Genomic DNA, 288358 nt, shown 5'->3' on the forward strand with positions numbered 1-288358 from the left:
ACACATCCCTGCAGCCACTCACATGACACATCACTGCACCACACCGCAAACATTAAATGGCACACCACTACAAATGGCTCTGTACACATGCATTGGCTCCCAGGCAAAGTCACCCTCACCAAATACACAACCCTGCCTTGCTGGCTATGCTCCTTCAGACATGCATCCAACTCCGGATTAGTCACTGCCAATATGCGGTACATCAGTGGTGTTAAGTTTCGCCGTGCTAGACGCCCAGTGCGTGGTAACAGCCCCAAGGTCACCTCGGCCACGTTTTTTGCTTTTTTGCCAGCCGGATGATGTCGTCCCACCTCTTGTGGCAGTGGGTGCGTCCTCTGTTGGATACCCCCAGGGCTCGTACCTTTGCAGCAATGGCCCTCCACACGGCCTTACGCTGGTGTACCTTGAGCTGCAGGTATAGGAGAAAAGTAGGGTAAGTTACCAGTTGCACAGTGTCATGTTACCACATCTATTAGTACAGTAGCATTATGCAGAGTCTCGACCTATTGAAATCCCATAAATACCCAAACTGGGGGACACCACACAAGGGCACTCTGCATGGGCCAAATATTCATCATAGCATGCAAAGATGAGGGCGTGCAGGCCACATGCCAAACACACACACATGCTGGATGACTGCAATGAAAGCACACATCACCAGTCCCATGCATGTATGACCCACCCCCTGGCCCAACAGCACACTCAATGATAAGTTACCACTACATTGGGGCCACCATACAGCCTCGGATACTGTGCCAGCACCTCGCCACTAGCACCTCCAGCTCATTGCTTGAGAATTGGCTGGCACGTATATTCTCTGTTCTTGCCATCCCTGTGGACATGTGACACCTGTGGTTGAAGTGATTGTTGATGAGTTCCAGGCGGCAGGCACTTCAGGCAGCAGCAGGAGAGGGTCCCAGGCAGCAGCAGGAGAGGGCCCCAGGCAGCAGGCACTTCAGGCAGCAGCAGGAGAGGGTCCCAGGCTGCTGCAGGAGAGGGTCCCAGGCAGCAGCAGGTGAGGGTCCCAGGCAGTAGGCACTTCACGCAGCAGCAGGAGAGGGTCCCAGGCAGCAGCAGGAGAGGGTCCCAGACAGCAGGCACTGCAGGCAGCAGCAGGAGAGGGTCCCAGGCAGCAGCAGGAGAGGGTCCCAGGCAGCAGCAGGAGAGGGTCCTAGGCAGCAGGCACTTCAGGCAGCAGCAGAAGAGGGTCCCAGGCAGCAGCAGGAGCGGGTCACAGGCAGCAGGCACTTCAGGCAGCAGCAGGAGAGGGTCCCAGGCAGCAGGCACTTCAGGCAGCAGCAGGAGAGGGTCCCAGCCAGCAGGCTCTGTGAGCAGTGGAAATGTTGGGCTCACTCCCACAGATATATAGCCCCATGGGTTCCTTTGTGAGGTGCAAAGATGCAATTATTGGTTGTCCAGGTCTGCCTCATTCAAACACATCCAATGACCGGCTCCGCAGTGGCGGAGCACTCCTTCTGCGATTTTCAAAGCTGCATCATGCCACCGCAATCGTCTCTCCCATTGGCTGTAGGCTATACCCCATGGCGGTGATGCACCGCAGGGCCCCGGGGTGCGCTACCGCGATGGTGCATCTTTCAAACCCATCCAATGACCGGCTCCTCGGTGGCAGAGCACGCCTTCCACAATTTTTAAACCTGCATCATGCCACTGCAATCGTCACTCCCATTGGCTGTAGCCTATGCCCCATGGCGGTGATGCACCGCCGCAAACAGGCGGTACCAACCGCCATATGTGTGGCGCTGCATGCCCATCACCAGCAACCCATGCCAATAACTACCGCACCTGTGGACAGGGGTGGTGCTGGCGTCACACCGCCGTGGACTGGCGGTACCAACTGCCATATGTCTGGCGCAACAGGGTTAGTGTCCATGGCACAGGTGAGAGTACAACACAGCAGAGCAACAGGGTCAGTGTCCATGGCAGGTGGCCCAGCAAGTACATGAGAGCCTGCACAGGGGAGACTCCAACACAGCAGAGCAACAGGGTCAGTGTCCATAGCACAGGTGAGAGTACAACACAGCAGAGCAAAAGGGTCAGTGTCCATGGCACAGCGGAGACTCCAACACAGCAGAGCAACAGAGTCAGTGTCCATGGCACAGGTGAGAGTACAACACAGCAGAGCAACGGGGTCGGTGTCCATGGCACGGGTGAGAGTACAACACAGCAGAGCAATAGGGTCAGTGTCAATGGCACAGGGGAGACCCCAACACAGCAGAGCAACAGGGTCAGTGTCCATGGCACAGGTGAGAGTACAACACAGCAGAGCAACAGGGTCAGTGTCCATGGCAGGTGGCCCCGCAAGTACATGGGAGGCTGCACTGGGGAGACTCAAACACAGCAGAGCAACAGGGTCAGTGTCCATGGCACAGGTGAGAGTACAACACAGCAGAGCAACAGGGTCAGTGCCCTTGGCAGGTGGCCCAGCAAGTACATGAGAGGCTGCACAGGGGAGACTCCAACAGAGCCGAGCAACATGGTCAGTGTCCATGGCACAGGGGAGACTCCAGCACAGCAGAGCAACAGGGTCCATTTCCATGGCACAGGTGGGATTTCAACACAGAAGAGCAACAGGGTGAGTGTCCATGGAAGGTGGCCCAGCAAGTACCTGAGAGGCTACACAGGGGAGACTCCAACACAGCAGAGCAACATGGTCAGTGTCCATGGCACAGGTGAGAGTGCAACACAGAAGAGCAACAGGGTCAGTGTCCATGGCACAGGAGAGACTCCAACACAGCAGAACAACAGGGACAGTGTCCATGGCACAGGTGAGAGCACAACACAGCAGAGCAACAGGGTCAGTGTCCATTCCAGGTGGCCTAGCAAGTACATGAGAGGCTGCACAGGGGAGACCCCAACACAGCAGAGCAACAGGGTCAGTGTCCATGGCACAGGTGAGAGTACAACACAGCAGAGCAACAGGGTCAGTGTCCATGGCAGGTGGCCCAGCAGGTACATGAAAGGCTGCACAGGGGAGACTCCAACACAGCAGAGCAACAGGGTCAGTGTCCATAGCACAGGTGAGAGTATAACACAGCAGAGCAACAGGGTCGGTGTCCATGGCACAGGGGAGACTCCAACACAGCAGAGCAACAGGGTCAGTGTCCATGGCACAGGGGAGACTCCAACACAGCAGAGCAACAGGGCCAGTGTCCATGGCACAGGTGAGAGTACAACACAGGAGAGCAACAGGCTCAGTGTCCATGGCACAGGTGAGAGTACAACACAGCAGAGCAACAGGGTCAGTCTCAATGGCACAGGGGTGACTCCAACACAGCAGAGCAACAGGGTCAGTGTCCATGGCACAAGTGAGAGTACAACACAGCAGAGAAATAGCGTCAGTGTCCATGGCAGGTGGCCCAGCAAGTACATGAGAGGCTGCACACGGGAGACTCCAATACAGCAGAGCAACAGGGGCAGTGCCCATGGCACAGGTGAGAGTACATCACAGCCGAGCAACAGGGTCAGTGTCCATGGCACAGGGGAGACTCCAACACAGCAGAGCAACAGGGTCAGTTTCCATGGCACAGGGGAGACTCCAACACAGCAGAGCAACAGGGTCAGTGTCCATGGCACAGGTGAGAGTACAACACAGTAGAGCAACAGGGTCAGTGTCCCTGGCAGGTGGCTAGCAAGTACATGAGAGGGTGCACAGGGGAGACTCCAATACAGCAGAGCAACAAGATCAGTGTCCACGGCAGGTGGCCCAGCAAGTACATGAGAGGCTGCACAGGGGAGACTCCAAAACAGCAGAGCAACAGGGTCAGTGGCCATGGCACAGGGGAGACTCCAACACAGCAGAGCAACAGGGTCAGTGTCCATGGCACAGGTGAGAGTACAACACTGCAGAGCAACAAGGTGAGTGTCCATGGCACATGGGAGACTCCAACAGAGCAGAGCACAGGGTCAGTGCCCATGGCACAGGTGAGAGTACAACACAGCAGAGCAACAGGGTCAGTGTCCATGGCATAGGTGAGAGTACAACACAGCAGAACAACAGGGTCAGTGTCCATGGCAGGCGGCCCAGCAAGTACATGAGAGGCTGCACAGGGGAGACTCCAACACAGCAGAGCAACAGGGTCAGTGTCCATGGCACAGGTGAGAGTACAACACAGCAGAGCAATAGGGTCAGTGTCCATGGCAGGTGACCCAGCAAGTACATGAGAGGCTGCACAGGCCAAGGCCAGAACAGCAGTGAACGACAAGGCCAGTGGGCAGGGACAAGTGCAGAGCCCGGGCATGAGAAGCTGCACAGTGAGTGTGTATGACGGTACCCTTTCATGGCCAGCAACACAACTAGGTGGCAAACGATGGTCAGGACTAGCACACCTATATGAGAGACACGTGTATGAGGGGGACTAACACTCACATCTGGCTGTCAGGTTGACTTGGAGCTGGCTGTGTTTCGGGCTCAGCAGGAACACCTGACTGGGGAGACAGGGAAACAGGTGATGTAGGGCTATCAGTTGTCTGGCAAGCTGGAGGGCTGTTTGGACCAGGTGCTATAGTGGCATGTGGAGGTGGAGTCTTGCAGACCAGGGAAACAGTGTAGGTGGGAGAGTTTGGAGGGGTGCCCTTCCACTTTTTTGGAATACGAAATGGCTTCCCTGTCTTGGGGTTAATGGGAACAGGTGATGACACAACAGGTACACACACCGACTGGCCCATATCTGGTTCAGACACTGGCACTCCCTCTGGTGATGTGCTGGGTCCTGGAGGACGCTTTGTCTGGCTATGCCTCTGGACCACCTTACCCTGCTTGCAAGGTGTTCCACTTACAGTGTCCTCCTTTGCTGGTCTGCTAGGTGTCCCACTTACAGTGCCCTCCTTTGCTGGTCTGCTAGGTGCCCCACTTACAGTGCCCTCCTTTGCTGGTCTGCTAGGTGTCCCACTTAGAGTGCCCTCCTCCACCTGCTTCACTGGGCTTGGAATTGGAGTTGATGTGATGGGAGTAACTGGGCCTGCGCCCTTCCTAGGTGCACCCTTGCTATGCAACACCACCTCAGTGGACACAGACACTGCATGCCTAGCTCTACGTGAAGTTTTAGGGACAGGAGAGTCCTTTGCTGTAGATGCTTCAGAGGTTTGTGAGGCGGATGTCTGCCTCGTTGCTTTTTCGGCCTTGCTCTTCCCTGACGGGCTCTTGTCTATGCATTGTGGGCTGGCTCTGCTCTTCTGGGGGGATGGAGTCTGTGGGCGGGACCGCTTGGCTTGCGTCTGCTTTGTGCTCCTTGTGCTGTATCGGCTCTGTGATGCATGTGAACCGTGGTCACTGTCCTCTGATGTGGGCACTGACTGGGGGGTAGACAAAGGCAACTGAACAGGAATGTGAGGTTGTGCCTGTTGAAGGGCAGACGTTACTGCGGCTGGCAAACCCTGGACTGTACGGTGGAGCCCACCCACGTCAGAGTGTATGCCCTTCATGTAGGCAACCACCTGCCCCAATTTTTATCATGGTCGTTGAAGGCATTGAGCAGGGCGGTCTGGCCCACACAAAGCTGGCGCAGGAGTTCTACACACTCAGCATTGATGGCAGCAGGGGGGACAGGTGCAGGCTCAGCGGTGCCAGGTGTGAATGTAACACGTCCCCTCTTACGGGCACGGGCAGCACCCGAGGAAGTGGATGGGAGGTTGGGCACTGGCCGTTGAGTGGCAGATGATGTAGCAGACTCCCCATCCCCTGTGCCTGACAGCATGGATGCATCACCACTCGCATCAGATGATGAAGTACTCTGTGTCTCTGCCACGGATTCCTCCTGCATAATCCTGTCCCCTTCAGATGCGCTGGTGAGCTCTGTGTCACTGACCTCCGGTGCAGCTGTAGTGGGATGTATGATGTTAGCACGCACACTTTTACCACGCATACCATTACCACGCATTTTTTACAACGCGATACCTTTACAACGCATAGTGCTTTGGGTGCTGGATAGTGAATAGTTTAATTTACTATTCCAACACCAGTCCCTAGGCAGAGCACGCCTTCCACAATTTTTAAACCGTTATGCCACTGCAATCGTCGCTCCCATTGGCTGTAGGCTATGCCCCATGGCGGTGCTGCACCACCGCAGACAGGCGGTACCAACCGCAATATGTGTGGCACTGTTGGCCCACCACCAGCATCCCATGCCAATACCTACCGCACCTGTGGACGGGGGTGGTGCTGGCGTCACACCGCCGTGGACAGGCGGTACCAACTGCCATATGTGTGGCGCAGCATGACAACCATCAGCAACCCATGCCAATCCCTACTTAACTTGTGGACGGGGGTGGTGCTGGCGTCACACCGCCATGGACAGGCGGTAGCTGGATGCCAGCACCACCCCCGTCCACCGGTGCGGTAGGTATTGGCATGGGTTGCTGGCGGTGGGCATGCTGCGCCACACATATGGCGGCTGGTACCGCCTGTCCTCGGCGGTGTGACGCAAGCACCAGCCCTGTCCACAAATTAGGTAGGGATTGGCATGGGTTGCTGGCGGTGGGCATGCTGCGCCACACATATGACGGTTGGTACCGCCTGTCCATGGCGGGGTCATGCCAGCACCAACCCCGTCCACAAGTTAGGTAGGGATTGGCATGGGTTGCTGGCGGTGGGCATGCTGCGCCACACATATCGGTACAAAAGGGGGTGGTGATGGACGGAGCATCTGAACCAATCAAACACTCACACCCAGTCAACAGATCTGGGTTTAATCCATCACCGTTCTTTAGCCCACTCTGCCACCCCAGTTCAGACATGACCGTATGCAAATCAGTCTGACCCTGTGCCTCATGGGAACAGTCTAGCCCGAACTGCCAAGCCATGCCTTCCCTGGACCGGAAACAAGCTTCCTAGGACCGGTTTCTGGCATTCCAGCCGTCTTCAGCCAGGCTTGCTTGAATCCAGTGGCAAAGTGAGCAAGGGACTCGTGTCTGAGCATACCCTGCCAACTTATAGCGAACAAAGCAGTACAAAAGGGGGGTGGTGATGGACGGAGTGTTGGACTTGGCCCTCTTGGCAGTGTCATCCCTGAACTTTTTGCCTTCCTCCAATATTCTCTCTGACCTGTTTTTATTAGTATAATGACTCTGGGCACTTTACCACTGCTGACCAGTGCTAAAGTGCATATGCTCTCCCTACTATAAAGTGTATACATTGATTGGTTTCCATGATTGGCTCATTTGATTTACTGTCAGTCCCCAGTAAAGTGCACAAGGAGTGCCAGGGCTTGTGAATACAAATACTGCTAGTAGGCCTGCAGCACTGGTTGCGCCACCCACAGTAGTAGCCTTTTAAAATGTGTCTAATGTCTGCCATTGCAGAACCTGCTTGCAGTCTGGTACTGTCATGCTGGTTGGGCAAGTGCCCACACTTGTCAGCCTCTAAACCTTCCCTTTACTTCATGTGAGTCACCCCTATGGTAGGTCCTAGGGCATGGTGCATTGTAAGCATAAGGTAGGACAAGCCCTGATGTGTGTGGCATGTCCTAATAGTGAATTACAGCCATTTTCGTTTTTCACTATTGTAAGGCTACCAGTTCTCAGGCCAGAATGGGCTGCTGTAATTATTCCACTCTATAATCCCAGCAGGCTCAGGGAACATGGTAGAAAGTCAAGTTTAGTATGCCTGAACTCAGAATAATAAAATACTTCTTTTAGTAAAGTTTATTTTAATATCCTGTGTTTGCAAATGCTACTTTTAGAAAGTTAGCATTTGCTTGCCTGACCATTTCAGCCGTCCTCTGCTAGGATGTGTATCTGCTGTCTGGTTTATGTGAGTGACAGGGCAGGGGAATTCCAGGGGACAGTCTGGGCTGCCAGGTGGTGAATAGAGGGATTACCCCCAGGATGGGTGGGAGGAGTGCCCCTTGATGGAGCCTCGGGACCATTGGGCTCACTGTGCCTTTGCTCGCCTTTTGACCGGGCTGTGTCTTTCCTTCCCGCCGGAGCTGAGTCCTGTGCACCCTCGCCCCCTCCTAGGGCCGTAACACCCAGGAGCCTGGCCGCCCTTGCCCACTGATAGCCCCGCTCTTGCTGAGTCGCTCTCTCCCCATCGGGCCGGGCCACCTGCTCCCCTGTCACCCCGCCTGCTACTGGAGCGTGTAGTGTGCTCCCTCGCCCCTCCCGCCGGAATTCAGTTTGGAGGGCGATCCTACCCCACGGACGGCCACCCGTATGTTGAACCATATCCGGCTGCCCCGCTTTGCCCTCCAGCCCCTGAACTTGGCCGCCCCGCACCCTGAAGCGACCCTCAGTACAGTCCATACTGGAGGCCCTGTGCTGCGCCTGCCTGCTGGAGGCCGCCAGCCATCAAGAAGACCAGAAGGTACGCTTGTCCATAGAGGCGCACTGAGAGTACGACTCGTACCCCTGCCATGCGCTGCTTCGCACCGTACTCCCCCCCCCCGCTGAGGCCACACTGCACCAGTTGAGCCGCCGGTACGTCCCGTACCTGCTGCTAGGTGCCGCCTTTACACCTGCCTTCTCCGCCCCGGATTGAGCCTCCAGTTCGCCGCCCGCCCCCAGGCATGTAGCGTTGGAGTCCGAACGTCCACCACGAAGAGGGCCATGTGGGAGTGAGCGTCGCGTACCAGAAGCCGCAAACACCCAAGTACAGCACCATTGAACTCGACAGGAGTTCGCCACGGACTCGGGGTCCGCAACATTCTGATTTCCCTGCATCATTGTTTTCAATACGAACGAGTCGTACGGCGGCCCTGCGACTCGTACTCCACCCTGAAGCCTATTGCACTGTACGCTCCGCACCGCAAGACGCGTGAGCTTCGATAGGCTTTCCTGCCTCGTCCCACACAGAGTACGCCAGCGTGCTTTGCAGCGCCCAGTCATCCACAAACTATGTCAGAAGTTCAGGACCCGCTTGAACTTGGCTAAACCATTGAACTTGGCTAAATCAGTACTATTCAAGAACTTAAGAGATTTCTTCCCCATACTAGAGTTAGTGCCTCTTTTAGATCTGGTGGCCTAAGTTGTTTAATGTTAGATTGGTCTTGTAAGTAACCCTGCACATGAAAGTTATTTTTACATAAAGTCTACGTATTTTTTATACAAATCTTACGCCTGGTGTCCATTTGTGGTGGGTCATTGTGTTTGCTGTAATTGGTCATAAATGCTTAACTCAACTATTGCCCTGAGGATTAGCCTTGTCTGCTTACGCCACACTACCTGGAGGGTGAGCAGGGGTTATTTTTAAGGAGTAGTTCCCTTATCCTGACTAGAAGAGAGGGTCCCTGTTTGTCACAAGTGCATACCTGTGCCAACCAGAGACCCCCAAGCAATATGTGAAAGGTTTCAAAATAAAACTTCTTTTTATCCAAAAAAGAGACCACTCTCATTTTTCACAATACATAACATCTATATAGTTATAGAATGACAGTTTCAGTAGTTCACTTTTCTTAATTGTCGACGGCGTTTCGACCCTAATAGGGATGTAGGGTCTCTTCAGGACTTACAATGTTGGGGACATCTGGTTTGTGAATTGCTAGAGTATTAGTGCTGTGTTTGTGAGGAGCTGTGTACAGGTGAATTGTGAAACATGAGAGTGGTCGCTTTTTTGGATAAAAATATGTTTTATTTTGAAGCCTTTCACATATTGCTTCACAAATGTTATTTCCATGGTTTTGGTTCATAACTTTACTTGGGACACATTACACAACTGTAAATAGTCTTTGATATCTTGTGTAATAATAATTTGCTTTCACTGTATATTCATATTTAAATACAATCATTGAAAAACGCAAATAGTGTTTCTGGCTTACTTTTCGTATTTGACATCCCACCTAATCCCTGCCAATAGATGCGAACTCTCGATTTTTCTTCATTCTATTATCTATTATCAAGTATCTTCCTCACAGGAGCCATTGTTTTCTATATAATACTTAATTACCCAGGCTCCGTTGTGAGTAGGGTTCCCTTGTTCCTTAATTTACGACGTCAGGTACAATGAGGCACATGGCAGGACCCGACGTGTCATTGAGCGGACTTTTGGGCTACTCCTTTTCGTCCCCTTGGACAGGGAGGGTGCTGGTGGTGGTGGTGGTGTCCGAGGTAGCAGCGGTGGAGGCACAGGTGGTGACTGCAGTGGTCTGCTGTGCAGTTGTTGGTGCAGCAGACGTGGTGGTGGGGAGGATGGGGTCCTGGTCGAGGTTGGGCCTTGGCACACCAGATGGGCCGGACTGGAGCTCATCGGCCAAACTGTCCTGGGAGTCTACATCCGAGAGTCCATGTACCGGGGGTGGAGACTGGCTCTGCTGGTTGATGTTGTCCGCAGCAGCAAGATCTTCATCACCTGTGGATTAGATGGAAAATGGTCAGTGTTGGGCGATGTGCAGGGATTCTGTTAGCTGCATGTCATCTGCTGTCTGTACACTACACAATTGAGACACATTTTTTATTCTTGTTACAGGAAATACTGGCTGTTATTACATGGTGCATGCCAACATCATGAACTCATACATGTCCTGTGTCAATGCATTGCATGCAATTGGTGCCCTGTGTAGTGTTGCAGGTCTCCCAGACAGAAACAGCTAGAGCTGTGAGTATGGCTACCTACCTGTGAGCCTGTTTGATGAACAGTGCAATGGCTGACACATGCTCCAGGGTGGGGGAGGCCTCCTTGCTGCAGGGGTGTGGGACAGGGGACATGCTGGGAGTAGTGATACTGTCCTCCCACCCCAAGCAGTCCTCCAATACAAGATAACTACCTACGTGTGAGTCTGTTTGATGAACAGTGCAATGGCTGACACATGCTCCAGTGTGGGGGAGGCCTCCTTGCTGCAGGGGTATGGGACAGGGGCCATGCTGGGAGTAGTGATTCTGTTCTCCTACCCCCAAGCAGTCCTCCAATACAAGATGGCTACCTACCTGTTAGGTGAGGGTGGACAGTGCAATGGCTGACACATGCTCCAGGGTGGGGGAGGCCTCCTTGCTGCAGATGTGTGGGACAGGGGGCATGCTGGGAGTAGTGATACTGTCCTCCCATCCCCAAGCAGTCCTCCAATACAAGATGGCTACCTAGCTGTTAGGTGAGGGTGGACAGTGCAATGGCTGACACATGCTCCAGGGTGGGGGAGGCCTCCATGCTGCTGGAGTGTGAATAAGGGGCATGCTTGGAGTGGTATTGCAGGCCTCCCTCTCTCAAACAGGCCTCACAGTTAAGATGGCTGGCTTCCTGTTAGGTGAGGATAAACAGTGCAAGTGTTTGGGTTGTGCAAGGAAGTACTTATCAGTGTGTTTGGCATTTGTTTGTACTTACCAGCCTCCGTTCCCCCGGATACTCATGTGAGACTCTCAGGATGCAGTATGACAAGCACCTTCTCCTCCCATGGTGTAAATGTTTTCTGTGGGATGGGAGGACCACTGCCAGTCACATTCGCCAGCTCCCAGTTCTTGCTCCTCATCTCTTTGACAACCCTCTTGAGATCATGCCACCGCTTCATGATCTCCTTCTTGGATCTTGGGGTGGTCCCTACTGCATTGACCCTTTGGACTATCCTTTCAGACATTTGTGTCCTTGTGGCTAATGTTGTCTGTTGGACTAGGCTACCAAACAGTTGTGGTTCTACTCTCACTGTCACATTGACCATGACTGTCAACTCACCCTCTGTGATTTTTGGCATTTTCTGTGCTGCCATGGTGGTTGTTGTTTGCAGTGTTTGTGGGTGCAGTGCAGGGATGGGTGTTGTGGATGTGGTGTTGAGGTGTGAGATGTGTTGTGTGCTGGGGTGTTTTTGTTGCTGGTGTGGTGGTGGTGGTGGTAGTGGTAGTGGTAGTGGTGGTGATGTGTGTGCTGTGTTATTTTGCCTCTCCTTTCAGATATGGTGTATGCCCTTCTCTTCTGGAGTGTTGCAAAGAATTGTGGTCAGTGAAGGACCTGTATTTATACTCAGCTGTGTGGGTGTGTCCAATTGGGCCTTTGCTGTGAGGTGTATTGTGGGTGTTGTCCTGGGAGCAAATTTACATATGTTTTTTATTTTTTTAACATTTGTATGTGTTTTGTGTATTTGCGGGGCATGGCTACATGGATTTGTGCTCAGTTAGGCATCGTTGCGGTGTTTAGGCTTCGTCCGCCATGCTTTTCATGTACCGTCCGCTAGGCTGCAGCTCTTCCGCTATCTCTCACATTCACTGCATTGTGCGACCGCAGCGGTCGGAAACAGCGGTTCGTAACACGGTACCATCGGGGAAATCATAATTTCCAGTGCGGTGTCTCTGCTATGCTTGCGGCGGGGTGTAGCTTTTCCGCTGCTTTTCAAACCGCAGTGGTTGGTTTTTGGACGTCACCGAACGCGTCGGCTGTTTTTTGTTCGACCGCTACCGCCGCAGTTGGTCTTTTTTGGCCATTGATCCTAATCCGCGGTACCAGCAGGCAGTTGTTTTCCACCTCCATGGCGGTCGGGGTGATTTTCCATCCGCTATCCTAATGGGCCCCCTCGTTTTCTGTCTGTATTTATCTGTAAAAATCCGTAAAAAAAGAAAACCGGGAGCCTTAGTTATAGTTGACAAAAGTATATTCTTGGAAAATAATCGTATGATAAGATACTGAGTGATTAAACTTACCTGACAATATAGACAATATTGAATGTACTCAGTCGATGTATTTTCTCTAACCTAAAACAAGAAACTATAAAATTCGTGTTAAGCAAGGTCTTAAGGGAAAAGAGCACATTGAGTAAGGAATACCAGAAAGACTCTTCAATTAAGAAGGAACATTAGTGAAAAACACAAGATATTCAAGGATTGACAGGATAACAAGCAACTGCATAAAGAAAGGTTGGTAGAAGACCACAAGGAAATTAATAATATTAAAATTAGACAATAAAATGAGAGGCCTAAGTTAATGAATGTTGTGTAATTATAGGTTATCAGCAGTGAGAAAAATAAAGAACCGCAAGCTACAAGGTTGCAGATAAACACTAGAGGAGAGGCTAGTTCAAAAGACTAAGGGGTAGGTAATTAGTAGCGTTAGACTAAATTATAGATAAGAAATAGAGATAGAGTAGGGTAGGTTATTAAATAATGGTTCTTTGTTAGTTTCCGTTATGTATCCATGTCAAGGGATTGTCTGTGAATGAAACAAGACAACCCGAGAGAAGGTGCCAAGAGGTCGCAAGCCAGTCTCTTCTTCTTTATTATTTTTTCCCATCCCCCTTCTCCCGTGTTTTTTTTTTAGAGATTAGATTAAAAAGTTTGGTCTCTGGAGGATCCTGGAGGGGGAGTTGGGAACTAGCGTCATCTGTTCCTGTGCCAGTATCCGGTAAGAGTTTCTGGGCTTACTGTTCCTGACAGTACCAGTGTTCTATACCTGTTGTTGTGAGTGTTTTCTACTTATATAAGGAATTACTACTTTCTAATTATGTTAAAAGGTGAGTACTGGATAGGTCTTTTAGAGTTTATTTGTGTGAAAACACATGAAGTATTCAAAAAGTAGTGTGATAATGATATCTAAATATACACAGATACACAGTGTTATTCAGGACAATCAATAGTATCTCTTGCATTTAACTAAAACACATTTACTATTTTGGAATGGGTAAGGTGAATAGACATATTCTATATTTTTAGCACTGTATTTTACTATAACAGCCTGAGTATTTTCCTATAGTCATAAGGAGAGACTGGTTTTAAAATTTAAGAAAACCTAAGAACAGGATATCCTTTTTTAGTTTAAATATTTTTATTGGGTTTTTGCATTCAATTCGATATTTATAGTTCAGTGCAGTAGTTCAGTGTTACGAAAGATATATTAACAAGTAGAAGCAAACACATAATTCTATACATGCGTACAAAACTGTCCAGCCGTTAGTAAGTTGATTGGTCCACGTGTACGTATAGCATGTTGCTGCAGCGTCTGTGTTGTTCACATTGTAATGAAAATTCGGCAGGGAAGGTGGACACACCCTTCTTTGCGCAACGGTGACCCTGCGTCTCAACTTGTATTGTATCCGTCTCTTCAGGTGTACCTGACGAAGGTGTCATGTTGTGTGTCTCTTGATGTTGCTGTGTCGACCGTATCTAAATGCGTTCCCAGGTATTCTCTGGTGGGGGTACCCCTCCAGTGTGAACTAGTAAACTTTATTTTAACCGTTGGAGCATACCATAGGAGGGAGGAACTATAGGGGAGTGGGAAGTTTCCAACTGTGTTTAGGTGGGATAGCTTATATCCCTGAATACTTGTTTCAGATTAGGTGTGGATATCCGGTATTGTGCACAGGGTGGAGGGGACCGACTAGCTCCGGTTTCTGTTGTGGTCCTTACTCCAACAGGGGGGTGACCGCTCTGTGGGGGTACTGTTCTCGCATGGGCCTCGGGTGATTGGTTTTGTTGTGGTGCTTCTGAGGTAGAGGGGGTCGGGTCGGCCGGTTGGGTCATGGGTTGTGAGGCCACGGGTATCTCCGGTGGGTTTGTTGCTTGTGTAAATGCATGCATCAATTGTGCCCATTACAAGGAGATGGGGTGTTTGCGGATTCCCTTCAATTCTTCCTCCCGGAGTGTCACTTCCTCAGCTTTTCCCCATTTGGTCATGGCGCCTATCGAGGCTGCTTCCGGGGGTCCTGTAGGGGACCTCCAGTACATGGCTATTCCTCTTTTCATCAAGAGGATGGCGAGGGACATGAATCTATATTGTGTTTTTTCGGTTTTCCGCCTGTGGAAGATCCCGAGTGCCCATGCCTCCCATGTGGACATGGTTGTGATACTGGTGACTTCTGTGAGTGTCCGATGAACCCTGCTCCAGAAACCACTACGCATGGGGCAGTCCCAGAACATGTGTCTGAAGTCTGCTGCTGGGGTTATGGCAGCAGGGGCACTCAAAATGAATATCAGGGAAGAATTGGTGGAGGCGGTGCGGTGTGAGGTAGGCCCTGTGGAGGATGTTGAACTGTATGTTCCTGAATCGCGCATTTCTAGAGACTTTTTTGGGGTACTCCAGAGCTGTGCTCCATTCTTTGTCAAGTACAACCAGTCCTATGTCCGTTTCCTACTTCTGACGTGAGGGCTGAAGTTACGGGAGGATCAGCTCACGTATTGCTCTATAAAGCCACGTGACCAAATGTCGCCCCCCTCCCATGTGTAGGATCGTGTGAATCACTGGGTGCGTTGGAGGTTCCCCTGTGTTTGGATTCCAGTGCCTTCGGCTGCTATCCAGTATATGCCTATGTAATAGAAATTGCCCCGGTGGGAGGTCATACTGTGCCATCATCTGGTCATATGTCTTCAACTGTCTCTCTTCAAATAATGATTCCACCTCCGTAACTGCCAGGTCTGTCCACATCATACAGGTGCGGGCTATGGACACCTATAGTGGCCTCGTGCGTATAGGTTTAGGACCTGGCTGTAGCAGTCTGTGGACTGCTGGCTGTGGCATAGGGCCTTCCTTGGTGATAGTCTCTCCTGTGTTGCACCCTGCCGTCCAATACGATAGCCACTGGAGTTGCGCCGCTAAGAAATAAGATTCGAACGCTGGTGCTCCCAAGCCCCCCTCTGTTGTGGGTAGATAGAGCGTTGACAAGGCAACCCGTCACCGTCCTCCACCCCATATAAGCTCGGTGAGCAGACTATTTAACTCTTTAAAGAATGGTCTTGGTCGGATCACGGGGAGGTGAGTGAAATGATACAATAGCCGGGAGACCATTATCATTTTTGCCAGCGCCACTCGGCCGATATGGGCCAGCAGTAACATTTTCCAGAAACCCACTGCTGACCTGAGTCCTGCCAACACATTACGATGGTTCCCCTCATATAGATCCTCTGGGTGTGGTACAGCCGCACTCCAGGATACCTAGGGGCCTCTGCATTCCATATGAGAGATTGGACGCCAATTTGGGCCTCGAATGGGGCCAAGTGGGGGCTCATCGGGTAGAGCGAGGATTTCTACCAGTTGACCTTGAGGCCCGAGACCTCCGCAAAGTCTCCCAAAGCGTTCCATAAGGCCGTTAGATCTTTAGTGGCGTCTCGGACAAATATTAGTAGGTCGTCCGCATATAAGGACACACAGTGCATGGTATTTGCTAGTGGTATTCCCCAATCGTCTCCCTCCCGGCGTATCACCAGGGGTTCTACCACTAGGGCGAACAGGAGGGGTGTCAGACGGCATCCCTGCCTAGTTCCCCTTTCTACTTTGAACTCTGGGGAGATATATTTACCCATCCGGACTCAAGAGTTGAGGCACGTGTATAGGAGCTTTGTATATGCTATGAGACCCAGGGTAACATTGTTTCTCCAGAGAACCTCAAATAGACATGACCATAAGAGGGTGTTGAATGCTTTTTCTAGATCTAGGATTAGGCATGCCGCGTTGGGAAACCACTCCCTCGTTGTGTCCTGAATGTGAAACAGTCTGCGTATATTTTGTGACGTGTTGCGGTTTGGGACAAAGCCACATTGGTCTGGGTGCACTAGTCGGATCAGGATTTGAGTAAATCTCTCTGCCAGTATTTTACCCAGTATTTTACAGTCCGCATTGAGTAGTGTGATTGGTCTGTAGGAGGATGGGATTGTAGAGTCTCTATGTGGTTTTAGAAAGGTGACTATTATCGATTCCCTTAGGGACCCTGGCAGCTCTCCTCTGTCAAATGCATCATTATACATGATGACTAGTCGTGAGATTAAGTGGGCCGAAAATGTGCTATAATGTTCAAGGGGGAAGCCATCCAACCCTGAAAAACAGGATATCCTTATAAGTAATTATATTTATATAACTTTGTAAAGGAGTAAAACTCTACTAAAGGAATGTTATTAGGCAATAGTATTTATATAATATTTTTTGTAGGCCAAAATAGGTGTAAACGCTAGTTTTGTATTATATATTACGAAAACTGATAAAGTGAACTATTTATATTTTTATACAAGGAGCAACAACATAAAGGAAAAATTATGGAAAGAGAACAGCCTCATACTGAGGAGATTTTGGATATTATATATAGTGTAATTGAAGAACTAATCGTATCTGTCACAGGCAATGAGAGTGAAGAAGGGGAAATTAGTGCTGCAGACATGAGCTATGATTTCGAAGACGAAAGCTTTGATGCAGATTTTCTGAAAGCATTAAATTATGTTGAAATTTTAGAACAACTTAATTCCAAAACTGCTAACGAGGGAATTGATGTGTATGAAATACCTGCTGAACTTGTTTTAGAAGGTCTTTTAAACTATGAGATGTTAGAAGAATAAATGTATTGTTTAAAAATAATAAAGGTTTGAGCACTATCTACTAATGTATTCATTGTACTAAAGTTGAAGCACTTATAGATTCAGTTATAGATTCTTTACATTTTTGTATTGATTTAAAATATGCAAAGTGGGTCTGAGGGTATGGATTGCTTAAAATCCCTACGGAGTATACATGCAGTCTTCTATGCACCTGCAAACTTGTGTTTTATACCTTCAATTCCCCAGTCTGTTTCCTTAGACTTCCACCAAACACTCTGACACTGCTGTTTTAGTATTGTAGCGAACCAGTTAGCAGTATGTTCTTTTCCATTGTCCCGTGGTAAAACTGAAGCTGTAATAAATTTAGTGAGGAACTTTCTTTGCAGAACTGTAATGATCCACTCACTATCTAGATACTCATGGATTAAAACAGGCCTTAGCCCATAGACTGTTTAAACCCCTATAGACTGTGCATGCACTGTTCTATGCACCAGCAAACTTATCTTTTATACCTTCAATTCCTCAATGTGTATCCTTACACTTCCAGAAAACACTATCATACTACTGTTTCAGTATTGTAGGGAACCACATAGTAGTATGTGTTTATCTATACATTGTTGTAAAAGTAAAGCTGCTATGCATTCAGCCACACACTCTGCTTGCAGAAATGTAATAATTCAGTCAGTACCTAGCTACTCTTGGTGCAAAGTGGGCCTTAGGGCATGAACTGCTTGAATCACCTATAGACTATGCATGCACTGTTCTATGCACCTGTAAATTTACCTTTTATATGTTCAATTCCCCAGTCTTTATCCTTACACGTGCACGAAACATTCCTGTTATAGTTTTGTAGTGACTCATTAATCAGTGTGTAGTAATCCATTCACTACATTCAAACAGTAATCAGAAGATGTACAATAAGTGGTACATCCCCAGAGATATGGCCGTTATTGTGCACTGTGACATCACTACCATGAATGCACTGTATTTACAATGTGGTGTATTATGGGACAAAAACGGTACAGATATGTGATGTATTTGTGTTGTGAAGGTGGCACATTGCTTGACTTGCGTTGGAAACATAACGCAGCTCCAGCAATGCTCTTGGGGCCCTATGCTTACAACGCTCTGTCAATCCTTACACCTGTTTCAAGCAGATGCAGGGTTTTGATGCAGCATAAGCATAAAAGTGACTGAATGAAATCCTATAGATTTCACTTAGTCACTTTTAGGAGGCGTTCCTGCACCAGAACACCTTCACCCCCCCCCTCTGCACAGGAAAGCCTCCTTCTGGCGCAGGGCTTTACAAAGTGATGCACCTTCCATATGCATGTCATTGTGAATACCACACACTATGGCACATCTTTTGCACCACCACTTCATCACGAAAGTGACGCAACAGATGTGTTAAAGAGGCACAAGGGCATTGTAAATCTGTTCCTAACACATACAAATTCACCCAGGTAGTTTCACTAGCAGTGCAAATTGAAGCATAGACTTGTAACATATTTATATGGATACGTTACATTCAAGTGCTTCGGAAGTACTACACTATACTATAAATTCCTTATAGATTTATGCTGTAGCACTTCCTTATAGTTCTGCAGTTTCACATTCACCATACAGTAGTAATGTATTCCTTCATTCATTTATGAACTACACATTCATTCTGACAAACTTTTACAGACTAACATTGAAATGTACTTCTTTCTTTGAGCAGTGTAGGTTGTTCTAAAAAGAACAGTTTTTTGTGTTTTTAGTTTTCTATTTTTTTTTAACAAGTTTTTTTTTTAAACTAAAAAAATAGAACAGGAACCCAAAAAGTGTCCAACAGGAACAAAAGGGAATGTGAAAAAAAAGTAATAACGATGACAGCGATGCTCACGCTTCCTGCGTTTTATGCGGTCGATGGACTGTTCCCGTAACATAAAAGGTTGTCACAATAAATGCAGAGGATTTTAACTTCACTAAAATCATGTTCGATCTGTGGTTGTGGACTGCTTTCCACAGGTGGTGCACTTGATGTACTTGTACAGCAGCAGGTGGGTCCTCTTGCGACCTCCGGGTTGCAGCTCTTGCAAAATTGTTGGGGTGCAAGGTCTTCACGTGCCGCACCATACTTGCAGTGCCAAATGAATATTCTTTTGCAGGATTGCCCCTGGAAAGTGTAGTTTGGCAAATTTTACAGGTCACAAGAGGTGCATTGACCTTTTTTTCCCCTTCAGTAAATTCTCCATCAGAGGAGTGGCTGAAAGATGAGTCCATAGGTGTTGTCATCGTTCTAATATGACAGGCTTCAGATAAGAGATACTTCTTCTTAGAAAGTCAAAGTAAAATGATTTAAATGGAAGGAGTCTTTCAAGAGATGGAATAGGAAGTGTTATGAAGCAATCTAATCTCTTCTTTTTAAGTCAGATGGCTTTGAGTACGCTTACGGGCGATTACGGTGCTCTTACGATGCGAGTGTGAATGACGTACTTCCGCGATTTGCGTAATTGTTTTTAAAAGTAATATACGCTTATTATAAGTTAAAAACAACTAGTTTCATGATTATTCCAGATAATGTCTTCCCTTAATATGTACATTAAATACATAAATATATGTTTTTGAACAATTAGAAACTTTTGCGCCGTACGCGTACGGGACACCGTACATGACGTCACATGGAAGCGTAGATGCGAAGCGTAACGCCAAAGCGCATTCGTGACGTGTATGTGCAGAGTATAATTACTGTACAAAGTATAGTGCGCGTATGGTAAGATTATCCCCCCAAAAAAACAATGAAAAAGGAATTATATAGTATTTATTTTTAATATTTTGAAAGAAAAATTTAATTAATAAACAAAAAAATTATGAATTTAGTTTTATTATTTTACATTAAAAATATGAAATATAACTTTAAAAAAAATAAACAAAAATGTATATTAAAAATGTAGGAAATCAGTATGAAAAGAAAGAAATATAATAATTAATACATTTAAAGATTATCATTTACAAAACCTTTGAAATTCACTGAAAAAAACAGAGGTTTCAAACGCTTTAGAGTTAGAAATTAGCATTTAAAAAACCTTAGAAATTCACTGAAAAAACCATAGGTTTCACACATGTTATAGTTAGCTGGACATTTCACTCATACAAAACCATTGAAATCCCCCCTTTATAGTTAGTTCAGCTAACTATAACTTGCGCGCCCGCAATGCACTGTTGATGAGGTCACATATTACATCACTCATGACATGGTCACTGACATCACTCATGACATCACTGATGACATCTCAAATGACATCACTGATGACATCATCCTTGTTAAAGAGTGGCAGACCTCCTCTCAGCGTAATATAACGATTGATACACACATTCAAAAATTGAAACTAAAGTTTAATAAAAAATGGAGATACCAATACCAGTTAAACAACCTATTCAGTAATTCCACCATCTACATACACATCCACTCATTCACCAACAGTTCTATATAGTCACTCATACATGTACTCACTCATTATATGTACTCATACATCTATACATCCTGTTGCACACCGACACTCATCCATAGAGTTACTCACATACATACTCACACATGCAAATAAACTATCAAACATCCATTTATTTGCATATACAGCTATACACACACCACTACAATTACTTTTACAGAAACGTACACACACTTATTCTCTCAAACAATCACTTATAGAAACACATACATAGTTATACAGGAACTTGTCCAATCTCTCACTCTCACATATAATCACTTATATACATCAATACTCACATATACTAGATTAAAACATATGTAGTTACTCATAAAGACACTATTGAGACAGTCATTCACTCACTAACACACCCATACACACACTCATCCACCCATACAGTCCTACACACATGCTGCAAAACACAAACAGTGAGTCACTCATTCATGCATCTATATGTTAAGTAATAACCCCGACCAAACCATACAGACACTCATACTGATACTCAAAAAACAAACTAATAACCCATATACACACTCATGTAGCTACTCACCAACCCATGCAGCCACTTATAGACAAAGTGAGACACTGATGCAGATAGTCACATATTTAAACATTACTCTCTAATACATGTATTCACTACGATACACTTAATAAGTCAGTTATGCAATCATTTTTACACAAAAAAAATCCATTCAGACACTTATTTACCCATTTATTCTTTCATCGACCTTTAGATATACATATCTAAAAATATTTATTTTTCAGACAGACACACATTCACTGGATGATGTCATCAGTGATGTCATTTGAGATGTCATCATTGATGTCATGCGTGATACCACTGACCATGTCATGAGTGATGCAATATGTGACGTCATCAACAGTGCATTGCGGGCGTGCGAGTTATAGTTAGCTGAACCAACTATAACGGGGGAATTTCAATGGTTTTGTATGAGTGAAATGTCCAGCCAACTATAACATGTGCGAAACCTTTTGTTTTTTTCAGTGAATTTCTAAGGTTTTTTAAATGCTAATTCCTAACTGAAACGTATGTGAAACCTCTGGTTTATATATATATATATATATTCACTGAAAAAACCATAGGTTATAGACCATATATAGTTAGGAATTCGCATTTACAAAACCTTATTTTACTCACACAAAACCATTGAAATTCCATATATAGTTAGTTGCACTAACTATATATCGTGCACCCGCAATCCACTGCTGATGATGTCACATATTACATCATTCATGACATGGTCAGTGACATCACTGATGACATCACTGATGACATCTCAAATGACATCACTGATGACATCACTGATGACAACATCCAGTGACTGTATGTTTCTGTAAAGTTAAAATATGTCTTACATATTGAAGAATGAGTGGATGTATAAGTGTCTGGATGAAGGATTTAGTAGGTGCATGACTGACTGTATGAGTGAGTGATTAAATGTGTCTCACTGAGTGCATGGGTCCTATATAAATACAAACATAAATGCATGCATACATATACTTATATGCATACAGATGCATGTTATTTACATGAAAGTTGAAAAAACACTAATAAAAGCAAAGCTAAAAAGCCACCTCATTACAAACAGAATGGCTTTAACTTAAACGAGGGCGAGATCTATTGCATTTTCAATGCTTGTTTACTTTGGTTCCATCAAGAAGGCATTCAGATGTGTCACACATTTGCCATAAATTCTGAATGTTAGCACTCTAGTTGCACATTAGATCACTGTAGTAAAGCTACTGCGCACCAGGGACGTCTGCTGCTGGTATTCAAAGTGCATGTTTCAGTCTGCATGTCAGAATTTTTTTAATGAAATTGAAGAGGGTTTGAGAAGTCACTCAAAATGTGCCCTAATTTTTCTTTCTGCAGCACTAATCATAATTCATATGGCAAAATATACCCCCTCATTTTGTTCCTTTTTTAATTAAATGTTTTAAGAGTTACCACTTTATTCCAATCAAGATGGCTTCAGGTGTGCCATACCTTTGTAATAAGTAGGACTGTTAGCGCTCTAGTTGTTCTTTAGAACACTCTGGGACATTCTGTCATTGGGCTATACTTGGGCTACATCTGGGTGATATTTGGGCTACATTTGGGCTCTTTTGTCTCTGGTGGCTATTTTGGGAGACTGCATGTCAGAATTTTTTAATGAAATAGAAGAGGATTTGAAAAGTCACTCAAAATGTGCCCTAATTTTTCTTTCTGCAGCACTAATAATACCTTCTATTGCATAATATACCCCCTCATTTTGTTCCTTTTTAAATTAAATGTTTTAAGAGTTACCACTTTATTCCCATCACGATGGCTCCAGGTGTGCTATACCTTTGTAATAAGTAGGACTGTTAGCGCTCTAGTTGTTCTTTAGAACACTCTGGGACATTCTGTCATTGGGCTATACTTGGGCTACATCTGGGTGATATTTGGGCTACATTTGGGCTCTTTTGTCTCTGGTGGCCATTTTGGGAGACTGCATGTCAGAATGTTTTAATGAAATAGAAAAGGATTTGAGAAGTCACTCAAAATGTGCCCTCATTTTTCATTCTGCAGCACTAATCATACTTTCTATGGCAAAATATACCCCCTCATGTTGTTTCTTTTTAAATTAAATGTTTTAAGAGTTACCACTTTATTCCAATCAAGATGGCTTCAGGTGTGCCATACCTTTGTAATAAGTAGGACTGTTAGCGCTCTAGTTGTTCTTTAGAACACTCTGGGACATTCTGTCATTGGGCTATACTTGGGCTACATCTGGGTGATATTTGGGCTACATTTGGGTTCTTTTGTCTCTGGTGGCCATTTTGGGAGACTGCATGTCAGAATGTTTTAATGAAATAGAAAAGGATTTGAGAAGTCACTCAAAATGTGCCCTAATTTTTCATTCTGCAGCACTAATCATACTTTCTATGGCAAAATATACCCCCTCATGTTGTTTCTTTTTAAATTAAATGTTTTAAGAGTTACCACTTTATTCCAATCAAGATGGCTTCAGGTGTGCCATACCTTTGTAATAAGTAGGACTGTTAGCGCTCTAGTTGTTCTTTAGAACACTCTAGGAGGCTGCAGTAGAACACAAAGGAATCAACTGACAGTCTCTGTCCTTGTTGGATGTACATGTTTTACTGAGAATGTCAGACTTCATTTTCACATGACTGAGAAAGATAATGTGAATTTACAGAAAATATGCTTTCAGTTTAGCTTATAGATCCCCTTCCAAACCACTGTGGGAAAATCATGTGATATTAGTTTTCTTTCAAACAATATTCATGATATCACAGCAGAAGGTTTTTTCACATGGTAAAATCACCTTAGAACCCACCACAATTCCTAAAACGAGTATGGTACCATCAACAAATGATTTATAATGTAACTAAAGTCCTAAAACCCTCTATTAACTACAATGCTTTTTAATGAGGTGCTATCATGTATATTGGTCCCAAGATGGCTGCCAACACTTCTTGGATGAAGTGCTGACAGCCAATCAGATCAGATGTGTGGTTAGGCTCCGCCCAGATATATATCTTTTTTTTAACCTAAATTACTCAAAATCCACTGGAGCACATATATTGAGACCTAGCAAAGGCACATCGGGCTAACAGTCCCTACAATTTTGCCAAGTTTCGTGCAAATCCATTCAGCCGTTCGAGCTAAAAGTGAGGCCAACCGCCCTATGGAAATTAACATGGGAAAAACGTGTTTTGGGACCCCCCTTTTTTCTCGGCCCCCCCTTGATGAAACCCCCCCAAATTGTCAGGGGCTGCTCAGAAACAGAATTTTCCATTTTCCTGAAAATTTCAGCCAATTCCGTCCAAAATATATATATATATATATATATATATATATATATATATATATATATATATATATATATATAAATATATATATATTCACTGAAAAAACCATAGGTTTTACACACGTTATAGTTAGGAAGTAGCATTTGAAAAACCTATGAAATTCACTGAAAAAACCATAGGTTTGACACCAGTTATAGTTAGCTGGAAATTTTACTGACATAAAACCAATGAAATTCCACGTTATAGTTAGTTGGACTCACTATAACTTGCGCGTGTAATGCACTGCTGATGACATTACGTATTACATCACTCATGACATGGTCAGTGACATCACTTATGACATCACTGATGACAGACCTCCTTTAAGTGTAATGTAACCCTTAAAACACATATTGCAAAATAGAAATTAACATTTTCAAAAAAATGGAGATACCCATACCAGTTACAACAACCAATTCAGTAATTCCACCATCTATATACACATTCTCTCATTTACCAACAGTTCTATATAGTCACTCATACATATACTCACTCATCATATGTAGTGATACACCTATACATCCTGTAACACACCGACAATCATCCAAAAGTTACTCACACACATACTCACACATGCAAATAAACTATTGAACATCCATTTATTTGCATATAAAACTATACACACTCAACCACCCATACAGTCCTGCACATATGGTGTCTTCTAAACACATACAAAAAGAGAGTTAGTCATTCATGTATCTATGTGATTAGTAATACCCCCATAAAACCATAGAAACACTCATACTGATACTAAAAAACATCTAAGAACCCAAATACCTACACATGTAGGTACTCATCAATCCATGCAACCAGTTATTCACAAAGTGAAACACTGATACATATAATCAAATATTTAAACATTACTTGCTAATATATGTATTCACTATTGTACAGTTAATAAGCCAGTTATCCAATCATTTCTTTTTGAAAAAAACATTCATTAAGACAATTATTTAAACATTTATTCTTCCCTCGACCTTTACATATACATATATAAAACATATTTATTTTTTTAGAAAGACACACATTCACTGGATGGTATCATAAGTGATGTCACTGACCATGTCATGAGTGATGTAATATGTAATGTCATCAGCAGTGCATTACACGCGCAAGTTATAGTGAGTCCAACTAACTATAACGTGGAATTTCATTGGTTTTATGTCAGTAACATTTCCAGCTAACTATAACTGGTGTCAAACCTATGGTTTTTTCAGTGAATTTCATAGGTTTTTCAAATGCTACTTCCTAACTATAACGTGTGTAAAACCTATGGTTTTTTCAGTGAATTTCATAGTTTTTTTGAATGCTAGTTCCTAAGTATGTAATCACGTTCGTAACTACATAGTGTCACCGCCTACACGTCCTGAGAAGCGCATGTAAAGTCACGTGACTTGAAAACAAAACTTCCAATTGGTTATAAGTAGTTTCTGTTCTGGAATATACACGAAGCACTCCACCCACTTTCCTCACAATCTTTTCTACTCTCAATAGACAACAACGTCGAGCACCTTCCGGAAGACTTTGCTGAAATGGCTTCCCTACCAGATTCATCTTCCGAATCTGAAGGAAATGAGCGACCACCGTTAAGAAGAAAAAAGGAATCTTTCATTTGGCAATTTTTCACTTATCCTGAAGATCAAAAGAAAGTGAATGCGCCAAAAGTAACCTGCACGATATGCAATTCGGAGCTCTCAAGGGGAAATCCAAATAAAAAATATTCCTTTTCTGCACACACCATGCAGCGGCATGTTAAACAAAGGCATCCTGAGCATTATGCAAAAGCATCGACAAGAGCCCTGGCCACGCTATTACCATCAGAGGTGGCCAGCACATCTTCTGGTGCACGACCTGTATCTCCATCGAGTGCTGAAATGGACTTGAGACCATATCTTGCGAAGGTGCATATGAAATGCAACAAGTGTGGAGAAATTCTTTTGTATGGAGAGCAGAGCCTCGTTCTTATTAAACTCAAAATTGACAGTCACAAATGCCCCAAGAAAAGATAAATTTCTTCACTTCATTTTCAAACTATTACATACTGAAAAATGTAGTAGCAACTTTAAGAAATCGAAAGCATTATAACACTTCTTTCCCGCAAAAAAAAAAAAAAGTTCTTTTCAGAACTAACTCTTTCTACCAAAACGTGCTCCAAGAGCATATTATGAGATATTTTTTCGCCGCTTTATTTTAGTGCGAGACCGGGTGCGCGCACCCTCCTATCGCGTACAGGACCTGACACTTGCATGTGAAGTCATGTGACTTCTAAACAACACTTCTAATTGGTTCTTGGTAGTTTCTATTCTGGAATTTACACGCAGCACTCCACCCACTTCCATCACTTTCTTTTCTACTCTGAAGAGACAACAACGTCGAACATCTTCCCGAAGACTTCGGTACAATGACTACCGTTCCGCATTCATCTTCCGAATCTGATGAAAATGAGCGACCACCTTTGACAAGAAAAACGGAGGCCACGCTATTACCATCAGAAGTAATCAGCACATCTTCCAGTGGACGACCTGTATCTCCATCGAGTGCTAAAATGGACTTGAAACCATGTCTGGCGAAGGTGCACATAAAATGCAACAACTGTGGAGAACTTCTTGTATACGGAGAGCAAAGCTTTACTCTAATTAAACACAAAATTGAGAGTCATAAATGCTCCAAGAAAAGTTAAATTTCTTCACTTTATTTGGATAGTATGACATACTGAAAAATATCATAGCAACTTTAAGAAATCAAATGCATCAAAACACTTGTTTCCAAAAAAAAAAAAAAAAAAGTTATTTTCAGAACTAACTCTTTCCACCAAAACATGCTCGAAGAGCATATTATAAGATGTTTTTTCGCCGCTTTATTTTAGTGCGAGACCGGCTGCGTGCACCCTTCTATCGCGTACAGGACCTGACACTCCCATGTGAAGTCATGTGACTTCTAAACAACACTTCTAATTGGTTCTTGGTAGTTTCTATTCTGCAATTTACACGCAGCACTCCACCCACTACCATCACTTTCTTTTCTACTCTCAAGAGACAACAACGTCGAACATCTTCCCGAAGACTTCGGTACAATGGCTACCGTTCCGCATTCATCTTCCGAATCTGATGAAAATGAGCGACCACCTTTGACAAGAAAAACGGAGGCCACGCTATTACCATCAGAAGTAATCAACACATCTTCCGGTGGACGACCTGTATCTCCATCGAGTGCTGAGATGGACTTGAGACCATATCTGGCGAACGTGCACATGAAATGCACGAACTGTGGAGAACTTCTTGTATACGGAGAGCAAAGCTTTACTCTAATTAAACAAATAATTGAGAGTCATAAATGCTCCAAGAAAAGTTAAATTTCTTCACTTTATTTGGATAGTATGACATACTGAAAAATGTCGTCGCAACTTTAAGAAATCAAAAGCATCATAACACTTGTTTCCAAAAAAAAAAGTTCTTTTCAGAACTAACTCTTTGTATCAAAACAAGCTTGAAGAGCATATTAGCTGATATTTTCTCGCCGCTTTCTTATAGTGCGCGACCGGGTGCGCGCACCCAACTATCGCGTCGAGACACGCATGTGCAGTCATGTGACTTTAAAACAACACTTCCAATTGGTTCTTACTAGTTTCTATTCTGCAATTTACACGGAACACTCCACCCACTTCCCTAGAAAACCAGTTTATCGTAAATCTTTTAAAGCCTCCTCTTATGAAATATTCGACATCAATCACATAGCAGAGTACTAAATAGCACTATATACACTCCGTCCCTTAATTATAAGAGACTTATTGCTATGTAAAATCAACTTTAGTTTTCCAAGATAATGTAAAATGCTGAGCCTATTACATAATTTTATTTCACATATATGTTACTAGTCTCCTTCAAGTACTTACACCGTAGAAAATACCACCAATAGCGGTGATATTTTTTACACCGAGAACGGGCGATTTCTATCGCTTACAGCCCTTACAATTATAAAGTTTTATTTCCTAAGTCTCTGATCTCCAACTGTGCAACGTAGCTCCCCTGTGTGTCGCAATAAGGTCCATAAACAAAAACTACAGAGCCAGCATTATAAACATACACAGAACAACAAAACGACAAGAGCCACCATGCTAATATATATCCTTAATATAATAAACCTCTGAGAATAAATACATATTTCCGTGGCAGCCCATAACACAAATGTGGCGTCCTCTGACTCTGCTGCATTACCAAACACCGTAACTCCCCGCCCCCCTCACTTTTCACTAAACTCCGCACTCCACCCCAGCCGAACCCCCTATTACAAACCCCCAACCTACCCTCCCTGCCCAAACCCACCATGAACCTCAAACCGCCCCTAGAAAACTTATAAGACACAGGATTACTAAAACTCAAAGAATACGCAACAGGCACATAATGTAAATAGTACATAAAGGCACATATTTTTTCCAAAATACTATTTAAAAACATGTTCTATTTTTAATAAATCTATCATGCATCTGACCCTCTAGAACTGCTTTCAAAACGTGAACTATAAACCTCTACTTTTCATTTTCAAACCATACACTTTCTTCTGACCCTCTAGAACTGCTTTCAAAACATGAACTATAAACCTCTACTTTTCATTTTCAACCCATACACTTTCAATTACATTATTTTTTTTCCACAATTCATGTAATGTTACAAACCTTTTCTAAAATACACCAGTCCGTATCATTTATAAGGATTTATTTTCAGTCTTCATCAGTGACACTTTCTTCACATATAATAGAAATCACTATAACTTTTTAAACGACAATGCTAACGCGATAAAAATAACCCTTCATTTACTTTCCTTTAAGAATGCACACTATGTACCCCACGCATGTGTTTCTTAATCTTTGTATTTGGCAGCGAATACCGACCTTGAATCGGAAGACATGAACAAGACCGCCATTGTCACATTTAAAACTGAACGTAGCATCTGCTCACACACATCTCTTTCACTTAGCTAACATTCACAGAAAACAGCATTGATGTAAAAAAAATTGACCTTGCTTTACAACTCCCTCAAATCACTCCCTTATTTTTTAACGCATCCTCCAGTTCAAAAAAAGCTACTTTTTTAATAACCACTAAGCAATATATAAGTGACTAGACTCCTAGAAAATGTATCAAGTCATTCTGCTCCTCTCCACTGCATAGCCGGCGACCTAATTCTGTGGAGTTGCTATACAACCAGCGGTGCTGCGCCGTTTCCTGTACCATCTTGGGAAATTCAAAATGGATGTCCCTCCTGCCTTCGCAAACGAGCCGGGCCACTTAGAACTATTTCGCCAGAGGATGCTTGACTACTACGGCATCTTACCAGTCTCGACTTTGAATGCATCATATCGATTATCATTTCGATGTTCGTATTTCACCTGTGTGCAGCCTGTATTTCATTGCCTGAGCTGTGATTTCACGTGGGCCCTGGATTTATGTCTCTGCAATTTGGTACCTCCTGAACCGAATTACAATCACCTCATGAATCCGTTACTTGATCATGAACAGCTTTGTTACAACGGAGGGTTTATGGCCTTTGCAGCGATACAAGGAGTTCTGGGTCATTGGAATATATTCGCAGCGGCGCAAGATTTCCTAACAGAGAGCTACATCGAAAACCCACTGAGCTGCCCTATGATGGTAAAAGACGCTCCAATAATGACAGATCATGAATGCTCCTTTCATCTTCTCAATTGGATGGCTGACATGTTTTCAGATGATAACAATGATTTCATGTTAGAAGCACTTGCTGCATACTTTGCCTACACAATGGACGGTTAACTCTTTCCTAACAGCGAGCTACATCGAAAACCCACCGAGCTGCCCTCTGATGGTAAAAGAGGCTCCGATTATAACAGATCATCAGTACTGCTTTACTCTTTTCCATTGGATAGCTGACATACTTTCAAATGATAAAACTGATTTCCTGTTACAAGCAGAAGCTACCTATTTTGCCTAAACAATGCTTCAATAACTCTCAAACAAGCCATTCACGTCCTCATTTCCTTTTGGTTTTCTATATTCTTCACGTTCTTTTCCATATTTTCTTTTGAAGAACAGACCTATTTGCTTTACTAATAGTGGACATTATGATTTCGTGTTGTTTGACAGCTGATTCATAAAGTAATGATGTATAACCACTTGCATTTTCATATATCGTTCCTAAACTGAAAGGCCAGAGACCTTCTTCCATTTATTAAAATATAATATACTTCCTTATAAGAGTGTACAATGTTTTTTTCCAACTATATTCATTTTTCTTCAACTATAGCGTTTGTATTCCATGTACTACTGACAATACCAATTACTGTGTTTTTTGCAATTTCTGTACTCATATTACATAATGATTTGCCTTTAAAACAGTACATTTCTAAATAAACATTTCAAATATTCACGGTTTCTCTTTTAATCCATAATCTCAACTGAAATGATTTCATATTGAAAAACTATTCATGGGTTCCACATAACCTTAACTGTAGACACTGAGGACCTTATTTATGAAGACCTTCCGCCGCCAGTGCCTCATTTTTTAAAATGGGAAAAAGTAACGCACCAGTGGCGCAAGGCCTTCATAAATAAAGTCCTGAATGTTTTCTTTTCTCGACCTCACTTACTGATACTAGAACCTGCAAGCCAATTACGGCCCGTGAACTCTTTCTTAGTAGGTCGCGCACCGTAAAGACAGTTATACCACTGTTAACATTTTCTTTTTACTGTTACTAAGCACCGACACAGTTCCGCTTCACTCAGAGTTAATCACTGCTCCCACGCTTCTACAGGCCAGACGCTATGTCGTATTTCTCTCCTTATCACCCTTTCATCTCCACAATAACAAACAGTTGTCCGCCAGCCACCAGAGAACAGACTCAGATGCAGAGGCACCAAAGAGTGAACCCATCACCAACTGCCATCTCCGGCTGTTTCCATGGTTACACCTCATTCTGCACCTTGCTGAAGGCACAGGTCAAAAGTTCATCTCTCAACGTTCTAGAGCTAACTAAGAACACTATTTTCCCTCCAGAAACACCTGCCAATCCACAACTCTGTTACATGTCTTGTTTTTTCACACCCAATAGTACTTTTCGTTTAACATAAACATTGACCTGTTCACTCTCCACTTGTTACAATCAACAAATCATTTTTATTTTTTTAACCACACCCAGCCTCTTCCTTTTTCTTTATTTAAAATTTCAACTTCTAACTACCATTCCACTTCCAGAACCGATCGGAGGATGACTACAAATCCCTTGAAAATGAAGGTCTGGCTAATAGGACACAGTTATATTCACTGGAGTGAAAAATATGCAGTAAGCAGACGAATTTGCAACCTCAGCTTACCAAATGTACACATAACATGGATTTCCAAAAGAGGATTGAAATGTCACCAATTAATTCCAGTGGTGAAATCTTTTATGCATCTCCCAGAACCAGACCTTATAATTGTGCACTGTGGTGGGAACGATCTAGGCACAATCACTGGGGTAGGTCTGGAAATGCTTCTAAAAGACACCTTTCGACAATTGATGACACTTTTTCCTCGATCTGCCTTGGTATATTCCAATATATGCCAAAGACAGAAATGGAATTGGTCCAATCACCATTGTGCACAATTTGAGAAAGCAAGGAGACATGTAAATAAATCTGTTTCTGCGTTCCTCAGAGATTATAGCATGGGTTCTATTTACCACAACAACTTGCGCTACCACATGCAAGACGTCTATAGGAGAGACGGTGTTCATTTCACGAATGAGGGAAACAGAATCTTCCTCTGCAACATCAGGCTCTGCATCGGTACTTACTTATAAATGCAGAAAACACTCAATTAACACAAGGGCTCTTTTCAGAGCCACCTTATATCTAAGCACTCAAACTTCTGATTTACCTCCATTTTCACACTCTTGTAAATAGGTGTGCGCGACCGGGTGCGCGCACCCCGTATTTTTTTTCGGGGAAAAATTATATCTTTTCGCGTTTAAGGGCCTTACTGCACACCCTGAGAAAACCTACGCAGGAAGACAATCTCTACCTTCTCCCCTTTCCATGTTTCAACGCTTTGAAATGAACAATATATTTACTCGCAGTGACAAAATGGCGGACAAAACTTCCTGATTTCCTTCGAATCGAACGTTAACAGACGTCACGCAGCCCAAAAAAATACCGCTCACGCGCAGCCGCTTGGGTGCGCGCACGTGTGCGCGCCTATAGATATATAATTGACTTTAACTTTAATTTTCTCAACAACTACTGAACGGATTTACACCATTCCAAAAAAAGCGTAATCTGCGAACAAGACTCTACAGTTTTGGCAAATTTCTTATAAATTCATTCACCCGTTCGAACTGTAGCCGAGTCTAAAGGTCCTATGGAAAATAACATGGAGAAAACACGTTTTGGGACCCCCCTTATATCTCAGCCCCCACTTGACCAATCCCCCCCAAACTTTCAGGGAAGGAGTGCAGCGAACCTAGCCATCTTCTTTGAGAAATTCGCAAAGACTCATCCACCAGGGCCAAAGTTATTCCAAATAGAATGTTGAGGATTTCCTATGGAAAACAATCCTAACTATAACTACCTACTGGCGACCGCCAGTAGGTTATATATATATATATATATATATATATATATATATATATATATATATATATATATATATATATATATATATATATATATATATATATATATATATATATATATATATATAACCTACTGGCGGTCGCCAGTAGGTAGTTATAGTTAGGATTGTTTTCCATAGGGAATTCGCAACATTCTATTGGGAATACCTTTGGCGCCGGTTGAGGAATCTGCCTGAAAATTTCCTGAAATTTGCCTCGCTGCGCTCCGCTCCTTCCCTGAAAGTTTGGGGGGGATTCGTCAAGCGGGGGCCGAGATAAAAGGGGGGTCCCAAAACGTGTTTTCCTCATGTTATTTCCATAGGGCGGTTGGACTCACCTTTAGACCCAACGGCTGAATTAATTTCCACCAAACTTGGCAAAATTGTAGGGACTGGTAGCCCGATGGGCCTTTGCTATGTCTCAAGATATGTGCTCCAGTGGATTTTGAGTAATTTAGGTTCAAAAAAATATATATATCTATAAGCGCGTCCCGGTACGCGCACTGGGACGCGCTCCAGCGCGCTACGCGAGTTTGCGAGCGGAAAGCTGATTGGCTCTCGGGTGTCTGTCAAAATGCAAGTAGAAAACAATGGAAAAAGGAGGAAAAGATCTACTGTAACTTATCTAAATAGGAGACAATTAATTCACCTATTTCTATGCCATTTAGTGCACTTAGGAAAAATCCAATTTATACCACCCCATCACTCATACAAAGGGACTAGATTACACATTTTTTATTGTTTTTTTGTAATCACTAAACTCATATCTCTTTGTTCTTTTTTTCTTTTGTAACAAACATCAACAAATGATTTTATACATAAGCTTTTTGTACAACATATACCATCATATACATCACTATATACACACCTATATACAACACATTCACAATAAATTGACCAATGAACAAAATCATAACACAAAAACACAAAGACTTGTATAATTTACACCCTGCAAAATATTTCAGCAAAGGCTGAGTGCCCTCCCATTCACTCTAGGAGATGCACTTGGGGGTAGTATAGCACAGATGGTTCGAAAACCCAAATTACCGAACCTCAATCGAAAACTTTGTCACACAGGCTACAAGTTCCCAAATTAATTATAAACATAAACACTCCTCCAGTATGAAAGTGTTGACGCGGTCGCGTTTCGGCCTTCCAAGCAATCTGGCCTCTTCAGGACAGGGTGATAATCACAAAAGAATTCAATCCAAGGGCAGCTGGGAATCGTTCACAAAGATCAAAACCAAAGGCAAATTCTTCACACAAAGTCTGGCTGGATAAGAAAAAATCATCTTAGTAAATCATCTCACGTGTGTGCACAGGTATCCACACTCCACCGGCCAACTACTAATAGCCCGGGACTCCAGAAAGTCTCTCTCCTTCAAAAGCTGCCGCCAAACAAGTCGGGTTTGCTCGGGTGTCTGTCAACATTCCAAACAGTCCGGAGCGGCAGCCATCTTGTGTCTTGGTAGGATCGAGACACAAGAGGTGGCAAAAACAAAGGGGGAAATGACCAAAAGGGGACAGGGTAGACCCCCCACCCTGACCCCATAGGTTTGATGTGGGGGCCATAAAAGGGCCTGCGGGGCAAAAGAAAAAATATATATTTTTAATTAGCGCGGGGGGAGCGCCCTGTTACGCGCACCGGGGAGGGTACCATGGGGAAAAAAGAATGACAGATTTTTAAAAAAATGTAGCATTTTTTTGTAAATTGGAGGTAGTTCTAAAAAGAACTGTTTTTTTATTCTTTTTGTTGTTTTATATTTTTTTATTGTTTTTTTCGAACATTTTGTACTTTTTTTTGGCTTTTATGAACAATATTTTTGGGGAATTTTTATGGGGACAAACAAAAAACAGGGAATTGTAAACGGCTCAACGGGAGCAAAAACATCAGGAAAAAATTAAGGTTTCTTTGGGCACTTGTGGTTGTCACCAGCACGGTTGATGAGTTTGACACTTTGCTCACCATAGCAAATTGTACGCCCACAAAATATGCAAACTATTTTGAAATTTCCAATCTGGGTTTGGATGTTTGGGACCATCTCCCTTGTCTCTGGTCCCGATGGAGTGGGTTGGGTACTTTGGGAGGTGCTGGGAGAAGATTGGGGAGGGTTTCTGGTCAGTTCTCTGACCTCTGCCGCACTATAGTTGTTAGGGTGCCGGTGTTGCATGTGGCGAATCATGGTGTTGTTGCCAAAAGAATATTTTTTTTGGCAGGGTTCCCCCGAGAAAGTACAGTGCCACAGATCAAACAAGTAACCTTTGGTGCATTTACTTTCTTGAGGCCCCTTGGGATTTAAAAAAATTCCCACACAATGTGCTCCTTTGGCTTGTAGGAGGTAGTATCTTCTGGCAGGTAGCGCCGCCTCTCCTCCTCCTCCTCCTCCTCCTCCTCCTCCTCCTCTTCTTCATCTCCACCACTGTGGTGGTCCTCTTGGTGGTGGTGGTGGTGGCTGAGATTCTCCTGCTGCTGCTGCTACTGTAGCCATTTCTCAGTACAAATAGGTACTAATAGGTCTGGAAACAGGTCTTACTCACTCAAAGTACAAAGTGAGAATGAGGAAAAAAGGTGGGGGCTTTCATCATTAGGAAAACAAAACTGTCCTGAACCAATGAAAAGTGTTATTTTCAGGTCACATGACCAGGGCTTTCATCATTTGGAGACCAAAACTGTCCTGAACAAATAAAAAGTGTTATTTTTAGGTCACATGACCCGATGCGCTTACGCTACGTGCCCCGGGGCACTTACGTAGCGCGATCGTATGTGCTCGGGTGCTTCCGGGTGTGCTTACGCCGCGCGTATCACGCGGACGCAGCTACGCGATACGTCACGATGATGTTTTCGTTTGCGGCAATAGCGCTAATGAGACGCTCACCGGTACGTGGACAGGGACGTGCCGCAAGACTGCGCTTACCGGTGCACTCACCGGTACGCGCACCGGGAGCGCTCAAGGGCAAAAAAATTAAAATTAAAAAATATACATATAAAAAATAGTATTGCATAAATATACAATATAGGATTGATTATAAAAAACATTATATTTGATAGCAATAGAAATTTGCTATTAAAAAAACTTTGAAATTCACTGAAAAAAACATAGGTTTGAGGCCCTATATATAGTTAGGAATTAGGATTTTCAAAACCTATGAAATTCACTGAAAAACACATAGGTTTCACACCAGTTATACTTAGGAATTAGCATTTAAAAAACCTATTAAATTCACTGAAAAAACCATAGGTTTCCCACCAGTTATAGTTAGCTGGAAATTTTACTGACATAAAACCATTGAAATTCCCACGTTATAGTTAGTAGGACTCACTATAACTTGCGCGACTGCAATGCACTGCTGATGATGTCACATATTACATCACTCATGACATGGTCAGTGACATCACTCATGACATCACTGATGACACCATCCGTGTGACAGAGTGACAGACCTCCTTTCAGTGTAATGTAACCCTTGAAACACATATTCAAAAATAGAAACTAACATTTTCAAAAAAATGGAGATACCCATACCAGTTACAACAACCAATTCAGTAATTCCACCATCTATATACACATCCACTCATTCAGTAACAGTTCTATATAGTCACTCATACATATACTCACTTATCATATGTAGTGATATACATATACATCCTGTTACACACTGACAGTCATCCAAAAGTTACTCACACACATACTCACACATGCAAATCAACTATTGAACATCCATTTATTTGCATGTACAACTATACACACTAGCACATTACTTCTAAGGAAACTTACACATACTTACTCTCTTAAACAATCACTTATAGAAACATACTTATTTAAACAGGAACTCTTTCAATCTCTCACTCTCACATCTACTCACTTATATACATCAATTCTCACATATACTAGATTAAAACATATGTAGTTACTCATAAAGACACTAGTGAGACAGTCATTCACTCACTAACACACACATATACACACTCATCCACCCATACAGTCCTGCACATATGCTGTCTTCAAAACACATACAAACAGTGAGATAGTCATTGATGCATCTATGTGCTAAGTAACACCCCCACCAAACCATACAGACACTCATACTGATACTAAAAAAACATCTAATAACACATATACACACACATGTAGCTACTCACCAACCCATGCAGCCACTTATACACAAAGTGAAACACTGATACAAACATTTAAATATTTAAACAATACTCGCTAATATATGTATTCACTAAGATACACTCAATAAGCCAGTTAACCAATCATTTTTTTTTTAAACATCCATTAAGACACTTATTTAAGCATTTATTCTTCCATCGACCTTTACATATACATATATAAAACATATTGATTTTTCAGAAAGACACACATTCACTGGATGGTGTCAACAGTGATGTCATGAGTGATGTCACTGACCATGTCATGAGTGATGTAATATGTGACGTCATCAGCAGTGCATTGCAGGGGCGCAAGTTATAGTGAGTCCACCTAACTATAACGTGGGAATTTCAATGGTTTTATGTCAGTAAAATTTCTAGCTAACTATAACTGGTGTGAAACCTATGTTTTTTTCAGTGAATATATATATATTTTTATATATATATATATATATATATATATATATATATATATATATATATATATATATATATATATATATATATATATATATATATATATATATATATATATATCCAAAAGAAAGTTGCCCAATTTAGAGAAGCCACTAACAGGAAGGTTTCAAACTGCTTTTAATGGAGCAGGCTTGCAGAATGCTGTACAAAAAGGTTTCACCCCAAAGTTCAAAGTGCCTGACGCGTTTCGTGCGGGGTCGCACTTCTTCAGAGGCATCACTCGTGATCTGCTGGTAGCTTGCATCTTGTTTAAATGACTGTGACCACGTGCACATAGGGCCTAGGCACACCCCGAGCATTATGGTCTGCGTAGTCCTTATGTTCCAACTTCAGTGAGTAGCTTGCAGCAGAGAAATGGATTCAAATAAAAAAAAACCACAGTGGGCTGGGGAACACTTCAGGAAAAGACATCATGCGCTGTGTTACCTCTCCACATGCCCTTCCTGCCCCTTCGCGTGCCTCCTTACAAGACGTGGCACGGGTCCATAAACATCATGGCAGGGCTTCTCTCCGACCGAGGCTGGCCGGTTTAAATCCAAAAGAAAGTTGCCCAATTTAGAGAAGCCACTAACAGGAAGGTTTCAAACTGCTTTTAATGGAGCAGGCTTGCAGAATGCTGTACAAAAAGGTTTCACCCCAAAGTTCAAAGTGCCTGACGCGTTTCGTGCGGGGTCGCACTTCTTCAGAGGCATCACTCGTGATCTGCTGGTAGCTTGCATCTTGTTTAAATGACTGTGACCACGTGCACATAGGGCGTAGGCACACCCCGAGCATTATGGTCTGCGTAGTCCTTATGTTCCAACTTCAGTGAGTAGCTTGCAGCAGAGAAATGGATTCAAATAAAAAAAAAAAACACCGTGGGCTGGGGAACACTTCAGGAAAAGACATCATGCGCTGTGTTACCTCTCCACATGCCCTTCCTGCCCCCACTTTGAACTTTGGGGTGAAACCTTTTTGTACAGCATTCTGCAAGCCTGCTCCATTAAAAGCAGTTTGAAACCTTCCTGTTAGTGGCTTCTCTAAATTGGGCAACTTTCTTTTGGATATATATAATATATATATATATATATATATATATAGGTAATAGGTAATATATATATATATATTACCTACTGTCGGTCGCCAGTAGGTAGTTATAGTTAGGACCTAGTGTCCATAGGAAATCAGCAACATTCTATTTGGATTAACTTTGGCCCCGGTGGACGAATCTTTGCGAATTTTTCAAAGAAGATGGCTCGGTCCGCTGCGCTCCTTCCCTGAAAGTTTTGGGGGGATTCGTCAAGTGGGGGCTGAGATAAAAGGTGTTTTTTCCATGTTATTTTCTATAGGACGTTTAGACACGGCTACAGCTCGAACGGCTGAATGGATTTATAAGAAATTTGGCAAAAAGGTAGAGTCCGGCTCGCAGATTACATTTTGTTTGAATGGTGTAAATCCGTTCAGTTGTTGCTGAGAAAATTGAAGTTGAAGTCAATTATATATCTATAAGTGCGCTCGGGTGCACGCACTAATGCGGCTGTGCGCGAGCGGAATTTTTGTTTTGCTGTGTGACGTCTGTGAACGTTCGATTCAGAGGAAATCAGGAAGTGTTGACCACCATTTTGTTAGTGCGAGTGAATATATTGTACATTTCAAAGCGTTGGAACATGGAAAGGGGACAAGGTAGAGATTGTCTGACTGCGTAGGTTTTCTCAGGGGGTGCAGTAAGGCCCTTGAACGCGAAAATATATATATTTTTTTTAAAATAAAAGTTGCGGGGTGCGCGCACTCGGTCGCGCTCACCTATTTACAAGACAGTAAAAAACTATAGTGTAGAGCATGGAAAAGGAGCAGGGTGGAGAGTGTTTGATCTGGTAGGTTTCCTCAGGGGTTTATTAAGGTCGCAGAAAGTCTAAAAGTAGGTTTTTTTTTGCAAAAATATAGCAGGGTGCGCGCACCCGGTCTCGCACGAAGAACAAAAATAAAAGGAAAGATGGAGATAAATCAGAAGTTTGAGTGTTTAGATATAAGGTGGCTCTTAAAAGAGCCCTTGTGTTAATTGAGTTTTTTCTGCACTTATAAGTAAGTACCGATGCAGAGTCTCATGTTACAGAGGAAGATTCTGTTTCCCTCATCCGTGAAATGAACACCATCTCTCCTATAGATGCCTTGCATGTTGTAACGCAATTTGTTGTGGTATATAGAACCCATGCTATAATCTCTGAGGAAAGCAGAAACAGATTTATTTACATGTTTCCTTGCTTTCTCAATCTGTGGACAATGTTGATTGACCAATTCCATTTCTGTCTTTGGCATATATTGGTATATACCAAGGCAGTTCGAGGAAAAAGTGTCATCAATTGCCGAAAGGTGTCTTTTAGAAGCATTTCCAGACCTACCCCAGTCAATGTGCCTAGATCGTTCCCACCACAGTGCACAATTATAAGGTCAGGTTCAGGGATATGCATAAAAGTTTTCACTAATGGTATCAATTGGTGACATCTCAATCCTCTCTGGCCAATCCACGTTATCTGCACATTTGGTAAATCAAGGTTGGAAATTCGTCTGTTTGCTGCATATTTTCCACTCCAGTAAATATAGCTGTGTCCTAAAAGCCAAACCTTCATTTTCAAGGCAGATGCAGTAGTACTCCGATGGGTTCTGGAAGTGGAATGGCAGTTAGAAGCTGAAAGTCAGGATAAAAAAATGGATGAGGCTTGGTGTGGTTGAAAAACTAAAAATGATTGGTTGATTCTAATACCTCAAGATTGAAGACTACGTTGCATGTTAATGTTTATGTAAAACGAAAAGTACTATTGGGTGTGAAAAAATTACATGTAACAAAGGAGTGGATAGGCAGGTGTTTTTGGAGGGAAATCAGCATTCTTGGTTTGATGTAGAACGTTGAGATATGAACTTTTGACCTGTGCCTTCAGCCAGGTGCAGAATGAGGTGTTACCATGGAAACAGCCAGAGAAGGCAGTGGGTGATGGGTGACCTTTATGTGATTTTGAAAATATTGTAAGGGACAACCAACTGAAATGTTAATTTGATTTTAAAATTGTGCGGGAACAAATATGATTGGTTGAAGAGACATATATGAGTCTGTATTGACAGGATATCTGTGCCATTGAATTTTGGTTGCAGTGATAGAAGCATTATTGAGAGTTCCGTCAAACGAATATCTGTTTTGTGACTGTCACTGTTCTACATCGTACAAAGCATTGGTAAAGGTAAGTCTGTAATTGTTTCTTTTCTCATGTACCGTAAAATGTGGTTTAGTCACTATAATTGGTTCCACATTTTTGACTGTGACAATGTCTTGTATTTTTAAAACTATTTTTCCATTTCGTTTCATCACTCTTTAACGACATTATTTGTTTGCAATTATTAGTTTAACATTTTGAATAATAAATTTCAATTAGCTGAATGGTCTTCAGTCATGTTCTTATGTAATTTTTTACTGTTAGTTTTTTAATTCACTGTCAGTCAGAGACGAAACTGGAACGAAATTTTAGGGGGGTAAATTAAAAAAATGTTGTTAGGCGTACATGAATGTTTAATTAGTAGGCAGAGTAAAGCTGCAGGGGCTTTTAGAAGGGGTAAAACAACTGCAAGGCCTAATTAACATTCAAATGGATGTTTACAGAGATGTGAAACGTTCAGGTGCGGCTCTGTGTGTATCTGGAATATATATGTTACCTTGGACTGCCACACCAGACGGGAGGGGGGTGGGGGCCTGAAGTCCTGTGAATTTAATGGGGGTTGCGCGCCTTTTCTTCACATTCTTTCAAGTGTAAATTATAGTTTTGTATATAATTTTGGTGTACAGCAAAAAATGAAATATAAAATATGTTTAAAATAGACAGTAATTATTTGTGTGATTTTGAAGCGTTTCCATATAATCAGAGAAGTTGGTTTTGAGATGAAAAAATGGTATTAGCAGAGACACAGATAATGCAGATAGAGAGAGAAATGGTACATTACATGTGATACCGTCGTCAAAAAGTGCTAATGCTTAAGATATTTGTAAACTTTCTGTCAGACGACAGAATTACAGTGTGGTTTGTGGCCGCAGGCTGCACTGGTGGGGGTGGGGTAAGAGGGGGAGGGGGCGGAGTAAAATAAAAGTTGTGACCATGAGGTTGTACACAGGTTTGTGCAGTACATGTCTTCATACATTGAGGTAGCAGACCGAGTATACATAGATCTCTCTCCCTCCTGCCGTCTGACTCCTTCTTTATCTCCCTCCTGCTTTCCTTCTCCGTTGCCCTGTGTTATCTTAGTGTGTGTGTGTCTGTCTGTGTTTGCCTTCAGTCCGGGCTGAGGAAGTTTGCTCTGCAGGCACACACAGATAGTCGCATGAAAGTACTTGGCAGGTTTTTGAATATTTATATAATTGAGATGCTTTTTTGAAGTGCTAGTGAATGTCTACTTTCACAATTACCGCTCGGTTGGCTCCACAGAGCAGAGGGTATGTCGTATTTGACTTCTTAGTGCCTTCGCTTTTCCACTCTGTTCTCTGGTGGCTGGCGGAGAAGTGTTTGTTATAGTGGAGATGAAAGCGTGATAAGTAGTGAAATACGACATAGCGTCTGGTCTGTAGAAGCGGGGGAGCAGTGATTAACACTGTGAGTGAAGCGGAACTGCGGCGGTGCTTGGTAACGGTAATACATTATTTTCTTACCAGAGGTACGATTGTTTGCATGGTCCGCGACCCGCTAAGAAAGGCTTGACGGACCGTCATAGGCCCGCGGGTTGCAGTATGAGTAGCTCAGGTCAACAAAAGAAAACATGAACTTAGTACAGCTGAGGTTACGTGGAACACATGAATACACTTTCAGTATACAATCATTTCAGTTGAGAATATGGATTAAAAGAGAGAACGTGTATATTTGAAATGTTTATTCAGTAATGCACTGATTTCAAGGCAAGTTTCTTATCTAATACGAGTACAGATATTGTAAGAAACAAAGTAATCGGCATAGTTACTAGTCTATAGAATACAAACGGTGCAAGCATAGTATGATGTAAAATGAATACGGTTTAGCAAAATTTATTCTACACCGTTCTGAGGAAGTATATTACATTTTATTAATTCTAAGGTGTCTTGACTTTAAGTTTAGCAACGATACATGAAAATGCTAGTGGTTAGACATCAGCTCGTTAACAATCAGCTCTCTGCATGCGAAGCACTATCAACTTTGTGTTATGCTATTGTGTAATAATGATGTAATAATCCATATGTGAACCCCCTGCTGAATTGTTCTCTCGAGCAGGGTGTGGTTCCCCAGATATGGAAGCAGGCGATGATTATTCCCCTGCTTAAAAAGCCCGGACTGGACGCGGAGGTGTTGGCGAACTACAGGCCTATTTCGCTTCTACCCGCTTTCGCCAAGATTCTTGAAAAACATGTGCATAAGGTGCTTGCCGACTATCTGGAGTCACATGATCTACTGCACCCCACTCAATCTGGTTTCCGCACCAATCTTAGCACCGAAACAGCATTTTTGGAAGTTTCGGAGGCGATCAGGGAGGTGCTGGATTCAGGTGGCAAGGCGATGTTGGTGATGTTAGATCTGTCGGTGGCCTTTGACACCGTCCCCCACGAGGGTCTCCTCGCAAGACTTTTTGAGATCGGTCTAAGGGGGACGGTGCTCAGCTGGTTTCGTTCTTTCTTGGCGGGCCGTCGGCAAACGGTCTGGGCCTCTGCTTGCTCCGCCGAGATGTCGCCATTGGGTGTCGGAGTCCCTCAGGGCTCAGTGTTGAGCCTGACTCTATTTAACATCTTTATGACCCCTCAGGCAGCTCTGGCGGAGTCTTTCGGGGCTCAGATCATTTCCTACGCCGATGACACCCAGCTCCTCTTTACCTGTAAGAGTGGTGCGGACTTCGACGGAGAGAGTATCCGGGGTTGCCTTGGGGCTGTCTTTAATTGGTTCCAACGTAACAGCCTCAAGTGCAACTCGGATAAATCAGAGGTCCTCTTCTTTGGGTGCAGTTCAGATCCAGATTGGAAGGTGTGGTGGCCAGAGAACATATTTCCACCTGCTAGTTCTTCCCAGGTGGCCAAAAACCTGGGGATTAGGATCGATAACGGCCTAACACTGCGCTCTCAGATAATCGGTCTCACTGGCACTTGTTTTGGCCTGCTCCGGATGTTGCGCAAGTTTCTCCCCTTACTATCGGAGGAACATAGGAAGATAACAGTGCAGGCTATAATTGGCTCAAGAATTGATTATTCTAACATCCTTTATCTCGGCCTGCCAGAATATCTGCTTCAACGGCTGCAGGTGGTCCAGAACTCGGCAGCACGGGCAATTTTTGGACTATCTTGCCGTGCCAGAGCCTCGGGCCTCCTGCAGTCACTGCACTGGCTTCCTGTCCGGAAGCGGATAATTTTCAAGGCCTTGACTTTGGCGCATAAAGCTCTTCATGCCTCAGGAGCAAAATACCTTCAAAAAAGGCTTGCCTTTTACCACCCTGCCAGGCCCTTGAGGTCCGGATCCCTGTTTCTCGCCACGGTTCCTCGTGTTAAAAGGGCACGCATTGGAGGCCGTTCTTTTAGACTGTTGGCCCCCCAATTATGGAATACGCTACCAGTGACACTGCGCAGTGCATCAAATTTACTGGCATTTAGGAAGGGTCTCAAAACTTGGCTTTTTACTTCTTAGTTGTCCCCCTCGGGTTATTCTGGATTTTTTATTTTTTCTGTCTTTTCCTTGTTATGTTATGAGATAGGTGTGCAAACCAAAGCGCCGGGACACTCTTTGAGTAGCCATGCGCTATACAAAACCAAGAATAACATAACATAACATAACATAAGGAAAATAAAACAAGCGACAAGTTGGCTGGAGCTGCATGTATGTTATCTGTTGGAACGTTCAAAAATCAGTGTTGAGAAGAACTACTGTATTGACATATCTTTTGAAGGTTTCAGTACTCCATCTGAGATACAGCTCGAAAAGTAATGCAAATATTAGTGTAAGAACATATTTTTCTCGTATGAATTGAAAATATTTCAGTACATGGGAGACTAAAGCAGCAGAGGTGTGTGAGGCTCAAATAAGCAGCTGAAAGGGAAAATGGTGTTTAAATTTATAAAAAACTCATGCTAACTTTACACATTAATCAGGGCACATGTAGCATATATTACCCTGCTTTGCTCCGAGTACGTTTCAAAGAAGATAAGATAAGATATGCAACTGAATTGTTGAAATTAGAGTTCAATAAAAAGTTTAGTTTGAAATCGAGTAGGTGAGGAAAAAAAATTTAGTCCACATACAACACGAAAATCTGACCAGCACGAAATTGTAATGTCCACTGTTAGTAAAGCCAATAGGTCTGTTCATATAAAAAAGGAAGTCCAAGAAAACGTGAAAAAGATAGGGAGGGAAAAAAATGTAGACGTCAATGGCTTGCATAAGAGTCATCCAACAACTGAGTAGGTGAAATAAGCAGCTACCGCTTCTAAAAGTAAGTCACTGTTAACATCCGAAAACATGTCAGCCATCCAATGGAAAAGAGGAAAAGAACATACATGCTCTTGAATTATCGGAGTCTTTAGTACCATCAGAGGACAACTCGGTGTCTTTTCTATGTAGCTGTGCGCCAAGAAATCTTGCGCTGCTGCGAATATATTCCAATGACCCAGAACTCCATGTATCGCTGCAAAGGCCATAATCCCTCTGTCGGAACAAAGCTGTTCATGATCAATTAACGGATTCATGAGATGATTGTAATTCACTTCAGGAGATACCAAGTTATGTTATGTTATGTTATGTTACGGTGATTTATTGTGCGCACAGATACTCCAGCCAAGGAGCGTCCCGGCGCAGAGACAAGGTAGAACATAACACAACAGGAGAATAAAACAAAACAGCTAAAACAAGAAGGTTTTTATAGCCCTCCGGAAGGTCAAGAGGTCCTCCATCAGACGGATTTCAAGAGGCAGGGAGTTCCATGCTGACGCGGCTATTACCCTAAACGAGCGGCCTCCCATGCGACTGAGCCTGAATCTGGGGACCACCGCAAGGGCCAAACCCTGGGAACGGAGGCTACGGGTGGGAACATAGAAGGAAAGACAGCTCGACAGGATTTCCGGGCCAATACCTCTCAAGATCTTAAAGGCAAGACACAGAACCTTAAAGAGGATGCGCTTCCTAACCGGAAGCCAGTGTAGGGAGCGAAGGACCCCTGCCACCGAGCTGAATCTGGGCAAGCCAACAATCGCCCTCACCGCAGCATTCTGAACCCGTTGCAAGCGGGTTAGCTCGGCCTGGTTAGCCCCAGCCAGGAGGGAGCTGGCATAGTCCAGGCGAGAGATGATAGTAGCCTGGATCACCAACTGCCTGGTTGGGGCGTCAAAGAACTTGAGAACAGGTCTCAAGCCCCTTAGGAGTCCAAAACAGCAGGCCGCAGTTTTTTTAGTGTGCCCTACAAAGGAGAGGCCCGCATCCAGCCATACCCCCAGGTTTTTCACCTCCGATACCGGGATCGGAGTAGGTCCCAACTCTGAGGGCCACCAGTGGTCGCCCCACAGCTCCACTCCCTTACCGACGACCATCACCTCCGTTATTGTGGCATTTAGCTGAAGGCAATTGCCTGTCAGCCAGCTAGCCACCGCCTTCAGTCCAGACTGAAACCTGGGGGCCTCAATTTACGCATCCCCGCTGAGAGTAACCGCCAGCTGTGTGTCGTCGGCATATGAGACCAAAGTTAGGCCCCACTGCCTAGCGACATCAGCCAGCGGTCTCACGTAAAGGTTGAACAACGTGGGGCTCAGCGAGGACCCTTGCGGAACCCCCATGGCCAGCGGTTGGTAATTGGACTTGAAGGGAGGGATGGCAACACAGAAGGAGCGGTCATCTAAAAAGGAGCGGAACCATTGCAGCGCCTGACCGCCAATGCCAGTCTCCTCGAGCCGATGCAGGAGGATGCTGTGGTCCACCGTGTCAAAGGCGGTGCTAAGGTCTAACAAAATAAGCACCGCCGTTTGACCAGCATCCAGCCTTGCCCGGAGATGTTCCACCATCACAAGTAACGCAGTTTCCGTACTGTGCCCAGCACGGAACCCGTTTTGTGTGGGATCGAGGGCATTGGTCCGTACCAGATGTTCAGACAGGGCCAGATTGACATGGGCCTCAGTGATCTTGGCTGGCCAGGGTAGCAACGAGATGGGGCGATAACTTTCAGGCTTGGATGGGTCCAGGGTGGGCTTTTTGATAATTGGGGACACCACGGCTTGTTTCCACTTAGCTGGAACAACTCCCGTTTCCAAGGAAAGGTTGACGAGGGAACATACAGCTGGACGCCCCATAAAAGCCTGATCTCGGAAGAGAGCAGGCCTTACTGGATCGGATGGAGATCCAGATTTGACTTGCAACGCAAGTTTGTCAAAGCCGTCCAAGGTAAGGGGGGGAAGACAAGCAGAGTAGTCTGATGGTGGGCCCCATTAGTACTTTCCCCACTGGACCCTATGCTAGGGAATGTCCGATAAATAGCTTGGACCTTCCCCAAGAAGTAGGATGCAAGGGATTCACAGTGGGAAAGGGAGCTTACGGTCATAGAGGTAGTCCGCTTCGTCGTAAGATCTTTTACGGCCTTAAAGATGGCTTTCGACGGATTAGAACTGTTCCGGAATTCAGTGGCGTAAAAAGCCGCACGAGCTCGGCAGATGGCTCGATGGTAGAGCTTGACGGACCTGGCGTATGCAGCTTTTAGATCAGCCCCATAGGTTTTCCTCCAAGCCCTCTCAGCCCGTCTGCAGGCACCCTTTAGGGCCCGAAGTGCGCCATCCTACCAGGGACTCGACTCTCTGGAGTTGATTTTAGTTGATACAATAGGTATCAGAGAGTCCAAGGCCCTAGTAATCCAAGAACAGAAGAGGTCATACCCCTTTTCTACATCCGTCAAAGGGCCTAGCGGCTCCTCTAGTAGAAGACGATGGAAGTCTTCTAACCTAAGCTTTTTCCAAGCCCTCTTCTGAACCCGTCTAGCCGAAGAGATGGAAGGAGTGGCAGAGACAGGGCATAGGATGGACACCAAGAAGTGGTCTGTCCATTCCACCGGAGAAACAGAGGTGATTTGAATCCCCGGCAGGTTGGTGAACAAGGGATCCAGAATATGCCCCCCCAAATGGGTAGGCTGGGAAACCATCTGGGGAAGTTGAAAGGCCTCTAGGTCAGAGGAGATGGAACGCACTGTCAAGCCAGAGAGGGTGTCGAAATGCAGGTTTAAATCACCCATGATAGAGAAGTTGGCACAGTCTGCGACCAGAGGGCCAACAATATCGGGGAAAGCATTTCTGAACGTCACATCACTGCCGGGTGGACGATAAACGACCATCCCGGACAGGGTAAACTCAGGGCTGACAGAGACCTTGAACAAGGCACTTTCACACCCAGAGATGTTTAGGGCACTCCAGACACAGGAATAGATGGATTTAACCACTAACGCTACACCCCCACCCCTAGACAGCCTATTCAAGGTGTACATAGAATAGCCGGGTGGGCAGGCTAGATTTGTAATAGCGGTGTCAGCATCCTGTAGCCATGTTTCAGTCATGGCAAATATGTCCGGAGCTTCCTCCTCAATAAGGTCATAGATGTTCTGATAGTGTTTCAGCGCAGACCTAACATTCAGATTCAGGATCCTCAGGGTAGAAGGGATGTCTGTAGTACGGCGGGTCTCCGAGGAAATAATCCTTGGGAGAGGACGCGGAGAGTCAAGAGCCCACCCATTACAAGGGCAGTGATATGGGCCACGCAATGGGTGTACCGGTGGAAGGGTACAACAGCGGCTTCCCTGACCGATGGCAAACAGGCACTCCCGCGAGTAAGTCAGCATGGTGGCCCCAGGATGGAATAATAGTCCTTAACCAGAGTACCGCGACGTCCAGCGCGTCCTTAGCGCGGACGGGCGCAGACGGGCAGGACTCTGGCACGACTCCGGCCACGCGAGGACACGCCCGCTGCGCGATCCCGCTGCGCTAGGGGAGGAGCTTTAAGTAGGTGTTCCCAGGCTGCTCCTGCGCACTGAAGCGCTGGAGGCTAGAGACACCTCGATCCACTCACCCCAATCCAATATGGCGGCCAAAAACGGACAGGGCACCCACCCCAGAACCAGACCCGCCCAAACGGCGGTGCGGGGGCCTATTATAGTGCAAGTGAGGGGCCAGTTAAAAACAGGGGTTAAACAGCCAAGAAACGAAAATTAAGTTTTAAAAACAGCAAAGTTTGAAAATGCGCGCAAAGCGCTCACGCAGCTTGCAACTACCTTGTCAGGGGCGGTATCAGGAGGGACTCGCCTTAAGTAGGTGTTCCCAGGCTGCTCCTGCGCACTGAAGCGCTGGAGGCTAGAGACACCTCGATCCACTCACCCCAATCCAATATGGCGGCCAAAAACGGACAGGGCAGAGACATAAGTCCAGGGCCCACATGAAATCACAGTTCAGGCAATGAAATACAGGCTGCACACAGGTGAAATAGGAAAATCGAAATGATAATGCATATGATGCCCTCAAAGTTGCAAGTGGCAGGATACCATAGTATTCAAGCATCCTCTGGCGAAATAGTTCTAAGTGCTCCGGCTCCTTTGCGAAGACAGGTCAGACATCCATTTTGTAATAAACAAAATAGGAACACAAAAGCCGCAGCCACTGGTAGTAGAACAGGAAGTCCAGAAAATTAGGTCGGCGACTATGGAGTGAAGAGTAGCAGAATGACTTCAAATAATTTCTGGCAAAGAAGTCACTAAACCATTGCTTAGTAGTTATAAAAAAAATAGGCCTGCCCTGAAGTGGAGGATGCGTTAAAGATTATGGGAGTCACCTCAGCAAATTGTAAAGGAAGGTCACTATTTTATAAGGAATGCACTTCTCTGTGAATATTAGCTAAGTGACAATAAGGCTGTTGTTCATGTCTTGTGATTCAACTTTGAATTCAAGGCCGGAATTCGCGGCCAGATGGAAACATCAAGGTTCCCATGCGGGGGTGGATAAACTACATTCTTACAGGGAAGCATATGCAGAGTGACTATTACCGAGTAAGCTTTGTCGTTTAAAAACTCATAATAATTCTCATTACATGAATAAAAAATAACCACTGTTGAAGAATAAGCAAAAAGTCGGCATTATAGCGCGCACTGGTGTATCTTTGGAAAGACATGCAACATTACAGTGCTTCTAGTTAAATAAGTCATGTAATTGAAAGTGCCTGGATGTGAACGACTAATTACATGTTTCAGTACACTCATCTGTATACAGATATAGGGGCAGATTAACATGCTCTGTGCGGCACTTTTGCTTCACTTGTCCCATGTTAAAAGTGACGCTACAGTGGCGTAAGGGGCTTGTAAATCTGCCTGTCATTTTTTTGCCGTCTCCAAGGGATTTGGAAGTGAAAGGGAGCGAGTTGGTTTTATGACTGTAGGAGGTACTGAGCAGCTCGTATCTATTTATGTGAAGAAATTTATAGAATTTGAACACTGAAAGAACGCGAAAGATAGACTAATTAATTTGTGCATTAGCCATGTTGCAATTGCGGCTTGGAATACTAAAAAGGGAAAAGTGTCTAGGCGTTGAATGTGGAACACTTAAATAAAAGCATGTATCATGGAAAGCAAACGTGGTTTGAAAGTGAAATGTAAAGGTTTAAAGAGAGAGGAGACATTAAGATAGTTTCAGGGCTTTACGTTGGCCGGGTCTCTTCGGGTCTCAGCACAGGCAGTTTCTTAAAGGTAGGCTTGCTGTCTATCGGGCTCCACTTTTGAGCCCTGGTGTAGGCAGACTTTTTACTTAACTTGTGCAGCTATGAATCTGTGTCAAAGCTATTAGTACTCAGTTGCTGTAGGTATGATGTTACGTGTTGTACCATACCTACATGTAAAAATATGGAGGGCAAAATTTACAGTGGTGTTTGTGGCCGAGAGCTGCACTGGTAGTTGAGAGGTCAGAGGGGAAAGGGTTGGGGCTAAAGGGAAACAAAGAGTTATGAGTATGAGGTTATGCAGAAGTTCCTGTAACAGATACATTCTTGCACTAAGTTAGTGGAGTCAGTATACATATATCTGTGTTGCTGTTTTTGTTTTCTCAACATACTGTTTTTGTGCTGCTTACTTCATATATAGGGCTCCCGGTTTTATGGTATTTATTTTTTTGCCATTTCCGTCTGTATTTATCCATATTTATTTTTTGGGCATTTTTTCTGTATTTATCCACATTTATTTTTGCCACAAGTAAAAGGCAATGCTATAGCTAGTATTTTTCCACATTTATTTAAATTGACAATACACACATGCGCTCACTTAAACTAGCTATATGTTGTGGCTTTAGCAGTGCTTTAAATGGTCCAGTACTGAGTAATTTGAAAAGGAGAGTACATGTGCTTCTCAGTTCTGCTATAAAAACACTTTAGGATAGAGTACAAGCACTAATCAGGAGCAAACATGCGCCAGCGCTTCTGTATTTCCATCTAAAGCCAGCAAGAAATCTGCCTTCAAATGTCTATAGTTTTCACACGAAAAGTACGTACGGTTACCTACATTGGTGGTGGTATTTTTATGTGTAGATAGACAGACAGATAGATCCCAAGCTACATGCCACATGCCCTGAAAGTTACTATCTCAGTCTAAGGTTCGCTGACTGAAAATAGATGCTAAACCACTCTAGGGTGATCCCAGCGAGCAGATTAAATATTCTCTTATTCTACTCCATCCATGTTTTCTCACACCCACAGCAAAGTTCGAAGGGCATGAACATATGAAGCCATGCCAAAAAATGATCATTCTTAACCACAGACAGAATGCTGTGTGAAATTGGCATTCCACAGCAGATGGCCATTTTTTGACAAAGTTTTAGATTGCAGAACTGCCTTTGATCTGCCTCATAAAATGCTTCTTCACATCAAGCTTTCCTTTCAAATTTAAAATATAGACAGAACTCCTCGGGTGAAAAATTACCTGATGCTAGTTGACAGAACAGATGCGTTCATTACAAAAATGCAATATTTTTCTATTATTCCATGCATTTCACATTTTACCTTTCCCTTAATACCTCTGTCTTGGGCAGTCGGACATTCCTTCCACCTCCCCTCGTTCGCCTCCCTGCCACCAGCAATCTGCCCCTCATTTTCCCTCCTTTCCCTCACCGGCACGTCTGTGTACCACAGACTAGTCATGATGTGTACCATCATTAACTATGAATTAAACCACAGAGTGATTGCCAAGGGGCTAGACCATTTACATTGCAAAGGGTGCTATGAGACTTTCATGCCATAGAAATGTAAAGTTAATATTTATATATGTACTGCAAACAAAGTTAAGAAAATCATGGGGGTGGTACAAAATATTAACCAGAGGAACAGCTATTGGTGGTGCAGCAGGTGCAGGGGCACCGGAGCCTTGGGGCCGCACTGTACTCCACTATCGCTTCACTTCACCGCCCAAACTGTGGACCGAAAGGGTTCCAATTTCTTTCTTGCTTATGGCAAATGTGCTACGCCACTCACTGCACATTCCTGTGTGGGCTCCACATGCAGACATTCCAGTGGGGGGAGGTGTGGCATAGGGTTGTTGATCTGATGCCTGACAGAGCTGTGTAGGAAATGTGCAGTGGTCGTGGAAAGCTCAGCAAGGGAAGAGACTCTCCTGTCCTCTCAGGAACTGAAGCAGGCTACATAGGATAGATCTGTCAAGGAATGCAAAAATACCCGCCCGCCAGCACTTTTGTGCGTCGAAAATGATACAATACCTCCTTAAAAGAGGAAAAGTCATCTTCATTTAGGTTTAAAAAAGCCATGTGCCAGGATGCGCTGCTGCAGCACTGTGAATTCAAGTGCTTAAAACGTGCCCTGTATGTGTTACACCTTAGACTTCCTGTATGGGTTCCTTCACTGCTTGTATTACACTTCATCTCCCACAATGCATTGGGTGGGGGGATTAGGTTGTGAGCTATCCCAAGCTGCATCCAGGACGTATCAGATGACATCACTGCCTTTAAAAGAAGACCTCCCTGCTCCCAGGTGCAGCCACTCGACATTTGACCCTGTAATGAAAGCAGCCTGCAATGAAAGTAGTCGCATTTCGCGCTGCTGAGTGTCTTTTTCTTCCAGCTGGAGTTTTGTTTTTGCTCAATTCAAGGTCTCGCTTTCACCACGTTTGTTCCCACCAGCCTACAGCTGCATGGACTTTGTTGCACAACCCCCAATGAGCGTGCTATAGTGCTGTTTCTTTAGCATTATTTTTCTATTTTTGTTTTGAAGTTAGTTTACAAAAGGATAGGAAAGTCTACAACCTCACGGGATCTTTTGACAATAAATGTTTCTGAAGTGCACTTATTTATCAGTCTATCTCTTCGCTCCTGAGGATATCTGTTTAACTGATAAGCTGTCTTGAATCCCGACAGAATGGGGCCTGGGACAGGGAGTCAGGGGCGTTAAAAGAACAATAAAGGCTCATTAGCAAGTAAATGGTCTTTGAAAAGACCTGTGAAGTACTTGGGTGAGGCTGCCAAGGAAGGAATTTCCAGCAACAGGAAGGGGCCATGGCGAGAACTCTGGATTCGAGCCAGCAACATTTTCTAGTATTTTACCGTTTCTAAATATAAATACAGACAAAGGAAATATAGATTTCCGTCTGTATTTATATGTAGAAATCCGTAAAAACGGAAAACCGGGAGCCCTATTCATATATTTTAGTGTGTCTGGCTCGCCCTCTGTATCTCTGTCTACTGTGCAGTTTTTCTCCATGTTGCCTATCCTCTGATTTCTACCGTTCCTGTGTCTCATACATTTTTCTCTATGCAGTTCTTGTTCTCCCTCACATGGGGCCTTATTTATGAAGGCCTTGCGCCGCCGGTGCATCACTTTTAACAATCTGAAAAAGTGACGCATCTGTGGCGCAAGGCTTTCATAAATGAGGCCCTTTTTGTCCTATTCTTTTTGTTTCTATTGCTCTCTCTGTCTTTCTTGTGCTTTTTACTATATTTATTCATTTCTGTCATTCTTTTCTTTTCTGGCCTGAAACCACTCTTACCTTCACTCTCCCTTGTGATATCTCTCTCCTTCTTGTGCTCGTTTTGTATCTTTCTCTGTGTCCTGTTCTCAGTCTTCCTCCTACATTGTCTGTATGGTGGTGTATATCTCTCTCCCTCCTGTTCACTCTTCTTCTCTCCATCTTTCTCTCTCTTCTGCTCTGTTTGTCCATCTTTGTGTTCCTTCTGCTCTCTCTCACCCTATTGTAGTGTTTGCCTGATGTCCTTTCTGTCCCTGTGCCTCCTGCCTTTTGTCTTCTTTGTGCTCTGTCTGTTATTTATACTCTGTGATTCCCTTTCTACGTTCATCTTTTATTTTAATGTACCATCCTTCTCTTTTTTTACTTTTCTCTGCTCCTGTTATTTTTCTATCTCTCAATTTGTGCTTAGAATGCTGGTCTGTCTCTGCATGTTCATCCCCCTCCTACTGTCTCTCTGTCTCTTGTACTCTATATCTCTCCTGTCCTGTGTCTCTTTTCTACTCTATATTAATATTTTATTTAATATTTAGTTATTTGATGTGGTGAAAAAACAATTATTGAACTTAGTTAGGCATTAGGATATCTAATGGTAGAGAATCTTAGGGAATTTATCTGTTAGGCTTGTTGTTTGCTACAATGGGTGTATGTTGTGTAATAAATATGTCTGCAACATGTTAATTAAATTTAAGTATTTCTCTTTTTTATAGTGTTTGGTGCTGAACAGCAACAACCTGTATTCCACGTTATTGAATTTTCAGCAATCACATTCTTTTTTCAGGTGAGTTGGTATTTTTAAAAGGCAATTTTTTTGGGTGCAGATTAAAATAATAACCAAGATTTTTTAGAATATTTGCAAAGTTTCGGTTTGGTGCATGATTTATGTTCTATTTTTGCCATGTCTATATCTGCTTGTACTAGATATGTATTTTGAGATACTTTCCCACTTGCAATTGACACCATCTTTTTATGGGCCTGGTCCATGTGTTCTTTTCGATGCAGTTCTGGTTCATCTATCCTTTGACTATAATTATTTGCTGTTTCCATGGAATAATTCTTTCTAAGTCTTCATTATTTCTCTAACTCATGCTGTATTATCTTTGGCAGTCTCTTTTCTTTATTTACAGAGGTGTATTATGATATGGCTCTTGGTGTAATGGGCATCTTTTCTGCATATCTGTGACTGTACTATCTGTGTGCACTGTCTTACATACATTTGCAGAGCTTTATTATGATATGGTTCCTCATGGTTAGCATGAAATATTGTACATGCTATGAAATTCACATGCTGAGTATGCTGTTGAAACATAAAAGCAACTGTCTCTGTGGAAAGTAGTAATCTGTTAAATGAATGTTATGGTTTGGACAATGTGAGCCTCCCCTTCAGACTGTATATAGTTTGAATAGCAGTTTTTAGTGGTGAACTCAGAAAATGGATCCCTAAAAATCAATTATAAAGTTTATCAATAGTTGTGATATCCAGAAAATCTAAAAACAAATTTTACAGTAAGATGTCTTTTTACAGCAGTAATTATTTAATGAAAAAAAGGAACAGTGTTGATGTCTAGGATCATAGTGTCAATTTGTTTTCAAACAAGAGGAAGGTGCTATCTTTATATATGTAGTTAATGAGTTACAAAGTATAAAAATGTATGTAGTTTAAAAATTAGTAAAGGTACTTTTAAGTTATCTATTTATGAAAAAGATATAATTTAGTCTTTATATTTTTTTAAAAGGATTCAGAAGACAGAAAAAAATTAGAAAAATGAAGAATTATTCAGAAAAAAGTGAATTAAATTTTGAAATCGCAAATGATCTACTGGAGGAATTACTAGATGGAGTTTTTGAGGAGGAAAATAATACTGAAAATGAGGACTTTATGGATAATACATTGGACAGTGCCTATTTAGAGATGGTGGAAGGGGAAGAGGAGAGTTTGGAGGATGAGGATGATCAATCTGAAGAAGTACCCGATGAAATAATGCTTCAAGTTCTTTTAGAATATGAACTTTTAAATAAATAAAATTATTTTGGATACTAAAGCATTCTTGAAGACAGTTTTCTTGTACTATTCGTCGTTGATCTGCTTTATGAGAGTGACAATACATGTTCTCATGAAGTGTATAAGAGATTATAGTAAAAAAAAATAAAAGCACTAGGATCACTGACAGTTCTTGAAAAACAGTGTACTGTTTGTATGCTTTAAAAATTAGAATCAGAAAATATGTCTATAATGTTGTCACAGCTATGGACTGTCATAAATTTAGAACCAACATTCACTACAGGATTTCCTACTCTGTTCTGAGACTGTTTCTTTGTCTTTATTCTACTTATAAAATGAACCTGTGGTTATAATTTGTATGTTATATGCTAGTAGCGAACTATAATATTTGTTATGTTTGTTCTTTACAGATTGTCATTTTTATCAGAAACATAAACTAGTATGCCGACCAGAAATGAAAAAAGAAAGCTGTATAAATGGACATACCATTTGAAGAGGAAAGAATTAGAAGAATTATCAAAACAACAAAGGACGGATAAAAAGAAGAGTGCTCCTGGTAAGAAAAACAAGGAATTTTTTAAAAGATTATGTCAAAGGAAAAATGCAAAGGATAATCTTCAAAAGGAAAAACAGTTATCAGTATCTACAAGGACAAATGCTAGAAAAAAGCAAAATGTTTCTCAAATCAGCAGAGAGGAAAATATGTACAGTAAAAGACGTAGGAATCAGTTTACGGAAATCAGGAAGTGTATGTTTTATAACAGAGTAGTTTCGAATTTATTAAAAAAGGGAAAAGTTTCTAAAAGAAAATCTGCTTTTTATAAGAAGAAAAAATATATAGAGGATGTTGTGGAGCGCGCGTTTGAGACAAAAAGAAAATTATTTATTTTAGTAATTAATAGAATAAATACACTAAATAAGGCAATCAGAGTTTTAAAAGCTAAGAGTAAATGGAAGAGACACATAAATTGAAGTAATTTTTGTAAAGTGTTTTCTGGGAAATGGATGCATACTTCAACTTCTGAGACATTTTTTAATGAAGAGAGTTACTTTCAAAGTAACGATTTGTTGCATGCAGTTGACACCATTGGTCGGGCATATGAGGTGAAGGATGATTCTGCTATTGAGAAAGAGAAAATTGTGGTTAGAAATGTAGTAGAGGTGATAGCTGGAGAAGTTTTAGAGGGACGTCCTAATGTTCCTGTTTACAGTTGTAATTGTAGTAGCATTTGCAGTGTTCGACAGGATTCAATTGATTTCTTTCGCAATTTCTTATGTAAGTACCCTAAGGAAAGTCTTAAAAAAAATTGTAATGTTGCAAGAATTAGACCATTGCAGAGTGCGAGAAAAAATGGTTCTGCAAGGCCATTCTCTGGCTTGTCTTTCTAAAAAAATATGCCAGAGTGTGTTTCATCACTTCAGGATGTTAGCAGTGCATCATACGAAAATGAGAAAATTATTGAGAAAGTTGTATTATGCAAAAAGTCCAGCACTTAAACTTAAACAGTTAAATAGTGCTCTTTTGCATGGATGTGAATTAGATGTTAAGAAGATTTGTGCAGAAATTGAGGTAAGTTATTTTGGTCCAGATGAAGACAATGCAGAAACTGATATAGTTATAGAAGGAAATGTGTTAGAAAATGTTGGAAATTTTAATACTGAAAATTTTGAACAGGACATAACAAAGTTTAAGGTCATTGCAGGTGAAAAACCAAATTTTCCTTGTGTGTGTTGTCGAACTAGGTTAGTTGATTTATATTTAAAAAGTGAAGATGAAAATAATAGTCAGTGGAAAGATTTTGCAACTTATTTGTTGGTAGAAAACTATTTTGATTTGGGTTTTGAGCAACGTATTTGTAAGTATTGTTATAATAAATTAAATGAAAATAGAATGCCTGCTAGAGCTGTACATAATAATCTTGAGTTGATAAATATTCCAATCGGAACTGATGGATTTAAATACTTATGAGACTATTCTGATTCAATGTGTACATCCTTTTCAGGCTATTGTTCGTATGGAGCCTAAGACTGGCAAATTAAATCCTTCAGATTTACAAAGAGGATTAAAGGGTAGAGTTGTATATTTGCCACTTGATTAAAAAAAAAATATGGAAACAATTGGTGTTGAAAATGTAGAAGAGGAACCTCTAGTTATTCTAGTTAATGGTGTACCTACAAAGAGTAAGAAAATCTGTCAAGATTTAGTGCATGTTAGAAAAGTCAAAAAGGCAACTTTGTATTTAGTCAAAAACAATAAATACTATAAAAATGTATACGTAGAAGAAGTGAAGTGAAGAAGAGGACAATGATTTGTCTATTGGACAAATTGAAAAAGTTGACTTATCCAGAAGTGAAGAAATTTATGAGCATTACAGTGTTCATCCACTGCATTCCAAAAAAGCAATAGGGAATGCTATTGAATTATTTCAGATGAAAAATGAAAAAGGAAATCCTATTAGTGTATGGGAAGAAAGTTTGGAAGGTCTTTGTTTCCCACAATTATTCCCTACAGGTGAAGGTACACGATATGATGATCGACCTATGCAGATTCCTGCATCTGAGTACCGGACAACAAGATTATATGTAGAAGATCGGAGGTTTCACCAATGCATTCCATATTTGTTTCATCTTCTGTTTGAGAGTGCCTTATCTGGTCTTTCTTATGCAGTAAACCATATCTTAAAAAGTGGAGTGCATCTGCAAAATGTTTCAGCAAAGGAATTTATGGATAAAGTGCAACAGAAAGATAGTGTTTTGGATTCACACCTAATTAATTTAATGGCTTGTCAGCATGGTACTAATGAGTATTGGTACCGTCGTCATGGAGATTTGAAATGCATGCTTAGAAACTTAGGAGCACCTACATGGTTTTTAACTCTAAGCTGTGCAGAGTATGCTTGGGAAGATTTACTTGAATTTCTTCGGGAGGCGAATGCAAACATGGAAAATATAAACTACAAGACACCTGGAGAACTGTGTTCGTTGGATCCGGTTAATGTTTGCAGATATTTTAATCATAGATTTGAAGCTATGATGTCTTTTATTACAAACAAGAAAAATCCACCTCTTGGTGATGTACTGGATTTCTTTTGGAGAAAAGAATATCACGCAAGAGGTGCTCCTCATATTCTTATGCTGTTATGGATCAAGGATGCTCCTAAATTTGGAACAGACTCGGATGAGACTGTACTGTCTTTTATTGAACAATATGCCTCTTGTGACATACCTAATAGTACAACTGATAAGGACTTAAGAGGAAAAGTGTTACGCTTTCAAAGTCATCGTTGTGGAAAATATTGTCGGCGAAAATTCAAATCAAAGACTAAATTCTACACCAAATGTCATTTTGGATTTGCACGACTGGTACTTTCAAAAGGAAGAGTCAACAATTTTATGTCATCTTTGCGACATAACATCACAAGAAGGTCACCTAAAAATACGTACAATTTAAGAAGAGGTGAAGAGTCCAAATATATAAATGACTATAACCCAGTCATTTTGTCCATGTGGAATGCTAACATGGACATACAATATGTTGCAGACAACTCTATTGCTGTGGCTCGATATGTAACGTCTTACATCACGAAATCTGAAAAGACGGAACTGAAGGAGATGTGGGAAGACATTTCTCATGAAAAGAGCCTAAGCAAGAAATTGTATACGTACAGTTTGAAGATGTTGTCTCGTCGAGAAATTGGAGCATATGAATGTTGTTATCTCTTATCATCAGCAAGTCTTTATGCAAAATCAAGAACTATCCTGTGGGTGAGTTTGGGTCTTGCTGAAACACGAAACCGTGTTCTGAAACCTGTGCAAGAAATTGAATATTTATCACAGAAAGAACCAAACAGTACAGACATTCTGAAAACAAATATGTTGGATACATACTATACAAATAGAAGTACTCTGCTTGAAAACATTTGTCTGTATGAAATACTTCAAAACTACAGTTTTAAAAGGAATATTACAGAGAATATTGATAAAGGTGTACACGCTGTAATTGGACATGAAGGATGTCTGGTGAAACAAAGAAAAGGACACTTGATTAATCACCGAAAACTGAGTTGCAAAACACCTGACAAAAGGGAATTTTACTATTTAGCTCTTTTGCAACTCTTTAAACCATGGCGTACAGAAGAGGAACTACTTGGTGACTTTGATAGTGATGAAGATTCATTTAACGCATCTAAAAGTAGTATCGAATGTCCTGATTTCAGTAATTATCTCCAAATGCTGAATGACGAAATAGAGCAAGAAGCAACAATTGCAGCAGAGATTGCTAGAGACAGTTCACAAGGTAGTCAAAGTTCGGCTTCATTAAGTCAAGATCCACTGGGACAACCAATTATCCAAAATGAAGCAGCCACTGCCATGGATGAGGTGGAAAGAGCAATGCAGCAAGGTCAAGAGGAAGTAATAAAATTAGAAGAATTGAAGAAGCAATTTAATCTTGAGCAAAGACAGATATATGATGAAGTGACAGAGCACATTGAGCATGGCTTTCGTCATGAGAAAAAAGAATGCTCATGTATGTCATTTGAACCTATTCGACTATATGTAAGTGGAGAAGCTGAAACTGGTAAAAGTTTCATAATTAAAGGAATTACTACATATCTACAGCAAAGAACTCAGTCAACACTGTCTTGTGTTGTTACTACTCCAACTGGATTGGCAGCACATAATATTAAAGGTATTACTTTACATTGTTTACTGATGCTGCCAGTTGAACATGAAAATAAATTACAATATCACAAGCTATCTGGAGAAGCTTGTTTTGAAGTTTCTAGAGTCCTTAAAAAAATGAAACTTCTCATTATTGATGAGGTAAGCATGGTATCCAATTTAATGCTTGCTTTTGTGCATTTAAGAATGCAACAGATACTTAAGACAGAGTATGATGTGTTATTTGGAGGTAAACATGTCATAGTTTTTGGAGACCTACTGCAGCTAACTCCTGTGAAAGGACAACCTGTATTTGAAACTGTTACGCATGAAGAGACCAGAAAGTGCCTGGGCAGTATTGGAAATGTTAATATATGGTCACATTTCAAATATACTGAACTGATTCAAAATATGCGACAGGCAAAGGATACTAAATATGGAAATATTCTTCAAGATATAAGGATCGGAAAACTAACTGAAGATGCGAAAGAAACTCTACGAACACGATTACTTTCCAAGCTGTTTCCTAATGAAGATAATGTACCTGAGAAAATATATAGTAAAGAGGTAGCAGATAAGTCAGTCATATGCTTGATGCCAACTCTCAAAGAATGTTCGGTTTTCAATGAAAAAATGTTGAAGTTAGAAAATCAAGAAATTAAGAAACTGGAAGCTAAAGATAGAATAGAGCATGAAGGTAGTACTATTGTTTTGTCTGAATAGTTGAAGTTAAAATTGGATTCTCTTCAGAAATCTATATATAAAACTGCTGGCTTAGAAAAAAATCTGTATGTATGTTTAAATTGTCGGATTATTTTACGGAGAAATTTACATGTAGAAAGAGGTTTGGTAAATGGAGCAATGGGTAATGTTGTTGGTTTTGTCAATTACTCAAATAGAGATGAGATTGAATTTTTAAGAATCAAATTTGATGGAATTGAGGAAGTTCAACAATTCAGTCGCTGTTCAACTCATTTTTTGCTTGTGAAAGACGTATATGTCCGTCTGAAGCAATTTCCAATTTGTTTGGCATATGCAGTGACTATTCACAAATCTCAAGGTTTAAGTGTAGATTCTGCTTTGGTAAATATTGGAAGCACTGTATTCAAAGAGGGTATGGCGTATGTTGCTTTATCTCGAGTTATGTGGACTTTATCTAATTGATTTTGATGAGACAAAGATTAGTGCAGATTTAAATTGTGTGAAGGAGTATAATAGGTTAAGAGGAGAATATGCTCCAAGTTTACCTCAATATCCTTTAATTGAAAAGTGTATGGTGAGGTTCTGTGACGGTTCCGTGACGACTTGAACCCGTGTTTTCAAGTTTGTCGGAAATACATAAAAATGGTATCAGTGAACCGCAAATGATCCATTTAGTATATCCTAGTGTTTTCGCTACGCTACGAGCAAGAGCACTCCTTCCACTGACACATTTTTGATATACACACGGCATCCATCTTAGATCATGGCCGCCATTTTGTGGTTCCTTGCCCTCACATATGCAATAGCCTCTGATCATTTCATTCACTTCACTTTGATTAAGGACACGTAGCCTTAGCCGGAGATTCACCTCTTACATGACACGTGCACCTTAAACCAGATCACGCTGAAGCTGCATGACTCGACAAAGGCTGCCTCCTCTGCCCGAGGCCAGCCCACCTGAACTGGTTTTCCTGTCCATTGTACCTGATCATGATTAGGCGGCCGAAGCCGGTAGCCTTGCCCATTTACAACCCACAAACATCTCTAATCCCGCTTTTCTATCTTCTGCACCTGGCTCTGCTCCTTTCCTTCTGGGCCTTTATTAGGGGGAGGTAACGAACTTTACGATGAGGCGGTCCGGCTCTTGAATGCAATATTGACAAGGGATTGTGATGGACTGGTGGGAACCCCTCTTCGTGATGTTTGGTATCAGATATTATCGACAGTTCCTGTGTAACGCCAAATATTTATTGTTTAGAGACACAAAAGGTTTGGGAATGTACCGACATGTGAAATATTTGCCTAGAGCACAATTTTTAGTATATAAGGAGCGACCCACTTTGTACAAATGGAACAGTCTCCTGAATTCTGCCCGTGTGTAGATTCTGTGACTTCTGTGTCCCTGCAGTAATAAACCTTTGGTCTTTGACGCCACCATCGAGAAGCCCGTGTTTCTGTTCATTTGTGCACCAAGGCAGGTGGGACTCCGGGGTCTTTGGGTGTTGTACCCTGACACCTCTGGACGGAACCAAAAAGTCCAGAACTCCAATTGGCGCCCAACGTGGGGCGACGTCATTCGGTACCGGTCCAAAAGCCTGAAGAGTTCGAGAAGCTTCGTGTGAAGATTCCTGAGGGAGGCGCCCCACTTCATCGATCCCGGCATATCGCAAAAGTGGCCCTGAAGTTCTCTTCCACGAGGGTTCCCGTTCAGGACGGCTACAGTGGGCCGTTGCCTTGACCGTCGCCCTGTCTTGGACCCGAAGTGGTGCAGTCCTTAGTACGGCGAAACGTGACGGGTTTCTCCTTGGTGACGTCTTCAGTGACTCAGTTAAGTATTTAGTGATAGCTAGCTGGTTACTTTTGTGAGGATTGTTAAAAATCCTTGATCGGTTCTTGGTTTGGTTTGGTTTTGTAAGATTATCTTTGGTTGTTCTAATTACGATAATCTATTTGGTTCAGTTTTGGGTATCGATACATTAGTTTGGTTTTTGGTAGGCCTAAGTTCTTGGTTCAAGTGCACAATTTGTTTCGTGTCTGTTTGTTTTGTGTTCCGGACTGAAAATGGTAAGTCGGAAAATGTTGTCTTGTTTTAGTTGCAACAGTGACTCACGATTAGAGGACTCTTGTCTGGTTCCTCCGATTGGGACTCCCCTTTATGATTTATACTGTAAGTATGGTGTGGGTCCTATAACTTATAATGAGATATGGGTCCGTTATTGTAAGAAGGATGGTGTCCTTAGTTGGCCACTGCATGGTAGTTTTGAACAAGAGATTCTCGACAACTTAGAAGCGAAATTGTTTAGGAAGAAAGCCCGGCCGGCAATGTTTGACTCTTTTCGTTATTGGCGAAAAGAATCCAAACAGAGAGAAATGAAAAGGTTGAAAAAAGAGCAAAAAGAACTAGAAGAGTTAACTCTAGAGCAAGCGACTAAACAGTTGCAGGCTGACGAGTGTGGGAAGGCCATAGATGTAGCCATTAGAGAGCATAACTTAGCGATTGACAAGTGCTATCCTGCCTTGCCATCGAAAATGGCTAAGATACTGGAGGATTCCGAAAACGATCCTCTGTTGTCTTATCTGTTACGTTCACCTCCACCGTATGCACAAGGTGCTACGGCTCCACTCATCCCGAATGTTCAATTGCCGGTTGCTGGACAACCTGGTGTTCCTGTTCCTCAGAATCAAGTTCCTATACTTCCTGTGGTGAATGTAAATGTTCCTACAGCTCCTCCTCTTCCTACACTGCCGGCTCCTATACCTACCACTGTATCTACTGTTCCTCAAACTATTTTCCTCGATACTCCTACTGTTTCGTCATCTATTCCTACCTCTACTGCATTCTCTATGTCTGCGAGTGTACTAACTCCACTTTCTGTTCGTCGAAGAATCACTGATTCTGTTACTAATATGCTGTCTCCTATATATAAAACCTTGATTAAGACTCCTACTCCTGACTCTGTTCAGAGACGGAGTCAGCTTCCAAGTACTGAGGAACGGGGAGTTTTAGACTCCACGGCTCTCAGATGGATTACGAAAGTCAGAAGATATAGTACGAGAGATGTGTTAGAGACATTTATGCAATGGGGAGAGCCAACGCAACGGTACGTCTTTGATGAGATGTGCTCGTTGTTGCGTGAGGAAATAGAGGAAGACGATGTCGAATCAGATTTGGAAGACTTAATTAAAGTTCAAAAAGAGTTTGCTGCTGGGATGATAGTGGGTGAGAATATAAAACAAGCGATGGAGCTCATTTTAAGCTTTAGATATGATCCATCTCTTCGTTCGCCGAGAGATTTAGAAAAAGGTAAAGTGAAGCCAAGTCGCCAATATCCAATGAGGGAGGTTCCTCCAATTTGGCGCGAAGCAGTACAACGTGATGATAATGCGGGTATTGCAGCTGCTCCAGCACAGTTCCAAAGAGTATGGATACATATTCCATGGAAGCGAGCAGAAGTGTTAGCAGTGAAACAGGCCTTGCCAGATCCACGTAAGAATCCAGCCGGATATTACAAGGAATTGACACAGACAGTTGAAGCTTGTATAATGAATTTGGCAGACATTGACATGCTATTTGGTAATGTAGTTCCGCAACCAGTGTGGGCTAAAATTCGTAGAGAGGATCATCAGGCTGCTTTAGGTGGTGATTGGGCAGCTATCACTGCAGCAGATGCTCAACAAACGGGTGGTGCGAAACCCGAACCCCTAATTGCTAATCTTCCTGGTAGAATAATAGATTTAATGAAGACTCTGATGCCAGCATTGCGTGTTAATTGGGATAAATTATCCGCATGCAAGCAGAAGAAAGACGAAAGTGTCTCCGACTTCTTCACGAGGTTCGAAGAGACTTTTGTAGACCATAGTGGTCAGGACATGAGCACTGAAGGAGGACAGAGATTGTTTGTCGATAAGTTTGTGCATAATTTGTTACCTGAATTATGCAATAAATTGAAAGACTCAGAAAGTGCGTGGGCTGTATCTACGACAGCGCAAATACTTGCGACTGCACAGTACTACGAAAATAGGGATAAAGAGGAAAAGGAGAAATCAGAGAAGAAAACGAAAGATTTAAAAACTAAAGTTCTTTTACAGCAGGCGTATCCGCCTCGTACAAATCAGACTAATACGCAGCAAAACTCATATCAAAGGACAGATTATAGTACATCAAGGCCTCAATATCAGTGGAATCAGTGCGCGTACTGCAAGAAAGAGGGGCACTATAAAAATGAATGTCCGATCTTAGCACAAAATAATAATGCAGCAGCTCAGAGAGGTCGTGGTGGTTATGCGCAGAATTCTAGAGGTCGAGGACGAGGTGCTATGCCTCCACAAACGAATGATCGTCCTTCTAATCACTTTGATCAACGAAATGTACAGTCAGCTCAACAGAATAGATCTCAGCAATATCTTGTTGAGGATTATTGTGAAGTTGAAGAGGGATTTCAACAAAATGGGTACTAGGACAGCCATGGACAGAGAGAGGGAGTAGTATCAGTTCCAGTGGATCAGAGTGGGCCTTATGTCGCAGTAGCAACATCAGGTGTAGTCGAACCGTTTCTGTTGGATACTGGTGCCGCAAAAAGTTCTATCATGCATGCGAAACTCCCTGGCGCACCTTTGTCTGGCTCAACAAATGTTTCCGTAGGTTTTTCAGGCGCCCCTGTGTACAACCCGATATCTGGTCCTTTGTCTATTTCTGTTGGACCGTGTCAGTTAAAAGCACCCCTGATTTTGACGACAGGTTGTAATGAAAATCTGCTTGGTTTAGATTGGTTAAAACGACTATATGCGACATTGTACTGTTCTCCGGAAGGAGTACAGCTTACTTTGGGCAAAAATATCACCTCTCCGATGTACTTGTCAATGGACGCACTCCCGCCGGAGCTACGTTCACTCCCTGATTCTCTTTGGGCGACTGGTCCCAATGATGTAGGTCTACTAGAGATTCCACCGTATGTAGTAACTTTGAAAGCGAATGTGAAATTTCCAAGAATTCCTCAATATAAAATATCGAGTGAAGGTGAGCGTGCACTCTTATTGAGTGTGCAAGATTTGATTAAAAAAGGTGTGGTTGAAGAAACGCGAGGAAATGTCTGTAACAGTCCTGTATTACCGATTTTGAAACGAACTGATCCTACAAAGCCTCCAGTCTATAGGTTTGTCATAGACCTTAGAGAAGTTAATAAGATTGTAATTCCACAGTTTCCTGTAGTGCCAGACATTACTGCCTTGTTAACATTGATTCCTGCCACAGCTACGTGGTTCTCAGTTATAGATCTCAAGAATGCCTTTTTCAGCATTCCGATAGCTGAAGAAAGTAGGGATATTTTCGGCTTCTGTTTAGGAGGTCGCAGTTTCAGATTTAAACGCGCTCCACAAGGCTACTGTGAAAGTCCATCCGTTTACAGTCAAGCTTTAAAAAGTCAGCTAGATTCTTTTGTCCTTCCTCCAGGCTCTGCCCTAGTACAGTACGTAGACGATCTTTTAGTGGCTGCCGATGACAAGGAAACTTGCAAAGCAGCTACGATTTCACTATTGCATCATTTGTCTAATTTGAATCATAAGGTGTCACCTTCCAAAATGCAATATTGCTGCCAAGAAGTAACCTACCTAGGTCACCTCTTATCAAAGGAGGGAAGGAAGTTGACCCCAGAAAGAATAAAAGCAATTACGCAGATGAGTGTTCCACGCACACAGAGGGAAGTACGTGCCTTTCTAGGTATTACCTCTTACTGTAGGCAGTGGATTCCAAATTTTTCACTGTTAGCGAAGCCATTGGTAGCTTTGACTGGGAAAAATGTTCCGAGTCCGGTGCCATGGTCTGATGAATGTCAAGAGAGTTTTATTGAGTTACGAAAAGCACTGTGTTCAGCTCCTGTATTGGGTACACCTGATTATAGCAAGCCATTCACGCTCTACGTTCACGAAAGAGAAGGTTGCGCGTTGAGTGTTCTGACACAGAAGTTTGGTGATAAACAACGCCCTTGTGCGTATTTCTCATCAACACTAGATCCGGTAGCTAGAGCGTTACCTAGTTGTTTGAGGGCTACAGCGGCAGCTGCAGCTTCCATTCGACAATCTGCTGGTTTGGTGATGAACAATATGCTAGTGGTCATGGTTCCTCATGCAGTGGATACACTCATGAACCGAACGAAGACACAACACCTTACTAGTGCGAGATTATCTGGTTACGAGCTGACGTTATTAGCGAGTCATATTCAGATCAAAAGATGCAATGTATTGAACCCAGCAACATTGTTGCCGACTGATCAAGAGTCGAGTGATTCTGAGCCACATGACTGTTATTTCAAAACGGAGGAAGAGACAAAAGGTCGTATCGACTTGAGGGATACTCCCCTATCCGACCCGGATGGTACGCTGTATGTGGACGGGTCATGTTTTAAATTGGAGAATGGTGATGTGACTGCTGCCTACGCGGTAACGACTTTGAAGACGATTGTGGAGACTGCAAGAGTGAGTCAGAATTCTGCCCAAGCTGCAGAATTAATAGCTCTTACGAGAGCGTGTGTTTTAGCTGAGGGAAAGAGAGTGAATGTGTTTACAGATAGTCAGTACGCATTTGGCGTGGCCCATAGTTTTGGCCGTTTGTGGAGAGAAAGGGGTTTCATTACGTCCCATGGGACTAAGATTCAACATGGTCAGCTAGTTAACGACTTGTTAGAATCTTTAACCTTACCGACTGAAGTTGCGATTGTAAAGTGCAGTGCTCATAAAGCAATCACGGATGATGTTGGTCGTGGAAATGCCTTTGCTGATGAAACTGCTAAACAGACAGCTAGAGACATGATGAGTAGAATGTATGTTGCTACGTCTGCAAGATGGATTGCTGAGTCTGGAATGTGTGAGGACACAATGGAAAGTGTGAAAGAGATTCAGAAAGAAGCGACTGAGGAAGAGAAACGCGTATGGAGAGAAAGTACGGGCAAATTGGACTCGAATGGATGTTGGATCGATTTGACAGAACAGCAGCGTTGGATGTTGCCTGATGCGTATGTGCTTGCAGTAGTGACGATGGCGCATGGAGTGGCGCACATAAGTTCTAAAGGGATATGTAAGATGTTAGCTCCGGTCTGGAAGAATGAGGGAATCAGTAAGTGTGCAGAGAGAGTGGTGAAAAATTGTATGGTGTGCTTGATGCATAATCCTGGCAAGGGAACTCCAACTCCAGCTGGTCATTTTGCCCCTCCTTCCTGTCCCTTTGAAGTAATTCAATTAGACTTCATTCACATGGAACGCTGCAACAATTTAAAATACGTCCTGGTGGTAGTTTGTGCTTTTTCCAGGTGGATAGAAGCATACCCACTGAAGGACAACACTGCTCTATCTACTGCCAAAATTCTTCTAAAAGAATTTTTTCCTAGGTACGGAATGCCACGGATTGTATGGTCAGATAACGGAAGTGAGTTTATAGGGAAAGTTATGCAGAGTGTGTGTGCTGGTCTAGGATTGAAACAAAAATTTCACAGTGCGAACCATCCCCAGTCTGCTGGTTTAGTCGAGGGTTACAATGGCACCCTCAAGCTTAAAATAGCCAAAATACAAGCATCCACAGGTTTGGCTTGGCCAGACGCACTTCCTTTGGCCTTGTTATCAACGAGAGCAACAGTGCATTCTAGAATAGGGCTTTCTCCATATGAGATTGTGTTTGGCCGCCCGGCAAATGTCTGGGGTGTGCCAAGGCCTAAACAATTCTGCTCCATTGAATATCCTATGTTGATAGACTACCTTTATGACTTGACTGCTAAATTAAGTCTTATTCATCAACAGGTTTTTGATGCTTTGCCAAAGCCTCCGGAGAGTCCAGGGCATCAACTGAAACCGGGTGACTTCATTGTGGTCCGGAACTTCGCGAGGACAAAGAATCTTCAGCCTCGCTACATCGGCCCCTTCCAAATCCTGCTGGCAACGAGGACAGCTGTACGTGTTGCTGGCCGCAAGCACTGGATCCACGCTTCTCACGTAAAGCGTGTTCCACTGCCGCTGCCCTACGACGATTGGGTGAAGAAGGGAATTGGTGCCTCCGAATCTGAAATAACTCCGAAATTTGTCCCTTTCAGCGATGCCGATTTGATTATTGACACTTTGAAACGTGACTCTCCTCCTGAAAAGACTGCTTTGAACATTGAACATTTGTCTCCAGCATCAGAAGAAACTTTGCCATCTGCGAACTTAAACTCTACAACAGCTGCTAGTGATACACTATTTTCCGATCAGACAGTACCAGCAAAGAAGAGATACAACCTTAGAAGCCATAAAACGAACTAATAAAGCAGGCAACTGCATATTGTGATTTTGATATTTATATACATTGGACTTTTTGCTTTTCAGCCAGGAAGTTTGCTATTGTTTATTGTTTTTAATAAATTGCCTTGCCGTCTGGGTAGCCGTAGGGTCGTGGCTGTGTGCCTAGTTTGAATTTGCAGGGGTCTGACACAAGGTCGATCTTTCTGTTAGTACTGGGAACTCCCAGGGCTGACAGAGGCATTTTCATCTACGTACACATCATCAGTGGTCGCGAGCGGATTGTAGAAGATGGAACTTCCTGCGCTGCAACGAGAAAATGTGATTTACGTTCGCAGAAACAGACTAAATAGAATTCTTCACAGCAAATGTTTCTTGATGCAATGTGCCATTACATTTTTGATTGTTTTAGCAACATTGGTGGGTGGAATTGTCTTTAGCATAAATTTGATTTTTGTGCCAGTTTCTACAGTGCCTCCCCTTGATCCAGCTATTTCTACTGTTTCTTCTATACACTCTTTTCACTCGTTTCCTGAACATGAGCAAGCTCGACGCTCAGAATTCATTAATAATACTTTTGTACAGCTCTTGCACCAACACCAACTGGTAGTTAACACTACAGACTGCTGGGTGTGTGGCTTGATACCTCACACTATGGATAAAGGTATTCCCTATTTGGTTTTGCCTTACAGCTATAATGGATCATTTCAGGCCTTCCAAACCATCTTTGCTTATGCCCTTGAGACCTATCCTCCACGTCCACCACGCTCCACTAAATATAACTCTGCCAACAAAGCTTTAGTCCAGGGAATTATTGACATGATCAAGGACGTCAATAATACTCCATCTTACCCTAGAGACGAACTGCGAGTATATTTAAGTTGGAATACTTCAGAGTATCGCCTTAGTTTAGGAGAAAGTAAGCGTAAAAGCTCAACTCCAATCTGGGTCGTACCTCACCGAGGTCAGGTCTGTCTGCAAGGTAATGGGAGAAATCCGAGAGCTCAGCTAGGGAGGAGTGAGTGCGTTGAGACTTATGTGTTTCCGGCTAACTTTTCCCCTGCCTTCCTCACTGCTAGGGGTACCTACTTCATTTGTCGAGACAGAGCTTATACATGGTTGCCTGCCGACTTCTCAGGATCATGTTATATTGCTCGATTGTTGCCTCCGACATACACTGCTTCACCGGATTACCACAGAACAAGAGTAGCAAGAGGTGTTTTCAGTAAGGAAGATACCGCTGGTCAGGAAGCTGGAGACTTCTTCAAAGGCTTCCTTCCGTTCTGGGGGCCTATGGCCAATAGTAGAAACATACGTCAGCTAACACGGGTAGTTGAATCTACTATTACCGAAACTGCTGGTGCCCTTAGCAATCTGACAGCTGAGCTTCAGGCGGATAGGCTCATGACATTGCAGAACCGTATGGTTCTAGATGTTATACTTGCAGATCGAGGTGGGGTATGCAAAATGATCCAATCGAGCTGCTGTGTCTTTATTCCTAATAATGCTCCAACAGTTTACGAGGCGATCTCTAAGTTGCACAAGATTTCGGATTCCATACATGTCGACAAGGGAAACTGGTCCTTCATGGAGTGGGTTTGGACTCTGATCTCAGCGTGGGGATGGAAGGTTCTAATGGTCATTGGTGTCATCTTAGTATTCCTATTCTCATGTTGTCTGATTATCCAGTGTGGTCCTGCTCTGTGTAGTCTTTGTGCTGCAACTTGTCTCAGAAAACCACCTGCGTTTGGAGAAAAGACACGAGAAAGGATGATGATGCAACAGCATGTCACTGACCTGATGAACATAGAACTAGATTCAGACATAGATTGAGTAAATTGCCTATGTAAGGGCAAAAGGAGGGTCTGAGGTTCTGTGACGGTTCCGTGACGACTTGAACCCGTGTTTTCAAGTTTGTCGGAAATACATAAAAATGGTATCAGTGAACCGCAAATGATCCATTTAGTATATCCTAGTGTTTTCGCTACGCTACGAGCAAGAGCACTCCTTCCACTGACACATTTTTGATATACACACGGCATCCATCTTAGATCATGGCCGCCATTTTGTGGTTCCTTGCCCTCACATATGCAATAGCCTCTGATCATTTCATTCACTTCACTTTGATTAAGGACACGTAGCCTTAGCCGGAGATTCACCTCTTACATGACACGTGCACCTTAAACCAGATCACGCTGAAGCTGCATGACTCGACAAAGGCTGCCTCCTCTGCCCGAGGCCAGCCCACCTGAACTGGTTTTCCTGTCCATTGTACCTGATCATGATTAGGCGGCCGAAGCCGGTAGCCTTGCCCATTTACAACCCACAAACATCTCTAATCCCGCTTTTCTATCTTCTGCACCTGGCTCTGCTCCTTTCCTTCTGGGCCTTTATTAGGGGGAGGTAACGAACTTTACGATGAGGCGGTCCGGCTCTTGAATGCAATATTGACAAGGGATTGTGATGGACTGGTGGGAACCCCTCTTCGTGATGTTTGGTATCAGATATTATCGACAGTTCCTGTGTAACGCCAAATATTTATTGTTTAGAGACACAAAAGGTTTGGGAATGTACCGACATGTGAAATATTTGCCTAGAGCACAATTTTTAGTATATAAGGAGCGACCCACTTTGTACAAATGGAACAGTCTCCTGAATTCTGCCCGTGTGTAGATTCTGTGACTTCTGTGTCCCTGCAGTAATAAACCTTTGGTCTTTGACGCCACCATCGAGAAGCCCGTGTTTCTGTTCATTTGTGCACCAAGGCAGGTGGGACTCCGGGGTCTTTGGGTGTTGTACCCTGACACCTCTGGACGGAACCAAAAAGTCCAGAACTCCAATGGTTGGTCAGAAAAGGAGAAATGAGGAAAAATGTACCGAAGTAGTAGAGAAACGAAGAAAAAAAGATGTAGCTGTCATTGGTAGTAGTAAGAAAAAGGTTAGTATTGAACAGATTGTTGGATTTAAGTTTGAAAACAGGTCTGGTGTCATGCAAATGTAGAAGTTAATGTTGGTTTTTTTCTAAAAAAATTTCAGCAACAGATTGTACAAAATCGGGAGCAAACATTTTGTTATTCGTTAAATTCTGTATTTGAAAAATGTAGCAGTAGTAATAGTGAAGTAGCAAGTGTTTCAGAACTAAGGAATGTTTTAGACATATGTGCAGGACTAAATCAATTTTCTCAGAATATTCAGCAAGATTGTCAGGAATTTATTATGTGTATGCTTACAGTTTTGGAAGATGAAGGTGTAGATATTGATAGTCTTTTTGGCCTTTCTTATAAATGGGAACATAATTGTGATAATTGTTCATTTTCAAGTACTACTGATATACACACTGAAAGATTTATATATTTAACATTACCAGACTGTAAAGAAGTGTCCTTTAATAAACTAGTTAAAGATGCGCATCAGAACATGGTCTGCTCTCAATGTAACTCTGAAATGTTATCAACAATATTTATCCACAGAAATGGACAATATGTAATTTTAATGTTTCAACGATGCAGAGCTGATGGGAGTAAATTGTCAACTTTAATTAAAAATGTTGTGGCTTCTCAAGTATCTATTTCTAGAAGAACATTTGTAACTGTAGCCATTATTTTTCATGAAGGGCCTTCAACATCATCAGGACATTATACAGCTTATTTGAAGTCTCCAACAGGCTGGACGCTCTGCAATGATAGTCAATTGACTTTTAAGAAACGTTTGCCTTTTGACTTAACTAATTCTTATCTGCTATTTTTGCAACCCAAATTTCAGTAAAATTACTTGGTGTAGGAAGATTAATACTGTAAAGATATGAAACTCAGTTGATTAGAAATATCATGTGACTGAGGGTGTGCAAATCTAGAAATGAAATTTGTATTTGGCATAGTGATAGCATCAGGTACAAGTTTACTTAATGTTTGATGGTACAGAACACGTTAGAATTTTTATTTGAAAGGTTGAGAAAAGAATGGTTAAGACAAAGAGTAAGTAATTTGAGAAAATAACTACTTAACTCATACTATTTGGCCACGCAGAAAAATATGAGACAACAAAATGTGCACTTGAGATAAATGTTTTTAGAACATATTTGGACGGAAGTTTGTTGAGAGGTATTTAAAAAATAACGAGTTAACTCATACTATTTGGCCACACGGAAAGGTATGAGAGAAGAAAATGTGTACTTAAGATAAATGTTTTAAGAACATACTTGCACAGAGCTTTGTTGAGACGTACTTAAAAAGTAAGTGCTATGGTTTAATTAGTTTGTAAGTGTGGAAGATGTACTGTGCTTACTCAAGAAATTGCGAATTAGAGAAAAACATTTAAGACATGTTTTTTTCAGGTATTTATATTATGTATAGAGATCTTGTACGGGTTTTTTAAACACAATCATTTAGATTGTGGGTTTTTTTCCCCGCTGTTACATGATGATTACTATTGAAATCACTGTTTATAGTGAAAATCAATATATTCTGAGGACAGCAAAAATAAACCATGTAATATGTTGTTTAAGTTATTTTGTTACATTGGATTTACAAATATGTATTATAACAGATTTGTTTATTGTCTTCCACAGATATTACACTTATAAGGTAAGTACAACTAATAACATCCGAGAGTTTCCTCTGCCTCTCTATAATCCTTATTCCTTTCATCCCCTTCCTTTGTCAGTACTGTTCAGTCACGCTTATTCCGTTTAACTCATCCACATTTTGCATTGTTTAATTTTCTCTCCTGTTTCTCTAACATCTTTTCTGTCACTATTTTATTCAGTCTATCTATCTCTTCAGTTTGTTTCTTCCATTGTCTCATGGTGACTCACCTTTATTGACCTTCTATCACCTTTGTTTCTAGAATCTTAATTTGTTTGTCTTACCGTACCTTAATATTTGTTCCCTTACTCTGCTTTCATTAATTATGCTCAATTCCTAAACTTAAATCTAAAGGGCCTCATTTATGAAAGCCTTGCGCCACCGATGCGCCACTTTTTCCCATGTTAAAAGTGACGCATGGGCGGTGCAAGGCCTTCATAAATAAGGCCCATAGTTTACTTCCCTTACCCTACTTCATTTCTATTTATCTGTCTCTTACAGTCCTTGTCTATTTCTACTCTGTTCATCTTCTGTTACTCACCCTTTTTCACTCTGTTTCTCTTACTGTTTTTCCTTTATTTTAACTATCTCCTTAAGACATTCCTGTACTCTTAGTCTGTTTCTTTAAGAGACTGTTTATTTCGTGTACTATCACTGATCATACTCTCATTTTCTCTCTCACTTTACTTTCGTTTAGACAGTCATTCCTTCAGTGCTATTATCTCTTTCAATTAATTATCTTACTCATTGATTTATATACTACACATTCTGTCTCTGTCACTTACTCTCCCTCAGTCTTTTTTTTCACTTTCTGTTTCATTCACTCCTACTTTGTATTGTTTTATGAAATGTACATTATAACCTTATTTTTAGTTTTCTTCCACAGATACTATGTTTTTTAAAGAAATTTAGTTTTACTTTGTTACTATTTCTTAGGTAAGTATAAAAAAATAAAGAAACTTTTCCATCACTGTGTTATTTCTTTGTCTATCCTGGTCGTACCAGTGTCATGTTTTATATGAGCACTTCCACGCAGGATTGGATGCACTGTCATAAGGAGCGCCTTAAAAGTGATTTTATGAAATCAGCGACATTTCACTGAGTCAGTTCACCAACGCTGATATATGAAAACATTGGAGGTAAATGATGTTAAATGGTGTTGTTTACAGGGCTTTAAGAGGTGTTAAAAAAATGGGGGGTCTCTTCAAAGGGAGTGTTGTATGTAATTCAGAGGGCAGTTTAAAACACGTAGGCTAAAAATCTGCGCTTAGCATAGTATTGTGCCCGACTGGTGTTATGTTGTTTCTGTCATTCTATGCAGATATATAATATAGCAAGTACTTTCTGACGAAAAAGAAGCCATGACTATTGGCTTTGTCAATGGTTGCTAATTTCTTAAAATAAAAAAGAAGCAACCAAGGCATTGTTGAATATAATATTGTAAATACTTATGTTCAAGAATGATGAGAGAGTAAAAGAAAGTTAACCTGATCTTTTAAACTTATTTTACAGGCTTCTTTAAAGGAAGTGTTCTATATCATTGTAGCGTGGGCGTTTTACTTTTTTATACCTAACACAATCCCTTCTGTACGCTGTAGCAGGAGGAGCGCTACATACTTGAACATCCTTGAGTGCCCCATTTTCATTCAGTAAGTGGCAATGAGCCCGATACAGAACTTCAATGGGCGGGAGGGGCTGATCCTGTGCTCCTGGAGGAGTGCGAGGACGCTCCAGCAGTGGGAGTGAGGCCTCTCAGAGGGGAGCAGCGCTGCTCCTTGTGATGGCCACAATTACAGATAGCAGGGTAGGGATGTCCGTAGAATTTACGGACGGTTAGTCACTCTAGAGTGTGCGCGGCGCACCTGGCACCTCATTACAGTGTACAGGGGAGCCGGGGTGCACATTTTGAGAATCACAGACTTAGGAGATAAACGTTCATAATAGCAAGGCTCGTAAGTGATGAAAATCGCCGCTGCTCGGCGTTTAAAATATCGACGCTATCGGCGGAATTTTCCGCTGTGTTAGTGCGTTAATATCAATGCGAACACATATGTGATAGTAAATCCTGTAACAGCCGGCGGTACTTAACATTACCACGTGAAAACAAACGTTGTTTTCACGTGGTAATGTGTGCCTTGTAATTAGGGGACGGGGTAGATTCAGTTTTATTTTCCACACCCCTATGTTAACGCTGCTGAATGCTTGATTACAGCAGGCTTTAGCAGTCCTACGATAAACAAGTTCATTCCACCTCTTTTTCTCGCAACGCCTCTTTTCGTGATAGGGTGTTTTCCCCTCCAACCACATTTTGCATGTGCTTTGACGTAGGCCCACTTTGCATGTCATTAACTTACTGTGCGGCACATATGCAAAGTGGTCTTACGGCAGGCGATGTAATGCCGTTTTCAAGAAGGTGCTGGGGAATATTTTCAAGGATAGGCAAAACATTAACGCCGCTTTTATCGGCAGAAAACTGCAGATATAGCGGCGATAAAGGCCTTAATAATATGCTCTATGAATTGCAATCGAACCTAATGTTAGATATAAAGACAACTAACGTAGGTTTCGGTTGCAATTCGTAGAACATACTATGAAGGCTATTATCGTCGTATTATCGGCAGTGTCGTGTCGATGAAACCGATGATAATGTATTACGTCTCCTTCATAATATGCCCCAAGTATCGTCGCTTTTTTGCATAATTGTCGTGAAAAAAGCGTCGATACTTCAGCTTGTGAATAGAGCTCTTTTTGGTACAATGAGTTAGTTCTGAAAATAACTTTTTCTCTTTTTTTAACAAGTGTTATATTGTTTTTGACTTTTAAAACTGGAACCGAAATTTTGAACTTTAAAACTGTGAAACAGGATCAAAATGAAATGATAAAAATCATCTTCTGACGAAGCATTGATGATTATTAATTCTTTTTTCAATAAGAGTGAGGCTCTGCTCTCCGTACACAATAATTTCTCCACACAAGTTGCATTTCATATGCACCTTTGACAAATATGGTCTCAAGTCCATCTCTGCACTGGATGGAGATGCAGGTCGTCCACCAGAAGATGTGCTGGCCACAGCTGATGGTAGTTGTGTTGCCAGAGCTCTTGTCGATGGCTGTGCAAATTTCTTAGGATGCACTTGTCTCACATGCCTCATCATCATATGCATTGAAAACGAATACTTTTTCGAAGGATTTCCTCTTGAAAGAACTGCGTTACAAATTGTGCAAGTAACTTTGAGCGTATTCACTTTTTTTTGTTCCTTAGGAAAAGTAAAAAATTGCCAGATGAAAGATTCCTTCCTTTTTGTTAAAGGTAGCCAATACTTTTCTTCAGATTCTGACAATGAATTCTGTGCGGCAGCTATTTCACCAAAGTCTTCGGAAAGATGTAAAACGTTCTTCTCCCTTGAGAGTAAAAAAGATAGTGAGGGAAGTGGGTGGGATCCGTGAAAATTCCAGAACAGAGACTACTAAGAACCAATTGGAAATGTTGTTTTCAAGTCACATGACTTGACATGCTCGTATTAGGACGTGTATGCTGTGACATATCCCTGGTTACGTACATCATTTGGAAGTATCGGTCTAATTCACTGAAGTTTCAAAACGTGAAAAGGAGGAAAGCTAAACACAGCCTGTACATCTTCTCAGGGGTATCCAAGCACAAAATTGTTAAAGTATAAAACTTTTTATGTTTCTGAAAAAAAAACCCGAGGTGCGCGCATCCGGTCGCGCACGAAAGTTTAAAAAGGCGTTCGGCTCCATTTAGTGAAAAGTTTCAAAACGTTAAAAAGAAGGCAAGGTACAGTCTCCTTGACCTACTATAACTTCTCTGGGGGGTCTATGAAGAAACTCGATGGGTCAAAACTGCAATGTTTTCCCGAAATATATAGCGCGGTACGCGCACCCGGTCGCGCACGAAAGTTTACAAAGGCGATCTCCTTCAAATACTGACAAATTTCAAAACGTTCAAAATAAGGCTGGGTAGACACTCCCTAATCCACTAGAGCGTTACAAGGAGTCCCTAAACAACTCTGCCAGTCAACAAAACTGTTTTTTTCCGATAAAAACATTTACTGAAATTCATTGATAAAAGTATAGGTTGTAATCACAATATAATTAATAATAACATTTTAAAAACCTATGAAATTCACTGAAAAAACCATAGGTTTTAAACCCGTTATAGTTAGGAAGTAGCATTAAAAAACCTATGAAATTCACTGAAAAAGCCATAGGTTTTAAACACGTTATAGTTAGGAAGTTGCATTTAAAAAACCTATGAAATTCACTGAAAAAACCATAGGTTTTACACATGTTATAGTTAGGAAGTAGCATTTACAAAACCTATGAAATTCACTGAAAAAACCATTGGTTTTAAACACGTTATAGTTAGGAAGTTGCATTTAAAAAACCTATGAAATTCACTGAAAAAACCATAGGTTTTACACATGTTATAGTTAGGAAGTAGCATTTACAAAACCTATGAAATTCACTGAAAAAACCATAGGTTTGACACATGTTATAGTTAGCTGGACATTTCACTCATATAAAACCATTGAAATTCCCCTGTTATAGTTACTTCAGCTAACTATAACTTGCGCGCCTGCAATGCACTGCTGATGACGTCACATATTACATTACTCATGACATGGTCAGTGACATCACTCATGACATCACTGATGATATCTCAAATGACATCACTGATGACATCACTGATGAAATCATCTGTGTGAAAGACTGGCAGACCTCCTCTCACCATAATATAACATTTGATACACACATTCAAAAATAGAAACTAAAATGTTCAAAGCATGAGTGATGTAATATGTGACGTCATCAGCAGTGCATCGCGGGCGCGCGAGTTATAGTTAGCTGAAGTAACTATAACGGGGGAATTTCAATGGTTTTATATGAGTGAAATGTCCAGCTAACTATAACATGTGTCAAACCTATGGTTTTTTCAGTGAATATATATATATATATATATATTACCTACTGGCGGTCGCCAGTAGGTAGTTATAGTTAGAATTGTTTTCCATAGGGAATCCGCAACATTCTATTGGGAATACCTTTGGCGCCGGTTGAGGAATCTGCCTGAAAATTTCCTGAAATTTGCCTCGCTGCGCTCCGCTCCTTCCCAGAAAGTTTGGGGGGGATTCGTCAAGCGGGGGCCGAGATAAAAGGGGGTCCCAAAAAGTGTTTTCCCCATGTTAATTTCCATAGGGTGGCTGGACTCACTTTTAGCCCGAACGGCTGAATGAATTTCCACCAAACTTGGTAAAATTGTGATGACTGGTAGCCCGATGTGCCTTTGCTATGTCTCAAGATATGTGCTCCAGTGGATTTTGAGTGATTTAGGTTAAAAAAAACATATATATATCTATAAGCGCGCCCCGGTACGGCAACCGGGGCGCGTACCTGCGTGCTAAGCGAGTTCGCGCGTGGAAAGCTGATTGGCTCTCGGGTGTCTGTCAACATTCCAAACAGTCCAGAGCGGCTGCCATCTTGTGTCTCGGTAGGATCGAGACACAAGAGGTGGCAAAAACAAAGGGGGAAATTACCAAAAGGGGGCAGGGTAGACCCCCCATAGGTTTGATGTGGGGGCCATGAAAGGGCCCCGCGGGGCAAACAAAATATTTTTTTTCTTCGATTTGCACGGGGGGAGCGCCCGGTACGTGCACAGGGGAGCGTACCGGGTAGCGTACCATGGGGAAAAAAGAATGACAGAGTTTTAAAAAAATTTAGAATTTTTTTATAAATTGGAGGTAGTTCCAAAAGGAACTGTTTTTTTATTCTTTTTGTTTTATATTTTTTTATTGTTTTTGAACATTTTGTACTTTTGTTGGCTTTTATGAACAATTTTATATTTTTTTGGGAATTTTTATGGGGACAAACAAAAAACAGGGAATTGTAAACGGCTCAGCTGGAGCAAAAAAAAAAGGAAAAAATTAAGGTTTCTTTGGGCACTTGTGGTTGTCACCAGCACGGTTGATGAGTTTAACACTTTGCTCACCATAGCAAATTGTACGCCCACAAAATACGCAAACTATTTTGAAATTTCCAAACTGGGTTTGGATGTTTGGGACCATCTCCCTTGTCTCTGGTCCCGATAGAGTGGGTTGGGTACTTTGGGAGGTGCTGGGAAAAGATTGGGGAGGGTTTCTGGTCAGTTCTCTGACCTCTGCCGCACTATAGTTGTTAGGGTGCCGGCGTTGCATGTGGCGAATCATGGTGTTGTTGCCAAAAGAATATTTTTTGGCAGGGTTCCCCCTGGAAAGTACAGTGCCACAGATGAGACAAGTCACCTTTGGCGCATTTACTTTCTTGAGGTCCCTTGGGATTTAAAAAAATTCCCACACAATGTGCTCCTTTGGCTTGTAGGGGGTAGTATCTTCTGGCAGGTAGCGCCGCCTCTCCTCCTCCTCCTCCTCCTTCTCCTTTTCTTCATCTCCACCACTGTGGTGATGTGGTGGTCCTTGTGGTGGTGGTGGCTGAGATGCTCCTGCTGCTGCTGCTACTGTAGCCATTTCTCAGTACAAATAGGTACAAATGGCTCTGGAAACAGGTCTTCCTCACTCAAAGTACAAAGTGAGAATGAGGAAAAAAGGTTGGGGCTTTCATCATTAGGAAAACAAAACTGTCCTGAACCAATGAAAAGTGTTATTTTCAGGTCATATGACCCGGGCTTTCGTCATTTGGAAACCAAAACTGTCCTGAACCAATAAAAAGTGTAGTATTTAGGTCACAGGACCCGACGCGCTTATGTTTCGTATCAAGCTACACCCGTTTGTTATCCGGGGTAAGCAGGGAGGTCGGTGGTTTGCGTGTGTACTTGGCACTGGTCATAGTCATAGGGGTGTGTTTAATCTTGTCCCCTTCTTTCATTTTAGCGGTCTCGTCTGTGTCAAGCTGTCAGCTGCCAAGAAGCCAGAGGAGACGAGTTGTGTTCCCCAAGACCTTGGGTTCCCCATGTTTTGTTACCCACCTTCTCCCGGCGTCGTGTTCTCCACCATCTGTTTTATTTGTGGGTGTTGGGGGTCACGGTGAGGGTAGAGGATTGGGACATTCTTCACTCCTGCCGTGTTGGGCCGGTTGGCATCGGAACAGAAAACCAAGCACACGAATTAACACACCGCCCGAGTGAAGAATGGATGAGGAGGCAGCCGGGGGGGCTTCTTCGATGCAGGATATTATGCACATATACAGGGTGAAGTCCAATCCCTGCGTCAGGAGAATCAGGAATTAAGGGGGACACTGAGTGAAGTTACGACTAAGCCCCCATTGATTCAACCAGCCACATTTAAATATGAGAGGAGTGGGGGGCAGAGCGGTTCTTCTTCTCCTTTGTCCGTTACAGTGAACACTCCCGTGCCGGTGCCTCGAGCAGCTCCAGAGAGGTTTTCCGGAGATAGTAGCAGATACGCTATATTTATGAACCAGTGCCATTTGCACTTTATGTGTCGACCAACCGCTTTTCCTGACGACACTACTAAAGTTGCGTTTGTGATCTCATATCTTTCGGGTACTGCAGCTAGTTGGGCGGTCTCTTTAGTGGAAAACAATGATGCGGTATTGCATAGTTTCCCGGCCTTTAAGAACCAGATGCATAGTCTGTTTGCTAAGCATAATTTTATGCAGGCAAGTGATGTTGAATTGTTAAAACTACGGCAGGGTAAGCAGGATCTTTTGGGTTATGTGGCTACTTTCAATCGCCTAGTAGCAGAGACACAATGGCCCATGGCAAAAAGAACCTTTTTGTTTTATCAGGGCTTGTGCGAGGACTTAAAAGATATAGTCTCTCAGGTTGTAGACCCCCCTGCAGATTGTGTTGAGTTCATCGATTTGGTTGTCAAACTCAACCATCGAATGAGTGAAAGAAAAGGGGAAAAGAATAGGTATCAACCCCCAAGAACAACTGTAACCAAGAGAGAAACATCTGAGAATGGGGGCGTGAAAATAGATCCTGAACCTATGCCTTTGGGTGGGGTGCGTGGTCCCTTATCCAAGGAGGAAAAGGAGCGAAGGCGCTTGTTGCAGTTGTGTTTGTATTGTGGGAGGGGTGGACACTTTGCTCGAGAGTGTCCAGTAAAACTGTCCTGGATCCCGGAGAATAAGGCTGTGGCTTTTGTGGGAAGGGATTATGAGCGTCCATTAGTCCATGATAGAGGTTTTTGTAAACCATATGATGTACAAGGGGCGGTTCAAAGAGTCCCGCATCATTTCACGGTATGGGCTTGCTTCGCTTATTCATCTTGTGGTAGAGCTCCCTTGTCGGTATTACTGGATTGTGGGGCCACAGGGAACTTTATGGACATTGGGTTGGCCGAGTCATTGATGGTTCCCTGTGTGATGAAGAAACAACCTGAACCGGTGAGGGCTATTGACGGCACGGAGCTAACTTCTGGGTCGATTGTACGACAAACCGAACCTTTGTTGATGACATTCGATAATGGGCATTCTGAGACGGTCTGTTTCGATCTGATTGCCGCACCGGCCTTTGGGGTAGTACTAGGGGTACCCTGGTTACAGGCCCATAATCCCAGAATCGATTGGGCGCGGAGGCTGGTTACGCTTGATTCGGAGTATTGTCTTCTTCACTGTTATTGTGAGGCGACTGTTTGGGTGTCTCCATTGTCTTGTGCAGCGAGTGGTTGTGATCAGAACGGTGTGCCTCCTTCATTTGTAGCATATAAGGAGGTGTTTGATAAGGACCAGGCGTGTGTATTGCCACCACACAGGGCTTTTGATTGCCGTATTGATTTGGTTCCGGGGGCCATTTTGCCCTGTAGTAGGGTTTATGCGTTGTCGGAGCCAGAGGAGAAACATCTACGGCAGTATTTGGATGAGATGTTAAAGAAAGGGTTTATTCGGCCTTCTTCTTCGCCTGTGTCTTCTTCCATATTTTTTATACCGAAGAAGGAGGGTGATCTTCGCGCTTGCGTGGACTACAGAGCGTTGAATAAGGTCACAATAAAGAACAAGTACCCATTACCTCTTATACCGGTGTTGTTAGACCAGCTGCGACATGCCAAGGTGTTCACGAAGCTTGATTTAGGAGGAGCTTACCATCTCACTCGCGTCCGCGAGGGCGACGAATGGAAAACGGCGTTCCGTACTAAGTTTGTTTGTTTGAATATTGTGTTATGCCTTTTGGTTTGTGTAACGCCCCTGCCGCTTTTCAGTTTTTTATAAATGAGGTTTTGAGTGAGTTTTTGGATGTCAGTGTGATTGTTTACATTGATGATATTTTGTTTTTTTCCCCGTCCTTTGAGGAACATGATGCTCATGTTTCGCAGGTTTTGTCTAAGTTGTTGGAACACCGTCTATTTGTCAAGCTTGATAAATGCACTTTCAGTGTGACACATGTTAAGTTTTTGGGATTCCTGATATCTGCAGATGGTATAAAGATGGATCCCCGGAAGATGAAGGCTATAGTTAACTGGAACATGCCCACATGTGTTAAGGATATACAGGTGCTACTTGGTTTCGCCAACTTCTACAGGCGTTTTATCAGTCATTTCTCTGACATTGTTTCGCCTATGACTTCTTTGTTGAACAAGGGAGTGGTGTTTGAGTGGACGCCTGCGGCTCAGTTGGCTTTGGAAAGATTGATTGGGCTTTTTACATCTGCTCCTGTGTTGATGCATCCAGATCCTGCTCTTCCGTTTTACGTAGAGGCGGATGCGTCCCAGCTAGCCGTTGGGGGCGTGTTGTCTCAGCGTGACAATGAATCTGGGTTGATGCATTTTTTTTTTGTTTCTGACCTACTCTGAGTGTGGTTTCCGGATTAGAGGGTCGGGCGAGAGGCAAGATGGCCGCTGAAGCATTGTAGGTGCGAGTCGCATCTAGACCCCTCTCCAACCCATGGATAAGCCAGGTTCCTGATCGGTACGGAAAGACAGTATGCTACGGAGGTTTTGCCGGCTGGGATTCGAGGGACAAAGTGACGGATTCTACAGCCTGAAACGGGTTACCGATAAAGTGAAGGCTTTGTTCATTTCATTTCTAAAGGCTATCGAGGCAGAAATGGTAAATCGAGGGAAAGATAAACAGTCCTCGAATCCCGGTTCATCCAAAGAAACGTGTCAGAAGGATCCAGGAAGGACCGGCACTATACCCAAAACAAAAATACCACCCCCCAACAAACGCTCAACACCCACGATATCGACGGCTTCCAGGGCTCAGCAGCGGAAAATGGAGAAGAACGAGAAAGCCGCCGAAAAAGAAAAGGAGCCCAAATTGAATATAGATATTCACAGCGGTAACAACAGCCAAGCGGGAAGAGTTACAGCGGAGAAAAAGAAAGGTGACCTCACCTTCCGTCAGCCCTCTGTGAAAGAAGTCTTCAGCGTTAAAGCACCCCCGGGGGCTTTAGGAGCAGGCACAGTTGTTTCAGCGGCTTCAGGAGCAGACACAGCGGCATTGCCAAACACAGCAATCCTACCAGCAGCCGGTCCTGGGAGCAGCGTCCTCGAGGACGCAAGCGGAGGGGTAACCAGGCAACCAGCACAAACAGAGCTTACGCTTCCCGCGGAACACCAAGCGGCAAGCTTGTCAATTACCGCTGAGAAAGAAATGGAGTACACAGACGCAGAAAAAGAGGTGAGAGATTCTGCTGGTGGGGTTGGAATGACGGAGGCATTGAGCACAGACCCAATGTTAGTAGCGCTTCAGGAGGTGGAGGCTGAGATCCTAGAGGAGAAAGCACAATCTGGGAAAAATACACAAAAGGACATTGCTATGAGCCCCAGACCACGGCGAGGGCAAAAAGATCAGTTAGACTCTGATTTCACAGAGGGTGCAGAGGGTGCTGAGGGTGCAGAAGGGGATAGATTTTTCTCAGTCCCCGAAGAATCAGATTCCACGATAACAAGCAGCGAAGATGAAAGAGAATCAGTAGACTCATGCTCCAGTTCCGGCGACACAGGAGGCTCCAAAGGGAGAGGAACACAAAAAAAACGCAAACAGACAGTCAGAAAATTAGGCTCCCCTATAAGCTCGCTTAAAAACACTCACAAAAAGCTGGTATGGGATTACTCTGCTACCTCCAATTTTTATAAGGAAGACGGGCAAGACACTCAAAGTGAAGGCGGGAAGCTGGATATGATTTTTTCAACATTAAAACAAATACAAACAGAAGCTAGAACTGAAAGTAGGAGGGCCAGGCATGACACCAAAAAAATCCAAGCATCTATCAGGAAAATAAACAAAAAATGTGAGGAAGTGGAAGAAAGAGTCATAGGTGTTGAAAAAAGGACGGGCAGAATAGAGGAGGAAGTTACTGACTGGCAGGCAAGTAAAGAGGAGCAGATAAAGATAGTGGAGGGCCTACAATGGAAGGTGGAGGATTTGGAGAATCGCCAGAGGCGCAATAACGCCAGACTCCTTGGAATAGAGGAAGGGGCAGAGGGACAAGACCCCAGAGGCTTCGTTATTATGCTGTTGAAAGGTGCCTTTCCAGAGGCGCCATGGCAATGGGAGCATGAGGTGCAGAGAGCTCACAGGTTTCCGCTCGCGGCAAAGAAAAGAAGAGATGAGGGGGTATTGCCAAGGGCTATGCTAGTATTCTTTGGAAATTTCCTGGTGAGACAAGAACTGATGGAGAAAGCCAGACCTGACTCTAAGAAGACGGTGGATGGAATCACATTCTTCGCAAGACCTGACTTCTGCCATGTTACTGTTGAGAGGCGGTGGAGACTCAGACAATTGATATCAGCATTTCAGAGTCAAGGCGCTGAGGCATATCTTATGTTCCCAGCAAAACTAAAAGTCATTCTAGGTGGTAGAGTCAGAATGTTTTTCTCAGAGATTAAGGCGGGAGAGTATCTAGAAGAGCTAAAAGAGAAAGGGGGAACTAGAAGGTAGTAATCAAGGGGGTGTATCAGTAAAGCGGGGGAAAAGGTAAAAAAGATAAAAATGTAAAGAGTGGTAAAGAGAAAGTGGTGATGCCACTTAAGTGCCTGGGTGGTAGGATTTTTCAGGAGTAGTAGTTTCTTTTTTGGAAGGGGAGTAGAGGGGGGCGACGCTGCAATGCACAGTGGACACGCATAGGTCAGGAGTGACCAATTTGCCTGTCGTAGGGGGGGTGGGTCAGCAGTCTGGGAGGGGGGCTACAAAAGGGGAGGGTGGCGGGGGGGAACACGGGTGTTGGTTGGAGCAGTAATACAGTACAGTTTTGTAAAAGTCATTACGAAGAGAGAAAATGCGGGAAGCATTGGGTATGGACAATTGAAATGTTGGAAAATGAAAAATATGTTACATGGAAACTAGGATAATCACGATAAATATCTGTGGCCTAAATAACATGGAAAAAAGGCAAAAACTGGGTGCATTACTACGTTTTTGGAAAATCGATATAATTTGTCTACAGGAAACACACGTAGCTGTTAAGGATAAGTACCTGTTGGAGCAAATGGGTTTTGAGGTTCTTGCCTACACAGGTCAGGAAGAAAGATGTAAGGGAGTTGCAGTGTTGGCAAGGAGAGGTAGCACGAAAGTTAAAAAGAAAAAGGAAGATGGTGGTGGGAGATGGGTAATGCTTGAGCTGGAAACATCTGCAGGAAGATACATACTTATCTCATTGTATGGCCCAAATGACGATGAACCTGAGGTATTTGAATTTGTGGATAGAGAATTAGCTTTATGGCCAGAACCTGTGATATGTTGCGGGGATTTTAACATTAATGGTTTAAATGGTCTTCTCGATAGGAAGGGGGGGAGATACACTGGAAGGAAGAAAAAGATATGCAGAACAGTACAAAATCTTGCTCGACATAATGCATTAAGTGATATGTGGGTGGAAACGAATCCATTGGGTACAGGTAGCACCTTTTATTCTGCCCCACACAAATCTATAGCAAGATTGGATTACTTTTTCATTTCTAGTTCGCTCGTAGGGAGCTCCAGAATAGAACGGCTCCAGAATAGTATCAGATCATAATCCACTGGTCCTAAGTATTCAAACCTCTCAAAATAAAGAAAGAACAAGATCTACATGGACATTTGAACGAGGGTTGCTGAAAGAGGAGGAGTATATTACAAGAATGAATGCATGGATAACACAATTTTGGGATATCAATAGGTATTCAGCTTCGGCGGATGTGGTATGGGATAGCTTTAAGGCAGGCATTAGAGGGGAGACATTAAGCTATACAATTGCAAGAAATAGAGGAGAAAAGGAGAAAACAGAAGAGGAGATCAGAACCCTCTTGGCACTGGAAGAGGCTCTAGTCGAGGTAATAAGCAAGCATGTACCCCTTTGAACAGATATTACTGGATTTGGAAGCACAAAAAGCAGAAACAGGGGTTATATTAGCACAGAAGCTAGCTAGGAACTACCTAGCAAAAAAGGAGAAGTGCTACGAATTCAACGAGAGGGTTGGGCACCTCCTGGCAATCAGAACCAGACAAACGCTAGCATCAGGGGAGATAAAAGAAGTCAGGGATAGCACTGGGACAATTGTAAATAAGGTGGAGGATGTACAGGAGGTGTTTAGGAGGTTTTATGAGGCTTTATACGAACAAGATGCAAGTACGGGAGCTATAGAGGAAGAAAGTACGGATTATCTAACACAAAGACCACAGACAGAGCTTAGTATTGAGGAGAGGGACAAATTAGACGAGTTGTTAACGCTTCAGGAGTTAAGAGATATAGTAGCTAACTTGCCATCGGGTAAAGCAACAGGACAGGACCAGATACCTGCAGAGTTTTACAAAACCTTTTGGGATGTTATAGGCAAAGATTTGTGGGCAATCTGTCGTTTGGCACAGGGAGGTAGAATTATTCCACAGTCATGGGCCAACGCTGACATTATAGTGATCTTAAAAAAGGATAAACCACCAACAGAACCAGGTTCATATAGGCCAATTACTCTACTAAATGCTGATGTTAAGATATTTGCCAAGGCTTTAGCCAACAGGCTGAGCAAGGTCATAGAGAAAGTGGTTTCCCCGGAACAACATGGGTTTATACCTGGTAAAGGGACTACCCAACATACCAGGCAGATGATCACTATCTTAGATGCAGCTGAGGCCTCTGGAGATCCTGTCGCAGCGATCTTTCTGGACGCCGAGAAGGCCTTCGACAGGGTCTCTTGGGCTTACTTATGGAAAGCGATGGAATGGGTAGGAATAGGTAAGGGATTCATTGTAGCAATACAGGCACTTTATAGACAACCTACTGCTAGGATAAGAATTAATAAATCCTACTCAAAGACGGTACAGATCGGGCGGGGGACTAGACAGGGATGTCCAGCCTCCCCCCTGCTGTTTGCCATTTATCTGGACCCGTTCCTGAGAAGATTATCAGCTAATTGTAAGATCCCTCCAGTTACAATGCATGAGAAAGATTTCAAATTATTTGCTTACGCAGATGACGTGGCTATTATAACATCAGCACCGGCGGGAGCGTTGTCTGAAATTGAACAGGAAGCGAGGAAATTTGGTGTGTTCTCAGGGTATTCAATAAATAGAGGGAAGACACAGATAGTTCAGAATAGATACTCTACATTTGTAGATGCAAGAGTAGTCCCGGAAGCAACATATTTGGGAGTTAGGGTGACCGCGGAGTTAGGAAAATTGGTAGAGATTAATATGGAGCCACTGCTAGGGAAGATTAAGAGCAATTTGGAGAGGGTTACCAATTTACTAAACATGGGCGAATTTTGCGAATCTCGCGTTCGCGAATTTTGCGGATTTGCGAACTCGCAATCCGCAAAATCCGCGAATTCCCGCGAATTTGCGGATTTTTTTTTGTGTTCGCGCGTGTTTCTGCCAGTTCGCGAGGGTTTTTACAATTTCGCAATTTGCGAACTTACCTGTCGGGTCGCAAGTTTTGCGAACTTGTTGTTTCTACGTGTCCAGCCTGTTTGGGACACTCTTCTTCATCACTGCCACTCTCTGTCACCACTGCCACTCTCTGACTACTCATGCCACCCTCTGGCCCACCCATGCCACCCTCTGTTTCATCACCACACCCTCTGGTTGTCCAGTGTACATTATTTTCGGCAAAGCAAAGCACACCTTCCCTGCCTCAAGTGACCTGAATTAATTTGGGGCTGCTTAATGTGTCACAGAATATTTTTTTAGCTGGCACCTGCTTCCTTAGTGCTTCCTGATTAGTGATCTTTTGCACTTGCCAAGTGCTTTCATTGTTGCAAAATTAGTTACAACACCTGCCCTGCCCCAACTGACAATAATGAATTAGGGGCTGATTAATGGATTTTAACTTCCAGCCTGGCTCCTGCTTGTCTCCCTTAGCTGTAATTCAGGACCTTTGTGGCATATGTGTAACTATTCTGAGGTTCAGAGCAGGGTCACATAATAGTTGCAACTGGCAACTGAACTCTGGAGGGGCCCCTCAGGAAGCACTACAGGAAATGGCTACTAATGATGAGCCTGAACTTTTGAACCTGGTAAGTAGTTTCAGTTTTGCTAAGATCGTATTTCTGCAATTTAGCACTTACTCGCGGGGTGCGAAGTTGTACTGGCAAGCCGCGAACTCACGCGAACAGTGCGAGCAAGCCATAAAATCCGCTGCTCGCGGATATGCGGATTTTGCGGGAGATTCGCGGATCTCGCGGATTGCGAATTTACCGAAAATCCGCAAAATCCGCGAGCGAAACGGATTTTCCGCCCATGCTTACAATTTACATCTGACACTAATGGGTCGTATTAATTTCATCAAAATGGTTACTTTCCCTAAATTCCTTTATCTGTTTAGGGCAATCCCTCTATTATTTGATGGCACATGGTTTAATAAGATAGAAGCAACACTGAATAGATTAATTTGGGCACAAGGGAAGACACGAAGAGCCAATAGATTTTTGACATTATCAAGGGAGAAGGGAGGTTGGGGGGCACCGGATTTCAGATTTTACTATTGGGCGGCAGTTTTGCAATATTCCAAAGGACTTTTAGGAGGCAGTGATCATCAAGAGGAGGGGGCAGGTATAGAGAATGTTTATAAAGCACTACTGGGGGAAAGGGCAGAGAATGCTCTAGTCACTACATTAGATTTCACTTATTTTAAACATACCAGATTCAAGACTTTGGGCGCAGTATACAAAATCTGGAGGGTTATTATGAAGAAGGTAGGATTAGGAAGATTTAATAGATACCTGAGGTTATACTTGAATGTCGATCTCCCAACAGAAATATTTTGGGATGCTGTTATGAAAGAGTGGGATGGTAGAGGAATTAAGAAATTAGGGGACTTGTTGGATGTCGAAGGGGGGTTCCTACTATTTCAAGAAATTCAACATAGATTTAATGTACCTGGGAACAATTTCTTTAAATATTTACAAATTAGAAGTTACTTTCATACAAAACAGGGGGGTCCAGTAGGAATGACAAGTTGCAGGATTATGGATTATTTGGGGAGTAGTTTACGGGGATCAATTAGGCAGTTATATATAGAATTACAGGCATACAAATCTGACGATAGGGAGAAATATAGCAACAAATGGGTGGAACAAGTAAGGGCCCACCCGGAAGCTTTGCAAGCTTCATTAGACTTAGGAAGAACCATACTTTGTTCAGCTACTTTACAAACCCAACATTATAAGACTATCTTTTCATTATACCACACACCAGGGTGGCTTGGGCGCCGATGGCGATGGTCGCCTGAGAGCTCGGCTCCGGGACTGAGCCCGGGATTATCCTGTTAATCGGAGGCCGTGGGGCACCCTAACCCCCGCAAACTGTTGATCGGCCCGACTGGAACCTGCTGAGGCACCTGGCGCAGCCCGGACGGGTGGTGATCCGACGGAAAATCGAAGTTTGTGGTCCCGAGGAGAGCGACCCAACATGGCGCCCGGACCCCATTGTCCCCTCGGATGGGACCATTAGACTGGAGGAACATCGCTGATTACAGCGCGCCCTCCGCCCTTTTGTCTTCCTGGACTGTGAGGAACCGGACTTTGAACTGATGGGACTCTGGCATTGGAGATTGCGCCTGGATGGTCGGATGCCCCCACCATAGTGGACCTCGGCCCACGGACGCCTGGAGGCCCTGACGGTGGCGCCGACCCCCTACACAGCACTTGGCTGCATCTCCTCGATCGACCCGATCCCATGGGAAGCACAACCCCCTGGCGCCACAAAGTCTCTGGTGGTGTGGGTGGCCCTCGCTCCGGGTCCTCGTTAACCAGACGGGCTTGCCCGGCCTGGCGCCGAGTGTCTCCGCCTCCTCCTCAGTGCTCTCCGACGACGCGGTGGTGGCGCGAGCCGAAGCTGTGGAGGTCCACCAGGCCCTGGAGAAAGGGATCGCCAACCCTCAGCCCGAGGGCCAGCAATCGGGAGAGTTAAAGCCGACGCCCGCACTTGGTGGCGCCTTTGCCTGGGCCCACACTGTGCGCTTCCCGCGACATGGGGAAACCAAGGGGGGCCAAGGGGACCACCCCAGCCGCCTCTGATTCGGAGGCCCTGGACAAAGAGGACCATGGAGACACGGGGAGTGCTGGCGGAGCGCCATTGCAGCAACAGTTTGACCGCGTCCTGGAGGCGATCGCGACCACACGTTCGGCCCTTCAGCAGGACATTGCCCAGGTGGCGACGAGCCTGGGCCTCCTTAGGGCGGATCACGGCAAGCTTTCGGACAGGGTCAAGGACGTGGAAAACTCGGTGAAAACCTTAGAGCCGGCGCAGCGAACTTTGGCCGCGACAATGAAAGATGCCCTGTCCCGGATTTCTGCCCTGGAGCAGCGAGCGGAGGATGCGGAAGGCCGTAACAGGCGCAACAACATCCGAGTGGTAGGCCTGCCGGAGAAGATCGAAGATGGCGACATGGTGGCCTACTTGGAAGCCTGGCTCCGAGACACGGTGGCCCCGGAGGGTTTATCCTCTTTCTACACCCTTGAACGAGCTCATAGAGTCCCAGCGAGGCCACCACAACAGGGCCGTGCACCGCGTCCGGTGGTGGCACGCCTATTGCATTTTCGCGACAGAGACCTCATCCTCAATGCCGCTAGACATAATGGCCCCTATAAGGTGGAGAACAGCCAGGTGAACATCTTCCCGGATTACACCTATGAAACCCAACGCAGGCGGTTTTCATTCTTGGCGGTCAAGCGCGAGCTCCGGAGCGAGGGCATCCAATACTCGCTCCTATTTCCTGCAAAGCTCCGCATCATTGTTGATGACAAGACTCAATTTTTTGACACCCCGGAGGATGTCTGTAACTGGCTTGAACTCTATAGAGCTGGGAAAGATGGTTTCACCTCCACATCTCAACTAGCGGTGGAGCCGGGACAGCGACGGCGGTCTAAGAGAATACGGAGTCGCCGGGGCCGGTCGGGCGGCCCTTCAACTGCGGAGACTTCGACGGAGCGGAAGGGAGTGTTGGAGGTGTTATCTGCACTATCTGGTTCACGAGACGGTGCCATTGCAGAAGAAGAGGACCCTGGTGACGAGGGTGCACCGACGGACTCGGAGGACTCGGTGACGGATAGCGTCCACACGCCGGTGATCACACCGAAATCGGTTGAGGACCTTCTGGATGGACAGGGTTGACGGGGTGTGCTGCATCCTTTTGGGTGGGGGCCCGAAGCGGGGGTGGCGGGAGCCGATGGTTGATCATGATCTCCGGAGAAGGGGGGGGTGCCTTGCTCTTGCCCCGAGGGTTTCCGTTACTGTTTTGGGCTTGCTTTAGTCCTGGTAGCTGGGGCATCGAGGGCCCGCTGCCTCCACCCAGCCCGCACCTGGCCCTTAAGGCCTTCCTACGGTGGCGACCGCAGGATTAGTTGGGGGCGAGGGGTTTTCTGAGGGCATGGTTTGGATGGGAACTAGATGGTGCTATTTGGGTCCTGTTCTGGGGAGGGTGGGCAGGGGTTTGGTTAGAATAAGAGTTGTTGAGTTTTGGTTGGGGAAAATGGCCGCCATCAGTGATGGGTTGATTGTTGTTCGTTCTTTGTTGGGACCCAGATGGGGAGACTTTGCACAAACAGTATGGGACAATGGCTGATGTTGCTAATGTGAAATGTATTACTTGGAACGTGCGGGGGCTTCACACCATGTCTAGGCGGCACAAAGTCCACGCTTATTTAGTGCGTAGGGGAATACAAATGGCGCTGCTGCAGGAGACCCATCTGAACAAGGCGGAAGGGGCGGCGCTACAGCGTAGGTGGAGGGGGCAGGTCTTTTACACATCGTACTCCGCGTATGCCAGGGGGGCGCTAATTTGGATTAGAGCTGGGGTTCCCTTCCAGGTCACAAACTCAGTGGTAGATCCAGAGGGGCGCTACGTGGCCATCTCGGGCACTCTGGGGGGGAGGGACCTAAACGTTTGCTGTGTATACGCACCTAACATGGACCAGATTGCCTTCCTTTCCAGGTTATCGGGCTCGTTGGCCCACTTTTTCACTGGGCCCCTCCTGCTCGGTGGGGATTTCAATTCAGTAGTGGATGTGGAGACCGATCGCTCGCACCCGCCCCTCCCTGACTCTCCGGTCCGCCGTGTGGCTAAGGGTCGTAGGGACTGGCAGCTACGCTGGGGTTTGACGGATATTTGGAGGGCGCAACACCCCGACACTAGAGACTATTCCTACTTCTCGGGCCTACACGAGTTACACGTTAGGTTGGACGGATTTCTTGGCTCGACTGAACTGGTTTCAGTAGCGGTCCATTCCGAATATTTAACTAGGACCATCTCGGACCATAACCCCCTCCTGCTGGCCCTTCGCTGGTTTCCTGGGGCGCCGGCGGTGCCCACCTGGAAGTTACGTCCCGAGATCCTCGAGGACACTGTATTCAAAGCGGACTTAGGGGATAAGATCGCGGAGTATTTCGCGTCCAACAGGGGCACTGCGAGCTCGAGAGCGCTGGAATGGGACGCTTTTAAGGTGGTGGTGAGGGGTTATTGCATCACCAAGAGGGTAGGTATGAGGCGGGTTATCCTCGATGACTTAGATGTTGCCGATCGGAGGCTCCGTGAGTTGGAACTCCGCCGCCCCCGACACCCTGAACTTCAGGGACGCACGGTAGAGGCGAAGGAGGCGGTGGCGGCAGAGGTCGAGCGGCTGCGCTGCTTCGACTACAAGGCCTATACGGTTAGGTCCCTCGCAGAGGGGGATAGGTCGAGCGCATTGTTGGCGTGGCTGGCTAACCCTACGCGCCAGACCTCACTGACGACGTCCATGCGCATGGCGGACGGGACCGTGGTGCACACTCAGCCGAAGATTCTGAGCTGCTACCGGCACTACTACGATCAGCTGTATCGCAGTCGTTCAGCCAGGGACCCTGACCTTCTCGAGGATTATCTACGGCCCCTGGAGCTCCCAACGGTGGAGCCTGACGTAGCGAAAGCCCTGGGGTCCGATATCGAACTGGGGGAGATCCGCAGCGCCATTAAAAAGATGGCACGGAACAAGACCCCGGGCCTAGACGGCCTCCCTGTGGAATTTTACGCAGCCTACGCTGACCTCCTAGCCCCGAGACTGGTGATCGTATATAGAGAGGCGAAGAGGCTTGGCCGGCTCCCCGGCTCGATGCGCGAGGCCTTGGTGGTTCCCCTCCTCAAGCCGGGACGGGACTCGGCCGATCCGGCGTCCTACCGTCCCTTATCGATGCTGACGGTCGATTATAAGATTCTGAGCAGCATCTTGGCCTCGAGGCTGCTGGGCCACATGAGCTCCCTGGTACATGAAGACCAGGCTGGGTTCATCCCCAAGCGAAACACGACCATGAACATCCGTAGGTTGTTCCGCTTGCTGGGGGAACCGCTCGTGGACGCTCCGTGCCCGGTGATCCTATCGGTAGATTTAGAGAAGGCATTTGATAGCCTGGAATGGGACTACCTGCACACTGTGTTACGGCGGTTCGGCCTCGGCGAGGGTTTCATCAGATGGACCACGGTCTTGTATACCTCTGTATCGGCCAGGGTTCGGGCAGGCCCGTTAATTTCCTCACAGTACCCGGTGGAGAGAGGCACGAGACAGGGCTGCTCGCTATCCCCACTTCTCTTCGCGCTGGCGGTGGAGCCTCTCGCGCTGCTACTCCGATCGGGGGCTCATTATAATGGCTTCTGGACACCTTCGGGCCCGCACTACATTTCGCTATATGCCGATGACCTGTTGCTCTTCCTTGAAGACCCGGTTGGTGCCCTGCATGGAGCTGCGACGGCGCTCATGGCGTTTGGGGAGGTCTCGGGCCTCCGGGTGAACTGGGCTAAGACATGCCTTTTCCCGGTTCGCAGAGGCACCCCTAGCCCTGTTCTCAATAGAGAGATTAGATGGGAACCTGACTGCTTTAGGTACCTGGGAGTGTATGTCTATCATGAACCATCTGACCTCCTAGACGGAAACATTGCCAGATGCAGTCGAGCGCTACGGGGTAATATGGATTTCTGGGCTACGCTACCGCTCTCGATGGCGGGGCGGATCGCTTTGCTCAAAATGGTGGCGCTTCCCCGGTTGCTATATTATTTCCGAGGGCTACCGATCTGGATCCCGCCGGCCACATTTAGGCTCCTACGGTCAATGATAGTCGGATTCCTCTGGGGCTCGGGCCGCCGAAGGGTGGCCCTTAAGACCCTGATGAGGCCGAAAGCCGAGGGTGGGCTGGCGGTGCCGGACTTTGAGAAATACTATCTAGCGGCGCAGCTCCAGACCCTCACCCAGGAAATCGCCAGGGAATTCCGGGGCCCGGAGGACAGAAGAGGTACGGGGATGGCCAGGCATGTTCTCTCCTTCGTAGCGCTACGACAACGTTTGGCCTTGCAAGACCTGTCGCTGGAGGAGAAGACCATTCGCCTGTGTTGGAACCGAGCCCACGCCCGGGGCCAACTGCGAATACCGTATGCGCCTGAAATACCTTTAGGGATGTTGACGGCCTTGCCCCATGGCGGTGATTGGTCACGGTTGGCGGACTGGGAGAACGCGGGACTGCAGTTGGTGGGGGACCTCTATGAGGATGGGGCGCTCTTGCCCTTTCAGGAGCTCATTGACCGCTTCGAGGTTCCCCGCGGAGACTTTCTATTGCACTCGGCCCTCGTCCAAGCGATCCAGGCGCACTGGAAAAGCGGGCAAGAGGAGCCCCCTACGTCTCCGGTGTGCCAATATGTCATGATGTCTGCGGGCACGGTGAAGGCGGTCACTTGCCTCTACGGTAGACTGATCAATGAGGGGCTGACCCCCCTCACGACCTTGAGAGCCCGTTGGGAGGCAGACATAGGCAAGGAGATCCCGGAGACGACCTGGTCCCAACTCGTGCGGCGAGCTTGGAAGGGCACGCGCCACGCCCGCTTTCAGTTGGTCCACTATTACGTACTCCATAGAGCATACTTGACCCCGGCGAAAATCCAACAGTATTTCGCCACGGGCTCGGCGAACTGCCCCAGATGCCCGGCGCCGGAGGATGACCTCCTCCATATGTTGTGGGCCTGCCCGGGATTGTCCTCCTACTGGATGGAAGTGGGGAAGACCCTGAAGGAGGTGACAGGGAGATCCTTATCGGTCGATGCGGCAGTGGGACTCTTACATTGGTTTCCACATACCCCCAAAAACAAAATTTCCAGCAAATTCATTGATTTGGGGCTTCTCCTAGCTAAACGAGAGGTGACCAGGAATTGGAAGGCACGGGCTGGTCCGACTGGGAGCAGGTGGCACAGCGAACTCTTGAAGTGGGCAGCGGGAGAAAGCACGCTGAGATACCAACTAGCTGGGAGACAGCATAACGAGAAGGCACAGGAGGCAGCGCTAGAATGGGAGACATTAGTGCAGGCCCTCAGGGACTATTGCGCCCCCAGCGACACTGACAGTGAGGGAGCAGCGCGCCCCGAGTCCCGATAGGCGATTGCAATTCATGTTCTGATACTCTCCTCATGGGTCCTCTCATGAATCCTACTGCGGCTGCTACCATACACTGATGGCGGGGTTGGGTTGGGTAGGGATTATTTGGGTTATAGTGTTTTATGGGAGGGGTTTTCTTTGGGGGTTTTATAGGCTTGTTTAGAAAAGCAGATGACGGACAGTGGATTATCCGGACCAGCTTTGCTTTCCTGCTGAGCCCCCATTGGATTTTGCCGCCCGACCTCTGGGTTGTGGGCTGAATGGCTGTATATGGGTACATGCTGCTGGGGGATGGTGGGATGCAGTTCATTGATTTTATTGGATTTATACTGCTGGTCGTATATGTAACAATTTGCTAATTCCTGCAATAAAAATATATTTCAAAAAAAAAAAAAATTATACCACACACCAGCTAGAATTGCACAATGGGCGGGGTAGCACTGGAATAACTTGCCCACGTTGCAACTCATCGAGTGCTAATATTACGCATATGTTTTCACAGTGTCCACAACTTTTTACTTTAAAGGCGGCAATAGAGGTATTTCTGGAGAAATCTTTGGGGCTAAAAGTGAAATTAACGGACGATCTGATAATATTAGGCATCAGTATAGGTAATAACAATATTCATCCAGAATTTTTGTTTGTGGTCACAGCAGTTTTTAGACTTATTATCGCGAAAGCTTGGAAAGATAAATCTGCACCGACGTTTCAGATATGGATGGCAAAGATTTTACACATATATAATCTGGAGAAAGCCATTTACGATAGGAAAGGCAGAAGGGCAAGATCGTTGGGTGGTAAGATTTGGCGCCCCATAGAAGAGTGGAAGAGTAGCAAGACATAAAAATCTCTCTTTTTTATGGGTTATGTTAGCTTATGTCTTGATCTGTTTTGTTTTTCAATCTCTATGTTTTCCATTTTTTCATAATTTTGGCTTTGTTATGGGTACACAGTTGGTACTACTGTATATGTATGTATAATGGCGTGAAAATCCTGTACTGTAAATGCTGCATTGTAATTAACAGAAAAAGCGAAAGAAAATAAAAAAATATTTAAACAAAAAAAACAAAAAAAAAGAATCTGGGTTGATGCATCCAATTGCGTATTTTTCAAAGAAACTACTACCTGCTGAGCAGAATTATACAGTAGCCGAAAGGGAACTATTGGCCATAAAGCTGTCTTTTGAGGAATGGCGCCATTCTCTTTGGGGGGCTCCTCACCCCATTACCATCTATACGGATCACAAGAACTTGGAGTTTTTCCGGTCCGCTAGGGCTTTAACTCCCAGACAGATGAGATGGGTGCTATTCTTTAATGAATACGATTTTACCATCACGTATAGGCCAGCTGCTAAACAGGGGAAATCTGATGCATTATCTCGGATTTATGCGTATCCGTCACAAGGATACAAGACGGAGGAGTCTTTTTTTATGATTCCTGGTGATAAGATAGTTTGTTGTGCTTCCATGGATGATTTCATGGTTAAAGTGCAGGATGAAATGAAGCAGTTGGATCTAGCTCTGTGGTTGTCAGAACCCGGAATTACGTTAAAGGACGGGTTATTGTATCAGGCAAAGAAGTTGTTTGTGCCCCCCGAATTGCGTACACTGGTTCTTACATATTGTCATTCATCATCCTTGGTTGGGCATCCAGGGGTCAATAAGACCAAAGAGCTGTGTATGAGTTGGTTTTGGTGGAAGTCTCTGGCCCATGATGTACAGGTATTTGTGGCCTCATGCCCGGTGTGTGCTGTTAGTAAGTCCTCGCACATGTCTCCGTCTGGGTTGTTGCACCCATTGCCAGTGCCTCCTTCCCCCGGCAGACGGTCAGTATGGACTTTGTGACCGATTTGCCGCCTGATTCAGAGTTTACGGCCATTTTAGTTGTTGTGGATTTATTCACAAAAATGGCTCACTTTGTTCCTTTGCCAGGGTTACCTACTTCTAGGGAATTGGCTGATGTGTTTATGGCCCAAGTGATCCGACTGCATGGGGTTTCTACAGCCATCGTATCAGATAGAGGGGCACAGTTTGTTTGACATTTTTGGACTGCCCTGTGTCAATCATTAAAGATGGAAGTACGTTTGTCAACAGCTTACCATCCACAAATCGACGGGCAAACAGAACGTACCGATCAAACCATGGAGCAGTATTTGCGCTGTTTGCTAACGTCACTGACGGGCAGTTGGGTACAAGCCCTTCCTGTGGCTGAGTTTGCATATAATAACAGCATGCACTCGGCTTTAGGTATGTCACCGTTTTATTGTTCAATGGGGTTCCATCCTAAGACAATTCCTATTCAGCCATCTGAGAGGGTACCATCAGTGGATTCCCTGAGTAGGGGTTTGATTGACATCTGGAAGAAAGCCCAACAGCAATTGTTAGAGTCCAAAAAAGCCATGAAAGTACAGGCAGATAGGCATAGACGGCCAGCTCCATTGTATGCAGTTGGGGATAGGGTTTGGTTATCAACGAAGAATCTGAAGTTGCCAGGACCAAGAAAATTACAACCTCGGTTTGTAGGTCCCTTTCCTGTCCAGAAGGTGGTGAATCCAGTTGCGATCAGGTTGGCTTTACCGGTTGAGTATGGTATTCATCCTGTATTTCACACCTCTCTGTTGAAGCCATACGTTACCACTTCTCAAGAGTTGCCACCTCCTCGTCCCATTTTAATAGATGATAACGTGGAGTATGAGGTTAAAACTGATTTTGAATTCCAAGCGGATGAAGGGACGGCTGTATTACCTAGTTGACTAGAAGGGTTATCCCCCAGAGGATCGTTCTTGGGTTCCTCCAAGTAGGGTTCATGCTGCCCGGTTGGTTCGCCTGTTTCATCGTCTGCCCCCTGGGAAGCCAAGGCCTTTAGGGAGGCTTTTGGGAGGGGGTACTGTTGGGGTTCAAGGGGGCCTGGGTCCTTCTGTCTAGTTCCCCGTTAGTGATTTATCCTTAAAAGTGCCAAGTGCATATGTGAATTTATGGACGCTCCCTAGGGCTCGCTTTAAAAAGGGGTTGCCAACAGGAAACAGGTGGTTGGTTTCTTTATTGGTCCCTTGCCGTGTGATTCCTGTTCCTGTGGTTCTACCTTGTTTCCCTTCCTTCGAGCTCCATTCCAGCGGTCTTTTCTAGTGCTGGGTTTTGACCCCCTTTTTTCCCTGCTCCCCTGTTTTTCCTATTCCCTTGGGCATTACTGAACCCTTTTAGTGGGGACCTGTTTTTGATCTTTGGTGACGTTCTAGGATTCGCGGATGCGTTTCCTTGAGTTGTATCGTCCCGTAATTATCCCTTTTTTGTATCCAAACCATCTTGTTATGCGCATTGTTTGGGTGGTTTCACGAAGGAGCTGAATAACGGCCATTTTTGCGCTACCTTCGTGTTCTTTTTTAGATTGCAGTGGCTTTTTGGGTGTCTTTCATATTCCCTTGATACCATTTTTCCCCTGTCCCTTTTTTGTCTAAAGAATTGTGCATTCCACCCCCTTAGTCATTCTCGGTGTTTCCCGAGGGGGCGTGGTTGGTCTGGGGTTACGCAAAGAAACAACCAATACGATTGCAGTGGAAGAATTCCTGTTTCGTATCAAGCTACACCCGTTTGTTATCCGGGGTAAGCAGGGAGGTTGGTGGTTTGTGTGTGTACTTGGCACTGGTCATAGTAATAGGGGTGTGTTTAATCTTGTCCCCTTCTTTCATTTTAGCGGTCTCGTCTGTGTCAAGCTGTCAGCTGCCAAGAAGCCAGAGGAGACGAGTTGTGTTCCCCAAGACCTTGGGTTCCCTTGTTTTGTTACCCACCTTCTCCCGGCGTTGTGTTCTCCACCATCTCTTTTGTTTGCGGGTGTTTGGGGTCAGGGTGAGGGTAGAGGATTGGGACGTTCTTCACTCCTGCGGTGTTGGGCCGGTCGGCATCGGAACAGAAAACCAAGCCCACGAATTAACACACCGCCCGAGTGAAGAAAGGATGAGGAGGCAGCAGGGGGGGCTTCTTCGATGCAGGATATTATGCAGGCTTTAGCACATATACAGGGTGAAGTTCAATCCGTGCGTCAGGAGAATCAGGAATTACGGGGGACACTGAGTGAAGTTAAGACTAAGCCCCCATTGATTCAACCAGCCACATTTAAATATGAGAGGAGTGGAGGGCAGAGCGGTTCTTCTTCTCCTTTGTCCATTACAGTGAACACTCCCGTGCTGGTGCCTCTAGCAGCTCCAGAGAGGTTTTCCGGAGATAGACTCAACGCCATCAAGCTGTCAGACTATCCCAGTTCTCTGCTTCCCAGGTCAAACTTACCTGTGGTGTCCCGCAGGGTTCTTCCCTATCCCCCCTCCTTTTTAATTTGTATCTCTCCCCACTTATCCGTGCCCTCCGGCAGTTCAATGTCACAGCGTTCAACTACGCTGATGACATACAACTAATCTTCAACATTGATTCCTCTGATGATTCCATTTCTACTTTCCAAAATACCCTCTGTTTTATCAGCAATTGGATGAGCTCAAACCATCTGAAGCTCAACCCCGACAAGACCGAGCTGGTTCTTGTCGGGGGCCCTTCCAACCCCTGGGACTCTTCCTTCTGGCCGGTCAGCCTCGGCAGTCCACCCCGCCCGGCCAACTGTGCCAAAAGTCTGGGAGTCGTCATCAGCAGCGACCTTTCTATGACGCCCCAGATCAGCGCGGTAGTCTCCTCCAGCCATTTTCAATTAAGGAAAATTAGGAAAATCTCCCGGCTACTTACTTTCGAGGCCCTCACCCTAGCCTTGCTAGCGCTAGTAATATCGAGGCTCGACTACGCCAACGCGCTCTATGTTGGCATTCCAGCCTACCAGCTTAGGCGGCTTCAGCTCATCCAGAATCAGGCTGCCCGCCTGATTCACTCTCTCCCAAGAGATCAACATGTCCGCCCCCTCCTGAAGAACCTCCATTGGCTCCCGGTAGCCGCCCGCTGCAGGTTCAAGCTGGGCTGCATCATTTTCAAATCCCTTGCCGGTCAGGACCCCCACTTCATCTCTTCCGTCCTTCAACCCTATGTTCCCCCTCGCACTCTCCGGTCTTCCCAACTGGCCCTGTTATCCACTCCCAGATACAAGAGGAAGAAACATGGCGGGCTTAAGTTCTCCTTCCTGGCCCCCACTTTTTGGAATTCCCTCCCTCTGCCTCTCAGACTGTCCACTCCGTACCCCAAATTCAGATCTTCTCTCAAAACTTTTCTTTTTACTGAATCTTACCAATGAAACGTCCTCTGTTGCTTCTTCATCTGCTCTCTTCATTATGGTGCCAAGAAACCTAATGGTGTTAGTCGCGCCTTACAAATTTCTTTAACATAACATAACATAACATAACATAGTAGCAGATAGGCTATATTTATGAACCAGTGCCATTTGCACTTTATGTGTCGACCAACCGCTTTTCCTGACGACACTACTAAAGTTGCGTTTGTGATCTCATATCTTTCGGGTACTGCAGCTAGTTGGGCGGTCCCCTTAGTGGAAAACAATGATGCGGTATTGAATAGTTTCCCGGCCTTTAAGAACCAGATGCATAGTCTGTTTGCTAAGCATGCTTTTATGCAGGCAAGTGATGTTGAATTGTTAAAACTACGGCAGGGTAAGCAGGATCTTTTGGGTTATGTGGCTACTTTCAATTGCCTAGTAGCAGAGACACAATGGCCCATGGCAAAAAGAACCTCTTTGTTTTATCAGGGCTTGTGCGAGGACTTAAAAGATATAGTCTCTCAGGTTGTAGACCCCCCCTGCAGATTGTGTTGAGTTCATCGATTTGGTTGTCAAAGCCAACCATCGAATGAGTGAAAGAAAAGGGGAAAAGTATAGGTATCAACCCCCAAGAACAACTGTAATCAAGAGAGAAACATCTGACAATGGGGTCGTGAAAATAGATCCTGAACCTATGCCTTTGGGAGCGGTGCGGGGTCCCTTATCCAAGGAGGAAAAGGAGCGAAGGCGCTTGTTGCAGTTGTGTTTGTATTGTGGAACGGGTGGACACTTTGCTCGAGAGTGTCCAGTGAAACTGTCCTGGATCCCGGAGAATAAGGCTGTGGCTTTTGTGGGAAGGGATTATGAGCGTCCATTAGTCCATGATAGAGGTTTTTGTAACCCATATGATGTACAAGGGGCGGTTCAAAGAGTCCCGCATCATTTCACGGTATCGGCTTGTTTCGCTTATTCATCTTGTGGTAGAGCTTTCTTGTCGGTATTACTGGATTGTGGGGCCACAGGGAACTTTATGGACATTGGGTTGGCCGAGTCGTTGATGGTTCCCTGTGTGATGAAGAAACATCCTGAACCGGTGAGGGCTATTGACGGCACGGAGCTAACTTCTGGGTCGATTGTACGACAAACCGAACCTTTGTTGATGACATTCGATAATGGGCATTCTGAGACGGTCTGTTTCGATCTGATTGCCGCACCGGCCTTTGGGGTAGTACTAGGGGTACCCTGGTTACAGGCCCATAATCCCAGAATCGATTGGGCGCGGAGGCTGGTTACGCTTGATTCGGAGTATTGCCTTCTTCACTGTTATTGTGAGGCGACTGATTGGGTGTCTCCACTGTCTTGTGCAGCGAGTGGTTGTGATCAGAACGTTGTGTGCCTCCTTCGTTTGTAGCATATAAGGAGGTGTTTGATAAGGACCAGGCGTGTGTATTGCCACCACACAGGGCTTTTGATTGCGGTATTGATTTGGTTCCGGGGGCCATTTTGCCCTGTAGTAGGGTTTATGCGTTGTCGGAGCCAGAGGAGAAACATCTACGGCAGTATTTGGATGAGATGTTAAAGAAAGGGTTTATTCAGCCTTCTTCTTTGCCTGTGTCTTCTTCCATATTTTTTATACCGAAGAAGGAGAGTAATCTTCACGCTTGCGTGGACTACAGAGCGTTGAATAAGGCCACAATAAAGAACAAGTACCCATTACCTCTTATACCGGTGTTGTTAGACCAGCTGCGACATGCCAAGGTGTTCACGAAGCTTGATTTAAGAGGTGCTTACCATCTCATTCGCGTCCGCAAGGGCGACGAATGGAAAACGGCGTTCCGTACTAAGTTTCTTTTGTTTGAATATTGTGTTATGCCTTTTGGTTTGTGTAACGCCCCTGCCGCTTATCAGTTTTTTATAAATGAGGTTTTGCGTGAGTTTTTGGATGTCAGTGTGATTGTTTACATTGATGATATTTTGTTTTTTTCCCCGTCCTTTGAGGAACATGATGCTCATGTTTCACAGGTTTTGTCTGTTGTTGGAACACCGTCTATTTGTCAGGCTTGATAAATGCACTTTCAGTGCGACACATGTTGAGTTTTTGGGATTCCTGAGATATCTGCGGATGGTATAAAGATGGATCCCTGGAAGATCGAGGCTATAGTTAACTGGCCCATACCCACATGTGTAAAGGATATACAGGTGCTACTTGGTTTCGCCAACTTCTACAGGCGTTTTATCAGTCATTTCTCTGACATTGTTTCGCCTATGACTTCTTTGTTGAACAAGGGAGTGGTGTTTGAGTGGACGCCTGCGGCTCAGTTGGCTTTGGAAAGATTGATTGGGCTTTTTACATCGGCTCCTGTGTTGATGCATCCTGATCCTGCTCTTCCGTTTTACGTAGAGGCGGATGCGTCCCAGCTAAGCGTTGGGGGCATGTTGTCTCAGCGTGACAATGAATCTGGGTTGATGCATCCAATTGCGTATTTTTCAAAGAAACTACTACCTGCTGAGCAGATTTATACAATAGCCGAAAGGGAACTATTGGCCATAAAGCTGTCTTTTGAGGAATGGCGCCATTATCTTTGGGGGGCTCGTCACCCCATTACCATCTATAAGGATCACAAGAACTTGGAGTTTTTCCGGTCCGCTAGGGCTTTAACTCCCAGACAGATGAGATGGGTGCTATTCTTTAATGAATACGATTTTACCATCACGTATAGGCCAGCTGCTCAACAGGGGAAATCTGATGCATTATCTCGGATTTATGCGTATCCGTCACAAGGAAACAAGACGGAGGAGTCCTGTTTTATGATTCCTGGTGATAAGATAGTTGGTTGTGCTTCCATGGATGATTTCATGGTTAAAGTGCAGGATGAAATGAAGAAGTTGGATCTAGCTCTGTGGTTGTCGGAACCTGGAATTACGTTAAAGGACGGGTTATTGTATCAGGCAAAGAAGTTGTTTGTGCCCCCGAATTGCGTACACTGGTTCTTACATATTGTCATTCATCATCCTTGGTTGGGCATCCAGGGGTCAATAAGACCAAAGAGCTGTGTATGCGTTGGTTTTGGTGGAAGTCTCTGGCCCATGATGTACAGGTATTTGTGGCCTCATGCCCGGTGTGTGCTGTTAGTAAGTCCTCGCACATGTCTCCGTCTGGGTTGTTGCACCCATTGCCAGTGCTTCCTTCCCCCTGGCATACGGTCAGTATGGACTTTGTGACCGATTTGCAGCTTGATTCAGGGTTTACGGACATTTTAGTTGTTGTGGATTTATTCACAAAAATGGCTCACTTTGTTCCTTTGCCAGGGTTACCTACTTCTAGGGATTTGGCTGATGTGTTTATGGCCAAAGTGATCAGACTGCATGGGGTTCCTACAGCCATCGTATCAGATAGAGAGGCACAGTTTGTTTCACATTTTTGGACTGCCCTGTGTCAATCATTAAAGATGGAAGAACGTTTGTCAACAGCTTACCATCCACAAAGCGACGGGCAAAGAGAACGTACCAATCAAACCATGGAGCAGTATTTGCGCTGTTTGCTAACGTCACTGACGGGCAGTTGGGTACAAGCCCTTCCTGTGGCTGAGTTTGCATATAATAACAGCATGCACTCGGCTTTAGGTATGTCACCGTTTTATTGTTCAATGGGGTTCCATCCTAAGACAATTCCTATTCAGCCATCTGAGAGGTTACCAGCAGTGGATTCCCTGAGTAGGGGTTTGATTGACATCTGGAAGAAAGCCCAACAGCAATTGTTAGAGTCCAAAAAAGCCATGAAAGTACAGGCAGATAGGCATAGACGGCCAGCTCCATTGTATGCAGTTGGGGATAGGGTTTGGTTATCAACGAAGAATCTGAAGTTGCCAGGACCAAGAAAATTACAACCTCGGTTTGTAGGTCCCTTTCCTGTCCAGAAGGTGGTGAATCCAGTTCGATCAGGTTGGCTTTACCGGTTGAGTATGGTATTCATCCTGTATTTCACACCTCTCTGTTGAAGCCATACGTTAGCACTTCTCAAGAGTTGCCACCTCCTCATCCCGTTTTAATAGATGATAACGTGGAGTATGAGGTTAAAACTGATTTTGAATTCCAAGCGGATGAAGGGACGGCTGTATTACCTAATTGACTGGAAGGGTTATCCGCCAGAGGATCGTTCTTGGGTTCCTGCAAGTAGGGTTCATGCTGCCCGGTTGGTTCATCTGTTTCATCGCCTGCACCCTGGGAAGCCAAGGCCTTTAGGGAGGCTTTTGGGAGGGGGTACTGTTGGGGTTCAAGGGGGCCTGGGTCCTTCTGTCTAGTTCCCCGTTAGTGATTTATCCTTAAAAGTGCCAAGTGCATATGTGAATTTATGGACGCTCCCTAGGGCTCGCTTTAAAAAGGGGCTGCCAACAGGAAACAGGTGGTTGGTTTCTTTATTGGTCCCTTGCCGTGTGATTCCTGTTCCTGTGGTTCTACCTTGTTTCCCTTCCTTCGAGCTCCATTCCAGCGGTCTTTTCTAGTGCTGGGTTTTGACCCCCTTTTTTCCCTGCTCCCCTGTTTTTCCTATTCCCTTGGGCATTACTGAACCCTTTTAGTGGGGACCTGTTTTTGATCTTTGGTGACGTTCTAGGATTCGCAGATGCGTTTCCTTGAGTTGTATCATCCCGTAATTATCCCTTTTTTGTATCCAAACCATCTTGTTATGCGCATTGTTTGGGTGGTTTCACGAAGGAGCTGAATAACGGCCATTTTTGCGCTACCTTCGTGTTCTTTTTTAGATTGCACTGGCTTTTTGGGTGTCTTTCATATTCCCTTGATACCATTTTTCCCCTGTCCCTTTTTTGTCCAAAGAATTGTGAATTCCACCCCCTTAGTCATTCTCAGTGTTTCCCGAGGGGGCGTGGTTGGTCTGGGGTTACGCAAAGAAACAACCAATACGATTGCAGTGGAAGAATTCCTGTTTCATATCAAGCTACACCCGTTTGTTATCCGGGGTAAGCAGGGAGGTTGGTGGTTTATGTGTGTACTTGGCACTGGTCATAGTAATAGGGGTGTGTTTAATCTTGTCCCCTTCTTTCATTTTAGCGGTCTCGTCTGTGTCAAGCTGTCAGCTGCCAAGAAGCCAGAGGAGACGAGTTGTGTTCCCCAAGAGCTTGGGTTCCCTTGTTTTGTTACCCACCTTCTCCCGGTGTTGTGTTCTCCACCATCTGTTTTGTTTGCGGGTGTTTGGGGTCAGGGTGAGGGTAGAGGATTGGGACGTTCTTCACTCCTGCGGTGTTGGGCCGGTCGGCATAGGAACAGAAAACCAAGCCCACGAATTAACACACCGCCCGAGTGAAGAAAGGATGAGGAGGCAGCAGGGGGGGCTTCTTCGATGCAGGATATTATGCAGGCTTTAGCACATATACAGGGTGAAGTCCAATCCCTGCGTCAGGAGAATCAGGAATTACGGGGGACAGTGAGTGAAGTTAAGACTAAGCCCCCATTGATTCAACCAGCCACATTTAAATATGAGACGAGTGGAGGGCAGAGCGGTTCTTCTTCTCCTTTGTCCATTACAGTGAGCACTCCCGTGCTGGTGCCTCTAGCAGCTCCAGAGAGGTTTTCCGGAGATAGTAGCAGATAGGCTATATTTATGAACCAGTGCCATTTGCACTTTATGTGTCGACCAACCGCTTTTCCTGACGACACTACTAAAGTTGCGTTTGTGATCTCATATCTTTCGGGTACTGCAGCTAGTTGGGCGGTCCCCTTAGTGGAAAACAATGATGCGGTATTGAATAGTTTCCCGGCCTTTAAGAACCAGATGCATAGTCTGTTTGCTAAGCATGCTTTTATGCAGGCAAGTGATGTTGAATTGTTAAAACTACGGCAGGGTAAGCAGGATCTTTTGGGTTATGTGGCTACTTTCAATCGCCTAGTAGCAGAGACACAATGGCCCATGGCAAAAAGAACCTCTTTGTTTTATCAGGGCTTGTGCGAGGACTTAAAAGATATAGTCTCTCAGGTTGTAGACCCCCCCTGCAGATTGTGTTGAGTTCATCGATTTGGTTGTCAAACTCAACCATCGAATGAGTGAAAGAAAAGGGGAAAAGTATAGGTATCAACCCCCAAGAACAACTGTAATCAAGAGAGAAACATCTGACAATGGGGTCGTGAAAATAGATCCTGAACCTATGCCTTTGGGAGGGGTGCGGGGTCCCTTATCCAAGGAGGAAAAGGAGCGAAGGCGCTTGTTGCAGTTGTGTTTGTACTGTGGGACGGGTGGACACTTTGCTCGAGAGTGTCCAGTGAAACTGTCCTGGATCCCGGAGAATAAGGCTGTGGCTTTTGTGGGAAGGGATTATGAGCGTCCAGTAGTCCATGATAGAGGTTTTTGTAACCCATATGATGTACAAGGGGCGGTTCAAAGAGTCCCGCATCATTTCACGGTATCGGCTTGTTTCGCTTATTCATCTTGTGGTAGAGCTTTCTTGTCGGTATTACTGGATTGTGGGGCCACAGGGAACTTTATGGACATTGGGTTGGCCGAGTCGTTGATGGTTCCCTGTGTGATGAAGAAACAACCTGAACCGGTGAGGGCTATTGAGGGCACGGAGCTAACTTCTGGGTCGATTGTACGACAAACCGAACCTTTGTTGATGACATTCGATAATGGGCATTCTGAGACGGTCTGTTTCGATCTGATTGCCGCACCGGCCTTGGGGTAGTACTAGGGGTACCCTGGTTACAGGCCCATAATCCCAGAATCGATTGGGCGCGGAGGCTGGTTACGCTTGATTCGGAGTATTGCCTTCTTCACTGTTATTGTGAGGCGACTGATTGGGTGTCTCCACTGTCTTGTGCAGCGAGTGGTTGTGATCAGAACGTTTTGTGCCTCCTTCGTTTGTAGCATATAAGGAGGTGTTTGATAAGGACCAGGCGTGTGTATTGCCACCACACAGGGCTTTTGATTGCCGTATTGATTTGGTTCCGGGGGCCATTTTGCCCTGTAGTAGGGTTTATGCGTTGTCGGAGCCAGAGGAGAAACATCTACGGCAGTATTTGGATGAGATGTTAAAGAAAGGGTTTATTCGGCCTTCTTCTTTGCCTGTGTCTTCTTCCATATGTTTTATACCGAAGAAGGAGGGTGATCTTCGCGCTTGCGTGGACTACAGAGCGTTGAATAAGGTCACAATAAAGAACAAGTACCCATTACCTCTTATACCGGTGTTGTTAGACCAGCTGCGACATGCCAAGGTGTTCACGAAGCTTGATTTGAGAGGTGCTTACCATCTCATTCGCGTCCGCAAGGGCGACGAATGGAAAACGGCGTTCCGTACTAAGTTTCTTTTGTTTGAATATTGTGTTATGCCTTTTGGTTTGTGTAACGCCCCTGCCGCTTTTCAGTTTTTTATAAATGAGGTTTTGCGTGAGTTTTTGGATGTCAGTGTGATTGTTTACATTGATGATATTTAGTTTTTTTCCCCGTCCTTTGAGGAACATGATGCTCATGTTTCACAGGTTTTGTCTAAGTTGTTGGAACACCGTCTATTTGTCAGGCTTGATAAATGCACTTTCAGTGCGACACATGTTGAGTTTTTGGGATTCCTGAGATATCTGCGGATGGTATAAAGATGGATCCCTGGAAGATCGAGGCTATAGTTAACTGGCCCATACCCACATGTGTTAAGGATATACAGGTGCTACTTGGTTTCGCCAACTTCTACAGGCGTTTTATCAGTCATTTCTCTGACATTGTTTCGCCTATGACTTCTTTGTTGAACAAGGGAGTGGTGTTTGAGTGGACGCCTGCGGCTCAGTTGGCTTTGGAAAGATTGATTGGGCTTTTTACATCGGCTCCTGTGTTGATGCATCCTGATCCTGCTCTTCCGTTTTACGTAGAGGCGGATGCGTCCCAGCTAAGCGTTGGGGGCATGTTGTCTCAGCGTGACAATGAATCTGGGTTGATGCATCCAATTGCGTATTTTTCAAAGAAACTACTACCTGCTGAGCAGATTTATACAATAGCCGAAAGGGAACTATTGGCCATAAAGCTGTCTTTTGAGGAATGGCGCCATTATCTTTGGGGGGCTCGTCACCCCATTACCATCTATAAGGATCACAAGAACTTGGAGTTTTTCCGGTCCGCTAGGGCTTTAACTCCCAGACAGATGAGATGGGTGCTATTCTTTAATGAATACGATTTTACCATCACGTATAGGCCAGCTGCTCAACAGGGGAAATCTGATGCATTATCTCGGATTTATGCGTATCCGTCACAAGGAAACAAGACGGAGGAGTCCTGTTTTATGATTCCTGGTGATAAGATAGTTGGTTGTGCTTCCATGGATGATTTCATGGTTAAAGTGCAGGATGAAATGAAGAAGTTGGATCTAGCTCTGTGGTTGTCAGAACCTGGAATTACGTTAAAGGACGGGTTATTGTATCAGGCAAAGAAGTTGTTTGTGCCCCCGAATTGTGTACACTGGTTCTTACATATTGTCATTCATCATCCTTGGTTGGGCATCCAGGGGTCAATAAGACCAAAGAGCTGTGTATGCGTTGGTTTTGGTGGACGTCTCTGGCCCATGATGTACAGGTATTTGTGGCCTCATGCCCGGGGTGTGCTGTTAGTAAGTCCTCGCACATGTCTCCGTCTGGGTTGTTGCACCCATTGCCAGTGCTTCCTTCCCCCTGGCATACGGTCAGTATGGACTTTGTGACCGATTTGCCGCTTGATTCAGGGTTTACGGACATTTTAGTTGTTGTGGATTTATTCACAAAAATGGCTCACTTTGTTCCTTTGCCAGGGTTACCTACTTCTAGGGAATTGGCTGATGTGTTTATGGCCCAAGTGATCCGACTGCATGGGGTTCCTACAGCCATCGTATCAGATAGAGGGGCACAGTTTGTTTTACATTTTTGGACTGCCCTGTGTCAATCATTAAAGATGGAAGAACGTTTGTCAACAGCTTACCATCCACAAAGCGACGGGCAAAGAGAACGTACCAATCAAACCATGGAGCAGTATTTGCGCTGTTTGCTAACGTCACTGACGGGCAGTTGGGTACAAGCCCTTCCTGTGGCTGAGTTTGCATATAATAACAGCATGCACTCGGCTTTAGGTATGTCACCGTTTTATTGTTCAATGGGGTTCCATCCTAAGACAATTCCTATTCAGCCATCTGAGAGGGTACCAGCAGTGGATTCCCTGAGTAGGGGTTTGATTGACATCTGGAAGAAAGCCCAACAGCAATTGTTAGAGTCCAAAAAAGCCATGAAAGTACAGGCAGATAGGCATAGACGGCTAGCTCCATTGTATGCAGTTGGGGATAGGGTTTAGTTATCAACGAAGAATCTGAAGTTGCCAGGACCAAGAAAATTACAACCTCGGTTTGTAGGTCCCTTTCCTGTCCAGAAGGTGGTGAATCCAGTTCGATCAGGTTGGCTTTACCGGTTGAGTATGGTATTCATCCTGTATTTCACACCTCTCTGTTGAAGCCATACGTTAGCACTTCTCAAGAGTTGCCACCTCCTCGTCCCGTTTTAATAGATGATAACGTGGAGTATGAGGTTAAAACTGATTTTGAATTCCAAGCGGATGAAGGGACGGCTGTATTACCTAATTGACTGGAAGGGTTATCCGCCAGAGGATCGTTCTTGGGTTCCTGCAAGTAGGGTTCATGCTGCCCGGTTGGTTCGTCTGTTTCATCGCCTGCACCCTGGGAAGCCAAGGCCTTTAGGGAGGCTTTTGGGAGGGGGTACTGTTGGGGTTCAAGGGGGCCTGGGTCCTTCTGTCTAGTTCCCCGTTAGTGATTTATCCTTAAAAGTGCCAAGTGCATATGTGAATTTATGGACGCTCCCTAGGGCTCGCTTTAAAAAGGGGCTGCCAACAGGAAACAGGTGGTTGGTTTCTTTATTGGTCCCTTGCCGTGTGATTCCTGTTCCTGTGGTTCTACCTTGTTTCCCTTCCTTCGAGCTCCATTCCAGCGGTCTTTTCTAGTGCTGGGTTTTGACCCCCTTTTTTCCCTGCTCCCCTGTTTTTCCTATTCCCTTGGGCATTACTGAACCTTTTTTGTGGGGACCTGTTTTTGATCTTTGGTGATGTTCTAGGATTCGCAGATGCGTTTCCTTGAGTTGTATCGTCCCGTAATTATCCCTTTTTTGTATCCAAACCATCTTGTTATGCGCATTGTTTGGGTGGTTTCACGAAGGAGCTGAATAACGGCCATTTTTGCGCTACCTTCGTGTTCTTTTTTAGATTGCAGTACCTTTTTGGGTGTCTTTCATATTCCCTTGATACCATTTTTACCCTGTCCCTTTTTTGTCCAAAGAATTGTGAATTCCACCCCCTTAGTCATTCTCAGTGTTTCCCGAGGGGGCGTGGTTGGTCTGGGGTTACGCAAAGAAACAACCAATACGATTGCAGTGGAAGAATTCCTGTTTCGTATCAAGCTACACCCGTTTGTTATCCGGGGTAAGCAGGGAGGTTGGTGGTTTGTGTGTGTACTTGGCACTGGTCATAGTAATAGTGGTGTGTTTAATCTTGTCCCCTTCTTTCATTTTAGCGGTCTCGTCTGTGTCAAGCTGTCAGCTGCCAAGAAGCCAGAGGAGACGAGTTGTGTTCCCCAAGACCTTGGGTTCCCTTGTTTTGTTACCCACCTTCTCCCGGCGTTGTGTTCTCCACCATCTGTTTTGTTTGCGGGTGTTTGGGGTCAGGGTGAGGGTAGAGGATTGGGACGTTCTTCACTCCTGCGGTGTTGGGCCGGTCGGCATCGGAACAGAAAACCAAGCCCACGAATTAACACACCGCCCGAGTGAAGAAAGGATGAGGAGGCAGCAGGGGGGGCTTCTTCGATGCAGGATATTATGCAGGCTTTAGCACATATACAGGGTGAAGTCCAATCCCTGCGTCAGGAGAATCAGGAATTACGGGGGACACTGAGTGAAGTTAAGACTAAGCCCCCATTGATTCAACCAGCCACATTTAAATATGAGAGGAGTGGAGGGCAGAGCGGTTCTTCTTCTCCTTTGTCCATTACAGTGAACACTCCCGTGCTGGTGCCTCTAGCAGCTCCAGAGAGGTTTTCCGGAGATAGTAGCAGATAGGCTATATTTATGAACCAGTGCCATTTGCACTTTATGTGTCGACCAACCGCTTTTCCTGACAACACTACTAAAGTTGCGTTTGTGATCTCATATCTTTCGGGTACTGCAGCTAGTTGGGCGGTCCCCTTAGTGGAAAACAATGATGTGGTATTGAATAGTTTCCCGGCCTTTAAGAACCAGATGCATAGTCTGTTTGCTAAGCATGCTTTTATGCAGGCAAGTGATGTTGAATTGTTAAAACTACGGCAGGGTTAGCAGGATCTTTTGGGTTATGTGGCTACTTTCAATCACCTAGTAGCAGAGACACAATGGCCCATGGCAAAAAGAACCTCTTTGTTTTATCAGGGCTTGTGCGAGGACTGAAAAGATATAGTCTCTCAGGTTGTAGACCCCCCCTGCAGATTGTGTTGAGTTCATCGATTTGGTTGTCAAACTCAACCATCGAATGAGTGAAAGAAAAGGGGAAAAGTATAGGTATCAACCCCCAAGAACAACTGTAATCAAGAGAGAAACATCTGACAATGGGGTCGTGAAAATAGATCCTGAACCTATGCCTTTGGGAGGGGTGCGGGGTCCCTTATCCAAGGAGGAAAAGGAGCGAAGGCGCTTGTTGCAGTTGTGTTTGTATTGTGGGACGGGTGGACACTTTGCTCGAGAGTGTCCAGTGAAACTGTCCTGGATCCCGGAGAATAAGGCTGTGGCTTTTGTGGGAAGGGATTATGAGCGTCCATTAGTCCATGATAGAGGTTTTTGTAACCCATATGATGTACAAGGGGCGGTTCAAAAAGTCCCGCATCATTTCACGGTATCGGCTTGTTTCGCTTATTCATCTTGTGGTAGAGCTTTCTTGTCGGTATTACTGGATTGTGGGGCCACAGGGAACTTTATGGACATTGGGTTGGCCGAGTCGTTGATGGTTCCCTGTGTGATGAAGAAACAACCTGAACCGGTGAGGTCTATTGACGGCACGGAGCTAACTTCTGGGTCGATTGTACGACAAACCGAACCTTTGTTGATGACATTCGATAATGGGCATTCTGAGACGGTCTGTTTCGATCTGATTGCCGCACCGGCCTTTGGGGTAGTACTAGGGGTACCCTGGTTACAGGCCCATAATCCCAGAATCGATTGGGCGCGGAGGCTGGTTACGCTTGATTCGGAGTATTGCCTTCTTCACTGTTATTGTGAGGCGACTGATTGGGTGTCTCCACTGTCTTGAGCAGCGAGTGGTTGTGATCAGAACGTTGTGTGCCTCCTTCGTTTGTAGCATATAAGGAGGTGTTTGATAAGGACCAGGCGTGTGTATTGCCACCACACAGGGCTTTTGATTGCCGTATTGATTTGGTTCCGGGGGCCATTTTGCCCTGTAGTAGGGTTTATGCGTTGTCGGAGCCAGAGGAGAAACATCTACGGCAGTATTTGGATGAGATGTTAAAGAAAGGGTTTATTCGGCCTTCTTCTTTGCCTGTGTCTTCTTCCATATTTTTTATACCGAAGAAGGAGGGTGATCTTCGCGCTTGCGTGGACTACAGAGCGTTGAATAAGGTCACAATAAAGAACAAGTACCCATTACCTCTTATACCGGTGTTGTTAGACCAGCTGCGACATGCCAAGGTGTTCACGAAGCTTGATTTAAGAGGTGCTTACCATCTCATTCGCGTCCGCAAGGGCGACGAATGGAAAACGGCGTTCCGTACTAAGTTTCTTTTGTTTGAATATTGTGTTATGCCTTTTGGTTTGTGTAACGCCCCTGCCACTTTTCAGTTTTTTATAAATTAGGTTTTGCGTGAGTTTTTGGATGTCAGTGTGATTGTTTACATTGATGATATTTTGTTTTTTTCCCCGTCCTTTGAGGAACATGATGCTCATGTTTCACAGGTTTTGTCTAAGTTGTTGGAACACCGTCTATTTGTCAGGCTTGATAAATGCACTTTCAGTGCGACACATGTTGAGTTTTTGGGATTCCTGAGATATCTGCGGATGGTATAAAGATGGATCCCTGGAAGATCGAGGCTATAGTTAACTGGCCCATACCCACATGTGTTAAGGATATACAGGTGCTACTTGGTTTCGCCAACTTCTACAGGCGTTTTATCAGTCATTTCTCTGACATTGTTTCGCCTATGACTTCTTTGTTGAACAAGGGAGTGGTGTTTGAGTGGACGCCTGCGGCTCAGTTGGCTTTGGAAAGATTGATTGGGCCTTTTACATCGGCTCCTGTGTTGATGCATCCTGATCCTGCTCTTCCGTTTTACGTAGAGGCGGATGCGTCCCAGCTAAGCGTTGGGGGCATGTTGTCTCAGCGTGACAATGAATCTGGGTTGATGCATCCAATTGCGTATTTTTCAAAGAAACTACTACCTGCTGAGCAGATTTATACAATAGCCGAAAGGGAACTATTGGCCATAAAGCTGTCTTTTGAGGAATGGCGCCATTATCTTTGGGGGGCTCGTCACCCCATTACCATCTATAAGGATCACAAGAACTTGGAGTTTTTCCGGTCCGCTAGGGCTTTAACTCCCAGACAGATGAGATGGGTGCTATTCTTTAATGAATACGATTTTACCATCACGTATAGGCCAGCTGCTCAACAGGGGAAATCTGATGCATTATCTCGGATTTATGCGTATCCGTCACAAGGAAACAAGACGGAGGAGTCCTGTTTTATGATTCCTGGTGATAAGATAGTTGGTTGTGCTTCCATGGATGATTTCATGGTTAAAGTGCAGGATGAAATGAAGAAGTTGGATCTAGCTCTGTGGTTGTCGGAACCTGGAATTACGTTAAAGGACGGGTTATTGTATCAGGCAAAGAAGTTGTTTGTGCCCCCGAATTGCGTACACTGGTTCTTACATATGGTCATTCATCATCCTTGGTTGGGCATCCAGGGGTCAATAAGACCAAAGAGCTGTGTATGCATTGGTTTTGGTGGAAGTCTCTGGCCCATGATGTACAGGTATTTGTGGCCTCATGCCCGGTGTGTGCTGTTAGTAAGTCCTCGCACATGTCTCCGTCTGGGTTGTTGCACCCAGTGCTTCCTTCCCCCTGGCATACGGTCAGTATGGACTTTGTGACCGATTTGCCGCTTGATTCAGGGTTTACGGACATTTTAGTTGTTGTGGATTTATTCACAAAAATGGCTCACTTTGTTCCTTTGCCAGGGTTACCTACTTCTAGGGAATTGGCTGATGTGTTTATGGCCCAAGTGATCCGACTGCATGGGGTTCCTACAGCCATCGTATCAGATAGAGGGGCACAGTTTGTTTCACATTTTTGGACTGCCCTGTGTCAATCATTAAAGATGGAAGAACGTTTGTCAACAGCTTACCATCCACAAAGCGACGGGCAAAGAGAACGTACCAATCAAACCATGGAGCAGTATTTGCGCTGTTTGCTAACGTCACTGACGGGCAGTTGGGTACAAGCCCTTCCTGTGGCTGAGTTTGCATATAATAACAGCATGCACTCGGCTTTAGGTATGTCACCGTTTTATTGTTCAATGGGGTTCCATCCTAAGACAATTCCTATTCAGCCATCTGAGAGGGTACCAGCAGTGGATTCCCTGAGTAGGGGTTTGATTGACATCTGGAAGAAAGCCCAACAGCAATTGTTAGAGTCCAAAAAAGCCATGAAAGTACAGGCAGATAGGCATAGACGGCCAGCTCCATTGTATGCAGTTGGGGATAGGGTTTGGTTATCAACGAAGAATCTGAAGTTGCCAGGACCAAGAAAATTACAACCTCGGTTTGTAGGTCCCTTTCCTGTCCAGAAGGTGGTGAATCCAGTTCGGTCAGGTTGGCTTTACCGGTTGAGTATGGTATTCATCCTGTATTTCACACCTCTCTGTTGAAGCCATACGTTAGCACTTCTCAAGAGTTGCCACCTCCTCGTCCTGTTTTAATAGATGATAACGTGGAGTATGAGGTTAAAACTGATTTTGAATTCCAAGCGGATGAAGGGACGGCTGTATTACCTAATTGACTGGAAGGGCTATCCGCCAGAGGATCGTTCTTGGGTTCCTGCAAGTAGGGTTCATGCTGCCCGGTTGGTTCGTCTGTTTCATCGCCTGCACCCTGGGAAGCCAAGGCCTTTAGGGAGGCTTTTGGGAGGGGGTACTGTTGGGGTTCAAGGGGGCCTGGATCCTTCTGTCTAGTTCCCCGTTAGTGATTTATCCTTAAAAGTGCCAAGTGCATATGTGAATTTATGGACGCTCCCTAGGGCTCGCTTTAAAAAGGGCCTGCCAACAGGAAACAGGTACTTGGTTTCTTTATTGGTCCCTTTCCGTGTGATTCCTGTTCCTGTGGTTCTACCTTGTTTCCCTTCCTTCGAGCTCCATTCCAGCGGTCTTTTCTAGTGCTGGGTTTTGACACCCTTTTTTCCCTGCTTCCCTGTTTTTCCTATTCCCTTGGGCATTACTGAACCCTTTTAGTGGGGACCTGTTTTTGATCTTTGGTGACGTTCTAGGATTCGCGGCTGCGTTTCCTTGAGTTGTATCGTCCCGTAATTATCCCTTTTTTGTATCCAAACCATCTTGTTATGCGCATTGTTTGGGTGGTTTCCCGAAGGAGCTGAATAACGGCCGTTTTTGCGCTGCCTTCGTGTTCTTTTTTAGATTGCAGGGGTTTTTTGGGTGTCTTTCATATTCCCTTGATACAATTTTTCCCCTGTCCCTTTTTTGTCCAAAGAATTGTGAATTCCACCCCCTTAGTCATTCTCGGTGTTTCCGGAGGGGGAGTGGTTGGTCTGGGGTTACGCAAAGAAACAACCAATACGATTGCAGTGGAAGAATTCCTGTTTCATATCAAGCTACACCCGTTTGTTATCCGGGGTAAGCAGGGAGGTCGGTGGTTTGCGTGTGTACTTGGCACTGGTCATAGTAATAGGGGTGTGTTTAATCTTGTCCCCTTCTTTCATTTTAGCGCGTCTCGTCTGTGTCAAGCTGTCAGCTGCCAAGAAGCCAGAGGAGACGAGTTGTGTTCCCCAAGACCTTGGGTTCCCTTGTTTTGTTACCCACCTTCTCCCAGCGTCGTGTTCTCCACCATCCGTTTTGTTTGCGGGTGTTGGGGGTCACGGTGAGGGTAGAGGATTGGGACGTTCTTCAGTCCTGCGTTGTTGGGTCGGTCGGCATCGGAACACAGTATTCCCTGATGTTCACGGCACGCCTCAAGATAGCCATGGATGGTAAGACGTACTTCCACGACAGCCCTGAGGAAGCCTGGAATTGGCTGGAGTCATACAGAGCAGGCATTGGGGAAGCGGGGCGTAACACGAGCACACTACCCGAGGGGCCACGCCCGCGCCGATCGTGGCGAATTTATTTATTTATTTATTTATTTATTTTATCAACTTATATGGCGCAACAGCTACCCAAAAAGGGTTTCCCGGCGCCTAACACACAGCCTGGTGGAAAGTATGGACAGCATAAGTGGTCAGATTACTGATTGAACAACCAGGTTTTTATCTCCTTGCGAAATCTGAGGAAGTTTTGCTCTTTGCGAATTTGAGTTGGAAGTGAATTCCAAATGACGGGACCCTAGTAGGAAAAGGATTTGCCTCCCATCCTGGCCAGCCTAAATCTGGGGACACAGAATTTTCCTGCAGCTTTAGATCTTAAATTTCTGTTTGGGATGTAGGGGGAAGCTAGCGCCTGCAGATATTTTGGAGCTGTGCCTATTTTGATTTTAAACATATAGTTTAGGGCTTTAAACTTAATGCGGTTTTCCACCCTCAGCCAGTGCAGTTCGCGCAGGTAAGGGGACACACTGCTGATTTTAGGTATGCCACAAAGAAGACGAGCAGCCGCATTTTGTACTAGCTGCAGTCTTTTGGTGACAGCTTTGTTTGCACCTAAATACAGTATGTTCCCGTAGTCAAGCCGAGATGTAATTAAGGCATTGACCACCGTTTTCTGCATAGGGCTAGGCAACATCCAAAGAATCTTCTTGAGCCATCTCAAGATGGTAAAACAGAGGCTCACTACTTTATTGACTTGCTGTTTCAAGGACAAAGTATTGTCCAAGATTACACCCAGATTTCTAGCCTGCGGCACCGGTGTCGGGAGATTACCCATCTGGGCAGGCCAATGTAGTGAGTTCCAAAGCTCTGGTTGCCTGCCCAAAAGGAGAACCTCCGTCTTATCTCCATTTAATTTCAACTGGTTTGTTGACATCCAGTTGAAAATGGATAGCAGGCCAGTTTTTAGGAGGGATGTCGACGAAGTTTGGGATTCAGATAGTGAAAACACAATCTGAGAATCGTCGGCATACGACATGAAGGTTAGACCCGCCTTTTCCACTAGATCCGCTAGGGGTCTAAGATATAAGTTGAAAAGGTGCGGGCTAAGGATGGAGCCTTGCGGTACTCCATGAGGGGAATTGAAAGTTCCCGAACATGCCATTGACGATGATATTTGAAAGGTCCGATTGCTCAGAAAGGATCTGATCCATTTCAGTGCATTTCCACCTATTCCATTTTTTTCCAGTAGAGCGATCAATTTTTTATGCGATACCGTGTCAAAGGCTGCGCTTAAGTCAAGTAAAATAAGCGCAACCGTTTGACCATTGTCGAGGAGTTTCCTCATGACTTCAGAAACGCCCAGTAGGGCAGTTTCTGTAGAAAAACCTGCTCGGAAACCTGACTGGGTGGGGTGAAGCAAGGTATTTTCTTCAGAAAAAAGTGTCAGAAAAGTGTCGAATCTGAAGACATCGCCCTGCAGCACAAAAACCTAACGAGACACAGACGGAGAAAGAACGCTCTGCTGCTTTGCAGGCTATTACCGCCATTTAGCAAGAGAACAGAACAGCGCCGCTGGTGGCGTCAGAATCAGAGAAGGGCTTATTGGGATCGGACACTGAAGAGTTGGAAACAGGAAGTGTTCACCTGCCACATGTGATGGCTGGGACAGCAGATGAAATGGTAGATGTATAACACTATGGATTGTCTTGTGAAGATGCAAGATGGGGAAGGGGATTGGTTCCGGCCTTGGGCATCTCCCCTTGACCCAGCTAGTGGTTGCACACTGGTGGTTGGGGGGATTAGTACGGTCAGATGAGTATGTGCTATAATGGTGCCGCTATATCGTTGCCTCGGATGGGGTCGACTAACTCTCTTGGGGATACGGAGCAAACTGATGGAGGGATAGGAGGTCGACCCTCTGAGGCTCTGGGCCCACTCCCCTAATTTTGTGTGGGTGTGGTTCCTCGGATTTTTCTAAAGTAGCAGTTAGAATATTTTTTGGGATGTGTACTAGCGTTGTAGCGCCTGGTCTGGGATGGGGAAGTTGGGGACGGGTCAGGGGTTTGGTTGGTGTAGTTAGATACACAGGTGTGTTCCAATGTGGGGGGCAGATGTTTAGGACGAATTGGTATCAGCATGGGAACGTTACTTGATTTGAAATGTATTACCTGGAATGTACGGGGGCTCCACACAATGCTGCGACGCCATAGGGTGCATGCCTATTTGGTGCGGCGGGGGACTCACATAGCCTTTCTTCAGGAAACACACATTAATCGGTCTGAGGGGCTGGCACTGAAACGTAGATGGAGAGGGCAATTATTTTATACGACCTACTTGGATTTTGCATGGGGTGCATTGATATGGGTTAGATCGGGAGTCCCATTCCAACCGATGCGACAATTGGGGGATCCAGGGGGGAGGTTTGTGGTGGTCAGGTCGCTTGAATGGTGTAGATGTGACGCTCTGCAGCATATACGCCCCTAATTTGGATCAGGTTTCTTTCTTTGGTCACTTGTCTGGGAGATTAGCACCATACTTGACTAGCTCGATATTGATGGGAGGGGACATTAACTCAATTGCAGATGTAGAGATGGATAGGTCCCACCCCCGCTCCTCGACGCCCCAATACATAGGCTCTCCAAGACTAGATGCTCATGGCAGAATAATTGGGGGCTGGTAGGTACATGGCATGAGCATCATCTAGAGGAGCGGGATTACTCTTATTACTCCGGCCTCCATGAGCTGCATGTGCGGCTTGATAAGATACTATGTACCCCTGATATCCATGCCAAAGTAATCCATAGTGAATACCTCACTAGGACAGTGTCGGATCATAACCCGCTACTAGTACAGATACGATGGGGCCGGGAGAGAGCTGTGATACCGACCTGGGGGCTGCGACCAGAGGCGCTGGAAGATCCAGCCTTCTGCGAAGACCTTGGAACGGGTATAAGCCAGTATTTTGCTGAAAATTAGGGCACAGCCACAACAGTGGCAGTTGAGTGGAATGCTTTTAAGGTGGTAGTGCGAGGCTTATGCATCACCGAAATGGTGGGGTGAGGAAAACACTATTAAATTACAAAGAAGCAGATGAGCACCGGTTGCATAGGACTAAGAGAGCCCGCCCTAAGGACCTGGAGGCACAGGTAGAGGTCATGGAGGCTAAAGAGGCAGTGGCGGTTCATGTAGAGAGGCTACGCTCCGTTGACCATAGGTCATATCGGGCAAGGGTGCATGCAGAAGGGGATAATACGGGCGCGCTGTTGGCATGGTTAGCTAACCCAAATCCCTGTGGGGGACACCCATACAGGGACTGACGGCCCGACGGGAGAATTGGTGTACACAGAGCAGGGGATAAATGGCTTATTTCTGGGTTATTATACTGAACTCTACCGGAGCAAATTACAACAGGATGAGGATGCTATAGGGGAGTTAGTCTCTGGATTGACCCTGCCTGGATTGGAGAAGGCGCAAGCAGACCTATTAGGGCAAGAGATCACGATCGGAGAAATTCAGGGCGCAATTAAGCATATTGCGCGTAACAAAACGCCTGGGGTGGATGGTCTACCAATAGAATTCTACTCCACGTAAGTTGATTGCTTAGCTCCACCACTATTGGAGGTGTATCAGGAGTACCGGAAGGTGGGGAAGTTACCGGTAACCACTCGAGAGGCTATTATTATTCCATTGCTGAAGCCTGGGAGAGAACCATCTGATATAACGGCATATCGCCCACTTTCAATGTTGACCACTGACTACAAAATTTTGAGTAGGATCCTTGCTCCCCGTCTCCTCCCATATTTGACACAGCTGGTCCATCAGGACCAGGTGGGCTTCATCCCCACATGTAACACATCTGTTAACGTGCGGCGACTACTTCGCATCTTGGAGGGGGACCACCGTTCGGCACCTACTGCAACTGTCCTTTCGGTTGATATTGCAAAGGCTTTTGATAGTCTGGAATGGCCGTTCCTATTTCAGGTTATGAGAGTGATGGGCCTGGGGGAGGCTTTTGTGGGGTGGACTCAGATCCTTTACAGCTCAGCGACAGCCCAAGTGCGAACGGGGCAACAGTTTCCTGTTCGGTCTGGAAGGGAACGCGACAGGGGTGCTCACTGTCACCACTACTGTTTGCTCTTGCAATTCAGCCGCTGGCTGCCCATGCCAGGTCAGGGAATATTTTATTGTTCTCTCAGATAGTGACCTGCTGCAATAATGTGCTTTTTCCACCTACGCATGCAGTTTCTGATAGTTTGTTGTGGCCTTCAATTCCAACTTGAAAGCAGACTTTAACAACCTAAGCCCACTCAAAGCCTTATTATTTCGAAAAGATGTGGCATTTACATCTGCCCGATAAACTTTTGAACTGCAGGTTGCAAGGACATCCAGTGAAACACAATCCTTGTTGAACACAAATATTCCATTACACTTCGGTGAGCTTGTGCACTCATTAATGCCTCCAATACTGTGGGTATAGCACACTTTTTAAAATAATCTGGACTGGCTTAGTCAGTAACTTCCAGCAAATCTCTGAAGTAATACTGGCATTTATCCATTCATTATTTTCCTGTGTTTTCGGGGGCATACCCTAGCTATTATTCCTTATTTGCAGCATGTTGGTTCTATTTTCGTTACCAAATAAACAACAAAAGAGTGCAGCCAACAAAAGAAGAGCCCGCAAGAGAAGTCACTCTGTGAGTCAGACGGCGGTGCGCGCTGACCAGGTGTGAAACATACGATGGGAGTCACACTGTTTACCCTACCTTGGGACTAACATCTATCATATGCAAGAGGACCTATTGGAGGGTAATGTGGGCAGATTGATAAGAGGGATTAAAGGGAACATGGCATTCTGGAGCACATTGCCGCTACAGGTGGCGGGTCAGGTGGCACTCTTGAAGTTGGTCGCACTACCTCGGCTGCTGTATTATTTCAGGATGCTGCCGATTTGGATACCAGGCTCATTATTCAAAACGCTCCGCTCTTTGATGGGGTGGTTTATTTGGGGGAGCGGCAGACAGCGGGGGCTTCGACCACGATGATGCGACCCCGAGTTGAGGGAGGATGGGCGGTCCCAGACTTCGAACTATAATATCTGGCTGCTCAGCTGCAGTGAATTACCCAGGCAGTAGCCAAAGAGTTTCGGGGTCCATATTGCCCAATGGGCCGACGGATTCCACGTCATGTGTTATCATTTGTTGTACTCTGTCAGCGGCTGCGGCTTGGATCATTAACACATGAGGAGAGGACGGTGAGATTATGGGATCCGAAGCCAACGTAGGGGTGGAGTTGCCCGGCCATACGCACCGGAGATTCCTTTGGGCAGGTGCACAGCCCTACCACATGGGGGGGACTGGTCTGCGCTGGCAATGTGGGAGGAACAGGGGTTACAAGTGATCGGGACGTATCTGAGAAGGCCGTTCTCTTGCCTTATAAGACACTGCAAGATAGATATGCCTTCCCAGGGGCGATTTCTTACTGCACTCAGCCCTTGTATCAGCAATTCAGCACCATTGGGGAGGAGGGTTATCGTAGCCGCAGACATCTTTAGCGTGTCGGTATGTGGTGCTGGCAGCGGTGACCTTCAAAGCTATAACGTGCTTATACAGACAAATGGTGGATGAGGGGATGCAGCCATTGAGCAAATTGGAAAGGAAATGGGAGGCAGACCTGGGTAGGGAGTTCAGAGAATGACGTGGTCCAAGATAGTGGAGAGAGCGTGGAAGAGCACGCGTAATGCTAGGTTCCAGCTTATTCATTTCTATGTGTTACATAGGGCGTATTTAACCCCGGCACGGATAAATAAGTATTTTATTGTGGACACAGCCCGGTGCGCCCGTAACAACTCAGAAGGGGCGGAATTTATCCATATGATGTGGAGTTGCCCCCAGTTGGGAACGTATTGGGAGGAAGTGATAGATATATTACGTGAGGTGACGGGCAGGCAGATAAAGCTAGACATGGGTGCGTGTATATTGCACTGGTTTCCTCATTTAGCCAAGACAAAAGTTATGAGTAAGTTCTTAGAACTGGGGTTGTTACTAGCCAAAAGGGAATTAACGATGCATTGGAAATCCAGGCAGGGACCCAACCTTGAGCGCTGGAAGGCAGAATCAACCAAATGTGCAGCCAGTGAGAATACGGTACAGTTCCAGCAGGCTAGGAGAGCTAACAATGATAAGGCATTAGAAACTGCAAAAGCGTGGGAGGCTATGGTTGTGCTGCTGCTGTTACCTGAATCAGGGTCAGATGGAGATTCGCTGGATACGCCGATTGGAACACCCTGAGCTGAAGGGTTATAGTGGGGCTCCTCACACTTCCAGGTGGAGCTGCTGCGGAACTAGGAATGACCTAGATCAGGCTAACCTTTTCGGATGTAGAGGAAAGGTACATTCCCCTGAATTATTATATATTATTGTTTGTTTTTCCAACTATGTTAATGAAGGACACACCGGTGGCGTGGATTAGGGAGGGTTAAGAGGGATTGAGCTCTAACTGGGTGGACGCAATGATTGATCAAACTAATGGCACATGTGTTAGAGTTGAAAGGACCATTAATCCAAGCTTGTGTGTGAGGACGTTAATCAAAGAAGTACAAGCATGGAGAGGCAATAAGCATCCAGGTGCATAATCACGCACAGTTAAGTCAAACTTCAATGTAAGAGACTCATGAACTGTGTCCATTAATAATGATGTAAGATAACTGCCAGATGTTTGTTTGTGGGAAAAATCAATAAAAATATGTTTTTTTTTTTTAAATGCTGATAACAGTGCTTTGTTTTCAGAAGAAAAAAATTAACAGCAGTACGCCTCTCTGTAATGGGCTACCATTAACATCTTTTGTTATTTATATCCTGACTGGGAGAAGGTGTCAAAAAGGAAGGGACTCCAAATATTCTTTAACCCATTTACTGCGGCCGCTATTTTGGCGCAGTGCGGGCGCTCTAAGGAGTGGGCGGGCCGCGTCGGCCGTTGGACGTTCCCAGCACCAGCCAGGTAGTGCTTGCGATGGCCAACTGCTGACGGGAGCACAGGTGTTAAAACCCCCACCCCATTTCTATTAATCACACTGTGGCTAATTTTGCACATTAGTGAGGCCTGCATGACCAGAATAATATTTGGCAATCATGTATTTGATTGAATTTTAAAATATTAGCAGAGCTTAACTGCAACATTTAAATAAGTCCAGACATATTTAAACATTGGCAGTATAACATAATAATTGTGAAAACTATTGTTGGGGGCCCGCTAATTATTTTTACTTGGGGGACGCAGAATTAAAATGTTTGAAGACCACTGGTGTCGAGATACATTACTCTTCTCCATATCAGCCCGATGGCAATTCAGTTGTGGAGAGGTTGAGCCGTAACTTGAAGCAGTCCTTAACAGCTAGAGTATTAGGTACAGGGCGGAGTTGGATCCACCACCTATATGGGGTACAAAGAACACTTAATTAAGTCCCTAAAGGGTCACAGAGTGGCCAGACCCCATACAAGGTCCTTTTTGGCATCAACATTTACATTCCTGTCCTTGACGGTCCAGACATTGTGGCGGCAGTCTTGCCCTTTCAGGTAAATGATCACTGTGCTGTCTTACTGGACTTACAAAACTTCTGCAATGGTCAATCCAATGAGCAGGAATCAAGGAGCAGCCAGCACCTTCCGGCTGGATTCCACAAGATGGGGATCTCGTTTGAGAAAGGATTGTAATAAAGAAGGAATTTGGCATTCAAGGTACAAGAACTGTAATATTGCCCCCCGCTTGCTGGTTCTAAAGGCAATCATTTTCTCTCTATTAATCACATCAAGTTATATCATGTTATAGATAAACAGTAGGTCATGAGGAGTCCTTGGTAGTTCCCTAACTTCTCTTGCAACCATACAGGTAATTCCTATGCAGCTTGTGAGCACCATCCAAGTTGTTTCTACCCAGCTGAGTGGGGGGCAGAGAATGAACTTTGGTTAATTCACAATACCTCTACAAATTCCAGCCACACGACTGAAGTGAGTACTGTACTTACAAATGCACCTTCTGCAGCTGATATTGCTTATACTGCTCCACTCCTTGTGGAATCCACCAGTTCTTTAACTACACCTGTGGCTCCTGTTTTCCAACTAACTTTCTCTAGCTATTATGTGAGAACAGATTATTTTTCATCCGACTCCTTTAACAGTTTCTCCATTATAGACACTCCACCTACACAAGCCTGCATTTTCTTTTCACTGCTAAAACATGCATATCTGCTCACTCCTTGGATATATGTTTGGATAACACTTCCCTTAGTTTTCTTATTTCTTTGGATTGGATTTGTCACTCTTTTCTATCATTACCTTCCAGAATGCTCTGCCACAGAACTAGTCAACAAGGTGTTAACACCTCACTCATCTTTACATAAGCTAAAAAGAGACTTGTCCCTTGTTAACATTTCAGCTGTTCCAGTAACTGATGTAATTGTTTGAAATAAAGTACCCTATGATATCTTTGGCTTGACAGAGATACTACAGAATCCTTATGTTAGTTTGAGTGATGTTATTGTACTTGGGTTGCATTCTGATGGTTGGAATGATGAGACTGTAAACTCCATGCTCTCAGAGCTGGAATACTACACTGTTTTCGAATCTAAGGACCTGTATCTACATTCTGCTAATTATGGTGAAATGTTCTGTTACCATCATTATGGACATCATTATTTACAGCAAGCTAGTGTTCAACGCACACATTTGAATTTATTTATGTATTTTTATTTTAAAGGTTATATATAGCGCTGGCTAGACCCAGAGGTATCAGAGCGCTTTACATGAGTATCAGACCATAGTTGCAGGTTACATCGTTATAAAGGTTACATAGTTGTTAGAGCATGGCAACATAGTTACATGTGTAAGGTCGAGATATACATTAAGGACATATCCATAAGGGAAACTGCAGGCAAGGGCAGAAATTCAGGGGAAGGGGTAGGAGCAGGGGAAGTAGACAGAGAATGAAGGAGAAAAAGAGGAGGGGAGCGTGAGAGACAGCATAGAAAGAGGAGGGGGAGGATGACGGGAACACAAACTGGTAGACAAGTCAAAGCTGCGTCCAAAGTCCAGTAAGCTGTGATCCCAGGGGAAGTGGTATTATTTCCCATCTCAGTTGCTAGAGGTTCCCTTTACGCAGTGGACTCTCTCAGAGGGGTCTCTGAGACTCAGAGCTGGAATACTACACAGTTTTTTAATCTAAGGACCTGTATCTACATTCTGCTAATTATGGTGAAATGTTCTGTTACCATCATTATGGACATCATTATTTACAGCAAGCTAGTGTTCATCGCACACATTTGAATTTATTTATTTATTTTTATTTTAAAGGTTACATATAGCGCTGGCTAGACCCAGAGGTATCAGAGCGCTTTACATGAGTATCAGACCATAGTTGCAGGTTACATTGTTATAAAGGTTACATAGTTGGTAGAGCATGGCAACATAGTTACATGTGTAAGGTCGAGATAGACAATAAGGACATATCCGTAAGGGAAAAAGCAGGCAAGGGGAGAAATTCAGTGGAAGGGGTAGGAGCAGGGGAAGTAGACAGAGAATGAAGTAGGGAAAGAGGAGTGGAGGGTGAGAGACAGCATAGAAAGAGGAGGGGGAGGATGACGGGAATACAAACTGGTAGACAAGTCAAAGCAGCGTCCAAAGTCCAGTAAGCTGGGATCCCAGGGGAAGTGGTATCATTTCCCATCTCAGTTGCGAGAGGTTCCCTTTACGCAGTGGACTCTCTCAGAGGGGTCTCTGAGACTCCAATGCCTACATACTGGATCCTTCCCCAAAAAGGGGAGGAGCGCTTTGGCAAGGGGTGCCATACCATACCTCAACTGTGAGTGACTCCCTTGACGCTGTGGACTTTCTCAGCGGGTTTGCTGAGACTCCACAGTATAAATATTGGATCTTTCCCCAACAAGGGGAGAAGGAGAGCTTAGTCAAAGGTCACAAAGGACAGGGGGCAAGGCGGTGTAGCAGGCTAGAGGAGAGATTCAGGGGAGAAGGGATAGGAGCAAAGAAAGTAGACAAAGAAAAGAGTACTAAATGGGAACAAACAACATCAGTATTGGGGAACAGACTGTTTTCTCTCTGTGGCCATGATTTTGCACCATCTCAAAGGTAAAAGCCTAGCACAGGCCATTCCAGAAGCTTTGCATTCCAGGACATGAAGCACACAGTTTGTAATTCAAATTATTTTTCTCAATTCACAGAAGTTTATAGTACGCTGCACATCAGCAATCCAGATGCTTTCATATTAAGTTCTTGGATGCAAAGGATGATGCTCGGAACTAATAGTGTTTAACCCAGTCATCAATTTCTCCATATCCTGGCACTTGCCCGCCGTAGAATGAGATTCATCCTCCACAGCTGATATGCCTTGCTCTGCTGCTGAGAGCCTCTCCCCCTGCTTATCCAACGCGGCTGCCATTTTGTCCATCGAGGGATTAGTTGTCTATTTTTCCATCAATGGCTTGTAGGCTCTGTTGCATAGCCTGTAACGTGACCACCAGTGTGAAAGATTGTGGCTGAGCCTGCTCTAACTCCGTTTCAGAATGGGTGCCCGCAGGTCGACTCGAGCAACAAGATTCAAACGATAACTAAGGAGGTGGCTTATCAGTCTTGCCCATGATGTTGTGTATGGGAGTAAGTGTAGCACAGGAAATGGCCCCGACAATCAGCACAGCAGTCGTGTACTTGTCCTCCTAATTCACTGGTCTAGGGTCGTCCCCCCAGTAGAGAGAGTGCAGGGCCCGCCCTGCTCCACGGCTGAACGCACTCCTTCACCCTACCTCTTCTTTTATAAGGACCACCATCTGCTTTTCTGTTTTGCGCTCCTCAGCAGGACCAATTGAGTGCCACTGATATTGCTATATGCCGGCATCAGAGAGTATCCAGCGTTTTCAGACAGTAATAATGAGCAGTGCACCTTCAGACCACTGTGCAGCTGTAACAAGTGTACCATATATTTGCACAAGGATCAGGTCTTCAATCGCCCCCCCGGGGCTCACCTTGTAGTCCACTCTCATGTTACCACTCTGCCTGGCACTCCGCAGTGATCCCTGAGGGCTTCTCTCAAAGCTGCGCTACTCCCCGCTGTATCGATCTCCCAGCACACTTGGAGCACAAGTGTGCTGGGAGATCGATATGGAACATTGCCCTATTTCCCCACAAGGGAGCTCCAAAACATATTGGGATAAATTAACACATTTTTCTGGACACAATACATTAGATCCTAAATCTTTTTTTAGGCTTCCACTAATAAAGCTAATATATACAGACTTGTTTGTCACACGATTAGCCATGAAAGGCTATAACTATTGGAGGGATAACATTGACATGAAATCAATTTGGGGTACCAAACCACGGCAAGTTCAGGGTAGAGACACCTTATTTCGAACCAGCTTAATTCCAATACAAATGATTTTTCTGAATGACACAGTTCAGCAGACTACATGTTTAGGACTGGCTAAAATTAAAGACATGAATTCACCAAACATTCCTTCAGTTGCCCAGTTTGATAATTGGCAACAAATTACACTGAACAACAGCGCAATAGTATGTTACAGCATGCCACATTAAAGTCTACACTTTCAGGTCCAAAAGGGTGGTTATTGTGGCCAGTGGACACAAATGGTTGTTATGCTCATTTTTAGAATTCCAAACTTGGGTTTAAGGCAAGCCGACCTGACCCTCGGTATTCCCATTCTCAACACTCAGGAATAGTCACCACATATTCCCTAGGGAAATTGTGCCAACCATGATTGGAACATTCTACACTGTCTGCAGTAAAATAACGTCTTTCCCTCCATTCGGAAGACATGGGCCTATCTGATTTTTTATTGGGTCCTAATGCTCTCCGTTCAAAAAGCTTTACGTATGCCATATGTAACAACATTTGGTAACTATCACAAATGGAAGCTGCTGCACGTTTGAGACAACTTGATCAAGATTATTTGGATAAAGTTCTTGCTATTGTTGATAATAGTATTAATACATGGTCTTTTTGCATTTACAACCTGAATAACATTGTGTCATCTGTTATCGATATTATGCACAGTGATATGTCTTCATTGTACCATGGCAAAGTTATCTTTGATCTATCCTGCAGTTTAGCTGGACACTTCAGGTTCTCAAAAGTGGCCACGTACAACGGCAGTACCTAAATTCTACACAGATATTCTTGTCTTCTAACCTGACACGAAAACAACGGCTATTGGCTAATAAGGACTCCACTTATCCAATGTTATATAATGAGAAGTTAGAACAGCTCCCATTTACAATAGCAGAGACAACCTCCGATGTGTGGTTAACACATGGCATAATATCTTTACCAATTTCAACATTTCAGTTCACAGCTTGAATGGAACAAGTGGGTTGCAATAAAACCCTAGGAGAGAGAGTTATGGTCTTTACCATTCTTTTACCGATGTGAGCGGGCTGACAAAGAAGTATTTCTTACTGCAAAGGAATGCAACTCTTCTGTTGGTCACTCACTTGTTTGTAAAACATTACCATTCACGGCGCATGCAATGCTTCAATAGTGAATTTGCCCTGTTTTTCTAAAAGGAAAACTAGCCACTTTAATTCTCCGCCTCATTACTGTCCTTTCAACTGGAAGCTATTTAAGGTCAAGAGACAAAGACTGTTGCAGCATGACAGACGGGATACCATATATTTCATCGTTCTCTCAGATAGTGACCTGCTGCAATAATGTGCTTTTTCCACCTACGCATGCAGTTTCTGATAGTTCGTTGTGGCCTTCAATTCCAACTTGAAGGCAGACTTTAACAACCTAAGCCCACTCAAAGCCTTAGTATTTCAAAAAGATGTGGCATTAGCATCTGCCCGGGAAACTTTTGAACTGCAGGTTGCAGGGACATCCAGTGAAACACAATCCTTGTTGAACACAAATTTTCCATTACACTTCGGTGAGCTTGTGCACCGAATCGTTAATGCCTCCAATACTGCAGGTATAGCACACTTTTTAAAATAAACTGGACTGGCTTAGTCAGTAACTTCCAACAAATCTTTGAAGTAATACTGGCATTTAACCATTCATTATTTTCCAGTGTTTTGGGGGGCATACCCTTGCTACTATTTCTTATTTGCAGCATGTTGGTTCTATTTTTGTTACCAAATAAACAACAAAAGAGTGCAGCCAACAGAAGAAGAGCCCGCAAAAGAAGTCACTCTTGTTTTTTTAAAGAACCCTCACTCACCAACCTGGTTGGTGACATGCTTTATCATTGGGTTCCCACCAGAGAGGGCGAGTGCCTCCCTGGTGTGCTACGACCCCTGACTACAGTGGAGCTGGTTTATTTGTGATGTGAGTGTAAAAAAGACGAGTGAAAAGTGGTTTAAAAATACCTTGGTTTTATCCAAAAAGTTTTATTGGTGGAAAACTAGGCACAAGTAAAAACAAGTGAGGTGGATGTTCAACAACGCCACAGCGGTATGCTCACGCTAAGGCGCACCCTAACCTCTGGTGTTAAAAGACGAATCAACTCACAGTTATAACTGTGCCTTCAGAATTTCTGAAAGCTGTATGAATTTTAAGTATATAGTAACCTTACAACATGGGTCCTGGTGGGGGCTGGTGTGCCACGGCGCAAGGGAGTATGCAGGTGCCAAGGGGACTAGAGGTTCATGTTGTAGGTTTTCCGAAATCACCTGCTACTCTAGAAAGGTTTGGAGCTCAGGTGAGACACTGTGAGTTAGTCAGATCTGGGCCTACAGGTATTGATGTGGTAGAGAGACTCGGTTCCTACATTCTAACATCCTGTTCTCCCAAGACACAGTTCTGCTTCCATGCAGAATCCCAGCAACAAATGAATACTGGTAAGACAGTTGGTGTTTGACTTGGCTTTCTATGCAGGGTCACCCCAAACATATTGACTTCACCTCTCCTGTTTTGCTGAATTTGTTTTTGCTAGCTTTTAGGACTCTGTGCACTTTACCACTACTAACCAGTGCTAAAGTGCTTGTGTTTTCTCCTTTAAACATGGTAAAACTGGCTTACACCCCATTTGCGCATTTAATTTACTTACAAGTCCCTAGTAAAGTGGCACTACTGGTACCCAGGGCCTGGACATTAAATGCTACTAGTGAGTCTGCAGCAATTATTGTGCCACCCACTTAAGTAGCTCTTTAAAAACATTTCTCAGGCCTGCCATTGCAGCCTGAGTGTATAGTTTTAAACAGCTAGTTCGACCAAAATAAACTTCTTGCCAGGCCTAATCATCCCTTTTTCATACATATAGTGGTATGTCATAAACAGCCCACAGCACAGGGTGCAGTGTATTTAAAAAGTTGGACATTTACTTTTACGTTTTACATGTCAGGTAGTGAAAAACTCACACATTTGTTTTTTGCTTTTATGAGGCTTACCTAAGGAAAACACTGGGTTAAGGTATTACATTTTATAAGCAATAACATTTTTGGGTAGCAGGTAGGACTATCGTGTTTGTTGTCTGTGGAATTGTAATTTAGAATCTTCTTTAATGGAAAAGTCAAATTGTAAGTCACAATTCTAAAAATGCAACTTTTAGAAAGTTGAAATGTTCTTGCCCTAATCATTTAGTGCCTGCAGCCTGTTCATGGGTCACATGTCTAGGCGTAGGAGGCAGTTGGTCTTTGTGTATTCCTCCCTGACAGCCACACAATAGAGGGTCTGTGTATTGGCAGGTAGGCTATCCTGACTTAATGAGAGGGGCAGAGCTGTCAATTATCACACTTGCACTTCAAAGACATTGCCTCAGCTCACACACAAAGAACTTCACACTACTCTATTGTGACTGAAAATAGACTGGTGCCAGGTCAGGGAGGCAGGAAATTGCAAGCACCTTTGTGGGGAGAAAACAACAGGATCTTCCCCATATTTCAAAGCTAGCCCAGGTATAAAATAGGGCCTTTGGACCAACTCTTCAGTTCACTTCTGGACCAGCTGAAGTACTCTCAGAGGACTGCCCGGCTGTCTCTGGCCTGCTGTGTACTTCAGAGGGCTGCCTTATGCATCAAGAGGACTGTCCTAGCTAAGGCCTGTCTTGTGCTTTCAGAGGACTGCCCTACTGCTTGAGACCAGCTATTCTGCCTGCATCCAGGACGACAAGAGTGACTCCAAGGGTTAGTTGGCTGGATGCCGGATCAGAGCCTCAGGGACAGAAAAGACTAAAACCATCTTGAACCTGAACATGGACCCAGCCTGAGTGAGCCCGACCATCCAAGTGGTGCCCCTCCAGTCTTCGACCTTTGGAAGTTGGGTTAAAGGTGCTGTACCAACCTAACTGAAGGTCCTACCAAATCCGGCCCAAAGCAACACCACTCAGACAGTGCACCAAGGGCATAATATACAACCCTCAGGGGGCAAATATGGTCTGTGCCTGTGCTCCATCACGGTTGGCTCAAACTTGTACCTGTGTCCTGGTTCTGCACAACAAGATACCCTCAGTTGGCGCTTTATGCCTCTTGGCACTACTTCTATCTACATCTTAAAATTTGTATATCTCCTTTTCTACGGATTGGAATTTTGTTGTTTTGGTGTCATTTTATTTATTGGAGTTGACTCTATTTTTGTAAATTGATGCAGGATTTTCCTTACACTGTGTTTTCACTTTATTCCTGTTTGTATGCAGCATAAATACTTTACACACTACCTCTAAGTTTATCCTTACTGCTTTTGTGCCAAGCTACCAGAGGTTAAGCACAGGTCAATTTAGTGACTTTTGTGGTTCACCCTGACAAGTATTGTGGCTGTTGCTTGAGAAGGGCTCCCAAACCCCCAACCAACAATACCATTTCTCACACCCATGGAGATAGGCTGAGTAGATTTTATATGTGTATAATGAAGCCCTGCTTATCAGAAGGTTTTCAAAACTGTTGAGGGAAACCTTGGTATTGTATTTCATGAACTAGCAAAAGACCCAGTCGACTGAGACTTATATCACCCCTTACTTAGAAGCAATATAGATAACAAAATATTAGGCAAGATACTGGTGGGTAGCCTGGCTAGATAATAGGTGGATTCATTATTGAGTCTCCTTAATGTTTTATACCACAATACTACACCACTGCTAATATCAGGAGTCTTCCATTATGAGAGGAAATATAACAGGACTCTGAGGGTCATTTATAAACTGGTGGGTGGCCAGCTAGGTCAACGGAGGCCATGGCCTCTACTACTCTGGCAGATGCAGTCACCATATTGTGTTTACCACGCTGGACAGTTCTATTTTATACAAACTTCCAAAATAAATGTGTGGGAAGGACAGGCAGAAAAATAATCAAAGACGCTTGATGTGCTTCTCAATCTTGGCGTACTTTCTGTGGGGAGGCAGATTATAGATTGTCCAAATAATGTTCTTGGTCTTCATCCTCTAGGCTACTTCTTCTCTTCATTTTTTTTTAGTGTGGTCTTCTTCCACGAGGACGTCCCCAGGAGTCTCAGGAAAAAGAAGACGGGGCGGTGAGTATGTTGGTAATATGACAGGTTTAGGATAGTATCCTTCACCACACCTGGGAGTGATGGACAGGGAAAAGACCTGAGCTTGGTCACTGGGTTATACCAGTGAGGCCTCAATTGTCGGGTTGGTAATTTTACTACCTTGATTCGTTATGCTCCCCCACCCACCCCCCTTTCCTTCTCCCATGAAAGTGAATAGGACACGAGTAAAGGCAAAAAGAACAAATAAAGATTGAACGTGAAGGATGAGGAGCAAAAAACAAGGGTGACCAAGGTTTCCTTTTCTCTAGCCCACTATTCGCTCAGTCAAATATGACTTTTCTTTTCCCCTCCTTTCTGTATATAGGGAATAGGTGTGAACTTTGCACTTAAAGAGGGCCCAGACATAAAACGAGCAACACACACACAAAAAACACTTTTAAAGTTATTGTGCTGTGCTCTGACCCCACCTCACTCTCAGCCTCCCTCGTCCGAAGCACAGTCTTGCGAAGGTGGGATGTCGTTGGTGTTGGAGCTGGGGTTGGAGAGTTCCTTCACGATGTTGAAGAGCTCTTTGCTGTTGTGTTTGTTGTTGTCTAGGCGGTCTTTGAAGGAGGCCCTTTTGGCGGATATGATGAGGTTATTGTGTCTGCGTGTGGCCTTCATTGTGGGCTGCGTAGTTGTCCGGTGTCGGTTCACTGTGCCATTTCTTCTCTAGTTTTCTACAAGTTTGCTTGGAGGCCTGGAGGTCCTCAGTGAACCAGTTGGCTTTCTTGCTGGTGTGTCTGTTGTAGGGTTTCTTGATCGGGGCGAGGGTGTTGGTGCAGTCGTCGATCCACTGTCTGAGGTTGCGGGCGGCAGTGTTGCGGTTGGTGGGGTTGGCGGGTGGGCTCCGGCGAGGGTCGTAGTTGCTCCAGCGGCGGCGAGGGATCTTTTGGGTGTGGTGGTGCGTGGTGGGTTTCTGGAAGGTGAAGTGGATGCAGCGATGGTCAGTCCAATGGAGTTCGACGGTGTGGCTGAAGGAGACGTGGGTGCTTCCGGAGACGATTGGGTCAAGTGTGTGGCCGGCAGAGTTATGTTATGTTATGTTATTTTGTGTCTTTTATAGCGCTCGGCTACTCAAAAGAGTGTCCCGGCGCTTTATTGACAACCTGAAAAAGACAAACACAACACACAGATTAAAAGAAACAGGGTCAGCAGAATACAGAAATCTAGGAAGCAAAAAGCCAAGTTTTCAGGCCCTTCCTGAAAGCCAACAGATTTGAGGTGCTACGTAACGTCAGGGGTAGAGAGTTCCAAAGCTGTGGGGCCCGGAGCATAAAGGAACGACCTCCCATACGAGCCTTCCTCACACGAGGGACAATGGCAAGGAACATCGACTCTGACCTCAAAGATCGGGAAGGACGATAGGAGACGAGCCTCTTCTGAAGGTATTTAGCCCCTGTGGCATAGAAGGCCTTGTGAGCAAGAGTTAAGGCTTTAAAAACTATCCGCTGTTGGATAGGCAGCCAGTGAAGCGACTGCAACAAGCCAGAGACTCTGACTCGCATATGCAGGCCAAAAAAGGGCACGCGCTGTCGCGTTGTGGACCACCTGCATCCGTTGCAGGAGATATTCCGGCAGGCCAAGATATAGGACGTTGGAGTAGTCCAGTCTTGAACCGATCAAGGCCTGTACCGTTATCCTCCTGTGGTCCTCAGAGAGCAAAGGGAAAAACTACCGAAGCATGCGGAGAAGACCAAAGCAGGTGCCAGTGAGGGCAAGGATCTGAGATCTTAAAGTCAGACCATTGTCAATTTTGATCCCCAAATTCTTAGCTGACTGAGACGATCGCCCCGGAGAAGACATGTCAGCAGGCCACCATACCTGCCAGTCCGGATCGGATTGACAACCGAAGAAGAGCACCTCCGATTTATCTGAGTTGCACTTGAGGCTGTTCAGTTGGAACCATTTAAAAACAGCCCCAAGGCACTCACGGATTATGACGAGCTGTCTAAGTCCGAGGTTGGCGAGGTTGTTGATCAAGGTGGTGGAGTTGGTGTCGTTGTTGTTCTCGAGGATGAAGTTGAGGTCCGTGAGGAGGATGTAGTCTGTGAAGGAGAGGGAGTGCGTGCTGACGAAGTTGGCGATGGAGTCGCTGAACTGTGGCTGGGGTCCGGGGGGTCTGTAGACGAGGGTTCCTCTAAAGGTGGTGTTGGGATCGGTGTGGATCTAGAAGGTGTTCGGCGGTGCTGAGGTTGTTGTCGGTGTTGGTCGAGACTCTGAGGGTGTTGCTGTGGACGATGGCGATGCCTTCTCCTGTTCCGTTGGTGCAGTCCCTGCAGGTGATCTTGTAGCTGCCCGATATGGCTATGGCGATGTCGGGTGACGAGGAGGCATTCATCCAGGTCTCCGTCAGGAAGGCAACGTGTGGGGAGGTGGAGTCGAGTAGGTCCCAGAGTTCAACGGCGTGTTTACGGGGGCGCGGGTGTTGAGAAGGATGCATCTGAGGTGGTTGCGATCATTCACGGTGGGAGGCTTGGTGGGTCGGATGCTGGTGAAGCTGCAGTTCCGGCAGAAGAAGGGTCCTTGTATGCTCTTCGGGGCGGCCAGGAAGCAGGTGTGTGATCGTCCGGTGTTAAGACCGTGGAGGATGCTGACATCGTAGCGGAGATGGGCGTTGTGGCGCTCGCGGGGGCCAGGGGTTCTGGCGCTGGGCACGGTCCAGGCACGGGTGGGCGCAGACGGGCTTGCCTTGGGCGTGCAAGCGGAGCGCCCACTGCGCGCGGCCACACAGCAGCCGCCATAAAAGGGGAGGTGGGAGGGAGAAGCAGCTGGGAGGCGGGAGCAGGGCAGCAAATGGGCGAGCAGGGGGCGGGGCTGCAGGGGACGCAGCGGCGGAGAACAGGGAAGAGCGGAATACAGAAGGAAAAAAGGGGACAGTTAACAAATGAAATACGGTGAAAAAAGACAGGAACAGAGCCAAGGCGAAATAAAAATAATAATGAGGAGCAGCCTACCCTGAAAACAGGGTCAAGGGTCGCTCATATATATACAGAAATATGTATTGATAAGCTCACCACTGCTCTTTGTGCAACGTTATGGCAACATTACATCAATGAACACCTAAACGTATGTGCCACAGAAACCCATACACTGGCACACAACATCCTCCCTGAACCCAATACCCTCATGACCACTGCTGGGAGCAAAGATTGAGGGTCCAGCTAATCTCCTAAACTGCACTGTGAAGGAGGGTGTTGCAGTGCAGTGTCATGCTGAAAAGGTATACCTTGAGATGTACCGCATGAGGGGGCTTGAAGGGGCATTGGAGGAGCAAGCACTGACAATTCTATATCAGTCTTGTAATTGAACTTGTTAGTGCCTAGTATTACCATAATAGCAATTGTATGCACAGAAAGCTACCATCCAAAATCCATTGAGCGCAGAGACATCTTGAAAAAACAGAAAGCAGACTTTGCAGCTGCATCACCTACCAGGGCCCAAGAAGTATTAGCTGAGATATCTGTAACACTGCAAGCACAATCTCCAACTGTCTTCATTGTGACAACTACAAATCCCTACGCATTGAAGTCACATTTGTGCCACCAAAGCGAACTGTCAATAAGAGCCTTTGCCAATGTCAAACAGACAGGCATCTTAGGTACAATATAAGGTGTGCATTCACCCATCCAGACCGTGTCATATACCAGAAGTATGGACATATCATTTGTGTAGCAATACATGAAAAACACATTGATGTGGCTCATTTGGCTGAAAAAGGTGGCCACATAGACATAATACAGATCCCTATGAGTCCCCACCCCATTTTCCTTGCTATACGAAGCTACTCAAACTCATGTTTTGACAATCAAAATAAAGCAGTCACTAAACCGATCCACTTTACCACAATCCAGAAGTCCTAACGATTGTGGCTTGCCACTGTTTACATGTGACACATCATAGCTGGACATAATCACACACTCAACATCACTTGACACACAAACATTCCTTGACAATCCACACTTAACAACAAACATGACACACTGAAGGCACATACACCCCCTATCATGCAGGTAACCATGGTCAAGTAATGGTGCATTAAATCTCTGGGTGGAAGATTAAACGTGGGGCCATGTGTGCACCAAGACAGAATATAATGGCACATCATGTCAGCATGACGTGGCCTATTTTCAGGTTACTGATAATGTATTTGTATAGACTCACATACTCTACCTGTGCCTTGACCAGAAGCTGATTTAAGTTTGTCCGCAATGTAGTGTAAAACACAACTATCACACCATATTATAACTAGCTGTCAACTCCTGTGACACCCATTCATGTACCATAAGCCAAGTCCACATGCAACTTACACATACATTAGTAGTGAATTAGTAAGTACAGAAACATAGTTTAACTCACTAACCATTGTCATGGACCCACATACACCATCCACATGAAATAGTCATCTAATATGGATGGTATTTTCACCATCCAAATTTCACTATACAGGAGGATACAGTGCGTAGACACCTTGCATAAAATGGTTCTCTAATTTAAGGGGAGTCCTGGAAGACAGCAAGGCCAGGACACAGTCTGATTTGTACCTACTTCAAACTCTCCATGTGGACAGGACATTGAGAATCAGTCTCAACTGGGACTAATGGGTATTGGCACAAAGTGGCATCCGCATGTGGCAAATTTGTCATTGGAAGTACTTATCAAGATCCACTGAGGAACAGCAATTGGCCCATATCTATTAAGTCACATTTTGCAGTTTACACATTGCTCTGTGTACATGTGTGGCTAAAGTAACTCGTATGTAGAGTCAAAATGCCTCCAAGTGTATTGACAAGAAGAATTACTTGTCAACATCAAATACATATGCAACATACATCTCATTGAGTTTTGTCAGTTGACACACATGCACAATGGACTTAGAAATCTGCCTAAACAATGAATGCATACAATATCCAATACAATGTTTGGCCGTTTACACCACATTCCTACACAAACCTCCTGCGGACACTGACACTCAGCCAATGTAGGTACACAGATCCACACAATATCCCAATAGACTTACCTACTCTATGAATCATATGCTATAATTGTCATACTAACAGAACTGTACTCACACATCACAAAATAGACATGTATGACAGTTAACAGCAAGAGCTATGTTTGGACACAGGAATACCAAAACCAAAATAAATCTTTATTCAGCCTCCATTGTGACATGAAGAATTCAAAGGCCAATGGACAGTCCAAATGTCTCTGTTGTGGGCCAACAAAGTGTAGCTCATCCAAACTTGCCTTCAGTTATACTGCAAAGGGATACCTCCACCGGAATGGGCATCTAGGGGTAGGCTTGGCACCAAAATAAACAAGCATTGGCATAGCCAATAGGTCTCGCTTTTGGGACCTTATAAGTATTTAGTTATGCAGCACAATATCCTTGCATGGCTAACACCTTTAAGGTCCCAAAGGCGAGACCTATTGGCTATGGCATGCCTATGATTGTTTTTCTAGAGTCTACTTGCACTATGTTTTATTTATATTTAGACAGTTGATGTCAGTGTTGTAAGGGAACCTCATGTATCACATGTTTGTAGTTTTCTATTTTAAATGTAAGTTTTGTTTTCTAAGTCGAATTTTGAAGGAGGCCTTTTCAATTCATTCATTACACTCTGCATGTATGTTTAATAGCAAATTTTGGATCGTGCATGTAACAAAAACGGAGGGACAGAAAGATGGCATTGACGAAGGTAGAGTTCACGCTTTCTTTCTTGTCTAGCTATCAACAAAACTTAACAAGTTAAGAAGTATTCTTTTTTAATGTATAAGGCAAGGTTCAAAGCCATCGCTCTCTCATGTAATTTAAAAAAGGGCAAGACGATGAGGTGTCTTTCAAGTTCACAGTTTAACACAGGCATTGGTTTTTGCAAGTTTGAAAAATGTTCACTGTGCTAAATTTATGGTGTATGTTTGATGGACTACATTCACAGATCTTAGACAGAGGGTTTGACCATGAAGCTCCGTCTAATATGGCAAAAACGCTTTTACAAAAAAAAATCCACAATGGATGCCAACATGCTATGCAACTTACAGGGCTTGCAGTGTTTAGGGTCTTATAAGTCTGAAACACGATTTTCTAATTTAGTATTAGTCAATTTTTACCAGATGAAATTTGTGTACAAAATCTAAATAGAAAAAACAAATTAGCCTTTCATTGTGTATTGTCCAATAGAGGACCATCAAGATGAGTTGGCACAGGACATACAAAATCCGAACCAGATGCAGCTGTGGCCCTTTGAACACACTAGAACCTGCAGGTTTCACATGCCCTCTGGCTAAAATGCTAAAGGTGATAGCTATCATTTAATTGTGCACTATGACTATAGTACATAAGTGGCAGACCTTGTTGGCAGTGGGACAAACTCAGTACACTGACGCAAAGAGACTTGTATAGTGATGTGTCATAAATTATCCTTGGCTAAATCCTTCCTGTTTCTGTAAAGTAGCTTTAAGGGCCTTTGCTCCATAAGCTTCAATAGGTATCTATTCATAATAAATGTATTTATGCTCCATGAGTGTTTTAATATTTGTACCCCGGTAAAAAGAAATATTGTTTAGTTACTGTTTATATTGTACAGGAGAACAAAAATATTAAGGTAATACGTTCCATTAACATAGCAAATGTAAAAAGTATGTACAGTCACCTCCACGCCCCTCGACCAACCAGAAGGGGGAAGAATACATACCTGGTGGGAGCACATGGTTGGGGCTTCAGATGACTCAAGTTGAACATAGAGGGCTGCAGCTTCTTGTAACGAAGGGCCGTGTGAACCTGGATGCTTCGACAGTTATAAGTAAAGGATGGTTTTGTGTAGTAGCCTGCAGTCCCTGGATCAAGGAGACCTATGGCACTTCTGCAGGTGTCTGCCCAGCAAAGTTTAAGAGGGGAAGGGAACTTCTACAAGCAGAGGATCAAGGGAGCGAGGACGTTGCTATGTAGGCAGTCAGCGAGGGATGTGTAAAAGGCATATGGCCAGGGTTTTCACTGGGATAACAAAACTCAAAGGGGCGTGGCTGATGAAATTAGGGTGTGGCTTAAAAAGTAAGCTGAAAATCTGTGTTTAGCATACTGTGTCACCTGACTGGCAATATGCTGCTTCTGTCATTGCATCACGGTATAGAATACAACAAGTAAAATTACACCTACAACAAGCCAGGACTATTGGCTTTGCCAATGGTTTTTAGTTGCTTAAGATAAATAAGCAACAACTATGGCTTGGTTGTATAGAATATTGAAAATGCTTCAGGTCTAAGATTATGAGGACTATGTAATAACTATAACGAGTCTCTGAGGTTAAATTAAAGGCAGTGAATGGTGGTACTGTTGCAGAGTTAAAAATAGCTCACACTGAGGATGAGGGCAAAAACAGAAGGCCCGATAGGGACCTGTCTCAGCAACTGCTTTTTAGAACTGTTGGTGCTGAGCACCAGCAGGACCCGTCCACTTAAAGTCCTACATATGGTATTAAATGAGTGAATACTTCCTCAGACTGGGGACACAAGGGCTGGATGTTGCTCCAGGTCCATGTATTGGGCGGAGCTCTGCAGAGATGGATGTTATGCGAGCGTCTGCACGCATCAGCTGCAAGGTTGAATGCTTCTGCTGCTTCCCGCTAAGATGGGCTCACCGATGCTGGCTCCGTCGCGTTCTTTGGTCTTGGGGTTTGAACATGTCAAGAAGACATGTTCTAACCTGAAATCTGCACCAGGGCTGGATGTTCCTGCAGGTTCATATAGTGGCTTCCAACAGATGGAGTAAAATGGTTTGATGTAACCTTTGGCTCTTGCAGATTAATTTAGGAACTGGACAATACAACTGCACGGATGACTTAAGGTGGACGGATGCTGCTGCAGGACCCTACACGCAGGAGCTTGGTCAGGGAAACTGCTCGGATTCTGTTCCAGGAATTGTATTGTGCGGTCAAGCCTCCCCGTGGTCACGTGACCCGCGAGGAGTTATTGCGAGGACGTGACGTGGGGTCGCGCAGATTCTGATCGCGGCACCAGACGAAGAAGGACGGCTCTCCCCTAGAGATACTTGTACTTGGCAATAAAGAAAATATTTCTTGGTGCTCGTCCAGGGTGGTGTTGGGCGGGGGGCCTAATAATGCAGTTTAATGACCCTGGAGAGATGGGACAAATGCTGCTGTCCCATGAAGTATTGCTTCAAAGGCACTAGATAGCACTGCAGGGAGTCTCGGGAGGCCCTTAAGTGCTTCTGCCTCAGGTAGTAGGCCCCTGCAGAGATGCTGCTCCTCTTCCTAGGTTGATAGCAGGACCCTTTCGCTACGGTTCTAGTGCTCCCCAAGCCTATACGGTACTGTAGCAGCAGGGAAGCCAGGGCGCTGAAAGCTGGCGGCTCCATGTGTGCGTGAATGCAAGCGCTAGGCCGTGTGGCAGCACTTTTAAAAGCCCTAACTAAATGTCTGGCAGATTACCGCATGTGCTGGCTCAGGTGAGACCTAAAAAACTAGGGTGGGCTGCTTTGGTCCTTGGAAGGGCTGGGCTCCGGATTTGGGTGGTAGGATAGGTCAGTGGGAGGCAGGATGTAGGGGGAGAGTGGCTGGGTTTCAACATGTTTTTAATCTTATATCCCTGAAGGATGGTGAAGGGAATGGAGGGTGTTTACTTTAGTTTTCTTCCCCGTGGATGTATTGGGGTAAAAAGAGGAAGATGATCTTCTGGGTTTAGGAGTGGGTGGGCGGTGGCATGACAGAGAGCTTTCCTCTTCCTGGTTTCTTTCTGTTTATGTTGGGTCTCTGTAGGGGACTGGGTAGGTGTTTTGGGGGTTTATGTGTAAGGGAAGGGCAGGGGTGGCAGTGTCTTCATTTTAGGTTTGAGAGGGGGTTGGCCAGTTTTTGACGGAAAGAGGTCAAGGGCAATGAGGTGGAGGTTTTAGGCCGAGTGGGTACAAGAAGGCAAGGGTAGGGGGTGTGGAGGCATAGGGTAGTGAAGTCTGTGGCATATCTGTGTGTGCTGGTGTGGTATCTTTCGTGGCTGTGTATGATGGTGTGCTTTCTTCCTGTTTGTATGTATGTGAGCCATGTGGTGCAGTGGGAGTTGTGTCTACCTGCATGTCAGTAGATATGGAAGTGAGGGTGTCTGGTGTCTGCTGAGTGTGTGTGTGTGTGTCTGTCTTTGGCATTATTTCTGTGTTTGTATGCTGCGTGTGGATGATGATATGGATGCATGGTCGGGTTTGTGTGTGCCTTGGTCAGGCATGGGAATAGGGACTGTGGATGGTGAAGAGGTAGGGGGTGGAAAGCTGGATTTGAGTCAATGCTGCAGTGAGTGTGGAGGCTAGATCCTGAATGGATGTATGTAGGAAAGTCATGTCAGACCGAAGGCCCTCCAGGAATGATTCCATCTGGGTCTGCTGATTGGCATACACCTGGAGGACATTCAGCACAGTTATCTGATCCACACAGTTCTGCCCCAGGCGGTCAATGGCCTCCACACTCAGGGCAGCAAGAGAGACTGAGGCAGAGGGGGAGGTGCCCTAGTCTGATGCGGAAAAAAATATTTTAAAATAAATATTTGATATGTTGATATGTACTTGGTACACAGCTGTAATAACAACTCTACCCAGATTGGCCAACAATCATAATTTGCACTTGGATGACAACATTCATTTATATATAATCAATAGCACATAAGTGAAAGCAGCAAGACCTGTGGGCACTCTCACATTATGGTGTCAGGAACAAAGTCTGATGCAACATCATATTTCTCCTTCTCAATATCTTAACCACATCTATGTACCAGCTGATGTTTTGTCTCTCGCTTCTGATGCCCTTGGAGTATACCATACTTACCTCATGTGATCCAAGGGAGAATTGACCTTCTATTAGGAAACGGAATAACACTGCAGCCTTAACATACAGAATATAGTGAGCTATCCCTATTCCAGAACTTGTGGAACAGAAGACCCCCTGATTCAGTTGACATATTTTGATAAGTTACCATGTAGGAGTTATGGAATATGCTATTTCACATGGATCATATTACAGTTGCACATCTGTCCATTAGCAGATGAAGCAGTTCTAAGCGTCACATGTGTAACTCATTAGAAGTCACACATAGGATTTAGGCAGAGCAATGTAAAAATGTTTGTCAACAAGTATTGTGTCATGTCAGCACAGTGCAATTATCTAATTTACTGCATGCAGATTGCAACACTTTTAACAGTTTGACATGTAAACACAGTGCATCACACTGCCAGTGACAATGACTACATATTATTTCAGGGACATGTGGCTTACTATACCACCAGGCCAGGTAGAATAAATGTGTGGCTACAATAATAGTGAAGACCATTTAACTTGGTAACTTTTGACAACACTACTTACAATTGTGTAAATTCTGCTGATGTCCACATCTCACAAGGACAATTCAGCCTATCTCTCCCTGATAATATCATCATTCACATATTGGCCAGCTTAGATGCTGTTGTGTTCTACACCTGAATATATCTGCCCTTCTCAGATGTCGGTTAAGCCACATTTCCAGATTTTCGATTTATAGTGCAAAAAAAATCAATTCATTTTCCTGAAAATATTAATGGCCTTGTAACAACCATCAATGCCATTGGGAATGTGTAACTTTCACATCCATGTATTGACCCCCACGATTCCAGCTAACACCTACTTTGTTAGCCACTCAAAGACATCTGTTGTCACCTACACATAGAACAAAACATGGAATCTGGTTAAAATAAGATCGGATGTATCCTGTCACTCACTCATGGTAAGGTCCAGTCTGGCCTGTGACATCAGTGCACATTAAGTCAAAATTTGCCAACTGCTACATTGTACAACTGATAGCACAAGTGCTGTTTGCAAACTTTTTCACACAGATAAATCACCACATACAAAGCCCTGCAATTACACATCTGTCCATTAGCAGATGAAGCAGTTCTAAGCATCACATGTGTAACTCATTAGAAGTCACACATAGGATTTAGGCAGAGCAATGTAAAAATGTATGTCTACAAGTATTGTGTCATGTCAAAACAGTGCAATTATCTAATTTACTGTATGCAGATTGTAACACTTTTAACAGTTTGGCATGTAAACACAGAGCATCATACTGCCAGTGACAATGACTACATATTACTTCAGGGACATGTGGCTTACTATACCACCAGGCCAGGTAGAATCATTGTGTGGCTACAATAATAGTGAAAACCATTTAACTTGGTAACTTTTGACAACACTACTTACAATTGTGTAAATTCTGCTAATGTCCACATCTCACAAGACAATTCAGTCTATCTCTCCCTGATAAATATTATCATTCACATATTAGCCAGCTTAGATGCTTTTGTGTTCTACACCTGAATAGATTAAATTGTAGAGAAGTGTGGCTCAAAGGTTAGAGCGGCTGACACTGATGTAGTAGTCTGGCGGGGACCAGGGTTCAATTCCCGCCTCGACGGGTCTCGGGCTCAATTTCCTCGGACCTGATAATTCTCGCTTCGGTGCCGATTCTAATCATGAGTCCCACTCTGCACCACTGGGCAATAGCTTGCTTAATCTCTACAACGGCCCCAACAATGCTGAGGATGCCTGACTTCACCTTGAGGGTGCCCAGGAATGGGCTCCTCACAGGGAAAGGCCAGGAAGGGTTCCTTGGCGGTATTCGTACAAGCGCCGAGATGCCTACGGGTAGTCGTGCTCTATACAAGTGCGTAATCATTTCATTTCATATATCTGCCCTTCTCAGATGTCGGTTTAGCCACATTTCCAGATATTCGATTTATAGTGCAAAAAAAATCAATTAATTATCCTGAAAATATTAATGGCCTTCTAACAACCATCAATGCCATTGGGAATGTGTAACTTTCACATCCACCCCCTGATTCCAGCTAACAACTACTTTGTTAGCCACTCAAAGACATCTGTTGTCACCTACACATAGTCCAAAACATGGAATCTGGTTAAAATAAGATCGGATGTATCCTGTCACTCACTCATGGTAAGGTCCAATCTGGCATGTGACATCAGTGCATATTAAATCTAAATTTGCCAACTGCGACATTGTAAAACTGATAGCACCAGTGCTGTTTGCAAACTTTTTCACACAGATAAATCACTACTTACAAAGCCCTGCAATTACACATTGCCTGCTATGATGTATTGCAGGGCATGTAACAGTCAAGTTCCAAAGCATCAAATAACACAAAAGTGTTGTCTCAATACAAAAGCCAGGGAAAACAATGGTATTTGGGATGAACTATGTGGAGCAATGCCAAAATATGTAAAGGGTATTTTCTTGCACTTTGTGTCGTTATGTGCCCATTTTACAATGGAATAGCACTACTAGCAACACCCAGCTTTTTTTTAGCATTACATGTCCCTGATTCAAGGGACCTAACCTTGCACATACTTCTATTGTTGCATTTGCTACATTTTACACATTACATAAGTTTCAATTATTTCAAAATATAAAAATTAGAACAGTGGCTGCAATACATGAACATGCATGGTATTGTACGAAGTTCATAGAGGCACATACTCGCCCCTTCCGTGCTGCTGTCTGGCTCTCAATGGCCCATCGAAGTTGGTATAGGCCACTCCCAAGATGCAACACATTAGAGGGGTCAGGATGTGGCGCGGCCCCTCCTGCCTGGAGGTGCCAGGCCAAGTTGGACTTCAGCAATCTTCTTGACCCAGCCTCTCAGGTCCTGTCACCGTTTTCGGCAGTGCCCACTGTGCCGACGTGTGAGCCCCAGGGAACAGCTATCTTTACCTTTATACAAGTTAGCAGAGTACATTTCTCAACACTGCATCTGTTGTCAAACATGCAGCATTTACAGATTTAACAACACATCTTCATTTCCTGTTGACACCACCCTCTAACCTGACCTTGCCCTCAAGTGGCTATGCAACACCTCGCACTACACTGTGGATGGGAGAACAACACAGGTGGTATGACATCTCATAACTGCTAACCTCAGCACACCTATGTCTTCTGCAGAAAAGAACTGTCGCATTTTGGGCCTGGACCTACACCTAACTAGTATGGTTATTTACCAATGATTACACTGTGTCAAGAAAATATTGTTCAACATGATCTACACATGGCCTGAATGAACATTTTAATCCATTTACCTGATCGCCTTCCTACATCTGACATGACCATTGTTGAGAACTGTGATCTGCTATGTGATGGCTTGTGACATGGCTGATGTAATGCTGATATTACATCATTTGTGTGGAGTTGTATACATTAACAACTTAACCACATATGCAAATTACACTGCACATTCACCAATAGAGTTTGATTAGCAATGACTGCACAAGCAATTTTATTTTAATACGGTATGACAGAAAACAAGTCATCATACATTATGTAAAACTGATGTGTACATGCCTAACTAATAATCCATACGATGTTTGTGGTCAGTGACTAGATATGCACATCACAACAGAGCTTGAAAGTCCAGAAGAGTACTGACACACATACAGCAGTGAACTTGTCTTTCACATTTACAAATACACTTTTAAACAGTGGGCTACAAATTCAGATGTGTGTCTCATTGCAAAAATCTCCCCAATGTGCATGGTAAGCTGACATTCAAAATATTTATTGTGTCAGAACTGTTCTTACCTGCTCTTCTGGTATGCCATACAGCTGCTTGTACAGGGAGAGGACCGTGTCTACCAGCATCTTCAGCTCCTCTAGTGTGAAGGCAGAGGTCCAGACCCTGTACAGCAAGACATTGTAACTCCCAGAGGATGTGAACAGCAGCAGAGAGATAGGGAGGTCTGTAAAATGCAGTTTCTGAAGGCAAGTGATCAATATTGTAAAACGCAATACTTATATCTAGACCGCATAGGGGGCCAGCAGGCAGTCGAAGGGATAGGTCTGCGTCGGTTGCATTTTCCGAAGTTGGCCGATGGGTCTAATTGCTATCTGACACTCCGCCTACCATGCAGTTCATTAGTAATGGAAATTTACCACGTCGGTCTTCACTGGAGTAGACACAATCAGCAAGCTGCAACTGTCATCATGACAAGTTACAGCCTATGTCTGTGTCAGCCTTGGTTCTGACTCGCCTACTGCGACTTTTGAATGATGGTGCAAAAAATCTTGACAATGTTGCTGTTTTGAAGTACACCCTGCCTGGATGCACTATATTGTGTTAAAGGAGCATCCAAATCAAACACCCACACTCCCCTAATTAAGTAACCTTGAGAGGACCCTGAAACACTTGTTGGCAGGCTAACCCAACATGAAAGTACACCACAGTATATACATTTCCACTTTCTCTCATGCAGTAAGATGCCCATGTCCATTAACAGGTGTAAATACACCAAATAACAGGGTTGAAATCCACTGTCACCCAGTGTGTGATCTATGTGATGTCCAGGTGGAAAGGGGGTGTGTGGCTGATGATGTACAGAATCATTCATTCCCCAAGGCCAATACACTAAAAATTCAAGCAGTCTACTGACCCATTGCAAATGGAAGGAATATTGTAAGAGGTCTTTGTGTACATTTGCATATTAAGAAAGATGTACATTGTCAATGGGTTGTGTATGTCATTGTATGTGCAATGCAGACATGACAACTTGACAGTGTACACCATGTAACCTTTACCTGCATGAAGTGCTGAGTGAAACTCAAGATGTGCGTTGTGTTCACAATGCTATACATAACATGATCCTACTGTGTTTACGACAAAACTTGTTCAGTAATTAAAAATACCTAAATCATGTGTTCTTGGCTTGTGAGAGTTAGACTATGTCCTGCATGATTTTGCTTAAAACAAATCTGTCACTAGTGATATGAGTCTAGTGTACTTTCATTCCTTGTTACATTTGACACATATTCAGAAATGGCATGTATACTTTTATATTTTTATAATCATTTTGTTCAGTGAAATGTGGTTTGTACTGACATGGACTATTGTGTGTGGTTACCTGGTCTTCGGTGTTTGTCTAAGTACATGTTGCTGGGGACATTGTGACCTAACACTTACTGTGTACACACTCCACATATAGGTATCGGGAAGGAGCCGGAAGACAGCCTCCCATCTACAGGCCCTTTCCTGACCTACAAACCATGGAAGAGAGACGTGATTTGCAAATACCGTCTAAGGAGACAATTAATGATTTGTGCCAGCAGTTTGCACCTTCATTGCGTCCTCATCGCAACTATCCCACATCACTGACACCTAAAGTTAAGGTGATTGCAGGACTGCATTTCTTGGCCATGGTTTTGTTCCAATACACAGTGGCAACATCTGGCGGAATACCTCAGTCTATGTTTAGCAATGTACTTCGGGATGTAGGGCAGGCTTTGATCAGACACAAGGGCAGCTACATTAAGTTTCCCAAACTGGGGAATTGGCCAATATCAAAAGCTAATCTTTATGGGTTTGGGCAAATCCCACATGTCATTGGAGCAATTGATGGACCACATATTGCTTTGATTCCACCACTGGCCAATGAGCAAGTATACAGGAAGCACGTACACGTAATCGTTGTACAGATGGTGTGTTCGGTGGATATGTGTTTTTCCCAAGTCTGTGCCAGATTTCCAAGATCAGCCCACAACTCATACATTCTACTGAATAGCATTATACCCCGTTGGATGACTCAACTACTTCCAGAGTGGGCTTGAACATTGTACTCCTGTGTATCTTCCATTTAGGAGACGCAGGATACCCCAACCAGCTATGGTTACTAACACCATTGCGGAATCCAGTCACGCCAGGAAAAGTCCACTTCAATGAGGCCCATGAGAGGACAAAAAGGATAGTGGAGTGGGCTTTTGGCCTCCTGAAGGCAAGATTCTGCTGTCTTGATAAAACTGGAGGAGCCCTACAATATTTATCACTCCTCATCAGCCAGGCTAGCTTGACTCCAGTGTCATCAAGAGCATGGGACTTACATCTGGGCATACCCGTCCCACTCAGGGTGACAAATGCAAAAGGAATGATTGATGGACAGAATGCTGATCAATGTCAGCATTCCAGTACACTTTAGTCATGGTGTGAGTGATGTGGTCATTCTTTTCTACTCAAGAGTCTGGGGTACATCAGCCATATGTGTTTGTGCATAGCATTGTGTATTCACAACTCAGTGATTTTTACCTTACACTCCATAGTAAAATGTGAGGTAAATCGTTTTGAAGGTACATTAGAGGTGACTGTTTCTCTGAGCTTGTGTTAGAAGGCCTCCTGGGATTTGTGGTCAGTGCAGTGAGTCTTCCTCCTACCCAGCACAGCCAGCCTACCTGGTCCTATTGCTTTCTGCCAGTGAGGGACAGTGAAGTGGAGAGAGGGCTGATCCAGGTGCCTGTAGTTTGGAGTGCAAGACCTGATGGGATTTGTGGTCAGTGTAGTTAGTCCTCCTCCCACCCAACACTGCTGGGACTATTGATTTCTTCCAGTAAGGGGGAGTGAAGTAGAGAGATGGCTGACCCAGGTGCCTGTAGTTTGGAGTACAAGGCCTGCTGGGATTTGTGGTCAGTACAGTTAGTCTTCCTCCCACCCATTCAACCTGGGCCTATTGCTTCCTGCAATTAAGGGAGACTGAAGTGGGGAGATGGCTGACCCAGGTGCTTGTAGTTTGCAGTACAAGGCCTGCTGGGATTTGTGGTTGGTGCAGTGAGTCTTCCTCCCACCCAGCACAGTCAGCCCACCTGGGCCTATTGCTTCCTGCCAGTGAGGGAGAGTGAAGTGGAGAGATGGCTGACCCGGATGCCAGTAGTTTTGAGTGCAAGGCCTATGGGATTTGTGGTCAGTGCAGTTAGTCCTCTTCCCACCCAGCACACCCAGCCCACCTGGACCTATTGCTTCATGCCAGTGAGGGGTAATTGCAAGGAGTGAGTGGCTGATGGTTGGTGTAGTCATTTCCTTTCAGGAGATCTAATTACTTGATGAAGTGGTTAGCATTACATACCTGGTAACTACTTACTCTAGTTGAAGGCCATTTTTTGATATTGACAGATGTTGATGCCATGATGAGTTAATGGGTATACCCTACAGCCTACATGTAAAAATTTGGAAAAGTGATTGGGTCCTTTTTGATGTTCATTGCAGGTAGTGCCAGCATTAGTTACACATCTACAATACTTTGGTCACTGCTCCATTTACAAAAATCATAATTACAAAACGTGGACCATTGCAGTTATGTGTGTTAAGGTGTCAAAGATGACTTTTGTCTGAGCTTGGTGGTCACTTACAAGACACCATTCCTTCAGGTATTTCAAACAAGCTCTCTGGCGGCAGGATGGCATGCACCTTCTCCTCCCAGGCAGAAAAGGGCACAAGTGGCACGGGAGGGCCACTGCCAGTGTTGTGCGATTCTACGTCGCCCTTGTTGACTATCCTATCCAACATCAGGCTTTTCTGGGCGATGGAAGTTTGTTGGGCTTGGGTCCAAAATAACTGTGGCTCAACTCTGAGAAATTCATCCACAAGCACTGCCAACTCCTCATCAGAAATGTGTGTCTGCCTCATTTTGGTAACTGAGAATTAGTGAGTGTGAGTGTGACATTGCAGAGGTATACAAGAAAAGAAAGAACCAAATAATTTTAAATGTGCAGTGAGTGATGCTATTGCGATGCATGAGTGTGTGAAAGGGTGGCTGCACTGTAACTGGTAACTGTAATGTGCTTTGTCAGACTCTGCAGGATTGTTATAGCAGAGGATCATGGTCTGGTGAGGTATTTTTTTTATTGGTGGATTGATAGGTGTGTCTACTCTTTGAATTGACATCAGCTGTGCAGTTTTGTGAACACATACTACGGTTGGCTTTTGTATTAGTTGGCGTCAGTTTCTCTGATTTACACTTGCCATGTGGCAGAATAGCTGCTGTGGACCCGCAACCGCGTCGGATGCATTATAATCGGCTCAGCAGTACAACCAATGGATTCACGGTTTCAGAATCCCTATAGAACAGCCTTTTCGACTGATGCAGCAGTGTAGGACTCGTTTTCGACCGATGCGGTCATGTTGGAGTCATCTCCCACTGACGCTGTCGGAAAACTTCCTGGTATACATCATAATACGTCAGTCGGAGAGTTTGTGGTTTAGTCTGACGGAATCTAACCACGGCCACGTCGGTCAGATGGTCATTCCGACCAACATCGTAATCAGCCCCATTGAGACTTCATGAAACTTTTTGAGTGGGCAAGTTTGCATGTACTAGACATTGCCTAAAAGAGACATGTCTCTGCGAGAATCATTGACTGTATAAGACAGCTTGCTTTAGAATGTGCCTGCTTGAGACTTTATGCCTGTATGAGGCTTTTCATGTTGTGACTGGAGAGACATAACCTTGTAATACTCTTTATGTGAAACTGCATTTTAGATTGTTTGCTTTTCAGATTATCTGCCTGGGTAACATCCTATGCCTTAGTCCAATTATCTTTGTGAGTTTCTCTGCCTTTTTGTGACTGTGAGGTCTTTCATATGATTCTGCCGTACATTCTGTGTGCAACTGCAACTAGTGTATGACTAAAACTGCATAACTGTTTGCGCGTCAAGGTGCAACTCTGCAAGCATGAAGCTCCCTGTGTACAACACTTTCTGAATGAGAGATGGGGTGCATGACTGTGCCAGGGACTTACTGCCATAGTGAGACTTAGCATGTGTGTGACACTGCATCTCTGAAACTCAAAACCTTCATGAGAAGCATTGCCTGAGTGGGACTGCCAGTGAGAGATTTTCAACATGAGGGGCCTTCTGCTTGACAACGATTCTGTTCGTATAAAAAGGAGTTAATCCCCACCCTCAGAGTTATTACTCTGCATGAGTACAGTTTTGGAATAGTTCACTATACCCAAAACTATCCAGATCTATGTCTGGCAGCAGTGTCAGTTGCAAATTTCAGGATATACTCAGAAAAAATCACGACATATTTTTTGCATGGGATGTCCCCAATGTTGGCTTGTGCATATAGTACAATTCTGCATTGTAGAAAAATACAGGGAAACATTTCCCCCTGTTCCAGTTTCTCCTTCCCACTCTGGAAAGATTTACCAGCCCTTCACTCATCAACCAACCATTTCCATAGTGAGAAAGCATTGGGAAGCATTTTATGGATGGACACCAACTCACATTTTTGTGTACATTTACAAACTTTAAAGGCTAACCGCACCTGTCCATTCTCCATCCCTTATTTGGCATTTAGTCCAATAAAATATGAAATAATCATGGGGTAATATTCCACAGGAGTAAAATGATAAATGACTGCAAGGGCACCTTTTGTAAATTACTTCCAGTTGCACATCTAGCTATTTGTGTTTTGTAAATCGTCCTTGGTCTTATCCAGATCTGAGAGATCCTTTATGGAAGGAGATGATCTGAAAAAGTGACAGTGGATTCCACATTAATCTCTTTAGGTCTATTTAGCTAAATCTAATGCTTTGGAGTTATTACTCGTATGTAGAGTGACCACCTGTCCCAGTCACTTACTCTGGTTTGTACAGTGGACACTGATCTGATAATGCTAGCCATCAGTCTTTAAAAACAGAAGCAGAGGGGGTGTGGCCAAGTGCTGGAGGAAATGGCCGCTTGCTAGCACGGCACCGGCAACTATTGTCCCCTGATGAGGGCATTAGCCCGAAACCGGTCCCAGGATACTGGTTTCCAATCCAGGGAAAATATGGCTTGGCAGTTCAATCTGGACTGTTCCCATGAGGCACAGGGACAAGACTAATTTGCATATAGCTGTGTCTGAACTGGGGTGGTGAAGTGAGCTAAAGAACAATGATGGATTCAGCCCAGATCTGTGACGGGGGTGAGTGTTTGAAAAGTTTGAGACGCTCTGGCCATCATCTCCTTGTGTTTCCCTAATTAATCCTGCCATCTATCCAGCTGCAGGAGGTGAATTCTTGTACACGACTCCCCAGAGGTGGGGAACGATACCCGCTGTCCCGAACACAAACGGCAAGCGGGAAGAGCAGTCGCCGGGTGGTCGGGGCGGAACAGCCACGGACTCACGCAAGCGAGTGCTCAGATGTGAGGAGGTGGGCTCGGGCACATAATTTATGCTCGCCCCGCGCTGGTGACGGAGTGCGCGGACTTCTGCTGGTGGGGGCCCCAGCCGATTGGCCATATGAGTGGGCGGATCCGTTGGGCATCTGGAGATCAGCGGAGCGCACCGGCTGTCGGTGCGGATGGCGTGCTGGTTTCTCCTCTCCCCTATGCGTCAGAGGGCCCGACGCTGACATCATAGGGCTTGGTCAGCCCTCAAAAAAATTGTTTTTTACTTCGCATGAATGGAGACATTAATCGCTGCAACCAGGGCCACTAATGCGAAGGTACAAGAGAGGTTGAGGTACTACTCAATAACTGTTTACTCCCCCAGCAGCCTTGATCCTGAGTGCTTACCCGACCTGGGGCCTTGTTCTGGGGACTACATTTTGATCTTAATGTGATAAGTGACTTGCAACTGATTTACTTGGACAATCATGAAAGGCCAGGGGGGATGGCCTCACTCAGACCAAGAAATCATGGGTTTCATTGGGATGGGCCCGTGCAAAACTAAATATCGCACAAAAATGGGGCGTGGGTGAAATGCGAACTATCAGAGACTGGGTTACTGACATGGATAGAGCCACGATTGCTGAGAAGTATGTTTTAAACATAAGGATGCCCCAAAAAATGGGATCGGAAGTGGGCTGCATGGAATATATACAGGGATGAAATCAGCCTGTCCTTAACTGTGCAAAAGGAACAATTGATGGACAGAATGCACACGACCCTGACACAGTCTAAAGCCCTGTGGCAGAGGGCTTCGTGCTGAGCGCTGGAAATTGACTTTTGTTCTTAAAACTTGCCTAACCTGCTCTGCTGATTGCTAGCAGCTTCATAGCTCATGCCTTCACCGGCCCGCTGAGTACGAGCGGCGAACGGCAATCTTCATTTTTAATTCACGACCCCTATCCCGCCCTCCTGACTCCTCCCACCACCGCGTCACAGTCTATATAGACGTCCCTCATGCGTCAGCGCAGCGGACGAGCGCAGCGGGCGCGACGTAGGCGCGCCGGAGTCGCGCCAGAGTTAAGCCCGTCTGCGCCCGTCTGCGGCAGACCAGGGCTAGGGGCCATCACCCCTGGTCCTCTTACCCAATATTCTTCCGCTGACTTGACACTACTTCAAGGCCATTGGCCCCTCGATCCTCGTACTATTCATAGGATTACCCTTTTGGGCTGCAACTCTCCCTGTCATGCCTGCCCATCCGGTTGCCCTCCTCCTCTCACATCTCCGTCGGCCCCCGTCTCATCTACCATTTCTGATTCCTATTCTCCCCCCTTATCTATCATTTTACTTAATACTAGGTCCGCCATTAAACACCACCAGGAACTTTTCATCCTTTTAGACACTGATAAACCCGATCTCCTGTTGCTGACGGAAACGTGGTTTTCGGAAGCCTCCCTTCCATCCCTATTAGCTGCCCTCCCCTCGTCTTACTACGCTATCCGTGCCGACCGTCCGGGCGGGAAAGCGGGCGGAGGTGTTGCTCTCATTGCCCGTTCTGATCTCCAGTTCCAAGTCCTCCCCTCACCTTCCCTGGAAGGAATTGACTATTTGGTGGCTCGCTCTACCTCCCTTTCCCCCCACTTAGCCATTGTGCTTGTCTACCGCCCTCCCCAACCAACCCCATCTTTCCTCCCGGCCTTTCAAGATCTACTTGGCACCCTGGCGGTCAACAATGCCTCAGCTATAGTCCTTGGGGACTTTAATTATTGGCCCTCGGACCCCAAGGAATGTGCCTCATCAAAGGAATTTTCAGAAACCCTCCTCTCTCTTAATTTCACCTCTTTTGTTCACACCCCTACCCACATTCATGGCCACACTCTAGATCAGGTCTGGTCTCTAAACTGCTCCCTGTCTGCACTGTCTGTTGTCCCTTGCACATGGTCCGATCACTTTTTAATTTCGTTTTCCCTCAGCCGCTGTCTGACTAAGACCCCTATCCACACCAAAAACTCATGGGCCCGTAATTGGGGCAAGGTCAATCCGTCTGACCTCTCAGCCTCGCTCCTGGCCTCCTCTCCCCCTACATCGGGACTGGATTCTGCAGCCCAAGCCAAAGCCATTGACTCATGGCTCAAGGAAGGAAGCGACTGCTTGGCTCCTCTCCGGCGCACCTCGATCAGACGCCCTAAAGACGCCAATCGGTGGTTTAACAACGAGCTGAAAGAACTGAAGCTTACGGTTCGCAGGGCAGAACGTAAATGGAGACTGGACTACTCCCCCGACTCCAGGACTCGCTACGTCCACCTTCTAGGGACCTATAAGCAAAACATCACTGAGGCCAAGAAAGCTTACTTCTCGGCCAAAATTTTGGCGGCCGAGAACCAACCTAAGGAGATCTTTGCCATTACACACGATCTGGCTTTCTCCGATCGGACCTCACTTAAACCCCCTCCCTCACAGAAACTCTGTGATTCGCTGAATCTTTACTTTGTCGAAAAAATTTCGACAATCAAATCCAACACCCCCCCCCTTCCTCTTTTTTTGTTGACCCCCTGTCTCCCCCCGCCCCAGCCTCTTTCAATTCCTTTCCCCCCCTCTCTGAAGAACTTTTCCTGTCCCTCCTCCCCAAATTTAAATCCGGTTCCCCTTCTGATATATGCCCGGCACACATCTTACGGCAGATTTATACTGTCTGCCCTCTGCCTCCTCTGGGTTTCCTTAACGACTCACTGGTTCGAGGGGTTGTCACTCCATCGTTAAAAGCCGCTTCCATCGTCCCCATCTTGAAAAAGCCAGGAGCCGACCCCTCTGTGATGGCCAACTATCGCCCCATCTCCCTTCTCCCGTTTCTGGCGAAGGTGCTTGAGCGACATGTTACATCTGCGCTCAGCTCCTTTGCCGAGGAGAATGGGAGGCTGGCTCCGTGCCAGGCTGGGTTTCGGCCCAAGCACTCGACAGAGTCAGTGGTGGTGTCAGTATTAGACACCCTCAGAGAGGGTATGGACATGGGCAGATCTCAGGCGCTGGTCCTCCTTGACTTGTCCGCCGCTTTTGACACGGTGGATCATTCCATCTTGCTTTCCCGTGTCAAGGCGGCGGGCATAGGAGGCTCAGCCCTTATCTGGCTTTCATCCTTTTTGAGGGACCGGACCCAGGCGGTTCACCTTGGGGAGTTTTCAGCTACCCCTGCCAGGTCCAGTGCGGTGTTCCCCAGGGCTCTTCTCTCTCAACTTTACTATTTAATCTTTATATCGCCCCTCTTATCTTTGCCCTACAGCAGCTGGAGGTCACGGTATATAATTATGCCGACGACCTCCAGCTCATCTTCAATCTGTCTTCTACCCCTGACTCTATCTCTAACTTCCAATCTATCCTACCTTTCATCAGGGACTGGATGAATTTCAACCACCTGAAACTCAATCCCGATAAAACGGAACTTGTGGTGACGGGTGGTTGCTCCAGTCCCTGGAATTCTCTCTTTTGGCCCCCCTCCTTTGGTTCTCCTCCTACCCCTGTTCCCTCTGTTAAGACTCTTGGCATCAAGCTAAATGATAAACTCACTATGCACTCCCAGATTGGTTCGGTGGTTTCTTCCTGCTTTCTTACTCTCCGTACTATCCGCTCTATCTCTCGCTTCTTTTCTTTCTCTGCACTTAAACTAATTATGTCCGCACTGGTCCTGTCCCGCCTGGACTACGGGAACATCTTGTTCAATGGCATCCCTCAGTACAGCCTGCGTAAACTGCAACTAGTGCAGAACCAGGCTGCCCGCCTTGCCTTCGGTCTTCCCAAATTCCATCATACCTCCCCCCTCTTGAAAACCCTCCACTGGCTCCCTGTGCGGGAACGCGCCTTGTTCAAATTAGGCTGCATGGCGTTTCAGGCCAGGACTGGCCTGGCCCCCCTTTTTATATCCTCCGCCATCAAGGCCTATGTCCCTGGCAGAGACCTCCGCTCCTCGGCACATCTTCTTTTAGCAGTCCCTCGCTACCGGAAAAAAAAACAGGGTGGCTCGAAATTTTCCACTCTTGCCCCCATGTTCTGGAACTCTCTCCCCTTCCATCTTAGGTCCCTCACCCAGTATTCTAGTTTCCGCAAAGCTCTGAAGACCTTTTTATTTTCTCAGGCTTTTCTACCGTAAGCCCTGCCTGCCTTTCCAGTCGACGCCTTAGCAACTGCTCGTGCCCAGCTGGCTGCCTGCTACTTTAGCGCCAAGAAACCGCCCAGGTGTACGTTGCGCTTGATAAATATTTTAAACTTAAACTTAAACTTAATGCAGAACAATGTCATACATTCACCCCAGTACAGAGATCTGGGCCTAAATCATCGTTTTTTGCTCACCATGCCGTTCCAGTTTGGGGCCAGCCATATGCAAATCAGTCTTGATCCCATGGCTAATGGGAACAGTCCCGCCCAAACTGCCAAGCCAGGGCCTCCCTGGACTGGAAACAAGCATCCTAGGACCGGTTTCGGGCTTTCAGCCCTCATCAGCCAGGATAGCTTGACTTCAGTGGCATGAAGAGCACGGGACCCACTTCTAGGCATACCCGGCCCACTAGGGGTGACGAATGCAAAAGGAACAATTGATGGACAGAATGCAGAACATTTTCATACATTCACCCCAGTACAGAGATCTGGGCCTAAATTCATCGTTTTTTTGCTACCATGCCATTCCAGTTTGGACCCAGCCATATTCAAATCAGTCTTGACCCCACGCCCAATGAGAACAGTTCAGCCCAAACTGCCAAGCACATGTCCTAATAGTGAATTACAGCCATTTTCGTGTTTCACTATTGCAAGGCTACCTGTTCTCCATAGGCCAGAATGGGCTATTAGAATTAATAATTTTATAATCCTAACTGACTTTAGTATGCCTGGACTCAGAATGATAAAATACATCTTTTAGTAAAGTAGGTTTTAACATTCTGTGTTTGCAAATACCCTAATGCCGATAAGGCTCAAAACAGTATATGGCAACCACTCCTCATAATAGGTAGAGATTTGAGACGGTATAGACACTGAAAATCTTAAGGCCATCAGTCCTATGATTACACCTTAAAAACTCTAATACGAAAGAGTTGGTCAGGGGACCAAAGCGTCAGCAACTGGCCGGAGGGAGCTCAGGTCCAGAATTACGGCCATAACATTTTGCACAATGCTTGAAGGTGAGATGAGGACAAAAAAAAAAAAAGGAAAAATAAATAAATAAATAATAAATTAAAAAAATGTAAAAAAAATACCTCTTTTAGAAAATAGGTATTTGCTTGCCTAACCTTTCAAACCTGACAGAATGAGTCAGCCCAGTGGTGAATAAAGAGATCTGCATCAAGATGGGAGGGAGGAGTTGCACCTGGGACCTGGTCGCGGTAAGGCGACGGTGGCAGTGTCCCCGACCCGCTTGCTCGAGCTAAGGTTGCCTAATTGCGCTCTGCGCTGTGCTGATTGAAAGCATTTTAACTTCATTTTATTTGTGTTGTGCTATTTTAAAACCATTCATTCTGTGTTGTGCAGATTTAAATCACGCCAGAATTCGCACTCGTATAGTGCCTTTGTGCCGATTTTCCCATACCTGATTCAAGAGGAGGGGAATCATTGAAGGGCAGCAGGGAAGCCTAGGCTCAACTTCCATTCCTGACCGCCCCGTTCCGACGAGGTAACTAGTACCGTTGTGCGGAGGGCGGGTCAGGTGAAAGCCAGGTACTTTCAGGAGGCACTGGTGCGGTTAGCGCTCTAGTGGTCTGACTTCAAGGGCTATTTAGCACTCGCCCACCTACGAGCGCGCAGCGATCGCGCGCAGCTGAAGACACGCTGAAGAGCAGCCAAAGAGCGGCCCGTCTGCGCCCGTCCGCGACTGGACGTGGCTCGGGCGTGTGGCTCTGCTTAGATGGATCCACCCCCCACTAAGGTAATTGGTCCTACCTATACTGCCCAAGAACTAAAAGAGCTGCGGCCGACCCCACTGATAGGATGTGCCCGAGACCCTTGGCCATGCCCGGAAGGCCCCTTTTGCTGCCTGAATTGTCATTTTCAGGCATCTTATCAGCATACTCATACGGGTACTAACACTGCTGGGGAGAATCCTTCTCCCAGTGGCCTAAAGATCTTTCTTTTGAACACCCGTTCTCTGCTAAAACATTACTGCGAACTATGGGATTTGGTCTATTCGGCCGTCCCAGACATCTGCTTCCTAACGGAAACATGGCTTAAACCACACACAGTCCCAACCATAATGCTGGGGGTCCCAGTAGGTTATAAGATTTTGCATCTAGACCGCCCAGACAAAATAGGAGGGGGCATAGCGGTCATATATAAAGAAGACTTAAAGATTTCCATACTTGAACAACGCACCAGCCCTCTTATGGAAATAATAATATTTAAGGTCAGCTCCACTGCTAAAACTCACTGAAAAGGAGCTTTAGTCTATCGTCCTCCTGGATCAGCGCAGGGCTTCACATTGTCCCTTATGGAGATGCTGGCCCCTTATCTTAGGGCAAAGGAAGACTTTATGCTTTTAAGATTTTAACATTCACGCTGACATCCCCACACATCCAGACACCCTCTCCTTGCTTTCAGACTTATCCACACTAGGACTCCACATACAAAATAGTGGGCCCACACATATTGGAGGCCACACTCTTGATTTGGTTTTTGCTAATTGCTCCAATATCCAATGTAGTCCTCATAGGTGCGTGAATTGGTCTGATCACTTCCTAGTCGAATTCTTTTTATTAGACATGAACAGACCCCCCATAGATCACCTCTCCCAGCCATTTGGCGTCACCAATGGCATAAAGTAACAATGGAGGATCTACAGACAGTATGGAAGAAACTGGTGTTTTTAGAAACAGACGATGTGGAATCTGCATTGCTCAAGTTTAATAACTCCCTAGCAGAGGCAATTAATTACCTGGCCCCCCTTAAACTCCATAATCAACACCCCACTTCCAAACAAGAGGTCTGGTATTCAGAACAGCTTTGAATAGAGAAACGAGGGTGTAGAAAGCTGGAGAAAGTATGGAGGAAAACCCGGACGGAGGAAAGCAAGAAAACATACTTAGAGGCTCAATCCAGTTACTACAAACACATCAGATTAGCTAGAAGGAACTGTCTTACCATGCAAATAGCTGAAGCAGGTAACTCCTCTAAAGAATTATATAAAATTCTACAAAGTTTTGTTAAACCGGGAGCTTGTGAAAGCCCAGATGACTTCTCCAACCCCTCTGCGATAACATCTCTATATTCTTTGAGAACAAAATTGAGATGATATATGGAAAAGTAACGTCCTCCAGACCCAGTAATTATATCATCACTGATACTTTGTCTCAATCATTTACTAATGATGACAGCTCGCTAATGATGTTTCCCGAAATCAATGACTCTGATTTTACCCCTCTAATTAGCCACATTAAAACAGGATCTCCTGATGATTTTATTCCTGCCAAAACGGTTGCCTCCTTGAGCTTATTGCTCAGGTCAGAGATGCTATCGGTAATGAATCTCTCACTTAAGGAGGGAAAAGTGCCCTTAGAGTGGAAGAAAGCCGTGGTGAACCCTATTCGCAAGAACACAACGCTACCCTGGACAGACCTTTCTAACCTCCGCCCCATCTCTCTTTTGCCATACCTCAGCAAGATGACCGAGAGGCATGTAAACACCCACCTGTCTAGATACATCGAGACAGCGGGAGGTCTGGACTATTCCCAATCTGGGTTTAGACCTAATCACAGCACTGAATCTGCCCTCCTTTCCGTGACCAATAATATCAGGATGGCACTGGACAGTGGGGGCTCTATGATTCTGGTGCTGTTAGACCTTTCCGCTGCATTTGACACGGTCTCACATGGCATTCTTCTCAGTCGTCTGCGGAAGGTGGGGATAGGAGGTCAGGCTCTGTCATGGCTGGAGAGTTTTCTCTCCAATCGCACTCAAAGTGTCATGTTAGGCTCCCTACGTTCCACCTCTAGGGAGCTCAACCAAGGGGGTGCCACTAGGCTCATGCCTAAGCCCTACACTTTTCAATGTGTATGTGGCCCCCCTGGCGGACATTGTGAGAGCGTATGGGTTCACCCCGGTATCATAGGCTGACGACACCCAGCTTCTGTTCCCGTTTCAAACTCTCACACCCTCAGTCAGGAAATCCTTCGCTGAAGGCATGAGAGCAGTGGCAGACTGGATGACCTCAAATTGCCTCCAATGCAACGTAGGCAAAACTGAGGTCATGTTGTTCGGGGAGGCACCTCTCCTGTGGTCACCAGATTGGTGGCCTTTAGACCTGGGACCTGCTCCCTGCCCTAAGCAGATAGCAAAGAATCTAGGAGTACGTCTAGACCAGGCCTTGCTACTAAGAGAACATGTTAATCAGGTGACCGGGTCCTGTTTCCACACTATCGGACTCTTAAGATGAATCTTTCCATTCCTGCCTGATCAGTACAGAAAGACCCTAGTTCAGACCCTTGTAATAAGTAGGTTAGACTACTGCAATGGCCTTTACATCTCTGCCAATGAGGAACAACTCAGTAGATTACAAGTGGTCCAGAACACCGCAGCAAGACTGGTCCTTAATGCCCCGGCCAGATCCCCCTCCCGTTCCCTCTTTGATACACTCCACTGGCTTCCAGTACGTCAACGTATCAAGTTTAAGATTTGCTGTACAATTTTTAAATGTCTCTCTGGCTCTGGACCAAAATACCTGACAGAAATATGTATCCCCTATAGGCCTGAACGTGTTCTACGCTCCAGCAACCAAATGCTTCTTCAGGTACCACGTGTAAGGAAAGTAAGACAGGGAGGTCGAGCTCTGTCCTACAAAGGCCCCATGCTATGGAACTCACTACCCTTTGTTCTGAGACAGGGCACAAACTTCCAGAGTTTTAAGAAATCCCTCAAAACCCATCTTTTACCATCCATGTAATCACAGCACACCTCCCTGCGCAAGATTGGGTAACATAGCCTTGGCATAAGCGCGGAGATACCCTCTAGGGGGTCGATTCCTGCGCTATACAAGAAAATAAATAAATTAAATAAATAAATAAGACTGTGCATGCCCCCCACAGTGCTGGCTCCACCCCCTGTGGTGCGTCTGATGTCTCTGCCCTGCACACTGAAAGAAGAGAAGGAAGACTGTCAACAAAGTGCTCCAGGAGTGTACCTGCCTTGACAATGCTGGCTCCACCTCCTGGGGGACGTCTGATGTCACTGCCCTGCGCTGTGAAAGGAAAGGAGAAGACTGGTAAACAGAGTGCTTCAGAACTGGTTTTGACTGGGCACAGGCCCTTCTCCCCTCAGAGAACAAAGGATTTTGGGGTAAAAGTATTGGGACCCTGATCCCAAGAAATTAGATCACTTCTGGACTTACAAGACGAAACCTCTGCTGAGGAGAAGGAACCTGAAGAAACTGAGGAGAGACTATTCCCAAGCTGAAGTGCTGCTTGGGAGATTGGCCTGCAGTGGTTGCCTGACTGCCAAAGAGAGGAGAAAGAACTTTGTGGACTTTTCTTTCAACTTGTGCAAAAGATCTCCAAGGGCTTGGAAGGGAGCTTGCCCCCTGACGGAAGTCCCAGGACCAGTGGACTTCACCAGCCTTTGTGAATTGCTGATGGAAACGCTGTTTCAGTGGCTACAGAGGCAGGGAGCTGTGACCGTCTCTCTCTGTCCTGTAGGCACCGCATCAAGCAACGTCTGCATCGAACCACGCAAGCTCTGAACTCACTGACTATGTCCTGACGCCGTCACCGAGCCGTAGCCGGCACCGCGACTGGTGTACACCGCGACGTGCAACGCCTTGCTACACCGACTCGTACTGGTCTGACCGAAGAGATTCCTGCTGCTGACTCAGTCTTGTGACCACACCAGAGTTGGGCACCGCCTCGCACGCTTTGCGACGCACCGCCTGACTTGCACCGCTGTCCAGACTGATCGACGCTAGCTCCCGAACTCCGGCTCTGTTGCCGCACTGCAAGCTGCAAGCACCGCATCGAAGCACCGTCTCGCCTTGCAATGCAAGCCTTGGATCCACCGACTGCACCGCATCGAGGGACAACGCGTCCTGCAAAGCTTTTTTTCTGCACCGCAACGAACACCGGAACCGGCTCACACATCCGTGCCGGCGGCCTCAAGTAAAAGGTACTATGACTGAGTTTGTCGACATTTGCGTGGGCCCGTACCGACGCGGGCCGTTGGATTTGCTAGACTCTGTGTTATTTTCAACAACGCTGTAGCCGGACCAGGCTACCGACTCGCACAGAACCTTGATCTAAGCCTTTTTACAAGAATTCTTGAAATCTAATAGTACTGTGGATTCTGTTTGTCGTTTATTGGTCTTGTGGTAACTCTATATAAAATATACTTATTTTTTATATAAAACCTTGTGTGGTGTCCATTTGTAGTGTTGTCACTGGGTTACTGTATATGGTCACAAATGCTTAACCTATGCCTCTGAAATAAAGCCTTGCTGCTCGTGCCAAGCTACCAAGGGGGTGAGCAGGGGTTATTTTAGGAGTGTAATCTCCTTATCCTGACTAGAGAGGGTCCCTATTTGTCACAAGTACCTACCTGTGGCAACTAGAGACCCCATTTAGGGTTGATGTTGCATCCACGCATAATTCTTGCTGTGGCTTTGCATGACGCGTGTCCCTGGTGATCACACTGCCTTTTCTGGAGAAAGTGAATCTGAAGGCAGCAATATGCATGATAGGCTAAGACACAACGTTATGAGTGTGGGGTTGCAAGCAACGCTATGAATGGTAGGTTTTGCTCCTTTTAATTGGTAGTTGACTTTATGGGTTCTTTCTCATCAGCTGCACCCTCAAAAGATCAGAAGCTGACAATTTACCATTCTAAATCAGCAATGCAGTATTCTAATCCAGTGCAAGAAAATTTTTGGGAAAGTTTTATTTTTCCCATGAAATTGTATTGTTGCGTTTATAAGTTGTAAATTGGTATCTCGACGCATTTCCGGCGGCTATTGCCATGACGACGCAGCGGAAGGCAAAAACATCTTGGAATGCTGCAGTAGTGCGATTGTGGGCAGGGCCCGCCTTTAGTATGTGTGAGCTGGGCACACGCCTGGGGCGCATGTCAACAAAGGGATACCAGAGCATCCTGCAACAGGCTTCTTCTGGCGTGCCTCGAACCATAAGGGCATTTAAACGCTCTTTCTGGAGGCTGCTGTTGCCCGTTTCTTATTTTGACTGCTATTCTTTTCCTGCTATCTTTCCCATCCACGCCCGCTCTGGTTTTGCCCAGGGCGTTCTCTAAGCAGAGGCCTCCTCTGATAGTGGGGGTGGGAGCAGCACAGTGGTGAGTTAGGAGGCAGGTGTTTGAGTGGGGAGTTTGGAGGCAGCACTGTAATTGGCGGATTCGGAGGTAGAGTTGAGACTGGAGGGCCCAATGGCAGCACTGCAATTGATGATGTAAGAGGTAGTACCGCGAATAGTTGGTTAGTATACAAGGAATTTGAAGACAACGCTGGGTTGAGGGAATCACTGTGATTGTAGCAAGCGCTGTTAGTAGCACTTAGTATTCTGTGGAGAAACGTGAGTAGTGAGGATAGCAGCACTGTGGTTATGACTCGAGTTTTAAATCTGAGGATAAGAATGTGGGCTTTTTGAGTTAGCTCTAAATACGGTGGGTTTAGGGTTAAAGGTAGAATGGCGGTAATTGTGTTTTTTTATGAGCTTTGTAGGTGCTGAGGCTTTGATCACAACATCTCAGATTTCAATCTTCCATGCGAGACTTATTTTTATTACAGGACATTTCCCGGAGTGGATACAAATGCAGTCATTCACCCTGGGGCTCGAAGCTGGCCTGGGAACGTGACATGTGCGGGCCCCTGGTGCCCATGACCGCATTGCCGCATCGCCTCGGGATGTTCTCCCTGATGACATGAAGAGAGCCGGGCCCTTTACTTTCTGGCAGGGGCAGTGAGTGCCAGAAAACACCTCTTGCCCAGCTTGCCAACAGGGGCCGCTCTTCCTACTGTGGCAGGCGTCTCTGCTCTGCCACGTGCCGGCGTGTTCCGGCTTCTGTCAGGAATGTGATCCACGTATTGCGTGACTGCACGACAAGCAACGCGTTTATTTGGTTACGGTCGTTATCCCGTGTGAAGCTTGAGTACAGCCTTGGTGCTGAAAGTTGTCAATGATCCCTGGAAGTAACGTATTTAAGAACAAAATTTTAAAATGAACTCGGCGTACGATGCAAACACAGGGGTGCGGCACAATTAAATACAAAAAAATCCCAAGTGTTCAACATGCTAATATGTTTCACACACACACCTCAGGGCAGTGATCGTCCTGCTCTCAGTAGGAAAGTTGCACATACCAAAGAGGATAGATAGGTGACTGAGTCTGTCTGTATCATTCGCCCTATAGATTCAGGTACGATTTTGCACACCTTTTTACTGCGCAAGCTCCTGCAGCTTCAGGTACGCAACGTCCTACAACAGATATTGGCTACCACCAGGCTCCACCCTAGGAATGCTGCCCCAGTCCCCTATTGAGGGCATGAGCAACATGGTACTTGACAGAGCAGTGCTTTAAATGAGCCATTACTGAGTATCAGCACTTTTCAGTGTTATCCCCTTGAGTACCGGAACTTTTCCCTGTGTCAGGAGAGTACGAGTACATCAAGAAGCAATCAGAGGTTTGGGTATATGCAGGGCTTTAAGTGGAATGAAAAAACTGGAGGTCTCTCCAAGGGGCGTGACTGATGTAATTAAGGGCGATTCTTAAAAACACTTAAGCTAAAAATCTGTGCTTAGCATAGTGTTCTGCCTGGCTGTTATTTTGCTGCTTCTGTCTTTGCATCCAGTAACATTCCACCTACAACAAGCTAGAACTAGTGGCTTTGTCAATGGTTGTTATTTGCCTAAAATAAAAAGGCAACAACAATGGCTATGTTGTATTTAACAATGCTTCAGTTTTGAAATAATGAGACTGAAAGAACTATAGCAAGTCTCTTTGAAGTTACCTCAAAGGCAGTGCAGGGTGGCACTGCTGCAGACTTAATTTTTTTTTCACCCTGAGGGTGAGGGCAAAAATGGTGGGCTGATAGGAACCTGTCTCAGCACCTGCTTTTCAGAACCGAGCAACAGCAAGACCCGGCCCACTTAAAGTCCTGGGTATATGGGTACATGCAGAGCAGGTGCTGCTGAATAGGACGCTTTCAGGGGGGCCTAGACAACAGCGTGTATTCCAGCGCTAGGCTGCTGCTGCTGCCTTCACACTCACGGACAGCGTGACAGCAATAAGGGAATCTGGCCTGGTGAGTAGAGCTCCCGACAATAGAACTGTTGCACTGTCAGTGTAAGGCGGCAGTGCTGGAATGCCCTCGAACTGACTGAGAGCTAAGAGCCCTAATGCTTTTCGGCCACATTAGGTTCTGGTCTACAGTGCACGATTGGTACATTTTTGCAGTTATACATAGCGCACACTTGGCAAGAGGTAATTAAAGGCTTTAAATGCTAAGTTCTACATGAAAGCATACTTTAAAGTATGCTTTCATGTAAAACTTCAGCTTCTCAGGTATAAAGCTTTAATGCCCTCTGGCCAAGTTTGCACTATATAAAACTGCAAAAACACCAATTACGCCCTGCACATATGAGCTGATTTGTTAAATGCCTGACTCGAAGCCACACCCCTACAGGACCATCAAGACCCATCCCGATCAATTTGGTGAGAACCGGCACTTCTCTTTTTCCATTTAAAGCACTGGACAGAGGTACCCCTAAGCTTCCATGATGTAACAAACCTAGGATATATCGATTGATGAAGTAACCACCGAGATCAAGGCCAATGGCTGCAATATGCTGGTGTTACTGCTGTCAATAAATGCACATTTAATGCATGGCGCCATTCCTCCCGAGGGACGCTGTGATGTGTAATAGCGGTGGGGGGACTCATACCGAACATCCGTGCATCAGCAACGTTATCACGAGCTATGGGAGATTGATGAAGCTTCACCTGCTGCGAGGAAGCACCCGTGCTGTACTGTAAAAATTATAAACGATGCTTAATTCGTTTTTTGAATTATACATTTCTATTGCAAGCATCTCGTCACGGTTTTAAGATGACGGAATATTTTTTTCTTCTTACATGTTAGTATGAGTTTGTAATAATAATTAAAACATGCTAACCATAGCTTCAGTATGTCGTGTTCAGACGTTTTAGCTTGGCCGATGCTTGTTATATCATGCTTTTAAGGTATGCCCCACCAAAGGCAGACTAATATATTAAAAAAGCTCTGGGCTACGAATCAGTCACATGAAAGTTATATCGAATAAACCCTAATTGTACTGATGAATGAATGAAATGCGCACTAACCCAGTCCTCTCTCATATAAACTTGACCTTTCATATATATGGTCGCCGTGTCTGCCATCCAATCCGAAGTCTTCGCTCCAACCAGCTGCTGCAAGATTGTTGAACTAATATCTATAAATATCAGGGGAGAAAGGCAGTGACTTCTGGTTATGTGGGCATCGCTGAGTCTCTCTACAGTGTGGGCTTAACTTTTCATTTCAATATCTGTTTCTGTTGCTTTTTTTTGCATCATCTCCTTCTTCCGTGTTCGCGGTAAGAAACCCCCACTTGTTACAGATGAGTTTTTTTCTAGTTTCTTTTGCAGCATAATTTTAATTGCAGAAAGAGCAATTCATTTCTGTGGTGTTTTTAGATGGTGTTTGAAATCTGTATGTCCTTACTCATACGCCAGGAAAATAGTTCAGCGTGTTAAGTACTCGCTGCTGACATCTGTAGGTCCCCGGTTTGGTATCTTTCGCAGCCCGTGGCCTTCCATCCAATAGTTTCAATCAAGCGTGTACAATTCCTTTGGGAACACACGAGCGGTTATTTTTTGTAACATGTAACGTGCTTTTGTAAATCAAGCATCAAATGAAGTCTTAAAAGTTTACACAACATCACATCTAAATACTAGTTCTGGCCCTGCCGGGATCTGAAACACGCGCTCGTCAGGCGGCCACGGTTTATTTTTGCATCTCACTTTCACTTTAAAGTGAAATCGAGATGCAAAAATAAACATGCAGCAGAGCATGTCTTTATGGGGCCATGTGTTTGAAACACATGGCCCCATAAAGATAAGAAACCTTTTGCGACACATGGAAAACAGGTGAGCCCGTCCAAGAGGGCCAGACGAAAAAGCCTAAAGTACACGTCATAAAGAGCTCTTTTTCAATGGCTGGCCACCGTTTAGCATAAACAGTGATGCCAGCCAATGGAAAAGAGGGGTGGGGCTTAAAGCCCTTTACTGAAACTCCTGAGAAACATTAAATCTCGCCGAGCGAGCTGCGCATGTGAGCAGCCGTGCTAGCCGAGACCTAATGAAGTGAAAGCGCTCTTGATGAACAAATCTCTGCCCTAGAACCTATATTTTACGGTCTCAATTAAGACATGTCATCCTCACCCCGGTCTATTACTCTACTGTTATGACTGTGTTTTGACCTGTTAGAATTCTCACTTTCCTGTACCTTTTTGTGTTGTTGTTTGCTCTACATGCCTCTTCATTCCTTATTCAATTGAAAAGCGCTCTGATCCCCCCCCACAGTGGTCATGTTCGCACTACACAAAAAGTTTAAAATAAATGAGAGTCAAATGACAGACCTGAGCGCATCAAACTAATTTAACAGGAAGACATAATTATTACTGGCAGCAAAGAGGTGAGAAAACTGATGAACAGCTCCAGCTGCAACGACAATCCTGGCGCAAGTGGATTTATAGCATACATCTTTCACGACAGTTAAGACAGATGGATTATGTGACTCATCTGTTTATATATGTATGTAAAAGGGGGGAGAGTTGGTTATAAGATAGTTGGACCCGTTATTAACTTTTACTCAAATGCCTGGAAAAAAGATTGGGAAACCCCAGATTTGACGGGACTGCACACATCAACGGCTCAGGCAAGGATGCATTTTGCTGGTCCCCTACTTTTTTAACTTGCATATCACTGATGTAATTAGTGTTCTAGATAATGTGACTATACATCCACCAAAGTTAGGGGTCAACAGCTTCCTGTTCTCCATTGATACCGTCCTCCTGCACAGGAATGGAGTTGGTCTCCAGAGGACACTCTCAGCACTGAATTAGTACTGATAAACAAAATTGTAATCTTTGGGCAACAGGAAAATCGGCAGGCAGGTGGCCCCTGTATAACTTATTTTTGGAGTGGGTGTCTGTCTATTTAGGGGTCTGGCTACAGAAGGGAGACTGTTTTAGAACTTAACCTCACTGATGATACAGGTCTCAGCATTAAACATGGCTTTTACAAAATTGATTAAAACATTGTCTGTACTGTTATTACATCTAGTTCTTTGAGTATTGTGGTAAAGGAAAGGTCAACTAGGTCAATCGATGTTTTAGATAAACTGAGCTGATGTTACCCAATAGCGATGGTATAGGACATTATTTGGCCTCTCTAATTCTATAGCAAGCCCCACGGACACCTTAAATTAGGATTATTGAAACAAGAAGGAGTTTTTTAATCAGAATTAAGTATCTATTATTTTAAGATCAGGTCAGTCCTTCAAAGTTTATTTGGAGAAATAAATATGGATTAAATATATGTTAAGAAATGAAAAATATATTTTGCAAATTCCCTAGCAAACCCCAAAATGAAATGTTGCATTGTCTCAACTATGACATTTCTACAACCGTTAAAATTAAAAACTAAAAGACTATCTTATGATAATCATTTTGCAGCTGTTAAAGCTAAAAAAAACACAAATGATGAATCAGAAAACATACAAATGAGATCATACCCAAGATTACATTGGTTTGCTAATTTCCTTCTAACTGAAATATAAGTGTATACGTAAATCCTATTTGTAAAGCACAAACATAGCCCCCCCAATCCCACCCCACCCCTTGAGGATTTCAAGGCACTGGGTGCCGTCAGGGAGATTAAGTGAGCTATTGCCCAGAGTCATGTGATGCTGAGCTGAGCTGCCACTGGCACCAGGGTTCAAACTGTGACCCCCACGATCCAAAGTCAGTCGCTCTGGCTCCTACGCCTCACCTCTCCCTTCGTACTAGGTTCCATTTGCTTCCAATTAGAGAATTTAAGGTGGGATAGGAGAGCTTCAGTGGCTTATTAAGCTGTATGTTATGCTTTTCCGTAATGGCAACATAGAAACACTTAGGGCCTCAATAATGAGTATTTGATGAAGGGCAGTGCAGCAAGTGAATTTGCTGCCCTGCCCTGAGTCAAAAGGAAATGGCAGGAATACACTGTATTTATTCTATACAACACATTCCTGTCCTTTCCCACTGCGATGTCGCTGTTTTGGCTGCCTTCTGCCAACGCAGGCACTCTTGCACCATGGTGCAAGGGTGTCTGCGTTGTTGTTGGCAGGATTGTTTTCGTGAAGGAAGAGACACCTTCCTGCACAAAAATAATCCACGGAATGCAGCACACATTGAAAGAGGTAAAAACTAGGCGAAATAAAATAATATCTTATCATTATGCATGCCATGGGGAGGCGTACAGTTTTGACACATTCCCAGATTTACAGATCCTTGTAAATCTGTGAATGTGTCAAAAATATTACTGCTATTGTGGTTTAAAGAACGATCTTAACGAGGGAGTTATTTTGATCCTCGCACTGTCTGGCCCCCCCGCATGTCTACTATACCCCCCGCTTTTTTGTGTTTTTCCTACCTTAGTTTGTACTTTAGAGGGTTTCTTGGTTTTTCTTTTTGTGCTTCGGGGTGGAAAAGGATGTTTAGTGTTTTGAGGTTGGTTTTTTTTAAAGAACTGCCTATTTCTTAAGCAGTATGTAGATCTCCCCTTAGAATCTGGGGTCTGACCTGACTCCTCCAGTCTCCCCGACCCCCCATTAGCCGTCTCCCCACCCTCTTCACCAGATGAACAGGGATTAGTTCTGCAGTATGTAGTTTGTTGTTGCTTTTCAACCTTCTCCCCCTCGTCTTCAACCCCCACCTCTCCCTCCACCTTCCGACCTTGTCCCCGGCTTACCCGGTTCATGTACTGGTCTACAGTGCTTTTCTTCTCCGTGTCTGCCGTCTGGGGAACTCAAACTGACTCCTCTGCTGCCCCCGACCCTTTGGCTCAGCCCTTCGAATCAGTTTTGTGTTTTTTCACCCCTGCATAGGGCTCCGGTCTTGCAGTGGTTACTCCGCTCTCGTTGCTGTGTGCGCTGTCACCTCCTCCCTTACCCCGGAAGAAGACGGCGATTCTTTGCGCAGCCCTCCGGCAGTTCCTGTTTGCCTCAGATGCCGCTTCCCAACGGCCGGCGAGCGTTCGGTGTAAGGGACGCAGCAGCGCCGACACTTCCAGTGCGACGCAGAGATGAGAGGTAGGTCCGATGTTGTTTTTGGCATTCCCTTTACGCATGTTCCTCAGGGTAGTGTATTTTGATAGGACATGGTGGGGTAACATCGAGGCTCCGTTCAAAATGGTTTGAGGTGGGTCCGGGTGAGATTCTCCCGATCAGTCAGTCGGTCAATCCGTTATTCGAAGGAAGAAAGAGCGAGGAATTCTGTCGAGGTACGTGACCCCTATCATGGCGTGCAGTCATTCGGATAATTTTTGCATGATTCCTGTTGTTCTTACAGAGTATTAGGATATTCTAGCGTAGAGCAGCACGGAGCTCCCAATGGGCTCACTGACCGGCCGCCATCTTTCTCCCCTCACTGTAATCATACCATCACACCGCTCTTGACAAATCCTCTAGATCCTTCTTTAAACTACAAGAGCAAGGTCAGGAAAAGAAACGGGAGCAAGAGTCACAATCAAAACTATCGGGTCCTGAGCAGAAGAGGTTGGGAGACCCTACTATTCAATGCATAATCTACCCAGATCCTCAACTGGCCTAGCTATGTCAATAACAGGGGATGCAGACTTAACCACCCAAGGCCAACTCCTAGACCAAACCAAGACCCCAACCCCATTTGTAGTTCAAACTCCAAGTCAGACGAGAACCCCCACCGATATATTCCTAGAGAAAATGATGGAAGAAATTAAGTCAAGATTCGAGATTTCAGAAGGAAACCAAAGCAAGATCCAGGAGGCATGCGAACTTCTAGATACAAAACTAAATGCCTTAGGAGAAAGAGTAACAGCAGTAGAGGCAGAAGTAGTCTCACTAAGCAGAAGAGTGGCGTCTAATCAGAAAGAAATTAGAACGTTGAGAGAAACAGACAAAATGATCGCCGACAAGCTGGAAACGTTGGAAAACCACTCCAGACGAAGTAACCTTAGGGTCTTAAATGTTCCTGAAGGCAGGGAAGGTACAGATATTAAGAAATTCATCGTCTCGCTTCTAGAGGAATTCTTCCCATGGACCAAAGATCTTGGATTAGAAGGCGACATTCAGAGGGTACACAGAGACCCATTTGGAAAAAGTAAGGAAAGGAAAAATCTGAGGAAAATCTTAGTCAATTTTGGAACATATTCTCTCAAGGAAAGACTCCTAAGTGAAGCTTTAAAAACTGGATCATACAATAAAGACGACTGGTTCTTCAGGATACGTTCTGATATATCAAAAGCAACACAAGATAGGCAATGGGAGTTGGGGCAGATGATGCTTGAGCTGAAAACACTTGGCGCTACAGTCCAGATGAAATTCCGTGCCTCCCTCCGGATCATGTGGAGGAACAAAATGCACAATATCAGGGACCCTAAAGAAGTCGAATCTTTCCTAGAACAGTTACGTGACCAGATGCGGAAATAAATATCATTGGATAATTGCGTCAGAGTATTCTCAGTTTAAATTAAATTAAAGCCACAGAGCTCAAAGAGGGCTATTAACAAAGCCCAGAGAAGAAAAAGGGAGGTTTCTCCAGAGAAGGGGGACTTTTAAATTTCTTTTCTTTTAACTGGTACACTACGGGAAAAAAAAACTGAAAAATTATACACGGGAGATGGGAGCAAGTTAGTGAAAAAAAAGCTGAAAAATGTCCTCAGCAACAAACAGAAAAAAAAAAAAAGAAGGAGAACTCGGAGGCCGGCGAAAGGAAAAAATGTAGAAAAAAATGAAAAAAGATAAAACACATGTGAAAATAACTTCCTGGAATGTAAATTGATTAAGAAGCAAAAGTAGAAGAAGGAGAATATTAGAATACCTAAAAACAACAGATAGTGAAATTATAATCCTCCAGGAAACACATCTGCTAAAAAAGGAGTGGGAAGACATTATGAAAAAATTATATTGGGTAGACTCATACATCTGTACAGACCAGGAGTGTGTTGCTAAAGGGGTTGCCATCCTTTTTAAAAAGTCTTTAAAAGCGAAAGTGGAATCAATAGAAACAGATTCAAAGGGGAGATGGGCAATAGCAAAAGTGAGGATATGTAATAATGTCCTAACAGTGGCAGGCTACTATGGTCCAAATACGGACGATTCAGTCCCCTTACAAACTCTGTATTCGCAATTACTTTAGGTTTCGTCACCCATCATCTTGGGCGGAGACTTCAATATTATACTCGATCTAAAAACGGACCGTCTCCCCAGTAGAAGACAAACAAACCTGCCAAAAATGAGAGACTGGTTGGGGGTGTACAAAAGGGATTTGTGCTTAGTCGTCATCTGGAAAGAAAAGGGTGATAAACAAAACAATTTTACTTTGAAAAATAAAAAACTCGGAATTCAATCAAGAATAGACTTCTTTCTCTTAGACCAAGGGCTAGTCGAAAAAACTATAAAAGTAGAACATATTCCGGCCCATCTCTCAGATCACTTGGCGGTCTTCATCACCTTGAATCTAAAGGTTGGTATGGAAGGTACAAGATGGACCTTAGATCGCACAATTCTCCTAGACCCCCAGATTACTGAGCAGCTCAAAGAACAGACTGAGTTTTTCTTTGAGGTTAATAAGGACGGCACCTCAATACAGACAACCTGGGATGCATACAAAGTGGTGATTAGGGGGAATACCCTTAGCCTAGCGCACACAAATTAAAGGGAATAAAACAAACGATCCAAAAATTGGAAGACAAGATCAAAAATCTGGACCTACAAATAGCTGCAGCAACATCTCCTTCGCGCAAAGAGCAACTGAAAGCAGATAGATTGAGCCAAAAAGAAAGTATAGTAGAAATCTTGGAAAACAAAGTTAGAGAAAAATGGGAAGCTAGCAAACTCGCCCACTACGAATATGGGGAGGGCTGCGGCAAGATGCGTGCTTGGAAAATCAAGACAGATCAAGCCAGGAACAAAGTTGCTTGTATTGACCGTCGAAATCCAGCCGAGAATGGATCAGAGGAAGCCATAATAAAACAAGAATTTCTCGCTTTTTTCTCAGATCTCTACAAGGAAGATTGCAAACCCGAAATGGGAGAAATAAGCATTTCTTAGGGCCCTTAAACCTTCCAACCTTAACACCAGAATTGAGATTGGAATTAAATGCAGAAATTACAACTCAGGAAGTAGAAGAAGTATTAAAAAACCTCAAGAGAGGCAAAGCAGCTGGTCCGGATGCTTTGCCAAATGAATTTTACACAAAATTAAGGGACTCATTGCTTTCCCCCCTAACAATTCTGTTGAATAAAATCTTCTTGGAAAATGGTGACCTCCCAGATTCTTGGAACGAAGCTATAATTTCCATCTTTCTAAAACAAGGTAAAAGCCCAAAAAAATGTGAATCATACCGCCCAATCTGTCCTTAACTGTGATTACAAGATCTTCACACAGATTATGGCCAAGAGATTGGGGAAAATGGCAGGGCTACTAATTAACAACAACCAGAAGGGATTCATACCCGGAAGACAATTACAAGATCTAACACAAGAACTGTTTGGCGCCAAAGACATAGCCATCAACAAGAAACTTCCACTATCAATAATTACTATCGACGCAGCCAAAGCGTTCAATAGAGTCAACTGGGTATATCTGAATGAAGTATTGAAAAATTTCAATCTGGGCACAAATATTTTGAATATGGTGACAAAAATGTATACTTCCCCTAGAGCACAAATCTTAATCAATGGCAATCTCACTACAAACATCCAGATAAAGAGAGGAACAAGGCAGGGATGCCCCCTCTCCCCCTTGCTTTTCAATTTCTATATTGAACCTATGGCAGAGTGTCTCAGAAAAGATCCATCAACCTCCTTCTCCTTCCAAGACTGGTCTAAGAAGATAGCTCTTTATGCAGACGGTCTGATGATCTTCACAGATAACCTAAGTAGGTCCCTAACAACAATAGAAGAGACCCTGACCAGATTTGGAAGATTCTCCGGCTACCAAATTAATCAAGACAAAACGGAAACTATGAGCTGGAATGACAACTCTAGTAGTCCTTACAATATAAAGATAAAATCAGATATCTAGGTATAGACCTAGTCAAAGACTTAGATAAAGTAACACAGATCAATATCCAAAGAATGGAAAAGGATGTTAAGAAACTATTGAAAGTATAGGGAGGACTACCTCTGACTCTACTAGGCAAATCCAATATAATAAAAATGTCAATTATACCGAAATTCACCTTTGCCTTCGGTGCCATTCCTCTGGAATTCAAAAGAGAAACAATAAAAAAATCCAGGGTGAAATCTCAAGTTTTATCTGGTCTTCAAAAAACCCTAGAATCGCTTGGAGTAAGCTAAGAAGGAAAAAAGACCAGGGGGGGGATTGCTAGTCCCGACCTCTTTGAGTACTGTAGAGCTTTCCAATTTAAATCAAGCAGGAAGCTACTAAATACATTCAAAAATTATCCGCCTTATCTCCAAACAATGACAAATAAAACTAGCCATTTTCTATACAAATTTGGACACCCAAAATGTTTCAAAAAAATCAAACTTAAGATACTGAAGTCTGCGGCCAAGTCTTGGTTCGGCATAAGATGTACACTAAATATCCCCGATTACAGTGACTTGGCCCCAATGTGGGACTCTCCAGGCACTCCCGAGTGTCTTAAAGATAAACTAGCACTCCCGATAAAATCAGCAGGAATAACAAAGTGGGGACATCTCTTGTCTCAGAACAACTTAATGGATTGGGAGACTATCTTCAACAACCAATGCCTCTGTAGCAAAATTCAAATACTACCAGCTCTCTAGCTGGGCGAAATCTTTAAAAGAAGTTAGAGCGGGAAACATAACTCTGGAAAAGGAGATGCTGAAAAAGGATGCTATACACAAAGAAATCTTGCATTGTTATTGGGCCTTGATCCTAGCAGGGGAGGAAGAATTTTGGATACCGGAGAGAGTATGGGGGAAAGATCTGCCGACGCTGGAGTTAAACAATCAATGGCAAGTATCTATGAGTAAATGCTGGACAATCGTAACATCAGCTGCCCTAAAGAGAAACCATTTATTCACATCTCATAGAGTATACTGGACCCCGAAAAAGTTGTCAAAATTCGCTGGGGCGACAGTGAAGGCTTGCCCAAAATGCGGACTGGAAAAGGCCGACGATCTCCATATGTTTCGGCAGTGCCCCCTTCTCGATGGTTTCTGGAATGATGTGGGTAAGACACTAGACGGGGTGCTAGGAAGACATCTAAATGTAAGTATGGATCTAATTAATTTTGGGGTATTGAGTTCAAGTGTTCCAGAAAAACTCTCTAAAGCACAGGAAAATCTACTTTTCTTATTAATATTGTTAGCTAGGAGAGAGATCTGTGTGAAATGGGTAAGTCCAGTCCCCCCGATACACAGTGAATGGCTGACTTCAATACTAAGAATATACAAACTAGATAAAAGAAAAGCACCTAGTAAAAAGTTAAAATTCTGGGAGATCTGGAAAAACTACCAGCTAGGATTAATCTAGATTGTTTTGTAGGATAAACTATATGGGTATGGTCTCAATGGTTGGACCGGAACAGATCCGTCATGCTACAGTCCAATGATTATGTGTGAGCAATGGAAAGTCAGGAGAAGGCCGGCATGAGTAGCCAAAATGGCTAGCTCCCCCCAATGCGCTAAATCCTTCAATAGTAATGGAAATAAGGGGACCCTCCTTTCTTCAAACCAACATAGGGATACTGTCCAGATCCGCACGTTTGCTATATGGCAGTGAAGGCACAGATTTAAAGAGAGAATGGGGCCCGACAACTCCTTACGAACAATATTGCACAAATGAGGACAAGAAAAAAAATATATACATATATATTACTGCTGCATGAGGTCACCCACTGCAACACCCATGGAATACCTCCCTGATGCAGTGTAAGGAAACACAGTGACTTGCACTGTTGTTGCCTTACAACATATTTACTAAGCCATGAAAAACCACACAAAGTGGACTTACGTGACTTTGTACATATAGGTCTGCTCTCTGCGCCGCCGAAGAGTCATAAAAGGTGACGCACCTGCTGAACAAGGGGCTTGTAAATAAGCCCATAAGTCTCCCTTTGTTCAGAATTAGATACTGAAACGTCTGATTCGTAGACGTCTGACTAAGCTTGCACGGACTCATCTACATAGACGAAAATTAAAGGACACTGTTTATGTTCCTTTAAGGGTATTAACACTCAATTTATGATTTGCCTCATTAAATCTTTGGATCCAACATAGACCACTTTAATGGATACCGTTCTTTGCAGCGAGTAGTAGTGCCACTGAAATAGCAAATTATTTTAAGCACCCTTATTTCAGTTAATTTCACACCGAGTTTGTGATTCATTTATTTTCATGATTTCTTTTTTGTAGGGCTCAGCAAACCTCTTTGATATATTATATTTTACATTGTATGCAATGGCACTGAACTTACGAAATAATACATTTCATCAAACTGAAAAAACAGTGAACTGAAACGCCTGTAAAAAGCATGCATTGAAATACTCACAATTCAACAGGGAGACTCGCGTTTTAGTCAAATATTGCACTGTTAGTTTTCTCCCACTTAAAACGTTTTCCATACCAACTGAAAATAGTGGAATAAGAACGTTTCTAAATCAGAGATAAAAGGTGTTGGCTAACGTCGTTTAAAATTATAGTGTGACCATTTAAAATAACCTCAATCGTTATAACGTTTTGTCTATAAACTTACTAGTGTTATGAATACGTATGTAGGAACATGTTTATTTCTATGTTCTGTGTTTTATTTGATCAACGTAGTCAGTAGTCCAGTATAAAATATTTGGATAACAGCATTTCCCCGGTATTTATGTAAAATTCCCATGTCAAATCAAACATCTGCAGTACCCTTCAGCCGTCAAAATCTGATTCTTTACTCGGCTGGGCACACTCGTCGGTCATTTCCAATTTGAAGCCGGTATTGAGTCGATCTTTTTAAACTTGTGGTGCGTCAATACAGCAGGTCAAGTCTCATCCTGTGCGACAACTCCTCGTCTTCACGGGGGGACGAACAGTTAGAGGTAGCCAAGAAGTGTGTGTCGAGGAGCTGGGCTGTGGTGGGGTCCACCTGCGTGTTCCAGCGGTGGGAGCAAATGGGCGCAGCAGGCTCGTCCTGCTCCAGATTGTCACGGTCCTGCTTCTGCAGTTCCTCCACCTGCAGCTCGGACAGCAGCTGGTCACACACAAGGGTCTCTACGTGCCCCTCTCCATTTTGCAGCAAAGTATTATTCAGCTCTATGTGAGAACTCACGTTCACAGGAAGCGAGCCGTGGGACGGCTCCTCGCAACTAAAGTGTTTGATGCACGTCAGTTCCTGCCCCATAGAGTCAGCAAACTGAACACGTTTCTTGAGCTTGTTGTTGCTGCTCTGCTGCTGGAGGTCGCGGCTGCACCAGGCTATCGACCAGTGGTTTGTCGGGCTTCCTGAGCGGCTGTCGTCCGGGCTCATCTCCGGACTGGAACTCAGCATGCCGATCTTGGTTTTGCAGAATTCGATGATGCACTGCTGCTCCCTGGAAAAATCCATGTTCATGGAAGAACGCGCTAGGGAGAGACTCTCCGACGCTGCTCCGACCCATAGGACGGGGGGACTGGGCGGCGACGGGGCGCTGTCCGGTGCTGAATCTGCAGTGGTGTCAGTGGCCAGTAATTCCGTGATCGGTGCTGGGTGAACAACATGCTCAGTTGCGTCAGGGGCAGAGGCCTCTACACCTTCCGGCACACCTGCTTGCGCGTTTGATGTCGACGGCGTAGTAGTGCTCGTGGGGCTATCCGTTTTTTTATTAGGAGATCTGTTAGGGCTATCATCTGGAGGAGGACGACGCCTCCAGCGGCCGGATGAGGGCAAAGGCTGCACACAGATTGGGTCGTCAGCTGCGGAAGGAGGTAATTCATTATTACCGTTTAACACCGGAAGGGCCTCGGGGGGCTCGTCCGGTTTATTCGGGTAATTTTCCGTAAGGGTAGGGTGAACGAGGGTGGTGCTGACGGGCGTCGCTTCATTTGGGGTCGTCGTGGCCTCATCTTGTGAGGGGCTGGAGGCTGGCTTCACCTCAGTAGGAGAGGGCGCAGGCGCTGGCGGAGTTAGGTCTGCGTCACGAACCGTGGGATTCTCTTGAGAAGGATCGTTGGAAGAGGAGCGCGCGAGGGTGCGGCTGTCCGTGCACTCGGAGCCCTGCGCCTGCTGCCTCATGGCCCGCTCGGCCTTCTGCATGTCCAGCTGCGCCGCCCATTTCCGCAGAGAGTCTACCGCTTCATGCTCTCGGCTCCGATCCCTTATCTTCGAACTGAGGGTGTTGAGGGAGCGGGAGCGGTGGGGCTGACCCGACTCGCCTTCCCCGCCCGAGTCGGGCAGCCTGGCGGTGTTCATGGAGCTTCCATAGTTCGCACTCTGCCCATTTTCTGCGCTTGGGTGGTCTGTGAGCACCGCAGGAAAATTGTTCCCGCCTGATCTCCTCGGGCTAGCCGGTTTGGGCGATAAATCTCTTGATGCCCGGAGGTCGCACCGCCTTCCCTCCCACCTCGGGGTGATGACCCGACTGGGACCCTGCGCGTGAGATCACAAAGCGGTGTCAGAGGTGACCGGATGCGGCGCGCGGCATAAAGCCTTGAGCTAAGATGGTGACATCATCCTATGAAAATCTACAACTTAAATGTGTGATTGCTAGTTCCTATTCTTATTTCGTTGCCACGGGCCTTCTCCGAATTTTTTTAAATCACTTTAGAGGCAACAATAGCTACATTTAATATCGAAATACTTTCCCTCTCCTCAAGGGAAATCACCTACATTTTCAATATTTACATTCCGTATAAAAGGAGCAGGAAGGTAATCCTTGGTAATGAGTAAAATATTGTTTTTGAAAGCAAGTTTTAAGGGTTGAAACCGGATTCGTTTCATCGTTTCCCTTTTTTTGTATGCAGTGTAACATTTTATGACATGTTATTTTAGTTGACTGTATAGTAAAATGATTTATTTATATAATGGAGACATTAACAAAAGACGCCATCCGTTAAGGGAGTAGTGAGAAATGTTAAAGGTTTGTTAGCAGGCCTGGTTCTAGAGGGTGGGCCAGACCCACCCAAGGAATACCCTGGCCTACCAAGGAATACCCTGGCCCCCACCCTAGGACATTCAGAACTGAAAAGCAAGCGTTTTCCATCTTACGGTTTTGCAGGGGCTTGTAGTCCTGTGGATTCTCCCTTATCGTTGTTTTTAGTGAATAACACTAATGACATAGGGTACATTCAGACGCAGGGAAAGGTGTGAATTTACCGGTGCTTAGAAGCTTCTACGTTGCACAAATGACCAGCACTGATATCCTGAAAACGAAATTATGATTCTCGGCATATTGCCTCGTATTTTTAAATTGCAATTCTTTGCAAAGTAAAAAGCTGCCAAAGTTTTTACAAAACATGAAAAGATGCAAAGTGGCCCTGTATGTCGGCAGAATTTTTTGGGTTATTGCACTTTACCTGGAGCATGCTGCAGTCTTAAAGTTCTGCATCTTAAAGTTCGGACCAGCAGTGTTCCTCCCCTTCCCGCAGCCAGAAGCACACCAGAGAAAGCGAAGTATGCAGTACTTTGGGTGCTGTACAACCAAGATGGATCGCACACCACTAGCCTCTTCTCCAGGTCGCCCCCCTGCACTCTGGTACATGTAGTGCATGTAGATGGACGAGTAAAAAGCAGTTCACCACAGTTGGTGCGAGTAGCTACTCATTATCCCCAAGTTCTCTGGACCCGAGACATGGCCCGGGTCTCGGGACAGTTTCCCTCGTCAGCAGAGTAGTCTTTGGGGTGGATGAGAAGGCCGCCAAGTAACCGTCACAGGCCCTGATGCCTCTCCGGCGCGCAGGTGCGTCTCCATGAGCTCGTCAGCTCAGGGCTCACAGGAGCTGTTTAAGTACAACCAAGATGGATCGCACACCACTAGCCTCTCCTCCGGGTCGCCCCCCGGCACTCTGGTACATGTAGTGCATGTAGATGGACGAGTAAAAAGCAGTTCACCACAGTTGGTGCGAGTAGCTACTCATTATCCCCAAACAATGCTCTGCTGACGAGGGAAACTGTCCCGAAACCCGGGCCATGTCCCGGGTCCAGAGAACTTGGGGATAATAAGTAACTACTCGCACCAACTGTGGTGAACTACTTTTTACTCGTCCATCTACATGCACTACATGTACCAGAGTGACAAGGGGCGACCCGGAGGAGAGGCTAGTGGTGTGCGATCCATCTTGGTTGTACTTAAACGGCTCCCGTGAGCCCTGAGCTGACGAGCTCATGGAGACGCACCTGCGCGCCGGAGAGGCATCAGGGCCTGTGACGGTTACTTGGCGGCCTTCTCATCCACCTCAAACACTGCTCTGCTGACAAGGGAAACTGTCCCGAAACCCGGGCCGTTGTCTCGGGTCCAGAGAACTTGGGGATAATGAGTAACTACTCGCACCAACTGTGGTGAACTACTTTTTACTCGTCCATCTACATGCACTACATGTACCAGAGTGCCAAGGGGCGACCCGGAGGAGAGGCTAGTGGTGTGCGATCCATCTTGGTTGTACTTAAACGGCTCCCCTGAGCCCTGAGCTGACGAGCTCATGGAGACGCACCTGCGCGCCGGAGAGCCATCAGGGCCTGTGACGGTTACTTGGCGGCCTTCTCATCCACCCCAAACACTGCTCTGCTGACGAGGGAAACTGTCCCGAAACCTGGGCCATGTCTTGGGTCCAGAGAACTTGGGGATAATGAGTAACTACTCGCACCAACTGTGGTGAACTACTTTTTACTCGTCCATCTACATGCACTACATGTACCAGAGTGCCAAGGGGCGACCCGGAGGAGAGGCTAGTGGTGTGCGATCCATCTTGATGTACTTAAACGGCTCCAGTGAGCCCTGAGCTGACGAGCTCATGGAGACGCACCTGCTCGCCGGGGAGGCATCAGGGCCTGTGACGGTTACTTGGCGGCCTTCTCATCAACCCCAAACACTGCTCTGCTGACGAGGGAAACTGTCCCAAAACCCGGGCCATGTCTCGGGTCCAGAGAACTTGGGGATAATGAGTAACTACTCGCACCAACTGTGGCGAACTACTTTTTACTCGTCCATCTACATGCACTACATGTACCAGAGTGCCAAGGGGCGACCCGGAGGAGAGGCTAGTGGTGTGCGATCCATCTTGGTTGTACTTAAACGGCTCCCGTGAGCCCTGAGCTGACGAGCTCATGGAGACGCACCTGCGCGCCGGAGAGGCATCAGGGTCTGTGACGGTTACTTGGCGGCCTTCTCATCCACCCCAAACACGGCTCTGCTGACGAGGGAAACTGTCCCGAAACCCGGGCCATGTCTCGGGTCCAGAGAACTTGGGGATAATGAGAAACTACTCGCACCAACTGTGGTGAACTACTTTTTACTCGTCCATCTACATGCACTACATGTACCAGAGTGCCAAGGGGCGACCCGGAGGAGAGTCTAGTGGTGTGCGATCCATCTTGGTTGTACTTAAACGGCTCCCGTGAGCCCTGAGCTGATGAGCTCATGGAGACACACCTGCGCGCCGGAGAGGCATCAGGGCCTGTGACGGTTACTTGGCGGCCTTCTCATCCACCCCAAACACTGCTCTGCTGACGAGGGAAACTGTCCCGAAACCCGGGCCATGTCTCGGGTCCAGAGAACTTGGGGATAATGAGTAACTACTCGCACCAACTTTGGTGAACTACTTTTTACTCGTCCATCTACATGCACTACATGTACCAGAGTGCCAAGGGGCGACCCGGAGGAGAGGCTAGTGGTGTGCGATCCATCTTGGTTGTACTTAAACGGCTCCCGTGAGCCCTGAGCTGACGAGCTCATGGAGACGCACCTGCGCGCCGGAGAGGCATCAGGGCCTGTGACGGTTACTTGGCGGCCTTCTCATCCACCCCAAACACTGCTCTGCTGACGAGGGAAACTGTCCCGAAACCTGGGCCATGTCTCGGGTCCAGAGAACTTGGGGATAATGAGTAACTACTCGCACCAACTGTGGTGAACTACTTTTTACTCGTCCTTCTACATGCACTACATGTACCAGAGTGCCAAGGGGCGACCTGGAGGAGAGGCTAGTGGTGTGCGATCCATCTTGGTTGTACTTAAACGGCTCCCGTGAGCCCTGAGCTGACATGCTCATGGAGACGCACCTGCGCGCCGGAGAGGCATCAGGGCCTGTGACGGTTACTTGGCGGCTTTATCATCCACCCCAAACACTGCTCTGCTGACGAGGGAAACTGTCCCGAAACCCGGGCCATGTCTCGGGTCCAGAGAACTTGGGTATATCGAGTAACTACTCGCACCAACTGTGGTGAACTACTTTTTACTCGTCCATCTACATGCACTACATGTACCAGAGTGCCAAGGGGCGACCCGGAGGAGAGGCTAGTGGTGTGCGATCCATCTTGGTTGTACTTAAACGGCTCCCGTGAACTCTGAGCTGACAAGCTCATGGAGACGCACCTGCGCGCCGGAGAGGCATCAGGGCCTGTGACGGTTACTTGGCGGCCTACTCATCCACCCCAAATACTGCTCTGCTGACGAGGGAAACTGTCCCGAAACCCGGGCCATGTCTCGGGTCCAGAGAACTTGGGGATAATGAGTAACTACTCGCACCAACTTTGGTGAACTACTTTTTACTCGTCCATCTACATGCACTACATGTACCAGAGTGCCAAGGGGCGATCGGAGGAGAGGCTAGTGGTGTGCGATCCATCTTGGTTGTACTTAAACGACTCCTGTGAGCCCTGAGCTGATGAGCTCATGGAGACGCACCTGCGCGCCGGAGAGGCATCAGGGCCTGTGACGGTTACTTGGCGGCCTTCTCATCCACCCCAAACACTGCTCTGCTGACGAGGGAAACTGTCCCGAGACCCGGGCCATGTCTCGGGTCCAGAGAACTTGGGGATAATGAGTAGCTACTCGCACCAACTGTGGTGAACTGCTTTTTACTCGTCCATCTACATGCACTACATGTACCAGAGTGCAGGGGGGCGACCCGGAGGAGAGGCTAGTGGTGTGCGATCCATCTTGGTTGTACTTAAACGGCTCCCGTGAGCCCTGAGCTGACGAGCTCATGGAGACGCACCTGCGCGCCGGAGAGGCATCAGGGCCTGTGACGGTTACTTGGCGGCCTTCTCATCCACCCCAAACACTGCTCTGCTGACGAGGGAAACTGTCCCGAAACCCAGGCCATGTCTCGGGTCCAGCAAACATGGGGATAATGAGTAACTACTCGCACCAACTGTGGTGAACTACTTTTTACTCGTCCATCTACATGCACTACATGTACCAGAGTGCCAAGGGGCGACCCGGAGGAGAGGCTAGTGGTGTGCGATCCATCTTGGTTGTACTTAATCGGCTCCCGTGAGCCCTGAGCTGACGAGCTCATGGAGATGCACCTGCGCGCCGGAGAGGCATCAGGGCCTGTGACGGTTACTTGGCGGCCTTCTCATCCACCCCAAACACTGCTCTGCTGACGAGGGAAACTGTCCCGAAACCCGGGCCATGTCCCAGGTCCAGAGAAATTGGGGATAATGAGTAACTACTCGCACCAACTGTGGTGAACTACTTTTTACTCGTCCATCTACATGCACTACATATACCAGAGTGCCAAGGGGCGACCCGGAGGAGAGGCTAGTGGTGTGCGATCCATCTTGGTTGTACTTAAAAGGCTCCCGTTAGCCCTGAGCTGACGAGTTCATGGAGACGCACCTGGGTGCCGGAGAGGCATCAGGGCCTGTGACGGTTACTTGGCGGCCTTCTCATCCACCCCAAACACTGCTCTGCTGACGAGGGACTGTCCCGAAACCCAGGCCATGTCTCGGGTCCAGAGAACTTGGGGATAATGAGTAACTACTCGCACCAACTGTGGTGAACTACTTTTTACTCGTCCATCTACATGCACTACATGTACCAGAGTGCCAAGGGGCGACCCGGAGGAGAGTCTAGTGGTGTGCGATCCTTCTTGGTTGTACTTAAACGGCTCCCGTGAGCCCTGAGCTGATGAGCTCATGGAGACGCACCTGCGCGTCGGAGAGGCATCAGGGCCTGTGACGGTTACTTGGCGGCCTTCTCATCCACCCCAAACACTGCTCTGCTGACGAGGGAAACTGTCCCGAAACCCGGGCCATGTCTCGGGTCCAGAGAACTTGGGGATAATGAGTAACTACTCGCACCAACTTTGGTGAACTACTTTTTACTCGTCCATCTACATGCACTACATGTACCAGAGTGCCAAGGGGCGACCCGGAGGAGAGGCTAGTGGTGTGCGATCCATCTTGGTTGTACTTAAACGGCTCCCGTGAGCCCTGAGCTGACGAGCTCATGGAGACGCACCTGCGCGCCGGAGAGGCATCAGGGCCTGTGACGGTTACTTGGCGGCCTTCTCATCCACCCCAAACACTGCTCTGCTGACGAGGGAAACTGTCCCGAAACCTGGGCCATGTCTCGGGTCCAGAGAACTTGGGGATAATGAGTAACTACTCGCACCAACTGTGGTGAACTACTTTTTACTCGTCCTTCTACATGCACTACATGTACCAGAGTGCCAAGGGGCGACCTGGAGGAGAGGCTAGTGGTGTGCGATCCATCTTGGTTGTACTTAAACGGCTCCCGTGAGCCCTGAGCTGACATGCTCATGGAGACGCACCTGCGCGCCGGAGAGGCATCAGGGCCTGTGACGGTTACTTGGCGGCCTTATCATCCACCCCAAACACTGCTCTGCTGACGAGGGAAACTGTCCCGAAACCCGGGCCATGTCTCGGGTCCAGAGAACTTGGGTATATCGAGTAACTACTCGCACCAACTGTGGTGAACTACTTTTTACTCGTCCATCTACATGCACTACATGTACCAGAGTGCCAAGGGGCGACCTGGAGGAGAGGCTAGTGGTGTGCGATCCATCTTGGTTGTACTTAAACGGCTCCCGTGAACTCTGAGCTGACAAGCTCATGGAGACGCACCTGCGCGCCGGAGAGGCATCAGGGCCTGTGACGGTTACTTGGCGGCCTACTCATCCACCCCAAACACTGCTCTGCTGACGAGGGAAACTGTCCCGAAACCCGGGCCATGTCTCAGGTCCAGAGAACTTGGGGATAATGAGTAACTACTCGCACCAACTTTGGTGAACTAGTTTTTACTCGTCCATCTACATGCACTACATGTACCAGAGTGCCAAGGGGCGATCGGAGGAGAGGCTAGTGGTGTGCGATCCATCTTGGTTGTACTTAAACGACTCCTGTGAGCCCTGAGCTGACGAGCTCATGGAGACGCACCTGCGCGCCGGAGAGGCATCAGGGCCTGTGACGGTTACTTGGCGGCCTTCTCATCCACCCCAAACACTGCTCTGCTGACGAGGGAAACTGTCCCAAGACCCGGGCCATGTCTCGGGTCCAGAGCACTTGGGGATAATGAGTAGCTACTCGCACCAACTGTGGTGAACTGCTTTTTACTCGTCCATCTACATGCACTACATGTACCAGAGTGCAGGGGGGCGACCCGGAGGAGAGGCTAGTGGTGTGCAATCCATCTTGGTTGTACTTAAACGGCTCCCGTGAGCCCTGAGCTGACGAGCTCATGGAGACGCACCTGCGCGCCGGAGAGGCATCAGGGCCTGTGACGGTTACTTGGCGGCCTTCTCATCCACCCCAAACACTGCTCTGCTGACGAGGGAAACTGTCCCGAAACCCAGGCCATGTCTCGGGTCCAGCGAACATGGGGATAATGAGTAACTACTCGCACCAACTGTGGTGAACTACTTTTTACTCGTCCATCTACATGCACTACATGCACCAGAGTGTCAAGGGGCGACCCGGAGGAGAGGCTAGTGGTGTGCGATCCATCTTGGTTGTACTTAATCGGCTCCCGTGAGCCCTGAGCTGACGAGCTCATGGAGATGCACCTGCGCGCCGGAGAGGCATCAGGGCCTGTGACGGTTACTTGGCGGCCTTCTCATCCACCCCAAACACTGCTCTGCTGATGAGGGAAACTGTCCCGAAACCCGGGCCATGTCTCAGGTCCAGAGAAATTGGGGATAATGAGTAACTACTCGCACCAACTGTGGTGAACTACTTTTTACTCGTCCATCTACATGCACTACATATACCAGAGTGCCAAGGGGCGACCCGGAGGAGAGGCTAGTGGTGTGCGATCCATCTTGGTTGTATTTAAAAGGCTCCCGTTAGCCCTGAGCTGACGAGTTCATGGAGACGCACCTGCGTGCCGGAGAGGCATCAGGGCCTGTGACGGTTACTTGGCGGCCTTCTCATCCACCCCAAACACTGCTCTGCTGACGAGGGACTGTCCCGAAACCCAGGCCATGTCTCGGGTCCAGAGAACTTGGGGATAATGAGTAACTACTCGCACCAACTGTGGTGAACTACTTTTTACTCGTCCATCTACATGCACTACATGTACCAGAGTGCCAAGGGGCGACCTGGAGGAGAGGCTAGTGGTGTGCGATCCATCTTGGTTGTACTTAAACGGCTCCCGTGAGCCCTGAGCTGACGTGCTCATGGAGACTCACCTGCGCGCCGGAGAGGCATCAGGGCCTGTGAGGGTTACTTGGCGGCCTTCTCATCCATCCCAAACACTGCTCTGCTGACGAGGGAAACTGTCCCGAAATCCGGGCCATGTCTCGGGTCCAGAGAACTTGGGGATAATGAGTAACTATTTGCACCAACTTTGGTGAACTACTTTTTACTCGTCCATCTACATGCACTACATGTACCAGAGTGCCAAGGGGCGACCCGGAGGAGAGGCTAGTGGTGTGCGATCCATCTTGGTTGTACTTAAACGGCTGCCGTGAGCCCTGAGCTGACGAGCTCATGGAGACGCACCTGCACGCCGGAGAGGCATCAGGGCCTGTGACGGTTACTTGGCGGCCTTCTCATCCACCCCAAACACTGCACTGCTGACAAGGGAAACTGTCCCGAAACCCGGGCCATGTCTCGGGTCCAGAGAACTTGGGGATAATGAGTAACTATTCGCACCAACTGTGGTGAACTACTTTTTACTCGTCCATCTACATGCACTACATGTACCAGAGTGCCAAGGGGCGACCCTGAGGAGAGGCTAGTGGTGTGCGATCCATCTTGGTTGTACTTAAATGGCTCCCGTGAGCCCTGAGCTGGCGAGCTCATGGAGACGCACCTGCGCGCCGGAGAGGCATCATGGCCTGTGACGGTTACTTGGCGGCCTTCTCATCTACCCCAAACATTGCTCTGCTGACGAGGGAAACTGTCCCGAAACCCAGGCCATGTCTCGGGTCCAGAGAACATGGGGATAATGAGTAACTACTCGCACCAACTGTGGTGAACTACTTTTTACTCGTCCATCTACATGCACTACATGTACCAGAGTGCCAAGGGGCGACCCGGAGGAGAGGCTAGTGGTGTGCGATCCATCTTGGTTGTACTTAAACGACTCCTGTGAGCCCTGAGCTGACGAGCTCATGGAGACGCACCTGCGCGCCGGAGAGGCATCAGGGCCTGTGACGGTTACTTGGCGGCCTTCTCATCCACCCCAAACACTGCTCTGCTGACGAGGGAAACTGTCCCAAGACCCGGGCCATGTCTCGGGTCCAGAGAACTTGGGGATAATGAGTAGCTACTCGCACCAACTGTGGTGAACTGCTTTTTACTCGTCCATCTACATGCACTACATGTACCAGAGTGCAGGGGGGCGACCCGGAGGAGAGGCTAGTGGTGTGCGATCCATCTTGGTTGTACTTAAACGGCTCCCGTGAGCCCTGAGCTGACGAGCTCATGGAGACGCACCTGCGCGCCGGAGAGGCATCAGGGCCTGTGACGGTTACTTGGCGGCCTTCTCATCCACCCCAAACACTGCTCTGCTGACGAGGGAAACTGTCCCGAAACCCAGGCCATGTCTCGGGTCCAGCGAACATGGGGATAATGAGTAACTACTCGCACCAACTGTGGTGAACTACTTTTTACTCGTCCATCTACATGCACTACATGTACCAGAGTGCCAAGGGGCGACCCGGAGGAGAGGCTAGTGGTGTGCGATCCATCTTGGTTGTACTTAATCGGCTCCCGTGAGCCCTGAGCTGACGAGCTCATGGAGATGCACCTGCGCGCCGGAGAGGCATCAGGGCCTGTGACGGTTACTTGGCGGCCTTCTCATCCACCCCAAACACTGCTGTGCTGACGAGGGAAACTGTCCCGAAACCCGGGCCATGTCTCAGGTCCAGAGAAATTGGGGATAATGAGTAACTACTCACACCAACTGTGGTGAACTACTTTTTACTCGTCCATCTACATGCACTACATATACCAGAGTGCCAAGGGGCGACCCGGAGGAGAGGCTAGTGGTGTGCGATTCATCTTGGTTGTATTTAAAAGGCTCCCGTTAGCCCTGAGCTGACGAGTTCATGGAGACGCACCTGCGTGCCGGAGAGGCATCAGGGCCTGTGACGGTTACTTGGCGGCCTTCTCATCCACCCCAAACACTGCTCTGCTGACGAGGGACTGTCCCGAAACCCAGGCCATGTCTCGGGTCCAGAGAACTTGGGGATAATGAGTAACTACTCGCACCAACTGTGGTGAACTACTTTTTACTCGTCCATCTACATGCACTACATGTACCAGAGTGCCAAGGGGCGACCTGGAGGAGAGGCTAGTGGTGTGCGATCCATCTTGGTTGTACTTAAACGGCTCTCGTGAGCCCTGAGCTGACGTGCTCATGGAGACGCACCTGCGCGCCGGAGAGGCATCAGGGCCTGTGAGGGTTACTTGGCGGCCTTCTCATCCACCCCAAACACTGCTCTGCTGAAGAGGGAAACTGTCCCGAAATCCGGGCCATGTCTCGGGTCCAGAGAACTTGGGGATAATGAGTAACTATTTGCACCAACTTTGGTGAACTACTTTTTACTCGTCCATCTACATGCACTACATGTACCAGAGTGCCAAGGGGTGACCCGGAGGAGAGGCTAGTGGTGTGCGATCCATCTTGGTTGTACTTAAACGGCTCCTATGAGCCCTGAGCTGACGAGCTCATGGAGACGCACCTGCACGCCGGAGAGGCATCAGGGCCTGTGACGGTTACTTGGCGGCCTTCTCATCCACCCCAAACACTGCTCTGCTGACAAGGGAAACTGTCCCGAAACCCAGGCCATGTCTCGGGTCCAGAGAACTTGGGGATAATGAGTAACTATTCGCACCAACTGTGGTGAACTACTTTTTACTCGTCCATCTACATGCACTACATGTACCAGAGTGCCAAGGGGCGACCCTGAGGAGAGGCTAGTGGTGTGCGATCCATCTTGGTTGTACTTAAATGGCTCCCGTGAGCCCTGAGCTGGCGAGCTCATGGAGACGCACCTGCGCGCCGGAGAGGCATCATGGCCTGTGACGGTTACTTGGCGGCCTTCTCCTCCACCCCAAACATTGCTCTGCTGACGAGGAAAACTGTCCCGAAACCCAGGCCATGTCTCGGGTCCAGAGAACATGGGGATAATGAGTAACTACTCGCACCAACTGTGGTGAACTACTTTTTACTCGTCCATCTACATGCACTACATGTACCAGAGTGCCAAGGGGCGACCCGGAGGAAAGGCTAGTGGTGTGCGATCCATCTTGGTTGTACTTAAACGGCTCCCGTGAGCCCTGAGCTGACGAGCTCATGGAGACGCACCTGCGCGCCGGAGAGGCATCAGGGCCTGTGACGGTTACTTGGCGGCCTTCTCATCCACCCCAAACACTGCTCTGCTGACGAGGGAAACTGTCCCGAAACCCGGGCCATGTCTCGGGTCCAGAGAACTTGGGGAAAATGAGTAACTACTCGCACCAACTGTGGTGAACTACTTTTTACTCGTCCATCTACATGCACTACATGTACCAGAGTGCCAAGGGGCGACCTGGAGGAGAGGCTAGTGGTGTGCGATCCATCTTGGTTGTACTTAAACGGCTCCCGTGAGCCCTGAGCTGACGTGCTCATGGAGACGCACCTGGGCGCCGGAGAGGCATCAGGGCCTGTGACGGTTACTTGGCGGCCTTCTCATCCACCCCAAACACTGCTCTGCTGACGAGGGAAACTGTCCCGAAACCCGGGCCATGTCTCGGGTCCAGAGAACTTGGGGATAATGAGTAACTACTCGCACCAACTGTGGTGAACTACTTTTTACTCGTCCATCTACATGCACTACATGTACCAAAGTGCCAAGGGGCGACCCGGAGGAGAGGCTAGTGGTGTGCGATCCATCTTGGTTGTACTTAAACGGCTCCCGTGAGCCCTGAGCTGACGAGCTCATGGAGACGCACCTGCGCGCCGGAGAGGCATCAGGGCCTGTGACGGTTACTTGGCGGCCTTCTCATCCACCCCAAACACTGCTCTGCTGACGAGGGAAACTGTCCCGAAACCCGGGCCATGTCTCGGGTCCAGAGAACTTGGGGATAATGAGTAACTACTCGCACCAACTGTGGTGAACTACTTTTTACTCGTCCATCTACATGCACTACATGTACCAGAGTGCCATGGGGCGACCCGGAGGAGAGGCTAGTGGTGTGCGATCCATCTTGGTTGTACTTAAACGGCTCCCGTGAGCCCTGAGCTGACGTGCTCATGGGGACGCACCTGCGCGCCGGAGAGGCATCAGGGCCTGTGACGGTTACTTGGCGGCCTTCTCATCCACCCCAAACACTGCTCTGCTGACGAGGGAAACTGTCCCGAAACACGGGCCATGTCTCGGGTCCAGAGAACTTGGGGATAATGAGTACCTACTCACACCAACTGTGGTGAACTACTTTTTACTCGTCCATCTACATGCACTACATGTACTACATGTACCAGAGTGCCAAGGGGCGACCCGGAGGAGAGGCTAGTGGTGTGCGATCCATCTTGGTTGTACTTAAACAGCTCCCGTGAGCCCTGAGCTGACGAGCTCATGGAGACGCACCTGCGCGCCGGAGAGGCATCAGGGCCTGTGACGGTTACTTGGCGGCCTTCTCATCCACCCCAAACACTGCTCTGCTGACGAGGGAAACTGTCCTGAAACCCGGGCCATGTCTCGGGTCCAGAGAACTTGGGGATAATGAGTAACTACTCGCACCAACTTTGGTGAACTACTTTTTACTCGTCCATCTACATGCACTACATGTACCAGAGTGCCAAGGGGCGACCCGGAGGAGAGGCTAGTGGTGTGCGATCCATCTTGGTTGTACTTAAATGGCTCCCGTGAACCCTGAGCTGAAGAGCTCATGGAGACGCACCTGCGCGCCGGAGAGGCATCAGGGCCTGTGACGGTTACTTGGCGGCCTTCTCATCCACCCCAAACACTGCTCTGCTGACGAGGGAAACTGTCCCGAAACCCAGGCCATGTCTCGGGTCCAGAGAACATGGGGATAATGAGTAACTACTCGCACCAACTGTGGTGAACTACTTTTTACTCGTCCATCTACATGCACTACATGTACCAGAGTGCCAAGGGGCGACCCGGAGGAGAGGCTAGTGGTGTGCGATCCATCTTGGTTGTACTTAAACGGCTACCGTGAGCCCTGAGCTGACGAGCTCATGGAGACGCACCTGCGCGCCGGAGAGGCATCAGGGCCTGTGACGGTTACTTGGCGGCCTTCTCATCCACCCCAAACACTGCTCTGCTGACGAGGGAAACTGTCCCGTAACCCAGGCCATGTCTCGGGTCCAGAGAACATGGGGATAATGAGTAACTACTCGCACCAACTGTGGTGAACTACTTTTTACTCATCCATCTACATGCACTACATGTACCAGAGTGCCAAGGGGCGACCCGGAAGAGAGGCTAGTGGTGTGCGATCCATCTTGGTTGTACTTAAATGGCTCCCGTGAGCCCTGAGCTGACGAGCTCATGGAGACGCACCTGCGCGACGGAGAGGCGTCAGGGCCTGTGACGGTTACTTGGCAGCCTTCTCATCCACCCCAAACACTGCTCTGCTGACGAGGGAAACTGTCCCGAAACCCGGGCCATGTCTCGGGTCCAGAGAACTTGGGGATAATGAGTAACTACTCGCACCAACTGTGGTGAACTACTTTTTACTCGTCCATCTACATGCACTACATGTACCAGAGTGCCAAGGGGCGACCCGGAGGAGAGGATAGTGGTGTGCGATCCATCTTGGTTGTACTTAAACGGCTCCAGTGAGCCCTGAGCTGACAAGCTCATGGAGACGCACCTGCGCGCCGGAGAGGCATCAGGGCCTGTGACGGTTACTTGGCGGCCTTCTCATCCACCCCAAACACTGCTCTGCTGACGAGGGAAACTGTCCCGAAACCCGGGCCATGTCTCGGGTCCAGAGAACTTGGGGATAATGAGTAACTACTCGCACCAACTGTGGTGAACTACTTTTTACTCGTCCATCTACATGCACTACATGTACCAGAGTGCCAAGGGGCGACCCGGAGGAGAGGCTAGTGGTGTGCAATCCATCTTGGTTGTACTTTGGGTGCTGATTATCCTGTTAAAAATGTCAAAAGCAGACAGATGTCAATACTTAAAACGTCAGATCGATTGAAAACTTAGTTGTTTTTTGGCTAGTACCCTTTCATTTTCATGACCCACCCAAGCTTCTTTACGGCCTTCCCAGAAATCAAATCCTAGAGCGGGGCCTGCTTGTTAGAATGAGAAACTTTATGGGTAAGGATTCATAAGAAAAATGTTGCCTAGGAAACTACAGTATTGGCACTGGGTTTGAATTACTGGTGAGAAAAATGAAAATGTAAACTAGAAAAAAAGCCAACTTGCAAATGTTTTTTTTTTCTTTCAGAATAGATCATTTTTTGAGGTCAAAAACGTGCAACATTTTGAAGAAAAACCTGTGCGCAGCTATAGTATAATTCCACATCTGGTATAGCGAATCCACCTGCACAAAACGGGTGCATGAGTATGTCCCACCGCAGCGTGGCTTGCTTCCCCCCCATGTGAGTTGTATAAGCTGAGTCCTAACAGCCTAGAAGAAGTGCTGGCTGGGGGCATAGGAAATATTTACAAATAGATATAAAAGCTTGGGTAGGATGACCCTTTTAATAATGGCCGCTCTGCCAGCCATTGAAAGGGGCATCGCAATCCATCACATGATTTTATCAGTTATTGAATCCGGCGCCCGCTCATAGTTGGTTCTCATCAGTTCCTCTCGATTGCGAGAGATGATTATTCCAAGATAGGTGAGCGTGTTGTCGCGCCATTTGAGGGGAAAGGGCGGTTTGAATTTTATGGTGGGATTCAGTGAGGGGATATATCTGAGATTTACTCCAGTTAATGTTGACTCCTGATAGCTGCCCGAAGAGAATGAATAATCGTAGGATGGGATTCAGACTAACTTCCGGGTGATGCAGGAAAAGGGTGAGGTCATCAGCGTATAAAGAGATCAGTATTTGTCTTTCTGGATAAATGATGGCATGGTCTTGGTAGTGTTGTCAAATCTTAGCGGCAAGGGGCTCGATAGCCAGGGCAAAGAGGAGAGGGGACAGTGGGCACCCCTGCCTGGTGCCTCTGGCCAGCAGAAAAGAGGAAGAACGCATGCCATTAACCATTACTGTGGCTCGAAGCCCTGTATATAATAAGTTAATCCAGTCCAGGAATAAGGGAGGGAACCCCATGCGCACCAATACGAAGGATAGGTAGTCCCATTCCAGGGAATCAAATGCCTTAGTGGCATCAAGAAAAATGGCAGCCGCATCCTCCTCTGGGTCGATATCATGGAGCAATGCAAACAGAGTGAGTAGATTATGGGCTGTGCTTCTAGTCGGGACAAATCCCGATTGATCCGGGAGGACCAATACCGGCATAAGGGGACTAATGCGATTTGCGATGAGTTTGGCAAGGATCTTAGCGTCTACGTTTATAAGGGACAAGGGCCTATGCAAGTCCAGTTGCGTGGTCTGTTTACCTGGTTTGGGAAAGGAAACAATAAGCGCCTCGTGCATTGTTTGGGGCAAAATGCCGGTTTCTCGGGCCTCTTCGAAGACATGCCGCAATATCCGGATAATTGGATGACGGTATGTTTAATAAAACTCAGCTGGGAGGTTGTCTTGCCCCGGGACCTTGCCAGATTGTAGTTGCATAATAGCGGAGATAATTTCCTCGTCTTCGTGATGTGCTAGAAGGAATTCTCTCTGGCCATTACCCAGCCAGGCGATGGCAGTGTCTTAGAAGATTGAAGTGAAGTCTACCGGGGCCTGTCGGTGGGTTGTATACAGTGCCTTATAGAACCTTTTAAATGCGGCAAGTATATCTGAGGAGTTTATGTGTATTAGGCCATCTTCATCCTCAATCTCTAGGATAGTGTTGGCAAAACGAGGTCGGATAAAGGAAGCTAGCGCCTGTCCCGGTCTCTCCCCTTCTCCATAACAGCGAGCCTTGTGATATTTCCCCCTAAATTTACATTCCCGTTCGGCTGTTTCTTGGTACTTTGTGAATAGGGTGCGTAAGTGCATTTGTAATGTTGGAGAAGGTGTGGTTTGTATAGCCAACTCTATTTGTTTAATGTCTAATTCCAGCTTCTGGATTGTAATGCGGATATTTTTTAATACTCCTCCACTTTTAGCTATACAGACTCCTCGTATGGTGACTTTAAAGGCCTCCCAAACCGTAGAGTATTGGGGGACGGAGCCATTATTACGGAGGAAAAAGTCTGATACCTCCTGTTCTATTTCGTCTTCAAAGACAAGATCTAGCAGCGACTGTGGATTGAGGCGCCATGAAAGGTATGGGGTTCTTCTTGTGGTGGCGTGAGAGTTAATAGTACGGGAGAGTGGTCCGAGTATGTGCAAGGAAGGTGAGACGTGTGCGATGTCCAGGTTGCCAGTCCCCTGTTGACCAGCCAATAATCTGTTCGCGACCAGGAGGAATGGGCAGAAGAATAGCAAGAGCCCTGACGAGTCGATTGGTGGTGAGTTCTCCAAGGGTCTATGAGGTCGTAATTTTCTAAAGGTACGCTTAAAAACAATTTTTTTGTTTCAGATTAGCGGGCAGTGTATCATTATCAGGGCCGGCGCTAGGCATGGGCAGTATGGGCAGCTGTTTAGGGCCTCGCACTCAGCCTACCCGTAAGGGGCCCCACACCGATTCGTGTCCTGTTGTTTCCCTGCCGAAACACTAAAAGAAAGGTGTCTCCTTTTCAATTAGGGTCCATGGGAGGTGTTCCCTCCCGGGGCCTCTCAGCAATAGTGTCTGGAGGCCATGGGGAGGGAGACACTTCCTCTTGTCCCAATTGCAAGGAGATCATTCAAAGACACTGCAGGAGGCCCACTGTCCAGCATTTTATCGTCCCCACAGTTGTAACTTTTAGCCCACAAGCGTTTCTCACACCTATCGGTTGAAGGTGTGAGAATTGCTTGTGGGCTGAAAGTTAATACTGTGAGGGCGCTAAAATGCTGGACAATGGGCCTCCCGCAGTCTCTCTGAATGGTCTCCTTGCAAGGGGTCACTTGTGTAAATTAGAGGGGCCTTGATCATTATAATGGCAATACTTTCTCCGCCCATCCCACAGAGCCTGCAACCAGTTTAGTATCCTGTGTTTCTATGACTGCTGAAACTTGGGAAGAATGAAAAGGCCAAATAAGAGTCTCACACAATCCTTTTTAGGTCAAGCCTGGGCAGCCTATACGCTGCTCTGTAAGGCATGCTGTATTAGAGTATGGACCCGAAACTCCACCCACTTTCCGCCCATATTTTTCATTGTCTTGCGCCATTGATCTTTGTAAATGCTGGCTTCTGATTGGTTAATAGGCTTGTTAGTCCCTCCTTAGTACCCCCTTGTCTTCATTTGTAACCACCAATGAGGACTACCCTTTTACTTCTATTGGCACAAGGTAATTCTTATTTAGTCTGTAAGCACTATTTTCTTTAATGAGTTTCTCCTACTGCAGACGCGACATGCTTTCCTGCAACATTCAGCGTGCCATGAGTGCTTTCACTTTCCAAGTAGCCCAGGACAATTGCAGCTTCTTTGAAGTGAAATACGTCTCACATTTACAAGAGTTTGAGCTATTGGCATTGTAATGACAATGCCTTTTATTTATGTGTTAATTATCAAAACAGATAAATAAAAGGCATTGTGATGGTAATGTACAATGTAAACAACCGCAAGGCTGCTTAGTTGTTACCAAGGAGCGATCAGCCTGGTACACACACGTTTGCTGGTCCAGTCCGAGTTTTTGCCGCAGCCACCAGGAGGCCAGGAGGTGCAGAGGAGAGTTAGGAGCCGTGCAGGGAAGCGAGCGGAGGCCGTGTGGAGGCGGAGGTGAGGGGGTCATGCAAACAAGCCGACGGGCTCGCACACCGCACCTGAGGGCTTCCCCTGACGGCTCCGACATCAGTGACCAGCGAGGGGAAAACAAAGCGTGAACGCAGCTGGTGCTGCGGCTGGTGCCGCGAAAGCTGTGCGGCGGCAGGCAGGAGCCACGGAAGCCACGGAAATCTGCGGGGAGTGTGAAAGTCTTGCCTAGCAAAAGCCAGAGCTGCTTGTCTTCCTTCTATGTGGCTCTCCGAGGTTAACGCCTAGTGCTCCAGCACTCCAGTGCTCCAGTCTCCCAGCACTGCCAGGATCTGTGGTGCGCGTGAACGGAGGAGCAGAGGCAGGCAGGCAGCAGCTGACCACCGGAGACTGGGACTGCAGCCCGCAAACGGAAAGAGGCCTGTGAACCTGAAACCTGCCCAGAAAGGTTCGAACTGGTGCAGGAATTTGCCGGAACCGCACGGAGCTGCACCGACCCACGGGGGGGGGGGCCGCGTGGGCCGACTAGAACAACTAGTGAGGTGAGTGAAGTGAGCAGAGCCACGGGGGAGTGGGCGGCACCTGTGGGGTGCAGCCCGTGCTGCCCATGTAGTCTCTGGGAGCCCCCTTCCAATTACAGACGTCCTGATTATGTACACACCCGGCCTCTATGCCCTGGAATAGGTATTAGGCGAGCCTGACTCTGGAGGGAAACGCTCAGAGTGCACATTCCGCCGCTCTCTGTGTCCCGATATCCACTGCTACCGAGGCCGGAGCTACCGAGCTGTCCATCGCGGTCGGAGCCTCGGGAGCTCCGGGAGTCAAAGTGATCTCTTGGTGGAGTAGTCTGCTGTAGCCGGGGAGTCTAAAATTGGAGCTGCCCTCTCTCTTTCTGCCCACCGAGGCTAGTGCCACGGAGCTCCCTGCTGCAACTGGAGTCTCTGGGGGATCCCACTGTGAGGCCGGAGTTGTTTTCCTACTGAGGCTGGTACCACCGAGCGGCACGCTGCAGCAGGAGCAGCCAGGACCGCTTGTCAAAGCTGCATATCAGTGCAAACAGCCAACTTGCCCCAATTCAAGGTACATGCTGGTTACTACAGCCTTTTACTCTAATACGGTGTGATTTTACCCCAGCAGAGCGGGACATTGTAAATCCAGAGATTGTTACCTTAAGCCCGTGAGAGGATAACCAAAGGAGCGAAAGCTTTGAAAGTAGGCCAAAGTTCGCTCCCACATTAAACCTCATCTATCTCCAGTATAGTGAGAGAGACTCAAAATAAGCTCATCTCTTGCAGTATGGCATACAAAAAATTGAGAACACGTACAATTTATATGAAAAGATTAGGGACCGAGCAAGCGATAAGAAGGAGTGCCGGAAAGATGATTCGCCCTCAAAATTCTGAATCACCGACTGGAATAACAAAGTATTTTTTAAAACAAAAAAACAAGGCCTCGGAGCAATCCCAGCAAAATCAAACAAAAGAAGGACAAAACAAAGACATACCGGAGGTCACCAACAGCACAGGGCAAGAAGAAACAGCAAACAACAAAAGCTCGGAGAATCTCAATATCAAAACTGTAACAGCAACCGAAAAAGGAGAAGCCCAACAGAGGAAGGAAAACTCGGAATACAATATTACTTGCTCCGACATAATCTTGAAAGATCTTGTTTTTAATATACCGCAACAAAAGGAACATTCAAAAATCCAGAACAGCACACCATTAAAACAATTTGACCCACAAGATTCTTTCTCAGAAACCCCAGATTTTCTATTCTTAAAATCCATTGATCCTTCCCATGAAAAAACGCCGGTGTCCAAAGCCCTAGTTACTTTGGAAAGAATTTTGGAATCTGCTCTTTCTCAATTAGGGAACATCTTGGAGAACTCTGACCAGATGCTGGACACGCAAATAGGAATGCTAAAACATATGGTCGAGAAAAAAAGGAGAAAACAGCATTTAAAAAATCCGCAAACCGGAGCCTCCGGAGAAAGACCAATTGAAGGCAAACCCGCTGCAACACAATTATCATCACCAACAGTAGATCTCCCGACAAAGGTCGACATGGCCACTCAAACTGGTCGCTGCAAAAAAAAAAGGAAAATACGAAAAGAATACAAATACTCAAATCTATTCGTTAAGGAAACTTTTCAAGGACTCAAAAGACTCCAATACAAAAATACAGACTATATCATATTATACAATTTTCAATAAATTAAAACCAAAAAGCCCATCAAAGGGGGTAGACACGATCAAACAAAAAACAAAAGAAACCTCAATAAACATGTCACTAGGCTGCACTCCTCGTCAATCAATAGTTAAGAAAAGGAAAACAAATATTAATAGCCGGAAGCGGACAAAGAAAAGAGAAAATCGAAGGATTGCAAAGAAGAAGGCCCGAAAAATAAGATTTCCAGGAACATTTCCACCAATTCAAATTACCTCAGAAAAAAAGGAAAGAGAAGTATCTAATAACACTACGAAAGAAAGCGATCAGCCTTCAACCTTAAAGACCCAATCGGTAAACCTAGCAATGTTAAATCCTAATACCCCAAATTTTGTTCCTAGATTCTTAGAAACTGAATCAAGTATACAAAAGGAAACCCAACAACAAGCTATACCGATTAGGAAGATGTCTATTCAAGAGCACAAACACTCCACATGTAGACTGGAATTCTCTGATTTATTTTCTTCCGGCGAAGACCCCCTAAACCGAGTCAGAATAATAAACCTGCTGCAAAGGATACAGCCATTACAAGCATTAGTAAGTAATGACATCAAACTAGTACGTTTTCCTGATAAGACTAAAACAACAACAGCGAAAGCCGAATTCTGGTCACCCATCATCCCTGCAATCATCCTTAACCCCTTCCATGCGGCCGCGATTCCCCTGGTGTGCTGTAAACAACACGAACAGGGGTGGGCCGTGACGAACCCCAGCCGTCATCAGCACACGAGCACCGTAGTGCATGACGGCTGGGGTTCGTCATCAGCATGGAAGGGGTTAAAGAAATAGAGAGTCTCCACAAATGCGGTTTCGATGTGGCCCCAGAAAAAGGAAACAAACAGGAAACATCGGAAAGTCTATCAAATAGATACCATCCAGTAGTATCAATCCAACAAGCCAACAACAACTTGACAAATCTGCATAAAGAAGCCATTTCAGTATCAATAACCAACGGAATTAGGCGAAGCTGGACCAAGAGCCCTCCGGAGCAGGATAAACTACCTACGATAACACATGGGCATGGATTGCAGAGAATCTTAACTGCAAAAAACAGGGCCATGTAACTACGCGCCCCTTTTAGCAAAGGCCTATCCATCTACTCCTGGAACATCGCAGGGAAAACCCAAGAGAAATTAGCAACAATCATGCAAGAACGTCCAGGGATAGTGGCATTACAAGAAACATGGGCCACTACAAACTTCAATCATCCTGATTACTTTGTTTACGACATTCCAGCTGAGCCAGTTACTCATGGGCACGCAAAAGGAGGAATAGCAATTCTTCTATCCGAAGAATACTATTGGGCCCAGGAAATCATACCCACATATTCTAAGAACTTCCAATGTTTAAAGATCATAATTGGGGCAGAAAAGACCAAAAGCACAGACAAAATGCTCATTTTTAACGTCTATATACCCCCTGGAGCAAAAATGGACGCACTAGGGTTACATATTCTAGAGGCCATAAAAAAGGTGGTCGAAGAACAGGATTACCCATCAATATTCGTAACAGGCGATTTAAATGGGCAAATCTCTAACGATATATTGGAAAAACAGGAATCAGGAGAAAAGGAACAAGCATTGGCAATACCTATACCACAATTTCCCTCAGGCAGTAAATCAAATAAGAGAGGGAAAATCATTCTATCAATGCTTGCAAACCTGAATGGAGTCATACTAAACGGTAACGTCGAAGGAGATATCCCGGCCTCCTACACAAGAAAAGGCGGCCTGAAATCAACCATTCTTGATTACATGATCTGTAGCTTAGGCCTCTTTGGATCTGCTCAACAACTTAACATAACATTTGAGAAAGGAAGTGATCATGCAATTCTACAATTATCAACTAGTTTAATATTGAAACAAACTTCTCCTGTGCACATAATGGAATTGCAGAACACGGCACTGGTAAATCCTATTCAAGGTCGGGTAACGTGGAACTCTAGATCCTTTGATAAAACTACTCAACTAATCAAGAATTTAAATTTACTAACAACAATCCACTCTACAGACCCAATAATAAACTTTGGGGCAGTGCTTAAGAAACTGGTCCAAATGCTACAGGAAAGCGTAAAACAACGATCAATAAAAAAATAAAGTATTAAAAGATGGAACACTGAACCCAGGACAAAGAAATTAAACAAATTAATCAGGGAACAATTCCTTCATTTTTCTGAGGCAAGAAAACTGCTAAACGCACCTATTGGACCATGATAGCGCTAGAAACGGGAACAAAAAAACAACTAAAAGCAAACCCTATACCACCCTCAGAATGGGAAATATACATAACCAACTTATACAAAAAAAATCAAACCTCCAACTGTGACTTATTATTGCAAACAAATAGAGGGCAGGAAAAAAGCTTACACATCGTGGCTCCAGTACCATTTCAAATAGAATACTATATAAAAAAGGCAAGACCATCGACTGCAATGGGTCCAGACCAAATTCCAATAACGGTCCTAAAAAACAACCCAAAAGAATGGAGTCAGCTTTTAGCACGCCTCTTTAAAAACATATATAGAACAGGAAAAACCCCAAAGTCCTGGAACGGAAGCATTGTTATTCCAATACACAAGAAAGGATCCAGGCTGCTCCCAAGCAATTACCGCCAGATCGCTCTTCTGGACGCGACCGGGAAGATTTTTGCCGCTGCTGTTTTAGATCATCTAAAAGAGTGGGCCTTCTCTACCGGTTCCATTCCACTTAACCAAGCTGGGTTTAGATCCAAACATTTGGTGACAGATAACATCGCAGTACTCCAAACACTACTAGAAAAATACGTGATCAGAAAGTCGCAGGTAGTGTATGCAGTCTTCGTAGATTTTACAACTGCATTTGATAGGGTTGACCGAGACAAACTTTGGAAAAAACTGTAGCAAATGGGAATCCCTCAAAATCTTCTTCACCTAATAATCTCACTGCACTCTGGGACATGGTGCCAAGTCCAATTGGGGAGAGGAAAAGGCCTCACAAGTCCAATACCAACTTTAAATGGTCTGCGTCAAGGATGCCTATTAGCTCCCTTGCTGTTTTCCCTATATCTGAGCGACCTACCGGAAAACCTTAATCAGGTAAACAATTTTCCACCTAAGATTGCAAATTTCAAAATCCACTGTTTGATGTACGCAGATGACGTAGTGATTCTAGACCTGACCCCATTTGGGCTCCAAAGAAATCTGCTGGCACTTACTAAATATACTGGAGAAAATCATTTAATTCCAAATGTTACCAAAACAAAAATAGTACCATTCACAGGAAAGAAGAATCATGTCAAATATAACTGGACATTAGGGGGAAAACCATTGGAAATCGTAAAAGAATGTATATATCTCGGGAGAATTTTTACCCAGTCCCTGCACAACCTACCTCACCTACAAAAAATGGCTCGAAAAGCAGATGTCCACCTAGGAGCCCTCCAAAGATTATATACCTCTACCGGCCAAAGACACTTCTCTTCTTTGCTACAGGTTTATAGCTCTAAAATTCCAGCCGTTCTATCATATGCAATAGAGCATATTCCAATCAACGAATGGAAACAAATTGATATCAAAGAAGGGAAAATCCTGCGGAAACTAACTAGGATGCCGCAAGCTGTGCCGGTTCAAGCGCTCCGGCTCGAACTATCATTAGTTAGCTCTTTTTCCAGAGGGATCTCAAACATAATCAGATGGGCATATAACCTGGTCCATGCTGATAAAGGAACTTTACAAGCTCTGTTAAAAACTGAAACACTTGACCCAGACTCTCCGAAGTATGTGTTTTTTAAAAACTTATGCAGAGCTTTCAAATTATCATCTGTCACTTTGGATATGCTAAAATCTTGGTCACCAGCCCAATTGAAACTATTCCTGAAGCATCTTACCCCCAGGTTAAGTATGACCCTCGACATGCAATATTGCTCTGCCCTCTCAATGTACAAACAGTACGCGGATACAATTGTCTTCAAAAAAACACAACAATATATTTTTTTTAATCTAAATCATGGAGTTCGGCGAAGTATTATTCTACTACGATTTGGAATACTACCCCTGAAATCATACACAATCAAATGGTTGCCAAAAGGAGGAGGGTCTAACCTCTGTGACTTATGCAAAGGTGGGGTGCAAGATCTGGAACATGTTCTCTTTGCCTGTCCAAATCCGATTATAGTGGCTGCCAGGAACAGATACATAACACCGATCAAAATCAAATGTAATATAAATTCTGTTCAGAATTTGATTATCCTCTGCAATGCTCCACCCAATGAATTTGTGTGTATCAAAGTGTATAACTTTTTAAAATCATTTTTAAAATTGTTTTAGATAGATAACTTTAAAACCAAAATTGTAATTTTATTGCTAAAAATGTGTTGTTTTCGCAAGAGAACTGAATCAAATAAACTAAACTTGAAACTTGAAACTTGAAACTTGTGATTTACAATGCCAGTAGCTTAAACTCTTGCAAAATTCCAAACCTATTGCTTTGCAAATACTTGTTAATACGAAGTGCCATGGACTCCAGCAGGTATGTGCGCTACTCACCCGCGAGGGTCTCAAGGCGCTGTCTGGGAGAAAAAGCTGCTCCGGGTCAGTTGAAAAGCCAGGTCTTGAGGTCTTCCCTGAACATGTGCAATGTAGAGGAGCATCTCAGTTTGACAGGGAGGGCGTTCCAGGTCTTGGCTGCGATGTAGGAGAATGCCCTCCCGCCCGTACTGCTTCTGTGGATGCGGGGGACCTCAGCCAGGGAGAGGTCGGCAGAACAGAGGTTCCTCTTGGGTACGTGGAAACACAATCGATCGTTGAGGTATTTGGGTCCGATGTTGAGGGATTTGTAGGCGTGGGTGAGGAGTTTGTAGGGGACCCTCTTCTCGGTTGATAATTCCTTCTCCATTTCACAAATCTGTGTTTTGATTTTCACCAATGCAATTTCAATAAGCTTAATCAAAATATTCATCAATCCCAAGGATAAATTTAGACGGTACTCCCCCCATTCCTGTAGGAGGTCATTGCTTGAGTCTTGATGGCTCGGCATTAAATGAATCCTCAAACCTCTTGGCACTCTCTGCACTTCTACGTATTTTTTCAAAGTGGTTACCTCCCACCACGTGTTTATTTGTTTCTTTGAAAGTTTTTCCCATGTTTTTAATTTGGTTTTGGCATCTGTTCTCTTTTTTGTTTTAGGGTCCACTCCTTCTGTAGTTACTGTTTCAAAAAATTCTGGGGTGTCCATTAAAGTCTGTCTTTTTGCATCGCGAGTTTCCATATCTGCTTGTTTGTTTCAATTTCGTGCTATTCATATCTTCTGTTTTACCTATATTGCTGGCGTGACTGGTGACTTTTTATTACTCTAATTCCATCTACTTAGATTACTTTTTAATCCTTTATTGTGATGTATTTTAAGAGTTGCAAAAATCACACTCCATTCACGTGCCGACCGATCCGTGTATTATCACTCAAAGTATATAAAAAGTCACCAGCTCAGAAGAATCTCAATGGGAAGAACAGAGCGCATTAATGTAAGAAGAGGATACTCAAAAAATCATATCAGAAAGAGATGGGAAAAAGCAAAACAAAAAGAGAACTGATCTTTTGCAGCCTACCGTGAATGAGGTTGGTGAAGGTGAAACTGTCAGGTCCGGGTGTCCTCAGGATCGTACGATGCTTAAAAGGTTCCACCTCTCGACAGCCCCTGGGTCTGAATGAACAAAGACACGCAGAAGTGGTCAAGTGAGGGATATCAGGTAGGGTAGGAAGGGGACAGCGGGGAGAGGAAGCTGAAACGAGAACAAGGCACTATGAGTCAAGCACATACACTAGAGACACTTTACTCAGATACAGTACACAATGTACCCCCACCTGAGCGAGAGGGGTTCGCAAGCTTATTACCTGTAAGGAAGAAAAAGGTTGGCTTTGCCTGGCAATCAGAATGTAGATCATATATCACAAATCTAGAATGCAAGAAACTACAGGTTATCTTTCTGATCAACAGTACATGACCATAACACTCTAGTATAGCAAACAGGTACCAACTGTAATAACAGGAAAGGCTTCAACAGAGGGCAAATGGAAAATAGCCTGCCAGGCGAAGCACATTAAACCCCTGTTGTCAGAAAATCCAAAATAGAAAGTAATCGTTAGTCTTAGATACCACAATGTATTCGACCTCCGGGTTAACTTCACCTGGAGGGCTGTACTGTGAGCGGTTTAAGCAGGATACTTCAACATAGGAATACTTGACCATACATCCACTTGAGCCCAGAGCAAAAGAACGCTGAATACTTCTTCAGTTTAACTAGTGAAAACCTTGCATGGACATGCTGTCCGAAATGAGCACGTCCCATGTACTCAAAGAACCTCCGTAAGAAATTAACAATGTATCTCCTACATCAGAGAGCAAGACTAAAGTCAATACCCCACTGGTCCCGAGGGCTTTGGAAAACAGTGTCACAGATTCTGAGGTAAAGCTTAAAGGAACAAGGAAAATCAGTCCGAGGCTCGGATCCGGGCACTAGCACCACCCAAGTCAATATCACTCTCCAGAACGGAAAGTCCAGCGAGGATACCGCCAGCAGGAAGTCAAGGACAGATACTCCTCTGAAACACTAGGACAGGAGCCTCAGCCGAGAGCTCCACCTAACACACAATAGCTCCGTTAACAGCGAGCAGTAGGCTCAAACGGAACACTCAAGGAACAGGAGACCTGTAAGGCAAAGTCTCTCACAAAAGGATACGCAGGAACTCGGGGAACAAATATCCTACCGTGTCTTCAAGCAGCAATCAGAATCAACGGTGAAGCGCTGTCGTCCCCAGCTCCGTCTTGAAGCTTCTGCGTGTGACGTCATCGGACTGAGGCGTCGCGCGCATTTCCAAGGATCATGGGAACTGTAGTTTCCACCTACAAGAAACGTCTCAAGGCAGTGTTCGAGACTGCCCACCTCCGTGGGACATGACAGTACATCCCTCCCCCGAAGAACACTGACAGAGACATGGCTTGAATGGGAATCGTTTGTGGAATTGTTTTACGTATTTAGGGGCATGAACACCCGATGCTGGTTCCCATGAATTCTCCTCATTGCCATACCCTTTCCATGCCACCAAATACCACAATCTGGTGCGGTATATCTTGGAATCCACAATTCCTCTCACCTCATGTTCTTCTTCGCCATCTACAGCGACTGCTGCAGGGCTGATTCTTTTGACAGAGCGTGTGGGTTTGATCAGAGACACGTGAAAGGCAGGGTGAATCCGCAAAGAAGACGGGAGTGCCAACTTAACCACCACAGGATTGATTAATTTGACTACCTTGTAAGGACCTATGTATTTAGGATTGAAAATACTGTAACGTTTAAAGCGTATGTTCTTAGTGGATAGCCATACGTAGTCCCCCTTTTTATACACCGGACCAGTTTGTCTGTGCTTGTCAACATAGGCCTTGTAACTCGCCTTGGCCTGTCTCAAATGACCCTTGACTTTCTGCCATGTCTCCTGAATAGCCTGTACTCTTTCCTGTACTTCTGGAACTGGTGAGGCTGAAGCAGGATGTAGGAAGGGTGAAAAATTAGGATGAAAATCATAAGTACTGAAAAAATGGGCGTGTTTAGTGGAACCATGTACAGCACTGTTGTACGCTATTTCAGCTAGCCATAATCTGTCTACCCAATCCTCCTTAGTGACATCCACGTAGCATCGTAAATATTGCTTTAGAGTTTGATTAACCCTTTCAGTTTGCCCATCGGTTTGGGGATGGAAGCTAGTGGATGTGCTAGATGTGATACCCAGGGCCTTACACCATGTCTTCCAAAATCTAGCCGTGAATTGACTTCCCCGGTCTGATACTATCACCCTGGGTAGTCCATGTAACCTTACTATGTTGGTTAGAATCAAACGAGCTAACAAACTAGCAGAAGGAACCCGTTTACAGGCGATGAAATGAGCCATCTTCGTTAAATAGTCTACCACTACCAGGATGGCTGTACAACCCTGGTCAACCGGCATGACCACCACAAAATCCATAGAAATGTTTTCCCAGGGTACCTCAGGCGTGGGAAGAGGCTGTAATAGTCCAGATTGTTTGGTATGTAGCACCTTCATTTGACTACAAACAGGACACTCAGCTACCCAAGCAGCAACATCCTGTCTTATATTTGGCCACCAGAACTGTCTTTGTAGTCTTTCGAGTGTCTTCCCGGTTCCGTTATGTCCAGCACACGGTGCACTATGACACCACTGGAACGCCTGCTTCCTTAGAGCCTGGATGGGTAACAATAGTTGTTTCTGTCGCATAGGGAGACCCTGAACCACCTTCCACTCGTTGTGTTCTTTTAACCATTTCTTCCACCCATCCTTCTGTACGTTTCTAGCGACGCTACTTAGAAACGCCTGGGTACATGTGACGCCTATAATCTTCTTCGGGCTGATAATGGATTCTTCACGTACTTCATTGTGATCTGTCTTAGCGAACTGCCTAGATAAGGCATCCGCCTTTCTGTTCTCCTTCCCTGGCCTGTATGTTACGATGAAATCGAATTCAGCGAAGAACATCATCCATCGCATCTGCCTTGGTGTTAAATGGCGGGCTGCTGCCATGTATTGCAGGTTACGGTGATCCGTTTATACTGTTACTGTATGCCGAGCCCCCATGAGATGATGTCTCCATTCCAAAAATGCTGTTCGTATAGCCAACAACTCCTTTTCGGCTATAACATAATTCTGTACAGCCTGATTCAATGTACGTGAGAGGTATGCCACTGGATGCAATTGGCCTGTATCAGAGTGAAGTTGAGATAGGACGGCTCCTACCGCGGAATCGGAAGCGTCTGCTTCCACTATGTAAGGCTTATCAGAATCTGCATGCACCAACACGGGTGCCGAAATAAAAGCCTTCTTCAACTTCTCAAAACTACTTTGGGTTTCCTCTGACCAAACGAATGGCACCTTCTTTTTCAATAGTCTTGTCATAGGGGAGGCCATTGCGGAAAAGTTCTCAATAAACTTGTGATAAAAGTTAGCAAACCCAATAAAACACTGGATGTCCCTCACTGTTTTGGGTATTGGCTAATTCTTCAGTGCCAAGATCTTCCTTTCTGACATTTCTTGTAGGCGTGGGCGGAAAATCCGTTCCGCTCGCGGATTTTGCGGATTTTCGGGAAATCCGCAATCCGCGAGATTTGCGAATTTCCCGCAAAATCCGCAAATCCGCGAGCAGCGGATTTTGCTCGCACTGCTCGCACTGTTAGCGTGAGTTCGCGCCCCGCGAATAAGTGCGAAATTGCAGAAATACGATCTTGGCAAAACTGAAAGTAACTACTTACCAGGTTCAAAAGTTCAGGCACATCATTAGTAGCCATTTCCTGTAGGGCTTCCTGAGGGGCCCCTCCAGAGTTCAGTTGCCAGTTGAAACTATTATGTGACCCTGCTCTGAACCTCAGAATAGTTACACATATGCCACAAAGGTCCTGAATTACAGCTAAGGGAGACAAGCAGGAGCCAGGCTGGAAGTTAAAATCCATTAATCAGCCCCTAATTCATTATTGTCAGTTGGGGCAGGGCAGGTGTTGTAACTAATTTTGCAACAATGAAAGCACTTAGCAAGTGCAAAAGATCACTAATCAGGGCGCACTAAGGAAGCAGGTGCCAGCTAAAAAAATATTCTGTGACACATTAATCAGCCCCAAATTAATTCAGGTCACTTGAGGCAGGGAAGGTGTGCTTTGCTTTGCCGAAAATAATGTACACTGGACAACCAGAGGGTGTAGTGATGAAACAGAGGGTGGCATGGGTGGGCCAGAGGGTGGCATGAGTAGTCAGAGAGTGGCAGTGGTGACAGAGAGTGGCAGTGATGAAGAAGAGTGTCCCAAACAGGCTGGACACGTAGAAACAACAAGTTCGCAAAACTTGCGACCCGACAGGTAAGTTCGCAAATTGCGAAATTGTAAAAACCCTCGCGAACTGGCAGAAACACGGGCGAACACAAAAAAAAAAAAAATCCGCAAATTCGCGGGAATTCGCGGATTTTGCGGATTGCGAATCCGCAAATCCGCAAAATTCGCGGATTGCCAATCCGCAAAATCCGCTCATGCTTAATTTCTTGTCCATTCGGCATGAGCATCACCCCTAGGAATTCCACAGAGGTAGTATTAAACTCACACTTACTGAGTTTGCAATAAAGACGATGTTCCAGGAAATGTACGCAGGACAGCTTTCACATGCTCTGTATGTTGTTCCGTGGTAGTTGAATAAACCAGGATGTCGTCTATATATACCACGACAAAGCGCTCCAAATATTCCTTGAGTACATCATCCAGGAAGAACTGGAAAGCCGCAGGCGCGTTGCATAGCCCGAAGGGCATTACTAGGTACTCGTAGAGCCCAAAACGGGTCTTGAAGGCAGTCTTCCAATCGTCCCCCGATCTCATTCTAACTAAGTGGTAAGCTCCCTTAAGATCCAGCCGAGTGAAAATCACCGCCTTTTTCACCTGCTCCAGCAACACATTGATGAGGGGGAGAGGGTATTTATTCTTTACTGTGATGGCGTTCAGAGCTCTATAATCCGCACAAGCACGAAGTTCCCCATTAGCCTTGGGAATAAAGAACAACGGGGAGGCAGCAGGGGACTTAGATTCTCTGATAAATCCGAGCTCCAACAGCTTATCTCGATACGATAGGAGATGTAAAGTCTCTGGGTCTGTAAGCGCATAAACACGCCCTGCCGGTATCTTTGCCCCTGGGATCAAGTCGATCTGGCAATCATAAGGTCTGTGCGGTGGTAACTCTTCTGCCTTAGCCTCACAAAACACCTCTGCCATGTCCTGATACTCGAATGGGAGTTCCACATCATGTTCTACTGCAGTGGCGATATGATGGATACAGGCTAGGCCAGAAGCAGGACTGTGCCTTTAAGGGTAACATTTCTGTTGACAATACTCTGAGGTGAATCGCAGTGTCTGACCTTCCCAATCTACAGTGGGGTTGTGTTTTTGCAACCATGGAAGTCCCAGGATGATCCCATATTGTGGTGCATGAATGATGTTAAAGAATAGCGTTTCCTGATGTTCCATTCCCATGGTCATACAGAGATCCTTGGTCTATAACCTGATAGGACCCGAATCCAGCTTTCTACCGTCCACTGCAAAAACGGCTTCGGGAGTCTCCTTTTCCTGTAGTTCAAGACCTAATCCTGTAGCCTTAGTGTGATCCATAACACAACCTGTTGCGCCTGAATCCAACATCGCTCGGATCAACAACCACTCATTGTGTATTTCCAGCCTGATATCAACATAGAAATGTAGACCCTCCTTTATCCCATCTCCGTCCAACGAAGGGATGAATAACGTACTTGAAGGGATCCCTTCGTCCACCTTCAAGCCTTCTCGTTTCCCGACCCCTGGTCTGAAGTTACCACAGATACCTTCTTGTAGTCGTACTTGGGTCTTGTTCTCGAAGGACATTCTCTGATAAAATGCCCCTTCCGGCCACAATATAAACACAATCCTTTCTTTCTTCTATATTCTCTTTCCTCCGTAGTTAGAGGAGACCTCACTGCCCCTATTTCCATGGGTTCTGGCTTAGATGTTGTGGTCCCCTCTGTGACTTTGGAATGTTCGTAACGTGGTGGTAGCCGTTCCTTCCGCCTGTTTTCTCCCCTCCTATCGCTGAGGCGATGATCCAATCTCAGAACCAGGCTAATCATATCCTCACATGTACTAGGCTGAGGATCGATCTGTGCCAATACGTCCTTCATCTCCTCCTTCAAACCCTTATAAAAAAATGGCAAGTCGTTTCTCCTCTGGCCAATCTGTTTCTGCTATGAGCCTTCGGAAGTCATTGAGATATGCAATCAAATCTCTGTTTCCCTGTTTTAAGTCCAGTAATTCCCTATCCGCCGACAGGGTTGCTGATCTACGATTGAAGGTTTTCTCAAAGTCTAAAAGAAATGCCTCCCAATCCCTTAATAAGGGGCCATCTCTCTTTACTAAAGGTACTGCCCATTGAGCCGCATCCCCCGCTAGGTAAGAAATGAGAAAGGCTACCCTGGCATGATTCGTGTTAAAGACCTTAGGTTTGCAGGAAAAGTGTAACAACACCTGCGTAAGGAACACCTGCACCTTACTGCTATCCCCATAGAATCTTTCTGGGGGGGCTAGAGGTATTGGAGCGGGTACTTCCACCACCAGGGAGGAAGTCTGCGTGTTACCTGCATCAAAGGGATTTCAACTCATCCTATCCACCTGTGCCTGCAAGGCAGCAGTCTCAGCCCTAGAAGCCTGCAACTCAGACTGCACCAGTGCCAGTGCTGCCATGACATCGTCGATGGTGGACATTGTATCGTACGATCGGGAGGACGTAAATTCTTGGGCCGTTGATTCTGTCAGGTCCGGGTGTCCTCAGGATCGTACGATGCTTAAAAGGTTCCACCTCTCGACAGCCCCTGGGTCTGAATGAACACAGACACACAGAAGTGGTCAAGTGAGGGATATCAGGTAGGGTAGGAAGGGGACAGCGGGGAGAGGAAGCTGAAACGAGAACAAGCCACTATGAGTCAAGCACATACACTAGAGACACTTTACTCAGATACAGTACACAATGTACCCCCACCTGAGCGAGAGGGGTTCGCAAGCTTATTACCTGTAAGGAAGAAAAAGGTTGGCTTTGCCTGGCAATCAGAATGTAGATCATATATCACAAATCTAGAATGCAAGAAACTACAGGTTATCTTTCTGATCAACAGTACATGACCATAACACTCTAGTATAGCAAACACGTACCAACTGTATAAACAGGAAAGGCTTCAACAGAGGGCAAATGGAAAATAGCCTGCCAGGCGAAGCACATTAAACCCCTGTTGTCAGAAAATCCATAATAGAAAGTAATCGTTAGTCTCAGATACCACAATGTATTCGACCTCCGGGTTAACTTCACCTGGAGGGCTGTACTGTGAGCGGGTTAAGCAGGATACTTCAACATAGGAATACTTGACCATACATCCACTTGAGCCCAGAGCAAAAGAACGCTGAATACTTCTTCAGTTTAACTAGTGAAAACCTTGCATGGACATGCTGTCCGAAATGAGCACGTCTAATGTACTCAAAGAACCTCCGTAAGAAATGAACAATGTATCTCCTACATCAGAGAGCAATACTAAAGTCAATACCCCACTGGTCCCGAGGGCTTTGGAAAACAGTGTCACAGATTCTGAGGTAAAGCTTAAAGGAACAAGGAAAATCAGTCCGAGGCTCGGATCCGGGGACTAGCAACACCCAAGTCAATATCACTCTCCAGAACGGAAAGTCCAGCGAGGATACCGCCAGCAGGAAGTCAAGGACAGATACTCCTCTGAAACACTAGGACAGGAGCCTCAGCCGAGAGCTCCACCTAACACACAATAGCTCCGTTAACAGCGAGCAGTAGGCTCAAACAGAACACTCAAGGAACAGAAGACCTGTAAGGCAAAGTCTCTCACAAAAGGATACGCAGGAACTCGGGGAACAAATATCCTACCGTGTCTTCAAGCAGCAATCAGAATCAACGGTGAAGCGCTGTCGTCCCCAGCTCCGTCTTGAAGCTTCTGCGTGTGACGTCATCGGACTGAGGCGTTGCGCGCATTGCCAAGGATCATGGGAACTGTAGTTTCCACCTACAAGAACCGTCTCAAGGCAGTGTTCGAGACTGCCCACCTCCGTGGGACATGACAGTACATCCCTCCCCCGAAGAACACTGACAGAGACATGGCTTGAATGGGAATCGTTTGTGGAATTGTTTTACGTATTTAGGGGCATGAACACCCGATGCTGGTTCCCATGAATTCTCCTCATTGCCATACCCTTTCCATGCCACCAAATACCACAATCTGGTGCGGTATATCTTGGAATCCACAATTCCTCTCACCTCATGTTCTTCTTCGCCATCTACAGCGACTGCTGCAGGGCTGATTCTTTTGACAGAGCGTGTGGGTTTGATCAGAGACACGTGAAAGGCAGGGTGAATCCGCAAAGAAGACGGGAGTGCCAACTTAACCACCACAGGATTGATTAATTTGACTACCTTGTAAGGACCTATGTATTTAGGATTGAAAATACTGTAACGTTTAAAGCGTATGTTCTTAGTGGATAGCCATACGTAGTCCCCCTTTTTATACACCGGACCAGTTTGTCTGTGCTTGTCAACATAGGCCTTGTAACTCGCCTTGGCCTGTCTCAAATGACCCTTGACTTTCTACCATGTCTCCTGAATAGCCTGTACTCTTTCCTGTCCTTCTGGAACTGGTGAGGCTGAAGCAGGATGTAGGAAGGGTGAAAAATTAGGATGAAAACCATAAGTACTGAAAAAAGGGGCGTGTTTAGTGGAACCATGTACAGCACTGTTGCACGCTATTTCAGCTAGCCATAATCTGTCTACCCAATCCTCCTTAGTGACATCCACGTAGCATCGTAAATATTGCTTTAGAGTTTGATTAACCCTTTCAGTTTGCCCATCGGTTTGGGGATGGAAGCTAGTGGATGTGCTAGATGTGATACCCAGGGCCTTACACCATGTCTTCCAAAATCTAGCCGTGAATTGACTGCCCCGGTCTGAGCCTATCACCCTGGGTAGTCCATGTAACCTTACTATGTTGGTTAGAATCAAACGAGCTAACAAACTAGCAGAAGGAACCCGTTTACAGGCGATGAAATGAGCCATCTTCGTTAAATAGTCTACCACTACCAGGATGGCTGTACAACCCTGGTCAACCGGCATGACCACCACAAAATCCATAGAAATGTTTTCCCAGGGTACCTCAGGCGTGGGAAGAGGCTGTAATAGTCCAGATTGTTTGGTATGTAGCACCTTCATTTGACTACAAACAGGACACTCAGCTACCCAAGCAGCAACATCCTGTCTTATATTTGGCCACCAGAACTGTCTTTGTAGTCTTTCGAGTGTCTTCCCGGTTCCGTTATGTCCAGCACACGGTGCACTATGACACCACTGGAACGCCTGCTTCCTTAGAGCCTGGATGGGTAACAATAGTTGTTTCTGTCGCATAGGGAGACCCTGAACCACCTTCCACTCGTTGTGTTCTTTTAACCATTTCTTCCACCCATCCTTCTGTACGTTTCTAGCAACGCTACTTAGAAACGCCTGGGTACATGTGACGCCTATAATCTTCTTCGGGCTGATAATGGATTCTTCACGTACTTCATTGTGATCTGTCTTAGCGAACTGCCTAGATAAGGCATCCGCCTTTCTGTTCTCCTTCCCTGGCCTGTATGTTACGATGAAATCGAATTCAGCGAAGAACATCATCCATCGCATCTGCCTTGGTGTTAAATGGCGGGCTGCTGCCATGTATTGCAGGTTACGGTGATCCGTATATACTGTTACTGTATGCCGAGCCCCCATGAGATGATGTCTCCATTCCAAAAATGCTGTTCGTATAGCCAACAACTCCTTTTCGGCTATAACATAATTCTGTACAGCCTGATTCAATGTACGTGAGAGGTATGCCACTGGATGCAATTGGCCTGTATCAGAGTGAAGTTGAGATAGGACGGCTCCTACCGGGGAATCGGAAGCGTCTGCTTCCACTATGTAAGGCTTATCAGAATCTGCATGCACCAACACGGGTGCCGAAATAAAAGCCTTCTTCAACTTCTCAAAACTACTTTGGGTTTCCTCTGACCAAACGAATGGCACCTTCTTTTTCAATAGTCTTGTCATAGGGGAGGCCATTGCGGAAAAGTTCTCAATAAACTTGTGATAAAAGTTAGCAAACCCAATAAAACACTGGATGTCCCTCACTGTTTTGGGTATTGGCCAATTCTTCAGTGCCAAGATCTTCCTTTCTGACATTTCTTGTCCATTCGGCATGAGCATCACCCCTAGGAATTCCACAGAGGTAGTATTAAACTCACACTTACTGAGTTTGCAATAAAGACGATGTTCCAGGAAATGTACGCAGGACAGCTTTCACATGCTCTGTATGTTGTTCCGTGGTAGTTGAATAAACCAGGATGTCGTCTATATATACCACGACAAAGCGCTCCAAATATTCCTTGAGTACATCATCCAGGAAGAACTGGAAAGCCGCAGGCGCGTTGCATAGCCCGAAGGGCATTACTAGGTACTCGTAGAGCCCAAATCGGGTCTTGATGGCAGTCTTCCAATCGTCCCCCGATCTCATTCTAACTAAGTGGTAAGCTCCCTTAAGATCCAGCCGAGTGAAAATCACCGCCTTTTTCACCTGCTCCAGCAACACATTGATGAGGGGGAGAGGGTATTTATTCTTTACTGTGATGGCGTTCAGAGCTCTATAATCTGCACAAGCACGAAGTTCCCCATTAGCCTTGGGAATAAAGAACAACGGGGAGGCAGCAGGGGACTTAGATTCTCTGATAAATCCGAGCTCCAACAGCTTATCTAGATACGATAGGAGATGTAACGTCTCTGGGTCTGTAAGCGTATAAACACGCCCTGCCGATATCTTTGCCCCTGGGATCAAGTCGATCTGGCAATCATAAGGTCTGTGCGGTGGTAACTCTTCTGCCTTAGCCTCACAAAACACCTCTGCCATGTCCTGATACTCGAATGGGAGTTCCACATCATGTTCTACTGCAGTGGCGATATGATGGATACAGGCTAGGCCAGAAGCAGGACTGTGCCTTTAAGGGTAACATTTCTGTTGACAATACTCTGAGGTGAATCGCAGTGTCTGACCTTCCCAATCTACAGTGGGGTTGTGTTTTCGCAACCATGGAAGTCCCAGGATGACCCCATATTGTGGTGCATGAATGATGTTAAAGAATAACGTTTCCTGATGTTCCATTCCCATGGTCATACAGAGATCCTTGGTCTATAACCTGATAGGACCCGAATCCAGCTTTCTACCGTCCACTGCAAAAACGGCTTCGGGAGTCTCCTTTTCCTGTAGTTCAAGACCTAATCCTGTAGCCTTAGTGTGATCCATAACACAACCTGTTGCGCCTGAATCCAACATCGCTCGGATCAACAACCACTCATTGTGTATTTCCAGCCTGATATCAACATAGAAATGTAGACCCTCCTTTATCCCATCTCCGTCCAATGAAGGGATGAATAACGTACTTGAAGGGATCCCTTCGTCCACCTTCAAGCCTTCTCGTTTCCCGACCCCTGGTCTGAAGTTACCACAGATACCTTCTTGTAGTCGTACTTGGGTCTTGTTCTCGAAGGACATTCTCTGATAAAATGCCCCTTCCGGCCACAATATAAACACAATCCTTTCTTTCTTCTATATTCTCTTTCCTCCGTAGTTAGAGGAGACCTCACTGCCCCTATTTCCATGGGTTCTGGCTTAGATGTTGTGGTCCCCTCTGTGACTTTGGAATGTTCGTAACGTGGTGGTAGCCGTTCCTTCCGCCTGTTTTCTCCCCTCCTATCGCTGAGGCGATGATACAATCTCAGAACCAGGCTAATCATATCCTCACATGTACTAGGCTGAGGATCGATCTGTGCCAATACGTCCTTCATCTCCTCCTTCAAACCCTTATTAAAAAATGGCAAGTCGTTTCTCCTCTGGCCAATCTGTTTCTGCTATGAGCCTTCGGAAGTCATTGAGATATGCAATCAAATCTCTGTTTCCCTGTTTTAAGTCCAGTAATTCCCTATCCGCTGACAGGGTTGCTGATCTACGATTGAAGGTTTTCTCAAAGTCTAAAAGAAATGCCTCCCAATCCCTTAATAAGGGGCCATCTCTCTTTACTAAAGGTACTGCCCATTGAGCCGCATCCCCCGCTAGGTAAGAAATGAGAAAGGCTACCCTGGCATGATTCGTGTTAAAGACCTTAGGTTTGCAGGAAAAGTGTAACAACACCTGCGTAAGGAACACCTGCACCTTACTGCTATCCCCATAGAATCTTTCTGGGGGGGCTAGAGGTATTGGAGCGGGTACTTCCACCACCAGGGAGGAAGTCTGCGTGTTACCTGCATCAAAGGGATTTCAACTCATCCTATCCACCTGTGCCTGCAAGGCAGCAGTCTCAGCCCTAGAAGCCTGCAACTCAGACTGCACCAGTGCCAGTGCTGCCATGACATCGTCGATGGTGGACATTGTATCGTACGATCGGGAGGACGTAAATTCTTGGGCCGTTGATTCTGTCAGGTCCGGGTGTCCTCAGGATCGTACAATGCTTAAAAGGTTCCACCTCTCGACAGCCCCTGGGTCTGAATGAACACAGACACACAGAAGTGGTCAAGTGAGGGATATCAGGTAGGGTAGGAAGGGGACAGCGGGGAGAGGAAGCTGAAACGAGAACAAGGCACTATGAGTCAAGCACATACACTAGAGACACTTTACTCAGATACAGTACACAATGTACCCCCACCTGAGCGAGAGGGGTTCGCAAGCTTATTACCTGTAAGGAAGAAAAAGGTTGGCTTTGCCTGGCAATCAGAATGTAGATCATATATCACAAATCTAGAATGCAAGAAACTACAGGTTATCTTTCTGATCAACAGTACATGACCATAACACTCTAGTATAGCAAACACGTACCAACTGTATAAACAGGAAAGGCTTCAACAGAGGGCAAATGGAAAATAGCCTGCCAGGCGAAGCACATTAAACCCCTGTTGTCAGAAAATCCAAAATAGAAAGTAATCGTTAGTCTCAGATACCACAATGTATTCGACCTCCGGGTTAACTTCACCTGGAGGGCTGTACTGTGAGCGGGTTAAGCAGGATACTTCAACATAGGAATACTTGACCATACATCCACTTGAGCCCAGAGCAAAAGAACGCTGAATACTTCTTCAGTTTAACTAGTGAAAACCTTGCATGGACATGCTGTCCGAAATGAGCACGTCCAATGTACTCAAAGAACCTCCGTAAGAAATGAACAATGTATCTCCTACATCAGAGAACATTACTAAAGTCAATACCCCACTGGTCCCGAGGGCTTTGGAAAACAGTGTCACAGATTCTGAGGTAAAGCTTAAAGGAACAAGGAAAATCAGTCCGAGGCTCGGATCCAGGCACTAGCAACACCCAAGTCAATATCACTCTCCAGAACGGAAAGTCCAGCGAGGATACCGCCAGCAGGAAGTCAAGGACAGATACTCCTCTGAAACACTAGGACAGGAGCCTCAGCCGAGAGCTCCACCTAACACACAATAGCTCCGTTAACAGCGAGCAGTAGGCTCAAACGGAACACTCAAGGAACAGGAGACCTGTAAGGCAAAGTCTCTCACAAAAGGATACGCAGGAACTCGGGAAACAAATATCCTACCGTGTCTTCAAGCAGCAATCAGAATCAACGGCGAAGCGCTGTTGTCCCCAGCTCCGTCTTGAAGCTTTCGCGTGTGATGTCATCGGACTGAGGCGTCGCGCGCATTGCCAAGGATCATGGGAACTGTAGTTTCCACCTACAAGAAACGTCTCAAGGCAGTGTTCGAGACTGCCCACCTCCGTGGGACATGACAGAAACAGAACCAATCAGATTTATAACAACCTTATCAAGAGTGTCACTGCAAATCAAAAACATCTTAAAGAAAAATTGGAAGAATCTAAAACTGGATACCACCATAGGACCAATAGTGGGTAATGTCCAGCAAATTACATATCGACCAGCTCCAAACTTAAAAGATCGTTTGACTCATAGTCATTTTTGTAAGGAGAAAAAGAAATCATGGGTACAAAGTACCGGTTTCAAAAAGTGCTACAACTGCAAGGTATGTCAGATAGCCAAAAATGTGCAGAATGTAATTATGGCTAATGGAAAAATTTGGGAGATCAAAGAACTGATCACTTGTAAGACGCAATATGCAATCTGTGTCATCGAGTGCCAATGTCACTTAAAATACGTGGGCAGCACACAATGTGAAATAAAAAAAAGGATTCTAGAACATGTAAGGGCAACCATACATCAAGACAGAAGTAATGCCGTGGCCAAACACATGGAAATCTACCATGATAGTAATTGGAAAAGTTTATCTTTCTATGGAATTGACATTGTGAGAAAGCCAATACGAGGAGCGGACAGAGAAAAATCTTTGAGAATGAAAGAATCAAGGCACATTCTGAACTTACGCACAATGACTCCACATGGATTGAATCAAAATGAAGAAATGTACATACATTTTTAAATAACGAAAATGATTTGTTTGCCAAGAAACTTGGGTGAAACATAATTGGGTAACATCAGCCACAGTCTTTTTGACATCATAGTTAGTTTCCAGGTTTTAATCATTATGCTCATTCAAAATCCCAATAAACTCAACACATTTGTAAGAATATTAAAATCGTTGAGAGATGTTCAAATACAATACGTTCACAATAATAGAATCTTATGAGTAGACCTGGCAAAAATCTGATAATTTCAGTTTAAATTGGCTAATGAAGGCCACAATAGAGGTTAACGCCACCGGAGGCGGTAATGATTTTTGATTTATGAATTCATATGAATTGATTTGAAAAGACATGAATTCATTACAAGTGTTGACCTCAAATTTAGGTTTTTTGATAAATGGAAAAATGACAAAATGAAAAAAGATATTTTTTTAATTTATACTTCACTTCAGTTAATTTGATTTAATTAATGCATATTATTTCAATTGGTTAAAAATCATGTTTTGGGATCAGGAGAATTTTTTTAATATATTTTAGAAGTTGTTTTTATTACATGAACCACAATGCCCCAGTAATACGAACACAGGATGTGACATCATATTGTGTTAAAAGGAGGAAGTACCAAGGGGGCGGCACCGTGAACAAGTTCCCAGTTGTGAACAAAACGCGTTGGTGTGTTTGTTTGATAAAAATACATTTCTAACCTGAACGAACGAATTGCTGTGGTGCGACCCTGGATAATGATGGCGGGTTGCTCGCCCGCGGGGTAACGCACAGCCGACAAGTAGTGCCCAGGACCGCGAATTGAGCAGAGGGTGAAAAATACATGTATATATATATATATATATATATATATATGTATATATATATATATAAATATATTCAATCCAAATTCCCATTGTAAAGAAAGGAACGTACTCGACACTCCAAAATTGCTGGTGCACGTAGAATTTAATGGCAGGAAACAACGCGTTTCACCTTTCGGCTTGATCACAATTCAGCCGTGAATACCCAAGTGTGTCCTTTTACTTCATTGTTAAACATGAAAATAGGACTAATCCCCATTGTGACAGTCAAACAGTGCAAATTCATGGCGGCCATTACTGACTAGTATAAGTAATACAACAAGGCTTCCACTCTCGTATGTTGCACTAAATATTGCGAAAAGATGTAAACATGTCATTTGTATTATTGCACGAATAAAACATTGGTGTACCTTGTTGCATTTAGGATAATATTGCAAAGCCCATTACTCCTCAATGTCGTGAATGATTATATCGTTCAGTTTGCGTTTTAAGGCGTCACAATGTTACGGCGAAAATGTCAAACTGTCAATGTTCGCGCTTTGGTTGTGAATATATTAACAATTAACCAACTTCGCATTACCGTATTGTAACAATAAGTCCCGCCCTAGTGAGCATGTATCATCATGTTGTCAATTTGCTTCAACAATCCACAAAACGCATCCAACATTGCAAAGTCACGCCCAAGTGGGCACATAACATGATATTCACAGACATGAGTGTTGCTGAGGTCCTGCCCCAGTGGGCAAGTAGCATTGTTAGAACAACGTCTTTGCATAGTTTTCATGATCCATGTAAAGTTCTAGAGTGTGTTTCACAGTAATGGTCCAACCATTCCATCAGAGAGTCTATAAAAACATTAAAAGTATAAAATCAGACACCTGGAAGACATTTTACAGATACTTTTTAATTAATTCATGAGATTGTATTATGCAAGGTGAACTGCTAATTCCTCATTTGAGCTTAACCCATTCGGGGTCATGCATTCGAAGTCTATTATGTATCTCGACTCCAGTTTGCGTAGAGCCAGCTTTCTATAACCTCCACGAATCCCCATATCCACCATGTCTATTACAACAATTCTCAATTTGTTAACATTCTGAAAATGATGTTCATAGAAATGGCGTGCCACTGGGTATTGTTCATTGTGGTTTTTGATCGCCCTGAGGTGTTACATTCTTTTTAGCTGTGTGTATTGTGCTGCCTACGTACCACCTGTCACAAGGGCAGATGAGTACATAGACACAATACATGATGTTACATGAGAGTGGTTTGCGAATGGCGAATTCTCTGCCTGATGTCGGGATCGTTAGATTTGCACAGTCCACACTATTCCTACATGCCTTGCATTTCTTACAGCATCTAAAGCCTGGCTTCCTCTTTGTAGGACTTTTACTGGTAACAGAGTTGTGGCTTATTTCATCTTTTAGAGATTTACATTTACGAAATGTAATCTGGGGATTTGTGTTCAGATGTGCTTTGAGGTGATTGTCAGTAAGGAGGACATACCAGTGTTTGTTAAAAATCTTTTTGATTTCATGGACTTGTCCTGAGAAAGTGGTGATGAATCTTACTTTCTCTTCCTCGCTGGCAATTCAATTGGGATTAAGCAATTCATTTCTGACAGTGGCGTCCGCCCTATCACATGCCTACCTAATGGTTTTATTTTTGTAACCACGTTCCTTGAAACGGTTGCACACTCTCTGCCTTTCAAGTTCATATGCAGCATTGGTGTTACAGTTTCTTTTAGCCCGGAGTAGTTCCCCGTAGGGTATACTGTCCACTAAATTCCGGGGGTGGACACTCCTTGCACTTAGGAGGCTATTTCCAGCCGTCTTCTTGCGAAAAAGACTGGTGTTTATAGTTTCTCCTTGTATTTCCATTAGTACATCCAGAAACTCAATACGGGTCTTATGTATGTGTTCTGTTAGTACTATGTTCAGTTTGTTATTATGGAGGAGCTGCACAAACTTTTTAGCTGTCTCAATGGTACCATTCCAAATCATAACAATGTCATCGATGTACCTAAGCCACAGGACCACTTCGTTGTTGAATTTCTTATATTGCGTGGACACCTGTTCCTCCCACCAGCCCATAAATAGGTTGGCATAACTGGGGGCAAAGCAGGTGCCCATCGCTGTGCCCTGTGACTGTCGGTACATCGTGTCATCAAAAATAAAAACATTCTTGGTTAGGCAGAAAAAAATTAATAATATATATATACATATATATATATATATCCCAGCTCGTAAATCCCTTACGCAGTAAAGAACGGACCGCACTCAGTTGCATTTTCGGAAATTGATAATCCACGATTTTATTTCATCGTCAGCTTAAGAAACAGAACACGTTTCGGCATCTCGCCTTTGTCAACTGTTACTAGTATGTCATTTTCACACATGTTTAAATAAAGTTGCACTATGATGTCACGTCCTCTAAAATAATCAACATGAAAAAAGGACAACAATTCATTCTTGTTGCAATGGCGGCCATCTTATAGTGTGTTTCACATTAATCAGTTTCATACACTTTTTACAATGAGCGCCTAATTAAACAGAAAGTTATTAAGCCCTGGATGGGCGTTGGTTTGCCAAGCATTTTGCTGTAATCTATTACAAATATATACATGTAATTCATTCAGGTTGATATTCTATACAATCCATTGTTTAAACCTGAATATAACCGAACAAAATTATGTACAAGTTCTATTTCTACAGATAACAGCTCATTGAGAGAAAACACCATATGAAAACTCATAATTATTGATAAAGATAAGTCCCTTTGAGAGAAAACCATTGTGATGTCAGATTACTGACCAAGATGACTGGCTAATTCTTCAGTATTCAGCCCACATTACAATGAATGAATTTGTACAATGAACATATTTAGACACCCGCTCACTCCTTCGGCATCCCGCCACCCCTAGATGGGCTAATTCTAGCATTATATATATATAGTAACGGCTGGCCTCGGTCGTGTAGTGAGACCCGCCACAGTAACCTGGCTCCCAGATAGCGCCGAGGGGCGTTTCGGTTTGGGAACGAGAATGGAGCTGGCACCTTGGCAGGAGGAGGCCCGCCCGTCCGGATTGACTAACACAGAGCGGGGCATACAAGGTCAGCAGGACTGTATCTCGACCCACTGGGGATTTTATGTTTGTATTCAGAAGACTGCTTAGCGCACCCAAATGGGGGATCAAGCTGCGCACTACAGTATCCAGAAGGCAATGCGGTGCCACGCCCAGGAGGCAGGCACTAAAGCAGGTAGTGGCGTGTCCATGCGCTGCGATCTTCAATGAACTAAATGCAGCCGAAGAAGGGACTTGGTCCCGAAACGCGTCCAGCAGACGAACTTACGAGAGAAAGCAGCTGAGTTTGTATGTCAGCAGGCAGTCAATAAAAGAACGGAGATATTCTTCTCGTCTGGTCTCACGCAAATTGGGTACCTGCAATTGGTGGAATATATATATATATATATATATATATATATATATATATATATATATATATATATATATATATATATATACACATATATTACCTACTGGCGGTCGCCAGTAGGTATATATAGTTAGGATTTTTTTGAATAGGGATTTCTGAAAATTCTATGTTGAATAACTTTGGCGTTGATGGACGGAATTGGCTGAAATTTTCAGGAAAATGGCACATTTTGTTTCTGAGTGTCCCCTAAGAGTTTGGGGGGGTTTCGGCAAGCGGGGGCTGAGAGAAAAGGGGGGTCCCAAAACGTGTTTTTAACATTGAGTTTTCCATAGGGCGGTTGGACTCACTTTTAGCTCGAACGGCTGAATGGATTTCTATGAAACTTGGCAAAATTGTAGAGACTGTTTGCCCGATGTGCCTTTGCTAGGTCTCAAGATATGTACTCCAGTGGATTTTGAGAAATTAACGTTAAAAAAAATATATATATCTGTGCCAGCGTCCCGGTTAGCGCCCCGGTTCGCGTACCAGACGCGTAACGGAACTTCGCAAGGAGAAGCGGATTGGCTCCCCGGTGACTGTGAACATTCTAAACAGTTCGGAGCGGCCGCCATCTTGTCTCTCGGTAGGATCGAGAGACTAGAGGTGGAAATAACCGAAGGGTGAATGAATAAAAGGGGGCAAGGTAGACCCCTCCTGACCCCCTAGGATTGATGTGGGGGCTATTAAAGGGCCCCGCGGGGCAAAAAAAATAAATAAATAAAATTCCTGATTTTTCGCGTTGGAAGCGCTACCCGGTACGCGAACCGGGTAGCTTACCGGTAGCGTAACGGGAGTCCGCCATCTTGCGTTAAGGTCTGATTTGGACACAAGATGGATGATAAACAATGCTGGGATTGTGAAAAAGGGGACAAGGGAGACATATCCTGACCCCCTAGGTTTTGTGAGGGTGGATGAGGAGGCCCATAAATGCCCCCCAAAAAACAAATTCAAATTTTCGCGCGGTTAGCGCCCGGTGCGCGAACTGGGTAGCACTCCGGAAAGCGTAAATCGTGAAAATTTGTAAAAAAAAAGTTACATTCAAAATTTATTTAGAGTGATCATAGTTAGGGTAGCTCTGAAAGGAGTTTTTGGGTCTGTGGAAGATTTAGGTACTTATAAGTAGGTACCAATACACAGTCTTAAATTCTGGATGAAAACTCTGTTCCCCTCATCTGAGAAGTGCACACCATCTCCTCTGTAGATATCTTGCATGTAGTAACGTAAGTTATTGTTGTAGATAGAGCCCATTCCATGGTCTCTCATGTAAGCTGAAACAGACTTATTTACATGCTTGCTCGCTTTCACAATTTGTGGACAAAATTGATTGGACCACCTCCATTTCTGTCTTTGGCATATATTGGAATATACCAAGGCAGTTTGAGGAAAAAGTGCCATCAATTGCTCAAAGGTGTCCTTTAAAAGCATTTCCAGACCTACCCCAGTCAAAGTGCCCAAATCATTTCCTCCACAGTGCACTATTATGAGGTCAGGGTTTGGCAAATGCAAAAAGGTTTTCACCAATGGTATCAATTGGTGACATCTCAATCCTCTCTGGCCAATCTACTTGATTTCCACAGTTTGTAAATTGAGGTTGTGTAAATTTCTGTTATCAGCATACCTGTGAGCCCAGTGGATGAAACTATGTCCAAGAATTCAGACAGAAAACATGGTGAGAGGAGGTTCTGCTGCAGTCAGATGAAGTGTGGGAATGAAATGGTAGTTGAAACAGTAGGAGTTTCTTATGAAAAAAACTGTGGAGTTTCAGTACTAATGATTCAGTAGCAGTGATTGGTGGATTTTGATTGCTGAAAACAGAAAGTTAGGGTGCATGGATGTGTTCTTTGAAAGATGTAATTCGAATGGTTAAGAAAAAATCATTTTAAGAAACATTGCACTGGATAAGCAGGTGTACTGAGAGGTCAGAGTTCAGTTGAAACATTGTTGTGTGAACTTGTAAACATGAGAGGTCTGTCAGGAGGTAGTTGCTATGGAAAAAAGGCTGAAAGGGCAGAGGGAGGAAGGGTGTTGATTTGAAAAAAGTGAGGGAAGAGTTTTGATTGGGTGACATGAGAGATATGTGTGATGAATTACAGCACTTCTGTGCCATTGTTGGTTGCAGCCTCTGGAGTGCATACCTTTTGCTCTGCTAAAGAAAAATTGGTGTGTGTCTGAGACTGTTTTGAAATTCAAAAAGCATTTGCTAAGGTGAGAAAAGATTCATTTAATTTAGATAGAGACTAGTATGCTTTAGGGAGAAAATTAGGAAGAAAGTTGTGTATTTAAAATGTTGCTTTGTGTCAAGTGTTTTACAAAAAGATTTTGTTTCTTTGAGAAATTGTAATTGGAGATAATGTGAAGTATTAGTACTGACAGGGTGTGCTTGTACATAGGAGCTGTGCTGTGTTTTCAAATTATGACTTGAAATCGTTTTTAAGGAAAAGGAATGCTTTTTAAATTTATGAGAAGGAAAAAATGGTGGCTGCTTCTTTAAACAAATATTTCACTTGCCCCGTGAATCAGGGAGAATAATTTGCTTACTTGATGTGTTTAAAAACGTTTCTTGAAGTCATTTAGGTTTCTTGATATGTACTGCTAGAGTTTCATAGTCTGCATGGGGCATATTTACACGGCCTTTGAGCCACTTTCACGTTATTTTGCACATGTTAAAAGTGACGCAAAAGTGGTGCAAGGGCCTTGTAAATACGCCCTCATGTGTGTTAGGGCATTTTAAGTCACTTCCCCATGAATCTGGGAGAATAATTTGCTTACTTGATGTTTTTAAAAACGTTTCTTGAAGTCATTTAGGTTTCTTGATATGTACTGCTAGAGTTTCATAGCCAGCATGGGGCATATTTACAAGGCCTTTGAGCCACTTTCACGTTATTTTGCACATATTAAAAGTGACGCAAAAGTGGTGCAAGGGCCTTGTAAATACGCCCCATGTGTGTTAGGGCATTTTAAGTCACTTCCCCATGAATCTGGGAGAATATTTTGCTTACTTGATATGTTTAAAAACGTTTTTTGAAGTCATTTAGGTTTCGTGATATGTACTGCTAGAGTTTCATAGCCAGCATGGGGCATATTTACAAGGCCTTTGAGCCACTTTCACGTCATTTTCCCCATGTTAAAAGTGACGCAAAAGTGGTGCAAGGGCCTTGTAAATACGCCCTCATGCGTGTTAGGGCATTTTAAGTCACTTCCCCATGAATCTGGGAGAATAATTTGCTTACTTGATATGTTTAAAAACGTTTCTTGAAGTCATTTAAGTTTCTTGATATGTACTGCTAGAGTTTCATAGCCAGCATGGGGCATATTTACAAGGCCTTTGAGCCACTTTCACGTTATTTTCCACATGTTAAAAGTGACGCAAAAGTAGTGCAAGGGCCGTAAATACGCCCCCATGTGTGTTAGGGCATTTTAAGTCACTTCCCCATGAATCTGGGAGAATAATTTGCTTACTTGATATGTTTAAAAACGTTTCTTGAAGTCATTTAGGTTTCTTGATATGTACTGCTAGAGTTTCATAGCCAGCATGGGGCATATTTACAAGGCCTTTGAGACACTTTCATGTCATTTTCCCCATGTTAAAAGTGACTCAAAAGTGGTGGAAGGGCCTTGTATATACGCCCCCATGTGTGCTAGGCCATTTTAAGTCACTTCCCCCATGAATCTGGGAGACTAATTTGTTTACTTGATGTGTTTAAAAATCGTTTCTTGAAGTCACTTAGGTTTCAGGATATGTACTGCTAGAGTTTCATAGCCAGCATGGGGCATATTTACAAGGCCTTTGAGCCACTTTCACATCATTTTCCCCATGTTAAAAGTGACGCAACAGTGGTGCAAGGGCCTTGTAAATACGCCCCCATGTGTGTTAGGGCATTTTAAGTCACTTGCCCCATGAATCAGGGAGAATAATTTGCTTACTTGATGTGCTTAAAAACGTTTCCTGAAGTCATTTAGGTTTCTTGATATTTACTGCTAGAGTTTCATAGCCAGCATGGGGCATATTTACAAGGCCTTTGAGCCACTTTCACGTCATTTTCCCCATGTTAAAAGTGACGCAAAAGTGGTGCAAGGGCCTTGTAAATACGTTCTCATGTGTGTTAGGGCATTTTAAGTCACTTCCCCATGAATCTGGGAGAATAATTTGCTTACTTGATGTGTTTAAAAATGTTTCTTGAAGTCATTTAGGTTTTTTGATATGTACTGCTACAGTTTCATAGCCAGCATGGGGTATATTTACAAGGCCTTTGAGTCACTTTCATGTCATTTTCCCCATGTTAATAGAGACGCAAAAGTGGTGCAAAGGCCTTGTAAATACGCCCCCATGTGTGTTAGGCCATTTTAAGTGACTTCCCCCATGAATCTGGGAGAATAATTTACTTACTTGATGTGTTTTAAAAATGTGTTTTTTGACTTAAAATGGCTCAAAGGCTTTTTAAATATGCCCCATACTGGCTATGAAACTCTAGCAGTACATATTCTGAAACCTAAGTGACTTCAAGAAACGATTTTAAACACATCCAGTAAGCAAATTATTGTAGAAGCATTCCATCCCATTCCATTCCATTGCTACTATTTGTGGGTTTTACATTTGTCTATGCTGCTAAATTACCGCAGGTAGAATTGACAACCAGTGTGTTAATTGTTTGCTTACTGTTATTGGTTTACTGTTTAGTAATAGTGGTTAATAACATATTCAACTCAAGATCTTTTGAAAAATTAAAAAATGCCCTCAAGGCAAAGAAAAAGAAAAGAAGGAAAGCGACTTACACCCCACCTTGGTAAACCTTTGCAGCAGTCCTCTACAATAAAAACTTGTCAAGTCACCAAAAAAACTCCGGGTAAGACAACAAAATATTTTTTAAGAAACATTTGCAGACGAAAAAGTATCACTACAGAACATGTTTTAGTCCAGAAGAAGAGAGACAATTTAAACTGGAAGGAAAGGCCCCTCAAAAATGTTACTGCTAGAGCAGGAGATAACTCTGTGCATGGTAGTAGAAGGAAAAATCTGTTTAGGGACATTTGTAGACGAATGTTCCGCAACAGGATAATTGGCAATTTGTTAAAAAATATTAAGAAAGGTCAACAGAAAGTGGCTTTTTATAAGAGAAAGAAAAATGTGGAGAAAATTATGGATCAGGCTTTCGAAATTAAGCGAAAGTTATTTATTTTGATAATCAATAGAATTAGGAAACTAAACAAGGCAATTTATGATTTCAAATCAAATAGTAGATGGAAGAGAACAGTTAATCGTAGTAATTTTTGTGAAGTTTTTTCAGGAGAATGGATGCATAGTTCAAGTTGTGAGGCATTTTTTAATGAGGAGAGTTATTTCCAGGACAATGATTTGGTGCATGCAGTTGACACCAGTGGTCGAGCATATGAGGTGAAAGACGGTTGTCCGGTTGAAAAAGAAAAACTTGTGTCAACAGAGGCAGAAGAGGTGTTAGGTAATGAAGTTTTAGGAAGACGTCCTAAGGGACCAGTGTACACCTGGAAGTGTAGTAGTATTTGCAGTGTGCAACAGGATTCCATCAATTTGCTTTGTGATTTTGTACGGACATTTAATAAGAAAAGTTTAAAACAGAAAATGAAGTAGTTGCAAGAATTAGATCCTTGCAGAGTGAGAGAAGTGACAGGTTTGCATGGTATCACTGGCTTGTCTTTCCAGGAGAGTATGCCAGAGTGTTTTTCATCATTTCAGGATGCTAGCAGTGCATCATAATAAAGTGAGGAAATTAGTTAGAATGTTGTATTATGCTAAGAGTCCAGCAATTATGATTAAACAATTAAGCACTGCTCTTTTGTATGGTTCTGAAGTAGATGTGAAGAATATTTGTGAAGAAATTGAGTTTTGTTACTTTGCTAGTAAAGAGAACAATGTTGAAATTAACCCAGTAGAAGACGGTAATGTGGAAGAGAGTGTACAGATTTCCAGTACAGATAAGTTTCACATGGAAAATTCAACGTTTATGGTGAAATCAAGTGAGAGGCCTAATTTCACTTGTGTGTGTTGTCGACGGACTTATTATAAGAATCAGACTAAGTTAGTGGATTTATATACAAAAAGAGAATTGGAAAACAATAGTGAATGGAAGGATTTTTCAACATACTTGATGGTAGAAAATTGGTTTGATTTGGGATCAGATCAACGTATGTATACTTATTGCTTTAACAAATTAAATCAAAACCGGATGCCTGCTAGAGCGGTTCATAATAATCTGGAATTGGTTGACATTCCTTCTGAACTGAAGGATTTAAATACTTATGAATCTATTTTGATTCAAAGTGTCCATCCTTTTCAGGCTATTGTTCGAATGGAGCCTAAGACAGGGAAATTGCCTCCTTCAGATTTACAGAGAGGATTAAAGGGAAGAGTTGTTTATTTGCCTCTGGATTTGAAGAAAAATATTGATACAATTGGTGTAGACAAAGTGGAAGAGGAACCTCTGGTTCCTAGTTAATGGGGTTCCGACAAAGTGAGAAAATCTGGCAAGATTTAGTGGATGTTAGGAAAGTCAAAAAGGCAACATTGTATTTGATGAAAAACAATGAGTACTACAAGAATGTATGTGTTGCAGAAGACGAACTAAGTGAAGAAGAGGACAGCGATTTGTGTGCTGGACAAATAGTGAAAGTAGATGCCTCTAAAAATGAAGAAATATATGAACATTATAGTGTTCATCCTTTGCATTCTAAAGAAGTCATGGGGAATGCTATTGAGTTGTTTCAAATGAAACAAGCCAAAGGGAGTCCCATTAGTGTTTGGGAGGAAAGTTTGGAAGCTCAGTGTTTCCCACAGTTATTTCCAACAGGACGAGGAGGAAGATATGATGAGCGACCTGATCAAATTCCTGCTTCTGAATACCGGACTTTACGATTGTATGCAGAAGATCCTAGGTTTCGTCAATGCATTCCCTATTTGTTTCATCTACTGTATGAAAGTGATCTGTCTGGACTGTCTTATGCAGTGAACCACATCCTGAAAAGTGGTGTACAGCTGCAAAATATCTCGGCAAGGGAGTTTATGGATAAAGTCAATGTGCAAGACAGTATTTTGGATTCTCACCTGATTAATCCCATGGCATGTCAGCGTGGTACTAATGAGTATTGGTACCGTCGTCATGGTGACTTAAAATGTATGCTGAGGAACTTAGGAACTCCCACATGGTTCCTCACTCTCAGCTGTGCTGAGTATGGCTGGGAAGACTTACTTGAATTTCTAAGAGAGGCAAATGGAAACATTGAAAATATTGAATTCAAGACACCCGGAGAACTGTGCTCTTTGGATCCAGTCAATGTATGCAGGTACTTCAATCATAGATTTGAAGCTATGATGTCTTTCATTACGAACAAGAAAAATCCACCTCTTGGAGAGGTGTTGGATTTCTTCTGGAGAAAGGAGTATCAAGCAAGAGGTGCTCCTCATATACATATGCTGCTATGGATCAAAGATGCACCCAAATTTAGAACAGATCCGGATGACTTAGTGATGAGTTTCATAGAACAGTATTCTACATGTGCTGTTCCAAAGACAAAGGAAGACAAAAGTTTAAGAGAACAAGTTTTACGCTTTCAAAACCATTGTTGTGGAAAGTACTGTCGTCGTAAATTCAGAAACAAGAACAAGTTCTATACAAAATGTCGTTTTGGGTTTCCACGATCAGTGATATCTAAAGGAAGAGTGAACAATTTGATGTCTTCGCTGCGACATAATGTGACGAGGAAATCACCCAAAAATACATACGATTTAAAAAGAAACGAAGAGTCCAAGTACATCAACGACTACAACCCAGTGATTTTGTCCATGTGGAATGCTAACATGGATATACAGTTTGTGGCTGACAACTGTATGGCTGTGGCTCGGTATGTGACGTCTTATATCACAAAAAAAAAGACAGAACTGAAGGATATGTGGGATGACATTTCACATGAAAAGAGCCTCAGTAAGAAGTTGTACAGTTTCCGTCTAAAGATGTTGTCGCATCGAGAAATCGGAGCATACGAATGTTCTGATCGGTTATCTTCAGCAAGTCTCTATGCCAAATCTAGGAGTATAATTTGGGTGAGTCTTGGTCTTGCTGCAACACGTAAACGAGTTCTGAAACCTGTACGGGAAATTGAGTATTTGGCGGAGAAGGAGTCAAACAGTACAGATATTTTGAAGACCAACATGTTGGATACATATTATCCAAATAGAAGCGGTCACCTCGAGAATATTTGTCTTTATGAGGTTCTACAAAATTACATATTCAAGAGGAACATCAAAGAAGATATTGATAAAGGAGTGTATGCTGTCATTGGAAGTGAGGGATGTCTGGTCAAGCAAAGAAAATGCCAATTGGTAAATCATCGAAAATTGAGTTGCGAATCTCCTGAAAGAAAAGAATTTTTCTATTTAGCTCTTTTGCAACTTTTCAAGCCTTGGCGTGCAGAAGAGGAACTGCTTGGAGATTTCCTCTGTTATGAAGATTCTTTCAATGCAGCCAAGGAGTCCATAGAATGTCCTGTTTTTCCAAAATATCTAGAAATGTTGAATGCAGAAATCGAGCAGGAAGCAACAATTGCAGCCGAGATTGCTAGAGACAGTTCTCAGGACAGTCAGAATTCCACTTCATTGAGTCAGGATCCACTAGGAGGACCAGTTATCGAAAATGAAGCTGCCACTGCCATGATTGAAGTGGAAAGAGCCATGACACATGCTCAGGAGGATGCGGTTAACTTAGAAGATTTGGAAAGACAACTCAACGTTGAGTAGAGGAAAATATATGACGAAGTTACCAACCAAATTGATCATGGATTAAGTCATGAGAAGAAAGAGTGCTCATGTGCGTCGTTGAAGCCTGTCCGACTGTACGTGAGTGGAGAAGCAGGAACTGGAAAAAGTTTCCCCATTAAAGCAATTTCATGTTATTTGCAGAAAAGGACTGAGTCATCGCTGTCTTGTGTTGTCACCGCTCCAACTGGACTGGCAGCACATAACATTAAAGGTATTACTTTGCATCGTCTACTGATGCTGCCAGTGGAGCATGATAACAAATTACAATACCACAAGTTATCTGGAGATGCTTGTTGTGAAGTTTCAAGAGTTCTAAAGAAGATGAAACTTCTTATCATTGACGAAGTAAGCATGGTTTCCAATGTCATGCGTGCATTTGAGAATGCAAGAAGTTCTTAAAACAGAGTATGATGTGTTATTTGGTGGCAAACACATCATTGTTTTTGGTGATCTTCTGCAGCTGACACCAGTGAAAGGACAACCAGTGTTTAAACTACTTACGCATGAAGATACCAGGAAGTGCCTAGGGAGTATTGGCAACGTTAATATATGGTTAAACTTCAATTATGCTGAACTGCGTGAAAATATGCGTCAGGCGAAGGATGAAGATTATAAGAATATTCTACAAGATGTTAGAATCAGAAAAGTGACCAAGCATGGGAAGGAAGCTTTACATGCACGATTATTGTCAAATTGTATCCAGATGAAGACGTTCTGCCAGAGAATATTTTTCAGAAAATTACTGAGAAGAAATCTGGGATATGTTTGATGCCAACTCTGCAAGAATGTTCCATTTTCAACAACAAAATGTTGAATTTAGAAAACCAAGACATAGTGAAACTGGAAGCTATTGACAGAATTGTACATATGGGAGCAACATTTATTTTGTCTGAAAATTTGAAATCTAAATTGGATTCATTAGAGAAGACTATATCTAAAACTGCGGGTTTTGAAAAGACTCTGAATGTGTGCTTAAATTGCCGTATCATTTTGAGAAGGAATTTAAATGTTGAAAGAGGTCTGGTAAATGGATCAATGGGTAATGTTGTTGATTTTGAGAAATACAGAAATAGAGATGGAATTGAATTTATAAAAATTAAATTTGATGGCATTGAGGATGTACAGCAAATTGGTTGTTGCTCTGCTAGGTTTTTGCTTGTTAAAGACTTATATGTTCGCCGTAAGCAGTTTCCTGTTTGCTTGGCATATGCGGTGACAATCCATAAATCTCAAGGTTTAAGTGTAGACAGTGCTTTGGTGAATATTGGCAGTTCTGTGTTCAAGGAGGGTATGGCTTATGTAGCATTATCACGAGTCAGAACTTTATCTGGATTGTACTTGATTGAGTGTGAGGAGACAAACTTTTTTGCAGATCTAGATTGTGTTAAGGAATACAATAGGTTAAGAAGAGAGTATGCGCCACATTTGCCTCAATATCCTTTGTTTGAAAAACGTGTGGTAGGCCGGAAACGAAGAAATGTAACCAATAGTAGGGAGGTTGTAGCAAAAACACGAAAAGTCGATGAACCCGAAATTGTAAGCAGAAAGAAAAGGGATGCTGTTCAAGATGTTGTTGGTTTTCAATTTGAAAATAGTTCTGGTGTCAACTGCTATGCTAATGTAGTGGTTAATATTGTCTTTTCTCTAGAAACATTAAAAGAACAGATTGTGGTCAATTTGGATCAAGGATTTTGCTGTTTGTTTAATTCTGTGTTAGAGAAATGTAGCACTGATGGAAGAAAAATAGAAAGTGTGTCTGAAATTCGAAATCTCTTAGACAAATGTTCAGGTCAAAAGCAATTTTCTCAAAATATTCAGCAGGATTGTCAGGAGTTTTTAATGTATATGCTTGATGTTTTGCAAGATGAAGGTGTAGATGTAGATTATCTGTTTGGCCTTTCTTATCAATGGCAGCATGACTGCGAGAACTGTAGGCTATCAAGTACTACTAGTGTAGACTCAGAAAGATTTATATATTTAACTTTGCCTGACAGTAAATCAGTATCCTTAAATAAGCTAGTAAAAGCAGCCGATCAAAACATGGAGTGTAGCCAATGTAAGTCTGCAATGCTGTCCACATTATTTATACGAAGTTATGGCCAGTATGTCATTTTAATGTTCCAACGATGTAGGTCTGATGGAACTAAATTGACAACTTTAATAAAAAATGTTGTAGCTTCACAGTTGTCAATATCAGGAAGGACTTTTGTAACTGCAACAATTATATATCATGACGGTCCTTCAACAACTTCAGGACATTACACAGCTTATTTAAAATCTGGAAACGGCTGGTAATTCTGCAATGATTCTGTTTTAACTTTCAAAAAACGTTTACTGTTTGACTTAAAAAATTCTTACCTAGTGTTTTTACAACCAAAATTTTAGGGAAGGAAAGTGGCCTACGAAGATTGGAGAAGTTGATAAATTTTAGTTTGCTGTTTTAAATTGCTTTGTGAATTAGAGTGATCATAATAAATAAAAATGTAAAGTAGTCATAGAGGTACATAACTGGCCTATAATGATTCAAAGAGTTGATATGATTTACTCTGTTGTTTTAAATTGCTTTGTTAGTAACTGAGATCAAGAGAATGAAAAAAATTGGAAAAGTCATAGAGGTAGTGTAAGTGTGCCTCATAGTAAGTGGTATCAATGTTATAGGAAATGTGAAACATGAGTAAACTAGAAGGGGAGATATTATTAGTATAAGATTGTGAAAGTGATTTTGGACGTTTTCTTTCTGAAAGTCGGGGAAAAAGAAAATGACGGGATTTGCTTTGAGGAATTCGAAGAGTTTAAAATGGCTCTTACACGATTTGGCCTTGAGGAGAAGTGTGGAAGAGAGCAAAAAGTCATTTATTCTTTCTAACATATTACTCAAAAAGAAAGAGCTTTTCTTTCAGAAAGTGGCGGGCACGGATTTTTTAGAGCACACCAGAGTATAAGCTGTTCATAGCATATTATTCGACGTCATGGAAAGTAAGTGTACTTTTGATGAGTTCTGATTTCTGATTTGTTATATTATATGGGTTTTTTAAACACAATCATTTTGATTGTGTTTTTTTCCCCGCTGTTATATGATGAATACCTTCAACTCACTGTTTTTAGTGAAATTTGATATATTCTGAGAACAGCAAAAATAAACCATTTAACATGTATAATTAATTCTATATTTTGTATTGTTATTTTTATTTGTACTCATCTTGTCTCATGCTCACTTGTCTTTTACTACCTTATATCAATTCTCTTTACATACTCATATTGCCTTTTGTTTTATTCTCTTTCACCCTTGTTCTCTAACTCCACTTATCTTTCAACCTTTGTTTCCTTATTCAAACTCTGCTTTTTTCTTTTCTCTCATGCACCATTTTCTAGCTTTTAGACCCTCTGCTTCGCTTCTCTTTTCCATCTTTTCTCCCTTTTATTTCGAAATTAAATATTGTTGGGTTCTCCTTTTTTGTTGGAAACAGTTAGTATAACTCACCTTCACTCATTAATCTTTCTTTGTTGCTTCACTCAGTCTGTATCTGACACTCTTTCCTTCACATTCTCTGTCCCCTCTCTCCTTCACTCTCTTTTCCTTATTCACCCTTTCCTTATTTAGTTTACCTTACTCACATTCTTTTAGTATCTTACACATCTTCAGTTTATTTTTCTCTTCTATCCTTCTTTTCTGTCACTGAATCTATCCTCCTTTTTATTCACTTAGTAATTTACTCTATTTCTATTTTTTTTGACTCTGTCTGTCTTTCACCGTTACTTTATTTTCCTTTCTGAATGTTTATCTCTAACTTTATTTCTTTGTAAAATTGTATGATTTTCAACCTTATGCCTTGTCTTTTCTATTTTTTAAATACATATTAATATTTTTCAAATTTTTGTTCTTTCTTTCACAGATTGAAAGTAAAAAAATTATAAGTGATGGAGTTAACAACAACTATAAAGTAAGTATTTAGTACTTTTTCCCTTACATCTCTATCACATTCAACTTCTATTACTTCCACTGCTTTATTTCCTTAACCCTCAGTTTCCTTCCTTTGCTTTTTCCCTCATTCCTTTTCAATTACTTACTTACTCAACTCCTTCCAATCCTTTTGTCAGTCCCTCTGTTCTCACAGTTCCTCACTCCTTTTCACTCAGTCCGTCTCTCTTACTCTCACTGTCTCTGTCTGTTCACTCTTTTACTAGTTGTTCATTATGCTTTCTCTCTGTAGTTCAAGCACACTATCTTATTTACATTTTTTTGCTGCTTCAATTATTCTTTTTCTATCACTTCTTCTTTTCTTCTTTCTGTTTTTTCTCTCTGTCATTCCACATGATTTAACCTTATTCACTATCATACACCTTGTTTTAATCCTATTTACTTTCACTCACTGTGTTTTTAACACCTTCCCTCAGGGTTGTTGTTTTAGTCCGGTTCTATCCCTACCTCTTACTCCACATCCTTTACTCTCTTTCTTTTTAATTTGAAGATTCATTCACATTCTCCAAGTAACTCTTGTTTATTATTCTTCTACTCTCTTTTTTCTTTCACTTCCTTTTCTATCTTCTTTTTCTCAATTTTACCCTCTTACATCTTTTCTTTGTATAATTATCTATTATACAGTATCTCTGTGTTACTCCCTCTAGCTGTCTTTCTTTTAACATTATTCTCTCTGTCTCCTTCCCTTATATTCACTCTTTATTTTTTTTAAAAAATTTTTTGGTTCGCTTCCGGTTCACGTACCGGCGCGCGAACCAGGAAGTGAATAAAAAAAAAGAGATTGCCAGAGTGCTAAACATTTTAGCAATTTTTTATAAATGGCATGTAGTTCTGAAAAGAACTTTTTTTAAATTGTTTTTGTTGTTTTATATTTTTTTTATTATTTTTCTGAACATTTTTTTTTGTATTTTTTGAACAATTTTAATTTTTTTTTGTTTTTTTTGAAGGGGAACAACGAAAAACAGGCATTAGAAAGGGCTCAACAGGAGCAATAAATGTTTTTTTAATTTTTTGGGGTGTTTTGAGCACTTGTGGTTTTCATATGCTCTGTTCATTAAATTGACACTCCTCTCCCCATAACAAAGTAGTCCCCCACAATAAATACACACTAGCTTTATGTGTGCAAAATTGTTCTGGATACTGGGGACCGTCTCCCTCGCCTCTGGTCCCGATAGACTTACCTGTGTCGAGGTGCTGGCCACAGGAGTTGGTGGGTTTTCGCGGAGGTGACGCACCTCTGCTACGCTGTAATTAATTGGATGCCACCTCTGCATGTGGCGGTGCATAGTATAGTTTCCGAAACTATACTTTTTGTCCGTGCCTCAGGACAGAACTGATTTGCAAATGAGGCATGTCACATGTCGGGCATTGACCTTTTTTTGGCCTTGAGGGAAAGAAAAAAATTGCCAAATAAAATTGTCTTTGTGGTGGGATTTTCGGGGCTGTTCAGGCAAGAATTGTCTCTGCTGTACTTCCTCTTCCTCTTCCTCTTCCTCTGGGTTAGGAAGGAACTGTGTAGGTGGTCCTTCCTTCCTAGGTGGTGGTGGTGGTGGTGGGGGTCCACCAGCTGCAGCTACTACTGATGCCATCACTAAATAATGAGAAACAGGTCTTCCTCTCACAAAGTTGAAAGTCAGAGTGAGAAAAAAGGTGGGGGCTTTCATCATTTGGGAAAAAAAATGTTCTAAACCAATGAAAAGTGTTATTTTCAGGTCACATGACCTTTTACGCTTACGTTACGCGTCCCGCTACGCACCCGGAGCGCCTCCGGGGTGCTGCGCTTCGCGCCTAGGTTCGCGCTCCGGAGCACTTCCGAGTGCGCTAACGCGGCGCGTCATAAGACGCATTACGCGGCAACGCGATACGTCGCGCTTACGCGACGCGTCACGATGTTGTTTTCGAACGCGGCAGTTGCGCTAACGGAACGTTTCCCGGTGCGCGGAGCAGGTCGCGGCATCAAAATGAGCTAACGGGAAGCTACCCGGTGCGCGGACCGGTAGCGAAACAAAAAAAATAATAAAAAAAATATATATACATAAAAAAATTATATTAAAAACATATAAAATATATTTTTCCTTTAAAAGAAGAATACATTTAACAGCTTTTGATATTTGCTATTAAAAAAACCATTGAAATTCACTGAAAAAACCATAGGTTATAGACCATATATAGTTAGGAATTAGCATTTACAAAATCTTGAAAATTCACTGAAAAAACCATAGGTTATAGACCATATATAGTTAGGAATTAGCATTTACAAAACCTTATTTTACTCACACAAAACCATTGAAATTCGCATATATAGTTAGTTGCACTAACTATATATCGTGCACCCGCAATCCACTGCTGATGATGTCACATATTACATCATTCATGACATGGTCAGTGACATCACTGATGACATCACTGATGACATCATCCAGTGACTGTATTTTTCTGTAAAGTTAAAATATGTCTTACATATTGAAGAATGAGTGGATGTATAAGTGTCTGGATGAAGGATTTAGTAGGTGCATGACTGACTGTATGAGATAGTGATTAAATGTGTCTCAATGAGAGCATGGGTTAATGACTAAACTGTCTTAATTTGTGCATCATTATATCTGTTGTTCTGTAAACTGCTGCATGTGTTGATCAGTAGCTATATGAGTAACTATATGGGATATTGATTGGTTGCCCAAGTATTTGTATTGGAGAGTGAGTGTGTGTGTGTGGGTGGCTGGGAGGTGTGTGACTCTGTGCATAGATGTGTGAACAGTTGATTCACTAGATGTATGGGTTCAAAACTGCATGTGGAAACAGCTGTATGGGTGGTTGACTGTGTGCATGAGTGTATTGGTGAGTGAATGGATATCTCAGTGCTACATGTCAAAGTAAGTATATTTGTAAAACACAGTACATGTGAGAGTTGACATATATAAATTACTGTGTATAAGAGCCAGTGAATGTGTGAGTGGCTGCATGGATCATTGAAAACTTGTATCAGTGATTGTATAAGAGAGTAAATATGTGTTAGAATATGTTGGAATAAGTAAGGTGTGTATAACTGTATAGTTGAGGAAATGGAGGTGTGATTGATTCTTTGCATTACTGACTAGGTGTATGAGTAACTCCATGGATGAGTGACAATCTGTGAGTGTCTGTTTACACTGAGTGTATCTAAGGTTATATTAGAGTCTGAAGAGGTTCATCGTATTATTACATGAATGATGTTGTCAGTGATGTCATTTGAGTTGTCATCAGTGATGTCATCAGTGATGTCACTGACCATGTCATGAATGATGTAATATGTGACATCATCAGCAGTGGATTGCGGGTGCGCGATATATAGTTAATGCAACTAACTATATATGCGAATTTCAATGGTTTTGTGTGAGTAAAATAAGGTTTTGTAAATGCTAATTCCTAACTATATATGGTCTATAACCTATGGTTTTTTCAGTGAATTTTCAAGGTTTTGTAAATGCTAATTCCTAACTATATATGGTCTATAACCTATGTTTTTTCAGTGAATATATATATATATAGAATCATAGTTAAACAGAAGGAGGGTGGGAACACCCTGCCTCACATCCCAGCACACAATTTACCTCAATCCCCAAAGCATCATGGTAAATACAGTGTTTACTTAACTAGTAGTCTATAGTTTTTCACCCTGGTTTGTACAACCTGTGCTGTGTAACTCTAGACTTTTATTTCTAGATTCATTCCTTCATCATTAGAGAGCAACACGTCATTTTGGGGTCGCTGAAAAGTCTTCTCAGGTCTCTATACCACTCATTGGGTGTAGGTGCACAAGCTTGTGCTAGAGTAATTGTTATGATGCACTGCATTTACATGATATCTTGGGGAAATTGAGTGCTGCGATGTGAAGCAGCGTGCTCCCATGATCATTTTGTTTGAAAAGCCCCCCTTGAGCTACTGAGCTGACAAGCTTGTGTTGATGCACCGGTGCCCACTCAGTGGTACAGAGACCTGATAAGACTTATAAATGAATGCTAAAATGATATATAAAATAGTACTTATTTATTATATATATATTTCACAAATATATTTTTAATTTCGAAGTAATATATTTTTTAATTAAAATTGTTAAATTACGTGTAATTAATCCTATATATCACTTTTAGTTATAATTTATGCACATTCAAAAAATATTTCTCTTTAGGTGGGAATTTATTTTTGCATTTAAACTTCTGAAAAATAATTTGTATTCAATTTAATATATTTCCATTAATCAGAGTTTCAATTCAAAGTTAATCTAATAGTACTGCAGGATTTTTTTAAATTATGTTCTACACTTAAAGTAAATATATAATGTAAATTTACTTGAATATTTAACATACAAATATATTTGTATATATTTCATTTTTATTTAAATTAACCTATTAATTTTCCACTATACTTTACCATGTAGAGATCTATGTCCTTACTGTGGTGTCTTCCTACTGTAAATTATAGGGAACATTTAAAAAAGCCTTTAACTTTCTTTCTTGTTTCCATATTGGTTGCGAGATCCAAAGACACGAGCTGGACAGGCCGACAAGCATGCACTTTGGTGATGACTTCTAATGTAAATGTACTGTTATGCTATGCATTGATTTCCATGTTTGTTTTTAATGTGACAGACACAGGTGTGCAAGTGTTGCTTTTGTTTGAAGGTTGCGTCATGACATATTTGCCGTACTGTTGATCTTTCAGGCTGTAGATACTACCGTGCTATGGGATAGGGGTTGAAAAGGAATTAGTGCTCTCTGTCCTTTCATGGAATGTTAATGGATTGGGTGACAAAATAAAGAGGGGTATTATCCAACAGTATCTGAAGAGACAGTCCCCAGATCTTGTTCTACTGCAGGAAACCCACTTGGTGGGTAATAAAAGCAAGGCTCTTAATAGATGGGGATACCGACTCCTTGTACATGCCGACTATACCACTGGTGGTACAATAGGGGGTGGTGATGGATGGAGCATCTGAATCAATCAAACACTCGCATCCAGTCAAAAGATCTGCGTTTAATCCATCACCGTTCTTTAGCCCACTCTGCCACCCCAGTTCAGACATGGCTATATGCAAATCAGTCTGACCCTGTGCCTCATGGGAACAGTCCAGCTCGAACTGCCAAGCCATGTCTTCCCTGGACCGGAAACAAGCTTCCGAGGACCGGTTTCTGGCATTCCAGCCGTCTTCAGCCCGGCTTGCTTGAATCCAGTGGCAAAGTGAGCAAGGGACTCACGTCTGAGCATACCCTGCCACACTTATGGCGGCCAAAAGCGGTACAAAAGGGGGTGGTGATGGACGACTTCTAATGTAAATGTACTGTTTTGCTATGCATTGATTTCCATGTTTGTTTTGAATGTGACAGACACAGGTGTGCAAGTGTTGCTTTTGTTTGAAGGTTGCGTCATGACATATTTGCCGTATTGTTGATCTTTCAGGCTGTAGATACTACCGTGCTATGGGATGGGGGTTGAAAAGGAATTAGTGCTCTCTGTCCTTTCATGGAATGTCAATGGATTGGGTGACAAAATAAAGAGGGGTATTGTCCAACACTATCTGAAGAGACAGTCCCCAGATTTTGTTCTACTGCAGGAAACCCACTTGGTGGGTAATAAAAGCAAGGCTCTTAATAGATGGGGATACCGACTCCTTGTACATGCCGACTATACCACTGGGTCTAGGGGTACGTCTATTCTGGTTAAAAAAGGCACACCATTGATTGTACTTAACACGTGGACAGATCCAGGGGGCGGTTTGCTGTGGTTGAAGCCCAATGGGAGGGGAGGGCTCTTAATATAGTTTCTGTTTACCTGTCACCGGCACTGGGTAGGGACGCCTTAGCAGATCTGGGCCAAGTATTGACCAGACTTCTCGACGGTACGTTGATACTAGGCGGAGACTACAATATGACTATGGATGATACGGTTAACAGATACCCGCAGAGGCAGGGGGCCAGACCAAACGAACTTATGGCGGAATTCACTGCGACATTGGGCCTTTCGAATGTGGGGCGGGCGCTTCAAACAGCGGATTCCAAATTTACGTACTTTTCCAATGTGCGCGGTAGTCTCTCCCGAATTGATTACATTTTAACGGATACAGCCTTAGTAGGTAATTTTAGGCATCCTCGGACGTTACGTAGAGGTATCTCAGATCATTCCCCTGTGGGGGTTGAGTTCACTCACGGGGAACGGCAGGGGCGAAGTACTATCATTATTAACCCATGGCTGTTGAAAATACCTGATATCGAGGAGCTCTGTGTGCAAACTGTTAACTTTCTAAAAGAGAATCTAGGGTTGGTAGACTTGGCACAAACTATATGGGAAGCATATAAGGTCGTCCTAAAGGGATATGCCCTGTCACTTAAAACAAAGTATGTTGCTAGACGGCGCAAGATCTTGGTTCAATTAGAGGAGGAACTTCGAGGGCTTGAGGCAAACCACACAAATAATCCCTCAGCTGATACACTACATAGTTTGACTTTTAAGCAAGATGAGTACAGCCTTAAGGCGGGCAAACACATGATGGCCAAAGAGAGTGCTGCCCAGCATAGGTTGTATGAGCTGGGTGACAGGGCAGGGAAGACACCAGCCTGGTTGGAAAGGAAGGAACAGGGTACGAGGTGGGTGCCTCGGCTAACGTCGCCTGGCGGAGAGGTCCTCCATCACCCCAGAGACATCATGGAGGCTTTTGCAGACCACTTCGAAAAAGTGAATTCTCCCTCCACAACGTATTCAGCGGAGGACTCGTGCCAGCTGCTAGTGGATAGCGATGTGCCATATCTCTCGGAGCTGGACAGGGATGTATTGGATGAAGACCTGCAGGTAACAAGGACCCCCTGGAAACTAATATAGTTCTTGGGACAGGGCAATAAACACAGTGGAAAATATCTTTCCCAAGCAACTTAATGAGCACAAATGCAAAATTAACTATAAACAAAATAATTAGTTCAAAAGGGAATAAAATATTTAACAATCTTTAATAAAATTCATTGTGATAAAAAAACATTTTAATAACATATACATTTCATCTGTTAAAAATACATAGGTTGCAAAGGTTAAATCTTCACTTTTCAAAGTTCTTGTGAGAGTTGGGTTGGGCCCTAAATTTATAAGATGGGTGAAGCTGCTATTTACTGACATCCAGGGGCAACTGAGAGTTAACAACTATACGTCCCCGAATGTTCACGCTACGGAGAGGCACCAGACAGGGGTGCCCACTGTCCCCGATGCTGTTTTCCCTTATGTTGGAGCCCCTGGCGGCCTGGATCCGTTGTGACGTGATGGTGCGGGGTTTCAGATGGTCATTGGAGTGTGAGGGCAGACTATCCCTATACACCGATGACATATTACTATACCTTTCCTCCCCATACAAGTCTATTCACACAGTTCTCAATATTTGCACATACTTTGGGAAGTTCTTGGGATATGCAATCAACTGGGGTAAATCTGTGCTGTTTATGTTGCATGGACCACCGCCCAGTCTCCCTAGTGGTTGCAGCAGACGGCTTTAAGTACCTGGGAGTCTTTATTACGTCGGACCTGGCTCTCTTTTACAGCCGAAATTTGTTGCCCCGTTGGCTAGATTGCGAACAGACGTTAAGCATTGGAGGTCGCTGCCTCTGTCGTTGGTGGGCCACGCTGCTCTTTTCAAAATGTTGGCACTCCCACGATATTTATATATTGTCCATTACTACCCGCACCGAATTCCAGATGCGTATTTTGTTGCAGTTGAAGGGGAGATACATACACTGCTGTGGGATGGTAAAGCCCCTCGGATTGCTCTTCAGAAACTAACGAAGGGGTGGTATGATGTCTGGATAGCGCTGCCTGACTGGCTGTACTATTGGGCCTCTCAGTTGGTGGCTGTAAATCATTGGATGTACGCCCTACCAACGGACCAGGCATACATCTTGAATACGTGCAAGATGGACCGCTCGGGTTATCTGGGTGCCCTGTATTCCTGCTCTAAGACACAAAGATATATTGGCCCAACACTGAACACGGTGGAGATCTGGAGGTTGACTAACTCTCGGCTGGGATTGGCTGGAGTTCTCACTAAGGCAACGCCACTATGGTACACTAAGAAATTAATTAAACAACAAGGGGTGGTGATGGACAGAGTTTCTGAATTAAGCAGAATACTCTCACCCAGTCAAGAGATCAGGGCTAGATCCAACACCGTTTTTAGCTCACTGCACCATCCCAGCTTAGAACCTGGCTGTATGCAAATTAGTCTGTTCCTGTCCCAGTGCATGATGGGAACAGGGCAAACCAAACTACAAAGCCAATTCTTTCACTGGGAAGGAAACAAGCTTCTGGGGACCGGTTTCTGGCATTACAGCCGTCTTCGGCCCGGCTTGCTTGAATCCTGATGGTGCAATGAGCAAGGGACTCACATCTGAGTATACCCTTCCACGCTTATGGTGGACAAAATATTTAAACAACAAGGGGTGGTGATGGACAGAGTTTCTGAATTAATCAGAATACTCTCACCCAGTCAAGAGATCAGGGCTAGATCCAACACCGTTTTTTAGCTCACTGCACCATCCCAGCTTAGAACCTGGCTGTATGCAAATTAGTCTGTTCCTGTCCCAGTGCATGATGGGAACAGGGCAAACCAAACTACAAAGCCAATTCTTTCACTGGGAAGGAAACAAGCTTCCGGGGACCGGTTTCTGGCATTACAGCCGTCTTCGGCCCGGCTTGCTTAAATCCCGAGGGTGCAATGAGCAAGGGACTCACATCTGAGTATACCCTTCCACGCTTATGGTGGACAAAATAATTAAACAACAAGGGGTGGTGATGGACAGAGTTTCTGAATTAAGCAGAATACTCTCACCCAGTCAAGAGATCAGGGCTAGATCCAACACCGTTTTTTAGCTCACTGCACCATCCCAGCTTAGAACCTGGCTGTATGCAAATTAGTCTGTTCCTGTCCCAGTGCATGATGGGAACAGGGCAAACCAAACTACAAAGCCAATTCTTTCACTGGGAAGGAAACAAGCTTCCGGGGACCGGTTTCTGGCATTACAGCCGTCTTCGGCCCGGCTTGCTTGAATCCTGATGGTGCAATGAGCAAGGGACTCACATCTGAGTATACCCTTCCACGCTTATGGTGGACAAAATAATTAAACAACAAGGGGTGGTGATGGACAGAGTTTCTGAATTAAGCAGAATACTCTCACCCAGTCAAGAGATCAGGGCTAGATCCAACACCGTTTTTTAGCTCACTGCACCATCCCAGCTTAGAACCTGGCTGTATGCAAATTAGTCTGTTCCTGTCCCAGTGCATGATGGGAACAGGGCAAACCAAACTACAAAGCCAATTCTTTCACTGGGAAGGAAACAAGCTTCCGGGGACCGGTTTCTGGCATTACAGCCGTCTTCGGCCCGGCTTGCTTGAATCCTGATGGTGCAATGAGCAAGGGACTCACATCTGAGTATACCCTTCCACGCTTATGGTGGACAAAATAATTAAACAACAAGGGGTGGTGATGGACAGAGTTTCTGAATTAAGCAGAATACTCTCACCCAGTCAAGAGATCAGGGCTAGATCCAACACCGTTTTTTAGCTCACTGCACCATCCCAGCTTAGAACCTGGCTGTATGCAAATTAGTCTGTTCCTGTCCCAGTGCATGATGGGAACAGGGCAAACCAAACTACAAAGCCAATTCTTTCACTGGGAAGGAAACAAGCTTCCGGGGACCGGTTTCTGGCATTACAGCCGTCTTCGGCCCGGCTTGCTTGAATCCTGATGGTGCATTGAGCAAGGGACTCACATCTGAGTATACCCTTCCACGCTTATGGTGGACAAAATAATTAAACAACAAGGGGTGGTGATGGACAGAGTTTCTGAATTAAGCAGAATACTCTCACCCAGTCAAGAGATCAGGGCTAGATCCAACACCGTTTTTTAGCTCACTGCACCATCCCAGCTTAGAACCTGGCTGTATGCAAATTAGTCTGTTCCTGTCCCAGTGCATGATGGGAACAGGGCAAACCAAACTACAAAGCCAATTCTTTCACTGGGAAGGAAACAAGCTTCCGGGGACCGGTTTCTGGCATTACAGCTGTCTTCGGCCCGGCTTGCTTGAATCCTGATGGTGCAATGAGCAAGGGACTCACATCTGAGTATACCCTTCCACGCTTATGGTGGACAAAATAATTAAACAACAAGGGGTGGTGATGGACAGAGTTTCTGAATTAAGCAGAATACTCTCACCCAGTCAAGAGATCAGGGCTAGATCCAACACCGTTTTTTAGCTCACTGCACCATCCCAGCTTAGAACCTGGCTGTATGCAAATTAGTCTGTTCCTGTCCCAGTGCATGATGGGAACAGGGCAAACCAAACTACAAAGCCAATTCTTTCACTGGGAAGGAAACAAGCTTCCGGGGACCATCACCACCCCCTTTTCTGAATCGTTTTTGGCCACTATAGGTGTGGCAGGGTATACTCAGACATGAGTCCCTCTCTCACTGCACCATCAGGATTCAAGCAAGCCGGGCCGAAGAAGGCTGAAATGCCAGAAACCGGTCCCCGGTAGCTTGTCTCCTTTCTGGTGAAGAATTGGCTTGGTAGTTTAGTCTGCCCTGTTCCCATGATGCACTGGGCCAGGGACAGACTGATTTGCATATAGCCAGGTTCTGAGCTGGGATGGTGCAGTGAGATAAATAACGGTGATGGATCAAGCCCTGATCTTTGGACTGGGTAAGAGTGGTCTGCTTAATTCAGACACTCTGTTCATCACCACCCCCTTTTCTGAATCGTTTTTGGCCACTATAGGTGTGGCAGGGTATACTCAGACATGAGTCCCTCTCTCACTGCACCATCAGGATTCAAGCAAGCCGGGCCGAAGAAGGCTGAAATGCCAGAAACCGGTCCCCGGTAGCTTGTCTCCTTTCTGGTGAAGAATTGGCTTGGTAGTTTAGTCTGCCCTGTTCCCATGATGCACTGGGCCAGGGACAGACTGATTTGCATATAGCCAGGTTCTGAGCTGGGATGGTGCAGTGAGATAAATAACGGTGATGGATCAAGCCCTGATCTTTGGACTGGGTAAGAGTGGACTGCTTAATTCAGACACTCTGTTCATCACCACCCCCTTTTCTGAATCGTTTTTGGCCACTATAGGTGTGGCAGGGTATACTCAGACATGAGTCCCTCTCTCACTGCACCATCAGACTTCAAGCAAGCCGGGCCGAAGAAGGCTGAAATGCCAGAAACCGGTCCCCGGTAGCTTGTCTCCTTTCTGGTGAAGAATTGGCTTGGTAGTTTAGTCTGCCCTGTTCCCATGATGCACTGGGCCAGGGACAGACTAATTTGCATATAGCCAGGCTCTGAGCTGGGATGGTGCAGTGAGATAAATAACGGTGATGGATCAAGCCCTGATCTTTGGACTGGGTAAGAGTGGTCTGCTTAATTCAGACACTCTGTTCATCACCACCCCCTTTTCTGAAACACTAAGAAATTAGGCATGTTGTGCTATCAACCAGGATTTGATAGGTGGGACGTAATAGGCATCTCGACAGTTAAAGATTTGATTAAGAAAGGAGCAATACTCAAATTTGAAGATCTCCAGAAGAGCTACAGTTTGGCCCCGGGGGAGGTTTTTAGATACTTGCAAATCAGACATGCCTTACAGGTGGCCTTCCCGTGCTGCGAGGACATACCGGACTTGTCGCCTCTGGAGGATCGCTTGCTAGATGGGTCACTGCAGTCTAAGGCGATCTCCTTGACGTATAAAAAAACGTAGTAGTAATTTGCCAGATGCCTTCGGGAAGCTCAAGGAGCAATGGGAGAGAGACCTAGGTCCGATCGAAGAGGAGGATTGGCGGCTGGCTCTCATGTCACCTAGAGAGGCGGCCATTATTCTTAGATTCATACTCATACAACTCCGGATTCTGCACCACTCTTATCTGACCGGGATAACGCTGGCCAAAATAGGGCCTAGGCAAGATGACCTTTGTTTGAAGGGTTGCGGGCAGCCATCTACTTTCTATCATATTCTGTGGGAGTGCACGCTGGTGCGGGATCTCTGAGAGAGGGCCACGACTCACATGCAGTCAGCATTGGGGAAGGCAGTGAACCTGACGCCCCACCTGGGTTTGCTCAACATATGGGAGGGTACAGACCTGACTGAAATAGAACAACAATTGGTGGCGCTGGGGTACACATTAGTGAAGAGGGAGCTGGCTGGGGATGGGGTGGAGTGGCGCCACCTGCAGTGTCAATGTGGCTGAAAGAGTTAGACAGGTGTATGATAACGGAGAAATAAGTCTTCATAACCAGAGGATGCCAGAGGAAATGGGATAAGAAATGGTTGAGATGGAACACTCATAAGGGGAGATTTGTGTATCACCCATGGTGGAATTGGAAATGCCAAGAACTAGAGACGGAGATGTAACTGTTTAATATGTCTATGTTTCCAACCTTTGTATCGTGTACGGTGCTGAACGTAACTTGCGAATACCATATATAATTGCTGTTTACCTGACTGCCACAAACTTTTATTAATAAAAACATTTTTAAAAAGCCTTTAACTAGAAAATGTATATTAAAAATATTTTATGTTGAATATTAATGTAAATTGATTTTATATATTTATATTAAATGTAGAGCAAAATAAAAAATATTACATTTGATTTTAATTAAAACTGTAATGGAAATATATTAAATTTAATACATTTTTCTGAAGCTGAAATTAAAAATACAAATCAACTAAAGAAACAAAAAGTACATTATTAACCCGTTGGCTGCTTCGAACGTTCTGCGCCAGTGCTGAACGTTCGAAAAATGAGTGGGGCCGCGTCGGCCAACAGACGTGCGCAGCACTACCGAGGTAGTGCTCGCGACGACCGTTGGCCGATGGCAGCAGCCAACGGGTTAAATATGTATATAATTAATTAAAATTAATTACAATATTTTCGTAGAAATTGTTACATTACTTTTAAAATTCAAAATACGTTATTAAAATATTTCATAATAGTCATACATACATACTCTTGATATGTTTCAGCATTAAGGCTGTTAGGGTACGGCATCGATTTATTTTTTCAGGACACCTTCAACCCATGAGGTAGGAGAAGAGATGCGTTTCGGCTTACAGAAAGCCTTTGTCAATCTTAATGGTGCCATTGCACACACTTGCTATATAAACACTCCCACTTGAACATAATGAACATGGAAGACATACTTTCAGGTAAGTCACACATACTGTGTAGCTCAAATACTAAAATGACATTTTCGAAATGCTGAAAAGCAATTGCTATGTTATAAAAAATGCACAGTGCATATTATAGCATTTCAGTGGGAATAATTGTTCAAATATAGATGCATTGCCAGTCTAATTCATCTTGTGTTACCTGAACCATTAAATTTAAAATTACAAATTATAAAAGTCAAGCTGCTAAAAGTCATTGAATTATTCCATACAGACAATCTCTGCCACAATTTGAAAACTGCCGCTGATCACAGTGTCACTATAGTGTGCCCTTTGACCGTCCTTCTGCATGCCGTGAGAACTCCTGAAGTGTTGAAAACTAAAACATTGCAATCGCCTTAAAACAGCATGCATGGAAAAGGGATAACTGAAGTCCCACTCCGAAATTCAATAAAGCACAAATTGTGCAGAGTCAAATGTCAAACCATTAAGAAAATGGGGTAACCCATAAGGTAAGGACCTGGGTATATAGTGATATAGAAAAACAATGGTCCTAAACCTATTAATTATACTGATGGACTAAATCAATTATAATACCCACAGTTTTTTGTATGTAGAGCAACCACAACTAGTCTGCTCTATTGTACTCAGTTGTTTAGTACCACGAGATGAACCTGCACCACGGTTAAAGAAAATACTTTTAATTTATTAGCATGTTTTTCATTTTTTAGCGGTTCATTTTTATACACAATATATCATTTAAAAAATAGATATAAAGTGGTTGCCCAGAATAGGAGCGTGCAAAGAAAAGACGTGATCAGGAGTGTAAAACAAGTGAAAAGAAAGGAAAATTCATGATAGTGGACAGAAGTTATTCACATTATTTGACAAACAATATCGGACATATGATTTGCCGTATTGTGAACCTGGCCAAACCTTTTTGAACTTTTTGCAATCAGAACATTTATTCCATACAGACATACATGTCTTGAGGTTTTTGCACTATATAAAAGGTTTTGATAGTTGGTCCAAGGTTATATAATGGTAGCGTCGACGTTTCGACTCGTCTTAAGCCCAAACGGTGATTTGAACCTGGGGATTGCGAGTCTTCATCAGGACTGGAAAAACAGACGGGGGCAACCAAGGGATAATAATAACCCCTTCAAAAATGAGAGAACAATAGGAGGTGGTCCATAGTTACAACTTCCCCTCAAGTCTCCTTAGCATCAGAGTAACTCCTCACTCATGTTGGGAGGGTACAATACTTCATATATGCATCGTGGCGAATTAATACCTTAGTATAATTGTCTTTAAGTCAAATTCTTGTTTGAGGGTCTCCTCTAGATAATTTCAGGTAGCTTCATGAGGTGATTCCGATGCATATAAAAAAACAGGCCTGATTTAATTTGGGCTCCTACTTGTAAGATCTGGTAGCTTATTGCCGATTTTGACAGCCCATAGGCAGCCAAGCCTCGGTGTGTGCAAGGACGCCGCACACACCGGATTAAGACGAGTCGAAACGTCGACGCTACCATTATATAACCTTGGACCAACTATCAAAACCTTTTATATAGTGCAAAAGCCTCAAGACATGTATGTCTGTATGGAATAAATGTTCTGATTGCAAAAAGTTCAAAAAGGTTTGGCCAGGTTCACAATACGGCAAATCATATGTCCGATATTGTTTGTCAAATAATGTGAATAACTTCTGTCCACTATCATGAATTTTCCTTTCTTTTCACTTGTTTTACACTCCTGATCACGTCTTTTCTTTGCACGCTCTTATTCTGGGCAACCACTTTTTATCTATTTTTGAAATGATATATGTGTATAAAAATGAACCGCTAAAAAATGAAAAACAAGCTAATAAATTAAAGTATTTTCTTTAACCGTGGTGCAGGTTTATCTCGTGGTACTAAACAACTTGAGTACAATAGAGCAGACTAGTTGTGGTTGCTCTACATACAAAAAACTGTGGGTATTATAATTGATTTAGTCCATCAGTATAATTAATAGGTTTAGGACCAGAGTCAAATGTCGGCATGAAATAGCACATCACCGGTATGAAACATCACAGGACTACCACTCCCAGAATGCTGCATGACGTTCCAAACATTCTCACCAGGGGTTGCTGACAAAAATTCAGTCTTTTTGAAGGTCAAATCAAGAATGCAATTTGGCCAGGGCGAGAGTCTCAATGTTCAAAAAATAAACAGCATTGCAAAATAATTAACAGACACAAACTCGGGTTGGAGGGGGCCAAATAGAAAAAAATGGTGAGTATTCCAGACAAACCTCACCGCTTCTGCATAGGCGTCAGCAGTGTACAGTCACCAGTGGACGCCAGACTCTTGGGCAAGGCATTTCTGCTGTGAGTTGTGGACCCCGCGCTGGCAGTCGAGAAAACCGCCCCGCTGCAGGACCCCAGGCCCCCACAGCTGCCATCCTTGTTTCTCTTCCTGGATATCCAACTGGGGGCTCAACCTCTAGCACTCTCGTACTCCTCCAAAGACATTGCGGTCAAAAGGGGAGAGCCACAAACATATATATATATATATACATATATATATATTATTTAAAAATATATATATTTTGAAATATTTTAAATATTTTAATTTAACACTATTTCCTATTAAGTTTTATTTTATTCCATGATTTTCAATGGGAGGGTGTTGCAGTAGTAGTGGTAGGCTATTTGTAGTGCTGGATTTACTACTGCCTTTTTTTCAGTCAAAATTTACATTCAGAGTTTGTGAATATCAAAAAGTAGTAAACCTACTGAAAGTGTAAACTTACTAAAAAAGTGTAAGTTACGTTTGGGAATAATGCTCGATGTGCCCAATGGAAGACCAGTCACAACATCTTGCTCGTCAGCAAACTCAACTTCCTGCTTTACTTCTACCTCAAGAAGAACAGGTGTGGCAGACTGTAGTGAGTTTCCTGTGAAGATCTGGTCTGCTGCTAGGTCAATTCGATTTTGAGTTCACTGCACTCAGGCATGAGTGCACTCACTGCAGCGTTGACAGACATCTGCTTCAGTTTTTGTGGTGGTGCCAATGTTGATCCAGGGGTTATTCTTCTCCCAGCGACTTCCTACTCAAAAGAGTAGGTAGGTTCTGTTGCTTGAAAAAGGATGAGGGCTTAATGCCAGAGGTGGAAACACCCTTCTCTGCACTGGTCACCTTCTTGGCAACAGCCCTCCTTCTTTGGGGTCATCCTCTTTATGTCTTCTACTGTTTGTCAACAGCACAAGCAGAAACACTTAGCAGAGAGGTCTTCGGACTCCAGTGTCAGCTAATTCACAGACTTCTTTTGTTTTAGTCTGTCTCCTCTTATGTAGCTGCGGGCAACAACAAGCATGAAATAAGAGAGTGAGACTTGCCAACATTTATCATTGCACTACATGTTGTAGTCACCATCATCATGACAATATTATAAAAATCAATTACATTCATAATAATAATAGTTTATGTCCCTCAACCCCTCATAGGGATCATATAGAAGAGCAGGGAGAGGCAGGCAACAATCTATTAAATTAAGTAATAAATAACTGGTGTTCCTCAAGGCACATCGAGTGCAATGGAAAACAGGCAAAAATCAAATAATTTAAAACAACTAATTACTACAGGCTATTACAGTCAGCGATAAGGACAAATAAATATATCTGGAAAAATGCATTATAAAATAAACAAAAATAAAGTCTGCCTCTTCTAATGTCAATGCTCCTGGAAAATGGCTTTTAAACGTAGAATAAATTAATATTAATCAGAAACGCACAGGGCCAGCAAAGAAGGAGCCATGGAGAACGAATACAAAATGGCTACTTATGACACGCATTAACACAAACAGAATGTCTCAACAAAATGATGATCTACTCATGGATGGCAAAGGAGGCAGCATGGGAAAAAAGCATAAATGTGTATCTATGAGACTCACACACCAGTTCCATGAAATATCGGTTGGCACATGACCAGCAAAGAAGCATGGAAGATGAAGAGAACATGCTTGCCTATTCATGCCGGTGCCGGTTCCTCCTTCTCTACCAACTAAAATTTGCAGGGATACAGGGAAATGATTGCACAAATAAACACCCAAAATGTGACTGGGCCCATCCGTGGCCCTTATTACAGCACATGTAAAGCAGCAACAATAATGTAAAAGAATATTTAACCAAGATACAAGCATACAAAATAATCTGGCAAATGTTTGTGCACACCACATCAATATCCTCTCCCTACACAGACGACACACAAGTCATACTCTCATTCTTGGACAATACCCCCAACACAAGAAACAAGTCGACTACATGAATGACCAAAGTTGCTAACGGGATGAAAGCCAACTGCCTCCAGGTCACAACTGACAAGACATAAGTAGTACTCTTTAGCAAGAATACCTCACCATGGGACTCCACCTGATTGCCGGCTAACCCAGACCCAGCCACGACACTAAGAACTTCTGAATCATCATCTACAGCAAACTGGACATGACCGCACAAGGTAACACCATCACTGCATCCTGCTTCCACACCTTGAGGATGCTGAGGAAGAGCTTGAAATGGCTCCCATGCAACCCTAGAAAAACTGTCATTTGCATCACAGTAAACAGCAAGTTGGACTATGGGAACACCTTCTATAAAGAGATCACCAAGCAACTCATCAGAAGACTACAAACCATCCAGAACTCGGCAGCCAGACTCATCCTCAACCTCCCTGTAGGAAAAAGGGTTTTTGGTTGAGGGAGGTGTGAACCTTTCTCAAGCAACAACCACAGTCCCTGTCTCAGTGAACCACAAAAATTCACAAAATTAACCTATGCTTAGCCTTCTGGTACCTTGGCACAACAACAATCAGGCTTAACTTAGCGGCAATGTGTTAGGAAATTATGGCATAAAAAAACTAAGGGGCCTATTAGGATGGCGGTCGGAAAATCACTCCGACCGCCATGGTAGGTGGAAAACACCGCCTGCTAGGACCGTAGGAGAACTGCTGGTCCAATTAGTATGCTCCGCAGTCAACATCCGACCGCGGCAGTCGGATCACGGCATTTAACATTGCAGGGGTTGCTGCTGCCAGCAGCACCGCTTTGATGTCCAAAAAAGCATGTCCTGCATGTCCATGCACTGCGTGGCAGGCACTGCATCATGCCTGCCACCTGGTACAGAGATATGGTACCCCCCCAGTGCACCCACACACCCCCCAACACATTATGGGCCCCCAGAGACATTCTCTGCTTGCCTTTCCATGGCATTCACACCGCAGCGGAAAGGCTAGCTACAGCCGGCAAGCCTGGCCCTACACAGGCATCATTGTGGCGATCTAGTTCCTCCAGCTAGGGTGGCGTGCGGACTGCTACCGGCAGAAAAGTGGCAGGCAGAAAATCTCAGCGCTGCAGTCGTCACCACCATGCTAATGAGACCGGCGGTTTTCCGGGTGGATGTCCAGCGGTTGCTACTGCCGGCCCAGTGGCGCCCATCCGTCCGCCATCCTAATAGACCCCTAAGTGATGGATGGAATGTTTGAATTAATTTCAGACTCTAGCAATTGCTCAGGGCCCCATACCTATCCATCGTTTTCACCCACCATGCCGCTTGAGTTTGGACCCAGCCATATGCAAATCAACCATGACCCTGCTCCATTTGGAAAACTTCAGCCCAAACTACCAGGCCAGGTCCCTAAACTGGAAAACAAGCCACCCAGGAACAGTTTTGCCATTATTATGGTCTCATCAGCCAGGCATAACTTGATTCCAATGGCACAGTGAGCATAGGACTGGGCACACCTGTCACACTTGGGGCATAAACATTCAAAGTGATGGATAGAATGCTTGAATTAGTCCTAGCCCCTGGCGATCCATTAATCCAATGTTTTTCACCCACCACGCCACTTCAGTTTGTACCCAACCATATGCAAGTCAGCCTTGACTCTACTCCAATGGGAACAATTCAGCCCGAACTGCCAGACCAGGTTCCCTCTGAACCAGAACACAAGCAACCCAGAACCGGTTTTGTGCTTATTTTGGGCTCATCAGCCAGGTAAAGCTTGATTCCAGTGGCACAGTGAGCACAAAACCCACATCTGGGCACACCTCCCACATGTAGGGCATCAGAAACTAAGTGATGTAAGGAATGCTTGAATTAATTTCTGCCTCTGGCAATCGATGAGGCCGCATCCCAATTCATCCAGGTTTTTATGCAGCAAACAAACAGTAATAAAGTGAAACAACAGCACAAGAAAAACCATACGCCAATTTAGAAATATAGAGACAATTGTAATAAATAATTTGACAACAAAAGCAATGACATCCAATCAATCAAACCAGAGTTATACAATTTGAATGTTCTTAGTGAAAAATAGAGCCTAAAAGATTGAAGCTCCAACCGCTGACATCTAGTGGCGCGATGATGGGGCAAAGTGAAAAGTTAATGATTACCCCAATGGAGTGCGTTTTGGATACATAGGGTGGAATGGGCCCGGTCTCAGCTTACCTTCGGACGTAGAAGAAATTTTTAAGGAAAATGTCTGACAAGATAAAGTTAATAGGGCAAGGAAGCTGGCAGTGTCCAAGTAAGAAATGCCTAAGTCGCGGAGCCACAGGAGAGAGTCGCTGTGAAGATTGCTACGTTTGGCCTTTGTCACTTTTTTTGAAAGTCAAAAATCTTCAGCAGTATGAAGCTGCAGGCTGTAGCCATACTTGAACAGGGTTTGCTGCTGCAGAGAAGAATGTAGTTGGAGCTACCGCAAACTCAGGTCAACCGACTAGGTACCTTGGGCTTAATCCGTCAACCAAGAGCACACCAGGATGCACGTTTGCAGAGTGGTGGATAAAGGGGCCATGGCCTGTGTCCACCTCTCAGCAATCCCACTGTGTGGGGCTTATTGGAGGTAAGAGGTATGCTAGTTGGCCCCTAAGGACCCTCAGACGTGAAGGGCACTTCAATCCCCATCGAAGACTGCGCCAGGGAGTGCGTTTGCAGAGTGGTGGGCGAAGGGGGCATGGCCTGTTATGAGAACTTAGCAATCCTGCTGTGTGGTACTTACTGAAGGTAATAGGAGGGTTAGTTGGCCCCCAAGAACATCTTCGGAGACCATGCACCCTTTCTCCACCACTCTGCAAACGCACCTCCTGGCAGACTACGGGATGGGAGATGTAGTCCACTTTACTCCTGAGGGACTTTGGGGGACAAGTAGCCCTCTTTTGACCTCCTGTAAGTCCTATGCAGCCAAATTCTTGAGCGCTAGTCGGAGGCCCAGCACCCTTTCTCTACCACTCTGCAAACGCAACTACTAGTTAAAGTAGCATGGTTCTGCACCTCTGACTTAGAGGTAGTTTTAATCCCCCTGCCCTATTATATACTAGGGCCTTACTGGGAAGGTCATGCCAATCGTAGAGGTACCCCAACCCATAGTGTACCCTAGTGTATGTAGGTGTTCTCACTGTATTCTAAGTGTCTTTTAGCATAGCACTGACTCTAGGCCTGGTTAGTCAGAGTCAGTTACCACCAGTACCCGTTAGCAAAACGTTGGGGGCACCTCTGTTGGTTCTTTCTGCATATCTGTTGCTTCATTCTGCACCTTTCTTTGTCTTTCTGTACTACTGTTGCCTCTTTCTGCATATCTCTTGCTTTGTAGTGTAGTCCCTATATTCCCAATAGGCTCTGCGCATTGGAATAACATAAACAATAGTTTAGACATAGGACTGAAGTTGACTAGGTCTCTATTGAATATGTTAGACTTAATTGTGAATACCAGCTAGCTCAGAGGTCACTAGAAACTTTCTCGAATAAACAAGAAGGGATTTGTTTCTGACAACCATATAACATGACAACTTTGTTCCCCAAGAATAAGGAATATATCTCCAGAGTCGCGGAAACAATAGATGGCTATTTCACTCAGTCAATCGTGCATGCTTCGTTTCACCAGAAGTGCAGAGAAATAGAGAGACAGGCGTTTTCAATAAAAAGGTTATTTATTGAGCAGTCTTCTTTCTCATACAAGAGAAGTTAATTGCAACAATCGTAATACTTGCTATGAAGTAAAGTGCGTACAGTAAAAAGAGTATTAAGAAATAATACTGTAAAAGCATTTATATGGTTTCTAAGCCATAAGATACATAAAATGGATAAAATACATACAATGATAAATAATGACTAAAAGTACTCAACTGGTGCATCTAAAATACATGTGCGATGCCACTGGTATCTGACATGTTTAAAATTTGACCTAACATTTCTACGAAATGTATGGGGCAGTTTGTTGGTAATAATGTATGTATCTCTGCTGAGGTCCTTGCAACTTGCAGATCATACTTTTCTCTAGACGAGGTCAAAGGCACAGTTTTTTGTAAAAGAATGGCTTCCGCAATCGGCACTCTACATTCTTACCAGGGTCCTGCGTTTAGCTCTCGGGCTTACAAGGAGGCCATGGCCAGCTTGGGCGTTGCATTGCGGTACTCTAGTCCCTTCCATCCTGAGGGTAATGCGGTAGTGGAAAGAAAAAACCCGTGACATAAAGCAATCTATAACAGCGAGGGTATTAGGTTCGGGTGATGGGTGGGTCAAACATCTAATAAGTGTCCAACGTAGTCGAAATAATTTGCCAAGAAATTCTCTCGGTGGAATCACTCCGTATGAACTTTTGTTTGGTATAAGAATGATAATCGAAGACCTCCATAGTGAAACTTCAGTGGTGGAACAAAAAACCTTTGATATCAAAGATCGTTTGGCTGTTTTACAGGACTTAAATGAAACAAGAAGAAGACTGAGTAACACAAAGCTAAAGCCAACGGCCACTGAAGAAAAACCACCTGTCCCAGCAAGACCAGTCTGGATTCCAAAGATTGGGGATCTGGTCAGAGAAAAGATCGCGGTGAAGAAGGAATTTGGGCCTTCTTACAGAAAAGCAGTACCTGACCTAGCAATCAACGGAACAAGATCAGTAGTACTACCGCCCCTTGCTGGTAAAAAGGAGAACAAAGTTGTATCAATCGACCTAGTAAAACCACAACCATGTGGCCAATAATAAGTAGTAGGCCCAGTGGACTCCCAAGATGTAGCAGAAGACCAAGCCTTGCTACAATTCAAGAGGTTAAAACTGAAAGACTAATCACATTTGATAAACCTGCAGTGAATAAAAAAGGACTATGCAACAAAGCCATGGAACTTGTGCCTCTTGAAACCCAAATAACAGTTCGTCAAGAAACTCCTGTCTACAATGATGTAGCCTCTGACTATACTGATATGACAAAGGAAGAAGCAACTACAAAGATTAATAACAATCCTGATGCGATTCCAACAATTGACAGAACTGCCTCTGGCTATTTCATCAATTTCGATGACTTTTCTGAAGATCCCAGTGAACATGAAGAAAAGCCAGCAAAGAAGACATTCAAAGAAAAATAACAGAACTCTTTCATCAGCTTGGAGAAATATATCTGATTTCACCATAGATTGAATTGTGGATTGTGTTAGGTGTACTTTTCCTCCTACTCTGGCTCATTTCGGTTTTAAGTTTGGGAAGAATGATTGATGGAAAATACAGTACAATGGACACAGCAAGTCAGAACATCAACTTGGTCCTAAAGCCTCACAAGTCATCACATGTTGAAAAAAGAGACCTGTCATCAGTAAACATCACAGCCATTCCTTTACCTGGTGGTGTAGCATGGGATGCTACTGATTACGACATCTATGGCCCGGTTGAACTCTTGAAGTATCCACATCAGTTCAAGGTTTCATTAAGTGACTTTGTCTCACCGAGCAGTTTCTCTGATGATTGGGACTTTGAGTCTATTAATAATATGATGTCTGATTTAGAAATGTCAGCAAAGTTTACAAATCATGATTATTTAGAGGGTTCATCTGATTATGAAGAAATGTATTGCTTTAATCTTTTGGGCACCACTATTTGCATAAATCTGCAAAACCTAGAAATGTTTTAAATTATAATCAATGGGAACATTGTCCAACACCGCCAAAAGGCAGCTCGAAAACATTTTATGAGAAATTTCCATACTTCTCAGGGTTTAATATCACAGATCCGGAAACATTTTATTTAAAAAATGTGAATAAGACATGAATGAAAAATATGTTGACCAATACAAAACAGATATATTCTGCAAATTTTTATGAACAATTGTCTACATTTGGTTTTGAATTCTGGAAAGATAACATTGAAACAAAAACAATCTGGGGTTCAAAAGATTGACAAGTACAGGGATTAGAATCATTATTCAGAGCCTGCGTGATCCCAGAACAAATAATGTTTCTGAATGACACCATTCAACAAACAACCTGTCTTGGACTAGCTAAGATAAAAGAATTAAACAACCCGTCTATACCAAAGCCTATGCCTGATAGAAATAGCACTACAGATGAGGGGTTAGACGTGTCCCATATTTTACACCAAAACAGAACTAATCCTGATTGGAAACAATGGATGTGTAGTGTAGTTCCCATATTCCCAATAGGCGCTGCGCATTGGAATAACATAAACAATAGTTTAGATGTAGGACTGAAGTTGACTAGGTCTCTATTGAATATGTTAGACTTAATTTGTGAATGCCAGCTAGCTCAGAGGTCACTAGAAACTTTCTCGAATACACAAGAAGGGATTCGTTTCTGACAACCATATCACATGACAACTTTGTTCCCCAAGAATAAGGAATATATCTCCAGAGTCACGGAAACAATAGATGGCTATTTCACTCAGTCAATCGTGCATGCTTCGTTTCACCAGAAGTGCAGAGAAACAGAGAAACGGGCGTTTTCAATAAAAAGGTTATTTATTGAGCAGTCTTCTTTCTCATGCAAGGGAAGTGAATTGCTACAATCGTAACACTTGCTATGAAGTAAAGGGCGTACAGTAAAAAGAGTATTATCAAATACTGTAAAAGCATTTATATGGTTTCTAAGCCATTAGATACATAACATAGATAAAATACATACAATGATAAATAATGACTAAAAGTACTCAACTGGTACATCTAAAATACGCCTACCCTGGTGTACCTAACCTAAGTCTAGTACAAGGGAAGATGTAAGTGAGGTGTAGCTTGAGTTAAATAGTTTCTGCCAAGAATCTATCCAAGAATTCTCTAAGGGTCTAATCAGCTCCGTACCTTGGTTATAGAATGAAGGAGGTCTTGTATCTCTCTTGCAGGACTCGATCTCCCAGTAACCCGCAAGGGTAGCAGGGAAACACTGGAGCTGGATTTCTCGGTAGGAGAAAAGACAGCGTCTCTCTCAGTGCGTCAGCGGGAGGGTCGGCTTCCTTCGGCACTCACAAATAGCAGGGCGTCGGGCAAGTAGTTATTCGATCTGCTCCAAAACCACCGTGTGTTTGCTAGGGCAGATGTGGGCATATTTATACCTGGAAGGTGCCGAGTTTGACGTAAGGGTGGACATAATAACGTCACTAAGAACTCAAAGTTCTTTACACGCTCCAGGAGTTCTGGGACAAATCAATACTGAAGCAGGGGGAAGTCCCGTACTGCTGAAGGCTGGTTGTCTACAAGAACTTGTTGTACTCTAGGAGCTTAGTGGAAGTAGCGATGCCGTATTAGGACTGCATTGGCTGTGCCTAAATATGGTTATGATTCTTATGCCTATATAAGGATATGATAAATTATATCTATATAAGGGCATGAAGCGGGAAAATTACACTAGAGCCCTTAGATACGTTACAACAGCTTCTTTGTGCGCTTTTATTTCTCTTTCTGCACATGTCCTACCTCTGTAGGCATAGTTAGAAATTCACTGAAAAAACCATAGGTTTCAGGGACGTTATAGTTAGAAATTAGCATGTAAAAAACCTTTGAAATTTACTTTCATATTTCACTATACTAATTCAACACTAATACTTTATGGGTCCCGGAGTATCGTGCTACTCGCAGAAAAAAAACGTTGACGCCTCGTCAGGGGTAGTAAGCGCTATATACATTTAATTACAATATAATACAATAGGTTTCAGGGACATTATAGTTAGAAATTAGCATTTAAAAAGCCTTTCCTTTGAAATTACCTGAAGAAAACATGGGTTTCAGGGACATTATAGTTAGAAATTAGCATTTAAAAAACCTTTGAAATTCACTGAAAAAAACATAAGCTTCAGGGATGTTATAGTTAGTAATTAGCATTTAAAAAACCTTAGAAATTCACTGAAAAAATCATAGGTTTCAGCCACGGTATAGTTCTAAATTAGCATTTTAAAACCTTTGAAATTCACTGAAAAAACCATAGGTTTCAGTGACATTATAGTTAGTTGGACATTTCACTGGTACGAACCAGAGAAATTCAGCCGTTATAATTAGTTCAGCTAACTATAACTTGCGCCCCTGCAATGCACTTCTGATGACGTCATATATTACATCATTCATGACATGGTCAGTGACATCACTGATGACATCTCAAATGACATCACTGATGACATTATCCATGTGATAATCAGATGCACCTCCTCACAACCTAATATAACCTTAGATACACCTACTCTAAAATACAGACTACAATTTTCCAAACTATATACACACCAATACCAGTTATTACATACCCACTCACTGGTTCCTAGGTCTATACACACATCCACTTAATCACCTATACAGTCACTCATAAATGCACTTATACACCTATAGAGACACTCACACACCACCACTCACCCATTGTTACTCACACACCTAGTCAGTCATCGTTCCCCATCTTCGCAAGAAACCTCAAAACCTGGCTCTTCAACAGACCCCACCTTGATAGAATGGAACCTGCACCCCCCCATCCCTAGTGCCTTGAGACCCTTACGGGTGAGTTTTTGCGCTTTAACAAACTCCTGATTGATTGATTGAGTCATGCAAAGAATGAATCACACTCCCATTCACTCACCTATACAGTTATACAAACACCACCTCACCTATTCATACATATACTAACACATACTTATTATTATACAATCACTGATACAAGCACACATTCATCCATGCAGACACTCTAACAATATCTCACGCTCACATATAGTCATTTATATACTCCAACACTCACGTATACTGCCTTTCACATATGTAGATACTCAAACATGTACCACTGAGACATCCATCCACTCATCAACACAGCCATACACACACTCACCCACCCATCCATCCCCTCACAGACGCACTCTTGAACCCATACACCTAGTGAATCACCCACTTATACAACCATGCAGGCAGTCATACACCCCCACTCACCCACACAGACACTCAGGGACCCATACAGATACTCAGACAACCAATCAATAACCTATATAGACACTCATGAAGCTACTCACCAACCCTTGTAGCCGCTTACACACCAACTGACGAACTGATACAGACATTTACACAGTTTAGTCACTAACCCAGAGCTTTTCAAACTCTTTGTCGCGACACGGTACTGTGTCGACTGCAAATGGTGGGTGTTCGTGGGATGACGTCGGTACTGCGACGTTTGTACGCCAGACGTATATGGAGAAAAGAAGAGACCGTTAGGCGAGCATGTGCACGCTGTGTGCACGCGGCACATGAGAAGTTTCGGGGACGAGGAGGAAACGACGCACCCGGAGAACAATCCGGTGGCCGCAGCGTGAGAAGGCCTTGACATTCTTGACCTTCTCACAAGTACGGGTGTTCAAGTTTCTGAAGGAGGGCATAGTGCACGCCTTTCTGCCTGATGTGTTGAGAACGAATGATGGTCTGGCTCTGTGTTTCAGATAACACAGCTGGCCGCAGCCTCAGCTGAACCGACCAAGGCGGATAGTTGCCGCTGGGGTCACTGGCGGCCTGCTGCTTGACTTAGCAGAGCTGCTCGCCCGACTCGTGAAAAGTCGCCGACGCACCAGACCACGCTGCTGCAGCTGGCTAGCACTGACGATGATTGAATCAGAAGAACTGGAACACTAGTCCACCAAATGCCTGCCACTTGACTTCAAGTACTTGTCTTAAATTCTACTATTTTGGTTATATATAACACAAAATAAATGCTAATAATGTCAATCAAATAAAAAAATTGAATGCTGTGTCAGAACGCGCACGATCTCGTTAAGGCCGTTTGGGGCAATTTAATCCGTCAGCCCACACAGACCCCATGAAGGGAATGCCTGACATGAAGTAGACTACAGAGTTGGGGTGGTAGACACACACAGCAAATTGTTAGTCACTTGGGGCATCACTGTGCGCTGCAAAGATCATAACGTTTTCACATCATTTTGCCGATCACGTTTTGGCTGCCTTCGGTGCGGTCTAGCAGGGCTGGCTGTCCGTTTTATCCTTCTCTGCAGCTAATATTACTGTTAATGCCATTGAGTTGGACAAGGAAGCACTGCAATACCATGCCTATAATTAACTTTTCAGCTCACTTAGAAACAATTATTACCAATTTCTACAATGTCAATAAGTAGAATGTAGCTGATAAAGACATATGGCTATGTTTACTTGTTTTATTTGCTGGAGTTCATTAAGAAGTTACGTACGTATCGTCCATTAAACTGCTTAAAATAAGTTTCTTGTTGTACAAATGGTTGTAATGTGGGATATTTATATGTTTCTCTTCTCTTCATTCCTTCATTTTGCTTGTTACTTATACTCGATCAAATGTCACTCATAATCGCACAGAAATCATGAAAATGTCACACGTGGCAATCTGAAACCGTGGCTGCTATGGTTTCCCAGCTGTGCTGTGTTTTTCCCAGCTGTCATTTGAAGTGTTCCTCAGACAGTTTGGTGACAGGAGAAATTAGGACTAATTTGGAACAGTACTTGTCATTAACTCGAAGGAATTTTGCATTCAGTGTATCTTTAGAAAGTGCAATGGATAAATAAAACCAAGCACACAACAAACACACACCTGCATGATACAGTACGACGTGGTTTTAAAATAGATTGCAAAATCTTCTAGGTAAAAACAATTAGCCGCCCACGTCCAATCAGCGAAGAGCTAACAATGATTGTGTCAATTTTGAGAAAGGTGCAAAGTTCTATATATAAGAAGCAGTAAAAAAAGAAAAAGGGTTTCCGTCACAAAAGCAATTCTCTTGTCATCTTTTTCCACATTAAAAAATGCAGAGCTGCTTTGGAAATTAACCCTGCAATCCCCAAAGCTTTGAAAGGCCCTGGCTGGCAGCATGACTCTCATGCGTTGGGCTAGTTTGTTGTCTTCCTCTGCAATGCTCTGTTTGCTGGCTTGGCAAGCTGCCCAGGTATTGTTGTTCACGACAGAGTGTCGATGTCACAACACATGGGCGCAGAAAAACAACAGTAAATTTAGAAGGCAGGGCGTGAGTTTAGTCTCCATTTAATCTTGCAACAACAAAAGATTAATTTCACCTCGTGTGACAGCACCTCAAATAATTTTGCTAAAGCACTTGTGAAACAGCACGTGTCACATATTTCTATAGATTTGTCTTTAAAATTGAACATTCTTACATTACAAAATAGGTACATTGAAGTTACCTTTACAGTGGTGCGGCTGGGGGAGGGGAGGGGGCTGTCTGCCACAGGCAGCTCTCTTTTTGGGGGCAGCCACCTAAATGAAGCTCACAAAATTGTGGTTTATGCCTTGTGCCTACGCTTGCCTTTTAGACATAGGTTGTGCATTAGAAGTCGATGTTCATGCTTTATTTTTTCATATATTTTATTTTTACTTGTGAAGTTTGCCATTGTCGTTATAAAAGGAGGCAGAAGTTGATGCATAATTTGAGTTTCTGATACAGATATGTGGTACCTCTGGCTATTTTATTGTTTGGTAATCAATTTTCACGTCCAGGCAGGTTGCATTTTGCCACTTCAATTCTGCATGATGTCTGCTACATTCGCAGTCTCTCTTGACCTTAACATGGTATAAAACCCAATCCAAGATTTGTTCTTTTTAAGAGGAGGTCTTTCTTCAAATTCATAGTGGTCTTGACCCAGCTATATCCCTTCTTCCAAAGCAGACATTCAGAAAATGCCACTTTTATAACTTGTTTTCCGTTTTAGACATTCACTGTTAAGATTTGGGGACTTGATGCAAAAACCTTTGTGATCTTTTTGACCCAGACTCATCACTTGCTCCGTATTTTTTTTGGGTGGAGTTTTATATAGCGCAAACTAGACCAGAAGGTATCAGAGCGCTTTGTTCCACTGCACGTAATTGGTGCTCATGTAGTCAGCTATGCTTAATACAAGTTTCCAGACATTTCTTTGAATTGAGGCTTCAAGAGACCTCCTTGCTTCCTTATATTTAGGAACAAGAGGGATGTAATGTGCCTGGATTACATTACATGCCCAAAGAGAAAATTATATCACAGAATGAGACTTTTTATTGGAAATAAGCGCTATGATTTATGAAGAATGTGGTATTCAACTGTACATATGCTGTTTAGTCGTGTTACTCTGTCACTCACTGGACATTGTTACAGGTTTCCCACAAGAGAATGGTCCAAGGTTAATCAGGAAAATTCATAGCACTTTATCCTGCTTCACAGAGAAATCTCACTACTAGGAACTTAGGGTGAAGTCAGATTTTCAGGACATTCTTGGTGCAGTGTCTTTCGGTGAAAACATCAGTCAGAATTACAGCAAGATTGACTCACCCTTCCACACTTCCAAAAAATTGGTAACTATATTGCCTGTATTTTACAGCACTTAGAAACAGCCACATGCAAATTGTAGCGCAATATTTAAGGCATAAATTCTCTTTTTCTTTCCAGTCTGCCCAATTTTTCATTTTTGAATTCTTGTATTTTTGCACAACATTGCCTTCAAGGTCATGAACATATTCCACACCACCTACATTTGCTGCTGGTGGGTTCTTCAGTAGCTTGCAACGCATAAAGGCAGAAAGATGAAGGGCAAGGGTGGGCCTAGTCTCGACATTTGGGAAAGGGATGTGTGTGAGAAGGTAGATGGGCAGTGGCGGAGGAAGTACGCGGAGGAAGTTCGCCTCCGTAAAATGTAGACATGATGATAAAGTGGAAGTTGATCTGCAGGTTTGGGGGTGCTGTATTTGTTAGAACAGATTCACAATTGCTTTATTAACCTTCTGCTTTCTCAAATTTGCTCGAAAATGCACCATTTGCCCACTATATTTTCAAACTTTTCTCGGGGGAAGAATGCCCCGAAACCCCCCTTATGTGGTTGAAGCTCGCTTGCTACGCTCGCTCACATTACCATGTCACTAAAGCAGGAATGTCTAAAAAGTGTTTTCACCAACATGAAAAGTTAGGAAAGCTGTGCACTAACCCATGCATTCACTAATACATGTTTAATCACTCACTTATACAGTCAGTCACACACCTGCTAAATCATCCATTCAGACACTCATACCCCCACACATTCTTCAATACACCTTGGCATATATATATAAAACATATTTAAACTTTACAGAAACACACAGTCACTGGATGATGTCATCAGTGATGTAATTTTAGATGTCATCAGTGATGTCATCAGTGATGACACTGACTAATTTCTAACTATAACGTGGCTGAAACCTATGGTTTTTTCAGTGAAGATATATATATATGGCCTGCTTGCCCCCGTGCAAATGCATCCATCCTCAAACATATATGTTTCACATACACACGCACATATATGTATAAATCACTTAAATTTACCTGTGATGTAAATAATTCCTCTTGCAAAGTAGTAAATATAACATAAAAAATGTTTAACATCAGTTTTTCTGTCTCAACTACCTTGATGCCAAGCTGAGTAAACAGATCCTGCTCCTGCTCAGTGTGAACCCAGCAGAACAAGGCCTGCACTGAGTGCAGGAGACCCTGGTGTAGTGACGCTTGTTGCGCTGCCCTCTACCCCAGTGTAGGGTGCACCACCAGGCTGTACTGCTTGTCAGGCCACAACCTGCTGCCAACAAAGACAAACACAGCCACCTTGGAGTTCTGGACTTTTTGGTTCCGTCCAGAGGTGTCAGGGACAACACCCGAAGACCCCGGAGTTCTACCTGTCTCGGTGCACAAATAAACAGAAACACGGGCTTCTCGATGGTGGCGTCAAAGACCAAAGGTTTATTACTGCAGGGACACAGAAGTCACAGAAACTACACACGGGCAGATTCTAGGAGCCTGTTTGATTTGTACAAAGTGGGTTGCTCCTTAAATACTAAATTTTCAGCTTGGGGCAACATTCTTCACATGCTAGTACATTTCTAAACCTTCATGTCCTAAACAATAAATATTTGGTGTTACACAAGAATCGTCAACAATATCTGATGTCAAAACATTACGAACGAGGGGTTCCCACTGTTCCATCATAATCTCATGTCAACTTTTCATTCAAGAGCCGGACCACCTCATCGTAAATTTCGTTACCTCCCCCTAATAAAGGCCCAGAAGGAAAGGAACAGAGCCAGGTACAGAAGATAGAAAAGCATGATAAGAGATGTTTGTGGGTCGTAAATGGGCAAGGCTACCAGCTTCGGCCGCCTAATCATGATCAGGCCAATGAACACGAGAACCAGTATAGCAGGACTGGCCTCAGGCTGGGGAGGCAGCTTTTGCCAAGTCATGCGGCCACAGCGTTTCTGTCCTAAGGTGTACGTGTCACTAGCAAGGCGAATCGCCGGTTAAGGCTTACGTGTCCTTAAATGAAATGGATTGATCAGAGGTCATTGTGTGTCCATTGACTATGTGAGGGCAAGAATACAAAATGGCTGCCATACTCTAAGATGGATGCCATGGGTGAATCAGAAATGTGTTTATAACAGGAGTGCTCTTGCTCGTAGCATAGCGAAAACACCAGAGTATGCTAAATGGATCATTTGCGGTTCACTGATACCAAAATTATGCGTTTACGACAATGTTGAAAACACGGGTTCAAATCATCACGGAACCTCAGACCCTCCTTTTGCCCTTACATAGGCAATTACTCAGTCTATATCAGAGTCTATCTCGATGTTCATTAGGTCAGTGATATGCTGTTGCATCATCATCCTTTCTCGTACCTTGCCTCCAAACACAGGTGGTTTTCTAAAACAGGTTGCAGCACAGAGACTACACAAAGCAGGACCACATTGGATAATAAGGCAGCACGAGAACAGGAATACTAAGATAATACCAATGACCATCAGAACCTTCCATCCCCACGCTGATAGTAGAGTCCAAAGCCACTCCATTAAGGACCAGTTTCCCTTGTCTACATGAATAGAGTCGGAAATCTTGTGTAGCTTAGAGATCGCTTCGTATACAGTCGGAGCATTATTGGGTATGAAAACACAGCAGCTCGATTGGATCATTCTGCATACCCCACCTCGATCTGCAAGTATTACGTCAAGAACCATACGATTTTGCAACGTCATGAGACGATCCGCCTGGAGCTCAGCTGTTAAGTTACTAAGGGCACCAGCAGTTTCTGTAATAGTAGATTCAACTACCCGTGTTAGCTGACGTAGATTTCTACTATTGGCCATAGGCCCCCAGAACGGAAGGAAACCTTTGAAAAAGTCTCCGGCTTCCTGACCAGCGGTATCTTCTTTGCTGAAAACACCTCTTGCTACTCTGGTCTTGTGATAATCTGGGGAAGCAGTGTACGTTGGAGGCAATAGTCGAGCAAAATAGCATGAACCTGAAAAGTCAGCAGGCAACCATGTATATGCCCTGTCCTGACAGATGAAGTAGGTACCCCTAGCAGTAAGAAAGGCAGGGGAAGAGTTCGACGGATACACGTAAGTCTCAACGCACTCACTCTTCCCTAGCTGAGCTCTTGGATTTCTCCCATTACCTTGCAAACAGACTTGACCTCGGTGAGGCACGACCCAAACTGGAGTGGAGCTCTTACGCTTGCTTTCACCCAAATTAATGCGATACTCTGTAGAATTCCAACTCAGGTATACTCGTAGTTCATCCCTAGGATAAGATGGGGTGTTATTGACGTCTTTAATCATGTCAATGATTCCCTTGACTAAAGCTTTATTAGCGGAGTTATATTTAGCGGAACGTGGTGGACGCGGAGGATAGGTTTCAAGGGCATAGACAAATATAGTCTGGAAGGCCTGAAATGATCCATTATAGCTAAAAGGCAAGACCAGATAAGGAATGCCTTTATCCATAGTGTGTGGTATCAATCCACATACCCAGCAGTCTGTCGTGTTAACTACCAGTTGGTGTTGATGCAAGAGTTGTACAAAAGTGTTATTTATGAATTCTGAGCGTCGAGCTTGCTCATGTTCAGGGAACGGATGAAAAGAATGGTAAGAAGCAACAGTAGAAGAAACAAGATCAAGGGGAGGTACGGTACTTGTTATCGGTGCAAAAATTAGATGAACTCCAAAGACGATTCCACCCACCAACGTTATTAAAACAATCAAAAACGTAAATGCACATTGTATCACAAAACATTTGTTATGAAGAATCTTGTAGAGTCTATTTCTGCGGACATAAATTACATTCTCTCGGTGCAGCTCAGGAAGCTCCATCTTCTACAACCGCTCGCGACCACTGTTGGTATGTACGTAGTTGAAAATGCCTCTACCAGCCCTGGGAGTTCCCAGAACTGACAGAAAGACCGACCTTGTGTCTGGCCCCCGCAGATTCAACTAGGCACAAGACCACGACCCTACGGCTACCCAGACGGCAAGGCAATTAAAACAACAAAATATACATCAAAATATTAGCAAACTTCCTGGCTGGAGGCAATGTATCAAATTGAAATATGAAAAATAGGCAGTTTCCTGCTTTATTTGTCCATAAAATGAGATCAGAGGTTATATCTCAGTTTTCCTGGCGTTGTTTCATCTGGATATAGACTGTTTTCAGCAGGAATTACAATGTTCGAGTCCACAGATGGCAAGTGTTCGTTTCATGCAGGGGGCAAATGTTCAGTGTTCAGAGGAGCAGTTTCAGAAGGGGATTCAGGGTTCGGTGGATCAGTAATTAGTTCTGCATCACTGAAAGGAATGTATCTAGGAACTGGTTGGGTTTCAGAGGCACCAATTCCTTTTTTCACCCAGTTATCGTAAGGAAGTGGAAGAGGTACACGCTTAGCGTGCGTCGCATGGATCCAGTTCTTTCTGCCAGCCACACGTATAGCAGTCCTCGTCGCCAACAGGACTTGGAATGGTCCGACGAATTTGGGTTGGAGATTTCTGGTTCGTCCAAAATTCCTTACGACGACTTGATCACCGGGCTTCAGCTGATGACCTGGACTCTCCGGTGGCTTTGGCAAAGCATCGAAAACCTGTTGGTGAATGAGACTCAATTTAGCAGTCAAGTCAAAAAGGTAATCAATTAGCATTGGATATTCCAGCTGCTTAAATTCCTTCGGTCTAGGTACCCCCCAAATATTCACAGGTCGACCGAACACAATCTCGTAAGGGCTAAGCCCTACTCGAGAATGTACAGTCGCTCTTGTGGATAACAGAGCCAAAGGTAGTGCGTCTGGCCAAGACAAGGCCGTGGAGGCCTGTATCTTGGCAAGTTTCAGTTTGAGGGTGCCATTGTAGCCCTCAACTAGACCAGCAGACTGGGGATGATTCGCACTGTGAAATTTTTGTTTTATGTTCAAACCTGCACACACACTCTGCATAACTTTCCCTACGAATTCACTTCCATTATCTGACCATACAATCCGTGGCAGGCCGTACCTGGGGAAATATTCCTTGAGAAGGATTTTGGCAGTGGACAAAGCAGTATTGTCCTTTAGTGGATATGCTTCGATCCACCTTGAAAAAGCACAGACTACCACTAGAACGTACTTGAGGTTGTTGCAACGTTCCATGTGAATAAAGTCTAATTGGATCACTTCGAAGGGGCAGGAAGGAGGAGCGAAGTGACCAGTGGGTGTGGGGATTCCCTTGCCAGGATTATGCATCAGGCATATCATGCAATTTCTCACCATTCTTTCTGCACACTTACTAATTCCATCATTCTTCCAGACTGGAGCCAACATCTTACAAATCCCTTTAGAACTGATGTGCGCTGCTCCATGCGCCATCGTTACTACCGCAAGCACATACGCATCAGGCAACATCCAACACTGCTGTTCCGACAAATCAATCCAACACCCATTCGAGTCCAATTTACCCGTATTCTCTTTCCATGTAAGCTTTTCCTCTTCAGTCGCTTCTTCTTGAATTGCTTTCACACTTTCCACTGTATCCTCACACATTCCTGATTCAGTAATCCATCTTGCAGACGTTGCAACATACATTCTACTCATCGTATTTCTAGCTGTCTGTTTAGCTATCTCATCAGCAAAAGCATTTCCACGACCAACATCATCCGTGATTGCTCGATGAGCACTGCATTTCACAATCGCAACTTCAGTCGGCAAGGTTAGAGATTCCAACAAGTCATTGACTAGCTGACCATGTTGGATCTTAGTCCCATGGGACGTAATAAAACCCCTTTCCTTCCACAATCGTCCAAAACTATGGGTAACGCCGAATGCGTACTGACTATCTGTGAAAACATTCACTCTCTTTCCCTTAGCTAAAACACACGCTCTCGTCAACACGATTAATTCTGCAGCTTGGGCAGAATTCTGACTCACTCTTGCAGTCTCCACAATCGTACTCAAAGTCGTTACTGCGTAGGCAGCTGTCACATCACCATTCTCCAATTTAAAACAAGACCCATCAACATACAACGTGCCATCTGGATCTGGTAATGGAGTATCCTTAAGATCAATCCGTCCTTTTGTCTCTTCCTCGGTTCTGAAACAACAGTCATGTGGTTCGGAATCACTCGACTCCTGATTAGTCGGCAACAATGTTGCTAGATTCAATACATTGCATCTTTTGATCTGAATATGACTCGCTAACAGTGTCAGCTCATAGCCTGATAATCTAGCACTGGTAAGGTGTTGTGTCTTGGTTCGGTTCATGAGTGTGTCCACAGCATGAGGAACCATGACCACTAGCATGTTGTTCATGACCAAACCAGCAGATTGTCGAATGGACGCTGCAGCTGCTGCTGTAGCTCTCAAGCAACTAGGCAACGCTCTGGCTACCGGATCTAATGTTGATGAGAAATACGCACAAGGGCGTTGTTTATCACCAAATCGTTGTGTCAGATCACTCAACGCGCAACCTTCTCTCTCGTGGACATAGAGTGTAAATGGTTTACTGTAGTCGGGTTTACCCAACACAGGAGCTGAACACAATGCATTTCGTAATTCAGAAAAACTTTGCTGACATTCGGCAGACCATGGCACTGGACTCGGAACACCTTTCCCAGTCAAGGCCACCAATGGTTTTGCCAAAAGAGAAAAATTTGGGATCCATTGTCTACAGTATGAGGTAATACCTAAAAAGGCACGTACTTCTCTCTGGGTACTCGGAACATTCATTTGCGTAATTGCTTTTATTCTCTCTGGGGTCAACCTTCTTCCCTCCTTTGACAAGAGATGACCTAGGTAGGTCACTTCTTGGCAGCAGTATTGCATCTTGGAAGGAGATACTTTGTGGTTCAAATCAGACAAATGATGCAATAAGGAAATTGTAGCTGCTTTGCAAGTTTCCTTGTCATCAGCAGCCACTAGAAGATCATCGACATACTGCACTAAAGCAGAACCAGTAGGAGGTACAAAAGAATCTAACTGACTTTTTAATGCCTGACTGTAAATGGATGGGCTCTCACAATAGCCTTGTGGAGCACGTTTAAACCTGAAGCTTCGGCCTCCTAGAGAGAAGCCGAAAATATCTCTGCTTTCCTCGGCTATCGGAATGCTGAAAAAGGCATTTTTCAAATCGATAACTGAAAACCATGTGGCTGTAGCAGGAATCAACGTTAACAATGCAGTAATGTCTGGAACCACAGGAAACTGTGGAATCACAATTTTGTTAACCTCTCTAAGATCGATTACAAATCTATAGACTGGAGGCTTAGAAGGATCAGTGCGTTTCAGAATCGGCAGTACAGGACTGTTGCAGACATTTCCTCTAGTTTCTTCTACTACGCCTTTCTTGATCAAATCTTGCACGATCAATAAAAGCACTCGTTCACCTTCACTAGATATCTTGTATTGAGGGATTCTTGGAAATTTGACATTTGCTTTCAAAGTGACTACATATGGTGGGATTTCTAAAAGACCAACATCGTTAGGACCAGTCGCCCAAAGAGTATCAGGGAGAGAACGCAGCTCTGGTGGGAGCGCATCCATTGACAAGTACATCGGGGAGATGATTCTCTTACCTAATGTAAGCTGTACTCCTGGCGGAGAACAGTACAGAGTCGCATATAGGCGTTTTAACAAGTCTAAACCAAGCAGATTTTCATTACAACCAGTCGTCAAAATCAGGGGTGCTTTCAATTGACAGGGTCCAACAGAAATAGACAAAGGACCAGATACGGGGTTGTGAACAGGGGCGCCTGAAAAACCTACTGAAACATTTTTTAAGCCAGACAAAGGTGCCCCAGGGAGTTTCGCATGTATGATAGAACTTTTTGCTGCACCAGTATCCAACAGAAACGGTTCGACTACACCTGATGTTGCTACTGCGACATAAGGCCCACTCTGATCTACTGGAACTGATACTACTCCCTCCCTTTGTCCATGGCTGTCCTAGTACTCATTTTGCTGAAATTCCTCACTAACTTCACAGTAGTCTTCAACGTGATACTGTTGAGATCTATTTGGTTGTGTAGATTGTCCATTTCGCTGATCAAAATAATTAGAAGGGCGATCATTCGTTTGTGGAGGCATAGCACCTCGTCCTCGACCTCTAGAATTTTGTATAGAACCACCACGACCTCTCTGAGCTGCTGCAGCATTATTTTGTGCTAAAACTGGACACTCATTCTTATAATGACCTTCCTTCTTGCAGTAAGCACACTGATTCCATTGATATTGTGGTCTCTGAGAACCATAATCTGTCCTCTGATATGGCCCTTGCTGTGTGTTAGTCTGATTATTCTGATTCGTGTGAGGCGGATATGCCTGCTGCAAAAGGACTTTAGTTTTTAAATCTTTCGTCTTCTTATCTGACTTTTCTTTTTCTTCCTTATCCCTATTTTCATAGTACTGAGCAGTTGCAAGTATTTGCGCAGTCGTAGAGACAGCCCACGCACTTTCAGAATCTTTTAATTTATTACTGAGCTCTGGTAACAGATTGTGCACAAATTTATCAACGAATAATCTCTGGCCTCCTTCTGTGCTCATATCCTGACCACTGTGATCTACGAAAGTTGCTTCAAACCTTGTGAAAAAGTTGGAGACACTTTCGTCCTTTTTCTGTCTGCACGGGGATAACTTGTCCCAGTTAACGCGCAATGCTGGCATCAAAGTTTTCATTAATTCGATTATCCTACCAGGTAAATCAGCAATTAGAGGTTCGGGTTTAGAACCACCTATTTGTTGACCATCTGCCGCTATTATAGCTGCCCAATCACCACCTAGGGCAACTGGATGATTTTCTTTACGAATTTTAGCCCAAATTGGTTGCGGTACTACATTGCCAAATAACATGTCAATGTCCGCTAAATTCATTACACAAGCTTCAACTGTTTGCGCCAACTCTTTGTAGTATCCGGCTGGATTTTTACGCGGATCTTGCAAGGCCTGTTTCACTGCTAGCACTTCAGCTCGTTTCCACGGAATGTGTATCCACACTCTCTGGAATTGGGGCGTAGCGGCTGCAATACCATTCACTGCGTCAGCTTGAACGGCTTCGCGCCATATTGGAGGAACTTCTCTCATAGGATATTGTCGACCTTGTTTCGTACTACGTTTCTCTAAGTCTCTTGGTGAACGAAGGGAAGGATCGAATCTAAAATCTAAAATTAATTCCATTGCTTCTTTTATCTCTTGACCAACTATCATACCCGCAGCAAATTTTTGTTGAACTTGGATTAATTCATCCGGTACTTGTTCAGTTTCGCTCTCTTCCCATTCTTCACGTAACAGGGAACACATGACATCAAACACATAGCGCTGTGTCGGTGCCTTCCATTGCATAAATGTATCTAATACATCTCGCACACTATATCTTCCCATCTTCGAAATCCATCTAAGGGCAGTGGAGTCTAATATTCCACGTTCTTCACTACTAGGAAGCTGACTACGTCTCTGAACAGAATCAGAGACAGGACTCCTAATCAAAGTTTTCTAAACCGAGATATAATATTAGCGACAGAATCAGTGATTCTCCGACGAACAGAAAGCGGAGTCATATAGCTTGCAGACGTTTGAAGAAGAGTAGTAGTCGGGACAGAAGAAACAGCAACAGTAGGGGTAGCAGGCAAGGTAGCTTACGCTCTCTATTGGCCACCTCCATCACTTTCTCAAATTCATTGAGTTGCAGCTGCTTCGCAGACTGTTCTAAAGTCAACTCTTGTTCTTTCTGTTCTTTCTTCAGCTTTTTAGTTTCTCTCTGTTTGGATTCTTTTCGCCAATAACGGAAAGAATCAAACATCGCCGGCCGGGCTTTCTTCTTAAACAATTTCACTTCTAAATTGTCAAGAATTTCAGGTTCAAAACTACCATGTAGTGGCCAACTAAGGACACCGTCTTTTTCCGTGTAGCGGATCCATACCTCGTTATAAGAGATAGGACCCACACCGAACTTACAATAAAGATCATTGAGAGGAGTTCCAATCGGAGGAACCAGACATGAGTCCTTCAACCGGGAATCCCTGTTGCAACCAAAACAAGACAACATACAACTTTTCCGACTTACCATTTTATAATCCGGAACACAAACAGACACAAACAAAAAGGTGCGCACTCGAACCAAGAACTTAGGCCTACTAAAGCGAACAAATGTATTGATACCCAAACTAAACCAAATGATTATCGTAACCAGAACAACCAGTGATAATCTTACGAAACCAAACCAAACCAAGAACTAAAAAGGATTATCCAAACAGGAGCAAACCCTTACGAAGTAACCAAACAGCTAGCAACCACTTAATACTTAACTGAGGTACTGAAGACGTCACCAAGGAGAAACCCGTCTTGTCTCGCTGTACTAAGGTCTGCACCTTGGGTCCAAGACAGGGCGACAGTCAAGGCAGCGGACCACTGCAGCCGTCCGAACGGGAACCCTCGTGGAAGAGAACGTCGGGCCACTTTTGCGATATGCCGGGATCGATGAAGTGGGGCGCCTCCCTCTGGAATCTTCACACGAAGCTTCTCGAACTCTTCAGGCTTTTGGACCGGTACCGAATGACGTCGCCCCACGTTGGGCGCCAATTGGAGTTCTGGACTTTTTGGTTCCGTCCAGAGGTGTCAGGGACAACACCCGAAGACCCCGGAGTTCTACCTGTCTCAGTGCACAAATAAACAGAAACACGGGCTTCTCGATGGTGGCGTCAAAGACCAAAGGTTTATTACTGCAGGGACACAGAAGTCACAGAAACTACACACGGGCAGATTCTAGGAGCCTGTTCGATTTGTACAAAGTGGGTTGCTCCTTAAATACTAAATTTTCAGCTTGGGGCAACATTCTTCACATGCTAGTACATTTCTAAACCTTCATGTCCTAAACAATAAATATTTGGTGTTACACAAGAATCGTCAACAATATCTGATGTCAAAACATTACGAACGAGGGGTTCCCACTGTTCCATCATAATCTCATGTCAACTTTTCATTCAAGAGCCGGACCACCTCATCGTAAATTTCGTTACCTCCCCCTAATAAAGGCCCAGAAGGAAAGGAACAGAGCCAGGTACAGAAGATAGAAAAGCATGATAAGAGATGTTTGTGGGTCGTAAATGGGCAAGGCTACCAGCTTCGGCCGCCTAATCATGATCAGGCCAACGAACACGAGAACCAGTATAGCAGGACTGGCCTCAGGCTGGGGAGGCAGCTTTTGCCAAGTCATGCGGCCACAGCGTTTCTGTCCTAAGGTGTACGTGTCACTAGCAAGGTGAATCGCCGGTTAAGGCTTACGTGTCCTTAAATGAAATGGATTGATCAGAGGTCATTGTGTGTCCATTGACTATGTGAGGGCAAGAATACAAAATGGCTGCCATACTCTAAGATGGATGCCATGGGTGAATCAGAAATGTGTTTATAACAGGAGTGCCCTTGCTCGTAGCATAGCGAAAACACCAGAGTATGCTAAATGGATCATTTGCGGTTCACTGATACCAAAATTATGCGTTTACGACAATGTTGAAAACACGGGTTCAAATCGTCACGGAACCTCAGACTCCAAGAGGTGGACAGTAAATAATGGGATGGAGGTGGAACAAATGGGGAACACAGAAGAAATACAGCAATGCAGGAGCAGGCTGAAGTCATACTACTGCTTCCTATACAAAATGGCTGCGTGCATGCATCACACGTCATGCCAATTCACACTATTTTTTAAAGCAAAACCTGTCTTCAAGTAATTTTTTGTGTGAGCAGCAGGGAGCTGCATTTTGCGTAATTACCTGTAAATGTAATTAGTTTTGGGAGTATTTCACCTAATTATGCTTGCAGTAATAATGTACATTTCACATACCCTTATGCCTTTTCCTATTTCGCTGGAGCCATTCTTTCCCAAAAGAATCCTGATACAGGCGCTCTGCATCTAGTGGCATACTTCTCAGAAACTGTAATCCCTTTGGGGATCAATTATATTGTGTATGATCATCAACTCCTCACCATCAAAGAAGCCCTGGCTCACTGGAAACACTATTTGGATGGGGCTCAACATTGCATTACTATTTGTAAGTATCACAAGAACATAGGAAATTTTAAGTCCATGAAATGTATGAATCCTCATCATGCAAGGTAATCCCTTTTTTCTCAAGGTTTGATTATGAGAACACATATAGCCAGGTAACCGTAATGGAAAGCCAGATGCTTTGTCCCGGTAAGGGGAGAAATAGAAACCTGTAATCAGCCCATCCTCTAAATTGGTACTTGCAGGAAGAACTATTGAGCGCACAGAGACCTTTTTATACCAAGTAAAAGAAACGTATCAAACCCTCAATCCCCCAGAATCGGTGCCACAAGCCTCAACAAAAAATATAGAATAGCTTCTTTGGTATCTTTATCCCTGACCTTGATTTACAAAGACTCGGGATCATTCCTTCCAGTTGCAGGACATCCAAGGATACAGAAAATCAAGGAACTAATCACTTGTCAATTCTGGTGATCAGGTACGAGGAGAGATATTGAAAAATATGTACAGCATTGTATAACCTAGGCTGAAATTAAAGTGCCTAAAAAAAGCCAGTTAGATTACTACCACCTGGGCCCACTATTTCACAGCCCTGGTCGTAAATCTCTATGGACTTTACTACAGGTTTGCGACCTTCAGAGGGGATGACAGCCTTATTAGTTGGTTCGCTCACTTCATCCCTTTTGCTAAGATTCCACCGTTAGAGGCATGATTTGGGAAGGCTTTACATAATCAACATGGGGTAATACACATTTTGTCTAGAAGTTATCATCTCCAAATGGACTGGCAAACAGACTAAATCAGATGCTTGGACAATATCCATGATATTTTTTGATGCTTCATTCCATGAAGTGTGTAAAGTGGATGTCTATTGATTAACTTTAGTATACCAACACCCCCCACACTTCATTAGAGTATTCTCCTTCCTACTGCCCCACTGGCTTTCACCCACATCTTTGGCCATCTGTCTTTTCACTGTTTTCTTCAGTGCAAGCATTACTCAAAGACCTCCACAGATTCCAGGAGTCAGCCCATGTACATTTATGCTCTTCTACAGCTACATGCAAGAAAGCTGCAGACGGAAGACACATTCTAGGGTCACATCCAAAGTTTTCCCCCTGATTTATGGGTTGTTGGAAAACAGCCCTCTCTGCAGGGTCTGCCTTCCTTCTCCCCGTTTTGTTTCCAACTTCGCTTTTCCTGGCTTTGGAACTCTGAGCACTTTACCACTGCTAACCAGTGCTAAAGTGTGTATGCTCGTGTATGCTCTCTCCCTAAGACATGTTAACATTGGCTCATACCCAATTGGTATATTTAATGGTTATAAGTCCCCAGTAAATCGAACTAGATGTGCACATGGCCTGTAAATTAAATGCTGCTACGCAAACAAATGATGGATGGAATGCTGAATGAATCATACATCCACCCCCAGTCAAGGGATCTGGGTTAAATCCATTGTTCTTTTGCTCACCATGCCACCCCAGTTTAGACCCAGCCATATGCAAATCAGTCTTGAGACTGTGCCTCATGGGAACAGTCCGAATCAAACTGCAAAGCCAGGTTCTCCCTGGACCGGAAACAAGCATCCTTGGACCGGTTTCCGGGTATGTCATCCTTCATCAGCCAGGCTAGCTTGAATCCAGTGCACAGTGAGCAAGGGACCCACGTCTGGGCATACCCATCCCACATAGGGCAAAAAAATGCTACGCAAACAAATGATGGATGGACTGCTGAATGAATCATACATCCACCCCCAGTCAAGAGATCTGGGTTAAATTCATTGTTCTTTTGCTCACTATGCCACCCTAGTTTAGACCCAGCTATATGCAAATCAGTCTTGACCCTATGCCTCATGGGAACTGTCCAGACCGAACTGCCAAGCCAGGTCCTCCCTGGACCGGAAACAAGCATCCTGGGACCAATTTCAGGGTTTGTCATCCATCATCAGCCAGGCTAGCTTGAATCCAGTGGCACAGTGAGCAAGGGACCCACGTCTGAGCATACCCATCCCACATAGGGCGAAAAGTGCTATGGAAACAAATGATGGACGGAATGCTGAATGCATCATACATCCACTCCCATTAAAGAGATCTGGGTTATCATCCATCGTTCTATTGCTCCCCATGCCACCCCAGTTTAGACCCAGCCATATGCAAATCAGTCTTGACCCTGTGCCTCATGGAAACAGTCCAGACCAAACTGCCAATCCAGGTCCTCCCTGGACCGGAAACAAGCATCCTGAGACCGTTTCAGGGATAGTGGGCCTGCTGCACTTATTATGCCATCCTCTTAAGTAGCCCTCTAACCATGGCTCAGGCCTGACATTGCAAAGCCTGTATGTGCAGTTTACACTGCCACTTCGACCTGGCAAGATAAACCTCTTGCCAGGCCTAAACCTTCCCTTTTTTTTAATACATATGTCACCACTAAGGCAGGCCATGTATGACCCACAGGTATCAGGATCCACAAACCACAGATGGTCTGTTCAACTAGATTCAGTTGATGTGCAAGGTTACATAGAAGGAACCTTAAGATGGCGGCCACCAGATGTACTACATGATCATTCTAATTTGATATATCTTTCCCTCTCCTTCAGAAAGTTCAGAGAGCTTAGGAAAAGAACCTTGAGCGTGTGCTGGGCTTCAAACGGCACAGTTCACTAAAGGTTGGCACCTGGAAGCATCTGTTGATGTCATTGTGTGTTTTTCTTTGAAGTTTAGTCGGGTACCAGCACTCCTCCTTTGGTAGATGCAGCGTTTTGTGTACGTCAATTGGGATCGCGACACGTGTTTCAGATCCGCTGAGGCTCAAAGCAGCGTATGGGTATTTGTAAAGACTCGTGAACAACAGCCAGTGAACAGAGACATTTGAGCGGTAATTAGTGTCTCTATTATGTGCCAGCTTCTTTACCGTTTAAGGTAGTGTCTCAACTGCTCAAGCAGTCAAAGACAACAGTGGTATTGAGAAACTGGTCTGCTCTTGACAGAGAAGAGAGTGTTCATGAGGAGAAAACTAAAACGCAACTACATAAGGAAAAAACTGAATAAATTAGAAAACTAGTACTCACCAGTTACCGTGCTAGAGTTGAAATGAAACTCCCTTGCTATTAACCCAGTCCCCAGTTCTTAGCCATGCAAGTATTCCTATAAGAAAAGGAACAAAATTGTATTATTAATTGCAAGAACTAAGGGGCTGATTACGAAGTTGGTGTGTCCGACTCCAAAGGCCCATCGGACCCATCAATATCTGCCCCTGCAGTCCGAATGCCGCATTACGATGCAGCGGCAGAAGGCACCAGGCAGAGGGACCATCTGCATTGCATCCGATCGGCTCAAGGAGCCTGATGGTATGTCGGAAAGACACCATAATCCCCTAATGACGGTGGTGCCGCTGTCGGGATTATGATGACAGTTTTCGACCGCCTTTCCAGGTCTGCCTTTCCGATATGGAAGGGCTGTCGAAAAATGACTTTTCTCCTCTGGCCTGGCGCTATAGGGCCTGGGGGGCACTAAACATCCCTGCACTGTGCAGGGATGTTTACAAACATCCATTTCACTATGGCAGCTTGTGCTACAGGCCTTTTCCACCTGCCCCACAAGCTGCCATAATGAAATGATATCTCCAACCACCTGCCCTTCCGAAGTGCGAGGTCGGAACCGCCAACCTATGGTTAGGCGTTCTGCCCAACATCATAAACAGGGCCTAAATATTGAACAATATGTACATGTGCATATAGATGTATTATAAATATCTCCAAATACATCAAGAAGTTGAACAATATAGTTGAAAGATACAATTCCAAACAGAGGATTTCCCCAAGAAAGAGTTATCAGAAAGATAACTCATATAACATAAATTTAATAGAAGAGAAGCTTAGGTCATTATGTTATAAGGTATGTAGATGTCAAGTTAATGTAAGATTGCTACAACAAGTTTCATATATATATATATATATATATATATGCAAAAAAGAAGGAGAGAACTCTGGGTAGTTCTCAGGTTTTTTCAGTGAATATATATATATATATATATATATATATATATATATATATATATATATATATATATATATATATATATATATATATATATATTCACTGAAAAAACCATAGGTTTCACACCAGTTATAGTTAGGTGGAAATTTTACTCGCATAAAACCATTGAAATTCCCACGTTATAGTAAGTTGGACTCACTATAACTTGCGCGTGCAATGCACTGCTGATGACGTCACCTATTACATCACTCATGACATGGTCAGTGACATCACTCATGACATCACTGATGACATCTCAAATGACATCACTGATGACAACATCCTTGTGACAAAGGCCACAGCATAAAATAACCTTTGACACACACATTCAAAAGTAGAAACTAACATTTTCTTAAAAAAGGAGAAACCAATACCAATTAATACAACTTATTAGGTAATTCCAACATCTACATACACATCCACTCATTCACCAACAGTTCTATATAGTCACTCATGCATGTACTTGCTCCTCATATGTACTCATACACCTATACATCCTGTTACACACTAATACTCATCCATATAGTTACTCACACACAAATTCACACATGCAAATAAACTATCAAAAAACCATTTACTTGATTATACTGCTATATACACACCACTACACATACTTCTACAGAAACGGAAACATATTTACTCTCTTAAACAATCAATTATAAAAACACATACTCACTAACCCACCCATACACACAATCATCCACCCATACAGTCTTGCACACATGCTGTCTTCAAAATACATACAAATAGTGAGTTACTCATTCATGCATCTGTGCATCTGTGCTCTAAGTAATATCCCCCACCGAACCATACAGACACTGATACTAAAAAAAACAACTAATAACCCATATACACACTCATGTAGCTACTCACCAACCCATGCAGCCACTTATACACAAAGTGAGACACAGATACAGATATTTAAATAGTTAAACATCACTCGCTAATATATGTATTCACTAAGATACATTTAATAAGTCAGTTAACCAATCAATTTTACACAAAAAACAACCATTTAGACATTTATTTACCCATTTATTCTTCCATCAACCTTTAGATATACATATATAAAAAATATTTATTTTTCAGAAAGATACACATTCACTGGATGATATCATCAGTGATGTCATTTGAGATGTCATCAGTGATGTCATGAGTGATGTCACTGACCATGTCATGAGGGATGTAATATGTGACGTCATCAGCAGTGCATTGCACGCGCAAGTTATAGTGAGTCCAACTAACTATAACATGGGAATTTCAATGGTTTTATGCGAGTAAAATTTCCACCTAACTATAACTGGTGTGAAACCTATGGTTTTTTCAGTGAATTTAATAGGTTTTTTAAATGCTAATTCCTAACTATAACTGGTGTGAAAGCTATGGTTTTTTCAGTGAATATATATATATATATATATATATATATATATATATATATATATATATATATATATATATATATATATATATATATATATATATATATATATATATATATATATATATATATATATATATATATATATATATATATATATTCACTGAAAAAACCATAGCTTTCACACCAGTTATAGTAATATATATATATATATATATATATATATATATATATATATATATATATATATTTCTATGGCAAAATGAAACCTCTCATTTTGTTCCTTTTCAAATTAAATGTATTATGTGTTACCACTTTATTCAAATCAAGATGACTTCAGGTGTGCCATACGTTTGTCATAAGTAAGACTGTTAGCGTTATAGTTGTTCTTTAGAACACTCTGGGACATTCTGTCATTGGGCTATAGTTGGGCTACATCTGGCTGATATTTGGGCTACATTTGGGCTCTTTTGTCTCTGGTGGCCATCTTGGGAGACTGCATATCAGAATTTTTTTAATGAAATATAAGAGGATTTGAGAAGTCACTCAAAATGTGCCCTAATTTTTCTTTGTTCAGCACTGATCATAATTTCTATGGCAAAATGAACCCCCTCATTTTGTTCCTTTGCAAATTAAATGTTTTAAGTGTTAACACTTCAAATCAAATCAAATCAAATCATCTTTATTCGGTTTCCATTTTTTTGAAAGCCATAAAAGTACATAAAAACACAATAAATATTAAAAATCACATTCATTCTGTATCAAGCAGTGTCTTGAAAGCGTATTTTTAGCAATCCATCTTATATCAGAAAAAGATACTCAGTCAGAATTCATAAGTTCGTTCGGTGCCTAATACATAATTTGAGATACTGTGCAACAGATTTTGTCATCAGATCATTTTCCAAAAATTGTAGGGCCAAGTAGGCAGGGCGACATTTGCGAATTTTTAAAACTTTTAATAATGGTATTATCCACCGCCTACGTAGTGGCGTATAAAATTTGCAGAAAAAGAGGACATGAATTGTAGACTGTGGGGACATTAGGTCACAAGGACACACTGAAATATTATGTGTCCAATCGTTCTGGTTAGGAAATAAAACCATGTAATGGTATAAATTAACCCTAAAACGAGTAAGAAGATGTTTTTCATATTGTTTTAAATCATACTGCAAATACGGTTGGATGGTGGGGACCTGCTGTATTAGTAGACATTGTTGGACTGATGGCTTCCCTATTTCACTCAACAACCGTAGTTGCGATAAGTGCGACAGACAGAGTATTTTTAGTTCTTTTTTCGATATGTCTGTTACTGACAAGGGGTCATCAAAGAATCTCGAGAAACCAATGTCTGTAAGAAATGATTTCACGTAGACCAACCATTTTATCTTTGTCATGTTATCTAGTTTCATGCAGTCCAGAATTATTGTTCTTGTGAGCTGGCACTCGTCCGTTGCCCATATTCTGCGCCACAACATGATCGGTTGGATTTTAATGATGTCAGAAATATAATCCACCCCGAGTTCAAGGTGACATCCAAATGTAGTTGTGCTGTGTGGCACAGCCAATAAAAATCTTAAGAAAGAGTTTTCAACTTTTTGTAACTGTTCTGCGTTTGTCATTCCCCAGACCCCTGCTCCGAAGGTGGCTGTACTAATGCATTTGGCATTGTATATCTCGATCATCTCGGTCGGAGGTCTTTTACCGAGGCGAAGAGAGAAGGCCTTTAATGCGCCTACTGTTCTTATAAGGGATAGTTTTCGGGAATTAACCGCTTCTTTCCAGTTGAATGCCTCGTCAATGGTGATGCCTAAGTAGGGGTACGTGTTTGTTCTTTCAAGGGGTAGATTATCCACATAGATTTTCTTTACTTTTTTCCCCTTGGTTCCGGCATGCATCACATATGTTTTCTTTATGTTGACTTTTAAATTCAGGCTGGTCATAAAGGAGCAATAGTTATTTAAAGCCCGTTGAAGCTGTACTGGAGTTCGGGCAAGAATTACCGTGTCGTCGGCGTATAATAATGCTGGAATCTGCCGGCGACCGGCTTCTGGGAGATCTTTTACATCCTTTAACATTGCAGCCTCAAGACCGTTAGTATAGAGCGTGAATAAGAAAGGGGCCAGCACACACCCTTGTCTGACCCCCTTCTGTATTGGAAAACTATCAGTTAATTGACCGCCTGTCCCGAATCTGACCTTTCCCGTGGCTCCGGTGTATAATTCGCAGAGAAAGTCGACTATTGGTGATTCAATCCCCATTTACAGCATTATTGACCAGAGTTTTGAGTGTTCAACACAGTCGAACGCTGCTGTGAGGTCAACATAAACCATATGTAAACAAGATCTTTTTGCGTTTACGTATTTTCTGGCCAATAGTGTTAACACTTTATTCCAATCAAGATGACTTCAGGTGTGCCATACTTTTGTCATAAGTAAGACTGTTAGCGCTCTAGTTGTTCTTTAGAACACTCTGGGACATTCTGTCATTGGGCTATAGTTGGGCTACATCTGGCTGATATTTGGGCTGCATTTGTTTTTTTTTGTCTCTGGTGGCCATCTTTGGGCTACATTGGGCTACATTGGGGCTCTAACATATACATACCCCAATGTAGACCAATATATATTTTTTCAAAGTTAATTTTCGTAAAACCACTGGAGCATATATCTTGAGACATAGCAAAGGCACATCGGGGTACCAGTCCCTACAATTTTGCCAAGTTTGGTGGAAATCCA

Source organism: Lissotriton vulgaris, chromosome 4_1 (genome assembly GCF_964263255.1).
Source record: "Lissotriton vulgaris chromosome 4_1, aLisVul1.2, whole genome shotgun sequence".
NCBI classification, from domain to species: Eukaryota; Metazoa; Chordata; class Amphibia; order Caudata; family Salamandridae; genus Lissotriton; species Lissotriton vulgaris.